Genomic DNA, 285,719 nt, shown 5'->3' on the forward strand with positions numbered 1-285,719 from the left:
TGCCTCCTGAGAAACCTGTATGCAGGTCAGGAAGCAACAGCTAGAACTGGACATGGAACAACAGACTGGTTCCAAATTGGGAAAGGAGTACGTCAAGGCTGTATATTGTCAACATACTTATTTAACTTATATGCAGAGTACATCGTGAGAAATGCTGGGCTGGATGAAACACAAGCTGGAATCAAGATTGCTGGGAGAAATATCAATAACCTCAGATATGCAGATGACACCACCCTTAGGGCAGAAAGTGAAGAGGAACTAAAGAGCCTCTTGATGAAAATAAAAGAGGAGAGTGAAAGTGTTGGCTTAAAACTCAACATTCAAAAAAACTAAGATCATGGCATCCGGTCCCATCACTTCATAACAAATAGATGGGGAAACAATGGAAACAGTGAGAGACTTTATTTTGGGGGACTCAAAAATCACTGCAGATGGTGACTGCAAGCTTGAAATTAAAAGACGTTTGCTCCTTGGAAGAAAAGTTATGACCAACCTAAGCAGCATATTAAAAAGCTGAGACACTACTTTGCCAACAAAGGTCTGTCTAGTCAAAGTTATAGTTTTTCCAGTAGTCATGTATGGATGTGAGAGTTGGACTATAAAGTAAGCTGAGCACTGAAGAATTGATGCTTTTGAACTGTGGTGTTGGAGAAGTCTCTTGAGAGTCCCTTGGACTGCAAGGAGATCCAACCATTCCATCCTAAAGGAAATCAGTCCTGAATATTCATTGGAAGGACTGATGTTGAAGCTGAAATTCCAATACTTTGGCCACCTAATGCGAGGAACTGACTCATTGGAAAAGACCCTGATGCTGGGAAAGATTGAAGACGGGAGGAGAAGGGGATGACAGAGGATGAGATGGTTGGGTGGCATCACCGACTTGATGGTCATGAGTTTGAGTAAACCCTGATGGGAGCTGATGATGGACAGCGAGGCCTGGTGTGCTGCAGTCCATGGGGTCGCAAAGAGTTGGCCACAACTGAGCAACTGAACTGAACTGAAATGTAATTTACATACCACAAGATTCACCCATCCATAGGGAGTAATTCAATGTAATTCAATATTTTACAGAGTCAGGCCACCATCAACACAATCTCAAGTGAGAATGTTGTCCATTTACAGTCACTCTCCATTTCCCTACAGCCAGCACCCCCACCAACCCCAGGCATTCTTGAGACTATTTTATGTCTGCGTAGATTTGTCTATTCTGGACATTTCATGTAAATGGAATCATACAACATGCAGTTGTTTGAGGCTGGCTTCTTTCATTTAGCATGTTTTTGAGTTCATTCATTTTGTAGAGGTTTCACTATTTCAATCTTTTTTGTATTCTATGGAATGGAAATATCAGGTTTTGTTTCTCCATCCACCAGATGATGGACATTTGAATTGTTTCCGTTTGGGACCATTATGAATAACACTGCTATGAACATTTACGTGTGAGTTTTGGGTGGATACAGGTTTTCATTTTTCTGAAGTGGATAACTAAGGGTGGAATCACTAGGTCATATGCTAACTCTATGTTTACCATTTTGAGAAACTGCTTTTCCAAAGTAACTGCACCAGCCGTGCAGGCAGATTCCATCTCTGCACACCCTTGTTGACACTTGTTATTGTCTAGTGGGTATAAGTCGTGTCTCACTGGGTTGTGACCTGCATTTCCCTAACGACTAAGGATGTAGAGCAGCTTTTCGTTTGCTTATTGGCCATTTGCCTATCTTCTTTGGACATATATCTATTTGAATTCCTTTGCCCACTTTTTAATTGGGTTATGTGTCTTCTTCATCATTCCCCTTTTACAGATTAAAGGAGGGAGGCTCAAAGAGGCAGAGCAGCTAGCCCGTAGCTCCACAGCTTGTGGGGGGGACTGGGAGCCTGACCCCTAAGTGCTGCCCTTGGAACCACTGCGGGCCACCTGCAGATCCCCATTTGACCTTATTCCCTGGGGCATGTTTGGAGCTTGTGAGGAGTTGAATGGCTCTTTGGAACCGGGGGACTATGGGGGACGGGGGGATATCTCTCTACCTTTAGAAGTCTGTGATGCCCAGAAAGAAAAGTGCTTGGCCCCTCCCCAGCAGCCTGCGCTCCTCCCCAGCAGCCTGCGCCCCTCCGCAGCACCAGGAGCGGGTACCAGCAGCGTCACTCCTGCAGACCCTCAGCATTAGAGGACGCATGTCCCGGGCCACGCGGCTGCACCCCGCCCTCTCCCCCCGGCTCCCACAGGCTCTCCATCTGCCTCCCTCTCCGCCCTGCGCTTGGGAGCCTGGCCTGCTTTCTCCTGACCTCAGGCCTTGGCTCAGCCTCCTGGCTCCTGATCTGGTTTTTTCTCCACGGTCCAGTGACCCCACTGATGGCGCGCTGGGTCCCAGCCCCACTGGCCTGACCCAGCTCTCCTCCAGAGGCCCCCTCAGTCAGTCCTCTCAGTAGACAGCGTCTGGGCCCCTGCTCAGAGCAGGCCACCAGGGGCCCAGAAAAGACAGGGTATGGTCTGTGCCCTTGATAGGGTGGATGAGGCAGAATCATAATGATTGAGAGCCAGTGAAGGTCTTTTTTATTTATTTCTGGCTGCGCTGGGTCTGCATTGCTGCCTGAGGGCTCCCGTCTAGCTGGGTTGAGCAGGGGCTGCTACTCTCCAGTCGCAGCGCTCAAGTTCCTCATCACGGCGGCTTCTCTTGCTGTGGGCAGAGGCTCTATGGCACACGGGCTTAGCTGCCCACAGCATGTAGCATCTTCCCAGAGCAGGGACTGAACCCAGGTCCTCTGCATCAGCGGGCAGATTCTTAACCCCTGGACCACCAGGCAAGTGCCGCCAGTGACGTTTTATAGGAGCCGTAACAGATGAGAAAAGTCTGCATGAGGAATTGCGGGGTGAGGGGCGGGAGGCAGAGGGAAACAGACAGACAGACTCCCCTCCGGAGGGCAGAGGCAGGAAGGGCGTTCAGGGCAGCAGGAACAGTAAGAGCCATGATAGAGAGGCGCGAAATCTGCGGAAATGCAGGCAGCTCAGGTTGTTGGTGTGAAGTTCGTAACCGGGATCTGGTAAAGCTGGGGTCATGGAGGACCTTGCCATACAGAGGAATTTAGAGCAGTGGGAGTGAATAAGGGTTTTAAGGTGGGGATGGCCTTGGTCAAATCTGTGCTTTAGGAAAATACCAGCTGGTGATCGGTGTCATCAAGTTCAGCCCATGACTCTCCACGGGGCATTCTGTGGCTGCCGGCCCATCCCATCCCACTTCCCAGCCCTTTCACTGTCCTGCTCTCCTAGAAGAGCATTTCACACCTCCTCTCTCTCAAAGCTCAGGCACCTCTTCCCCATCCTCCTCCTCAGCTAATGGCCTTCCTTCCGATACGCTAAGGAAGCAGAAGCAACCAGAAGAGATGGCTCACATCCGTCCATCACTTCATTCCAGTCTAGGTGACGCTGCTCCACACTCCCACTGTGGTGTTAACTGAACTCTCCAGTCTGCACCTGAGTCCCTCTCCTCCATCCGTGCAAGGGACCTGTCTGTTCTCCCCCGTATAAGGACATCGCCCCGTCAGCTGGCCCCTGTCTGCTGGGTCATTCTCATCACCATACGAATCTCTATCTCACCGTACAGTAATTTCTCAACAGTTTTCTTTTTTTTTTTCTTTAACCTGCATCCCCTCCAGCAATGGGCCCATTTCTCTGATCATTTTCATGGTACAATTTCTCAAAAGAGTTTTGGATGTTTCTCTAGCCACATTCAGTTTAAAGAACTGAAGCAATCCAAAGAAGAATCAAACTGAACATGGAGCGGGAGATTATAAAAATGACCATGGACATTTGAAAAAGAACCAAAAATAGCTTCTAGGAATGAAAAATATATCAAGTGAAATTTAAAAATCAATGGCTGGATGAAATAGAAGATCATATAGAACTGAACAGATAATTGGGACAACTAAAGATATATTTGAAGAAATTTATCTAGAATGTGGAACAGAGAGATAAAATTATAAACTACAGAAAAAAAAAAAAAAAAACTAAAGACATGGAGGACAAAATGAGAGGGTGTAACACTCATCTCTTTGGAGTTCAATGAAGAAGGCTGAAAAACAGTCCTGCAAAAGATACCCATGTCCTAATGCCTGGAACTTGTAAACGTTACCATATATGAAAAGGTGGGGGGGTGGGGAGGGCGGGTCTTTGCAGATGTGATAAAGAGTCAGAGGACGGGGGGATTAGCATACATTATCCTGAGTCCCTAAATGCAGTCACTTGTATTCTTGTGAAAGGGAGGCAGAGGGAGATTTGACAACACACAGAGAAGTCTACAGGAAGACAAAACAGAGAGAGATTTGAGGACACCGCCCTTGAAGACTGGAGTGATGCTGCTACAAGCCAAGAGGGCTGGCAGCCACCAGAACCTGTAAGAGGCAAGGAAGGTGCCCCTCCCCACAGCCTCCAGAGAAAGCAAGGCCCCACCGACACCTTGGATTCAGCCCCATCACATTGCTTAGGACTTCTGGTCTCCAGAACTGTGAAAGAATAAATGCCTGTTGTTTTAAGTCACCAAGTTTGCCGTCATCTGTTAACAGCAGCCAGAGAGCACTCATACAAGGGGAGAGAAGCTTAGCTGAAAAGATAACAGCTATGAAGTTTTTACAATTGATGAAATACATGAATCATATGTATTGTAATATATGAAACACAGTAAACTTAAAGAAAGATCAAAGTTTAAATCCACATGTACGTATAATATAATGCACCTGCAGAATAACATGGTCAAAGAGAAAATACAGTCAGAGGGGGAAACAACAGATGATAAACCAAGAAACATGGATGCTTGGACAGCTAACTTTTCAGTATTAACAACTATAGCCAGAAGACAGTGGAATAAAGTTTTCAAAGCGTCAAATAATTGTCCTATAGTGAAAATAATTGTCCCTAAGATTGTATACCCAGCAAAACTATCTTTCAAGAACAAAGACAAAATCTTCAAACAAATAAATTGGGTGTCTTGACCACCAATCAACTTTCATCAAGAGTAAGTCAGACAGAGAAAGACAAATATCATAAGATATCACTGGTGGAATCTAATAAAAAATGATACAAATGAACTTATTTACAAAACAGAAATAGACTCAGAGATCTCAAAATCAAATTTATGGTTACCAAAAGGGAAAAGTCGGGGGACGTGATAAATTAGAAGACTGAGATTAACATACACAATGAGCTGTCCTGGGCTGTGCCGTGCGAAGTCATTTCAGTCACGGCCGGCTCTGCAGCCCCCTGGACTGTAGCCTGCCAGGCTCCTCTGTTCACGGGATCCTCCAGGCAGGCATACCGGGGTAGGCTGTGGTATCCTACGTCCAGGAAGGATACGCAGGGGTCAAACCTGCATCTCCTGAATTGGCAGGCAGGTTCTTCACCACTAGCGCTACCTGGGAAGCCCCACCACATATGCTACTATATATAAAATAAATAACTAATATGGACGTACTGTATAGCACAGGGAATTCTACTCAATACTCTGCAATAATTTATATGGGAAAAGAATCTGAAAAGAATGAAAAAATATATACATATAACTGATTCACTTTTCTGTATATCTGAAACTAACACAACATAGTAAATCAACTATACACCAATTAAAAATTTTAAAGCAACTTTCACCGAGGGAACTTTAAAAAATGTAAAGCAGGTTGAAGGAAAATGATCCCAGATGTAAGGTTGGAAACGTAAAATAGAACAATGGAAAAAAGGACAACCATGCAGGGAAATATAAACCAATGTTAATTAAATAAAATATAACACCTGCACAAATTAATTTATCATTCAATGCAGTTTCAAATAAACTCCCAACCAGGTGCTCATGACATAAGACAATCTGTTTCTATAATTTATAAAGAAGGACAAAGGGCCAAAAGGCGCTGAGACATTCCTGAAGAATTACAAGGACTGGGCGTGGCCTCCCAGGCATCAGTGCCCACAGTTTAGGGTGATCTTTAAGACTCGTTTTAAAGCCCTAGTCACTGGAGTAGTATGGCTTTGGCTCAGAGAGACACATAGGCCATGGGATCAGATTAGCAAGTCCAGAAACAGACTCAAGCATAATAGAAATGTGATCTAGAGAAGACGTGGTTTTCAAAAATGATGCAGAAGATGAACTGTTCAATATATAGAGCTAGAACAGTTGCTTATCCAAAAGGAAAAAACTGAAATTAGATCCCTATTTATATAAAATCAATTCCTTTGGCTAAAGACCTAAACATGCAACGCAAAATTTTAGAAGAAAGTAGAGGAAACTGTGTTCTCAGGGGAGGAAAGGACTTCTTTCAAAGCGCACAAAAAGCACAGACCACATCAATAAGTTCTACTACGTCAAGAACAAGAATTTCTGTTCACCAAGACACACCATTTAGAAAGCGAAAAGGTAAGCCACAGATTGGGAAATGACTAGTTGAAATGCATATACTTTACAAAAGATCATGATCAGAATATATGAAAAGCTCCTAAAGAATCAATAAGAAAAAGATGACACAGCAGAAAAAGACTAGAAATGTAACCTAGCATCACACAGACAAGGAGACAAGTGTTGCCGATTCAATCTCATTATGAATCAGGGAAATGCAAATCTAAAACCTCCATAATACGCCGATTTACACCCACCAGCTTGGCACCTACATCAAAGTCTGACACCACCAAGTGTTGTCAGGGTTGGGGTTGTGGAACAATGCAAGCTCTGTACATTGCTTTGGGAGTGTTAATTCATGCAACCACTTTATAGAGAAACTTGGCATTGTCTGGTCAAGTTCAGATGTGCGTATCTTCCAACCCAGCATTTCTATTCCGTGAGCCTCACCTAGAAACTCTTACACATGTGCATCAGGGGGAGCAATAAATATTAATGGCAGCAGCCCTATGTCCATCGAAAGAAGAATGGAGACATGACCTGTGGTTTATTTCTACAGTAGAACGCATTACGGGAGTGAAAATGCATGCACGACAGCTCTACTCAACCGTACGAATGAGTTTCATAAACAAAATGTAGATCAAAAACATGCGTGCTGTAGGAAAATTCAGACAGTCCAATTCTATTTCTCCAAAGTTCAAAGGCATGCAGAACTAGACAATATGTCTCTTAGGACTGCAACCATCTGTGAGAAAACTATAAAGAAAGGGGCAAAGAAATGATAAATCCAAAACTCAGGGTAGTTATTGCCTCCGGATGAGAGGAAGAGGCAGAGAGAGAGACATGGGGAGAGGCAAGGAGAGACATGGGGAAGCTTCAGGTGTTAATAATGTCAGCTCTCCTAAGTTGGATGGTGGGTATATGCATTTATTATTTTTATTTAATTTATATGTGTTACATGGCTCAGTTCAGTTCAGTTGCTCAGTCACGTCCGACTCTTTGCAACACCATGGACTGCAGCACGCCAGGCCTCCCTGTCCAGCACCACCTCCCAAACTCATGTCCATTGAGTCGGTGATGCCACCCAACCATCTCATGCTCTGTTGTCCCCTTCTCCTCCTGCCCCCAATCCCTCCCAGCATCAGGGTCTTTTCCAATGAGTCAGTTCTTCGCATGAGGTAGCCAAAGTATTGGAGTTTCAGCTTCAGCATCAGTCCTTCCAATGAATATTCAGGACTGATCTCCTTTAGGATGGACTGCTTGGATCTCCTTGCAGCCCAAGGGGCTCTCAAGAGTCTTCTCCAACACCACAGTTCAAAAGAATTAATTCTTCGGTGCTCAGCTTTCTTTATGGTCCAACTCTCACATCCATACATGACCACTGGAAAAGCCATAACTTTGACTAGACAGACCTTTGTTGGCAAAGTAATGTCTCTGCTTTTTAATATGCTGTCTAGATTGGTCATAACTTCTCTTCCAAGAAGCAAACGTTTTTTAATTTCAAGCCTGCAGTCACCATCTGCAATGATTTTTGAGCCCCCAAAAACAAAGTCTCTCACTGTTTCCATTGTTTCCCTATCTATTTGCCATGAAGTGGTGGGACCAGATGCCATGATCTTAGTTTTCTGAATGTTGAGCTTTAAGCCAACTTTTTCACTCTTTTCTTTCACTTTCATCAACAGGCTCTTTAGTCCCTCTTCACTTTCTGCCCTAAGGGTGGTGTCATCTGTGTATCTGAGGTTATTGATATTTCTCCCAGCAATCTTGATTCCAGCTTGTGCTTCCTCCAGCCCAGCATTTCGCATTATGTTCTCTGCATATAAGTTAAATAAGTAGGGTGACAATATACAGCCTTGACATATTCCTTTCCTAATTTGGAACTAGGCTGTTGTTCCATGTCTGGTTCTAACCGTTGCTTCTTGACCTGCATACAGATTTCTCAGGAGGCAGGTAAGGTGGCCTGGTATTCCCATCTCTTTCAGAATTTTCCACAGTTTGTTGTGATCCACACAGACAAAGGCTTTGGCATAGTCAATAAAGCAGAAATAGATGTTTTTCTGGAACTCTCTTGCTTTTCGATGATCTAGTGGATGTTGGCAATTTGATCTCTGGTTCCTCTGCCTTTTCTAAAACCAGCTTGAACATCTAGAAGTTCACGGTTCACATATTGCTGAAGCCTGACTTGGAGAATTTTGAGCATTACTTTACTAGCGTGTGAGATGAGTGCAATTGTGCGGTAGTTTGAACATTCTTTGGCATTGCCTTTCTTAGGGATTGGAATGAAAACTGACCTTTTCCAGTCCCGTGTCCTCTGCTGAGTTTTCCAATTTGCTGGCATATTGAGTGCAGCACTTTCACAGCATCATCTTTCAGGATTTGAAATAGCTCAACTGGAATTCCATCACATCCACTAGCTTTGTTCGTAGTGATGCTTCCTAAGGCCCACTTGACTTCACATTCCAGGATGTCTGGCTCTAGGTGAGTGATCACACCATCGTGGTTATCTGGGTCATGAAGATCTTTTTGTACAGTGCTTCTGTGTATTCTTGCCACCTCTTCTTAGTATCTTCTGCTTCTCTTAGGTCCATAATGTTTCTGTCCTTTATTGTGCCCATCTTTGGATGAAATGTTCCCTTGGTATCTCTAATTTTCTTGAAGAGATCTCTAGTCTTTCCCATTCTATTGTGTTCCTCTATTTCTTTGCATTGATCACTGAGGAAGGCTTTCTTATCTCTCCTTGCTATTCTTTGGAACTCTGCATTCCAATGGGTTTATTTTTCCTTTTCTCCTTTGCCTTTAGCTTCTCTTCTTTTCTCAGCTATTTATGAGGTCTCCTCAGACAACCATTTTGCCTTTTTACATTTCTTTTTCTTGGGGATGGTCTTGATCACAGCCTCATGTACAATGTCACAAACTTCCGTCCACAGTTCTTTAAGCACTCTGTCTATCAGATCTAATCCCTTGAATCTATTTGTCACTTCCACTGTATAAACGTAAGGGATTCGATTTACATGGCTGAATGTCCTTAATTTAAAAAAGGGCATTCCCTGGAAGTCCATTGGTCAGGGCTCCTCGCTTCTACTGCAGGGGACATGGGTTTGATCCCTGGTCACGCAACTGAGATGCTGCACGCCAAACAACACAGGCAAGACAAACAAACAAAAATGTAAAAAAATAAAACAGGAAATGCAACTACCGCACACAGGCACCCATAATCTCTGGTAACCATGAGGATGGGGTGGAATCCAGAGAGAGAGACTGGAGAGGGGAGCCTGGCCATGAGGCTTCGCCTCTCTGGGGGCTTGAGAGTATCAAACAAAATCACGAGTGTTAAAATGCTGAAGAACGATGCCTAGCCCGTGGTAATAAGGTCTATATAAGTGTTCACTCTTATTGCAGTGATGAGGGTTTGGTGGGGGACGATGGTCATGGGAACAGGAGGAAAGGAATGTATTTGAGAGATCTGTGCGGCTCAGGGTGATAGAATCGGGGGAGGGGGTGAGAGAGTCAGTAATGACACTATCATTTCATTGTGTGTATTTTATGGCAGTGAAAGCTCTGAGTCCTAACCACTGGACTGCCAGGGAATTCCCTTGCTGTATTTCTTAACACACTTAGTGTTTGCAGAAAACCAAGCAGGGACCAATAGAGGAGAAGCAGTAGGGGCTTGCAGACCTGGTGGTTGCTGCTCACGCCATGACTGGGCCACGTGGGTGATTCCTCCTTTCTTTTTTGGCTGCACTGGGCCTTCATTGCTGTGTGAGGACATCTCTCGTTACGTTGAACCAGGGCTGCTCTCTGCTGCCAAGCGTGGACTCTGGGGTGTGCGTGTACCAGTAGTTGTGGTACTCAGGTCAGTTGATCCACAACATGTGAAATCTTCCCGATCCAGTGATTGAACCAGCATCCCCTGCATCGGCAGGCAGATTCTCAACCACTGGACCACCAGGGAAGTCCGATGGTTATTTCTATACTGTGTATGCGCACCGCCCTTAGAAAGGTAGATTGGAAAGGTCGTATAAAGGACGGAAAATCAAGGATTTGCTGAGGCGCCTTCCCCAAGCCTGTCCTTGGAGCCAAGGGCAGACGCCATAGCTCATGCATGGTCAAGGCTGCACCAGCCCTCAGGAAAACTTAGAGTCTAACTGGTCCTCTTTGGGGCTCACTGCAGAGCCCTTCCTCCTTGCCCCTTCAAAATGCCAAGCATGTTATTTGGGGAGGTATACACATCTTCTGGGGCTTCCCAGGTCACTCAGTGGTAAAGAATCCACCTGCCAATGCAGGAGATGAGGGTTCAATCCCTGGTCTGGGAAGAGCCCCTGGAGAAGGAAATGACAACCCAGTCCAGCATGCTTGCCTGGAGAATTTCACGGACAGAGGAGCCTGGCGGGCATAGTCCATGTGGCTGCAGAGTCGGACACAACTTAGCGACTAAACGACAACATACCTTTAGAGGGGGCTACTCTTGGAAGTAAAGCACATTCGTGCCGGAAGCCTGTCTCTGTGGGCCTCGGGGGAACCTGACTCCTGAACGGGGCTCTCCGAGGGCAGGGTCTTTGAAGATGCTCCCAGGGGCCTGGGCCCTCCCAGCCACACGTCAAAGCTAACCTTGACGCAGGCTGCATGGTCTGTCCCTCCCCCCGCCCACCCCCGCTCAGACAGCATTCCCTCCCTCTTACTCTCCCAAAGGAAGAGAAGAACGATCATCAAAGGCCAGTGGCCACTGTAGAGACAACACCAAGAGCCGCTCCACGCTCGGGAGAGAACGCTGCATCTCCTCCTCATGGCTTCGGGTGGTCTACATGTTCAGAGAAACTTCTCCAGTAACCAACTATAGACGCGATGCCTGAAAGCCTAGTCTTATACTTTGTCTTCTTGTTACTGGAGCCGCAGATCAGTTCCAGAAGGGACTTCAAAAGGTCATCTGGGCAGCTCTGCCTCCGAAGACCAACCTGGATCAGACACATCTCCTCTGTCCCTGAAGGTTCCTATGAGGGAAACGCCGCTGATGCTCTCTGGATAAGAAGCTGCTCTTGAAAAGCCTTGAGGCAAAGGGGACCTGTCGGGAACACCCTGCCGTGGGCAGCCTGCAGTGGGTTCCCATTTATGGAAGGCGACTGGGCACTGTGAATCAAAGGCTTTAAAATAGCTTCATCCCACATAGTTTCCGAATAAAATGATCCTAAATAAACAACTGGACAGCTGAATTAAGATGCACTTACAAGGTTGTAGATAACAAAGAAAATATAAATGAGCTATGTGGGGATTTAAATGCATGGCAGTAAATGCAAACAGCACAGACCATTAAATACACCCATTAAAAAAAAACTTGGTTTGACAGAGAAAGACGAATATCATATGATATTATTTACATATAGAATCTAAAAAAAGCGATACAAATAAATTTTTATACGAAACAGAAACAGACCCACAGACATTTAAAAGCAACTCATGGGGGAAAAGCAACTCACAAGGGAAAAGTGGGGGAGGGATAAATCAGGAGTTTGAGGTTCACATATACACACCACTGCACATAAAATAGATAACCAGCAAGGACCTACTGTAGAGAACAGGAAATGATCATCAACGTTTTGTAATAACCTATAAGGGAAAAGAATCTAAAAAAATATGTATATATGTATGTATACTAAATCACTTAATACCTGAAACTAACACAATATTGTAAATCAGCTATGCTTTGGTATTAATTAGTGAAAATAAAAATATGTAAAAAGTAAAAAAAGAAATTTGGCTTGAGAGAATATTTAATGACATGGAGAGACACTCAAAATATAGTATTAAAAATATATATATAGTATTAAAAAACAGGTCATAAAATAGTCTGTTTAATAGTTAATATTTTTATTTTTGAAGCATAGGAAAATATAGAAAAGATGAGAAGCATGTGTAGTAAGATCTTAATAACGGCTATCTTTGGGAGGTAATATAGGTATTTTACCCTTCATTTGCATAGCTGTACTTTCAGAGACTTTGCAATGAATATAGATTAGTTTTAACCTTTTAATTATACTAGTAATGCTCAAATATGGAATTCAGGGTGACATCTTCAAACGAAACATGTAAGGTCAGCAGATCTCTAACCACCACCTGCCCCAGGGACCACCCTCTTCCATCAGGGACCACGTGAGGAGTTTAGTATCCTTCCTTTGAATCCTTTTCCTATGCATTTTGCACAGGTGTACATGTATTCAACACATTTAGAAATAGGCAGCATTATTTCAGGTTTTTGCTTTCACATATTTGATGTTATAATGTATGTACTGTACTGATATGTAACTTGTTTTGTTTTTTCACTTACTCACAGACCTAGGAGATTTTTTCACTTTGATATAAGGAGATCTATCTCAGTTATTTTAACTGCTGCATAGTATCTCCGTGGGTGGATCACAGTTTGTCTACCTATCCATAACTGAGGGGTACAGTCTCTGATATACAAACTCTGGTGCCTTGAAAATCCTCATCCAAGCTGACACATGTGCAGGTACATACTCATTTCTCTAGAGGAGATTTCTAAGGAACCAAAGCTATAGTCACGCAAATTTTAAATTTAAATAGGTAACCCTAAAGTACACTCCAAAAAATAAGATTTGCCTGTGGATTTTCCCACTAGAGGTATTTAAGATACCTGCTCCTTGCCAATACATGACCTCATCATCAATCTTTTTAATTTTTTGTGTCTTCTTTCAATAATAAGGAAGAAAATAGGATTATCAAAGGTCATCCTGTTTAACCTCCACCATCTGATACTTGACTGGATCTTTACTGTCCTCCAAAGGGTCCAGCAGCCCTTTTCCCTCACCTCAAATACCCAGGAACAGAGCTCTGCACTCAGTGCCCTGAGTGGCTGGGGTCACATGTCTGAAGGCTGGGCAAGGAGTGCGAGTGGGCTGTAGATGAGAGGGGAGGTCCCAGAAATGCAGGAATCATTTCCCATCAGCAAGCACCACACATGGACTATTGGTTTACCTCCAAAATAAATGTCAGCTCCGTCTGCCTCTTCTGACTTTGTCACAACCATTCGAGACCCAGGCATCCTCATCCTTCACATAAACCCTGAAGCTGTCTGCCGTTGTCCCCCCTTCCACTCTTGTCCTTTCAATCCTGTTCATTTTCCACCCAACAGCCAGATGAAGCTTTCCTGAAATTTAACCCAGATCCCATCACTCTCAGGCTCAAAGGCTTCCGATCAATTCCTGATGAACTGGGAATTACATCCCAGGCCTTTTCCAGGGCTGCAGAACCCTGTACCCTCTGCCCTCCCCCTGCCGACTCCTTCTCTGCTCTCCCCCTTGCTCACTACCGATCAGACTCCCGGGGTGCCCTTCTTCTCCACAAAACCCCCAACTTCCCCCAGGGACTCCAGGGTCCCTGTCCACCTTGCTCCCTCTATCAGGGACACGCTTCCCATGCTGACCCCCCATTCACCTTACAGATCTCAGCTGAAATGCCATGTGGTCTAAAATGGGTCTTCCCCATCTTGTTCTCATTTTCCACCTTTTGCTTTCATGGGACCCATCCCCACCAGAATGCAGAAGCTCATCCGTGTCCTTGTTTCTGATATTTCAGGTCCGTCTTCCCACCAGACTGGGAGTCCGTGGGGGCAGAGTCTTGTCCACCGTTTCTTTCCTGAATCTCAGCACCAAACACGGTGCCTGGCACATACTATTCATAGACGGCTTGATGAGGATTGAATGCATGGATGGATGGACACACAAGAAAGGGGGAGGGGAGGCATCCTAGGAGCTGGGGAGGAAACGGGAGAAGCCAGGAGGTGCTCAAGGGAAACCTTGATCAGGAAGGAGCCCTGGGAGGTGAAGGGGGCCTGGAGATGGCTAAGAGAATGAGCATCTGATGATGAGTACCTTCTGGCTGTCCGCTCTTCTGTGACCCCTAATCTCAGTAAAAGCCTGTGCTGCTCGGATGAGTGGCACCTTGGGAAGAAGTTAAAGGAAGATGAGTTGCTTCTGAGTCCAGGTGGGGCTGGAGAGACAAAGACAGCTGCAGGAGGCGAATCAGAGACACACACCCCTGGGAATCCTTAGCGATTCAGTCCAGGTGGGGACACCATGGGTCCCCATGGTGGGGACTCAGTGAAGGGAAGAGTGACCCCCCACACACAGCTAGAGGAATTTGGTGATTTCATTATTCTACCAGGTTCCCCATTTCCTTCGGAGGAAAAGAATATTAAGGAAAAAACCAGGAAGGACACCATGAATGAGGTGGCTTATTCCTCTCAGAGGTGGGTGTTCAGGGGAAGTGAGCCCAAGCCTTGGGCTCAGCTGAGTTCTGGGTTCCAGTGCCAGACCCTCCTCTGCGTCTATAAGGCAGACAGGACAGTCACTGTCTTCATCCAGGTGTCGACAGATGACACGAGATAACAGACCTCAAATCTTGGCTCTGATTGATGCACTTTTGATTTCATTCACAGCAGGTGAGGGGAAGGGAAGGCACAAGCTCAATGCCAAGAGCAGGGACCCTGTGAGTGTGAAGCCCCAGGTGACTGCACAGGTCACAAGGCCCAGCAGCCAACCCTCCCCCTGTGGAAACACACTTCTGGGTTAATGCTCTGCTTTAATCTCGACAGCTTGAAATTCATCATTTTTGAACAAGGGACCCTGCACTTTCATTGTGCACTGGGCTCTGCAAATTAAATTATGTAGCATGTGTGTGTGTGTGAGAGAGAGGAAGAGAGAGAGACAGAGAGAGAAGGATGCTGCTGTGAGTGATCAGCAGAGAGATGAAGTGATGTTCTCATCAATGAAGCGATGCTAATTGACGGTAACACCCACCCTATGGGACCGAGCCAATACCATACACCAGCAAGCTGAGACACCACCTAACAATAGCCCCTCTCAGTTCTAATCGTTAACAACCAAAACAACCCCTCCTAGACTTTGGGCTGGTACCCAAACACCCCCACACCCGCAGGCTGATGCCCAACACACAGCAGTGCCAGGTGTGGTCTCCCCACGAATTTTCCCGCGGACTCAACCAGTGCCGGAGGCTGTTTGCTGGAGTTTCTGTACAAGAGGCAGGCAATGTGCTTGATCCCACAAGTGCTGCCTGAACTACCCTGTGGGCAGCCAAAATGATGAGCTTACCACTCTGTCCTCCCAGGACGAGATGGTGAGCTCCCTGAGGGCAGGAGCTGAGCCAGCATCATCTCGGTGTTCCTGAGGCTGGTTGCTGCGCTTGGAACACAGTGGGTGCTCAGTAAACGCATGCTAACATCATGTATGGCATTCCACAGACACTTAGCATTTGATAGTGGTGGTGGCCACAGACAAGGTGAACATAAGCTAAAGGAATACTTAGAAGTTTGCAGTCTGAGGACATCCCTGGTGGTCCAGAGGCTGAGACTCCTCACTCCCAATGCAGGGGGCTTGGGGTGATCCCTGGTCAGGGAACTAGATCCCACATGCCACAGTGAAGAGGTCACCCGCCACAGCTAAAGATCCTGTGTGTCGCAACTAAGACCTGGCACGGCCTAAATAAATAAATAATTTTTTTTTAATTAGAAGAAAAAGTTACAGTCTGAGCAAGTATTTGAACTCTTACTAGCAGAGGCTGTGCCTTCTGCAGTCTGGGACTCTCACTGCTGAGAAGTGGGAACAAGGAAGGGCTTCTCTTTCTAAACCCACTTCTAAGTTGTTGCTTCAGTGTTCAAGGCCTGCTCCAAACAGGGCATTTGGTGAAGAGGAGTGAGACGCCCCTGACAGCGTCAGCAGACCAGGGCCCTGATCCCACTCAGCTCAGTGCCCTTGGCCAAGCTACTCCCTCCCTGGACCTCACGCCCCACTCCGTCAGGCGAGCTTATCGGATTAGGGTGCGCTGGCTGTCCAACATGGCAGCTGATCGCTTGAAATGTGGCTAGTGAGACCGAGACACCGAATTTAAGATTTTATTTGTTTTTAATCAACATGAATTTTAAAACTGATACACAATCAGTCATTGGAGAATTAGAACCATTTGGACCAAAAGAATTTCAGGTTTTGTTTCTCACATACAGTTTTTAGAATTTTTGTTTACCCGAAAAATAAAACTTTTAAAAAAATGCATCAGGCTTTTTGAGTACAGATGTTATCTTAAGTGGACGAATTATAAATAATGTCTCTGGTCAGGTTCACATCTAGAGTTGAAGCTAAAATCCCACCTTCATTGTAAGTTCGATAAAAATCTAAACACAGGTGAAATGTTTCTGAAGAAATTTTAGCATTCGAAGAGGTGTTATAAGTGTAAAATACAGATTTTGAAGACTTAGTATGAAGAAATAATGCGAAGTATCTCATTAACACTTTTTGCATTGATAATATAACAGGATGAGCTAATGACTTAAGTAAAAGACATGATTGAAGTTAATTTCACCTGTTCCTCGGTTCCATTTTTAATGTGGGCACTAGAAAACTTTAAAGTTATATCTGCGGCTCAGAGCCTCCTTTCACTGGACAACACTGGATTAGGCAACCTCTAGAACTACTTCCTTTTTAAAAATATTGTGACATTCGACAACGCAACACACTTCCGTGCTGGGTAATTACTGAATTTTAGGTTTGCTTCTTCAGCATCATAGTCCTTATCGCGTTCTTGGGTTGGTATCTCGACTTTCCAAAAGAAAACTGCCTCCTCCAGACTCATCTCCATCCTCAGCTTATAGGGATGGGTATATGACCAGGCCTGGCCAATCAGAAAAGAGCACCCTCCCTTTGACTACAGTGATTGGCTCAGATATGACACATGACCACAGGCAGCACCAATGAGACGCCTGTTTGATTGCAAGACTGACAGCAAGTCTGGCATCCTCCCTGGGATTGCAGAGGGCGGAAGATGGAAGCCTGGGCCTGAAGGCAGTCCTCCTGTCCCTCGAGAGAGACCAGCCTGCCTGACAAGGAAGCCTGCACAAAGAAAGGAGGACCGGAGGGAGGCCAAGTCTTATATCGCAAGTCAGGATCTATTCCTGGGAAAAAACATTTTTGCTTAAAGCATTTTGAATCATAATTCTGACCCTGGAATCATGAATACCACCTAGACAATTGATGATTCCCCTTAACTCAGGCTCAAGTGACTGTCTTCTAAAACCGCTGGGCTAGGGACTCCCCTGGTGGTCCCCTGGTTGGGCGTCTGCCTACCAGAGAAGGGTACATGGGTTCAGTCGGGGAAGATTCCACTTACTGTGGGTCTCCTGAACCCTTGCACTGCATCTACTGAACCCAAGCTCTAGAGCTGCCAGCCCCGACTACTGAGACCCAGCCTCTCAGAGCCAGTGCTCCAGGACAAGAGACCCCACCGCAATGAGAAGCCCACACACCACAGCTAGAGTAGCCCATGAATAAGGAAGACCCTATGCAGCCCAAAATGAAATGAAATAAAATAAGTAGATAATAAAGTTTAAAAAATAAAATAAAACCACAGGATGCTATCCTCAGTTCAGTTCAGTTCAGTCACTCAGTCGTGTCCAACTCTTTGTGACCCCTTGGACTGCAGCATGCCAGGCCTCCCTGTCCATCACCAACTCCCGGAGCTTACTCAAACTCTTGTCCATTGAGTCAGTGATGCCATCCAACCATCTCATCCTCTGTCCTCCCGGTCTCATCCTGCCCTCAATTCTTTCCCAGCATCAGAGTCTTTTCCAATGAGTTAACTCTTCACATCAGGTGGCCAAAGAATTGGAATTTCAGCTTCAACATCAGTCCTTCCAATGAACACCCAGGACTGATCTCCTTTAGGATGGACTGGTTGGATCTCCTTGGAGTCCAAGGGACTCTCAAGAGTCTTCTCGAACACCATAGTTCAAAAGGATCAACCCTTTGGTGCTCAGCTTTCTTTATAGTCCAACTCTCCATCCATACATGACTACTGGAAAAACCATAGCTTTGATTAGATGGACATTTGTTGGTAAAGTAATGTCTCTGCTTTTTAATATGCTCTAGGTTGGTCATAACTTTCCTGCCAAGGAATAAGTGTCTTTTAATTTCATGGCTGCAGTCACTATCTGCAGTGATTTTGGAGCCCAAGAAAATAAAGTCAGTGACTGTTTCCACTATTTCCCCATCTATTTGCCGTGAAGTGATGGGACTGGATGACAAGATCTTAGTTTTCTGAATGTCGAGCTTTAAGCCAGCTTTTTCACTCTCCTCTTTCACTTTCATCAGGAGGCTCTCTAGTTGAGTCTGTCCTCAACCTTTTCCCAAACCCTGCCTTCTCATACTTGCAGCCTCTTCTCTGCTGGCCACTCTCTCACCCTTTCGTCAGCTGGAATAACTTGTAGTGACATGAACCAGTCCCACTTGTCTTCCTGCATTTTCACATCCCTGCATTTCCCACTGCTTGGGAGATCTCCTCTCTCTGTCTCCACCCCCACTCTACCCCCTACCTCCTAGGCTCTGGCAAACTCCTCATCTTTCAAGTCTCAGCTACTCTTATCAAGGTCCCTGATGACCTCTGTGTTGCCAAACCCAATGGTCACTTCTCTGTCTACCTCTTTTGCAACTTTGACCACATTCCACACAGCTGACTGTTCCCATCTTCTTGAAACTTTTCTCTTGGCTTCTGTGATATCTTATTCTCCTCCTCCACTTATGTCGCTGACCACTCCTTCTCAATCTCTTCATTCGTTCCTTTATTTTTTCATGGGCTCCTTCAACAAATATTTACTCAGAACCTACTACTTGCTAAGCCCTATGCTAGGTACTAGGCAGTCAACAGAACAAAGCCCTGCCCCACGGAGTTTATATTCTGGGCAACTCTCCTTTATTGATTCTCCACTTCTGCTCAACCTCCAAATGTTGGCCATGTGTGTGCGTATTAATTGGTCAGTCATGTCTGATTCTTTGTGACCCTTAGACTATAGCCTGCCACCAGGCTCCTCTGTCCATGGGATTTCCCAGGCAAGAGTACTGGAGTAGGTTGCCATTGCCTTCTTCAGGGGATCTTCCCGACCCAGGGATCTAACCCCTGTCTCCTGCATTGTAGGCAGATTCTTTACGATCTGAGCCACCGGGGATCTCTTGTCATTTCCATCTTGTCCAGTCTTGTGGCTTTAAATTCCATCAATGTGTTGCTGACTCCAAAATATTTATCCCTAGCCCTGGCTATTTGCCCTGAACTCCAGACTAATAAATCCAACTACCTACCTGATTTACACTTAGATATCTACAGATTGCCTCAAGATTAATGTGTTGAAAACAGAAACGTTTATTCCCCAGCTCTCAGCCTAAACCTGTTTCTCCACCTGCCATTCTCCACCACAGTCAATGGCACCATCACCTACCCAGTTGCTAAAAAAACCTAAGAATCATTCTGATTCCTATCTTTTCTTCTCACCCTGCACCCCATCTAGCACCAAGTCCTATCAGCTCTACCCCCAAAATATACTCTGGAACTGCCCACTTTTCTGCATTTCCTCTCCTACCACCCTCATCCAGGTCACCTTCCTCCGTCCCTGGACCAGTATTGTGATGACCTCTTCACCGGTTTTCCTGTATCCACTCATACCCATCACCCTCATTTCCCCTTCTTCACCCCTTAGCCGGAGCAATCTTTTAAAAATGTAAATCAGATCACATCAAAACTCCTCTTCTTAAAACCCTCCATCAAGCAACATGGGAAAAGACATTTGCAACATATATGAAAGACAATGGATTAGTAACTCGAATATATAAACAAAGAAATTTTAACAAGAGAGCCTTGTCCAAAAAAAAATGGACAAGGGATATGAATAGACATTTCACAAGAAACTCCAAGAGCTAATAAATACAAAATTACATGTTTAACCTCACTAGTAATCCTGGAAACACAAATTAAAGTGAGTTACCATTTTACACCCAAAACACTGTCAAAATTTTAAAAGGCTGACAATATCAACAGTTGGCAAGGATATAAAGAAGTGGGAACTTTCAGATGCTGTTTATGGGAATATAAATTAGGATTCCAACTCTAAAGAGCCATCTGGCAACTTCTTATAATGTTGGAAATGCACAAACCATTAATTCCCCCATTTCAGAATCAGTTGAAATAGTAAAAAAACAGGATGAAAACTAAATGTCTATCAATATGAGAATGAATAAATAAAATATGATATTCATGTGCCCAAATAATTCTATATAGCACTGAAAACAAATTAGCTAAGTTCATTCAACATCTCTCAAGCATTGTTGGATGAAAAAAGGCAGCCATAAAACGACTTTGTGTGTTTCCATTTGCTCAGCTGCTCAGTTGTATCCAACTCTTTGTGACCCCGTGGACTGTAACCCGCCAGACTCCTCCATCCATGGGATTCTCCAGGCAAGAATACTGGAGTGGGTTGCCATTTCCTCAGCCAGGGGATCTTCCCCAACCCGGGGACTGAACCCGCATCTCCTGCATTGGCAGGTGGATTCTTTACCACTGAGCCATCGGGGACGGCATAAAAAGACTGCCTGCTTCCATTTACAAAGATTTAAAATTTTAAACTTCAAGAGAAAAATGGTTTCCCGTTCCCCTCACAGTAAAATTCTAATTCCTACCCAGGACCACAAGGCCTGTGTCATCTGTCTCTTGTCCTTCTCTCTAATTCTATCTCATCCCACTTGCTTAGTTCCAGCATGGACAAGGGATATGTCCAAAAAGAATACTTTTTTCAAGCATTCTTCAAGCACTGCATTTTCGTGCCCACCTTAGAGCCCTTCCATAAACTGTTCCTTCTCGCGGGCACTCGCCCTAAAGCAGGCTCCCCATCACCTCCAGACATTGTGTTTACCTATTTGTTTATATCTTTGTCTGTCCCCACTAGACCGGGATCTCCGAAAGAGTAAGAATCTTGCTTCTGTTGTTCATTGGTATATCATGAATGGATGGCATTTTGTAGGTGTTCAATAAATGCTTGTTGAATGAGTCATTGTGAATTCCTTCAGGAAGTCTTTCCTGCATTCCTAGACCAAGAAACATTCCTTCGCTTTGCCCTTCAACAGCTTCCTGCTTGGTCCGCTCAGCTCTTTCCCATTATGACTCAGCATCTCTTGATTTAGGTTCTAGATTGGGTGTCAGGGGAACCTGTGAACATCCTAAACTCTAGATCAAATTTCATATGCGTGTGCTTATTACATCTTCTGGGAGAAGGTTCTTTGCATCAGATTCTTTAAAGGGTCTATGCCACAAACACACAGAAAAGTTTTCACAACACTGGTGTTTCACTTGCATTGTCATTTGACCAGGTCCTCCAGATTGTTGGCTGCTTGAGGGCATGTCAACCACTGTTTTCCCAAATGCCAGAGTAGGGCCTGATGTGTAATAGATGAATTTCAATGAAACCTTGAGTGAATGAATAAAGGGATAAATGCATGTTTTCAGAGTCTAGGTGGTGGTTGTTCAGTTGCTAAGTCGTGTCCTAGTCTTCACATCCCCACGGACTGCAGCAGCCAAACTCCTCTGTCCTCCACCATCTCCCAGAGTTCGCTCAAATTCATGTTCATTAAGTCGGTGATGTTATCTAACCATCTCATCCTCTGACACTCCCTTCTTCTTTTGCCTTCAATCTTTCCCAGCATCAGGGTCTTTTCCAGTGAGTCAGTTCTTTGCATCAGGTGGCCAAAGTATTGGAGTTTCAGCTTCAGCATCAGTCCTTCCAATAAATATTCAGGGTTGATTTTCTTTAGGATGGACTGGTTAGATCTCCTTGCAGTCCAAGGGACTCTCAAGAGCCTTCTCCAGCATCACAATTTGAAAGCATCAGTTCTTCAGTGCTCAGCCTTCTTTACAGTCCAACTCTCACATTTATACATGACTACTGGGAAAACGTTAGCTTTGACTATACGGATCTCTGCCTTCAAAAGGATGTCTCTGCTTTTTAATATGCTGTCTAGGTTTGTCACAGCTTTCCTTCTAAGGAGCAAGTCTCTTTTAAATTTTATGACTGTAGTTACTATCCACAGTGATTTTGGAGTCCAAGAAAAGAAAATCTCTCAGTGCTTCCACATTTTCTGCTTCTATTTGCCATGAAGTGATGGGACTGGGTGCCAGGATCTTGGTTTTTTTAATATTGAGTTTTAACCCAACTTTTTCACTCTTCTCTTTCACCCTCATCAAGAGGCTCTTTAGTTCCTGCCATTACAGTGGTATCCTCTGCAAATCTGAGGTTGTTGATTGGTACTGGGTCCGTATTCCCTCCCAGTCCCTTTGGGAAGCTGGACCTTGGTTCTAGGACAGAGAAGAAGCAGAAAGCTGGCCTCAGAGCCAGGCAGGTGAGGCTCTCAGGACAGTATCCTGGCCTGGCCTCTCCTCTTGCTCACCTGGGCCCAGCCACGCTGATCCGTTACAGGTTTTTCCATCCTTGACCCAGAGCTGGCTGCACCCTCCTTCTCTCTCCTCCTCACCCCGCAAGATGAACCAGCTTTGGTACCAGGGGTGTTGCAGCCAAGACCAAGGCAATCGCCAAGCTCAGACAGCCCCATGGAAACCCCACAACAAGGCACCAAAACAGAGACCAAACCCGTCCCAGAAAACTCCAGGGGCGAGGAGGGGTGCCTCTCCACCAATGACTTAGGAATCCAGACATTCCGGTGGGGCCAACTGGGCAAGGGGTGCGGGATGCTCGCCTCCTTCCATGTAAAGAAAGCCCAAGCTCCACCAAACGTGCTGTCTGCTCTGTGGCCAGGGTCTTTCCCCAAGGCCATCTTGCACGCGCCCCAGGTACACGTGTTTCCCTGAGACATTCATGAATGAAGTCCAGGCAGGCTGGGTCCTCAGGTTATTAGGAGCAATATTTAATAATGCTGTTGGCTCCATTGACTGAGGCCAACCGTGTGCGAGGCCTTGCGCGATGTGACCTATGTTTTGAAAAATTTAATCCTCACTATGTCCGTGTCAGCCCCATTTGACAGAAGAGGAAACTGAGGCAGAAAAGGCCAAGTGGTTGGCCCAAGGCCTCTTGGCCAACAAGTGGCTAAGGCAAGATTCAAACAGGTCATGTGAAGCCCGTGACCTTCAGCTAAACCCTAGAGCTGCCGTCTATAAAGCTGGTCACTTGGGGCTACACCTGATTACACTCAGGCCTCCCAGCAACCCTGGCCAGGGGAATCACCATCACTTCCCTTATTTTATTCTATTTTAAAAATTAATTTTTATTTTGTTTTGGAGTATTATTGATTTTGGCTTCCCTGGTGGCTCAGTGGTAGAGAATCTGCCTGCAATGTAGGAGACACAGGTTCAATCCCTGGGTCAGGAAGATCCTCTGGAGGAGGAAATGGCAACCCCCTCCAGTATCCTTGCCTGGGAAATCCTATGGACAGAGGAGCCTGTGTGCCTGGGGTCTCAGAAGAGCTGGACACGACTGAATGTTCAAACAACAGCAATGGCCGGTTTATAACGTGTTGGTTTAAGGTGTACAGCTGTGATTCGGTCTTACATATACACACATCCATTCTTTTCAGATTCTGCCCGTGTTGGTGGTTACAGAGGGCTGAGTACAGTAAGTCCGTGTTGATGGCGGATTTTATATGCAGAAGTGTATCTGTTAATGCCAAACTCCTAACTTATCCCTTCCCCCAACATTTCCCTTTTGGTAACCGTATGTCTGGCTTCAAACTCTGTGAGTCGGTTTCTGTTTTGTAAATAAGTTCATTCCTATCATTTTCTTTAGATTCCACGTATATAAGTGACATCATATGTATGATATTTGTCTTGGTCTGACTCGCTTCACTTAATACGATAATCTCTAGGTCCATTCATGTTGCTGCAAATGGCGTTATTATTTCATTTTTGCACTCTAATCCTAGGTTTATTCAACACAGTCCTTTCACTCTCCACAACAGAGTACAAACACATTATCTAAAATGCCACAAAGTTACAAAACTCTAAAACAGAAAATTTGTAGTCCTGACTGTATGATAAAAGTCAAAAAAGCAATGTACATGTTGTCAAGGGAACCAGCAAGACCGCCATGAGCATCAGCGAAACAGGGGGTTCTGGGAGGCCCCTGCAGAGCTGGCCTTCACCCTGCTCATCAATTTCAGGGAGAGGGAGACACGGGGTGTGTGTGTGTGTGTGTGTGTGTATGTGTGTGTGTGTGTGTGTGTGTGTGTAACCCCACATAATGACATGTAAAAAGAGAACCATTTTAGCAACTAACAGTGAGTATTTGACCCTAGAGGTCAAACAAGGAGTCAAGCCAGAATGGCGGCTGCACAGAAGCCCAGCCTTTCATGCCGGACCCTGCGGGCCAGCAAGCGAGGGCGTGAGCAGGCCCCAGGTCATCAGTGGAATGGAAGACATGCTCTCAGGCTCATCCCCGCTGGCTTTGCCACTGACTGGCCTCTCAGGAAAGGGAAACATGCGAGCTTTCTAGCCAGAAAATTTAAGAGCACCTTTGTAAGTAAATCCCGCAGCGGCAGTCACCTCCCGGGCCTCGGTCTGTCCTGCCTCCATCCACGTGTGTGCGTCTGTGCTCCCTCCGGGAGCGGCAGGCCAGCAGGACGTTCCCCCAGAGGCTGGAGAACTAACCCTGCTGTCTGCAAGCAATGCGCTTAGTCACTCAGTCGTGTCTGACTCTTTGCGACCCCGTGGACGATAGCCCGCCAGGCTCCTCTGTCCATGGGATTCTCCAGACAAGAACACTGGAGTGGGTAGCCATGCCCTCCTCCAGGGGATCTTCCCAACCTAGGGATTGAACCCGGGTCTCCTGCATTTGAGGGTGGATTCTTTACCAACTAAGCCACCAGGGAAGCACAACAATAACCAAGACTTGGTCCCCAGACCACGTGGCCCGCGCATGCCCATGGCTTTCTCTCCACAGCCACTGTGGGGGCGGCATCACACTCCCGTTTTACAGGTTCAAGAGCTCGAAGCCCAGAGACGGCATGTGAGGCCTCACCCGGGAACAAGGAACAGAGCGGGGGTCACGTCAGACCCCTTGGCCCTTCTCCAGCCTGTCCCCCTGTGTCAGGATCTGACCTTAGAGCAGCCACGGGTCAGGGATGAGATGAAGGGTTATCGAGGGTGTGTCCCCCATCCACAGGCCGATGGTCAGGGAGCAGCATGTGGACCCTCATTTAGAGGGAAGTGAAACGGAAACAGACATTCCACCAGATGTGCTCAGAGGTCTCGGTCAGATAACTAGGCCGGAGAGGACTTCTGAGAGCTGCACGGCGGCCCCAGATGGGCTCAGACAGGAAATAGGGCAGAAAAACAGGGGCCCCGCCCAGGGACGGCCAGACAGACTCAGGCCCAGGCTCAAGTGCCCCCAGGAGCCAGCAGTGGGCCCCCGCCTGCCCTCCTGCTCACCGCTTCTGCTGGGACACAGGCGCACCAGCAGGGAAGCCGGATGCCAGGCGATGGGCTGGGAGGGCAGACCTCTCTCTGGTCTGGGCACGGTGCGGGGGTGCCCAGCCCGGCCCTGCCAGGCCCTCACCAGACAGACAAGCACAAGGCCCCTCTCAGGCGGGCAGACAATCAGCCCTTTCAGTCCCAGGGCAGCCGGGCGGCATTCCCTGCACCTCTGTTTCTCCCTAGCTCCTGTGAGTGAATCACTAGGAGTTAGTTAGTGACTCTGGGAACAATGAGCGAGGAGCAGGTTTGAGTTCTCAAGCAGACAGAAAGCTGGGTCCTAGCGCACCAGGGCCGCGTCTGCCGATGAAGATCCATGCTGTGGAGGCCCCAGGGTCACAGAGCCACAAAAGAGAGAGTCACAGAATCGACACCATGGAAGGGTAGGGCTGGAGCATCACAGATTATTCGAGAGCTACAAGTTGTTCTGATCACAGAACCACCAAAAGCCAATGTTCCAGAGCCATCGATTATTGGAAGCCCAGAATCACCACCTTGGGGAACCAGAGACTTCCAGGACCTCAACCCATCAGTTGCCAGAACCCAGCTCTTTAAAAAAGAAAACATTTTTTTTAATTTATTTACTTAGGGCTGTGCTGGGTCTTCATGGTTGCACGGGCTTTTTGTCTAGTTGTGGCAAGCGGTGGGGTTGGGGGAGAGGGCTCCTCTCCAGCTGCAGTGCAGGGCTTCCCGGTTGCTGGGGCTTCTCTTACTGCGGAGTGCGCACTCTGGGCACTAGGGCCGCAGCGGCTGTGGGAGGCGGGCTCGGTAGTTGCAGCCCCTGTGCTCTCGAGCGCAGGCTCAGTAATCGTGGCACATGAGCTGAGTTGATCCATGGCTTATGAGATCTTCCCAGCCCAAGGATCGAACCCGTGTCTCCTGCATTGTCCAGCGGACTCTACCACTGAGGCACCAGGGAAGACCCAGAATCCACCCTTCAGAGTAGGAAAAGGCCGTGCGCTCTGAGGCTTCATTTTGCAGATGCAGAAACTGGGTTCACTGATCACGATCACAGATCTAGGGCTGGGACCCAGACCTCGCCACTTCCCATCCCAGCTCCTTGCCCAGGGAAGGTGGGCGAGGGCAGCCGCAGCCTGAGCTCCTGGACACTCAGCCTGGACTTGCCTCCCTGGGAATTGGTCTGGCCTCATTCTGGGGGATCATCCGACGCTGTCAGGGCGCCTATGGTCAAGCCCTTCTGTTGTGTCAAGATCTGAGGCTTTGTGAGCTCCAAGGTCAGGATGATGTGTTTGGCAAGTCTGGGCAGGCTTGGACTCTCTTAACCAATCTCTCAGTCCCCTGCCTAATAAGGGAGAATTGTGCACCCTCATGATTTTACCTGGGAGGTTGCCTAGTGGTGATCACGCAGGGGAGAGAGCCGGTCCTCCTAGGTTTTCAGACTGGGGTGCCCATTGCCTCATCAGAGTCACTTCAGTTCATTGTCAAGCCACACAAGGTAATCCTGTCTCACTTCCCCATCACATGCTAGACTCAGAGAAGTTGCTAAGATAATAAAGACCCTGTGCCCACCTTTGAGGCCCTCATAGTCCACTGAGACAGTCACATGTATTTTTGGTTATAAGTCAAGGCAGAATGTGATAGCAATAAACACAGAAGAGGCAGAAACCTAGGAAGGCTTTGTGAGAGAGGGGTACCATCTAATAGGGGCCTTTTAGAGAGCTTTTCCTTATGTCAGTTCCTGACTTCTGCATCTGACTATGATACACAACAAATATTATGCTTGCCTTGCCACCCTAAATGGCTAGAGAACCAATCAAAATGTATGAAACAATTGTTTTCAAGCAATGGAAAGCAAGTGTGGCAGAATGTGATCCATAAGATCAGAGAGATAACTATAATGGGGGTGGGGGGAGAGGGCTGATTGCCTTGGTTTTCTGCCTGGAGTCATACTCCAGACCATGGTCCAAGGAGAGGGATCCCAAGAAGAACATGCTAATCTTGCTGAACTGAGCATTTGGGGGTTGGTGTCCAGGGACACAGCTAGAAGTTGTATGGCAAAGTTCCAGAAAGGAGGAAGCTGTGCAGAAGATGAGCTCCAGAAATCTGCATGGGACCTTCTAGAGTTGTTGCTGAGTACTAGAGTAAAATTCTCTGAGACAGAGCAAAGACAAACTGAAATTTGCAAGTGGAAAAATTCCCAGAGCTCACACAGGTCAGAAAACATTTGAGTTGCAACCAGCCAGAGTGGTAAAAACTCAGTAAAAACTTCAAACATTCAGTGGAAACTTTGCAGAAGTCACGTGTTAGCCATGGGCTAAGCCATCCCTAGAGTGAAGCTAGTCCAGACCAGCCATAGCAAAGTTTGAAAACAGGCTTCAAAGGGATAAAGATAGTGCGCAAGTAACCTAGCTGCATGTTACGACAAAGCCCAACATTATTTAAAAGAAGACAACAAAATTGAGAGACTCAGCTATGTAACAGCCATAATGTCCAGCATCCAGTCAGAAACTGCTGGATATGCCCCAAAGTAGGAAACTGTGACCCATAAATAGAAGAAAAATCAATCAATAAAAATGGGCACAGAAATGATGGAGATGATGGAACTAGATACAAAGATGTTAAAGAGTTATTATAATTACAAATATTTAAAGAAAAATATAATCATAATGAGTAAAGGAATGGAAGATACAAAAAAGAATCAAGTAGAACTTCTAAAATGAAAAATAGGCTATGTAAAATGAGAATTTTATCAAATGAGATCACCATTGCAGAAGAAAAGATAATTGACCCAAATGTTCAATACAGCAATATAATCTACCTAAACTGAAGCCCAGGGAGAAAAATAGATGGGAAAAAAATTAACAGAGCTTAGTGATCTGTGATATGACAGCAAATGGTCTAACATAAGTGTAATTGAAGTCCAAGAAGGAAAGGAGAGGAGAGAGAAAGACAGAGAAAGAGAGAAAAAAACAGACAGAAAGAATACATTTGAAGAAATGATGGCTGGAAATTTTATAAATTTGAGAAAAATTATAAACCCAGAGATTCAAGAATATCAACAAACTCCAGTCAGGATTAACATAAAAACCCCACACCAAGATACATCATAGTCAAATTGATGAAAACAAGTGATAACAAGACAATTTTAAAAGTAAACAAAGAAAAAAGGACAGGTCAGATACAGAAAAACAATGATGAGAATTTAAAGAATTCTCATCAGAAACTATGTAAGCAGGAGACAATGGAAACTCTCCAAAGCACTGAAAGAAAAAGAAAAAAACCTGTCAACCTAAAATTTTATGGCCAGCAACAATACCCTTTAAACAATGAAAGGGAAATAACTTCTTCACAAAAGAAAAACAAAAGCGGAGAGAATGTGTCACCAGCAGACCTGCCCTACAAGAAATAGTAAAGGAAGCCCTTCCAGTGGCAGGCAGTTATTCTGGATGGAGACCTGAACTAGACTAAGGGGTAAGGACCAGAGAGACGATCCACATGTGACTTCTCATCTGCTGACTTCTTTGAAGGGTAGACAAAATAATAACAGTGTACAGTGGGGTTTGCAATATGTAAAAGCGAAATGTGTGGCAACAGTAGCACCCAAGGGACAGAACGGGAATGGAAATGTACTGTTAAAGGCAACTTCTTGCTCTCTCCTCTTTAGTGGATTTGCATTGTGTCAACTCAGCTAAGCTGGAACTGTATTCCCAGAGTTTCTTTCCCTGTAGTTCCAAGTCAGCATGGGTCACTAGAGACATTTTATACAACATCTGGTAGGTACAGTGAAGCAGTAACCACTCGCTTTTTTTTTCCCCTCTAAACATTGGTGCAGAGACACCAGGTGCAGATCGCACACACTGTATCTTAACTGCTGGGTCACCTCGTCATCACGAGACAGCAGCTGAGCCCACAGCCCCTCCAGCTCCTGGGGGATCATCCTGCAGTTTCTCCGACCCCTGGCCCAGATGTGCTGCAGCTTCAAGATGAGAAGCCCGTTTCTCCTCTAGGTCATACACATCATGGAAGATGGCCTGTTGGAAACAGTGAGAGAGGACGTGTGGGTGTTGCTTCGTGCCTGCTCTCCCTCCCCTTCCCCCACTTCAAGTCCGTCTCCCGCTCCCAATTTCTTTCCCTTCACGGCCAGTTATATGCCAGCACCAGACACAAAGAAACCAGCCTTTTAGAAACTGTTTAGCCAGCTCCCTATCATTGCATAAGATCAAATTTCTACAATAAATCCCTTGCTATGTATCACTCCCAGTGGTTTTGTTTCTCTGTTTGAACGCTGACTAATAAATATGCAAAGTACTCAAGTGTTATGTGATTAGTTAAAGATGCATATAATTAACCCCAAAGCAGCCACTGAAAAAGAAAATAGGGATTTCCCTGGTGGCCTAGTGCTTAGGATTCCAGGCTTTCACTGCCATGGCCCTGGTTCTCTCCCTGGCCGGGGAGCTGAGATCCATAAGCTGTGCAGTGAAACCAAAAAAAGGAAAAGAAAGAATGAAAATAAAATGGATTATAAAAGATACATAAGCCAAAGAAACCAGGCAAGGGGAAGGAAATTAAGGGACAAAAAAGAGATGGGAAAAATAGGAAGCACACAGCAGAAGGGTAGATTTAAACTCAGTTATACTGACACTCACATTAGACGCAAGTCAGCTGAACTCAGACAGAGATGCCTTCAGAACAGGAGCTTTACCAGAGATAATGAATGAGAAGCAGGTCAACTAATCAAGAGAATGTATTACTCCTAAATATACACGTGCCTCATAACAGAGCTTCAAAAATACATGAAACGAAAACCAGAAGGAGAGACAGACAAACCCACAGTGAGAGCTGGGACTCTCAACGCTCTTATATGGACAGAACAAGTAGACGGAAAGTCAGCAAGGCTACAGGAGACCTGAGCGGCACTGTCAAACGACGTGACCTAATTTACATTTGTGCAACACTCCACCCGACAGTGGAATACACATTGGTTTCAAGAGCAAATCCAAGATACACCGAATACCAGGCCCTACGGTAAATATCGATACATTTAAGAGATGAAATCACTACACTGAGGCTGGTGGGGGAATAAAGATAAAGGGATGCACAAGGTTTTTCTTGGTTTTGCTCTTTTACTAAAAGAGAAGAGAAACTTTCCATATAATGCAAATGAGTCACCTTTGGCTGCTTACAAGTGATAGCAGGGGATTACTGCAGTGGATTTTAAAACTTAACTCCTTTCAAGTCAGGCCATGTGTCGGAAGGGACTTCCAGGCCAGTAGAGCATGTCGCTGAAGGTCTGGACAACTTTTCAAAGGGAGGTTGCTGGTGATAATGACTTGAGTCAAGAAACAGGCCTGTAAATAGCTAGTGCCCTGAGCTCCTGTGATAAACCCCATCCTACACTTCCTCTTGGGTGTCCATAGCTTATCAGTATGTCCATAAGCAAGCCAACAGAGCAACACTGGCCGCCTAGAGCTCCTATCTTCACCCCTCCTTCTATTTCTCTTGAATTACCCATCTTACTCAATGGCACCACTCAGAAATCTGCGGGTAGTCGAAACTCCTGCCTTTTTTTCAGTCCCCACAGTTAATTAATCAGAGTCCTCCTGAGTCTTTTTCTCGCGTTAATCACTTGAACTGTATTTTCTCTCCCCCCTCATCACCAATGCCAAGTCCAAGCCATCTCACTTCTCACCTTACTCTCTCACTACCTCTAACTCATCCCAGGCCTTCTGCCTTATTCTGCTCTGCCCTGCTTGCCAATGGAATCTTAACTTTCGTGTACTTCAAGTTTTAAAAGTCACACAAGAGGGGACTTCCCTGGTGATCCAGTGGTTGAGAATTCATCCTCCAACGCAGGGAATGTGGGTTGGATCGTGGTCAGAGAACTAAGATCCCACACGCTGTGGGTCAACTCAACCTGAGGACCATAAAAAAGACCCAGTGCAGCCAATTTCTTTCTTTAAGTCACATAATAATGCATATTTCTCAACAGAAAATATCTAATACAGGTAAGCAAAACCCAAAACACATCACTTAATAAAAAGAAGTAAAGGCAAATTGTAATTTCCCAGCACTACCACTCAGTACTAACCATTGCAAATATTTTGGATGAGCTACCTTCCAACTCTTTTCTAAACATTCGTTTATATTCCTTACACAATAGGATTGTACTAGATGTGCTATTAGGGTAACCCGGTTTGCTCAGGACAGTCTCCCTTTTAGCACTGAAGATCCTGTACCCAGGGAAAGCACTCAGTCCTGGGCAAAGTGCAATTGCAACTCTGCAATATATTATTTTAGGACTTCCCTGGTGGCTCAGACTGTAAAGAGTCTGCCTGCAGTGCAAGACACCTGGGTTTGATCCCTGGGTTGGGAAAATCCCCTGGAGAAGGAAATGGCTACCCACTCCAGTATCCTTGCCTGGAAAATCCCATGGACGGAGGAACCTGGCAGGCTACAGTCCATGGGGCCCCAAAGAGTTGGACACAACTGAGCGACTTCACGTTCTTTTCTTTAATAAATTATTTTAATATAGTAACAGCTTGCAATGTTAGTAATATACAACTTTATCTTCATTTTAATGACTGCAAGGATTCCAGTATGTGTCAATGTCAAAAGGACCTCTTAAAGGTAAAAATCCACATCTCTTCCGTGTACCAGCTTCTGATGCACCCCACAGTATAGAGTGCTGCTGCTGCTGCTAAGTCACTCAGTCGTGTCCGACTCTTCGCGACCCCATGGACTGCAGCCCACCGCTCCTCCGTCCACGGGATTCTCCAGGCGAGAGGACTGGAGTGGGGTGCCATTGCCTTCTCGGACAGTATAGAGTAGTGAGCTTGAAAGTGGGAGAAGGGAGATGCGTTTCAGGAGAGACACAAGAAGAGCCATGGGGTACAAAGGAGAGAGAGTACCAGGATTTCTGTTTCTATGTATTAATTTTATTTCTGTTGGGGAAACTGAATAACCACATACAAACAAATGGAACAGGACCACTGTCTTACACAAAAATTAACTCAAAGTGGATTATAGATTCCAACACAGAATGAATGGTTTCAAGTTCGGGTTTTCATTTCTTGTGTTTTACTACATGGTCCTCATGTTGCTTTAGATTTTTTTTAAGTCAGCTACCTTAAAAAGTGAACTTTGGACTTCCTAGGTGGTCCAGTGGTTAAGAGTCCACCTGCCAATGCAGGAGACATGGGTTCGATCCCCGGTCTGGGAAGATCGCACGTGCTATAGGGCAACTGAGCCCGTGAGCCACAGGTACCGAGTCCACACGCTGGAGGCCGCGCTCCCAACAGGAGGGGCCCATGCAGCACGAGGAGCAGCCCCCGTGAACCACGAGCAGAGGAAGCTCGCACGCAGCGACAGGGCCCCAGCACAGCCAAAGATAAAATAAATAAAGTTTTTAAAATGATCTTTGCTGGCAATTCTTCTCAAAATATCATGATCAATTAAACTGTATTAAATTCACAAGGGGAAAAAAAGACTTGAATGTAAGACCTAAAGCCATAAAACTCCTAGAAGAACATATCGGGGGTAAGCTTCTTGGCATCCGTCTTGGTGATGATTTGGCCCTGAAAGCAAAGGCCACAAAAGCAAAAATAAACATGTCAGGGCTACTTCAAACTAACAAGCTTCTGCTTAGCAAATGAAATCATCCACAAAATGAGAAGGCAACCTACCAAACGCGAGAAAATTTTTGCAAATCATATACCTGATAAGAGGCTGATATCCAAAATGTATGAAGGATTCACACAATTCAGTAACAAAAAAAAAAAAAATTAAATGCTTGTATTTTTGTGTCTTATAATATACATGATACATTTGTGTGTATATGTATATGATTTATTCATAAATAAATCTCCATATAATGGACCTTTTGTGTGTGTGTATTTTAGAGCATGATCTTAAAAGTTGGGGACACTGGCCTAGCTGATAAAATATTAACTTTTTAGCAGTTCTGGAATATCCAGTGTAGTCAAAGCTTTATTGTTCCTCTGGCTTCATAGACCACCTACCCACACCCCAGCAAGTCACAGCAAACCACGTCTGTTCCCTAAATATCCATATTCTCCCCTTCAAGCCTTTGCACAAGCTGTTTCTTCTGCCAGAATTTCCCACCACCCCACCCTCTTCACTTCCTGGCTAACATGTACCTGTATCTCAAGACTCAGATCAAGTGACTTCTCTGCCAGGAAGCCTTCCTGGGTACACACCCCCTCGCGAGCCCGACCCACCCAGACGGGCTGCCCCTCCCCTTTGTTCCTATAGCAGCCTGGGCTTGCCCGCACAACACTGCAACACCCGCCGTGTGACTTTGCAACTGTCCGTTTATCCCTTTATGACTTTCTCGAGGTAGGCGACTGCCCTCCAGATCTGAATCCCAAGTGGCTGCCCAGCCCAGCGCCTGCCACGGAGTCCTCTCCTGGTGAACGGCGACGGAACAGTGAGAGCACACATGTACGCTGCACTTTGTCAGTGCCAGGCACTGATTTAAGACTTTTCACATGAAATCCACCCACAAGAGCCAGGTACTTCTCTTGTGTCCATTTTACAGATGAGGAAACAGAGGCACAGAAAAGTTAAATAACTTGCTGAGTTTACATAACAATTGGCAGAGCTTGAATTTGAATCCAGGTAGATCGGTTTCAGAATCCACGCTATCAATCACTGCGTGAATCACTCAGTGAAAGAATGAATGAACAAAGGGAGGAATGAAGGAAGAAATGAATGAACGGTTAAATACAGGAGGGAGTAAATGAATGTCCAGTGACCTGGCATCATGAGACCATGTCCAGCCTGCTGTGCAGACATCAATCAACTGCTCTATCAATAAGATGCCTTAGTCATGTTCCACTTTGCACTATTTTCAAAATTTTAGTCAGTGCTTAAGAAGGAACCGAAAGAAAAGGACAGTGTAGGATAATTAAACAGATCATTTAGGAGTCCCACTACGGGATCAAAGACAGAGGGGGAATCTTAAGGGAGTTTGGGAGGCTGTTGTAGGCCAATGACTACCCAGGAAAAGAATCCAGTAACCTAGCAACAGTTTACACTGCTTTGAAGGAAGACCAGGTGCATCTAAGCGCCGGGCACACTCAAGCCACAAGCCCTGATAGTTAAAGCACAAGACAGTAGATACAGGGTCTGAATCTTGCTACGTGAAGTCAGGGAGTTAATGGTCCTAGAAAAGTAGTATTTCTGCATATAGTTTATACCGGAACATAGGTGAAAGGTGAAAAAACTAGGGGAAAGGGGAAACTGCACTGAAACCCGAGATGAATTACCATATTTTATTATATGTTACCGCCCTTTTGCTAATATACATATGATTTCAATCACGCCATGACAGTCCTGCTTAGACCATATAGGGTCAAAGGAGATCAAATGATGAAAGCCTTGGTGTCTGCCCAAGACGGGGGAAGGGGGTGGTCTTCTCCCCTCCCCACTTTTTCTTTGATTATAAAAGTGTAGCCCTCCTTGTTCTCGGGACTGCACTCCCTTGCCTGCCCACTTGAATCTCTCGCAAGCATCCTATGCCCATAAACTCACTCTTCACCTCTTTGCCTCACACTGAACTCTGTCTGTGATGAGAGGAAAGAACCTGAGGTTCAGTAAGTCCTGGCACCCGGTGAGGGGTTCTCATTAAAAGACAGTGGTTTCGAATCCCCCCCTCCAAGTCAGGGACTGTGGGGTCAAGTCCCACCCTGAGGTGCATCTGGGTTCAGGTCCCACCGAGGAAGGAGGGCAGTTTCAGTTCCTCCTCAGCCTCTCACGGACTCCAACCAAGCCGTCCCACCCCAGCACCTCCTCCCTCACAGCGTGTGGGGCTGCAGAGTCTTAGAGCTGGAGGCCACGCGGAGAGCCCTCTGTTTTGTAGATGGGGAACGGAACCAGAGTGGTAAAGCCACTTGTGAGAGGTCACACAGCAACTTAATCGCAGAGTCCAGGCGGACCCGGCCCCGTGGTTTCCAGTCTGTCTCCACTAAACCGCCTCTGCTCATCTGCTTTCGGCTTGTCAGTCGACAGGCGTCTTGAGCAAAAGCATTGCAGACAGGTTTAACGATTTCTTGAGTGCAGACACAACCCCAGAGCTGCGTCTGTGTCCATTCGGAAAGGCCATGGGAATAAGGGAGGTGAGAAATTCAGGGTGGAAGTCCTGCGATTTCCTCCAGGCAGAGGAGTAACTGACACCATCACTGACAACTCACGCGATGCGCTTCCTCACGTTATCCCACTTAATCCCCCCAACAGAGATAATCACCCCCATTTTACAAGCAAATTGAGGCTCAGGGAGGTAGAGTGACCGACTCCAATTTTCCTGGAACTGTCCCTCTTTTTATAACTAAAATCCCACGTCACAGGAACCCCTCTGTTCAGGCAAGCTAGAACGTTTGGTCACCTGCGGGGTAAGTAGCCCACCCAAAGAACTGCATCCCAGAGATTCCAGCCCAGACCTGACACCAGGTCTCAGGCTATCACGCTGTGCTGCACCTGTGGGTAAATAGATAAACCCAAGAGGGAGAAATAAGTACATAGACAAGCAAGTCAGGATGGAGTGGAAGTGGGCTGGAGGTGGGCAGCTGTGAAGGCAGCTGAGTTAAGCCGTCTGGGAGGTCGGAGGTTGCTGCCTGACATGCCAGGCGAGAACAAACGGAGGCTGTTCTATTCCTCCCTCTGTATCCCAGGAGGACTCTGTTGACCATGATAACAGCCCTGTTATCTCGGCCAGGTCTCTGCGTTCTTGCCAGACAGTGACGAGGGGGTTAAGATCTGAGGCTCTGACAAAACCCACCTCCCTGGCACCCTTGCACACTCCCCATCCTCGCCTGAGAGCCTGCTTGTTGGGGCGGGGGGGCGCAAGTAGAGCACCGTAGGGCAGGGGCTCCCCACCCAAGGGGGCCCCCGGGAGACCAGGACCTCTCTGCTCAGACACTGGATCTCTGTGTCACCAGGAAAAGGGCGTCACGGTTGCGGACCAGCGGCTGGAAGTCAGACATGCCGGGTGCTGCCTCTTGTTACCCTCGGTCCGCATGACCTCCACCCACAGAAGAGGATGCTGAGGCTCAGAAGCTGTGACATTCCGTCACACAGCTCGGCAGTGATGCCGTGTGTCAGCAAACCCCAGCTCTCCCTGCCTCCCAACCTTGGTGCTACACAGGCTGTAAAATGATGACGCGAAGATGGACTATGTCCGGGGCGGTCTGTGTGATCCTGTCCCCACACCACACCTCCTCCGCCCCCTCCTCCACCTGGCTGACTCCTCGCCGTCCCTGGACACCCAGCTTGAGGGCCCTCACCTGCAGGCAGTCTGCCTGATCTCTAGCCTGTTTCAGAACCCCCGGGGGCCTGTGCTTGGGCAACCAGGGTTCTTACACTTTAGATTGTAGCAGGTCCTTGTCAGTCTCCTCCTGCACTAGGGTGCCCAGGGGCCAAGAACTGATGGCCCACCACCCCAGAAAAAATAAACATATTTAACAAATTGCAAGATCATCTTTAGCTGCTCCTGAAACAGTGGCATCCTGCAGGCAAGGGCCCACTAAAAAGTCTTCTAGCAGGGGCCTCTGCTTCCCCCACTTCCCCCAACCCCACAACCCCTTGACCTTCATCTGTCACCTCACGACTCAAAGTGTGGTCCCTGGATCAGCAGCATCAGTACTACCAAGGGCTTGCTGGAAATGCAGAACCTCAGACAACCCAGACCCGTGGCACTTAGCAGAGCGTCATTAACATTAGCTCTTGTTATAGGATCAGAACCTTGCTCCAAACCCTACTATGTAGCACCCATCGTCCCCATTCCTAGTTGGGGAGCTTGGCTTCAGGGAGGGGAAATTACCTTCTCCGGGTTCAACAGCCAGGAAATGATAGATGTGTGTTTCAAACCTAGGGTTCTGTCGCTCTCCCGAGCTGGTGGAAGTTAGTACTGATATTCCACGTGGTGGAAAGAGATGAGAAATCTACATCTATCAAGCCTGCACTCCATACAAAGCCCTTCACCTGGCTCATCTCTTGTCATCTTCCCGACCCCTTTGTGAAGTAGGCAGGTAGACAGTCTCATTTTACAGACGAGAATACAAGACTCATGTGGGCAGGGGGGAGCTTGCCCGAGGGCCACAGTCAGGAAATGGCAGTCACGGGGTGGAACTCAGTTCTTTTTACCTGAAGCCAGCACGATGCCTGTTCTTGACCCAGAGGAGCGGAGCCGTGAACACGGGCTGCAGGGGGGTGGCTGGTTCACTGCTCCAGCTCCCTCCCGTCCCGTCTTCCACCTTGGAGAGCCTGTGTCCTTGGGTCAAAATTCACACTTTCTTGCCCTCTCTAACCCTCTGCCTTCAGCTTAATCATTAACCACTTCCGACACATCACAAACACCTGCCTATCATGGCGATCAATCAGCCGCCAGTGTGTGATGTCACCCCCCAACTATCTCCACCAGCTGCCGGCAGGTGCCAGGGGTTCCTGGAATCGCCCTCGTGCGTGCCTAGGGCTCACCTCACATGTCCTTCTGTGCGTGCTCCTGGATGTGCGTCTCCGCGGCAGACAGCCCAGAGGGTGAGGAACACAGGGCCGCGACCTGAGAGGCACGTTCCTGCGGCAGCCCCGTCTCTCTCGCTGCTGAGATTTGGGCAGATGTCTCAGCTTCAGCTTCTCCATCACTAAAACAAGTAGGTGACCTCCCAAATATACAAACAGCTCATGCAGCTCAATATCAAACAAACAGCCCAATCAAAAAAATGGACCCAAGACCTAAATAGACATTTTCCCAAAGAAGACAGACAGATGCCCAAGAGGCACATGAAAAGATGTTCAATATCACTAGCTGTTAGAGGAATGCAAACCAAAACTACAATGAGGTGTCACCTCACAAGGTCAGAAAGGCCATCACCAAAAAACTCTACAAACAATAAGTGCTGGAAAGGGTGCGAGAAAAAGGAAACTAACCCCCTTGCTCTGTTGGTGGGAATGTAAATTGATTCAGCCACTGTGGAGAAGTATGGAGGTTCCTTAAAAAGCTAAAAGTAGAACTGCCATACAACCCAGCAATCCCTGGGCACATACCCTGAGAAAACCATAATTCAAAAAGACACATGGAGCCCAGTGTTCATTGCAGCACTGTTTACAATAGGTAGCCAGGACATGGAAGCAACCGAAATGTCCACAGACAGATGAATGGATAAAGAAGATGTGGTGTGTGTGTATATAACAATGAAGTGTTACTTAACCATAAAAAGGAACAGAATTTTGATCATTTGTAGAGACGTGGATGGATCTAGAGTCCATCATACAGAGTGAAGCAAGTCAGAAAAAGAAAAACAAATATCACATATTAACACCTCTAGTAGCTCAGTTGGTAAAGAATCCAACTGCAATGCAGGAGACCCGATGGAGAAGGGATAGGCTACCCACTCCAGTATTCTTGGGCTCCCCTTGTGGCTCAGCTGCTAAAGAATCTGCCCGCAATGCGGGAGACCTGGGTTCGATCCCTGGGTTGGGAAAATCCCCTGGAGAACGGAAAGGCTACCCACTCCAGTATTCTGGCCTGGAGAATTCCATAGTCCATGGAGTCGCAGAGAGTCGGACACAACTGAGTGAGTTTCACTTTCACTTTTCACTTTCAACATATATATGTTGAATCTAGAAAAACGGTACAGATGAACCTATTTGCAAAGCAGACGTAGAGACACAGACACAGGAAACAAAATAGACGGACACCAAATGGGAAGGGGGTGAGATGAGTTGAGAGACTGGGGTTGACAGATACACACTACTGTGCATGAAATGGGTAACTAATGAGAAGCTGCTGAATGGCACAGGGAACCCTTTGTAAAATAAAATCGGTTGGTGACAGCTTCCGAGTGATCGTGAGAAGTGTTCGGAGTGTGTGGATGCGGCTGGAGGGTCGCAGTCCTCACTGACTGTGCTCAGTCGTGTCCAATTCCTTGTGACCCCATGGACTGTAGCCCGCTAAGTGCCTCTGTCCATGGGACTTCTCAGGCAAGAATGCCAGAGGAGGCAGCCATTCCCTTCTCCAGGGGATCTTTCCGGCCCAGGGATCAAACCTGTATCTTCTGTGACTCCGGCACTGAAAGTGGATTCTTTTTTATATTTATTCACTTATTTGGCTGCGTCAGGTCTTATTTACATCCTGTGGGATCTTTCATTGTGGCTCCAGAACTCGCCAGTTGCATGGGCTTAGTTGCAAGTGGACTCTTCACCTCTGAGCCCTCAGGGAACCCCCACACACACACACACCCCAAGAATCAAAACACCAGTGACAGTATCAGGGCAGGGTCTGGAGCTGCAAAGATGGCTCGAGGGCAGAGTGTCGTTTAGAAGAGGAGGCGGAATGTGGGCTGCCGCAGTGGCACTGTGTGTGGGCCCTGTGGAGGGGTGCCCGGGGGATGCCCGGGCGGGGGGCAGGCAGCGCTGGCCGCAGGCACCAAGGTGTGAGCAGAGTGCTAAGTGTAGCCTTTCCTCACCTTCTGCAGAAACAGGACCTGTGGACCCAGCGGACCACGCGTGCGCCGGGAGCCTTGGAAAACAGCTTTTGGTGTGACTCTCCCCGTTCCTTCCGATGGCCCTGGTGACTTCTAGAACAAGAAACACGGGCTGCTGATTAATGTAACCAGGATTTGTGAGCCCTGGGGGCCCAGGAGGCGCCCTCGGATTCCCAGACCCAACTAGGTAAACTCTGGCGAGGGCCAGATGTCTGAGGAGCAGTGGGCAGCCGGACCCACCGAAACCTGGGTGGGTGCTATTAACACAAGCCTGTTCACCCATGAGGTTGGAGAGACAGGTTCCAGATAAAGAAGGATTCCTACTCAAGCAGGGGAGGGAAGGGCCCCTCTGGCAGAGCCGGGGCTTCATTTCGAGAGCCCTGCCAGCTGCCCACTCCCAGACCTGGACTCAGGGTGAAAGTCACACCCAGGGGGCGCCCCCAAGAAGCCCTTATAAAGTGAAACCTTCTCCGTGAGTCAGCCAGGGCCTGGCCGGCCCAGCGCGTTCACTGGAAAGGTATTCTCTTTTCAGCTCTTTTCTGCCCTTTCACTGCTGGGGAGGTGAGGTCATCGCTAGTAAACACTCTGCTTTGCGGTGAACTTCCTCTGAACGCTCTGCTTCTGTTTAACACGCCAAACCTCGAGGGAGGCTGGCAGCTCAGAGTCCGACAAAGGGCTCTTGGCTGAGTCAGAGGCCTGGCTTCGAGTCCCAGCTCGGCCCCTTTCTAGTTGCGAGCATTTGGCCGATGCAAGCCCCGTCTCTGGGCCTCCGTCCCTCTGTTGATAAAATGAAGTCACTGCTCCTGGAAGGAGTCTAAAGAAGCACTCAGCACCACACGCTCATCCAGTCGACACTATCTGTTGAGTACTTACGTGTCCAAACTCTACGGTGAGGACCGTGGGAACCACGGGAAGTAACACACACTTGGGGCTTCCCTGGCGGCTCCGTGGCGAAAAGCCCGCCTGCCGAGGCAGGAGAAGGGGGTTCAGCCCCGGGGTCGGGAAGATCCCCTGGAGGAGGAAACGGCAACCCACTGCAGTGTTCTTGCCTGGGAAACCCTATGGACGGGGAGCCTGGCGGGCTACAATCCACAGGGTCGTGAAAGAGTTGGACACGGCTTAGCAACACACATGTGAGCACACGCACACGCACATGTATTCTGTGTGATACACACACACGGTCCCCACTGTCTGCCCTTGGGAGATTCACATCTGGTGAAGACAGATAGGAGTCACACAATCCTACAAATGCATGTTACCCTGCGGCCGTGATGTGAGCTGAGCTCTGCGGTGGCCCCGTCTGGGGTGTGCAGGGCAGGACAGGGGGCCCCTGAAGGAGCGATGATGGAGTGGGAAATACGACCTGGCATCCCCCAGCTGGAGAGAAGGTGGGAGCAGAGCCCGCAGAGAGACCAAGAAGCGGGGGTCGTCCCCAGCAACGGAGAAAGCCAGCAGGCCTGGAGTACGGGTGGGGATCTTACAGGACTGCAGATGCAGGAAGGGGTGGGAGCCAGCGCCGAGCAGGCAGCTTCCGGCTTGAAGGTTCCAGGCCAGCTCCTCCCCCAAAGGGTTCCACTGGCTTTGCAGAGATGTTCCGGAATATCAATGGGTGAGATTTAACTTGGGGCAAAATCAGACACCATCACCTATTTGATGATAATATGGACCAAAGGCAACAGGTATGGAAGACCTTACAACTGAAAACATTCTCTCCGCCTCCTTTCATTTTTCTGTGATTCGAAAAAGCACTGCCACGGTTTGACTTTAGAGATAGCCTGTGTCAGCCCAGGGGACAGGAGAGCAGTTTTCTGTAGGAGGCCCGTGTGAGCCCAGCTAACGTCGGTCCTGAGTCACAGGACACAGTGCGCCTGGGGCACCCGGGACGACCCCTGGGTGCTGCCAAAGAGTAAATCACACTGGCCGTGGCTCCTGTCCTTCCATTCTGAGAGCAGAAGGAGATTCAGGTCCCCGGTCTCAGCAGCTTCTGTCCTACAAAGTATACGCTGTCTACAAGGAAACACGGTGCGTAAGCGCCTTGATGTCGATCGTGGGAATGATGTTTTTGGATATGACGCCAAAAACAAAGGCCACAAAACCAAAAATAAACAAGCGGCTCTACAGCAAAATAAAAGGCTTCTGCACGGCAAAGGAAACCACCCACAAGATGAAAAGACAGCCTATGGAACAGAGGGAAATATTTGCAAATCATGTATCTGTTAAGAGATCAACATGTAAAATATGTTAAGAATTCATGCAACTCAATAGCAAAAAAACAAGTAAGCCAAAAAAAAAACCAATCTGATTAAGAAATGAGCAGAATTTGCAGCAATATGGATGGACCTAGAGATTATCATATTAAATGAAATAAGTCAGACAGAGAAAGACAAATAGTGTGAAATAAGACAAATAGTGTGAACTTATTCAGTTCAGTTCAGTCGCTCAGTCGTGTCCGACTGTTTGCAACTCCATGCAGCACACCAGGCTTCCCTGTTCATCACCAGCTCCCAGAGCTTGCTCAAACTCATGTTCGTCATGTAGGTGATGCCAACCACCATCTCATCCTCTGTCGTCCCCTTCTCCTCCTGCCCTCAATCTTTCCCAGCATCAGGGTCTTTCCCAATGAGTCAGTTCTTTGCATCAGGTGGCCAAAGTATTACAACGTCAGCTTCAATATCAGGCCTTCCAGTGAATATTTAGGGTTGATTTCCTTTAGGATTCACTGGTTGGATCTTCTTGCAGTCCAAGGGACTCTCAAAAGTCTTCTCCAACACCATAGTTCAAAAGCATCAACTCTTGGGCGCTCAGCTTTCTTTATGGTCCAACTCTCACATCCATACATGACTACTGGAAAAACCATAGCTTTGACTAGAAGGACCTTTGTTCACAAAGTGATGTCTCTGCTTTTTAATATGCTGTCTAGGTTGGTCATAGCTTTTCTTCTAAGGAGCAAGCGTCTTTTAGTTTCATGTCTGCAGTCACCATCTGCAGTGATTTGGGAGCCTAAGAAAAGAAAGTCTGTCACTGTTTCCATTGTTTCGCCATCTATTTGCCATGAAGTGATATCACTTATAAGTGGAATCTAAAATATGACACAAATGAGCTTATCTATGAAACAGAAACAGACCCACAGACGCAGAAACCAGATGTGGTTGCCAAGGCAGAGGAGGCGGGATGGGGAGGGAAGGGCTGGGAGCTGGGGTTAGCAGATGGAAATTATTATATAGAGAGTGGGTAAACAACGAAGTCCCGCTGTATAGAACAGGGAACCATATTCAATAACCTGTGATAAACCATAATAGAAAAGAATATGAAAAAGAATATATGCGTGTGTGTGTGTGTGTAATGGAATCACTTTGCTGTACAACAGAAATGAACACAACATTGTAAATCAACTATACTTTAGTAATTTTTCTAAATGGGCAGAAGACCTGAATGGACATTTTTCCAAAGAAGCATGTAAATGGCCAAACTGTACACCAAAATGTGCTCAGCATGACTTCACCAGGGAAATGTAAGTTAAACCCATAATGAGGTATATTTCATACCTGTCAGAATGGCTATTATCAAAAGATAAGAAATAACAAGTATCAGCCAGGATATGGAGGAAAGGGAACCCTCTCGCACTGTTGGTGGGAATGTAAACAGGTGCAGCCACTATGGAGAACAGTATGGAGGTTTCTCAAAATATTAAAAATAGAACTACCATAGGATCTAGCAATTCCAGTTCTGGGTATAAATTCACAAGAAAGGCAAATAGTATTTCAAAGTGATATTTGTATTTCCTTATTTATTGCAGCATCATTCATAACACCCAAGTGTCCATCGTCAGATAAATGGATAAAGCAGTGGTACATTTATTACCGTGGAATATTACTCAGCTATGAGAAAGTGAAGAAGAACTAAAAAGCCTCTTGATGAAAGTGAAAGAGGAGAGTGAAAAAGTTGGCTTAAAACTCAACATTCAGAAAACTAAGGTCATGGCATCCAGTCCCATCACTTCATGGCAAATAGATGGGGAAACAATGACAGTGTTTATTGTTAAAGTCTGTCATAAACAGTGACAGACTTTATTTGAGGTGGGGGGCCTCCAAAATCACTGCAGATGGTTACTGCAGACTTGAAATTAAAAGATGCTTGCTCCTTGGAAGAAAAGTTATGACCAACCTAGACAGCATATTAAAAACCAGAGACATTACTTTGCCAACAAAGATCCGTCTAGTCAAAACTATGGCTTTTTCAGTAGTCATGTATGGATGTGAAAGTTGGACTATAAAGAAAGCTGAGCGTCGAAGAATTGATGCTTTTGAACTGTGCTGTTGGAGAAGACTCTTGAGAGTCCCTCGGGCAGCTAGGAGATCCAACCAGTCCATCCTAAAGGAAATCAGTCCTGAATATTCATTGGAAGGACTGATGCTGAAGCTGAAACTCCAATACTTTGGCCACCTGATGCAAAGAACTGACTCATTGGAAAAGACCCTGATGCTGGGAAAGATTGAAGGCAGAGGAGAAGGGGACGACAGAGGATGAGATGGTTGGATGGCATCACTGATTCGATGGACATGAGTTTGAGTAAACTCCAGGAGTTGGTGATGGACAGGGAGGCCTGTCGTGCTGCGATTCATGGGGCTGCAAAGAGTCGGACACAACTGAGGAACTGAGCTGACATGAACTGATGAGAAAGAAGGAAATCCTGCCACTTGTGACAATGTGGGTGGACTCTGAGGGCTTTAAGTGAAAGTGAAATTCCACACAGTCCATGGATTTCTCCAGGCCAGAATACTGGAGTGGGTAACCTTTCCCTTCTCCAGAGGACCTTCCCAACCCAGGGATCAAACCCAGGTCTCCCGCATTTCAGGTGGATTCTTTACCAGCTGAGCCACAAGAGAAGCCCAAGAATACTGCAGTGGGTAACCTATCCCTTCTCCATCGGATTTTGCTGACCCAGGAATCAAGCCAGGGTGTCCTGCACTGCAGGCGGATTCTCTACCAACTGAGCTACCAGGGAAGCCCTGAGGTCATTACACTGAGTGAAATAAGCTAGAAAGAGAAAGATAGATACTGCATGGTATCACTTATATGTGGAATCTTTAAAAAAAAAGAGAGAGAGAGAGAGAAAACAAAACTCTAAGTCACAGAAACAGAGACTAGAAAAGTGGCTGCCAGGGGCTGGAAGGTGAAGGAGATAGAGAAAGTTTGCTAAAAGGATACAGACTTTCAGCTTTAAGATGAATAAGGTCTGCATATCCAAAGTGTGGTAGCTCAGCTGGTAAAGAATCTGCGTGCAATGCAGGAGACCCAAGTTCAATTCCTGGGTCGGGAAGATCCCCTGAAGGGATAGGCTACCCACTCCAGTATTCTTGGGCTTCCCTGGTGGCTGTGTGGTAAAGAATCCACCTGCTGATGTAGGAGACATGGGTGCAATTCCTGGGAGAGGAAGATCCTCTGGAGAAGGAAATGGCAACCCACTCCAGTATTCTTGCCTGAGAAATCCCGTGGGCAGAGCAGCCTCGTGGGCTACAGTTCATGCGTCGCAAGAGTCTGACATGACTTTGCAACTAAACAACAGCAACAACTAATTTAAAAGAGAATTAAATAAAAGGGAAATGATGCAATAAATACACATATTTGAATGGTGATGGATGTGTTATTTAAGTAGTTTGAGGGAGTCTTTCACAACGAATATGCACATTAAATCATCATGATATACACTTCAATTATCTCACAATTCTACTTGCCAAGCGTCACCATATAAAGCTGGGAAAGGAGAAAATGCTGTGAGCATCTGACTGTGAGTACCTGCACCCTGGCCCACCGGGATGGCCAAGAAAGCCAAGGCCGTCCGCTTCAGCGCTGTGTCCGCAGCCGGCATTCAGCAGCGGGAGACCAGCCGGTACATGTCTCAGTTAGAACAAAGGAAGGGCAGGGAGGGACTGGCGCTTGTTACCTGGCTCTCCTGGGGTCTCCTGTCGGAGCTGAAATGGCTCAGGTGTCGTTTGTGATATTGGACGTTGAACTGCTTAGAACTGGTTTTGTTGGCTGAGCTGGATCTCTGTGGCCGTGCTCAGGCTTTCTCTGGCGGCGGGGCAGAAGGGGGGCACTCTCGTTGCGGTGGCTTCTCTCTGCAGAGCCCCGGCTCTAACACGCAGCTTCAGGAGCTGAAGTCCCCGGGCCGTGGCAGGCTCAGTGACTGTGGCCCTCTGGCTCTGGAATGCAGGCTGAGTGCTTGAGGTGCATGGGCTCAGCTGCTCCGCGGCGTGTACAATCTTCCCAGACCAGGGGTGGAACCTGGTCCCCGCATGGGCAGGCGGACTCCTGTCCACTGTATCACCAGGGAAGTCCTGCCTAGAATTCGCATTGTTTTAAGATCATAGTAGGTTTAGGGGAAGGATGATTTAGATAACCTAAAAAAGTGTTGAAAGACCTATGTTTAATATTTTATAATAACCTCTAAGGGAAGAGACTCTGAAAAAGAATATATGTATCTGCATATATATATATATGTATATGTGCATTATTTTTCAAGAACACATGTATCTCTGTCCATGTGCTGCACTGTGCTTAGTCGCTCAGTCATGTCCGACTCTTTGCGACCCCGTGGACTGTAGCCCGCCAGGCTCCTCTGTCCATGGGATTCTCCAGGCAAGAACACTGCAGTGGGTGGCCATGCCCTCCTCCAGGGGATCTTCCCAAAACAGGAATCGAACCCAGGTCTCCCCAAGTACAGGCGGATTCTTTACCATCTGGGCCACCATGGAAGCCCAAGAATACTGGAGTGGGTAGCCTATCCTTTCTTCTGGGGATCTTCCCGACCCAGGAATTGAACTTGGGTCTCCTGCTTTGCAGGCAGATTCTTTACCAGCTGAACTACCAGGGAAGCCCTATCTATATCCATAGCTATATATATATATACCTATATCCATATCCATATATATATCTATTATCAGTGGGTTTCCGTGGGGGCTCAGATGGTAAAGAATCTGCCTGCAAGGCAGGAGACCCGGTTTGATCCCTGGGTTGGGAAAATCTCCTGGAGAAGGGAATGGCAACCCACTGCAGTATTCTTACCTGGAGAATTTCATGGACAGAGGAGCCTGGCAGGGTACGGTCCATAGGGTTGCAAAGAGTCGGACATGACTGAGTGGCTAACACTTCCATTTTCATATATAAACAGAACTGAATCACTCTGCTGTATACCTGAATCTAACACAACCTCATAAATCAACTTTCAATTAATTAAACAAAACAAAAAATTGAACTACAAAAATGGAAATGAAGACATTTCCCCCTCCTTGGTTTATTTTCTTGACCAAAATCGTTCCTTCTGGAAACAGAGGTTGGAGGACAGAAGGAACAGGAAGGCCATCCCCACACATCTCTGGGCAGCCAGGCTGGGGCTGCCCTGAGCTGAGGCGGGTCACCCAGAGAACAGCCAGTCAGGCATCCGGGTTAGGAGATGACAACAAATAGCCGGGACAGACGCACAGACACGAGCTCCACATGTGATGTAAGCAAGCGGTGGCGGGGAAAGGCTGGGCGCAGCAGTGGTCCGCAGACACCCCCGGCACTGACCTGTAGCCGCCCGTCGAGCCTCTGGACACAGGCCACCTTCCAGCTCCAGCTCACCTGCTTTCTCCCTTGGGCAAGTTCCCATGCTGAGCCTCAGTTTTCTCAGCTGTGAAATGGGCCACTGATACTTGTGAGTATTGAGTGAGACATGTATGCAAAGAACTCACCTCCCCCTGCAGCTTTCAGGGGTGGAGAGAACAAATGTGGCCGCAGGGAGCGGGTTCTAGAGGTTTCTCCTGTGGGGTTGGCGTGAGTCCTTAGCAGCAAGGGCAGGACTGAAAAGGTGGCACTGTATACCCACGGGGATGCTCTAGTCACAGGAAAGGCTGGTTTGTCCCTGGAGATGGTGGTGGAGACGCTGTTCCCTTTGAAGAGCAATTTCTGTTAAATGAGGGCTGACCATACACTTAGCCATTCCAAGCTCTGTTATCACTTGCCTCAGTTTATTCAGATTTCAGCCAAGTCTTGGGTTAAGTAAAATTCACCAGGAAATAGTCTCTCTCCTCTCCTTTCACACTTCATTGAAAACCCACAAAACTATTCATGCACCGTCAGGGACAGGGCAAGGAAAGCGGATCGTGGCATCCGGTCCATCACTTCATGGCAAATAGATGGGAAAACAGTGGAAACAGTGACAGACTTCATGTTCTTGGGCTCCAAAATCACTGCAGATGGTGACTGCAGCCATGAAATTAAAAGACACTTGCTCCTTAGAAGGAAAGCTATGACCAAACTAGACAGCATATTAAAAAGCAGAGATACTACTTTGCCAACAAAGGTCCATCTGGTCAAAGTTATGGTTTTTCCAGTAGTCATGTATGGATGTGAAAGTTGGACTATAAAGAAAGCTGAAAGTCAAAGAATTGATGCTTGTGAACTGTGGTGTTGAAGAAGGCTCTTGAGAGTCCCTTGGACTGCAAGAAGATCCAACCAGTCCATCCTAAAGGAAATCAGTCCTGAATATTAATTGGAAAGACTGATTCTGAAGCTGAAACTCCAATACTTTGACCACCTGATTCGAAGAACTGACTCATTGGAAAATACCCTGATGCTGGGAAAGATTGAAGGCAGGATGAGAAGGGAAGGACAGAGGATGAGATGGTTAGATGGCATCACTGACTCGATGGACATGAATTTGAGCAAGCTCCAGGAGTTGGTGATGGACAGGGAGGCCTGGCGTGCTGCAGTCCATGAGGTTGCAGAGTCGGACATGACTGAGCAACTGGACACAACTGAAGGAAAGCTGAAATAAAGCGCTCACATCACTGCAAACACCGGCCCAAGACTGCCCTCTAACCCAAGAAGAAAGGGGTAGAAGATGCTGGGGGAATCTGGGCCAACACGTTCATTTAGTCTCAGCAAGAAGCAGCGAAAGGCTGGGCTTCCCTGATGTTCCAGTGGTGAAGAATTAACTTTGCAGTGCCGGGGACACGCGTTTGATTCCTGGTCCGGGAAGATCCCACATGACACGGAGCAGCTAAGCCCGGGCGCCACAGCTACTGAGCCTGTGCTCTAGAGCCAGAAGCCACAGCTATTTAAGTCTGCCTGCCCGCTCTGCGACCAGAGGAGCCACTGCAATGAGAAGCCCGCACACCGCAACTGTAGAGTACCCCCTGCTCGCTGCAACCAGAGAAAGCCCGCACGCAGCGACAAAGACTCAGGGCAGCCAAAAACCAACAAAGAAATACATAGTTGTTTTTTTTTTTAAGAAGCAGTGAAAGGCAAAGGTTGACGGTGAACACACACTGTTGGGACCCCGTAATCTTTGCCTGGTGCTTAGAATCGTGGAAATCTTACAAAAGGTGCACAGGTGTGCCATTTGGAAGCGTTAATCTGCAACTTTTTGTTTCAGGATGGAAAGAAATTTGGCAATAGCTAGTGGGAGATTTTTCAAAGTCCATGCCGTTTGCCCCAGTCATTTCCTCATTTGAGGCCTCTTTCTGAAAGTCACCTATGAGTCTGACAAATAGCTTAGCTACAAAGACCTTCACAGGACAGTTGGTTATATTAGGGACACTTAGAAGAAATTAAATCTCCAACAATAGAATGGTTAAGCAGAAATTCAGCATAGGCGTAAGCCATTATTTCTGGTTTGGAAGGTTTTCTGATGAAAAGGTGAAATGTTCACGATAAAAATACTCAATGGGGGAAATATACAAAAATGACATATTTATGACAGGACTCTGAATTCATGTTTTCGACATCTACACAAGGAGCTTGTTTCGTTTTGCCCAGCTCTGTAATGAATCGGTCAGTCTAGCCACCCCTGGGCTGTGAGCTCTCAGGGGTAGAACGGATGGGTGAGTGGATTATTTGAGACTCTGAGTAGTTCACTTTAAAATAGTAGTAATAGAGACTTCCCGGGTGGTGCAGTGGTTAAGACATCACCTTCCCATGCAGGGGGTGCGGGTTGGATCCCTGGGCAGGGAGCTGATCCCACATGCCTGTATAGTAGGCTCTAGGTTTGTCCATCTCACTAGAACTGACTCGAATTCATTCTTTTTTATGGCTGAGTAATATTCTATTGTATATATGTACCACCTCTCACACAACACAGGGAGCCCAGCCTGGTGGTCTGTGATGACCAAGAGAGGTGGGATGGGAGGAGGGGAGGAAGACCCAAGAAGGAGGGGATGTACATATAACTATGGCTGACTCACCTTGTTGTATGGCAGAAACCAATGCAACGTTGTAAAACAATTTTCCTATGGTTAAAAAATAAATTTAAAATAAAGTTACCACAAGCCTCACAGCCAAAAAAACCAAAACATAAAACAGAAGCAATATTGTAATAAATTCAACACAGACTTCAAAGATGATGTGCATCAAAAAAATCTTTTAAAAAATAGTAGTGTTCAGTTCAGTTCAGTTGCTCAGTCATGTCCAACTGTTTTTGACCTCATGGACTGCAGCACCCCAGGCCTCCCTGTCCATCACCAACTCCCAGAATTTACTCAAACTCATGTCCATCGAGTCGGTGATGCCATCCAACCATCTCATCCTCTGTCATCCCCTTCTCCTCCCACCTTCAATCTCTCCCAGCATCAGGGTCTTTTCAAATGATTCAGTTCTTTGCATCAGGTGGCCAAAGCATTTGGAGTTTCAGCTTCAGAATCAGTTCTTCCAATGAATATTCAGAACTGGTTTCCTTTAGGATAGAATGGTTGGATCCTAGTGCTAGCTTACATTTATGCCAAATCTTGAATCGAGTTCTTCATACACTTCATCACTTGATCCTCGTAATGCTATTTTTTTTCCCTCGTAACGCTATTATGTAAAGTTTATCGAGTTAATTAGGGCAGCGTTTCCAAAGTGTGGCCCCTTGGAATGAGCAGCATCAGCATCATCTGGAAATTTGCTAGAAATGCAGCTTCTAGGGGTCCCACCAGGACGTTTCAAATCAGAGACCCTGGGAGGTCAGCACCCCCGTGGGGGCCAGCAGTCCGTGCTTTACCAAGTTCTGTGGGTGATTCTGATACCCAAGCCCTGAACTGAGGTGACACGCAGCCCCGGTTTCTCAAGGGCATCCTCGGAGTTGAGGCTTAGAAGTTAGGTGCCAAGTCGCTGAGTCACACAGGGAGCTCAGTCGGCACTCTGACAGCCTCGAGATGGGATGGGGGGAGGGTGGCGGGGGAGGCTTAAGAGGAGGGGATACATGCACAGCTGTGGGTGATTGACATTCTTGTGTGGAATAAGCCAGCACAACATTGTAAAACAATTATCCTCCAAATAAAAATAAAGTTTTAGAAAAATTATGCCCCAAACCAATCAAGCTAAGGCCTGATCCATAACAGGTCTATAATGTGACAAAGGCAGGCTTTTTAACCCACTGCAGCGATGGAGAAGACACAGCAAAGAAACCAAACAGGAAAAGATAAGGTTACCTGAGAACTTTGGGGAAGGGCGGCGTTCAGGTGGAATTGAAATGAAATGTTTTGATAGCATCACAACAAAGCAGGGCTATGTTTAAAGGGACTGACATCAGGTCCAGGTGGCAACATTGACTCAGAGTCCTGTTTCCATGGAAACTACAAAATGTGATAAGATGTGGAGTGCTGTGGCCCTGCACTCGGTCTGGAGATCGGGACTGCTTCTCTGTCACCCGACTTCACCCTCGGGGCAAGAACGAGGTGTTTGCCTCAAACATTCCAACCTTCTCCAAAATTCCTACTGATAACATCTAAAGCAGCAAAGGGTGTGTGGCAGTCACTGGCTTTTAGAGAGCTGTATCTCAGCAGGAAAAAAGTAAGTTATGACGTCTTCCAACCACAGTGTCTCTGGCTGCAGGAGAATGGCCTCCTGGTTCCCTCGCAGCTGGCCTTGTGCATGTCCGTCATTCCAGACTGACAGCGGCCGGCCAGATCTGCGCCTTCTCAGTCTACTCTGGTTTCCACTTTCCCTGCTGGAAAGTGTTAAACAAATTATCACGCATAAAGTGCTTAGAACACTGCCTGGCAAATAATGAATATAAACTCTACTTTTATTATAAACTAATGTAAATACATATAACATATAAAAGATTATATAATTAATATAAATATGACTTAGTTAATTAAAGGATTAGTAAAGGATTGTGGTTAGATAGAAGGAGGAGAAAGGGTGTCTTTTCCTTTCTTTCCAAAGAGACTTTGGAATGAAAAAGTATCTCAGGGGACTTCCCTGGTGGTCCAGTGGTTAAGACTCCACGCTTTCACTCCAAGGGGTTCAGGTGAGACTCCTGGTGAGGGAAAACTAAGATTCCGTAAGCCACTCGGCCAGAAAATGTTAAAAAGTATCTCCAGTCTCTGCTGTAGTAATAGAAAGACTAGATTAAGAAAGATCCTGAGTTCTAATTTCAGGCATCCCGGGGATAACGAGTGGGAGAAGTGTTTATCGAATGTGTAATTTATACTGGGCTCTGAGCTAATTCATTTGCCCTAAAAGCTGAGTGTTGTTTCTCTCTCTCTCTCTCTCTCTTTTTTTTTTTTTGTTTTGTTACTCCCATTTTATCCATGAAGGAAGATTAAGGGAGTTACCTAAACTCATCTAAGGGTTTCCCTGGAGGCTCAGATGGTAAAGAATCTGCCTACAATTCAGGAGACTAGGGTTCGATCCCTGGGTTGGGAACATTCCCTGGAGAAGGGAATGGCTACCCACTACAGTATTCTTACCTGGAGAACCCCGTGGACAGAAGAGCCTGGCAGGCTAACACTTTCAAACTCATCTAGCTTGTTAGTGATGGAGTCAGGGTTCAAGCCCAGTCATAGCTAAGTGTCTGAGCATTCACAAACCACTGATGCTTTGGGAACCTTTCATTCTCATTTGTAAAATGGAGGGGTCCTGGGACTTCCCTCATGGTCCGGTTGTTATGGCTTCGCTTCCCAAGGCAGGGGCTGCAGGTTCAACCCCTGGTTGGGAAGATCCCACACGCCTCATGGCCAAAAAACCAAAACGCAAAACAGAAGCAACATTTGACAAAATCAAGAAAGACTTCTAAAAAATGGAGAGGTTCCAAGAAAATAGTTTTTAAGGTTCTTTCCCAGGTCAATGTTCTCTCTATAGTTAAAACTCTCCAAAGAAGACATACAGATGGCTAACAAACACATGAAAAGATGCTCAACATCACTCATTATCAGAGAAATGCAAATCAAAACCACAATGAGGTACCATTACACGCCAGTCAGAATGGCTGCTATCCAAAAGTCTACAAGCAATAAATGGTGGAGAGGGTGTGGAGAAAAGGGAACCCTCTTACACTGTTGGTGGGAATGCAAACTAGTACAGCCGCTATGGAGGACAGTGTAGAGATTGCTTAAAAAACTGGAAATAGAACTGCCATATGACCCAGCAATACCACTTCTGGGCATACACACTGAGGAAACCAGATCTGAAAGAGACACGTGTACCCCAATGTTCATCGCAGCACTGTTTATAATAGCCAGGACATGGAAGCAACCTAGATGCCCATCAGCAGACGAATGGATAAGGAAGCTGTGGCACATATACACCATGGAATATTACTCAGCTGTTAAAAAGAATTCATTTGAACCAGTTCTAATGAGATGGATGAAACTGGAGTCCATTATACAGAGTGAAGTAAGCCAGAAAGATAAAGAACATTACAGCATACTAACACATATATATTGAATTTAGAAAGATGATAATGATAACCCTATACAGAAAAAGAGACACAGATGTACAGAACAGACTTTTGGACTCTGTGGGAGAAGGCGAGGGTGGGATGTTTTGAGAGAACAGCATCAAAACATGTATATTATCTATAGTGAAACAGATCACCAGCCCAGGTTGGATGCATGAGACAAGTGCTCGGGCCTGGTGCACTGGGAAGACCCAGAGGAATCGGGTGGAGAGGGAGGTGGGAGGGGGGATCGGGATGGGGAATACATGTAAATCCATGGCTGATTCATGTCAATGTATGACAAAACCCACTTCAAAATTGTAAAGTAATTAGCCTCCAACTAATAAAAATAAATGAAAAAAAAAAAAACCTCAGTGATGACCACCCTCTCCAGAAAAAGTCCATAGTTGAAAAGATAATGGTACATTATCATGCATTCTTTAGAAAATAAAAAATGGGAAATAGCCTAAATACCAAACAATAGACTGTGACTGGGGCTTCCCTGGTGGCTCAGATGGTAAAAAATCCTCCTGCAATGCGGGAGACCTGGGTTCGATCCCTGGGTTGGGAAGATCCCCTGGAGGAGGGCATGAAAACCCATTCCAGTATTCTTGCCTGGAGAATCCCCGCGGACAGAGGGTTACAGTCTGTGGGGTCGCAAAGAGCTGGACACAGCTGAGCGACCAAGAAAGCACCGCACAGAGAGTAACTCAGCAGATTCGAATGTATCCATGCATAGAATACTATGCGGCCCTTCAAATGATGTTGTCGAAGTAAGTTATGAACATAAAGATGTTCCTGGTGTACTGTCCATATACTCAAAACATTTCATTGAAAAAAGATAGTTTAAAAACAGTGCATATCATCTACAGGTTCAACACAATTCCTATCAAAATCCAAACAACAATTTTTTGCAGAAACAGAAAAATCTATCCTGAAGTTCACATGAACTCTTGAGATCCATAGTAGCCAAAACAGTCTTGAAAAAGAAGTACAAAGTTGTAGGTCTCACGCTCCCTGGTTTCAAAGCTACAGTAATCAATAGTATGATGCTGGCATAAAGGCAAACATACAGACCAACGGAAAGATTAGAGAGCCCTCAAATAAATCCTTGCATATATGGGTAAATAGTTTTGAACAAAAGTGTCAGAACCATCCGAAAAGAAAAGTATGATCTTTTCAGCAAATGGTATTGGGAAAACTGGATATCCACGTGCAAAATAATTGATTGATTATGTTGGATCCTTACCTTACCCTGTACACTATATACACTAAAATTAACTGAAAATGGATCAAAGCTCTAAATGTCAGAGCTCAAACTGCTAGAGTCTTACAAGAAAATCAGGGGGAACCTTCACGGCGTGGGATTCGGCGATGATTGCTTGGATATGACACCAAAAGCACAGGCAACAAAAGAGAAAAATGGAGAAGTTGAACTTAATCAAAATTAAAAACTTCCCCGCATCAACGAACACTATTATCAGAGTAGAAAGACAATACAAAGAATGGAAGAAAATGTCTCCAAATTATATATTTAATAAGGGATTAATATCCAGAATATACAAAGAGCTCCTCAGGAAGCTCCTTGACATAGGTCTGGGTGATGATTTTTTTAAAAACTGACTCCAAAAGCAACAGAAGCCAAAAATAAAAGCCTCTCAGAGGAAATCATCAGGATTTCCCTGGCGGTCTAGTGGTTAAGAATCCACCTGCCAATGCAGGGGACATGGGTTCGAGCACTGCTCTGGGAAGATTCCGCGTGCCAAGAGGCAACCACGCCTGTGAACCACAAGTACGGAGCCCTGAGCCCAGCGCCCGTGCTCCGCAACGAGCAGCCCTCGACCGCGACTAGAGAAGCCCCCCCTGGCCGCGACCACGGAAAGTCTGTGCCCAGCAGGGAAAACCCAGCGCAGCGGGTAAATTTAAAACTTCTTAAACTTTTTTTTAAAAAAAGGAAATCATCAACAAATGAAAAAGTAACCTACTGCATGGGAGAAAATATTTGTAAGTCATATATCTGATAAGAAGTTAATATCTAAAATATATAAAGAACTCATGCAACTCAATAGCAAAAAAGCAAACAATCCAATTTAAAAATGGGAAGAGGAACCGAATAGATATTTTTCCAAAGAAGACATACAGACAATCAATAGGTACATGAAAAGATGCTCAACATCAATAATCATCAGGGAAATGCAAATCAAAATCACAATGAGATATCACCTCACACCTGTTAGAATGGTCATAAACAAAAAGGCAAGAAATAGCAAGTGTCTGCGAGGATGTGGAGCAAAGGGAAACTTCATGTACTGCTGCTGGGAATGTAAATTGGTGCAGCCATTACAGAAAATGTTATGAAGTTTTCTCATAAAATTAAAAATAGAACTACCATATGATCCAGCAATCTCACTTCTGGGTATTTATCTGGAGAAAATTAAAACACTAACTTGAAAAGATAAATGCACCTCCACGTTCACGGTAGCATTATTCACAGTAGTCAAGAAATGGAAACAACTTAAGTGTCCATCAGTGGATGAATAAAGAAAATGTGGTATGGGGGTGGAATATCATACAGCCCTGAAAAAGAATGAAATCTTGCCATTTGCAACATGAATGGACCTTGAGGGCATTATGCTAAGCAAAATAAGTCAGAGAAAGAAATGCCATATGATATCATGTATATGTGAAATCTAAAACAGAAACAAAAAAAGAAACTCATAGATTGAACAGACTGGTGGTTGCCAGAGGTGGGGGTAGAAGATGGGATAAATGAGTGAGATGGGTTAAAAAGCACAAATTTCCAGGTTATAAAGTGGAAAAGTCATGGGGGTGTTATGTACAGCATGATGACTATTATTAATAGCACTGCATTGCAGATTCGAAAATTGCTAAGAGAGTAAAAAGCTCTCATCACACGAAAAATATCTGTTACCATATAAGGTGACAGGTGTTAACTAGACTTACTGTGGTGATCGTCACAATGTATAAAAATATCAAATCATTATATTGCACAGCTAAACTCATTAATGTTGTATATCAGTGATACCTCTATTTAAAAAATGAATAAATAACCCCTACATATCAACAGCAACAACGGCAAAGAGTCAGCCCGGTTTTTCAATGGACAAGGAACTTAAATAGCCATGTCTCCAGAGAAGACATACAAGAGGTCAGTAAGCACGTGGAGAGTGCTCAACGTCACTCGTTATTGGGGAAATTCCCGTCAAAACTGAAAGGAGATACCACTGCACACTCATTCGGATATTACGAAAAACTAAAGATAACAAGTGTTGGCGAGGATGCAGAGAAATTGGAACCCTTGTACGTTGCTGGTACAGCTGCTGTGCAAAACATTACAGCAATTCTTCAAAAAGTCAACCAGACGATCATGTGATCCAGCAATTCCTCTTTGGGTATATATCCAAAAGAAATGGAACATATATATGCATACCCGTATTCACAGCAGCATTATTCACAACAGCCAGAAGTAGAAACAACGCCAATGTGAAACAATCCAGGACGAAGGGATGAGCAAATGCTGTCACACACACAGCGGAGATGGTGGGACGGCGTCACCGACTCAGCGGACGTGAGTCTGAGCACGCTCCGGGAGGCCGAGAAGGACAGGAAGCCCGGCGCGCTGCAGTCCGTGGGGTCGCAAAGAGCCGGACACGACTCAGCCACTGAACAACAACGAACAACAGAACAGTGGAACATTATCACTCAGCCTAAACAGGGTGGGAATTCCAACACATCTACAGTGTGAATGAACCTCGAGGACATCATGCTAAGTGAAATGAGCTGGTGACAAAGGACGAATGCTGCAGGATCCCACTTAGATAGCTGGAGTGGTAAAATTCAGTCAGAAAGTAGGATGGCATCTAAACGAGGGAGGAAGAGATGGAGAGCTCTTGTTGAGTGGGTACACAGTTGCTTTTTTTTCGTGTGGGGTTTTCTGGCTGAGTCGGTGGTGTGTGAGATCTTAGTTCCCCAACAAGGGGTTGAACCCAGGACTCGGCAGGGAAGATGCTAACCCCTGGACTGCCAGAGGGTTCCCTGTATACGCGGTTACAGTTGGGGAAGATGACAAATTTCTAGAGGTAGGTTATGGTGATGGTTGCACAAAAATGTGAATGCACTTAATGCCGCAGAACTGTATGCTTAAAAATGGTTAAAATGGAAAGCTTTGTGTTATGTGCATCTTACCATAATTAAAGTATATATCAAATTATTCCATTTTAAAATGTATGCCACTGAAAAGATATAAAAGGATATATCTATAATGTTACCAATAACTATCTCTGGCAATAGATTATGAGTGATTTGAGAAAGTTATCTTATTTTCTAAATGTTTAAACTTGGCGAGCTGTATAATAAAATGCAGTCCTGCAAAATTACAGAGGGCAAGATTTCTTTTTTTTTTTTTTTTTAATTAGTTGGAGGAGGGCAAGATTTCTAATGATGTCTTCATGAGAAGATAGAGGAATTTTTCTTCACAGAAAACAAGTATAAAACTAGACAAAATCATTCTTCTATCAGAGTACTGGAAAATGACCAGAGGCGGGTAACAACTTGGAAAATCATTATTCAGGAAAGACTGCTTACAGAGGCCAGGAACTGAATTTTTGGCCTTTACACCTGCGGAGGCCAGATCTCTCCAAGCAAGGGCAACAAAAACCCACAGCTTCACTGGGCAAAGATGGTGGGCAAGGTTCAAGGGTGGCCTATTTTACAGGGGGATCTGAAAATGAGACAGTCATGTGTGATGATTACTTTATTTCAACTTGACTGGGCTGAGGGATACCCAGATAGCTTGTCGCTGTTCAGCTGCTAAGCCGTGTCCGACTCTTTGCAACCTCATGGACTGTAGCACACAGGTTCCCCTGTCCTTCACTGTCTCCCGGAGTTTGCACAGATTCATGTCCATCGAGTCAGTGACACCATCCAACCATCTCATCCTCTGCCACCCGTCCTCCTTGTGTCTTCAATCCTTCCCAGTGTCAGGGCCTTTCCCAGCGAGTCGGCTCTTCACATCAGGTGGCCACAGTATTGGAGCTTCCGCTTCAGTATCAGTAATTAAATTTCACTCATTCTGATCCATTTTAGCTCACTGATTCCTAAGATGTTGATATCCACTCTTGCCATCTCCTGCTTGGTCACATCCAATTTACCTTGATTCGTGGCTCTAACATTCCAGGCTCCTATGCAACGTTGTTCTTTATGGCGTCGGACTTTACTTTCACCACCAGACACGCACACAGCTGAGTGTGGTTTCCGCTGCGACCCAGCTGCTTGGGCCCCTCTGCTTCATTCCTTCTGGAGCTGTTAGTAAGTGCTCTATGCTCTTCCCCCAGCAGCATCCTGGACTCCTTTCAACCTGGGGGGCTATTCTTCTGGTGTCATATCTTTTTGCCTTTTCACACTGGATAGCTAGTAAACCATTATTTCTGAATGTGTCTGTGTGAGTGTTTCCAGAAGAGAGTCGGTAGACTAAGTAAAGAAGATAACCCCTGCCAATGCAGGTGGGCGCCATCCGGTCCTTTGGGGGTCTGAATGGAACAAAAAGGCAGAGGAAGAGGGAGCTCGCTCTCTGAGCTTGAGCTGGGATGTCCATCTTTGGGCCTCAGACATCAGCATCCCTTGTTCTTAGGCCTTTGGACTTAGACCAGGACTTCAACCATTCGCCCCTGATTCTCAGGCCTTCAGACTTGGGCTGAATCACACTGGCTTTCCTGGTTCTCCAGGTTGCAGATGACAGACTGTGGGACTTCTCAGCCGCTGTTCTGGGGTGAGCCAACTCCTAGATTAAATCTTCTCTTTATCTATATTTATATCTGTATATCCCACTTTTCTGTTTCTCTGGTGAACCCTAATACACCACAGAGGGCACAAATTCTTCACACATCTTCAGCTGAATACTCAGCTAAGCATAAACGTGGGATAACCCAGAGAAAATGGAAACCCAAGGACACTTCAAAACTTCCTCCCTCTTCTTCTTAGCATGCCTGAAACTGGAATCTTTGAATGAGCTCCTCAACCTATCCAGAGCTCAGGTTGCAAAAGATTAAACCCTTACTGGCTCGAGGCGTCTGAGCATAACCTATGCCCCCTCACTGGCTGACCTTGAACTACTCAGACATAGGGAAGGGCCCTAGGGAGCCAAGCTAAAATAGAAAAAAAAAAAATGAAAATGAAAAAAAGATTAGCAGGTTCATACTGTGGGAGAGACAGAGGTTACAGCTTGGGTCCAGGCAAGTTAATTGCCTACGAAAACAGAAAAACCAACAACTTCAGAAAAACAAAAATATCCAGAGTTGCCACAGTGTATTATCTACAACATCAGGTTTTCAACCAAAAATTACCATAAATACAGGCAAAGAAACAGGAAAGGTGACCCATATCAGGGGCGGGCGGGGAGGGGCCGGGGCAGGGAAGCAGTCACTAGAAACTGATTCAAAGTGGACCTGGATGTTGAGTATATTAACAGATTTTCAAAAGCTAAAAAATAATATAAATATGTTCAAAGAATTGCAAGAATATGTATTCAAAAAAGTAAAGAAAAATATACTGAGAGTGAACAAATAGAAACTGAACATAGAACTAAAAAGAAGTTTAAAATCAAATAGAAATTCTAGAGCTAAAAAGTACAGTAACTGGAGAAAAATGTTTAAATTCACCAGATGGGCTCCATATGAAATGTGAGATAATGGAAGAAAGAAGCAATGAACTTGGAAGATAAATTAGTAGAAATTCTCCAAACTGAAAAACACAGCTTGTGGGGAAAGACTGAGGAAACATCAACAGAGTCTCAGAAATCTTCAGAACAATATCAAGCACTACAACAAATGTTTCACTAGAGCCCCAGGAGAGAAAACAGATACGAGGAGAGAAAAATATTCAAAGTGTAATGGCCCAAATCTTCATAAGTTTGGTGAAATACATTGGCCAAAAGATCCACGAATATCAACAAGAAGGATAAACTTATAGAGAATCACATACATCATAGTCAAACTGCTCAGAGACAAAGATTAAACCTTGAAAGTAGCAAGAGATTCCACATATGTGTGTTAGTATACTGTATTGGTGCTTATCTTTCTGGCTTACTTCACTCTATATAATGGGCTCCAGTTTCATCCATCTCATTAGAACTGATTCAAATGAATTCTTTTTAATGGCTGAGTAATATTCCATTGTGTATATGTACCATAGCTTCTTTATCCATTCATCTGCTGATGGTGAAACAGATCACCAGTCCAGGTTGGATGCATGAGACAAGTGCTCAGGGCTGGTGCACTGGGATGACCCAGAGGGATGGGGTGGGGAGGGAGGTGGGAGGGAGGTTCAGGATGGGCAACACATGTAAATCCATGGCTGATTCATGTCAGTGTATGGCAAAAACCACCACAATATTGTAAAGTAATTAGCCTCCAACTAATAAAAATAAATGGAAAAAAAAAAGAAAGTAGCAAGAGAAAAAAGACACACCACATATTGAGAAACAATGATATGACAGGCAGCTGAGTTCTCACCAGAAATAATGGAGGCCAGAAAACATCGGAATGACATAGTCACAGTGCTGAAAGGGAAATCTTATCAACAAAGAATTCTCTATACATAAACTATCCTTCAAATTAGGGCGAAATAAAGACATTTACAGATAAATACTGAACAAATTTGTTCCTAGAAGATCTGCATTGTATTAAAAACTAAAGGAAAGCAATAAAAACATCTAACTAAAGGGAAATGATACGTGAAATAATCCAAATACACACGTTGGAATTAAGAGCACTGAAGCTGGTAACGGTGTGATGCATTCTTTCTTTTGCCTCACTAATTTCTTTCAAAGATATACAACTGTTTAAGGTAAAAATTATTACACTGTGTAGCTAGGTTTATAACACATATAGATGTGTGTGTGTGAGTGCACACATGTGCACACACACACGGGCTTGGTTGTGTCCAACTCTTTGCAACCCCACAGACTGTAGCCCACCAGGCTCCTCTGTCCATGGGATTTCCCAGGCAAGAATACTGGACTGGGTTGCCATTTCCTCCTCCAGGGGATCTTCCTGACCCAGGGATCGAACCTGCATCTCCTGCATTAGCAGGCAGATTCTTTACCACTGAGCCACCTGGGAAACCCATATAGATATAATATCTACGATAACAATAGCACAGAGAAAGGTTGTTGAACTACAGTGCTACAAATTTGGTGAAAGTTAGCCATTATTAATTTGAATTAGATTGTGATAAGGCAAAATACGCATATTGCAATGCCTAGAGAAATCATTAAAAACCTACAAAAATATATCTAAAAGACAGTTAAAATCATGCATTTAAAAAGATTTGTTGGTGGGTACAGAGGAAATTTTAGAGGGAGCATATCTCAACATAGTAAAAGCTATTTATGACAAACCTACAACCAATTTAGTACTGGACAGTGAAAAGCTAAAAGCCTTCCTGCTAAAATCTGGAACAAGACGTGGATACCCACTCTCACTGCGTCTATTCAACACAGCATCGGAAGTCTGTGCACGCGTGCATGTGTGCATATGTGCTCAGCTGTGTCCAGCTCTTTGTGACCCCATGGACTACAGCCTGCCAGGTTCCCCTGTCCATGGAATTTTCCAGGCAAGAATACTGGAGTGGGTTGCCACTTCTTGCTCCAGGGGGTCTTCCCAGCCCAGGGATGGAACCTGCATCTCCTTCATTGGCAGGCAGACTCTTTACCACTGAGCCGCCTGGGAAGCCCACTGGAAATCCTAGCCACAGCAATTAGACAGAAGATGAAATAAAAGGTATGCAAATTGGAAGGGAAGAGGTAAAATCATCGTTGTATGTAGACGGCATGAAACTGTATTGAGAAAACCCTAAGGACTCCACACAAAAATCACTAGAACCAATAAATAAATTCAGCAAGGCAGTAGGATATAAGATTCACATACAGAAATCGGTTGCACTTCTTTACACTAACAATGAAATACCAGAAAGGGGATGTAAAAAAAATACCTTTTCAAATTGCACAAAAAATACTTAGAATAAACCTTGCCAAGGAGATGGAAGACTGAGAACTATAAAATATTAATAAAGGAAATTGAAAGTGATTCAAAGAGATGAAATGGCAGCCCAAGCTCTTGGATTGGGATAATTAATAATGTTAAAATGGCCATACTACATTTAACATGATACTGATCAAATTACTTCATGATCCATCACTTCATGGCAAATAGATGGGGAAACAATGGAAACAGTGACAGACTTTCTTTTCTTGGGCTCCAAAATCACTGCAGATGGTGACTGCAGCCATGAAATTAAAAGACGCTTGCTCTTTGGAAGAAAAGTTATGACCAACCTAGACAGCATATTAAAAAGCAGAGACATCACTTTGTTGACAAAGGTCTGTCTAGTCAAAGCTATGGTTTTTCCAGTGGTCATGTATGGATGTGAGAGTTGGACTATAAAGAAAGCTGAGCGCCAAAGAATTGATGCTTTTGAACTATGGTGTTGGAGAAGACTCTTGAGAGTCCCTTGGAGTGCAAGGAGATCCAACCAGTCCATCCTAAAAGAAATCAGTCCTGAATATTCATTGGAAGGACTGATGCTGAAGCTGAAACTCCAATTCTTTGGTCACCTGATGTGAAGAACTGATTCATTGGAAAAGACCCTGATGCTGGGAAAGATTGAAGGCAGAGGAGAAGGGGACGACAGAGGATGAGATGGTTGGATGGCATCACCGACTCAGTGGACATGAATTTGAGCAAGCTCCAGGAGTTGGTAATGGACAGAGAGGCCTGGTGTGCTGCAGTCAATGGGGTTGCAAAGAGTCGGACACGACTGAGCGACTGAACTGAACTGAACTGATCCAATTACCCTTAGTGTTTTTCACACAACTAGAACAAATTATCCTAAAATTTATATAGCATCATAAAAGATCCAGAATTGCCAAAGCAATCCTGAGGAGAAAAAACAAAGCAAGAGGCATAAACCTCCTAGACTTCAGAAAATGCTACAAAACCGCAGTAATCAAAACAGCGTGGTATTGGCACAAAAACAGAGATATGAATAAATGGAACAGAACAAAGAATCCAAAAACAAACCCACACACCTATGGACAATTAATCTTTGACAAAGGAGTCAAGGGTACACAATGGGAAAAAAACAGTCTCTTCAACAAATGGTGTTGGGAAAGTTGGACAACCGCATGTAAATCAACAAGGTTAGAACACACCCTCATATCATACATAAAAACAAGCTCAAATGGCTTAAAGACTTAAACACGTGACATGACACCATGAAACTCCTACAGGAGCTCAGATGCAAAACAGTCCATGACATAAATTGTGCCAGTGTTTCCTTAGGTCAGTCTCCCAGGAAGTAGAAATAAAAATAAACAAATGGGACTTAATCAAGCATACAAGCTTTTGCTCAGCAAAGGAAACCATAAACAAAACAAACAGAAAACCCACAGCATGGGAGAAAACATTTGCCAATGATGGGCCTGACATGGGTGTAATTTCCAAAATATACAAACAGCACATGCAACTCAATAACAGAAAAACAAACAGCCCAAACAAAAAATGGGAAGAAGACCTAAACAGACATTTCTCCACAGAAGACATACAGATAGCCAACGGGCACATGAAAACATGCTCCACATTGCTAATTATTAGAAAAATGCAGATCAAAACTAGAATGGGGTACTACCTGACATGGTCAGAATGGCCATAATTTAAAAGTCTGTAAACAAGTGCTGGAGAGGGTGTGGGGAACAGGGAGCCCTCCTCACTGCTGGTGGGGATGTAAGTTGGTGGAGCTGCTATGGAAAACAGTATGAAGGCTCCTCAAAACACAAAAAATAGAACTACCATGTGACCCATAAGTCCTACTCCTGGGCACACAACCAGACAAAACTGGAATTCAGAAAGATACACGCATCCCTGTGTTCATAGCAGCACTATTCACAACAACCAAGACACAAAAACAACCTAAATATCCATCAACAGGATGGATAAACAAGATGCGGCACATGTATACAATGGAATACTATTCAGCCATAAAAGAGTGAAATAAGGCCATTTGCAGCAAGGTGAATGGACCTAGAGATTATCATCCTAAGTGAAGTAAGCTAGAGAAAGACAAATATCGTATGATATCACTTACAATTTTTTGCAGAACCGAAAAATTATAAAAATGAAACTTATTAACAAAACAGAAACAGACGCATAGACTTAGAGAATGAATTTATGGTTGGGGAAGTAAGAATAGACTGGGAGTTTGGGATTGACATGTGCATACTGCTACATTTAAAAATAGATAACCAACAAGGATCTACTGCCTGTCATAAGTAATTTGGCTCAATACTCTGTAATAACCTAAACGGGAAAAGAATCTGAAAAATAGATACAGGTATACGTATAATGGAATCACTTTTCAGTATACCTGAAACTAACACAACCTTGTCAATCAACTGTACTTCAGTCAGTTCAGTCGCTCAGCCGTGTCCGACTCTTTGCGACCCCATGGACTGCAGCACGTCAGGCTTCCCTGTCCATCACCAACTCCCGGAGCTTGCTCATGTCCACTGAGTTGGTGATGCCATCCAACCATCCAACCATCTCATCCTCTGTCGTACTTCAATATAAAATAAAATTCTTTTAAAAAGGGGGAAAAAAAATCTCTGAACCTCAAAAATGTTATAGTCAGCAAAGAAAGCCAGACAACAAAGACCACACACTGTCTGATTTCACTGATACGAATTGCTATGAAAGGGGCTTCTCAGGTAAAGTGTCTGACCTGGAGAAGGAAATGGCAGCTCACTCCAGGACTGTGGCCTGGAAAATTCCATGGATGGAGGAACTTGGTAGGCTACAGTCCATGGGATCGCAAAGAAAAGCAAAACTACAGGGACAGAAATCACATCAGTGGTGTCCTGGGGCTGGAGATACCCCACAAAGAGGTACAAGGGGATTCGGGCAGTGCCGGAAGTGTGCTAACCCTCGGCTGTGGGTGTGGATGCGTACACGGACCGAAATTCATTGCACTGTGTGCGCAAAGTGGGTGAGATGTATGGAATGCAAATTATAACCTCAGTAAGCTTGTGAGAAAACAGAAGACAAGAAATTTGTGATGGAATGAAGAACTGTGGGAACCAGCAGCAATGCTCTGACCCATCGTCACGTCTGGGTTGACATTCGTGTGCTACAAATCGCCAGCTTCCTGGACAAGGTTGGCTGAGAAAATGAGCTGCCATGGAGACAGTGCCCGTTCAGTGGGGCAGAAAGGCATGTGACTCCGTCATTTCAAAGCAATGTGGCGAGGCTTCGCCGGAGCTCCAAGATCCGCAGACGCGCGGGGCAGAGAAGCATCAGCCTTTCCGGGAAAGGGGAGCCCTCCAGGGGAGCACGGGGCATCCTCAGAGCTGGGACAGCGGGGACGTCAGGCTGGCATTCTCCCTCCTCTTCCTGCTCACCCAAGTGCCAGCGGCTCTCATTTCTCTTTTTCTTAAAGTATTAAAATGTAACCTTGCCTAGAGAGTTCCCTGATACCTCTCAGAATCATTAGTCTCTGCAGGGTGTTGCAAAAACTGAGTTGGGGACTTCCCTGGCAGTCCAGTGGTTGAGAATCCACCTGCCAATGCAGGGGACATGGGTTTGATCCCTGGCCCGGGAAGATTCCACGTATCAGGGGGTTGGGGGGGCAACTAAGCCCATGTGCCACAACCAGAGAGCAGCCCACACGCTGCAGCTAAAGAAGGCTGCGTGCAGCAACGGGAACACACAGAGCGGCCAGTAAAGAAGTAAGAAAAACGGAGCATTGCTCCTCTTAATAATAATCAAAAAAAAAAAAAACAGGTTGGGGCATCTCTATTCTAAATTCTGAGGGCAGCTGTGGTGACCACCCTCCCAGACACTGATCAGTCTCGGTGGGGTCGGGGAGGGGGACCACCTGTGCAAAGGCCCTGCGGCAGGACCTGGCGTGTGCGGGGAGCTGGGCGGAGCCTGTGTGAGCGATGCCAGAAAGGAAGCACAGGGGCCTGGGGTACGGGCTGCTGTGTCCTAGGGCAGGGCAAAGTCTTGGGGAGTCATTCGGCTCCTTTACCGCATCTAATTGTCTCAGAGTCGCTTCCTCCGGCTGCAGGAGTAACCCCCCGAGGGCAGAGCCTGTGCTTCACACAGTTGCCTTATAAGCCTACAAAGGAAGGGAGGAATGTTTACCGCAAGCCTCCTCTGTCATCTGTGGGCATCGTATGGTAAGTGATTGCATCACCCCCGTTTAAGGATAAGGCCATTAAGGCCCAGAGAGGGCGAGTGACTTACTCAAAGGCACACAGCACGCGAGCCCCGCACCACATCTAGTCCGGTACCAAGAGCCAAGAGCTGTTCAGATGTCCCCGTGCAGTGAGGCTGGGCCTGGCCGGCTTGTTGGGCTTATCCCCTAAACCTCGGAACCCGGACGGGGGCAGCAGGTGGAAAGCTGGCTCACTGCCTCAGTTCCCCTGGCAGCAAGGACAGACAGGATCGTCTCAGGGGTGACTAAGGCTACAAAGATGTGCTGAAAGTTAGATGAGTGACTAAGAGGAAGGAAGGGGTGTCCCCGCGCCGTCCCACCCCTGCCCCACACAGTCGTTTCCCAATCCCTCTACTGGTTTGACCGAGCTGATGGGAGAGAGGGCGGAGGGGGGTGTGGGCCCCCAGGAGCGGAGGCAGGAAGCAGGCTGGGCCGGGAGCCGGGCGTGACTGAGACAGCCTCCGGCCCTGCCCCACGCCCCCCAGCCCACGTGGGGCTGCCCGCATCTGGCCTCGCTCCTCAGCCCCTTGGGGGCTCCCCCAACTCCACGACGAACCCCAGCTTCTCGCCTGGCATCTGCAGGCGGCTCCCCAGGTTCATCCTCCACCCTTCTGCTCCTCCAAACTGCCTTTCCAGGCCCCATCTCATCTGCCCTTTGGCCGAGCATGTCTCCTGCCTCCTCAAGATTCTACTTCTGTTGTCCAAGGATGTTGACCTTTGACTCTTGAAATCCCCAAACCAGCTTTTTCTTCGTCCCCAAGCCACCCGTGGTCACCTCAATCCAGGGGACTCTGGCCAAGGCAGCCTGGTGTTTTGAATCACCCTTCTGGGGGCCTGTCCTGGCTCCTAGGTGATCTTAGGAGACCCCCAGCTAAGTTCTCCTCGAAGCACCCTTCACCCTTCTTGGCAAAGCCAGTGCCCCCAGCCCCGGGAGGCCCACAGCTGCACTGTGGCTCAGGCCAGCGGGTCGTGGCGACTTGACCCCCAGGCCTGTCTCCCCACTGGGAGCCTCTGGCACATAGAAGGTGCTCAGGAAAAGTTGGGAGATGGAAGAGAGGGAGCAGAGAAAGAAGAAGAAGAAAGGGAAGGAGGGAGGGGGTGCTTCCCTGGTGGCTGAGTGGTAAAGAATCTATCTTCCGATGCAGGAGACACAGGTTCCCTCCCTGGTCCGGGGAGACCCCACGTGCTGTGGAGCAGCTAAGCCCGCGACCCCCAGCTACTGAGCCCGTGCTCTAGAGCCCAGGAGCCGTAACTCCTGAAGCCTGCCCGCCTAGAGCCTGTGCCGCCCAGAGAAGCCACGCAGGAGAAGCCTGCGGTCTGCAGCAAGAGAAGCCCGCTCACCCCAACTAGAGAAAGGCCTGTGCCGCGGTGAAGACCCAACGCAGCCAAAAGTAAGAAATAAATAAGAAAGGGAAGGACGAGCCCAGCCTGGTGCCTGCTCCTCAGATGTGTTGTTGAACAGAAAGAAATGAGTTGAGATGTATCTGCTTGCTAAAGGGGAAATTTGCTACCTTCCGAAAAGGAAAACCTCTGCTGCTTTTCTTAAGATAGAGGTAATAACATGCGCGTGTTAATTTTTTTTTTTTTCCCTAGACCAGAAGCTGGTGAACTTTTCCCGTAAAGGGCCCTAAATAATTTAGGTGTGGCAGCCCACCTATGCTCTCCACAGCATAGTCTTCTGATTTGGTTTGCTTTTAATTCTCTCTAAAGAGTCATTCTCAGCTCACGGGCTGTACAAAAACGCTGATTCTAGATAAGCCACAAAGTTACAGAGGAGAAGCTGGAAATCACCTTAAACCCCCATCTGGAAGCAACCACGGCCAGCATTCTGGTGTGTTTCTCGCTAGGCTCCTTTTGGGCGTGTGTATCGTGCGTGTGCGTTAGTCGCTCAGGCGTGTACGACTCCCTGCAACCCCATGGATTACAGCCCACCAGGCTCCTCTGTCCACGGGATTCTCCAGGTAAGAATGCTGGAGCGGGTTGCCATGCCTTTCTCCATGCATATTGTGCATATTTTGCCAAAATAGGACTGCGTTCTGCATACTCTTTAGTAACTGGCATTTTCATTTGACAAAATAATGTGGGTCTAAGTCCATGCTGCTGAACGCGGGTGGCGGACATCACGATTGTGGCCATGTCACACTGCTCACTGTGAGCCTGACAAGCTCTTTGGGATATCTATTGAGGGCAGATGGGTTACAGCCTCCAAATCCTTGCTTGCTTTATTAAGAGATGAAAAAGGCTATAAGGGGAAGGCTCTCGGTGCCCTGGGTCCAAAGCACCGCGCCTACAGCAGACACAGAGAACCATTTCTTGCTGATGATTTTATCACGTATTTGTCCCGCTTCTTTGCAGCGAGGGCTGGTGGAGCAGAGAAAGGGAAGCACAGGCAGGTGCCTGCTCTGACCCCAGGGCTGATCTCACAGCAGACGCAGTTGCGGGGAGCAGGGAGCCCGCGCTGGGGGCAGAAGGCAGGCGATACAGCAGCCCTCAGTGGGGCATCCGGACGATCTTCAGGCAGGAGACGCTGGCTCGGCCTGTCACCAGCCATCTGCCCCGCAGGAGAACCTCCTGCAGACGCAGCTCCTCACTCTCCAGGTGGGCGCTGGATGCCCAGCAGACTTGGCGGTCCTGGAGGGCAGGAGAAGGGGGTCCTCCATGCAACCTAAGATGCTCCAATAACTGTAGTCTGGAAAAGGGGTCCAGGGGGCTTCCCTGGTGACTAAGATGGTAAAGAGTCTGCCTGCAATGCAGGAGACCTGGGTTTGATCCCTGGGTCAGGGAGATCCCCCGGAGGAGGGCCTGGCAACCCACTCTAATATTCTGGCCTGGAGAGTCCCATGGACAGAGGAGCCTGGCATGCTGCAGTCCACGGGGTCACAGAGTCAGGCACGTCTGAGCAACTGAACAGCCACCATACTGGTTCAGAGCCCTCTGCCTCCCCTGGACTATCGCGCCAGCTGCCAACCGTCTGCATGCTCTGTCCATCCCTGCCATCCTGCAGGGTCACACCACTCCCTGGCTTCTGACCCTTCCGTGGACCCCAGTGTCCTGGGTTGAGCTCGTTGGTGTGACAAAGAGCGCCCCACCGCCCCGGTTGCGCCCCTCCCCCGTCGTCCCTTCCATCACACAAACTGCTCTTGGTCCCGCAAACGTGCCTCTGAGCCTCCACACACGCTGCTCCCTCTGAGTGATGCTGTTCCCTCTGATCGTGTGCCCCCCCTCTTTTCTGGCGGCTTCTAACACAGCCTCCCAGACTCGTTTCCAGCATCACCGTCCCTGACCGCCAGGTCAGTCGGGGGCTGCCCCCTCAGCGTACCCACAGAGTCGGGCACAAACAGTCCAGGGAGTGGGAATCCGTGTGCACCTTTCTCCCAGCCCTGCAGGCACGGGGGCTGCCCATCTTCAGACCCCGCTGCCCACGCCGCGCCCGGCCCAGGCAGCCAGGTTAGAGGCAAATGAAAGCGGACGGGGGCGGGGGCGGGCAGACAGACCCGGGCCGGCTCCGATCACTGACCACCGGCCCGGGGGCCCGGCCCCCGGCCCACGCGCCAGCCAGGGTGCAGCCCGCGTGCCAGTGTAGAGCAGCCCAGGCAAGAAGGCGCTTGTCTGAGAACCGAGCCAAGGGGTGACTTCACTGCTGACTCAGCCCCGCAAACACAAAGGTGGGGGCCGCCCTTCTCGGGAGGGGCGGTGCCCAGGATGGTTTTAACAGGCAAGGTGCAGGCTTGGGGGCCAGAAAGCGGGGCGGGTGAGTCAGCCAAGGGGAGCCGCCTTGCCCTAAAAAGGGAACAGCTTTCCTCTCGCAGGTCTCTGCTGATCCCATCACACTCATTAAGAGAAAGAAAAGAAATAGGAGGGGGAAAGGCTCAAACCCCAGAGCTGGCACTTCTTCTCAGCTGTAATTAATGATCATTCGGAAAGAATGGATGACGCCATCCCTGGTTTGCGCCAAAAACAAGAGCCCCAGGTGTGTGCTGCTGACGGGCCCTGAACCCAGCCCTCCTCCCGCGCCCGCAACACCAGCTCCCCTTCGGGTTATCCTCTCGCCACCCCCCAACCCGTCATCACACTCCACAGGCGTCAGCCCCTTCCAGAGGCGGAGGGCGTTTGCAAGCCCTCTGGTCCTCCAAGGCAGACATCCGCTTTCCCACCAAGGCATTATACCCAAGACCAGGGCTCCAAGCTGCTGCCTCTCGAGTTCCACGGCATTCCAGGCTCTGCTGGGGGCCTGAGATGCAGGGTCGCCAAAGATCCCAGCAGAGCCCCAGGGCAGGTCCTGGAGGCCCAACTTGGGGAAGAGGGGGGACCTGACGCTGGTGAGTGACCGTGCCGGGCCCAGTCCTGCACGGACAGGTCAGTGGTCCCTTCCCAGAGCCCCCTCACAGGATGGGAAGGGGGTACATCACGGCAGGCAGGGACCTGGTGGCCGTCAAGTGACGACTGGGCCCCCACAGGCAGAGCTGGGGGACAGACAGGGTCTCTGTCCCCCAAGGGGGATCCCCCAGCCCCCCTAAGGCTAAGCAGAGACCACCAGCCGCCAGGACCTGAGGGCCACGCTGTCTCCCACAAGGAGGTTCCGTGGGGACAGGGAGTTCACCCCAGGGCCCCTTCACCCACCTGGGGGAAGCCAGGTACAGACCAGTCAGTTAACCCCGCCAGCTGAGCCGGACCAGAGGCAGCCTTCCGGCCGGGCCAGGATCATCGGCAGAATTCATCGGCGGAATTGCACCTTCCCCCGAAACATTTGAAGTCCTAACCCTTGGTATCTCAGAACGTGACCGTCTTTGAAAGCAGGGTGTTGACAGAGGTAATGAAGTTAGAATGGGGTGGTTAGGGTGGGCCCTAACCCAACACGACCGGGGGTCCTCTCAAGAGGGGATGCCAACACAGAAACCAGCCCACTCAGAGAAAGACGGCCCAGAGACCCTCAGGGAGAGGACAGCGTGCAAAGGCAGAGACCAGGGTGCTGCCACGCCAAGCCCGGGGGAGCCCCGGACCTCAGGAGCTGGGAGCAAGGCCTGGGGCAGACACTCCCCTGGAGCCCTGGAAGGAACCGACCCTCGGCACATTCAGCCTCCAGACGGGGAGACGACACGGGTCTGCTACTGAGAGCCACCTGGCTTGCGGGACTTTGCTCCAGCAGCCCCGAGAAAGGAAGACAGTGGGTTTGGGGGCGTGGGAAGTGTGCACAGGGCCCGTGCCTGGAACCATGGTCTGCACCTGTCGTTCTGACCTTCTTAGTACCTTCGGGAGAGGGGCCCACGTTCTCACTTTGCACTGGGCCCTGATCATAGCACAGGCCTTCCTGTTTTCAGACCTCTCTGGCGAGACCCCACCGCAAGCCCAGACACCTTCCAGGCAGCCAGGGCCCACTCAGTCCAAGGCCAAGCACTTGGTAGACCCAAGGCCTGGCCTCATGGGGGTCCCAGGGCAGCGGGCGTGGCTTCCCACCACCTCGTTTCCCTAAAGACCTGCTCAGGGTGGGACACCCCCAGTATAGCCTGGGCCATGACTCTCCTGGGGGTCCCACGCGGGGGGTGCGGGCTGATTCCTGGTCGAAGCACTAAGATCTCACATGCCATGCGCGCGTGCGTGAGTGCAAGCTCAGTCGCTCAGTCGTGTCCGACTCCTTGCAACCCCATGGACTGCAGCCCACCAGGCTCCTCTGTCCATGGGATTCTCCAGGTGAGAGTACTGGAGTGGGTTGCCATGCCCTCCTCCGGGGTATCTTCCTGACCCAGGGATGGAGCCTGTGTCTTCTGCACGGGCAGGCGGATTCTTTACCACTGAGCCACCAGGGAAGCCCCTCATGAGGTGAGGCCCAGAAGTTAAAAAAACAAAAAGAAGAAAGGAGAACTTGGATCAGGACTCCTGGGTTCTCTTGCCAACCCCACGTCCTTCCAACTGTGAGCCAAAATCCGGCTAAATGTTAGGCTCTGCCAACAGGTAGCTGCCAGGAGCCGAGAGGCTTGGCCACCATCACAGGCCCCTCCCTGCTGCGCTGTGACCATGTCTGACTTTGTCCCGACTCAGGTCACATCAACCAGGGTTTCCAGACCCCTCCCCAGAGCGCAAGACCACCATTGAGCACAGACTGCTCAGGCAGTGCCTTCTGGGAGCTGGAGCCCGCCGTCGGGTATAAGAGTCAGTTTCTATTTATTTCTACTCTGAAGGACAAACAGATCCTCCTGGGAAGCAGGTCATTTCACGGTGAAGGATCTCTCAGCCACTTCTGCAGAGAGCTAATGCGTTTCATCTCTCAGCGGGTCCTGGACCCACTCCCTTAGCCTGGGGGCAGCAGAAGAGGGGTTGGAGAAGGACAAGGGACCCGTTCCACTGGGATGCTGAGGTCCTGCCCGCAGCGTCATCGTGGACAATCACATCGACCGCCGGCGACGCAGCCGGGATGAGACCGAGACGACAATGCCGCCGGGGTCACTGCGGCTCCCCGGCGAGCCCCCACATCTGACTTCAGCTCCAAGTTTCAGGACACAGCGGGCCTTCACCCATGCAGCCAGCTGAGAATCCCCCTTCTTGCTTTGCCCACACCTGATGACCTGGGACAGTGGGCCTGGGAGAAGGCGAGGGGTGGGAGGAGGGGGGAAGACGGGAGAACGGCCCAGTGGCGGGGCCCTGAGAACAGCCCACCAGCACTGAGGCCCCCGGTCCAGACTGTCCTGGCCCCTCCCTCCCCAGGCTGGTTCTCCTGAGCACCCAGCAGACGCTGGCAGGCTCGGCCCCCGCTCTCCTATTCCAACCCTTTACTGAACACGTTTCACCTGGATTACCCGTCTGCCCATCTCGCTTCCTGACCCATATAATGCATTCCTTCAAGCCGGAGGTTTTTGATCTAATATTTGGCCTTGAATGGGACCTGGCACAGAGGCGGAGGTATATGCCAAATCCTTCTGGGAGAGAACAGTCCAAGGAGGTAAGACCAGAAAACCAGTGTGGAAGGCCAGGCAAGAACTGGCTGTGGTTACACTGGGTCATCACTGCAGATCTGATGAGCATGGTCAGACCCTGAACACATGGGAAAATGAAAGAATGAATGGGCTCCTCCCCGGTGGTCCAGTGGTTAAGAATCCGCCTGCCAATGCGGGGCCGTGGACTCGATCCCTGGTTGGGAGAGTAAGATCCCACACACCCTGGGGCAGCTAAGCCCGCGCCGCAACCTCTGAGCCTGTGCGCTCTGGAGCCCTCGCAGGGCATCAGAGGAGCCCAGGTGCTACAACGAAAGATCCTGAAAGAGCCTGCATGCCACAGCAAGACCTGATGCAGCCACACACACACGCACGCGCGCGCATGACGAATGAATCGATGAAGTAGAGACAGATCCTGGGGCCCAGTGGAGACACAAGCCCAAACCCACTTTGCTGGTGAGAAGATCTGCAAGATGAGAATGGGCGGGAGGCTTTTGCCCTCTTTTCCTTTCACCAGGATCTCAGCGGACTGGAATCGCTGTAGCCCTCCTTGGGAGGAGCAATCAGATAGAGACATTTATTAGGTAACCCCTGAGGCTCTCTTGGGCCGATTCCCGGCCTGGACCCTGTGCCAGCAAACAGGGAAAGGCATGGACTCCCCACCCCCACCCCGGAAAAGCTCATGCCAACCAGGCAGCCATGGGCAGCTCGCTGGCAGCGGCTGGAATAAGTTCCCGTGAATCTCAAGAAATTAAGCCCGAGGGGACAGGAAGGGCCACGGAAGGACAACCAGGGAAAGTCTGCAGTTTTCATTTCATTATCAAGACCAGGCCTAGGAATCTCGGAAACTGCAGAGAACAGTCATGGAACCCCCACGCCCATGCCTTCCCAGGACAACTGCTGCTCTATTTGGATGCCTTTCCTTCCAGCTCTTCCTAGGTGTGGTTTTCTGCACAGAGAGGAGAGGACAGGCATGCCCCCTCCCGCCATGAGAGGAGGGGTGATGCCCCCGACACCCCTCCCATTCTTGGGTTCTGCACGAGTCCCCAAAAAGTGCCTGGCACCCCTGTTCTCAGGCCTCCCCGTGGGCCCCAGGCCCCTCCTGGTCTCGGGCATGTTTTTACAAGGCTGCTGGGACAACTTGCAGCTGCACAGGGTGCGTGCAATCCTCTTCAGAAACTCCGGGGCTCTCAGGATGGGGCGGGAGGGCTTCAAGGCCGTCCAAAGGAGCGGGGGCATTGCCACCATGAGGGTCTGAATGCAACACCCCCGGCAGACCGGTTCACTCATTCATTTACTGAGTTGGTCCGTCAGTCAGTCAGCAAACCTTCTGGGGATCCAGAGAAAGGGAACACAGAGTCCCTGCCCATTAGGAACGCATGTTCCAGGGAAGGAGACAAACAACCAAGGAGATGATTACAGCTGGGTGTGCGAAAGGACCGTGGAGCTGCTGACTCCCACAGTAGCCCCAGGGGTTCCCAGGGAACAGGGACTAGGCCTCCCTGTCCCCCGCTCAGACAGCAGAGGGTGGGGACTGTGGGAGGCATCAACTCCCTAAGGACACTCTGGAATCACGTCTTCCATCAGCCTGGGAATCCTGGAGGGAATTCTACAGCGAGTTCCCCAAGAGTGGAAGGGCTCCCACCTCATTAGACCAATCACTTGCTGAGGATGAGAAAAGCATGCTGTAAGCTGGAAAACACTGGGGGAAGCTGGAACTAGCGATGGCTCTCTCTAGACTAGGATCCTCCTGGGAGCACCGGCTGTGCCTCCCACATCAGACTGGAAATCCCTGAGTCGGGGGCTAGGCCTCTCCCCGCGAACTGGAGGTTCCTGTTTTAATTCTGAAGTCCCAGAAGTTTCTGCATCCAGGGTGGGCTTAGTGAACCCACTTGCCCCACTTATGTGGATGCCGCTGGACCATCCGCCCTCAGCAGTAAGGCTTCACTGACTCGTCTGAACACTGCTTCTTATAAAGAAAATGCGGCTGTACTCTGAGATCACATTTTTAAAACTGCTTATTAAGCCACAAATCATATATATCACATAGTGCACGAAATACCTTTGACTGAAATTTATACTAGAGTGTAAACGACCTTATAACACGTACTTATCATCTTGGACTTAGAAGGAAACTTGGTGTTCCTGTTCTCAAATGTGGCGCTGCGCATGGAATCGCCTGGAAAACCTTTAAAAATACTCATGCCCATACTGCATTTCAGGACAGTTAAGTCAGAATCCATGGTGCTGAGGTCCAGGCAGCCATGTGTTTGAAATTCCCCAGGGATTCTACTGTGGAGCCAAGTTTCAGCAGAGTTCTAGAAAAACCTCCTTCCCAATACAGGAATCACGACTGTTTATTCCACAGACACGTGTAAAGCCCCAAATCGGAACTGTCCCAGTCTCTTCTACCATGGCTGTTAGCTCTCCAGCCTTTTGGGGGGAGATTCCTCCAGCGATGGGGAGCTCACGCCTCGCAAGGCAGATCTGTTCCCACGAGCTGGTTTTGAGGGAGTACGTCGGGAGGGAAGATGAGTTGGAAAGAGGAAACTAAGACGCATTGGGTCCTGCTGTGTGCCAGCAGTGATGTGAGATACCTTACAGGCAGCGTTTCACTGAAATCTCATTAGTGAAGTCGGGAGTTCAGCCACAGCACCGCAGAGGGGAAACTGGGGCTCCGGGAAGCGAAGGGACTGATCCCACAACTCAGCTTGTGGGCGGGGAGGCCAGACCCACGCCTGTTTGAGGGAAACGGGGGCTGGTGGGCAGGGTAGGGTGGGGCGGGGCGGGGTGGGGTGGGCACAGGCTAGGGGTTATGTCCAGCTGTCCGGAACGACCTTCCAGGTCTCCCATCAACTTCTTCTTCTTTTAAAATGTTTGTTTATTTGGCCGTGTCGGGTCTTAGTTGCAGCCCGTGGGATCTTACTTCCCCTTCCAGGAACTGAACCTCCATCCCCTGCATTGGAAGGCAGACTCTTAACCACTGGACCACTAGGGAAGTCCCTCCCACCAACTTCGTAAGGCCCACATTTCAGACACATTCTTGCCCTCTCCCCCCGTTTTCTATCCCTCTTATCCCTCAGGGCTGGGAGAGTCAGACAAACTCATTTGTCCAAAGTATTGGGGACCCAAGTCACAACCTGCACCAGGGTAATTTACACAGAGGAGGAACCAAGCTGGGCAGGGCAATGCTCAGTCTAAAGGAATGACTATCTAACGCAAGACAGTGAGATCCTACTGGGTGGAGAAACACAGCCATAGATGGCACCCCCAAATCACAGGCCAGAGGTGATGGCCCACTTTCCCTAACCCCATAATGGGCACATCCGTGCAGCAAGAACAACAGGGCCCCGTTCCTTGCGCCCTCACTGAACCCCAGGCGCCTTCCCGCTTTATTCCTAGCCCTCACAGCAGCCCTGCGAGTTCAGGATCTTTGTGTTTGCTTTCCAAATAGCAACCAGGCACAGACGAATCTGTCCCCAGAGCCTGCGTTCCTGTTCACCTAAATCCACGTTGCTCAGCCTGCAGGTTGTTACCCACTCATGGGGTGTGAAATCAGTGTGGGGGACCCTGAGCACAACTGTTTAATAGAATAAAGTGGAGAGAGAGTTTTTAAAAAGAAAAAAAAAAAAACGGAAAGCGGTTCACACAGTCATGGAAGGCTGCTTTCATGAAGCTTGGGTTTCAGGTGTGTATGTGTGTGCGTTGTTGGAAAATGGCGATGAAAACGCATTTCTTGCAGTGAGTTGAAATCAAAATGTTCAAAAGCCAATGCCCCCACGCTGCTGTCTCCTGGAAGCTGCTCGACAGAGGCTTCCTTTCTTCCTGGGAGGACTTAGCACCTAGGGTACTTACTCCTTCAGGACTCACAGAGCAAGAGAGGGGGCAAGACGCCACCGTCACCCTCCACCAAGAGCTCGTCCCGTCCAGAGGTTCCAGGCGGTTTTCCAGAACCTCCACCCCCAGCCGATCCTTGGGGAAACCATTGGAGGCCAGCCCCGGGGGGAAGGAGGCTACACGGCAGCTTGAGGGATGTGGGTTAGACACCAGGAAGGCTTCCACTAGAGAGTGCTGGAGTCCACAGAGAGGAAAGTGAGAGGCAAGGTGATACAGCCTCCATCCCAGGAAGTCGTTTTTAAAATTTTTTTCCATTTTTTTTCACCCTCCCTGGAAGGTGAAAATCACAAATGAAGCCGTAAAAGGAAAGCTGATGTGTCTGTGGCTCCTTTTTCAACGGCACATGGACAGAGAACGCAAACAGGCCACGTGATCCAATGAAACAAACCCGATGTCGCTCTGCACGCTTACTGGTACTTTGCTGCTGCTGATCGTTAATTACCGTCAGGTAACACTTCGGGAGATTAATGGACCTCTCTCAGCCGAAACAATAAAGGCTATTAAACTAACCTGGCAGAAAGCTGAGAGCAAGTTTTGTTGGGCTGCTCTTTCTGTCGCTGGGTGATCCTACATCTCAGCCCTCTGTCTCCTCATTCCTACTCACGACTATTGGAGAGAGAATTCTATAAGTACGTATGAGGTCATTTTTTAAAATTAATTTATGTATTTTGGGGTTCTGCTGGGGTCTTGGCTGCATGGTCTTTCCTCTAGTTGCAGGGAGCAGGGCTTCTCATTGCAACAGCGTCTCTTGCTGGGGAACGCAGGCCCCAGGGCTCTCAGGCTGCGGGTTATGGGCTCAGCAGTTACAGTTCCCGGGCTCTAGAGCACAGGCTCAATAGTTGTGGCTCAAGGGCTTGGCTGATCCACGGCCTGCGGGATGCTCCCGGACCATGGACCGAACCAGTGTCTCCTGCACTGGCAGGCGGATTCCTTGCCACTGAGCCACCAAGGAAGCCCCCTGGTGGGCTGGCAGAGCAGGGGGGTTTTCCATCTAGAACAGATCGGCCGCTGTTTTCTGCAGGCAGTCGAGGTGAATGATGGGGTCTTGGAAATCCCTGGGTTGGGTGATTCTTCAGTCTTGTGGTTTGGGCAGAGGGCTGTAGCAGGCTGTGAGTGTGTGGGAGGAGGTGCGGGTGGGCAGGAAAGGGTGCCGATGGTGGGGGATGGAGCAGAGCCACGGTGGCAAGAAGAGCCTCCTCGTGCAGCCCAGCTCACACCTTACCTCCTGAAGCGACAGGCGCTCCCGGGAAGAGCCCTGGAGTGGGACTTAGGAGGCCCAGCTCAGCCAACAAAAACCCGAAAGCAAATCACACCCCTGAGCCTCGTCTTCCTCATCTGTAAAATGGAATAATGGCCTGGATCAACAGAGTCCAATAGAAATACAATGGGAGTCATAAGTGTTCTAGCAGCCACATAAAAAAGTAAAAATGAACAAGTGAAATTAGTTTCAGTAATGTTATTTAACCGAACATACTCAAAACATCTTCAACGTGTGGTCAATATAAAAAAGTGTTAACTAGGGAATTCGCTGGTGGTTCAGTGATTAGGACTCTGAGCTTCTATCACAGGGGCCTTGGGTTCCATGCCTGGTCGGGAACTAAGAACCAACATGCTGCAAGGTGAGGCCAGAAAAAGTCATCAAGGAGATTTTACATTCTTTGGGCTAAGCCTTTGGAAGCTAAGTCTTTGTGTATTTTACACTCAGAGCACATCTCCATTTAGATCAACTACGTCCAGGGCTCAGCAGCCCCATGGTTAGTGGCTACCATGTTGGACAGCTTAGATATAGATAACCTCTAGGGTCTCCTCTAAACCTATGTGGCTGTAGTAAAGACCTGGATAGATCCCTTATACATTTGCCCGCTGTCGAGCCCCAGGGCCCTGGCTGGTCCCAATTGCAGAAAACCATTCAAGTTACACATTTATGGGGCTACTTCAAGGGGCAATAAAATGGGTCATTGTTTCTCGAATGACACAGGCCTGGCTTACTCAGCTGTGTGCTCTGAGGCTCCTCTTTGAGCCTCAGTTTTGCCATCTGTAAAACAGGAATAATAACAATAGCTCACATTATATAGCACCTACCATGGGCCAGGCATTGTTGTTCTAAGACCATTATGTGTATTAACTTCTCATTCAAGAGTCTAGCATGCAGCATCCCCATTTTATAGGAGAAGAGCTGGGGTAAAGAGAGGCTAAGTAACTTATCCAAGGTCACACAGCCAGTGTGTGGAACTGCTAGGATCCAAACCTGAACCACCTGGCCCCAGCATTCCTATGCTGAATCCCACGTCCACACTCCTGGTCTCCCCAGGAAGTGGTGAAGATTAAGCAAAAGACTGCCCTGAAAGAGACGGGCACGGCACCAGGAACACAGTAAGTGTGCACCGAGCTGCTGCCGCTGCCCTCACCTGGAGAAGAGCTCCTGGCTGACCTCCAGACACCTGGGACACAGCTGGGCCACGACCAGCTAGGAGGCAGCCCGGTCTAAGCGTTCCTTGTGCCGCTCCCAGCCAGAGGTTGAAAGGGGAATTCAGCTGGGAAGGCTTCTTCCTGATAGCTCAGGTGCGGAGGCCTCTGAAGGTGGATGATTCAGGGTCGGAAGTGCCTGGGGCTTGTGGATGGTGGGTGGGCTGTGGCGGGGTGGCCCCAGTGAGAAAGGCAGCCCCGCCGTTTCAAGGGACGAGCTAGGAGCCCCTGGGTGCCTGTCTGGGTTCCACGGCCAGCTTCAGAGGGTGGGGGGTGAAAGCAACCTGGAGAAGGGGCGCAGAGGTCAAAGGGCCGTGACCTCACAAGTGCCCAGTTGGCCATGGCAGTCTCCCAGGCCTGGGAACAAGAGACAGCTGCACAGGAAGATGCTTTCAGTTAGAGCGTAGTGTAGCTGAACTTGAGGATCTGATTTAAACTTCAGTTCAGTTCATTTCAGTTCAGTCGCTCAGTCGTGTCTGACTCTTTGCGACCCCATAGACTGCAGCACTCCAAGCTTCCCTGTCCATCACCAACTCCTGGAGTCTACCCCAATTCATGTCCATTGAGTTGGTGATGCCATCCAACCATCTCATCCTTTGTCGTCCCCTTCTCCTCCTGCCCTCAATCTCTCCCAGCATCAGAGTCTTCTCAAATGACTCAGCTCTTCGCATCAGGTGGCCAAAGTATTGGAGTTCCAGCTTCAGCATCAGTCCTTCCAATGAATATTCAGGACTGATTTCCTTTAGGATGGACTGGTTGGATCTCCTTGCAGTCCAAGGGACTCTGAAGAGTCTTCTCCAACACCACAGTTCAAAAGCATCACATCAATGAAGAGGTCAAAATCTCTGGCAGCAGGTGAGGCTGGACACAAGCGCTCTAAAAACCACCCAGGGCCCACCTTCCCTGCACCTCCTCTCAACCTGTTGCAGGGCTGGTCCCTCTCACCAGCTTGCCCAGCACTGGCCCAAGAGGGCCCTCCATCACTTGGAGGAGGAAGGAGAAAGCCTGTCACTCCCAGCATTCCCAGCTCCAAGTCCTGGGATTCACTCTGATTGGTCCTGCTTTGGTCACGTGTTCACCTCTGAGCCAATCCCTGTGGCCAGAGAAACGGAACACACTGATTGGCTTAGTTTGAATCACAGGCTCCAGTCTTCGGTCCCTGCTCCAGAAGAGAAATGGGAAAGGGGAGATGGATGCTCCGGGAAGCAGAGAGCCAGTCTCTACTCCATCAGGCTCTGGTTCCGTTTCTGCCGCTGCCTGGTCATGTGACCTGGGCCATCCATTCCCCTTTCTAGGCTCAGTGGACTGGAGTAAATGTTTTAAAATCTTGACTTGGTTTTTTAACTTTTTTTCAAAATCTTACATGGAAGTGCACTGTGTGGATCAGGTCCAACCGGACATTCTGTCCTGGGAGTGGAGGAAGGGCGAGGGTCCTCGGCCTCCAGGCCCCCTTCCTTGCCCCATGGGGGCCCAAAGAGCCCCCCTGTCCTCGCCATCCCTGGCAACCCACGGCCACCTGAGTCAACACGAGCCCTGCACCTCTCCCGCACACCATCCAGGTTGGTTGAACAGTCAGTCACAGGTCACATCCAGGGAACCCTGGACACGGTGAGGTGGCAGGGTGTTGGTGTACAAAGGCGAGGCTAGGGATCTGTGAACCCCACTCCCACCAAGGCCCAGCCCCTCAGCACCCTCAGCCCTTTCAGAAAGTCCCTGCCCCTGACCATGACCTCACCCTGACAAGGAAATGGTGGGCGTGGGGACGGCACTGGCAGAGACTTTATCTCCGTGGGCGGCTGGGCCAGGAGCCAGGCTGGGGGAGAGAGGGCGACAGCCGTGAACAGAGCCACTTTGACTCCGGAGGACAATGCCCTCCCAGTGTCCCCATAACCCTGCCTGGTCCCCAGAGCAGGTTAGGTCAATACTGAGTTGTTTCAAGATAATCATGGGGAGGGACAGCCGTGCCCTTCTCCTACCTGGCAACGTGCAGCGTGCAAAAGTCTCTCCTGCTCGTTGGCTCGGTTGTTTTGGGGGCTGCACCACGCCTTGAAGCACGTGGGATCTTTGATCTTCGTTGCAGCCTGAGGGATCTGTAGCTGCAGCATGTGGGATCTAGTTCCCCAGCAAGGGATCGAGCCCGGGCTCCTGCACCGGGAACATGGAGTCTTAGCCACTGGACCACCAGGAAGTCCCAACCCAATTGTTTTTGACAACAGCCACAAGAGGCAGCAAGACAAGGGTTAGGTCCCATTGTGTGAGCTGACATTGACTGAGCCCCTGTTAAAACGTTAGTCACTCAGCCCTGTCCAACCCTTTGTGACCCCGTGGACTATAGCCCGCTGGGCTCCTCTGTCCATGGGATTCTCCAGGCAAGAATACTGGAGTGGGTATCCATTCCCTTCTCCAGGGGATCTTCCCGACCCAGGGATCAAACCCAGGTCTTCCGCATTGGCAAGCGGGTTCTTTACCAGCTGAGCCAGCAGGGAGCTCTGCACTAAACGCCTCATCCACTCATGTCACCCTCAGTGGTGACAGGAGGCAGGCTCTGTTGTTATCACCGTCTCCGAAGACAACTCTGCTGAGACTTGGGTAGGTGAGCCCAAGCCACTCAGCTGGACATGGCGAAGCCTCCACTTGAACCCGTGTCTGCAACTCAAACCATAGGAGGAGCAGTTGACACAACCACAGCTGCTGTTTCTGTGGAAGAATAGACTGCCGCCATCGCCAAGTCCTCAGAGGACAGGATAGGAGAGGACTGCATGGGAATTCTGAGGACAGAGCGATGTCAACACCGGGATGCTGCAGGGACACAGAGTCGATTCCACCTGAGAACGCGGAGGCACGCAGAGCGGAGGGGCCGAGGGGAGGGCAGCCTGGCGAGGCCTGCGTGCGGGCGGAGGGTTCCCCCACTGCTGGGGACCGGGCAGTGCTGGAGTTAGACGTCTCCAGCCTCAGCCCTCCCCACCCACTCTCCAGAGAACATCCCTCCACCATCGTCACCAGACTGCCCGAAACTTAGCCGCATAAAACCACCACTTTATTACGCTCAGAGTCTTGTAGGTCAAGAGCGAGAGCCCATCGGGGATGCCTTGAGTCTGCTCTGTGATGTTTGGGGCCTCAGCTGGGAAAACTCAATGCTGGGTGCCTCTGTGGGTGGGGCTGGAATCATCTGGAGAGGTCTTCGCTGACATGGCTGGCTGCTGATGCAGGCCGTCAGCAGGACCTCAGCAGGGCTGTTGGCTGGACCACTTACCCACGGTCTCTCCAAGCAGACGAGTTTGGGCTTCCTCCCAGCATGCTAGCCAGGTTCAAAGAGCAAATATCATGAGAGAGCAAGATGGCAAAGCATTTTTATGAACTGACTTTGGAGATCACAGAGTGTCATCCACAAGCTCCATCGTGTACCTAGGAAGCCCCACCTGGGGCCCAAGGAAGCAGACGCAGACCCCAGCTTTGGAGGGGAGAAATGTCAAGTCACACTGGAAGAAGAGCAAGCAAGATGGGAGAGCATGCTACAGCCGTCTTTGGAAAAAAGAAGAAAATCTGCCTCACAGGCCCCTTCGGATAGGGTCCCAGCCCTCAGCCTGGATGATAGGGTCCCACTTACGCCTCATTGGTCTCTGTACACGCGCTTCCTTTGGACTAGAAAACTCATCCACCCAGCCCACCCCACCCGCTTCGCCTGGCCCGCCCCTACTCACCCTCCACAGCTCAGCGGGGACATCCCCTCCTCCCAGGAAGCCTGCTTGGAGCCCTGCCCCCTCCGCAGCTGGGACGGGGCCCCCTTTCAACCACAACCACATGTGACCTTCTGGGTGCAGCGGCTTCTCTACTTTTTGGCCTCTAATAGAATACGAACCCCACGAGGGCATGAATGGTGTTCACCCATGTGTCCACCACTATATCCCCAGCACTGGGCCAAACTCCAGCCCCTTTCTGGGCCCTGCCGATGGACAGCCTGCAGCCCCTTCCCCCAGGAAGCCTTCCCGGGTTGTCCAAGACCTGTGAGGCATCCCTCCTGCTCTCCCGCAGGCCCCTGTGCAGGTGTCTGGGAAGGCTAGGATGGAAGCCCGGCGCTCCGCCCCGCTGTTCCCAAGCCAACGCTTGTTATTGCAGTAAAAGAGGCAGCAAATTACCAGTCGGGCTGGGAGCTGTAATGATTAAAACAGGGTATTGTTCTCGGGGCTGCTAATTGCATACCTGGGAGATGAGGCCCGCTCAGCCGTGGTGCCAGGCCCAGCCTGGCAGGGAGCCAGACACAGGGAGGCGACAGGCAGGAGGGTGCGTCCCAGGAGCAGCGTGTCCCCAGACGGAGTGGCTGCACCAGCCTCACCGGGGAGCCCACTGAAAATTCAGATTTCCGGGCCCTGCCTCAGACTCACTAACGCTGTTCTGGGGGGAGCTGCAGGCCCAGGACCATGGGTTCTTGACAAGCTCCCAAGGTGATTCTGAAGGTCCAAGCCTGAATTTCTGACTGCCCCACCCCGGAGCCAGACGGAGACCCGCCTCACTGGCCCAGTTCACCAGGAGAATGAGGCAAGACCAAGAGAGAGGCTGGAGGGGAGGATGTGGAGAGGGCACTTTCCTCGGGAACTCAGGTCCTGTCTCTTCCGCGTGAGCCGGGGGACCTGGGGAGAGTCACCTCGCACCTCTGAGCACAGGCTGATTTTCCCGGAAGCTAAGGGAGTGTAGCCTCGCAGAGCCCCCCAAGACGCCGAGAGGGCCCCCAGAGCGGGTTCACAGGGGGGTCTACCCAGCTGGTGTGTGTTGGGCCATTTACAAAAGTAAGATGCTTTGGTCTTCTCAGAGTCTCTCCAAATTGGGTAGGCTTCGGGTTCCCTTAGAATTGCAAGAGCCGTCACAGGGTGCTGCTGGGATGGAAGGGGCAGATGTAGGTCAGGATGCAGCCCAGAGCCCGGCCACCAACCACTCAGCGAGAGAGCGCCTCTGCGTCCTCACCCGTGAGAGGGACGTGGGGTGCAGCTCCCTCGGGACGCTGTGCAAGTGTCCGACGGGTGGATACGGACGAAGCGCCCAGCTCAGCCCCCGGTGCAGGGCAAACGCTCCGCACGCCCGGCCAGGGGTGAGAGGCAGGGGGACGGACTCAGTGACCCAGATTTTCTGTAGGTCTGGGACAGGAGCGACAGAACAGCCTGGACCTTGGGCCAGTGGTTACTGGGAAGACACCCGGATCAGCGGAGGCTGGAAGGCTAGAACAGGAGGGCTGGGGGACGGAGTTTCATCCAGGGCAACCCCCCCTCCCGTACTCCCGGTTCTACAAGCAATTATGAATGACATTTTCATGGAGGACTTCCTGGAGGAGGCAACTTTTGAGGGAGGGAAGTGACAGGGAAGGGCAGGAAGAAAAGCCAAGGCCAGGAGACGCAGGACGCTCGCGTGTCATCAGCGTCATTATGACATTAGGTGAGCGCACGCTGTGTCAGGCATTGCCCAAGTACTGCATTCAGATGCTCTCACGTTGGGAGCTCTTCTCTTGGTTTTGTTTATTGTATTTATTTGCTTTTATACTAATAGTTTTAAGCTTTGAAACAATTTCAAACTTGCAGAAGATTTGCCTGTGTAATAGTGAGACCTTGTTTTCTGGCTCCTTTGGAAAGTAAGCTGCTGACCTGATGCCGCATCACCCAAGCTCTTCGGTGTCTACTTTCTTTTTTTTTCGGTGTCTACCTTCTAAAGGACATCTCCCTACACAGCCACAGCAAAACCGTCGGGTCAGGAAGTTAGCTTTCAAAACGCTGTTGTCTTCCGCTCACCAGGCCCCTGCTGGGTTGTCAACGGTCCTGGCGATGCCCTTTGTAGCCAAAGCACGTAGTTTACAGCCCCGAGTGGTCAGGTCTCTCATTCTGGACGAGTTGCTCACCCTCCCTTTCACAGCCCTGACATCGTTCAAGATTTCAGGCCAGCTGGTTTGTAGAATTGGGGTTTGGCTGGTGTTTCCTCATGGCCGGGCTCATCTGTGCCAGGACTCTCCCAGGACTTGGTTTTGACTTTGTTCCATCATGACCCAGCCCCATGTCAGCCGGGGCCCCTTGACGGGGGTGGTGTCTGCCCGGTTTCTCCACCGTCGAGCGACCCCTCCCTACTTTGTGATTAAGGACTATTTTGTGAGGAGACACTGTGAGACTGGGTCCCTATCCCATTCCTCACCAAACTGTCCATTTATTCACTTAGTTATAGCAGGCTGGATTCATGTTTCCTACTGCATTCAGCTGTTGAACATAATCCATGCTTAAGCCAAGGCTCAAATTGCCCCAGAATCGGCCAGCGGTTTCCCCTCGAGTGGTTCCCGGGGCGTTTTGGCACATGGCCACCATTGTTTGAGAGGTTCCTTCACTTCCAGCACCACAAGCTGTTCCAGCTTCATCTTGTACTTTCCCCACCTGGAATCAGCCACATCACTGAGGAATCCCGGTTCCTCCAGTGGAGAGTGGCTCACGGACGCCAGCTTGTGGGTCTAACGTGCTCATTGTGTTGGGCGGCTGCTCCGGCCAGGCCCTCTGCAGACAGGGCGGGGGGCAGGGGCAGGGAATACCTCTACTTACACGCACGTACGCGGTAGGCAGGTCCATAACGCACATTTCTACATCTGTAGTTCTCTCTCTCTCTCATACTGGAAGCTATGAGTACACACCGATACCTGTTTCCAACTCAGTGCCCCAGGATTCATTTTCACATTCTCCCTTTTCACGTCTATAACCCTCTTCTCGGATGTGACCGTCTGGGCTTCCTTGATCTTGCATATATTTGCCAGGTTGCTGAATGCCCTCGTTTGTAAACGGTTTCCCGCTCCCACCCCCGCACACGGGGATACGCTCCTCAGACCCTCACCCACCCGGCTCCAACACCCCTTGCCCCGGCCACCTTCCACATGCTGCAGGCTCTGACACCCCGTGGCCCACTCCCCCAACGCGGATGGGCCTCTCAGCCTTTGGGGCTCTGGTACCCACGCTAGGCCACCCTTCCACGGCGTGGCCTTATGCTCTTGCCTGGTTCTGACTGTCCTCCGGGCCACTGCTGCCCCGTGGACACTCACCTTACCCGAGGAAGCGGCCAAGCCCAGGTTCAAAGCCGGGTCTGTGTGACACAGACTCTCCTCTCCTCATCACGGTTCTCTAAACAGTCCCAGGAGGGACACACTTTGTCTCCCGCCTGAATTTGCCCAACTCAAGGGAACTGAGGAAGCCTCAGGCAGGACTGGTTCTGCTGGGGGGCAGTGCAGGGACCCCACCTGTCGGCCCCCCACCCCGCGGGGGCTGTCCATCAGCCTCTCTGCTCCGGAAGCCCCGGGAGCTCAGGTCTGCCCAGGGGGGCAGTCAGGAATTGGGAGTGACCTGCCTGCCGGCGGCAGGTACGAACCACAGTGCACCCTTCCTTCAGCACTTGACCGTTTACAAAAGGCCTTGACAGTCTGCTGAGTCTTCACCACGGCCCTGCGAGGTAAAGATCCTTAAACCCATCCTACAGTAAGTGAAACTGAGGCTCAGGCTGGGGACGAGATTCGACTGAAGCCCGCATCAGACAGCCGGGGGCGTCAGAATCAGAGCTGCACTCAGGCCTGATCCTCTGCCCCCGCCCGGCCCCACCCCGCCCCGGCCCCCACCCCTGGCTGCTCCTGAGGACCCCCTAGGAGCCTGGCTCGGGTCACAGGTGGCAGGGCCGGGCACTCCCACATCTGCCTCTTGGAGCCACAGTCCGGGGCAGACGCTATGGGCAGCTGCGGGGCCAACGACGATGGGGCAGGCTGTGCCCACACCCTCCCTTCCTGCGAGCCCGGCCACCCACTCCCTTTCATGGGCACCAGCACGCTCGGGGTGGTCTGCGTTGTGCATGGTTAGCACTCATCTGCCACGTTGTCCCCCGTGAATCCCACGGGCACCCCGGATAGCCAGTCCTGCTTGACGTGCAGGCCCAGCCTGGTCGGGGGACAAAACACGGTCAGCATGCCCTGGGCCCCCACCCCCGCCGTGAGGGCGGCTCCCCAGGTGCTCGGGCCGTGCTCAGCTCTGTTGCAGGCGGGCCGGCCGGGCAGGCGGGCGGCGCACTCATTAGCGGGCACGTGTCTGGGGCCGGAGCCGCCCGGCCGCCGCGTGGGAGCCCCGGGGAGGCTGGGCCACGCCTCCAGCACCCGGGAGGGGCACCCGTGTGTGACTCAGCCCCAAGCTGAGCTCAGCACGGAGCCGCTTCCCCAGCCCGCCAGGGTGCCACTCCCCACGGTGGGAACAGTCTCTGCTCCCCAGATTCCCCAGAAGGGGACCTGAGTCCCCGCATGGCCGTGGCCCCAGCCCCGTGACACCTGCTGGGGTGAGCGGGCGAATGCCTGGCCAATGGGCCTCCACCCACCCCAGTGAAGGAGCCCCCTTACCCTCTCCTATGCGTTCCAGGGGCCACCCTCTCCCCCAGGATCAAAGAGAAAGTCATGACCGAAGAGGGGCCATCAGAGGCCGGACCTTGACCCTGCAAGCCTTCCGTGGCCCTGGGAAAGGCTGGGCCAGGCACAGATGCCCGCTGCCGTGGGCAGAGGGTGCACGTCACCCAGGCTTGGTGAGCCCACCGCAAGTGGGAGGGTTGCTGGGGGGCACTGGCCGGCCAGCCCCCAGCTCACAACGCTGCCTCAGCTCTCCTGTCTGTAAAATGGGGCCACTGTGTCTTTTTTTTCCAAATGTAATGGTAGTTTCGTCTTTCCAACTTTAACTGAATTTCTGCTTGGCTTTTCACTGGGCTTTTGCCCTTTTTTTTGCGGGGAGGGGGCGCTGGGCTGCAGGGCATGTGAGGTCTTGGTCTCCCAACCAGGAATCAAACTCCAGTCCCCTGCACTGGAGGTGTGGCGTCTCAGCCACTGGACGGCCAGGGGAGCCCCGAGACCATTGATTCTGATGGTCTCTGCTCTGTTCTCTGAGGAGCTGCGGCCCGTTGGCACAGGGCTGGACACACCAACCAGGTGGGACCTTGGCTTCCACTGGGACCATGTCCCCAGACCTGGGGAGGATGGTTGGGGGCAGGGGCCGGCCTTTAGGGTCTGGGTGGAAAACAATCAGGTGTGACCACGGCTGACCCGGGGAGCCTGGGAGCCCTCCGCACGGCCGTGTCCTGGTCTCCTTCCCTCGCCCTCGTGTCCAGCTCATGCAGCACCCGGACGGCGTAGCCCTGCCAAGCACAGGGCACTGGGCATCCGCAAGCACAATGAACCCCTGGTTCCTGCAACCTGTGAGCAGGCAGGGGCAAATCCGGGCCCAGCAGATGGGGCTGGGGGCAGAATCGTCCCAGTTTCCCTCAGGTGTCCGTCCTTGAAAGGGCAAGGCTGCCGGTGGCAAAGTCCTCCAGGTTGCCGAGCGCAGCGCCAGGGGTACAGGCAGAACAGGATTGTCCCCCTGCCCCTGGGGTCTCAGGGAGCCGGGGAGCTGGCGCTTACAGAAGCGATGCCCGGCAGACCGGCGCCAGCTGTGACCCAGAGAGGAGCGGTCAGGGGACCGGCTGTGAACACACCATCCGGTGGATGAATCCTGCGACTTCAGAGCATCACAGGTACTGCGAGGACAATGAAATGGGCAAGAGGATAGACAGCAATGCGGACGGTGTCGGACAGATCCCGGGAAAGGCCCCTTGGGGGAGGTGGCACGGGATCCTAGGAGAATCCGAGGGAAGAGTGTTCTCCCCGAGCCAAGGCCCTGGGGCTGGAAAGGGCTCAGCTTGTCAGGGGAGCCCAAGTCGGTGTGGGATCAGCTGTTCCCTCCCAGGCCACGCGGCCCCATGGCCTCTTAGGGGCACCTGCCCCAGCCCCACCCTGGCCCCTAGGAACCTGCACACGGCGAATTCTCTGCTTCCTCCATCTCCTGAAACCCAGCCGTCCTTACCTCTGCGTTGAATGCAGTCACAGACGAGAATTTCTGCCTTGGGGAGACCAGACCCCAGGCTATCAGACAAGGACCAGTGGCTGCCCCCGGGGCAGGCTGGGAAAATCCCAAGAGACAGGGACCTGAGGGTCCCAGCCACCAGTCTGCCTGGGCTCAGGTGCCCAGACACGTGCCAGCCTCCAGCTCGTGGGGCCCCACCCTGGCGGACGGAGCTTGCCCAACAAGAGATGAGGTCACTGCCTTCTGGCCGGGGGGCTGGCTCTGGTGGGAGTGAGGGGGCAGCGGTCCTGGGGGCGGGACGGGTCTCCCCGACTCCCACTCAAGGCAGGGTGGGGGTGTCAGCTCCCAGCCCTGCCCGCCCTCCCCGCGCCAGTCTATGACCCTGCGAGGCCACTTCTGGGCCATGTGCCTTTTGCCAAGACCCCGGGAGCCTGGAAAGACTCAGGTTTTGCCAGTAGGGCTTTCCTGAAGAGGCAGCGGAGAGGGGCTGAGCTGGAAGGACAGGGGAAGGGGGAGGAGGAGGGCCGTTTTGAGCAGGTTTTATGCCAGCTGGGTTGGCAGGCGTGCCAGACAGAGATGTCAGGGGAGACAGGACGAGGCGGGGGGTGCAGGGGGCAGCTGAGCCGTGGCCCCCGCAAGGAGGCCGCACGCCCGCCTCGGGAAGGGCTGGGGGCGCGTTTGCAGGCACCCAGGTCTTGGGGTGTCTGGGCTTCGGGCAGCACTTCCCTCCCGAGGGGCAAGCCTGAGGCTCCCTCTCACCTGGATTCCCCACCAAGGACTCCTCCCGCCCTGGCCTCAGCCTCTTCTCTGCTCTCCTGCCTCAACCCTTCTTCCCCCGCTGCCCCTGGCGTGCACCCCCGCCCCCCAATGGACTCAGCCCAGGTGTCTCCTCCCATTGCCCGGTGGTCCAGCCTCCTCTTCCCACCAGCCCGTGTCCCCCCATCACGGAGTCCACCTTCCGGTCCACTCCTGGGCTCGGGGCTGACCGTGCTCCTTCGGGGCAGACGCCGGGAGGGACGTGACCCATGACGGTCCCCATCCGGCAGGCCTAGCACAGAGGAGGTGGCTCAGAGGCCAAGAAGGGAACGGAGGCTGTAAGTGGCCGGCGGTCAGACAAACAGCATCAGGGCTGGCACGGTCCCAGGCTCAGCCGCGCGTGCTGGGAAGTTATCATGAGGCTCTTGGCTTGTCTGTAGACCTGACTCCTGGTTACAGGGCGGGAGCAGGTAGCAAAACCAGTTCAATGACTTCAGTGCAACAGACGAATCCTGCTGAGGAACATTCTAGAAGACCACTGACCTGGGCCATTGCTGTGGGGAAAAGACTAGGGGTGGAGACCTTCTAGAATAATACAAAGACGCAAAGAAAAAGGCAGCCGTCAGCCTCTGGAAGCCACTCACCGAGGCCTGCCCCGCAAGGTCCTCGCATCACCGCAACCCAGGCCTCCGTGCTCCCATCTGTGGAATGGGGCGTGAGCGGCTGAGTAGGTGGAGGCGTGAAAGGCTGGGGGAGTGCGGGGCGGGAGGGCTTGTGGGGGAGTGTGGGGGTGAGCACGCCTGAGCTGGGCGGGGAGAGGGGGCCGAGTGAGGCCCGCTGCGGGGAGCGGGCTGCCTGCCACTCCGGGACCGGACCGTTCTCACACCCACCCCTGTCTTGCGGGGGGCTGGCCCGGGGATCTGCTTCATCGCCCAGCTCCCGGGTGGTCCTTGGGGAAGGAGGATTAAGGCCCGCCTGGGGGCTTCCAGGAGCACCAAGGGAAGGCCTGGTCTCGTCCAATCCCCCCAAACGAGAGCGAGCCCAGCAGGGCCTGGGGCGTGCCCGGTCCCGCAGAGGTCCTGTCCGCCGCGGCCACGCCCCCCACCTTCCGGCACCCCAGTGCGCCCCGCCCCTGCGGCGCCTCCCAGGTCCCACCGCCCCCACTTCCAGCACCAGGCCCGCCTGGCCCCGGGCAGTGCCTCTGCTGGCTGTGAGAACGCCCGGGCCCTCAGGGGCTGGCCTCCCCTCCCCGCAGCCGCCCCACCCCCTGGAGATCCTGCTCCGTCCACTCAGGAACCTGTCTCAAAGGCCACCTCCTCCAAGAAGCCCTCCCCCGACGCCGGCACACCACCCCTAACCAGAGGGGGCTTCTCCCTCCCTCAGGGCCCCAGCGGGGACTCAGGCCCGGCTCGGACACACAGGACGCCGGGTGGGTGTGTCTGCTGACCCTGCCCGTGCCGTGGGCTTAGTGGTCATAGTCGTTTAATTCTGCTCTTGGGATGAGCGGCACCTTCTTATGGCTGGGGAGGCCGAGGCCCAGGGCCGGGACGCCACCCACCCCCAGGGGTGTTGAGTGGCGGGGCTGGGACAAGACCTCAGGTGGCAGAGGCCAAACTTCCCCATGGTTCCCGCCCCCAGCTCCCAAGCCGGACAGAGCAGGGAGCCAGGGGTCCTGGTTTGCGGCCTCGGATCCTCACCTGTCAGTCGTGTGGGCCTTGCCTCCCTCCCCATGAAGGCTGCCAAGGCCCTTGCTTCCCCAGCCTCCCTGCCCGGTTGCCCAGACCCTGAAAGCAGAGCCGGGAATGCAAAGAAGCAGGATGAGTGCGGGATGGATTTGTGGGTCGGCAGGGGTGGCCCCGGCCGCAGGGCACAGGCAGGCCCGTGTCTGGAGTGACCGGATGCCGTGAGCCGGGGCTGGGACCCCGGCGTGACTGCTCTATCGCCTCCCCACGTGCCACTTGGACCCCGAGGAGCCTGAGACCCCTTTGTCTTCAGCCCTGCCCCACTCGAGGGCGGACAGCCAGTCACAGCCAGGAGGGCCCCGAGAAACGCTCCTCAGAAGCCTCGGGGAGACACTTCTTAGAACTCACAGTTCTCTGGCACCTACGCTGAACTGGGCACTTTACAATCATTGTCACGCTTGACCTGTGAGGGCCCTGCTCACGGCCCGTAAAGGGGCCTGACGACCGTGGGGCGAAGCTGCCTGCCAGGGAGACAGGCTGCTGTTCGCTCGCTCAGCTGTGTCTGACTCTCTGCAACCCCACGGACTGCAGCACGCCAGGCCTCCCTGTCCTTCACCATCTCCCAGAGCTTACTCAAACTCATGTCCATTGAGTCGGTGATGCCACCCAACCATCTCATCCTCTGTTGTCCCCTTCTCCTCCTGCCCTCAATCTTTCCCAGCATCAGGGTCTTTTCAAATGAGTCAGCTCCTTGAATCAGGTGGTCAAAGTATTGGAGCTTCGGCTTAAGCATCCGTCCTTCCAATGAATATTCAGAGTGGATTTCCTTTAGGATGGACTGGTTGGATCTCCTTGCAGTCCAGGGCACTCCCAAGAGTCTTCTCCAACACCACAGCTCAAAAGCATCAGTTCTTCGGCGCTCAGCTTTCTTTCTAGTCCAACTCTCACATCCATACATGACTACTGGAAAAACCATAGCTTGAGTAGATAGACCTTTGTCAGCAAATAGATGTCTCTGCTTTTTTATACACTGTTTAGGTTGGTCTTAACTTCCCTTCCAAGGAGCAAGCGTCCTTGAATTTCATGGCTGCAGTCACCATCTGCAGTGATTTTGGAGACTGAGTAAATAAAATCTGTCACTGATGTCACTTTTCCCCGTCCTATTTACCATGAAGTGATGGGACCAGATGCCATGATCTTAGTTTTTTTAATATTGAGTTTTAAGAGGCGGTCAGACCCAGGACGGGTCTGACTCCGGAGCCGAAACGACCTTTGGCATCCTCACGCCCCACTCCCCTCCTCCACGTAGCACACCCGACCCCTTCCTGGGTGCCTCCCGTGACGGGAGGCTCACTGCCTCCCAACAGCTCTTGTCATTGTAGGAGCCCTGCTGTGAAGGGAACCCACCCAGGTCTGTGAAAGCCTGTCGGGGATGACTCCAACAACTCACCCTTCCAGAGCCTCCCAAGCCCGGGGCTGCATAAGCACTCTTGTGGTTAACCCAAAGAGGCATGTTCACCTCACATGTGGAGAAACTGAGGCCCAGAGAGGTAAAGGGCTTGGACTGAGGTTGCACAGCCAGCTCTGAACCCAAGACTGACCCCAAGCCCTTTCCCCCCAACCCCGCCCCCAGGCCCGCCCCCCACCGCCATGCTGAGGAGCTTGGGGAGGGCTCTGGGCCAGCCCACAGGGTCTCCGCACCCTCCTGTGATGGGGAAGCCACTGCAGACGCCCAGGGCTGAGGCTGCCGGAGCCCGCCTCACCTGCACACCACCCCGCAGGCCCCCACGGCCCCCAGGAGAAGCCTCTGCGCCTGCCCCCGGGTCCTGCCCTCTACACTCCAGGCCTGTGGGCCCCGGAGTCCCCCAGACATGCCAGGCTCTTCCCAGCTTTCAGCCTGATCCCTTGAAGCCCCTGCCACGGGTCAGGTCTCTTCCAGGGAAGTGGAGGGGGCTTCCTTGTGGTCAGGGCCTGAGTTTGCTTAAACTGTGTGTTCAACGACCACATGAGCTAGGGTTGTCAGACACAACAAAGAAAAATGCAGGCAGTGCAGTAAAATTTGAATTTCAGATAAATGATTAGCAATCTCTGTTTTTTAGTATAAGTATATCCCAAATACGGCATGTGCTATACGCATATTAAAAAAAAAAAAAAAAAAAAACCTGTTCTGTGTAGTCACCGGTGGGGGGGCTATTTATAAAAAAAAAATTATTTGTGGTTTATCTGAAATTGAAATTTGGCTCAGCACCCAGAATTTCATTCGGCAACCCTAATCGGAGCACCTGCCTTGGGTGAGGACGCCCATCGTTGGGCCCGAATGTCCTTTTTGTAGCAGAACTAACAACGCCCACCTCCTCAAGTCAGGAGAAGGGCAGTGACGGTCAGGTGTGGGCAGAGGCCTGCGGACAGCAGGGCTGAGAGCAGAGGGAGGGAAAGGTGAAGGTAGAGGGGCCACTACCTGCGGGCGGGGATCCCCCCGAGTCCACACCTGAGGCAGCGGGGCTCTTTCAGCTGCGGGAGCCGGAGGGGAGACAGGACCGGCGTCCTGCCTGGGGTGAAGGGCCAGCCACTTCCGGAGCCAGCAGAGGCACGGGTGGTGCCGTCGGGCTGCATGCAGTCACCCTGGCTCCACGGCTGGGGCCCCGGCCCCTGAACGAGCGGGCGGCTGCCCCCGGGGTCACGGGGCAAGGGCCGGGGCCCCAGCCGCTCACAGCCCGGAGCCCAGCACTCAGGCCCCGGCAAACGGAAGCCACCTCCCACCCGCCCGGTTCACCGGGCGTCAGACCATCAGGGCCCGGCCACCTGCCCCATCACCAAGCCCCAAATCACTGTCCAGGACCTTGCGTCTCGTCAGTCCCACCCCCGTGCATGGTTCCCGCGAGCGGATGGAGGGCCCCTGGCTGTGGCCGCCCTGCCCATTTGTGGAGCACCCGGCTGGCGCCCTCCCAGAGCTGTGTCCTCCAGCTGGGAGCTGGGCCCACCCAATCAAACCCGTGCCCAGACCGGATGGGGAACGGGACCAGGTGATGGAGCAGGGCTCAGGCCGGCTTCCCGGCAGAGGATCCCACTTACAGGCCATGTGGCCTTGGGCAGGCGAGTTTGCCTCTCTGAGCCTCAGGTGCCTCATCTGGGAAGCAGGAAGTACATCGGAGCCCAGGAATCACGCCCGGCACGGTGCTGGGCCCGGGCGGGGACTCAGTAAACAAGAGTGTTGTTCAGTCGCTCAGCCGTGTCCGACTCTGAGACCCCATGGGCTGCAGCAGGTCAGGCCTCCCTGTCCATCACCAACTCCTGGAGTTCACCCAAACCCATGTCCATTGAGTTGGTGATGCCATCCAACCGTCTCATCCTCTGTCGTCCCCTTCTCCTCCTGCATCAGGGTCTTTTCAAATGAGTCAGTTCTTCGCATCAGGTGGCCAAAGTACCAGAGTTCCAGCTTCAGCATCAGTCCCTCCAATGAGATTCAGGACTGATCTCCTTTAGGATGGACTGGTTGGATCTCCTTGCAGTCCAGGGGACTCTCAAGAGCCTTCTCCAGTCCCCAGTTATCTAAACCTATTAACAGCTTGACAGTGGGCAGGAAGCCCCCCTTGGAGGCTGAGGCAGGCGAGCGGATAGCTGGAGCTGGATTAACAAGGTCACGGGGCAGAGATGGTGGAGGGACCTGAGAGAGACTCTCAAGAGCAGCTGCTGGAGGACTTCCCTCGTGGTCCAGTCGTTAAGACTCTGCGCTTCCAATGCAGGGGGTGTGGGTTCGATCCCTGGTTGGGGGACTGAGATCCCTGGCACCATGCAGGGTGGCCAAAAAACAAAGAAAAACAAAGAGAGATCCATCTCCTCCAACCCTGCCAGTGCTCAGGGTTCCCACGCCAGGGACGGCACTTCCCCTGGGCCCCTCACTGACACCCCCGCAAACCCCGGGATGGACTCTAGCCCTGTCCAGCGGCCCCACTCAGCCCCACCTCAGGATCGGGGACTGTAGCCCTCCCGCCCAGGGCACCCCAGCCACCACCCGCTCCCCCGAGGGGCCTTGGCGGAAGCGCGGGGCCTGCTCCGGACGCGGAGGCTCGTGGGCACATGTGGGCAGTGCCCAGCAGGCACCACACTCCACCCGCCACCTTCTCTCCCTGGACAGCTGCCCTCCTCCGGGGCCACCTCTGCCCCCTTTTTCCTCTCTCCAGGGTCAGCCAGGCCGTGGAAAGCCTTCCCCACACACCCGGGTGACCGCCTCAGTGCCGACTCTGTCAGCCCAGGAGACGGGAGAGAACAAGGGCTGAGGCTGTGGCCTCGGGCAGGCCTCCATCCTGCGTACCCCACTGTCCCCGGCCCAGAGGGGCCAGAGGGCACCTTCCCAGCTCTAAAGCCGGCGGAGGGCTCCGGCCTGGCCCACACCACCGGACACAGCCCAGAGCTCTGGAGGGCGGGGGGGCGCCCACATGCTGAGCCCCGGGGGAAGAGCCCTGCCCGACACATTCCTCGGCCAGAGGCTCCAGGCTCAGCCGGGAGCAAAGGGGGCCAGCTGGCGGCACACAAGCCTGCGCCAGGCTCCGAGACTGAGATCGGGTGGCAGACGAGGACAGACGGGAAAGGCAGCAGCCCCGGGCAAAGACCGCAGAGCTGCAGAGACACAAGGAACCCGGAGCAAACGGCGACCAATGAAGCGCGGGGCCTGCTCTGGACGCGGAGGCTCGTGGGCTGGCGTGAGCGCAGGCGGCGCGTGCGTAGCCACGTGCGTGCTGCTGAGCACCTGTCCTGGCGGCCAGGACGGCAGAGGGCTGGGTGGAGGGGCGGCAGGAGCAGGCGACGTGGGGTCAGGGAGGAGGCAGGCCGAGGGCTGTGGGCACAGAGACAGCAGCACCAGAGCCAGGCTACAACTCGAAGGCAGAGGGAGTCTCCCTTCCGGGCTGGTCCCTGGCCCCCGGGGCCCACCAGGCCAAAGCAGCAGGACGCACCCGGGGCCAGGCTCCACCAGCATTCGCCGCGGGACCAGCAGGGCACGCGTGACAACTCGGCAGGTCAGCGGTGGAGCTGCACTGGCCGTGGCCCCGTGTCCGATGCCCCGTCGCCACCCCTGCGCTCGCGAGGGTCTCAGCTGCACAGCTCGGACGGTTGGCGCGCCCCTGGGCCCTCGGCATCCTGCATGCCGCCCCGTGCCAAGGGGACAGTCCAGACCGGAGGGCACACAGGCAAGCGGGGCGGACGTGACCTTGGTGTCCCACCCCCGCCCGCCCTGACTCCGGCAGGCAGACCGCTTCCTGTGGGGCCGTCTCCTCACCTGGGAGCGGGGAGAGGCGGAATGCCTGCCCCCACACGTGGGGCTGACGCGGGAACGCTGATGAGAAGAGTCCCAACGTCTCGGCCAATAAAACCGAGGGTGGGGGTGGACAGAGGGGCCTCGTGGGGGGCGGGGGACACTTGACCCCCGTGTGGTCCCCTCACAGAGCAGAGCACTGAACTCGGAAGGCCGGGGGCCAGGGAAGATGCAACCCGCTGGAAGAGCCCCGAGGCCTTAGCCGTTCGCTCTAGAAGAAGGGGCTGAAACCCCGTCTCAGGCTTTATTGCTGAAGGTGGACTCCAAGGTCTTAAACCCTACAGCCATCATCAGGCCGGGCCAGCCTGGCGTCCTCTGAACCCCCCACTGGGGTCGCCTGTTGAGAAAGGTAAGGACCCATGAAGCAGTCAGCCCAGAAAACGGCTCGGGACGGGAGGGGACCAGCTCCTCCGGTACCTCATGTCCTTTGCTGCCCTCGGGAGACGCGGGCTGGTGGAGCGAGGTCTCACCCTTGGCCAGTCTCCACCCCAGCCCAAGCTCCGCCGGGAGCCCCACCTGGGACCCATCACAGACCAGGACGGCCTCCGTGCCAGCCAGCCATCCGTGACTGAGGCGGCCCCTGGAAAGCACCCCAGGAAGAAACCAGGAAGAGCTGTGACTGTGAAACAAGGGGCTTGATGCCAACTGATGGCCTGGGCCAAGGTTCTGAGGCTTTTGCAAGAAATCAAAAAACAAAGGGCAGAGAAAAAGTGAACACCTCATCATGAGCTTTGGGGACCCCAGCCCTGCCAGCCCAAGGAACCAAGCCGTGGCTGAGCTCCTGAAGGTGCTCGGTCAGCCTGTGGCCCCAAGGCGTGAGCACACGCGCGTTCAGCCTCTGATGGCGCTCGGCGGGCAAGTCCAGTCCTGCCTGCTCACCCACACCCTCCCCCACGCTCCCCGCGGGCATGCTGGCCCAGATGCGGCTGCTCCAGCTCACTCCCGGCTGGGAGGTTATGTAAGAGCAGCTCCACACAGCAGCGTGGACCCGGGAGGTCCTCGGGACACAGCAGGGAGCAGGAGACGATGGACCCGCCAGAGGGAATGAAATCGCTGTGCTCGGGTGAGAAGCATGTTCCCGACAAGGCCCGTCATCCACCTTCAAAGCCGGACATATCTGGACCCCACCTGAGACGCAGAGTCAGTTAAAGCCAAGATTCCACAGACTGCAAATGAGTTCATCAGTGATAAGGACAGTCACTTCCTTACCACAGGGCAGCAAGTAAACTCGTGTAAACCAAGCAACCACCCCACCCCGCAGAGACCGACAGTGCGTTTCACCGGGGTGGGGGGAGTGTGGCGCCATCAGGGGGGCGGAGCTGAGATGTGAACGAAGGGGTGGGTGCCCTCCCCTGAGCCCGGCGGCCCCTCAGGAAGCCCAGCCGCCCACTCACACCCCCAGGCCCCGCGCACTCGCACACACTGTGCTCGCCTGCCAGGGCCTCCAGCCCGGCTCTCGCGACAAACCGCCTCCGTCTCCCGGGTGACTGCCTGCGGTGCCTGGCCGGGGGCTTGGGCAGGGCCCCAGGTCCTGGCTCGGGGAGTCCTCTGACGACGCCTGGTGTGCCTCCTGTCCCAAACGGTCTGGCCTGAGCAGGGAGCCACACAAACTGGACATCGAAACCGGGGAGGCAGAGGCAGAGTGGCGCACGGGGAGCTGAAGGAGGCGGCCACTGCAAGCTCTCCCTCCCCGCGAGCCCTTGGTCGCGTCAGCCTTGCCCTGCGATCTGGGGAGCTCATGGGGGCCCTGCTGCCTCGAGGAGACGGCTGCTGCCCACCGACGTGGGGAAGCACGGCTCCCGGCCCCCGGAGGCAACTGCCGCAGCGTTTCAGGACACGGCCTCAGGGGCACAGACCTCCGCTCCAGCGGCCACCAGCTGGGGGGCCTTGAGCAAGCGATGCAGGTTCACAGTGCCCTCCGGCAGGGCTGTTAAAAAGACTAGAAATCACACACACGGGCCTGGCAGAGAAGGCGCTCATAAGGGGCAGCTCCTCGTCATTCTAAGTCTGCCCCCGGCCTCTCCCAACGTGGCAACCCTGCAGAGACGTCGCCGAAGGATTGCCAATTCGAATGCCAAACACCCTCTGCTACAGAAAGACCAGCGCCCAACTGTGCTGAGCCCACCTTTGGCCAGGGACTAGAAAATCACGTGTCTTTGGGCTCCAGCTCTTCAGGCCCAAACAATGAAGAGAGAAGCCAAGGCATTTATTTCAAGGAAGATCACAGCCGTCATACGCGGTGCCCCAACTTGCTGGCTGAGAACAGACAGGCTCCATTCGGCGCCAAGAGACCGCGAACATGATACATGCGGAGCTCCCTGCCGACGCCGGCAAGAGCCGTGCAGGCAAGGAGACGTACTTGGCCAGTGTCACCGAGGAGGGGCTTGAGCGCAGGCAACACCTTCCTTTCCAGCGGGGATGAAGTCACTCGTTTATTTCTCAACATGTGCACACGCAGGGACTCAGTGGGCCAGGACAACTCACGGCTCCCAGGTATGTGCAAGTCCTTCAACAGCTTGGGTTACAGACAACTTCAGAGCTAGCGCACCACACACACGAGATACAACAGGAAGCCTAAGATCCCAAGCCACTCCAGGAGGAGTGAGGGGAAGGGGAGCAGTGACGTGGCGCCCCAGGGGATCGCGTGGGAGGAGGGACACCAAGGGCGCAGGCAGGCAGCTTCCGTCTCTGTCCATCGGCCTCTGCGTGGGGCTCAGGGCACTGAGTTCAGCAGGTCCTTCAGGAAGCTCTCTGCATCCGTGACTTCTGACAAGAGACCTGGAAAACAGGCGGGGGCTGCTTAGCCGCGGCATGCACGGCCCAGCCCGAGTCACGGCGGCCGCGTCCTTGTGGAGAACACAGGGTCCCCCAACAAGCTCCAACCAGCTGCTCACGGGAGCCCAGAGACGGCCGGGAGACGGTCACCGAGCAAACACTCGCTTGCCGGTCAGGGGTGCCGCGCTCAGGATCTCCCAAGAGTGGAGATGCTAAACCTGGGTTCCGGGACCCTGCAGGGAGCCTGCAAGTCCACAGTGGCGCAGCGCACGAAGGAGGGGTCTCTGGAAAGCATCTCTGCGGCCTTCAGCATATTTCAGAGGGACTGGAGGCCAAGAAAGGCCGACCCCACCACCCTCGGGGGCTGGGACCCAACCCTTGGTCCGGGGCCTGGTGCCAGCGGCCAGTGCTCAGGAGCTGTCCCCTCCACCGCCAGATGGGGGCCAGGGGTCAGACGAGGCCAGTCTTGGCAAAGTGCCGCGGGCACAGCATCGGGCCCCCTGCAGCCCTGCCCCTCCCTCACAAACAGGGTTCACATCTGACCACCGTGGGGCCGTCAGCCCGCAGGCCTGGCCAACACTCAGACAGAGGTGTCTCCCGGCAGCTCCGCTAACGGAGGGAGAGTGACTCCCATAGGTTCTTGCTGGTTTTGGAAGGTGTTTCTGTCCTTGCATTTGAAGAGGGTGTGTCTGATGTTCTGAAATTTTCTACCAGTTTGAACAAAGCAATAAAGCCAGGCTGTGAACGCCTGCGCTCGGAGTGCAAGGGGCAGAGGCTCCTACCCCACTTGACAGGGCCTTGCTCTCCCTGCCCGGGGCTGACGCGAAGCCCCTCCTGCCCGTGCCCACCCCCTCCTCCTCTGGCCCAGGCTCTGCCATTCTCTGGAGATGCTCCGCAGACCCCTGGGTGACAGGCATGGCGCTGGGCCCTGAGGACACAGACACAGGATTACCTGCTCTCACTCAGGACTGCCTTCCAATGAAAAGCTACGAGTGCAGCCAAAGTGAAGTGTCCAGGCCGAAAAGACTCTCCTGAGAGCACCAAGTGAAGTGAACAAAGAGATGCGGGTGGGCAGTGCCAAGCCCTGATGCCCAGGCGACGCAGGGGGCAGCAGGCCCACAAAGGCAAAAAGGGCCCCCAGCCCACAGGAGCGGGGCAGGCGCGGCCCCGCACTCTGGCTCTGGGAGCCCCGCAAAGGCAAAACGGGCCCCCAGCCCACAGGAGCGGGGCAGGCGCGGCCCCGCACTCTGGCTCTGGGAGCCCCGCAAAGGCAAAACGGGCCCCCAGCCCACAGGAGCGGGGCAGGCGCGGCCCCGCACTCTGGCTCTGGGAGCCCCGCAAAGGCAAAACGGGCCCCCAGCCCACAGGAGCGGGGCAGGCGCGGCCCCGCACTCTGGCTCTGGGAGCCCCGCAAAGGCAAAACGGGCCCCCAGCCCACAGGAGCGGGGCAGGCGCGGCCCCGCGCTCTGGCTCTGGCCGGGGGCGAGGCTGCGGCCTCAGGGGGTGTGGGGCCTTCGTCCCGGGTGGGTTTTCTCAGCGCTGGCCCAAGGCCCCTCCCCTTGCTGCCACCTGCTGTGTCATGAAATCAAACAAAGTGGGATGTTTGCAGTTGGTACGACAGGCTCGCTGCCTACAGACTGGACACTGGAAGACAACAGTGGCCTTCAGCTCCCCGGCGGGGTGAGGGCCTGTCTGAGGACATCGCGGGGACGGCAGGTCAAGGTGCTGCACTGTACCCACCAGCAGAGCCGTTCTCTGCTCTCCCTCGATACTGTTTCTCTCAGGACTCAGAGCTGGTATCACCCACACCTCCCCAGGGGGCAGCTGTGACATATGATGTCTGGATCCCCAAGAGGCAGGAGAAAGACAGGCAAGCTTCATGTTAATTCTGTGAACTGTTGTAAGCAGTCAGGAAGCCAAAGGCACTCTAGTGCTTTTTCCAGGCACTCCCACTGGGAACCTGCTCAGCCATCAAAGCCTCGGTCATCCCACCTGTAAAACGTGCACAGACACAGCTCCACCTCACGCTGGGATGCCCTGCGTCCTGGGGAAGCGCGTGCGCTGCACACAGCGCCTGGGCCGAAGTGAGCCCCATGTCGCAGCTGCACCTCCTTAACCAGCGACCTGGCAGGTACACACCTCTCCCGGGCCTCGTGGGGGTCGCCCACAGGCTGGCTCTCGCCTGTTTTTCCCTGCGTATGAAGATGAAAGCAACGGCCAGCCCCCCCACGGTCTGTGAAAGATGAAAACCCTTGACACTGACCGGCGGCGTCGAAGAACTCTGAGAAGGTCTCCACCGGCATGAACTCTTCCTGGAAGGCCTTCAGGGCCTTGTCGGCGGCCTCGTGGATGGGCATGTCGTTGTGGCGGATGTACTCGGCGAGGGAGCAGGACCAGCCTCCCTCCGTGTTGCTGGTCGGCACCTTCTACAAGAAGCAGCAGGAGACGGGCGGGCGGTCACCGGGCCCCAGGCAGGGAGCACACGCGCCCTCCCGTCACACCCACGTTTTCCCTGGAGGACGCATTCTGCTTCCAGGAGCAACACCGCTTCCGACCAGTCCTCTCACAGCCCCTCTCAGGCACGAGTCCTGGGAACCCACAAGCCTCGACAGGCGACACGCCCTCCCCTCCCCACACCTCCCACACCTGCACCTCCCCAGGAAGAGGGGCTCGTCAACACGGCTTAATTGAGCTGTTTCACCCAGATGATGGAAGGAGCCAGCTGTAAACCCTCTGAGTCTCTCAAGGCAGAGAGGAGGGACCCTATTATGAAGGTGACCAAAAAGTTCATTCGGGTTTTTCCACACTATCTCATGGAACAAACTTTTTGGCCAAGCTAACATAAGCTGGGCTGGAATAAGTTACAGTCACACAAGGCAACGGACTTGACCCGAGAAAGGGACAAGGGCAACCAGCACGAAAGGGTGACTTTGGCGGTGGGGGGGCGGGGGGCACCCGCCTGAAGGACAGGGTTTGCAACAGCAGGAGACGGGGCCCAGGAACGGAATGGCCGTGGGTACAAATGCAGTCACGGACAGGGGTCCAAGCCACTGGAAACCCTCCCCACGGTGGGTGGGCGCCGCTTGTTTCTCAGGGGAGCTGGTGGAGCCGGAGGCCAAGGCAGGGCCAGAGCCCCCACACAGACGTCCACATGCCTGCCAAGCCCAGCCACGCTCCCAGGGGCCGCCTTACCTTAAACATGTTGTAAATGAGATCGACAAGGGCCCAAAAGAGAAGGGAAGAGCGATACGCTGAGTAGTCCTTCAACGCCTTGTCTGTCAGCCTGGAAAAGTGTCAAATCTCAGGTCTGAGGCCCAGGGAGAGACTCACGAGGAGAGAGCCCAGCGCTCTGGGAGCAGGGAAGGACCCTGGGAGTCATGCCCCCCTCGATCCAGCCCCCTCAGCCATCTTCTCAGAGGGAAGCAACTGGGGCCAGAGCTGCTGAGGCGCTGGGGCCTGGGGCTCATTCACCACACGACAAGATGTCCTGTGCAAGGCACCTCAGCCGTGACCCTGCCGAGTCAGGGGAGATGGGGCAGAGGGGGAGAGAAGCCGCAGGCGTGGCGGCCAACAGGCTACTGCCCCCAAGAGACGAGGCGGAGCCCGCGCTCCCCTGGGTTCAGCCCCACACATGCTCTCAAACTTGACGGGATCTAATAAGTGAGGGAGGAAACAAAGGCTCTGCTTCAGTCCCTACGTTCCCACCAGCAGAATTTTTACCTAAACCAGCCACACACAGGAACTTATCAACCACGTGCCGTGTTGAAAAACAGAAGCTGGTGGAAAGCTGGTCTTGAGCAACAGTGACAACTGGGACAGGAGCTGCAAACACCCCGACACGTCCCAAATCCCGGCGTAATCCCAGAGCTGCTCACCACGCCCCTGGGTTCCTGAGCTGCATCACTGTCACCCAATCCGGTGATGCAGCTCAGGCTCAGAGAGCAGCCAGGAGTACCGGGGTGCAGCAGCGTCCGCCGCCTACTCAGCGGCGGCTCTGGTCCCAGGAACGATTACAGAAGACAGAGCCGCTGAGAAATCCAGGGAGGCCAGTCCTCTCGGCACGGGTGAGGTGCCAGTGCCCGGATGCAGTGTCTACAACCCAAGATCTAGGACAGGTGTTGTCTCTAAGGGCTAGAGAAACGCGTCATGGAGATTCTACCCCTGAAACTGAGTCTGCAACCAAAAGGATCAGACTTAGGACTGAAATGTGCACGCACGCACATGTGTTTATAAACGCTAGACTCATGAGACGAGCACAGACGTTATTCGTTTAGAGGCTAAAACCACACTGTGCGTGTGGGCCTGAGTGACGGGACTAACCAGCACAGCACAGGCTGCCTCGGTCAACGTCGGGGCTGGTGACGAGACGGGCGGAGGAGACGGCTCTGCTTGCCGAAGCGCCGCCTGTGCCCCCCGGCCCCAGCCCCTCCAGGGCGCCCGCCTCCGCCCCTCCCACCTGCCCTCAGTAAACGTCTGGGCTGGTAACCAGAGAAGGGGCGGAGGAGACGGCTCTGCTTGGCGAAGCACTGCCTGCACCCCCCAACCCCAGCCTCTCCAGGGCGCCCGCCTCTGCCCCTCCCACACACCCAGCCTAAAGGGAGCCTGCTGCGGGGTGGGCCTGGAGGCAGGACGAGAGCTCTCTCCCAGCAGGTCTGCGTGCTGGCAGACGGCAACAGGAGAGGCTCTGACGGACACCTAGGAGAGTCCCAGGCTTAAACGCTTGCAAGTTCCTTGCAGACTTTTTCCTGAATGTGAAACCCACAGGAGAAAGCAACTTTGTGCAGATCCCCAGATTCTGTGTATCTGCCGCCCCCCCCACAATGGACTCAGGAGGAAGCCACTGGGCAGCACTGCCCCGCCTCCAGAGGCCCCTCGCACACCCTCCTCGGGGAGGCCTGCTGCTCTGCCGCCCGGCTCACACCCCCACGCCCGCCTGCGCTGCTCCTTCTCGGAGCTCTTTTGCCTTGGTGGCAGGAACCCGGGGTGGCCCTGCCCGACTTAATTATTTAAGGCTCATTAGTGAAGGTGACTAAACTGCTACACAGAAAATGGCAACTCATGAGCCAGCTCACGCTGGATTTCCCAATTAAGCGGTGACCAAATCGGCTTTTCCTTAACTGCCTGGGACACTAATGAATGCCAGTCTCCTAGGTGAAAGCCGCACAGCTCCCGTGGGCTCGGGTTTCACACCTGTCACCGAGGGCCTGTGCCCAGCGGACAGCCACTCTGCCGTGGACGCGGGCCAGCCTGCTCACCCACAACTCAGCACCGCCCACATCCAACTTTCTGATTCCTAGGAGCGAGCTAAGGGCTAGGATTCCTCAGCGATTCTTAAACAACAACAAAGCGAGCTAAATATTAATGCTTCGGGCTCTTGGGAAACCCTGGGAAGTGCTTGGTCTGGAATGGGGATGGGGGATGGGCAGGACTCTAACAGAGTCCGGGGCAGGCTGGATCCACCAGCGGAGCTCCAATCTGCTCTCTGGGCCATGAGGTGCCCACAAACAGCAACGGGATAAATCGGAGCAGACGGAGGTGGAGACACCAGGTGCGCAAACTCAGGCCCACGGCTGTTTCCACTTGGTTTGTCACTACTGGGGCCCAAAAGCTCCTCCTCTGTGCCCTTGTTGGAAATGTCCCCTTGAATCCTAAATACACGAGGACAGACCTCCCCAAAGCGAAGCAGGTTTCCCTCAAGGGGCAGAAGCAAGCCACCAACCCACACCCTACTCTGCAGCCTGGGCACGTGGACTGCGGGGGCCACCCCGGGCTGAGAGCCGCGTCACGGGGCCCCCGAGGCGTGCGGAAATCCACGCGGTCCTTACAGAGGGCTTCTCGCTGTTGTCATCTGCAGTTGTTTCCCTCAGGACACCTCCCTGATGACCCAAATCACAGCACAGGGTCATGAAAACGAAGACCACTTCTTTCCTAAAACGTCCTCCTTCTTCAGGAGGTATCCAGTAGCAGAGACAGAGGAAAGGCTCGCAGAACACGGGGCAGAGGGGAGAGGAATGTGACCAAGGAGAGAGATGACGCATTTTCAATGTCAGAAAAGCAGCTCCCCGAGCACGGCCCTGAGGCTTTGCTAGTTTAAGCCAGGCCTAGCAAGATTTGGAAAACCGGGCTACCTGTCCCAGCCGCCTGCTGGCCCAAACTCTTCTCCTGAGAGGCTGCAGGTGGTGCCTGGCTGACTTCCTCCCTGAGGAATTTCACAGAGGTGAGCCCAGCTCACTCCTAGAGGCTGAACACCTGCCCGCCATCAGACCGATACTCTTGGTGAGACAGTCTGAGCGGGGTCAGGGTCAACCAAAGGCTAATGAGCTGCCTCCTCTCAGCACCTGACATTCAGCCAGCTTCTCCAGAGTGGCTTTCAGAGCCCAGGCAACAACCGCCTGAGCAGAGGCTTCCCGAAGCGAGCACTGACCTGGTGGCTCCCCCTGGAGATACTGCCCGGGCCTGAGAGGTCACCAGCAGCCTCCGCAGGATTTCCACGCGGACAGCTCGCCACTTCTCCGGGGGCAGGACGTGCAGGGCCAGGACCGTGAAGTAGTGGGGCCCATCCACTTCGAAGGCACTCTCCACCCACTTCTCCCTGGGCTGCTCCAGAAAGCCCTGGAGATTCTTCTCCTCTCGGGATGTTGCTCGGGTTCTGGAAGAAAGGGGACACTGAGAACTGGGCAGACACAGGTCCGAGCAGCAGGAGGGGCGAGGGTGTGCCCGGCTTCCCACTGGGAAGCCTCCTGAACCGCCCCTCATGTCCCTCTCCAAGGGGAGCAGCCGCCCCCCAAGTCCTCCTCGGTGGCATCCTCCTCACCCCCCACCCCCAGTCCAGCCCCACACAACTCCAACGTGCACGTGACCAGCACTTCCACAAACACTCCACCGTCTCACTGTCCTGATGACCCTGGAAGCTGACAGCCAGCACCTCTTTACCAGGGTACGTGATGGCCTGGGGGGTGAGGTGACGTGACTCAAGTCTCTGACTGGGCCCACGGCCCACAGGCCCCGACTTCGTGAGTCTCAGTACAGCTAACTGTTCACACGGCATTGGCCCCGGGGTCCCTTCCAGGCTACTCAGGTTTGCTCTCTTACGGCTCTTGGGCCCTGTCTCCTTCCTCAGACCAGAGTCTTCCCGGCGCGGCCTGCTCCCCGTTCCCGCACCCTTGCACGGCAGTAACAGCGGCGATCGTCCACTTCCCTGCCAGGTGCGTGCTAAGCTCATCTCGTTCGATCCTCACGAGAACCCAGGGAGACAGCTACCCCCTCAGTGTTAAAGGAGGGACTGGGGTCTGAGCAGGCCGTCTGGCTCCGCCTCCCCCGCGTGGATCCCCACTCTCTGCCAGGAAGCTTTCGCCAGCCGCTGGATGGGCCCTGGAGGCCACTGTGCCCTCATGACCCGGATGGCGCTCTCAGACCCAGAGGGCCTGCTGCCCTTTATGACCTCGTGGAGGGAAATAAAAACACACGGGGGGCACGGACGCAAGGTCACGCGGCCTGCGGATGGCGCTGCCGGAACTGGACGGGGTGGGTGGGGGCAGTGCAGGGTCAGCACGCCCTCTCCCGCTCCACGGACAGAACGTGCTGGGACGGGAACACGGGACTCAGAATCAGGAACCAGAAGCTTCGTGCCATCGTACGACCCGCTCAGCTCTGCTGGCTCGTGGTGCGCGTGACACCCTCACCTTCATATACAAAGGCGGGAACCCTGCTCAACCAGCCCCCGTGACCAAGCTCACACGCCGCGAGCCGGTGAAGGAGGGAAGCGGCGCCTCTCCGTGTGGCTGCCGGCTCAGCCCTCACTGACCGGAACGCTGGACACAGGCCCCCCCGGCCCCCACTGAGGGGCCGGAGCCTGAGTCACGCGCGTCTGCACTGGGAGACGCAGACACGCCTGAGGCCGCGGGCTCTGCTCCGCCAGGCAAAGCACGCGGCCTCTCCAGGTCCGCTGCGCTCCCCGGGGCACGGGGCAGCCCCTGCCACCTCACGGCTGCCAAGAAGAGACAAGGGCCCCTCAGAGGCCCACGGCCGGGCGGGGAGCGCTGCTCGGGCCTGAGGCACCGCCAGGGTGGTGGGAACGCCCTGGCTGTCAACAAGGCAGGCTGCCTCCTCGGTCTAAACAGCTGAGCGGGTGAGGTCATGATGGGTGGAGACCCGCCAGCGCCTCTCTAACAATGAAGACTGCCGTCTCCAGAGCAGCCTTCTACTTCACGGGGAAATGGAAGGGAAGGAGAACATCACTCTGCTGAAGACCAGGAAGGGTAAGAGAACGATCGCTCTGTTGCTAAACTGAGTGCAGCTGCCTCGGGTGGACTGTGCTCGGCCTCTCCACCTGTCAGCACCGGCCCCAGGGGCGGGAGACTCTCACCAGAACGGGGCCCAAGGCATGACACCATTTCAGTCAAATCGAGGAGCTAAGCACGTTCCATCTCTCAGTTGGCTTTTTAAAGCAGGGCAGACCACTGACTACTCTCTGCCGTCTCAGGGCCCCCGACCGCTCCCAGCGTACACCCCGGTGAAGACACCTGGGTTTTCTCCTGGGCTACCTTAAACAAGCCCTCTCCCCTCACAGTCGCCAGAGCCTCACTCACTGGAGAGGAAACAGGGACAGCAAGTCCAGTCTCCACTTATGGATACCCGGCCTGTGGTCCTGCAGCCTGTGGTCCTCCAGCCGTGACACCTCACCGGAAACAGCCTGTCCGCTCTGGCCCAGGGCCCCCCACCCAAGGGAACAGTCTCACAAGCTGGGGCTACGCTGAAGCAGAAGCTTCGATGGTCTGGCCTCTCCACTCCCTGCTCCCACTCTGGCCAAAGGCCAGTCCTAGGACGCAGCCCTCGGAGGGAGCCGAGACCTCTGTGGAGAAGGAAGCGCCTACCGCTTCGTCCTGAGTGACTCCACAAAGACCAACGTTCCCGCCGCAGTACACGCCACCCGGGGATACGCACGTGTTCAGCACGTAGAGCACCGTGTGCACGATGTAGGGAATCAGGTGGATGTTGCTCTCGCGGCCGCCCCCGCCCGTGTCCGCGCTGAAGGACTGCTCCATGGCGAAGCGCAGGAACAGCAGCTTGATGTCGTGGATGTTGAGCTGGTAGGTGGGCTCCCGCTGGCCCGTGCACTCCTGGAGGTAAGTGTTGTGCCTGGGGGAAGGGGACAGACGGCGAGGTGGGAGCCAGCTCCACAGCGAGGACCGCTGGCGAGGCAGCCGGCCTTGCTGCCCACGCCGGCCGGGTGGGGGCAAAGGTCACACCGACGAAAGGGAGAGGAGAGGACGGGCAGGGCTGGGGGGCGAGCACGGCGCCCTTTCATTTCTGCTGTGACTGAACGTGAAGTTCTCCAAGCTCTGAGGGGAACGCACTGGTCTGGGGAGCCATTCCTTGAGGGACTAATGTCATAGAACGTATTGTGACCACAACTGGAAGTACATTTTGGAAGAAGAAATGTAGGACTTCTCAACTCTGCCAAGGTGATCTATCCATAAGCATCATCTACTCAACCTCCAAAAAAAAGGTTTTTCCATGGTGAACATACGTCAACATCTACCTGGGCTCTGCTCAATTAACTCTGGGCCTCAGTTTCTTCCCCTGTAGAACGTGTGTAACAATGACATACAGTGAGCAGTTCACCGCGGCCCGTCTGCCAAGTACCTGATCCCTGAGCTCAACAATAGGACTCAGGACGCGCACTGCTGTCCTAGACATCCATGGGAGACGAGGGCCTCAAAGAGGGTTCTGCAGGTCCACTCTGAATTCTAGGACAGGGGCAGCTTTGAAAGGAGCCCGATATTCCCCAAGCTGTTAAATTATTTTCATTATTTAAAACTCAGAGGAATGGGAAGTCAACTCTGGGAAATTCTGGCCTCGAGGATCAAGTCAGGGGTCCCGTGTCCTGAGTCCTGAGATCAGCAAAGACGGGCAGGCAGCAGAAAGCCAGAGACTCCTCCCGGGGCCCAAGGAGCTGAGGGTGCAGGGTCCTCCCAGCAGAGTCACTCCTGCTCCAGGCAGCTCCCGTGAGCAAGCGAGCATGGACGTGGATCTCCAATGACGGGGCTGAGCCGATGGCTGATCTTCCTCCACTTCCTGGGAATCCCCCTCCACCTTTCTTTGGCCACACCACGCACCCCAACCAGGGCGTGAACCCGTGCCCCTGGCAGTGAAAGCACAGAGCCTAGCCACTGGACCACCAGGGAAGCCCAACCCCCGCTTCTCCATTGCGCCACCTGCTCCACACGCACCTCGCCAGGCAGGTGGCAAACGCCGACTCGGGGACGTGGGGCCCCCAGACCGGAAGGAGCCCGTTGCACTTCGTGTTGGCGTTCTGCAGGGCGGCACTTTCCCACTCCTCCCGGCCTCGAGCCAGCCTGGATTGGGAGGAGAGCAGGGACCAGTGAGTGACTACTGACTCTACAGAGGGGCAGCCGCTTGTAGCCACGAGATGGTAAACACCAGACCCACAGCCTCCATTGGGCAAGACTGCTCTCACCAGCCCTGGGCCAAAAGCCAAGGGCATTTTCCCAGGAATGGGTCTTGGGCCTATATGGTGAAGGCAGGACACCTTACTGCCCAACGCGTAAGGGACAGAATGAAATCTTCAGGGCAGGCAGCCCCACCCCTCCCAGGCTAGGGCCCCCAGCAAGCTGCCTGCCCCCGGCAGCCCCCGGCCTGGGAGCCGCCCCGCGGGAAGCAGGCGCACCTGACGGCCGCCAGGTGGCAGTCGTAGTGCACGATGTTGAAGTGGGACACGGTGCTGTAGCCCTGCTGCTTCCGCGGCTTGTTTTCCATCTCCTCCAGGGCCACCCGCTTGGTGAAGGTGTAAATGCCCAGGACCTTAGTGGGCTGCGAAGACAAGCAGAGAGGAGGAGAGGTGAGGAGCTCCAGGGCAGGCTTTGGGAGGAGGGGAAGCAGAGCAGAGCAGAGGGAACCCTGGGGGCTATATTCCCACGAAGGGCTGTGTTCGTGAGCACGGGACGGTGAGCCCTGCAGCCCCTCGGCTCAGCACTTGCCGGGGCACAGCCCCGGTGAAACGAGCATGGTGGGGAGCAACCAGAGCAAGGCGGATGCTGGGCAGACGGGCAGAAACACAAGGCTGAACCGTCCTTTTCTTTCTGCAGCCTTCATCTGAAAATGAAGAAAAAAGCGCCTTCCTGGTCAGTCGCTTGTTTTTCAAAACTGATCAGAAAGCCCCAAGGAACCTGTCACCTCGGGACTTACAGGCCTGGAGCCCCGCAGCCTGCCAGTCAGCAGGCCGGGGAGCGAGGCAGTCAGCTCGTGCTGGAGAGGAAGAGAGCGCCCCCGAGGCCTCGGGGCAGCACACTGTCGCCTGCTGCGCTGCTCCCAGGCAGTAAAGTGAGTCTGGGGGCGCCGAGAACGCTGAGGTCCTGACCTTCTCGCCAGCTTACCTGCACGGGGGCAGCACGGTGTCTTTTAACAGCCCCGGTTCTGAACTGGCCTAGAATTCTGCTTTTGCTACGGGTACTGTTTCCTCATCCACAGATGAGAGCTTTTCATTACACATTTGAAGATAAAATGACCCAGCTGACATAATGGCTCTGAACACAAGGCCTGGCACAGGGCAGGACTCAGTGAGCGGCAGCTGCTGCTGAGGACTGTCCAGATCAGCCTGCCTCCCGCCTCTGAAGAGGATGGCTGGTCCTTGGCCGTGAGCCCCCAGTGGGCCTGGCAGCGCACCTGGAACTTGTAGCCCTCCCTGCATATGCAGCACGTGAGGCCCGGCTCCTCGATCAGCTCCTCCATCTGCTTCAGCAGCGCAGTCTTCGTCACCACCTGGCCCTTCTCGTTGGTCTGCAAGGGGAGCCCAGGGGCGGGTCAGATGGGGGGACACGCGGGCACACGCTGACCCTCCGCATGTGGGAAGGATGGCTGCGCTGACAGGAAACCCCTTTAGCTGGCCTCTAACGAGGGTACAGACCCAGATTCCCCCACTCTTCTCTCCCTGCAGGAACCACTGAAGCAGAGGAAACCATCTGGCTGGAACCCTGGCCAGTGGCCGCCTGCCACCAGAAAGGCCCCTCTCTTTGTGCCAGCAAGACCAGGCCTGGACTGCAGCATATGATTCATTTACTGTTCCCATGAGAGTTTTAAATCTGCTAACAGTTTGCCGGCTGGAGACGGTCTCACAGGACTGCGGCCTCCTCCAAGGTGGGGCAGTGAGGACAGCCTGGGGCCCCTGTGTCACACAGACCGAGGTTCAAACGCCTGCCAGCCGCGTATCAGCTATGCGCTCTGGCCTGCTTACTGCACCTCTCAGCCCCAATCAGTTCCTCTGAAAAATGGGTGTAATACCAACCTCACACACCCACATGAGGGGCTTAAATAAAACCTTAACAACGGTTATCACCGTTTCTAAGGTTTCTGTAAATCTGAGCCGTTTAGCCTCAGAGTCTTCTCTGCAGAGCAGAACAATGAGAGTCACATCTCTAAGGCAAAGTGTCGGGCAGGGTGCCTCACACCCCACCTCCCAGCCTGCATCTTCACCATGCCCGACCCCAGCTCCTAAATCTCTTAGCACGCACAACTGTGCCATGGCCACACCCTTGTCAACAGGGCAGGGACCCGGGGAGGCTGTACCGTCATGCCCAGCGTGCCCAGCGCCTTCTGCCGCATGGCCATGGCCATGCGCTTCTTCTCGGCCCGGGTCTCCCTGCGGGCCGCATCAATCTTCTTGTTCACGTCGGGGTGCTCCCGCAGTGCCTCCAGCAGGTTCTCAGCCAGGGTCCCAATGCCCTCGTCGCTCGACACCTGCTCCAGCTTATGCAGGTTGGTGATGGAGTCGGTTCCAATCAGAACCTGCCAAAAATGGACCAGGGAGCTGAAGGCCAAGTACACAGGCAAGGGTTCTTCTCAGGAGCTTCAAGGTTGGGAAAAATAAACAGGATGTGCACAATCTCACATCATCTGCTTGGTTTCGATCGAATCCTTTGATTTTACACTTCGAGGTCTGGACAAATGGAGGAGGTTAGGCTCTGCCACCGACCTGAGCAGTCACCAGGCTCTGCAGCCTCAACACCCGTCTGTAAAGTGGAGGCAGGCCAGGGTCGCTTGATGATTAAATCAGGTAATATACGTAAAGCGCCCGGCACAGTGAAAGTGAGCAGGGGCTCAGGTCAGACACTCCAGAGAATGAGGCCTCCGTGGTGAACTCAGTACCCACACCAAGCGGGGCCGGCCCCCCACCCTGACGGGGGCTGGGCTGCGTGCTGCATCCGGGGCCCCCAGGGCCCACCAAACCCAGACACACAGGCGTTTTCTCCACCTAAGTATCCAGACATACAAGTACACCTGGGAGTAGGAGAAAGAAACAAAGGTAAACCAAAAAACCCTGTGCTTAAAAGCGCCAGCAGGGGCTACAGGACAGCGGCCCGCTGCCCACAGGGCTGTGAGTGCATCCCCCACTGAGGGCAGGGGGGTCTGCCCGCTGTGAGGCCTTGCCACTCCCCAGGTCACCAATCACTACAGAGCCAACCATGAACGGAAATCAAGGTCAGCCTGTGACGTGAAAGTTCAGCAACCAACTCAAGTCACTAGCTCATCAGTCCAGCCTCACAGCAGGTGCGTACGTGTCCACTTTGTCCTTCAGCACGATGACAGGTCAGCTCACATCTCAACAACTCTGAGCGCTGAACCCGTAGTTGCACTGCCCACTGAATGGCACACGCGGGCTGTCTACTGTGCGAGCGAGTGTGCACACCCATGCACGTGACGCCCGGCACGCCTGAAGCTTACACTCTGCTCAGGAGGACAGACCACACACTAATGATCGAGTATCACGGCCCTGCCTCCCTTCACTCACCTTCAAACCCCCGAGTTCTCATCTCTTTCGATGGCACCACCACCCTGTCGCTTAGTCCAGACACCGAGCAGAGTTCCTGATTCACCCAGCGTCTTCACTGCCCACGTGCAGTCAACCTCCAAACCCCGTTTACTCCGCCCCCCAGGTCTCTGTGGAATCCACTCACTGCCTCACTAACTGGAGTTCAGCCACCAGGGGCTCTCACCCCGACTCTGACAAACTCTCCTTCCCGCCTCCCATATCACCGCCCCGCAACTCATGCTCCAGGGAACAGCCAGGGGCAGCACCCCTGGGAGACACCACACACTGCTCTCCCTGGGGAATCTGATACGCACCCGCGCTGATGTCTCCGGCGCCAAGTCTTGCCAGGCCGCCCCCCATGCAACGGCTCTCACTTCCTAGAATGCTCAAGCTCTCTCACCTCTGAGCCTTTGCAGGCCCCATGTTCTCCTCTTAGAAATCCCCTTTCCTTTGACCCCTTCCACCCTGCACTGACCCTGTGCTCTGTTATCCCTACATCCTGGGCTCTATCTTCCACCAGACAGCAAGCTCTGGAAGACTCACACAGGGACTGTTTCATTCACCAATGTTGCTTCAGCCTAGCACAGCTCAGGTACATGACAGGCATGACACACACTCGTGGGGAAAGAAAAGTGAGTGGTCAGGAGTGTGAATGCCAAATCTACCCAGATGAAGCCTTATTTTAAAAAAAGAATCCAATTAGCAACTAAGAATAAGCCTGGAACCCACTGACCAGAGTTCTCAAGTCAATGTCTTGCCACTGGTCAAATTACAATTCTGTCCCTTGATTTATCCACATTCAAAATAATGATGTTACAAAGATGGGGGAAAAATAGTGAAAATGATTATGCAGGAAGAATTATCCATAAAGATGCACTTATTATGATGATTACTACTGAACTGAAGAAAAGTTGAAAACAATAGCTATTTGAGTGAGACATATGGACGATCTTTATTGTGGCCAATTAACCACATATTTGGAATGAGCTTTCAGAAAACATCACTAAATGAGAATGTGGAACTCAAGACAGACCACCCAAAACAATGACAACAGAAAAGGCAGCCCTGAGAACTCTCAAAACTCAACATCAAGAAACAAACATGACGACTAGAAATGGGGCAAAAAATGCGGAAATACTTGTCACTGAAGACAGACAGAAGACATGAAAAGATGTGCAGTGAGTGTCATTCGCCACCAGAGAAACGCAGATTAAACGGCAAGACATCACCTTACATCTATCGGCGTGACTGAAACAAAAAAAAAAACAGCGACACCCCCAAATGCTGGCAAGGATGCAATAAAGCAGGACTGCTCAGACTCTGCCGAGGGGAGAGGAGAGCACTGCAGCCCCTCGAGAAAACGGTCTGGCAGTTTCCTGTAAAACAAAATAATGCAACCACTACACAAGCCAATCTAACTGCAGTCTTGGGCACTTAACCCAGAGAGATGAAAAACTTAGACAAAAACCTGCACATGAAATTAGTCCACTTTATTCACAATAGCCTCAAAATCGCAACGACCCAGATGCCTTTGAGTTGGTGACAGTCAAACAGGCCACAGGGCATGCCCACCGGGGACTACTCAGGAACGAGAAGGAACAAACTACCGACACACACGACAGTCAGGATGAACGCCAAACAATTATGCTGAGTGAAAAAAGCCTATCCCCAAAAGTTACTGGTGTTTGATTCCATTTTGTACACGGCATCCTCAACAGGACAAAAGCAGGAGATGGAGGCCAGGCCAGCGGCTGCCCGGAGAGGCAGATGCGGCTGGGAAGGACCACAGGAGAGCGCCCTGTGGTGAGGAGTGGTCCTGAACTTGACGGCGTCGACGCCCACACCCTGGCTGTGATGATTTACTACAGCTTTGCAAGACGTAGTATTTCGAGAGACTAAGTCAAGGCGACACATGATGTCTCTGTAATACTTCTTAGCAACTGCATCTGAAGCTAGTTATCTCAAAATAAAAAGTCTAATTAAAAAACTAGTCCCGACCGGCCTCCTGTCTGGGTCAGTTATTATCTGTGAGGGTAACAGATGTCTCGACCCAGTGAACACCAGAAATGAGCAGCACAGCGCACAGGGTGGCCCTCCCTGAGAACCGAGTTTTCGGCTGCCAGCACAGAGCAGAAGACGGCAGTGATGGTGTTACAAACGTCCTGGGGACTGTGGCCAGAAGCCGGCTTTTACCCCCTGGCCAGCCACACCCTCACAAATGCTGCTCAGCTGAGCCATGAGACCATGAAGCCCCACGTTAAGAATGAGCTGAATGAGGGAAACACAGATGTAACTTAATCCTCTCTGCACACAGAGAGATGAACCAGGTGACTTCTGAGAGTCCGTCCACCCTGGGACTCTTACACATTGGGGCAGTTCTCAGCTCTGCTAATCGAGGCGGTTACCTTGACTCAAGTCATGGGAGGTGAGCCGAGAGGGTGTGGTTCCCTCACACAACATGTCCGCTCCAGAATAAGGCCCCGTGCATGCTGGTTACTCACCTGGGTGGCAGGGTGCTGGATGGCCAGCCCCCGAAGAAGCCTCAAGATGAACGGCAGGGCCGGGCGAGACAAAAACCTTTTCCAGACGTCAGCGTCCAGACTGCAAAGCGAAGAGAGGCTTATGAGCAGACCCAGAAGGCAAAGGTCACCTAGAACCGGCCGTGATTCTGGCTTGTTCAGACGTGGCCACACCTTCAAGCGTACCGTAAGGAATCCCAGAGGACCACCCAGCTCAGCTGAGAAACCAGGGAGAAGTAAGTACCTGAGGGACTTCCCTGATGGTCCAGTGGCTAAGACTCTGAGCTCCCCAAGCAGGGGGCCCAGGTTCGACCCCTGGTCAGGGAACTAGATCCCACAGGCAGCAACTGAAAGCCTCGCATGCTGCAGCTAATCTCAGCACAGCCAAGTAAATAAGTCCTTAAAAAAGAGGGGAGCACCTGAAATAGAAGCCAACAAACTGCCATCCTTTCCCACAGCCCCAAGGGCTGCATGGTCACTGTGACAGTTTCCAGAAGGGGAGGGTGACCCCAAGGAAGGCTGAGGGATGGCAAGACAATGAAGGAGAGAAAGAACCAGGAAGAGCGGAAGGAGTGTGGAGCTGCTTACTTCTTGGCACTGGGAATGTGCTTCTTCATGTAGTCCAGGGCACTCTGGGTGATTCCCTTCTGCAGAATCAGATCCTTCAGCTGATGCCCATTGCTGTTGTTCTTGATGCCAGCTGCAATTTTACAGAAGCAGTCCAGGAAGACTTTATCATCGCCAGTGTGATCTTCATCATACCTGGAGGAAAGAGCAAAGACCCTGAGAGTGTGAAAGGAGCAATAAAAGCTGACCATGTCATCCTCCTGGCTCACAATCCTCCAAGTCCTATAGTACCAACTCCTGAGCACAACAGAAGACCCTTCCCACCTGCCTCCTGCCATGCTCCCCCTTCTCTGCCACGTTCCCCAAATTCCCAACTTTCTCTCCCATTTTCATGCTTTTGCACACCTGAGTCCCTCCATCTTGTCCTATCCCCTTCCTGTGTCACCAACAAGCTCGCCTTCTCCGCCTCACCGATTGTGGCTTTAACATATTTTTACTTTTTGCCTCCCCAGTTAGACCAGTCCCCTTAAAGGCCAGACTGGTACCCAAAAATCTAACAGAAACTCAGGTGATTCTTCCTTGGTCTCACAGAACTAGTTCAGGGCTTTCACAGCGACTCTCAGTCAGCTGTCTGAATCTAAGCCACATACTTATCAAAGCTGCAGTAGGGTTTGAACCGCTCCACCAAGATCTGCATTTTCTCCACCTCCCCGAAGGACAGGTATGGGATGATGCGAAGCAGGCCCTGGAGCACACTAGGGTTGGAGCGGACAAAGGTGCTGTTGATCTGGTCCAAGAGCATCACCAGCTGATCTTTGTCACCCGTCAGGAGGAGGTTGCCCTACAAGGAGAGAGGATGCAAGGCCTGTTAATATGGCCGGGACTTTGGCTGCAGCCAACAGCTGGTCCTGAAAGGTTATCCACTTCCATCAGAGCCACCAGAAGTAGCCCCAGGGAGAAGAACCACGTCTCTGCACTTCCTGGGGAATAATCAACAGTGTGAGCTCCACCTCAAAAATTAGTTTCTAAGTTTCTGCACTGGTTCTATTATTAGTGGTCAAATATACCCACACAGGCGGTCAAAATACAACACAGGCTTTCCCTTCCCCAAAACAACGCAGGCTCCCTGGTATTCATTTGGTCGTATCTCTAGCCAAAACATCAGCACCGACAAGAACACAGGCATACACAGGTCGTCAAGTGGAGAGAAACGGAACTGGGAGCTGCAGACCTGAGCTCCAGGTGTCTAACTACACAGTAACCAACTATATGCTACTAAACGGCTCGCTTCATTTCTCTAGGCTTGGAGGATCCTCAACTGTGAATTGAGGGGCTGCACTAAGGCCCCCGTCTATCAGCTGGACCAGCCGCTTTGTTTCCTCTGAATCCACAGATTTCAGGCTTTGATGCAACGATGTCACCATCAGTTGCCATTCCTACAAGCTGAGAAGGTTCGATCATTCCCGGATGACACTGCTAGACCCAAGTAAGCCAGTGGCTGGCGACGAGACAGTGCCTGTGGATGGACCGAGCGGCCCCACCCACCTTGTCCTCACTCAGGGGCTCAGCGTTGGACTCGTCCAGGATGATCTCCATGATGCTCAGCACCTGTTCGGCCACGGCGGCACCACCGCTGTCCTTGCTCTCCTGCTCAGCCACCAGCGCCTGCGGGAGCAGGGGGCCAGTCACACGGAGGAGACGGCCACGACCACGCCCTGCTCACGCGGTCTCCTCCTCTGGGGTGCTCCTCACGACCTCATGTTCCTCCCAATCTGTGCACACACAGCGTGTGTGTGTGTGCATGCTTGTATATCTGTGTCTGTGTCTGTGTGTGTACACACAGCGTGTGTGTGCATGTGTGTGCCTGTGTGTGCGTGTGTATCTGTGTCTGTGTACACACAGCGTGTGTGTGTGTGCGTGCATGTGTGCGTATCTGTGTCTGTGTGTGTACACACAGCGTGTGTGTGCATGTGTGTGTGTGTGCGTGTGTGTCTGTGTGTGTACACACAGCATGTGTGTGCATGTGTGTCTGTGTGTGTGCGTGTGTATCTGTGTCTGTGTACACACAGCGTGTGTGTCTGTGTGTGTGTACACACAGCGTGTGTGTGTCTGTGTGTGTGTGCATGTGTGTGTCTGTGTGTGTGTATGCATGGGCATGTGTGGAGAGAGAGAGAGAGAGATAGTGTGTGGGCTTTTGAGGACAGTGAAAACAACACTTTGGTTTCTTTCTGGTTGCCCCGAGGTGAGTGGCACCAATTTCTCACTGGAGTGCAGTCAGGACTGCTGCAGGGACTAACTTCCTCCTGCTTCTGAGCTCAGGAAAGAAGCAAGCAAGCTCCCGTGTTGTGGCAGCAGCAGGGGTGAGCCAGCAGGGGGATAAGGGGCAGCTTGAATAATTCGAGCCTCTGTGCCCATTAGTCAGACAGAGGAGAGGTTTGCAAAGGTCGCAAACCCATTTCATCTGAGGGCAGAGGTGAGATGTCTTCCCCCAGCCCTGCTCATTCCTCAGCTTTTGCAGCCCACACTCTTTACCAGGTTGAGAGTCCCCAGCATGACGTTCAAAGTGTTCATCTCCAGCTTGACCAGCTGTTGCCGGTTGACTTTCACCTTCACGCAGTAACTGAACAATTTCAGGAGCACCTGACAAGAAAAGCCAGTCAAAACCCATGAGACAGCTGACAGTGAGGGGTGGGGACAAGCAGGAGAGAAATATCCTGAGGGGGTGGAGGGGTCGTGCTCCCATCAGCAGACACTCCTCCTGAAATACACAGGAAGGTGAAGGTGCTTTAGGGAGATGGCATAAGGTGGTTGGGGTCTGGCATTTAAACGGCAGACTTCTCCAGCAGTAGCTCCCGTGGGCTAAGTCTGTCTCTGCCACCAAGTCCTAGTGGACTAGGTGACGCTCTGCTGCCTTGGGGGAAACTCCAGTACTAACTCAGACTCTGAACTAACAGTAAACAAAAAGATCCCAAAGCTCATGGCCCACGGGAGCTCAGAACCATGCCTGTCATTTAAAGCGTGGGTATAATAATCAATATATGTTCTTATGTCCCCTGGAGGTGGAAAATAATAGTGCAATATGCATGGGGCCTTTACAGTCATCTACTTCTCAGTTAGGAGATAGCTGGATGAATGACCAAAGTCCTACCAAAAAATTAGTTACTTACAAAATCCACTTGAGTAATAATAACAATAACAACAACTGACACAAGTGCAATTCTGGGTGGACAGACAATTAGACACTGGTTTCCACAGGTGACTAAAGAAAGAGCAGAAGGCTTGCTATCACACTGGTTTTTGTGAGGAGTGGGTCAGAAGAAAGCACTGGGGGAAGGAACCTAAAGTGATGAGGGTCATGGCAACAGCCAGGTCGGCCCTGGCGGGCAGCGGTCCATGGCACCACGCTGCCCCCCAGGTTACATGGCAGTGGCCAGCCCATCCACAGGGGCCCCTCCAGAAGAAGAGGGCTGGTCCCACCTTGCTGCCTCCAACTCACTGTTAGAAGATGGCGTCCCTGCTTGAAATCTTTGATCCCTGCCAGTCTGTTAAGCATGCACTCCAGGCCCCCACACTGGGCCATCACACCAGCCATCTTGTACACTTCTTCTTCATCCTCTTCTTCATCTGAGAGAGAAGGGAAGCCCGGAATAAAGCACAGCCCTCTTCTAGGCTGATAGCTCTTCTCTCTTCCATGTCTCTCATAAAGATCACAGTCAAAGAAGCGGGTCAGTACTGGATATTAAACCACACTGTCTTGCTCCTGATAGCTCTTTTTAAAAGTTTCTAGTTAATTAAAATTGCTTACTCAAATATGTGAAAATATAAGCACTACAATCACTTAAAAAAAAAAGCCCTAAATAAATAAACCTGAGCTTGTTTGGTGCTAATTTCATTTCCTCCCTAAGTTCCCACCCACCCTCAATACCAGAGGTACCCGAACGAGGCTGTAAATGACTGTATTTTTCCTCAGAGAACTCCTAGAGTATCTGTCCCAAACGCCCCTGAAGCCTCGGAGCATGGACTGCCACTGGCCCCAGGCTCGGGCCCGACGCGCCGCGGCGTCCGTGGAAGGCTGTACCTGCGGCGGAGTCCAGGGACTCGATGAACTCCTCGGTGGCGTCCCCCAGCAGCCCCCGCATCCGGTAAACAATCCTCATGGGCTCTCCCTGGGCGGGGGGTGGAGACAGACGGGAACGGGCTCAGAAAACGCAAGGGCCCCACACCTGGTCTGCTGAACTTAACGAACACTTCAGCAGTGTAGACAACTCCTATTCTTCGCGGGGTCTTAACCACAGAATCTAGAATCCAAACGCCCTACAACTCACTTAGGGGAAAGGAAGCTCATTTTATGTAGGGCCTACCACAGGCCCGGAATTGTGTGAAGCATTTTTAGTTTCATTAAATATATGTAACAGCCGTAACAGCTGTGACTTACTGTTTTACTCTGTGCTGAGCCCTATGCCAGGGCTTCCCAGGTGGCGCTGGTGGTAAAGAACCTGCCTGCCAAAGCAGGAGACGTAAGAGACAGGGTTCAATCCCTGGGTCAGGAAGATCCCCTGGAGGAGGGCATGGCAACCCACTCCAGTATTCTTGCCTGGAGAATCCCATGGAGAAGGGAGCCTGGCGGGCTACAGTCCGTAGGTTCACAAAGAGTTGGACATGACTGAAGCGACTTAAGCAGCAGACGCCCATGAAGCCCTACACTAATTAGGCGCTTCATACTATCCTTTTACACACGGTCACACAGCTTGTTCAAACTTACTCAGCCTGGTACTATAAGCCTGTGCCTCCTTCAAATTATAAAATCTCTCTAATCAATATGGACCACTACTCAAAGAATCAGGTCAAGGGAAGTCAATAAGATCAAAAGGCTTTGACTCAAATCTCAGGAATCAAAACAAAAAACAGAATACATCCATCTTTGCCCGTGGAGATCCTGAGAGCTCCATATAACCACACAGCAAGGACTGGATTCATCCAAATCTCAAGCTAAAAACTACAACTTGATAGACTGGAAATAAGTCGTGAATTACGAGATTACAGCAACCTTCCTCAACTGAGGGATCGTGAAACTTCACTATCCACCAGGTACTGACTAGGCACTCCAGTCTATACACTCTGAGGAATTACACTTATTTTGGAGGTGAGAAGCGGGGGATTGAAGTCACAGTGCAGGAAATTAAGGGCGAGCGGGTACCACACTAATCCACGCTGCCTGCTCCTAAGCCATGCTCAGCTTCAGGAGAGAAAATCTTGGAGGGAGAGAACTTGTCAGGCCACGTCTCAGAGCATTTCTAGCTGTGGAAGCCCAATGAAACTAAGAGAGGAGACAGCCACAGACCACGGACAGAAAGAGAGAAACATGTGAGACAGACCCTGGTCAGCAGCTGAAGAGGTGGGCTATTTATCAGGGAAATAAAGGATAAAGTAAGCAGAGAAACTGATGAAAGCCAGGATAAAAAGCTGCTCCCAACTCCGGACTTCGCCACAAGAAACCCTTGGTGGATTAAGCATTAATATGAGAAACAAATGATCCCCAACGTCTTGCCTCCAGGTTCAAAATGGGAGGCTGCCCATGTGTATTCTTTGGGTCCTATACCACCATTTACGAGGGTGCCCGTAGAAGCTTGGTCTTAATTTTTAGGTGCATCAGGGATTAAACCTGTACTATTCTGTTTTGAGGCCGAAATGTCAGTGACAAGATGCAGTGGATGGAGAAGGCTTCTGTGTATTTATCTGTGCTGTATCTACCCAACGGGCAGTAGACCAACAATACACAATGACCAGGATTCCCAGCACAGCGGGAGAACAGAAAAGACAAAAGCAAAAGTATGTAACAAACGGAAGGCTAAAATGTCCTGTTAGTACACTACCAATTTAGCTTCTTAGACTCTACAGAAATATTTGGGAGTAAAGACAGTAACGTTCACTCTGCTTCACTAGTACACTAGTTTGCTGTAGTTCAATTAGATGATTCATTTATTAAAAATCCCCCTAACAGAAGAAAAGGGAAGAAAGGAGAGGAGAGAAATAGGAAAGAACAGAGATGAGACTAAGAAAAGAGGCGGGAGGGGGAAGAGGACCATCTGACTGTTACGATCAGACAAACAGGACTGAGGGGCCGAAAGGGCCAGAGCGCTGTGCCCCCTTCATTTCCCATCTTTGCAGCCTCAATTCCCCAGCTGGTAAAACAGAAACTACGCTCCTCAACACCACACTGAAACACATTCTGAAAGGTGAGCAAGTCCATTAGAAGCTGAGAATCAACCTCGGTGCCCACACGAAAAGAGAACACGACAGCAGGCGCCCCCACCACAGGGCTCCCTCACAGTCCCCCGGCCCGGCTGCTAAGCCAGGAGCTGCTCGCCCCTTCCTGCAGCTCGCCTCCCTCCCCAGTCAGCCGCCCCACAAGGAGGACAAGGCGATGACTCTTCTGCACACTAACACGACCAGGAAGTACGGACCCTTCAGCGCTGCTACGAGCTGTGCCGGTGATCGTTAACAAGCCTGGGAGCCAACCCACAACTCAAACACATACCTCATTTGTGGTACACCAGACCTTCTTGTAAACCTCAGCCACAGGGAGGTCCAAACTAATGATTTTATTGTTCACTAGAAGCTGAACAGAAAAGAAGATGAGGCTGTTATTCCAAATAATCGTCATGCAAGCACATTTTAAGATCAAAGGGTGCTTTACCACATATTGTCTATGCATCAGGGACCTACTGACTCTCCCTCTCTAAAAAATGCACGTGTGTGAACATCACACAGAATTTTGTGCACAATTTCAGGGGTTCCAAATAGCCTTAACCCAAACCATGGACCCCAGGTTTAAAAGCCTTGCTGAGCACCTTCTATCCCAAGTCTATTTCCGCTCAGCACCAAAAAGGACAGTTTTCTTTCACCCGACACGTTTTTCACCATGTATATGGTAACAGCAGATCCTAGCACTGTCTGCCAGGAGGTACCAGGTGCAGGGCCGGAAGCCTGCGCCGAGGCTGATCTGCCAGCGTCTAGGGAGCCTGATTCACCTGGCATCACTGGCGGCCTCTGCCACAGCACCAAGAACAACAAACCCTGTGCCCTGACAAGCTGCAGCCACCTGCTTACTACCACATCCAGGCAGGGGGCAGAGCCCTTTACAGGCGAGGCAGGCAGGTGGGAATCATGGAGCTGCATTTAAAGACGCCCAGGGTTGATCAGCCCCTGAGGGAAAGGAAGCCTAACCACGACAGGGGTGAGCTGTGCTCATTACCTCCATCCCACTGTCATCTTCCAGCAGAGCCACCAAGTCACAGTCCTGGCAGATCTTGTTCTTTATGTCCCGCATGAGGGGCCCGATGCCTGGCTCGTTGCTGCTATACGGGTTCCCAGGCATCCTGCCCTGTAAGAAGTCTTCCTGCTGGGGATCCTTCTCCAGGGTCACAAAGAACTCAGTGACTTCATTCTCTTCCTGAAGGACAGAGAAAAGGAAGCAGAAGGGATGGCATGAGTACATGTGCATAGACCGCTGACATTCAGACCACACTGCTTTGTTCATGGACACTCCGGGAGACACACCAGACTCATCCAGCCCCTTATACAGTTAAAGATTAAAGGACAGGAAGCTCAGAGGTGATTCAAAAACCCAAATATAGTTCAAATAGCATTAAAGAGCAAGCATCTTCTCTGAAACTCAAGGGTGGGTTAGGAGAGAAAAAGCCTAACCAAGTAACACATGAGGAGTGCCCCATGAAAGCCGGATCACTGACACGAGGGGGGACGGGCTTCCCTCCAGCTCGTCACGCCTGACGCTAACCAGTACGGGGCCAGATGACTCTGTCACTGGTGGCCCTCTCTGGTCAAGAAAATGGTCTTCTCTGTATTACATGATACTCAGGGGTCTCTCATCATTAACTGATGAGACTGATGCTCTCCACCCTTCCTCAGTAACAGAAAGGGATCTATGCAGTTCAGGCTACAGATACACCTTCATGCGTGCACATAACACGGGCAGGGAAAAAAGGAAGAGAGTGAAAATGTCCATCTGCCCGCTCCGGGCTGCATCTTTCACGGGATCGTGGACTGACAAACACTGGGATCTGGGCAACAGGAGATCAGACCTGGCTCAAAAGAAAAAGACTGCTTCTGACTTTGAATCTAGGAAATGGGACAAGGAAGGTCTTTAGGTTTCTTCCCATCATTAGGAATGGGAAAATCATGAGGTTGCTTCTGCTTTATGTGTGGAGCTTCCCGAAACATCGACTGAACGGGCCACCACTGGGACGATTACCCACAACTATGATGAATCGCCAGGAAGCTCTGGAGAAATGGCTTCTGCTGACACCCCGAGAGCCAAGGGAGGCACTACGGCTTATGCTTACGGGATAGATGATGCTGCAGAGCCTCTCGAAAATGAAGACAGGAGTCCGGTAGTCATCCAGATTGTAGCGCTTGGCTGTCTCAATGCACACGGCCATGAAGGCCTTGGTTTCCGATTCTGTACCTGCCAGAAATCAATGTGGCCAAGTCAGTTAGGAAAGAGCTTCACACACAGAAGCTAAGATGAGACTTTAAATAAAGTTCCATCACTGACAGATCTTCTCTGCCTGGTGAGTCTATAATATCCAATGTGGCAACATCAATATTTCAATTGGAAACTTGAAGCTGATGGATTCTTATACTGAAACCACATTCCATTTGAAAGCTTTCATACCCAAGTCAACACAGAGCATCATACTTAGTTGTGCACATGTCTCCCTCCCTCTGGGAATTATAATCTTGCATCCTCTTGCCCAAAATAGGTACTCAAGAACGTGAAATAACAATCCTAACTGCACTCCTGTCAAAGCAAAAGGAAGCTATAGTTTTCAGTTTCATTCTAAAAGATTAGGGAGACAGCCCTCCAGAAGCCAAACAGATAACTTCAAGCCATACATTCTTGAAAAGGGTCCAGCTGACAAGGTCACAAACCAGCTCAGCAGGGCAGCTAAAAATGGTACCAGAAGGACTTCCATGTCTGGCAATAAAGCAGACTGTGTCCCCTGACCTACTTTTCACTCCTCCGCTTAAAAACAATTTAAAATGGTGGGGGAAGAAAGGTATCAGTGGACTGCTACGCTAGCAAAGAAAGCCATAGCTCCAAAATTAGGAAAAATCAGGAACCCAGGGAGGTCAGCAAAGCACTCAGGCTCTTTTTTGCCATGAGCTTTGGTTTCCAAAACCTGCCAGGATTTGAGAGCTGGCTACAAAGTCCCAAATCTCCCAAGAGTGAGAATCTGGCAGGAACCACCGCCTACACACACGCACAAATCTGGTACCCCCAAAGAGCTACATCCTTGGTGTTCAGTCGCATCTGACTCTCTGTGACCCCACGGACTATAGCCCCACCAGGCTCCTCTGTCCATGGGATTTTCCAGGCAAGAACACCCCAATGCAGGGGATCTTTCTGACCCAAGGATGGAACCCACATCTCCTGCAATGGCAGGCAGATTCTTTACCACTATGCCACCTGGGAAGCCCTGTTTGGTATAAGCATCAATTAAAAGTAACTATTCCTTTCCCCGAAGCAAATCAATGGAAGCACACAGTCTTTCCTTAAAATGCGGCACTGAACAAAGGAGAAGAAAACTCTCCTCTGAGCAGTCGTAACAAGCTGTCCCTCACAGGGGTCTGTGGCTCAAACTACCTAGGAGATCTGAAAACTCTTAAGTTTCAGAACTTTGTTCAAGGTGGCCCTGGGATGGCCATGCCCCAAGCTGCTTCAGAGAAGCAGCTACAAATCATCTCTGGAAAAACCCGTCTTTGACTCAGGTCCCGAAGAATTTCCACAGAAAAACCCCCCAAAACACAAGCACACAGTACCAAAAAAAAAAAAAAAACACCATAAAATGCAAGATTTAAAGCAAAGCACCATAGGCAAGAGCCAGAATAACAACAGAATCAGATTAATAAATATTTCAAGTTCTAAAATTACCAGATACAGAAATAAGTTTGTTATGCTGAAAGACTATAAAAGAGACAGAAAATGTCTGCAAAAGACTACAGACTATAAAATCTACATAAAATTGCAAGAATTTGATGGGTAGATTAAACAGATAACACAGAGTAAAGAAAAAATAAACTAAACGATATGATATAGGATGGAAGAAATTATCCAAAATCCACATAAAGATACAATGAGAAGGACACTATCAAAGAGGGAGGGAGAGACACAGCTGACAGTGAGGGTGGAGATCCACCAGGACAAGGAAAGAGGACAGAGAAGAGGCAACTGAGCCACAATGTCTGAGAACCTTCTAGAACCAATGGAAGACCCCCGTCTGAGAACTCCTGACCTCTTCCTGCCCTGTGAGCTCCATATGGAAAGGCCAGGGCCTTCCTGGTAGGCCAGTGGTTAGGAATCTGACTCAGAGGGCGGGGGTCATGGGTTCAATCCCTGGTCTGGAAGGCTCCACACGCCACAGGGCTTAGCCCGCGCGCCCCAACTACTGAAGCCTGTGTGCATAACGAAGAACCAGCACCGCCAAAAATAAATAAATAAATAATTTTTTTTAAAAGAGTCCAAATTCACTGAGGCCAGATCTGGAATTTTACAACTCCAAGCACCAACAGTCTCGAGAGAAATGTCCTCTCCTTCTTTACTCAAACGTGAGGAGACGTTTGCTGCCCGTGACCTGGGTCTAGGGAAGCCGGGGAACTCAGACCGTGCACCTGAGTGGAGCCAGAAGGGACACAGGCCTGTGGGCTGCGGGCCGCTGGCCAGGTCTACCTGTGGTCATGTCCTCCAGCATCTCCAGCAGCATGTCCTGCGTCTCGTCGATCAGCTTGGTCCTCTGCACCACCAGCTTCCGCAAGCACAGGTACCCATTCAGCACAGTGCCCACCAAGCGGCTTTTGAAGTGCCTTTTGATGGATTCCACCTCCACAAAGGAGGAAAGTAGGCCTGTGGGGACAGGAAAAAGCTGCTACATGAGTTCAGAATGAGAATTATGCAAAGAAGGTCCATGTTTTCAAAAGATGACGAGCAACTCAAAAGCAGGGAAACGCCATCTTTGTGCCTGACATGGAGCTCGTGCTCAATGACATGAACTGGTCAGCAGACAATAGGTGCTCAAAGATGTAAACCCTTCCACAAGGGAAAATCACAGAGCTTAAAGAGCACAGTGCGGTCAACACGAGAGAGGTCAACCTCAGCACCCGAGGAATGAAAGGTCAGTCCCCAGACTAGCCGCAGGGTGTCCGAAGGGAAAGGCCAGGAGGCTCCCTCTACCTGTGAGGCTCTTGAGGGCATAGCCCTGCTGCAGATCGGTGCTCAGGGTGGCCTCCTCCAGGGCCAGCAAGCGGGCTATTTCCTAAAGAGGAAGACGAGCACGGTTAGCGAGAGGGCACGGCCAGCGACACCGGCCAGCTGCCCCACGGCCCAGGAACGCTCTCATCCCGCACCTGTGCAGAGCTCCTTTCTAAGAAGCCATGGAGAGCTACAAAGACGTTAAGGGACTGCTTAGACATGGAGGACAGTTTAAATGTCCCCAACAGACTGCTATATCCTCATGAGGAACACAATGAAGTCACAAAAGTACCCCAGGCAGACTTCAGAAATATTGCAGGTTCAGTTTCAGACCACTGTAATAAAGTGATTATCGCAATAAAGCAAGTCACACGAATCCATTTTTTCCCATGAATATAAAACTTACTTCTACACTCTATTTTAATCCAGTAAGTGTGCGGTAGCATTAAGTCTAGAAAACGTATATATACTTTAATTAAAAAATAATGCTGTTGAAAAAATGGCTTACTTGACACAGGGTTGCCACAACCTTTTTTTTTTTTTTTAAAAAGCACAATAAAGCAAGGTATGTCTGCATTTTTAACAAATATTTCTTCCTGGCATAAAAGACCACCACAAAGTTTACACAGAGAAAGAGAACAAGGAGAGCGGGGCTCGGGGAAGGGGCTCCCCCGGCGGGGCCGGGACGACATACCTTGGTGATGAGGTTGCCCACGTAGGGCAGGACTCCTCGGGCTGCCAGGTAGACTTTCCAGTGAGCTGAGGTGATGAGCTTCTGGTAGAGAGCCAGGTACTCGGCCGCACACTCGCCAGCAATGCTCAGCTCATCCAGGTAGCTGCCGCGGAGCCGGGCGCTGAGAGTGAGCCCACACCGCCCCACAGCCCCCCGCCTCTGCCCCTGCAGTCCTCCTCTCCCGCTGCCTCGCTGGGGAGGACGGGGGTTGAGGACACCCCAGAACCCCGACTCGGGAACTCCTCAGACCTGGGGAAAGCTGAAGAGCACACAGCAGGGAATGCAGCGCAAACACTGCGCACACGTGGAATGGCGCGCCAATACACACACGAGTGGCGGTCCCTGGGCAGCTGCAGAGTGTGCAGTGACTGAGCCGCTCACAAGGCGGGTTTACCACCGAGTCTAGTGGCCGGTAAGGTGGGAATTAGACTGCCTGGACTGAAATCTTGCCCTCCTGGGGACAAGGTAACTAAGCAATCAAAGCCCAGGTGAGCACTAAATGACATAATGCATGCCGAGCTTTTGTAAGCTCATAAGACCTCAAAATACACTAGCTGCTGACTCTATTACCACCAGCACCACTGCTATTAAAACCACTGCGCGCGGCAGCTCAGTGCGTCTTGGTTTCCGTGGGCTTCCACAAGGAGCGAGGCGGCTACTGCACAGGCGTGCCTCCCGCCGCCCTGGTCTACTGACTCCCCCGGGAGGGCGGGAGGGCTCCCTGGATGAAGTCCGCCACCCTGCCCATCCCACTCTCAGATGGTACCTGGTGAGGAGGTCAAGGACCTGCTGCTTGCGGCTGGGGATGGTGGCCAGCGCCTCCACGATGGTGCAGGCCGCCTGCCGGGCAGCCTGTGTCGCCGGAGTAAAGAGCACCTGAGGGGGCGGGGAGAAGTGCCTGGCTCAGCGGACAGCCTCTCATCTGGCCCCGCCAGGAACAGTCAACTGCCATGCATGCAGGGGAAATCCTCTGAGCACCTCACGAGCAAAAGGGTAAAGGAAAAATCACCAGCTAACTCAAGATCCGGCTGCTGCAGATGGGCAAAAAGGCTGTCTAAGAATCACGTCTCCATGGCGCTTCTCTCCAACAAGTGCTTTGGAGAACATACTCAGATGACAGAACCAGGAAAAAAGACAGGCAGGTATTCTCCTTAGCAAAAACATCTATGATTCTATTTTGGAGACAGCCATCTTGGACAGCAAGGAGATCAAACCAGTCAATCCTAAAGGAAACTAATCCTGAATATCTATTGGAAGGACTGAAACTCCAATACCTTGTCCACCTGATATGAAGAACTGACCCACTGGAAAAGACCCTGATGCTGGGAAAGACTGAGAGCAGGAGGAGAAGGGGGCGACAGAGGATGAGATGGTTGGTTGACATCACCAATTCAATGGACATGAGTTTGAGTAAACTCTGGGAGATAGGGAAGGACAGGGAAGCCTGGCGTGCTGCAGCCCAGGGGGTCACAAAGAGCCGGACATGACTTAGCAACTGAACAATAACAACATGCTGAACACTTATGTTAAATTTAAACCAAGTGTTCACATTATATACTGATGGACAAATGAGTTCTCTAAAATATTGTTACTTTAACCTTTTAAAACCGTTAGCTGCAAAGAGGAAAAGGACAGAAAACATGAAAGGTGGAAGGTTAAAGCAGTGCAGGCGCTGAGGCTTCGCTCTGCTCGGTGGTCAGGGAGGAGAGCAGAGAGCAGGAGCTTGATGAGAAGGGCAGAAAGAGTTCTGATGTGGCCCATCCACCACGCGGGCGGCTGCAACCAAGGGCCTCTACCTATCAGAAAGGAAGCAAGACTAACAAAGGGAAAGAAGAGAAAGCAGAGGAGACATGCGGTGAGGAGCAGAAATGCCCTGCCTGGGACCTGGGGCCAGCGCAGCAGTGAGAAGCCCAGGAGACCGGTCACTCACTTGCCGCAGCCAGTTGTTGTGGCCTAGCTTGAGGTCCAGCGGGGAGGTTCGCTTCCCCCGCCGACTCAGGAACTGCTTCCACCGCCACACGTACTTCTCGGTCAAGTAGAGGTGGCGGAGCTCTGACTTGCTGGGAGACTTCCCATTGCCATCGATCCCTGGCAGGCAAAGGGATGCAGGGAGAGGTAAGGAAGAGAAAGGGACAGACGGGGAGATGCTGGGCCGTCAGCCAGGGGCAGGAAGGGCCCACTGCTCAAGTCCCGAAAGGCAGACACACCTCTGATGGGAAGACACTTCTTCCAGGCTTCATAGGATGCCTTGGGGTCCCTCTTGAGCCAGAGCTGGGCCTGGGCGTGGATCTCATTGCAGTACGGCTTCACAGTGGTGAGGGCTTCGACAGGGACGTCCTGCAGGAGGGAGGCGGACGGGTGAGCGGGCCGGGGGCGCGCCTGAGCCGCGGCGGCCGCACAGTGGGACTGCCCCGGGGACAGGCACAGAGGCGATATCAGAAGGGCAGCGTTTACGTCTTCTCCGCCCCATCTGTGCTCCTTCACAGCATGTTGACTCAGTTTCGCAGGAGCATCCCATGCTGAGCTCAGGGTCACTGGTTTCGCCCGCGCAGGATTAAGGTGCGACTGGCTTCACACAGAGGCTCTTACAGCCACACACACTAAGTCCTATGCCAAGGCTCATCTGTAGTTTCCCCAAACACAAATCTTCACGGGGTCACTGAGCAGCCTCTAGAACTTAAAGAGCCATTACTAATCCCAAGTGGCCTGCACAGGGGAGCCCCCAATAGGATTCTAAGCCAGCAATTCTCAAATTTTTCGGCCACAGGACCCCATCACGCTCTTGAAAATTACTGACTCCGAAGAGTTCTTGTGTGTGTAGCTCTATCTGTCAATATGGATCTATTAAAAATTAAAGTTCAGCAGTTTTTAAAATATTTATGAACTCATTTACAAATAAAAATAAATGCCTTACCTGTTAACCTAAACATTTTTTATTATTTCCCAAAACAAAAACAACATAGCGACCAGGAGCCACGCCACTGCATGTTGTGAAGCTGTCTACTGGCCACCCTAGTGAGACAGCCAGGCTCTCACACTGCTTTTAAGTTCAAACTGCTGTGATAGGTTGTTTTGCTGAAGCACTCAGATGTACAGTTGGAAAGAAAAGTAATCTAATAGTTTTTTAAATTAATTGTGGACTTTTAATACTAAACCAAAATTCAACAAATTATAGGTTCTTAAAGATTGGTTGCAGTGTGGAATCTAAAACCAATCAAAAAACATTTCCTATCCCATTCCACTAAAATTCATCTTTTACTCACACATGAACATGCGTTGGTCATTTGGAAAATACTGGTTGACAGAGTTACACCAATTCCTCTTTAAGTGACAGGCTCATTTTATTCACTTTCCAAGAAAATTGTCTGCTAAATACCCGATTCTGAAGAACCACAATTGGCTCTTGAGCCCTCCTTCCAAGCACAAACGAGGCTCCATGAAAACAGCAGCCAGTGCAGGTGCAGCCCGCATCCCGGTCACACCAACGCTTCTCTCCAGGACGACCTCCGCCCTGCTGTGTGCCTCCCGCACTGTCTCACTGAACACCGGAACGACTGCTATTCAAGGGTTGGGATTTACTAAACTCGTCTGCAGTGCTTCACAGGGACGCTCCTGGGTGAGGCTGCGGGCACGTGAAGAGCACGCCTCGTGGTGTTGAGGCTCGGTCAGGCTCACCACCACTGACTCTGCACCATCTGCACAAGTGCCACCAAAGAGGAAAAGGGCAAATCATGCCTCGGGATAATTACGAAAATGATGCTGACCTCGCAGATGTCCTGGTTGTCTCGGGCACACCCAGATCTATGAGCCAAACTCTGAGAACCACTGCTCTCTCTAGGCTAAAACTAGGCAAACTGTGAGGCTTCTGCGCTCTGCGGAAAAGAGCCCTCTTGGGTGGAAATCTGTGCCCTCACACTGTGAGAAAACTGACAGTTATGTGGGGATGAGGTTCCTCTTTTCAATCAAGAGCCAGTTTTCACTTGCTGAGAATGAGCTCTGAGGGGAAGAAAGTCTTCACCAAAGTGAAGGAAGGGGGGTCTTTTCTGCGGACTGTTGGGGTAACCAAGAAAGGGAAGCAGAGTAAACTGTCCCCTGTCCAGCTTCCCCCATAGCGCCTGCCACTCAGCGTCCTGCAACGAAGACTCCATGTCCCAGCAAGGGGCTCCACAAGGATGGAGCAGGAATCAGAAGGGCTCCAGGACTACAAAGACAGATACGAGGCCTCCCGCAAGCTCTCACACCAATATGAGTAAGTCCATCTGCAGCTAGGCCACCTTCAGAACTAAAAACTCAGCTTTACTCACGCATTTAACAACGACTTACTGAGTGACTGTTATAAAGTGAGATACCATGCTATGCACTGGACCAAAAAAACATCTTAGTAAAACAGTCCCTGGATTGGAGGAGTGCATGGCCAGCCTGGCAGAGAACTGGATCACTAAAGCAGCATCTGACAAAGGGGAGACGGGCAGGCCAGGCAGAGGAGACACCGCACTGCCACACACAACATTCACAAGGACAGTGAAGGCCAGGGGCCTCCCAGGGGCTCAGTGGTGAAAACTCACCTGCCCACACAAGAGCCAGGGGTTGATCCCTGCCCAAGTCACAGCGCAAGGGAAGGGAAGGGCTTCCAGCACTGGGCAAAGGCAGAGGGGTTACAGAGGAATGCCACACCCCCCGGGAGCTGCGAGCCGTCGGAGGGGACTGGAGGAAGGGGCAGTCCTTCACGGCGAACCACTGTCCCAGGCCTTTTCCTGCTTGGTTACTCTTGAGCTCCCTCTGAGAAACTTCCCCTCTCAGAAACCCCAATCCATCTCCGCTGAACTGCCTCCAAGGAAGCACTGGTGCTCCAGGGAAGGCGAGTTTGGGTGAGCAAAGGCCTTCAGAGCAGGGTGTGCTGGCTGGAGCCCACCCCCCGCCACCCTCACAGCCCCGTAACCTTGTTCTTCTTGCTGGTGGGAGCAGGTGGCTTAATCAGCTTCTGCAAGATCCGCAGGCACATGAGGGTGATGTTCTCAACCACCACGGGGGTCTTGATGTTCACGGCCATGAGGAAAAGGCTGAGTGCTGGGCAAGGAAGGCAGGGCAGAGACACAGTCACAGACGTGCCTCGCCAGCCGCCGTGCGGACACCTGAGGGCAGCTCCCCTGGCCTCACGTGCCCCGCGGCGAGCTGCGCTCCTCTCGCCAGCCAGCTGCCAACCAGACATCCCCCAAACTCACCACAGCGCAAGCGGAGCTCCCAGCAGCTGTCCTCCTTGGAGATGGAGTCTGTCAACAACAGCATTTCGTACTGAAGGCTACTTGCCTGAGGGCCAAGAGGAAGAGACATGAGCAGAAGGGGGTCTGCAGGGTCAGTCCAGGACAAGGGCTCACGTCCACACTCTGACCCAGAGACTCAGAACTAACCCGTGCAGTCAGGCGGACCGTCAGAGAGACAGAAGGAGACGGAGACCCTCAGCATGGCCCGCTGCCTGTTTCTGCTCTCTGAGCCTGACGCTGACTCAGAAAAGTCTTCCTGAGATGTGAGCCCTGCCGATGTGCCCCCTCCACCCACCTCGCCTGCCCTGGTCATCACAACGAGGCGCCGTTGGGGGGAAGCCACAGGAACGAAGGAGAAGGGTGAGGGGGGCAGTCAGGGGGACGGCGGCCTGCTCACCAGATCAGGGTTGGCCCAGTGGCCCTTCAGAGCTGTGGAGACTTTGCCAATAATCAGATCATTCATTTGCTGGGTGGCCTCTGGATTGTCTCTAGGGAGGCAGAGAAGAGAGTTCTGTTACTCCACTGGGTGCGTCCCCCTCCCCACATGACAGAGTCCAGGTAAAAGAAATCAACGTCTAGGGCTACCGGCCTTCCTGGGGGCAAGACAACTCAAGAGTCCCACAAAACCCTGCTGTGAAGGATTCTTTAATACCTGCAAATCAATCAGTGTAATACACCACATTAACAAATTCAAAGATAAAAACCATATGATTATCTCAATAGATGCAGAAAAAGCCTTTGACAAAATTCAACATCCATTTATGATTAAAACTCTCCAGAAAGCAGGAATAGAAGGAACATACCTCAACATAATAAAAGCTATATATGACAAACCCACAGCAAGCATTACCCTCAATGGTGAAAAATTGAAAGCATTTCCCCTGAAATCAGGAACAAGACAAGGGTGCCCACTCTCACCACTACTATTCAACATAGTTTTGGAAGTTTTGGCCACAGCAATCAGAGCAGAAAAAGAAGTAAAAGGAATCCAGACAGGAAAAGAAGAAGTGAAACTCTGTTTGCAGATGACATGATTCTCTACATAGAAAACCCTAAAGACTCTACCAGAAAATTACTAGAGCTAATCAATGAATACAGTAATGTTGCAGGATATAAAATTAACACACAGAAATCCCTTGCATTCCTATATACTAACAATGAAAAAACAGAAAGAGAAATTAGGGAAACAATACCATTCACCATTGCAACAAAAAGAATAAAATACTTAAGAGTATATCTACCTAAAGAAACAAAAGACCTATACATAGAAAACTGTAAAACACTGGTGAAAGAAATCAAAGAGGACACAAATAGATGGAGAAATTTACCGTGTTCATGGATTGGAAGAATCAATATTGTCAAAATGGCTATACTACCCAAAGCAATCTATAGATTCAACGCAATCCCTATCAAGCTACCAACGGTATTGTTCACAGAACTAGAACAAATAATTTCACAGTTTGTATGGAAATACAAAAAACCTCGAAGAGCCAAAGTAATCTTGAGAAAGAAGAATGGAACTGGAGGAATCAACCTGCCTGACTTCAGACTATACTACAGAGCCACAGTCATCAAGACAGTATGGTACTGGCACAAAGACAGAAATATAGATCAATGGAACAGAATAAAGCCCAGAGATAAATCCACGAACCTATGGACACCTTATCTTCGACAAAGGAGGCAAGAATATACAATGGAAAAAAGACAACCTCTTTAATAAGTGGTGCTGGGAAAACTGGTCAACCACTTGTAAAAGAATGAAACTACAACACTTTCTAACACCATATACAAAAATAAACTCAAAATGGATTAAAGATCTAAATGTAAGACCAGAAACTATAAAACTCCTAGAGGAGAACATAGGCAAAACACTCTCCGACATAAATCACAGAAGGATCCTTTTTGACCCACCTCCCAGAATACTGGAAATAAAAGCAAAAAATAAACAAACGGAACTTAATGAAACTTAAAAGCTTTTGCACAACAAAGGAAACTATAAGCAAGGTGAAAAGACAGCCCTCAGATTGGGAGAAAATAATAGCAAACGAAGCAACAGACAAAGGATTAATCTCAAAAATATACAAGCAACTCCTGCAGCTCAATTCCAGAAAAATAAATGACCCAATCAAAAAATGGGCCAAAGAACTAAACAGACATTTCTCCAAAGAAGACATACAGATGGCTAACAAACACATGAAAAGATGCTCAACATCACTCTTTATCAGAGAACCACAAATCAAAACCACAATGAGGTACCATTACACACCAGTCAGGATGGCTGCTATCCAAAAGTCTACAAGCAATAAATGCTGGAGAGGGTGTGGAGAAAAGGGAACCCTCTTACACTGTTGGTGGGAATGCAAACTAGTACAGCCGCTATGGAGAACAGTGTGGAGAATCCTTAAAAAACTGCAAATAGAACTGCCATATGACCCAGCAATACCACTTCTGGGCATACACACCGAGGAAACCAGATCTGAAAGACACACGTGCACCCCAATGTTCATCGCAGCACTGTTTATAATAGTCAGGACATGGAAGCAACCTAGATGCCCATCAGCAGACGAATGGATAAGGAAGCTGTGGTACATATACACCATGGAATATTACTCAGCTGTTAAAAAGAATTCATTTGAATCAGTTCTAATGAGATGGATGAAACTGGAGCCCATTATACAGAGTGAAGTAAGCCAGAAAGATAAAGACCAATACAGTATACTAACGCATATATATGGAATTTAGAAAGATGGTAATGATAACCCTATATGCAAAACAGAAAAAGAGACACAGATGTACAGACACAGATGTACAGACTTTTGGACTCTGCGGGAGAAGGCAAGGGTGGGATGTATTTAGAGAGAACAGCGTTGAAACATGTATATTATCAAGGGCGAAACAGATCACCAGCCCAGGTTGGATGCAAGAGACAAGTGCTCGGGCCTGGTGCACTGGGAAGACCCAGAGGGATCGGGTGGAGAGGGAGGTGGGGGGCGGGGGATCGGGATGGGGAACACATGTAAATCCAAGGCTGATTCATGTCAGTGTATGGCAAAAACCACTACAATATTGTAAAGTAATTAGCCTCCAACTAATAAAAATAAATGGAAAAAAAAAAAAAAACTGCTGCTGTGTGACGAGGGTCCAGCCGCCTTCCTGGGGAGGCGAGGCTGACGGAGGAAAGACCGCATGCGGGGTTTCTCCATGCCCAGGCTGCCCGGCGCCCAGATCCCACCTGGTATGTCAGTCTGCAGAACCCAGGTGTCCACTCTCGGTCTCCTTCCTCAGCTTCTCCAACCGCCCCCACTTCATTTCCCACAAGGCATCCACATTTCCCATGTACGTCCCTTTGTAATAATGCACACACTGGTAACTTAAAAACCATGAATTGTGTCAAATCACACTCAGGCTTCCCAACACGTCCTGAATGAAATTCAAGTCCTCACAGTGTCCTACAAGACCCTGCGGGACCTGGCCCTGGTCTCACTAAACCCTCTGCTTTGTTCCCCACGGCGTCCGTCACTCCACCCTCACAGGCTTCCTCGTGGCCCCGGCTTCACACGCCTGGCACACCCTACCTCTCACCCCACCACTTGCTATTAACATCGGTGGGCAGGCCATGCCTTCCATACATGCACGCCTCACTCCCTGACCACCTCAGCGGTCGCCCCTGCCCACCCTGCCCTCTGCAGCGACCCTGCCTGCAATCAAATCTGCCATCCCAGCTGCATTGCTCTTCACGTCTGACCTCCTGACACTGCATTGGGCCCTCATCCGTTCACTGCCCTTCTCCCCGCTAGAGCGGAGGCCACATTCATCCGTTCACTGCCCTTCTCCCCTCTAGAGCGGAGGTCACATGAGGGCAGGGATGCCGCTTCATCTCCCACTGCATCCTCAGAGTCCAGGACAAAGCCTAGCATTTAGCCAATGCTCAGTCAGTACTTGTTAAATGAGTGAATACATGATAGAGCAAGTCACATTTAGCAACCCGCTCACATGTTCTGGAACCTACGGCCCACACTCGGTACAGAACGCAAAACCCAGCTGTGGGCACTGTATCAGCGTGGACTAAGGACCCCACAAGTACGAGCTGCTACTCATGTGGATTATGTCATTCCATCCTCACAAGCCGTTACAGCACTAGCTACTACCATTATTTCTCAGATGAGGAAACTTATGCTCAGAGAACATTAAGAAATGTGTCCACGGCACGTGGTCAGGATCAGATACCGTGTCCTTCTGAGCCAGATCTAAGCTCCGAAGCCCTAGGCCCCACTGCTCCAGCTGTCTTCTGGGTGAGTCCTGAGTCCAAGTGCCCGGTTGCTCCCTTCTCCCAACACTGGAACTCAAAAACCGCTTCCTCAGGAAACCCCACTGGAACCAACCAAGAACAAGCCAAACACACTGCCTATCGATACGCGGGAACCTGGGCTTCACGAGCTCCTCCGTCCGTTCAGCTGCACCCTGGGCAGTCCCCTGCACCCTCCAGCGCTCCCAGGACCGCCGCCACCCCCCGCCCTGGCGCAGGCTCTGACCGAGTCAGGAGGCACATGAGCTGGCGGACTTCCTCCCGCATGGCTGCGGAGCCGCGGCGGAGGTTGTAGTCAAAGAGCTCCCGGATGAGGCCCTGGGAGACGAGGATGTGGCGCAGGGCGGGGTTGGTGGCCAGCGCCCGGAGCAGCGTGATGCAGTGCTCCGTGACGGCAGAGGCGCAGCCGTAGCACTTGGTGGAGGACGTGTGGCCGCAGCCCAGCACGGACAAGGCGCGGTACTGGCTGGCCGTGAAGGTGGGCTGCACCGCAGTCCGGGAGGACTTGGTGGCCGCTTCCCTCTGCTGCAGGTCGTATTCCAACAACTCTTTTCGGGAAGCGAAAACTTTCTGAGGGAAAAAAAAAAGACAAAGGAGAAAAAAAATATCGGCAATTAAAATAAAGAGGAAGAAAAAGGAAGCTAATTGGAAATCAGCTTTGGTTTGAAAAACGCTACCGGTATTATCTAATTTAACCCTCTCAATGACCTTAGCCTAGTAGCTCAGTTGGTAAAGAATGTGCCTGCAATGCAGGAGACCTGAGTTTGATCGCTGGGTTGGGAAGACCCCTGGAGAAGGCAACGGCAACCCACTCCATTACTCTTGCCTGGAGAATTCCATGGACAGAGGAGCCTGGCAGGCTACAGTCTTATGGGATCACAAAGTGTTGGACACAACTTACAACTAACTTTTTTTTAATGACCTTAGCAGTTAAGATACTTTATCCCCATTTTACAGAGGAGGAAACAGCTTAGAGAGGCTGGCTTGACCAAGGTAAGGGGCAGTTAGAACTCAGCCTCTGATCACAGGCATATGTCCTTAAAACCCACATAACACTATCTTTAAAGAATAAAGTTAGGGAAATAGGCACATGGAGTGAAGATGGCCTACCAGCCACTCTGGGGACAAGGACCCTGGTTGCTCTTGTCTGCAGCCAGTCTTCCGCCCCATGGAGATGAGGTCTGTAATACACCACCCACCAATGTGACCGATCAAGAAAAACAGATCTGTAACAATCTCCATGACTCTCGGTGTGCTGGTATGAACTCAGCTTTCTACCGAGCACCCGAAACTGCGCTAGGTGAGCAGCTGTGTGGCTGGCACTTAACCGCGGCGGGAGAGCAAAGAACTGCTTTGAAAACAATGTTGATAACGCACAACAAAACGCACTCAGCAGCCGCTCCCGCCTCTACCTGGATGATTTTGGAGAGTTCATCAAAAGAGCTCTTGCAGTCTCCACAGTACTCCTGCGCCAGCTGCAGGATGTACCGGTTCACGCTGGCCGAAGTGGAGCTGATACCCCCAGAGGTTCCCGAGTCGTCCTGCAACCCAGAGGGACGCAGTCAGCCTTCCACCGGGAGATGGCCTCACCCGGGGCCAGTCTCTGCTTCTGACCCAGAACCCTCATCCAACGCCCCAGTCACCCGGATTACCTGCGGCTTCTCAGGAGCTGCCTCGTTCACTTTGCAGAGCAGGTTCTCCAGCTGTGGCCGATGTCCCATCAGCTGGTGATACACTCGGTCGGCTTTGTCTAGAAGCGTGTTGATGTTGGACACCGCCTAGACAGGAAGAGATGGGGAGTGCACGAAGACTTGTCAACACTGAAGATTTCCCCTCAGTGATCCGGTCAAGTACTATGTTTCATGTGGTATTTCTACTCATCGCAATAATCCTGTAAAGTGGGTATGCAATGTATACGATATACATACAAATAAACAATGCTGAGGGCAGTGACTTACGCCAGGCCACAGTGTTAGAAGCACAGGGGGAACTGGAACGTCCATCCTGCTGACTCTGAAGCTAGACATCACTCTGCTCTGCCAGGCTGCTGCTGCTGCTGCTGCTGCTGACTATTCTGACAGTCCCCCCTCTGCCCTGTCCTTCCATCTCCAGTCCCACCACGTCACTTGCCCCTGAGATACTCGACTTCCATTACCAACCCATCTCCAAAATTCTACCCAAAACACATGTTCCAATCCATCTTATTTGTTGCCACTCAAAAGCTGAGACCTGAAAACACGCTGAGCCGAGAAGACTTGGGCGAGAAGGAAAAGCATGCTGCCCACACCAGCTGGGCCCCAAGCTCCAATCAGAGCCCGGCCTGGGCCTGGCATGGGCGCGGCCTCACCTTCTTACGGTCTTCCTCGTTCTCAATGGGGTCCACTGCGCAGCAGGGCTTGGCGTAGAGCATGAAGTCGAAGCGAGCGTATTTACAGAAGCCACAGGCATTGCACAGGAAGGGGTCCTTTTCGTCATAGTTGATGGATCTGAAACACCAGAGCATGGGTCAGGGGGCAGCAGAGGGGAGAGGGGAGAGGGGTCAGGGGGCAGCAGAGGGCGGAGGGGAGAGGGAACGCATGCGCCACATCTGCAGACGCTGGGAACCCCGCAGGGCTCTCGGAGGGGCAGCAGCAAACGGGCAAGGACGACTCAGACAACCAGGCAACCACAGAAGGGACCCGGAACTAAGCTCAGGAACCCCACCCCATCCACCTCCCCACAACTCTCCCCCGCCCTCTCCTGTATCTGTGAACCCCACGCTCTCGACGGCCATAATCCTCCACTGTGAGGGCCCCACACGGCAGAACTGCCCACGCCGACGCTCTTCCTGGGAAACACAAGGCATGCAGCTGACCTGCGAGACACCGCTCGCGCACCTGCACTTGTGACACTGGTAGACGTTCTCCCCACAGTTGCCGCAGACCCCGGGGTTGGCGGGGACCGAAGCACTGCAGCGCGGGCACTGCAGCGTCTCCGTGGAGGCCTGGTAGTTCTCGTAGAAGTCCGCGAACTCGATCATCAGGTTGGAGGCCACGATGGGCAGGGGCAGGTCGACCTTCACCTCCGTCTGCCCAGGGGTCAGCTGAACCTTCTTGGCCTTGTGCCAGCGCGCCGGCCTAGGAGAAATGGCATCGGACAGATGAGTAGAGGGCCTGAGAGCCTCTCACAAGACCCGCAGCAACGACAGTCTGATGAGACGGACAGGAGACCGTCCTGATGTGTTCTCCCAAGACAGTGAGATGGTTATTGTAATGAAAGGGACTCTGACAAATAAAAGCAACTTAATTTCAGAGATACATTTCCACTATTCTTTCTCTCTTGAAAAAAAGGGTAGAACATACAGGCGCTTTAAAACATCACATATGATAATTTCTGAGATTCCAGAAAAACAAGGGAATGTACATCAAAGGAAGACGTTACTCTGAAAGCATGCCACACTGGAGCCTGGACTCCCAAGAGGCTCCATGATGATGACTGCCGTGAGTCCCTCTCATGGCGACTACCTTGGAAGGATAAAGCTCAGGTTGCTTCAGAGAGGCAGAGGGATACACCAGGATCCAGACCAAGTGCCAAGAAGAGTCAGAAAGAGTAAAGGCATGTGATAATTTAGAGGTAATTATATAATTAGAGTTACTGTTTACTGAAATTTTACTGTGTCAGGCTCTGTTCTCAGCATTTCACATATGCTAACACATTTAATCCTTAAAAGAACACCCTGAAAGTAGTACAGATAAGGAAAGTGAGTCTACATAAATTCTCCGAGGGATGTAAACCACAGTCTCATCCCAGAGTGTGAGGGCTTTACCAGCAGCTGAGCTAACTCTGCAAAACAGAAACCAAATTTCCCTCCTCCAGAGGGGCTGGGTCACCCCAGTAAGCAGCTTCTACCTGCAGGTCACCAGTGTTGACCCTGCTTCTCAAAGGACAAAACCTGCTCTAAGAGCAGAGCCCCTGGTGGCCCTCTGGTCATGCGGACACGGTAGCTGTTCTCTGCCTTTGGAGTAACACTGATGCTTCCATCCTGAGCACCGAGCAGCCCTCACTGCAAGTCCTGGCATCCCAGTAGCCTCTACCCACATTCTCTGCCCAAGAGCAACGCCTGAGTCTTCAACAAGTGGTCTGTCTCAGTAAAAGTCGACACCGACCCATGCTAGTGTGTTCTTTGGCCCATACACACCAGGCCTCATTTCAGACGTCAGGACAGATAAGCTAGAAAGATCCAGCATCAGCATGTGTAGACAAAAGGCACCACGTAGAAATGGAAGGACTTTACATACTAGAGAAGCTCCTTGAGAACTGCTGCCTGCTCCGTGAACAAGAGAAGAGTGTCTCAATCTAACAAACAACTACTTCCCGTACAGAAGCATCTGTATGAAAACAGAACTGCTCTGTTAGCATGGGTATCAGAAGCCTGGAGGCCCCATCACTCAAGTGCCCTTCAGGCTGCTGAAGAAGAGCTTAGACTTCGAGGGCTCCACGAGACACAATTTCAAAATAACCTTCGTCAGCACCCTTAAGAACTGGCACTGCACTTGTGTCCCCCAGCCACGACCAGAGCCGCAAGAGGACATGCCAGGCCTCCAGGAATGTGCCGCCTGGCCTGACCCCGGCCATCACAGCAAGCACCCGGCGCTGAGCCTGGCAGGCCCGCTGCCCCCTCCAGGACTGAGACGCCCGTACTTGTTTTTCAGCTCCACGATGGCCTGCACGGTCCGGTTGTTGTAGTAGAGGTTGATAGTGCGCACCATCTTGGTCCGTTTCAGGTCCCCGATTTTCACGGTCACTTTGCTGATGGTGTGGCTGCCAATGAGCTTCACAACCTGCTGGGTGGTGGTGTACCGCGTGTCCACTTTAATGGAAGACAGCTTGATGTACTAAATATGAAGGCACACAGAACACTGTGTTAGTGCAAGGTTAACAGCTCATCCGGTCCTCTTCACAACTCTTCGGTGTAACCCGCTCTTTGTCCATGGATGAAATTTTGATTTAAGGTAGGTGGTCAGGTAAGAATTCACACCACTCTGACCCACCATTGGGAGAGGGACACCCAAGCAGTAACATCAATCTCTAGAAGCCAGGACTACCCACGCGAGAGCTGTCACTTACACAGAACGGCACTTCTGGGTTATTGCACACCAGGCAGGGATCGCTCTCCAGGTAACAGCCATCGAACTCCACCAGGCCAGACAAGGTGCTACGGGGGAAAGCAGCCTCAGCATTAAAGGTTCATCTTAGAAAGCATGGAGCTTCACAAAGAGGTCAGAAGAAAATCACAGCTCACTATTCCCCAAGGCAAGCCCCACCCCAGTGAGAACAGAAGGAAATGTGGACATCCCTATTTCTGATTTGTTCTGAGGTCAGGGGAACCCTAAATGTTACATTAAAATCTGACTCAAGAGTCACAACTAAATTTACTAAAAGTCATTAAATTGTACACTTGAAAAGGGTACATATTAAAAATAAAAAAAGAAAAGAAAAGGGTACATATTGTTGTGTGTAAATCATGCCTCAATAAAGTCTGGAGGGGGGAAAAAAAGAAGAGTAGCTAACAAACCAGGGAAATAATAAAAGATTTTCATCAACACTGTCTTCCAAAGTTTTTTTTTTTTTCTTTTAAATGCAGATATTTCCTGTAAACTTGTCTTATGTGATTCAGACTTAGACCATTGAAACCACAGACCTTCTTAACAAGCCAATCAGCGTGGAAACAGCAACTGCCCTGTTGACTGAGCCTCAAATAGAAAGAAAGCAGAACAGAACTCACTTATAAATGTTGGAGTTGGGATGGTTGGTAAGAATATGGTTTTGAGTTCGAAGAATCTCCACAGCCTTCTGTGAATATTCTTTCAACTGAAAACAGAAGTCAATAGAGGACCAGAGTTAAAGCCCAAGGGAAAGTCTCACTAGAAAAGACTTTTCTCCTCTGCTTTCCAGCTGCTACGCTACTGCCCTCGAAGTACCAGCCCTTGTTCAGAATCATGCAAAGCTGAGCCTAATTCCTAATCGTTTAAAGGATTCCATCTTCTTTAGAAGTTTCCACAGTTTTAGTAGCAGCCATATTTTTTCAGCTTGTGGAGGAAGAGAAATGTTATTATTATGGAGAAGCTATGAAATGAGTATCTCCTTGCAGAAATACTTTTGGATGTGTGACCAGGACAGCCAGGAAAACCAGAGGACCACACTTCTCTCCCCAAGCAACTTCACTGAGATGCCTTTTCTTCCTCACTTTACCTATGTCTACTGGCTAAGCCAAATTCAGATTGTGGTTTTTTGCTAGTGTGTACCATCTAGGTGACATCTAGTGTGACATCTAGGTGACTCCCACACCATATTGGGAGTGCTCAATATACATTTAAGAGATTTCATCCAAATACCCCCTTGTAGGTTAGTCCTAATGTTCTTAATTCAAGAGAAAAAAAAGTTACATGTGCCAAGTTAGCCCTTTAGACTCATCTATTACCTTCTTCTCTGTCTGTGGGGTTTTCAAGGAGAAATATCCCAGTAGGTCCACAAACTGGGCAGCCTTACGACCATAAGCTGGGAGTTCTGGCCAGATGGACCACATCAGGTCTAGCAGCAGCTCCTGTTGAGATTTGCTAGAGTTTCTGGAGATAAATGACAGTTCATCTTATCAGTAGCAAAAAACCCTAGGGGCTCCTTTATTTTAATCAATAAGGCCCAAGTACTGTTTTGGCGATCTACCTCTTTCCCCACAACTATGGGTTAAGTCTGAATGGCGCTATTGCTCTTTAGAGAATCAACCCTAACAGATTCAGCACAATCCTTTCCTGTCTTCAGAAGGTGGTTTATTCCCATCTTCCAACATTACTCAAGGGCAGAAACTGGGTTTTGTTAGCCTAGAGAGTCAAGTTTGGTCATTTAACAGACTTCTAAACATAGTCTTCTTGGTGGAAAACAGATCACCTCTTGTTTCTGACATCAGTTTAATAGCTAAGAAGCAGACAACTCAATGAAGAAACCTGCAATAGTCAAGAGGATTCAGACTGGTGTGAATACTGATACTGCACCCTTGGGTATGTACCGTAAAGACATGACAGAATTTTGCCACCCACTCTGGTCCCAGCCCCACACAGCCTGCTAAAGCCAAGCCCCAGGCCCTACCTATAGATGTGCAGTGTCAGGCAGTGGGCCTGCCAGCGCACCGAGGAAGAGTTGGACTCCAAGAGGAAGCAACGCAGAAACTGGACCAAGGTCTCCTTGTCCGCAAATTTGTTCAGCTGGTTCACCAAAGCTGTGCACAGCTGGTCCTCTTGACTGCCTGAGCTCTCACCTGCAAGATGAGAGCAGGATTGAGGGCTGAAGACAGGAAGAAGTGGTCTAGGGCCCTCAAGTGGAGTGAGAGGAGATGCTGTCAGTGTCTTAAAGTTTTCACCAAAATGGTTATAATTTGAAAACAACTTCGGATCTGCTGGAGAAGGGACAGGCTCCCCACTCCAGCGTTCTTGGGCTTCCCTGGCGGCTCAGCTGGTTAAGAATCCCCCTGCAATGCGGGAGACCCGAGTTTGATCTCTGGGTTGGGAAGATCCCCTGGAGAAGGGAAAGGCGACTCACTCCAGTATCCTGGCTGGAGAATTCCATGGACTATACAGTCCATGGGGTTGCAAAGAGTTGGACATGACTGAGTGACTTTCACTTTTCAGTTGTTTACTGGGTCAGGAAGATCCCCTGGAGAAGGGAATGGCAACCCACTCCAGTATTCTTGCCTGGAAAATCCCACGGACAGAGGAGCCTGGCGGGCTACAGTCCATGGGGTCGCAAGAGTCAGACATGGCTTAGCGACTAAACCACCACCACCAGGGGACAAACAGCCCCAAATAAAATAATGCAACCAATAAAAGCAGAGGATAAAGTGCCTATACAAGCCTGGCACTGAACAAAGACAGTCACACTGGAGGAGGTCTGCTACCTAATACAGTCAACATTACTACAGACCTGCACAGAGGTATCTGAATAATTCACAGGGGAAGGTGAACCATCTCCACACCTGTCTCAGGCCTCCAAGGATCATGAAAAGCAGGGACACAGCAAAGCTCTCACCTTTCTGATGGCAAGGAGTCAGCTAAAAGTGACTACAGCATCCATCTATAAAGCACCTAGCAGCTCACAAGGCACGTTTCTTAACTCACATCGCTTCATTTAATGCTAACAGTCTCTCCACCCCGGGCTAGTAAAAACATTCGGTGCACCTCTGGCTTTCCCCATTACAGACACTTGGTATGGGAAGTCACACTCTTTACGGTGTCACCTTGAACATAATTGAAAACGAGACCAAGAGCAGGCCCTGGGGGGCACTTGGGTTTTAGGTCTCTACAAACGAGGGTGAAAACTCTTTCAGAGGAAGGGAACCAATGGTGTGCTCCCAGAGAGATGAGAACACATCACCCTCATCACCAAGGAGGTGGTCCTTACCCTCTTTCTCCTTCTCCTTCTCCTCCTTCTTGCTCTTCTTCGTGGACGACTTGGGCTGTGCCGTGGCCTGTCCAGAGCTGGCGGCCGCAGGGGCAGAGGCCGAGGAGGCGCTGGAGGAGCCGGCCGAGGCCGCCAGCGCAGCGAGCACCTTGCTGCCGCACAGGGCGCAGGACAGCAGCTGCAGCAGCACGGGGGCCACGCCCTCGTCCACCAGGAAGCTGACTTGCAGGAGGAAGTACAGGACGGCTGCAGGCGGAGGAGACGGGGGCTCAGCTCCGTGCGACTCGCGGGCACGGGGGCGGCTGCTCCCGACGCCAGGCTGCCCCCCTCCTCCCAGCTTCCTGCCCAAGGGCTGCAGTGGGGGTCACCCAGAAGGGTTCACCACTGTGGACACCCCTGGGGGGGTCCCGCAGCAACGATACGGAGTCTGGTTCCCAGCCCCCACCTCTCTGACAGCGGCGATGCGCCTCATCAGCGGACCACCACAGGTACCTCCAGCAGACACTGCTGACCTTCCAGCAGACACCTACCCTGTGCCCCCACAGCACCCCACATTCTCTCTACGGACCCTTCTCAGTCTTGGAAGCCTTGTCTTCTCTGCTGGGCAGAGTGCTGTCTGTCCAGCTTGCTCATGACTCTATTTCTAACGCCCAGTTTAACGCTTGGCCTACAGGGGGCCTCGATGAATACTTCTTGAAGGAATGAATGCAATGAAGAGCAACCAAATGGAGAGGCATTGCTTACAGTCATCCTTGATGCAGAACTTCTGCCAGTTGATGGTGCGCTGGGCAGCAATCTCGGCACAGGCCTTCAGGTGCTCCATCTGCAACAGAAACCACGTAGAAGCAATGACCCACACCTGCGGCCTTCAGGGTCCTCTCCCCGGCTTTGGGTTACAGACCCCCGTCCTCTGGGCACGGCTGACGAGCACCCTAGTAAACCTGGCACCGGGGCCCACACACTCCGGCCCTCACTAAGCCTCCTTCGTTCAATGCCCCCACACAAAGGCCCTTCATTTTCAGGGGTCCTTCAACCCCTGAAATAATGCAGCAGTAAAGGTAGGCTAGGACCAGAGACACTACAATCCAGTTTATTTTTTTCTTACTAAGAGCACTATAGCAAGAGCACTGAACTAGGAGTCTTTAACGCTGAAGATGCTCTTTCTAGATTTTCCTATACCATCATTCAATTTATACCCCAAAGTCAAACAACTGATTTTAGGTGGTAATGCATCATTTCTGAAGTATTCTGGGACAAAAAGGAGAGATGCACAAACCACGGGTTGATCCTGCCCACAATGTGAGCAAACGACACAGGTAAGAAGCCCACGTCAACCCTCCTCGTGACAGAGGAACCACCGCCCAGTGACGGCGGGGGAGTGCAGAGCCTGAGGCCAGCTACGTGTCAGTCGGGGTGGGAAGCCCTGTGTGCACGGCTCTGTCCTATGGCCACCTGGCTAAGACTCATCACACGCCCCCTCCCTACCCCCCACCCCCGGCACGGTGTGGCCGTACCAGGCTGATGAGCGTGTCATACTGCAGGGCGGAGCCGGAGCTGGCCGTGACCACGCTTGCCCGGAGGAAGATGCCCTGCTCCTCCAGCAGCTTCTTGATCCCTCGCACGTGGGAGTCCAGCGTGTGCAGATCACGCAGCTGGCGGTACTTCTCCTTCGACCCGCAGATGAAGAGCAGAAGTTTGCGGACTTGCCGGCGCACAAACGGAGTCTGCTGGATCATCAGGTACTTGAGGGGAGAAACGACAAGAGTCAGGGACTCGGGGGCTGTATCCATACTGGCCACAGCACCCTGGACTCCAAAAAAAAAAACCACAAACCAAGCTACTTCCTCACAGTTGAGCTAGCTTCTATATTCCTTACAAGGACCAGGAGAAAGAAAAACATTAAAAAGGGAAAAATAGCAATATTCCTGCTATTCCTTGTGGGAGTACTGAGGAATCTACAAGGAAGCTGGTCTCCACTCCAGTCCGCCCAGAGTGAAACTGTAAGGAAAAAACATTCAGAATCTCTCTTTCAGGTAAAACAGGTGGGGAAGAAGTTGGGTGGTTGTACCTCTACAATTTGAACTGGTCATTTGGGGTTTGCTAACACTCTTCTCCTTGAGTTAAGCCCAGTCACGCTCTGTGGGCTGTGCAGCCGTGCTCTCCAGGCCCCAAGCCCAGCCTGCTCTGCGGTGTCCCGCCCAGAGCCAGGCTGACTGTGCGGCTTCTCTGCAGCGGCTCCCTCTGGGGCCCTGCCGGCGGGAGCACTGGACCAGGACACCAGAAGGCAGGAGGAGAGAAGGCACTTGCACCTTCCCGTCTACCCGCTGTCCCAGCAGCAGCCCTGCAGCCCCCAGCATCTCAGCAGTCAAGGACAAACCAAGCCCAGGGGGTCCTGTTGCTTGGCTTCTTTCAGAACTTCCAGAATTAGCCACCTCACATCCCTTCAGAGCTCCTGGGGTCCCACAGCAGCCTCCCGTCAGATCCACCGGGCTGTCCTCTTCACCGGCAGGGCTGCCAGCAGCTGCTTCTCACAGTTACTGCCGCTGTGTTACCCCAGTGTTCCCTTGTTATCTTCTTGGCTCTTCAATGGCTGTTTAACCAACTCTCTACATTTAAAACCTCTCAGTTCACTTAACTAGTATACTTTCTGTTTTCCAGACAGAGTCCAAGCTATTAAACACAGACACCGTCACCATGTGTGGGGGACATTAGAGAAACGGAATCAGACGCTAAAGAGGACAGCCCGCTCTGACACACAGCTTCCACGGTGTCACCATACGGTATACTCGGGAGGAGCAAGACCTAAGTGGTGGGAGGGGCTCTGCTGGGGTGCAAGGGGGCCACAGCGGCAGTCACGGTCCATGTCCTCTCCTCGACTGGGACCCTCGCTTACCTCTGAGAGAAAGTAAAACCATGAATGATCAAAGACAGGCGGTGGGATTCGCGAGTTGGTGTCGGCGATCTTTTTGATTTGGTACGGCAGTCTCAGCACCATCTCCGTCAGAAGCTGAGTATAGGCCTCAAACACATCAGCAGCATGGCCCTGGAGAAGAACACGCGTGAAAGAGCCGTGACTGAGAATTCTCCGTGACCACGGCTAGGAACAAGGCTGGTCTCCTGCTCAGCAGGAACACGTTATGTTGGAGATGGTAAACGGCATCCTCCAAAGCTGCAGCGGACACTGACTGACCGTTTAGTTCACAAACCCAGGAAGACCCTAGGCTCTGGGGGTAATTTCATCACATACAGAACATATGGTAGCGATAGATCTCACCACTCTCAAAAGTTCTAGCATTTCACTCTGGTTTCTGACACTGGATTGATTTTACTCTGCTTACACAAAAATTAGAGCTAGAACAGGAAACAAACTGAAGAAAGCATAAGGGAAAAGGACGTCTGACGTTCTATGGGAGATGTACTCCGTTCCCGAGAACCAAAGCTCCCCCTGACGACAGAAGCGTTTCTCTAAGAGGCAGTGTGTCAAGGGTCACTGAGAGACTCTGGACGGGGGGAAGCAGCTGCCCTACCCACTGTGCTCCCCAAGGGGCTGCCAGAGTCAGTGCGCCGTGCAGGCAACCCTCAGCTATTATCAGGTCTTGATCAAGCACTGCCAGTGTGAGGAGGAACAGAATAGGGTCATGATGTGAGCCTGGAGGGGAAGACCCCACATGTGTGGTCAGGGTGCTCTGGGACCCAGGGAAAGGCTCAGCCTGGAGAGAGGCCAAGTGTGTGCTGTGGAATGACCCAGTGTGTGAGCTGCGTCTTAAAAAGTGAAAAGTAAATGTCGCTCAGTCATGTCCGACTCTTTGCGACCCCATGGACCATACAGTCCATGGCATTCTCCAGGCCAGAATACTGGAGTGGGTAGCCCTTCCCTTCTCCAGGGGATCATCCCAATCCGGGGATCAAACCCAGCTCTCCCACATTGCAGGCAGTTTCTTTACCAGCTGAGCCACCAGGGAAGCCCAAGAATACTGGAGTGGGTGGCCTGTCCCTTGTCCAGCGGGTCTTCCTGACTCAGGAATTGAACCAAGGTCTCCTGCATGGCAGGCAGATTCCTTACCATCTGAGCCACCAGGGAATCCCTTGGCATTGATGGGGGACATAAGGGACGCAGAAGGAGAGGAAAGAACTTCAGAAGGGATGGCTCAGACCCTGGGGGAGGCGCAGACATCAGCGGCGCTGCGTGCAGGATTGTTGTAAAGGATAAAGAGTTAAGCAGATAGCTGGATCCACCAAGAACTTTCTGGCCAAAGAGCTATGGAAAACCACCAAAGGGCCATACAAAACGAGAAGGACACGCTCTGTCCTGTTTCACTTCCACACTCTGTAAAGCAGTGCTAAGCATGCAGTGAGCAGCACACCCAGCCCAGGCCATCCTGCTCTGCTACGTGGATTTAAATGGGACAGAAATGGGGATGATGATTAACATCTACTGAGCACTGGGATGAGCTGGGCGCTGTGCTTTCCGAACGTCCGAGGCTCCCAACAGCTCTATGAAGCAGATGCTCTGTGTGTGCTCATCCTCCAGATGTACAAACTGAGGCTTACTACAAGTTAGACAGGCCTTCTCCAAGCTTCACAGCGGTTAAGTGGGAACGCCTACTCCCAGGGATATGTCCCCCAGATTCATCCGACCAGAAAAAGCCCATTTTCTAAACCAGAGTGCTGAAGGGCCCCTGGTGATAGCAGAGGTAGTAAGGGACATCCGTGGCTCCTTTGGCGCTGTTCCAGGGGAGTGAGGACCCGGAGCCCGGGGGCGGGAAAGGAGAGGCTCACTGCCTGGGGAAGGCCCTCACCTTCACGTACTGGCGGAGGAAGAACGGGCTCATGTCAGGCGGGGACGACGTGGTATGTGGTTTCAGCAACTGGCTGGTGGCCACGGGCTCCTCGTCGCTCTGCTGGCCCTTCCAGTGCTCCAGCAGGGACTTGAGCACGTGTAGGCAGTAGTCCACAGCCCCGGAGCTCAGCAGGGCGGCGGCCGTGGCGCTCGAGATGAGGGAAGACGACTGCGGAAAAGGGGGGAGAAGCTAAGAATGGCTGGCAGACCAGAGTGCAGTCCAGCTGAGCCTGAGAGCAGGAAACGCGCTCACGATAGTCCGAGAACTAGCTGTCATGAAAGTGAGTCCATCTCTTAATTTGAAAGTTTCCCAACGAGCTCAAACGTTTCCCCAAGTCTTCTGCACAGCAGCATGGTGAGAGAAAATAAAGACACACCAGTTCCCAAATCTAATCTCCCAACACATATGTGCCAGAGGCCAAGGAGGCAAGAATTAGATAACCCTTCCACCTGGAAGGGAGAGGTTTTCTCTTTCTCCTTGGGCATCTAGAAAAGAAGCCTATTTAAGAAAGAAAACTTTTCACTAAAGGCATTTCTCTGCAACCCCACCCTCCCAGTAGGGGCTCTTCCACAGAACCACCTTCCAAAGGAGATGGGGTGAGTGATCACACAAATAAAAAGGCAGGGGAAAAGCTACTGTAAATAAAACCATTAGGAGAGCCTTGCAAATCCCAGCAGCCCCCACAGCTCATAAGCTCATTAAGATTGGATGCAGTTCAGCCTCCATTTCTACCTTCTCTGCTTTGTGTTAATCTCCTTTCCAGTACGCACGCACTGCTTTCTCTCTGCTTTATTACCATACCTTATAGCAACATACAGCAGGGGAATCCTCTTAGCCACTCTGCGGCTTGCAGAACAGTCTCCTGCTTTTCAATAATGGAACTTCCAAACCCTTTAACCCCCTCCATTGGAGGGATTGTTGGAAAAGATCAGAGCTTGGAAGGGATTCTGAAAAAGGTGGAAGCTTTGCTTGAAGAGGTGACAGCTTAGACTCTTACTCCTCCCGAGCGCCAACGGCCTTACGCGGTGAGAGAGGTCTGTGGCCTCTGCCCGCCGCCCTGGCACCAAGCACAATCCTCTTCCCCGCCCCCCCGCAGCCACACACCTCGCAGACGGAAGACTTGGACCCCGACTTGGTCCTGGACATGAAGACGCTCAGGAGCCGCATCAGCACCAGGTGCACCTCGTTCAGGGCGCTGCGCTCACTCTTCCTGGAGACATCCTACAAGCGGGGCCGGGGGACGCGGGCCTTAACCTGGAGGCAGCCTCTCACCGAGACTGCTCCTCCTATCAACGCTAAGTGGTTCTCACACGGAATCACAGGCCAAACAGGCTCCACTGCACCTGTGGCCCACATCTGGACACCCGAGAGCCTGACACACCTAGGAGCTGCTGCTGCTGCTAAGTCGCGTCCGACTCTGTGCGACCCCATAGACGGCAGCCCCCCAGGCTCCCCGTCCCTGGGATTCTCCAGGCAGGAACACTGGAGTGGGCTGCCATTTCCTTCTCCAATGCATGAAAGTGAAGTGTGAAAGTGAAGTCGCTCAGTCGTGTCCGACTCTTAGCGACCCCATGGACGGCAGCCTACCAGGCTCCTCCGTCCATGGGATTTTCCAGGCAAGAGTGCTGGAGTGGGGTGCCACTGCCTGAGGCCAAGATACAAACAACCCATTTATCATTTTCACCTCATGGAGCTACAAAAGGACCACAAGGGCAGTGACCTGGTCTTGCTCCTCATTTACAGCCAGACCCACACAAGCATGCCTGGGCCAAAGCACACACAGAAAACATTTCTAATGGATCTGCAGAGCTGGGGGCCTCAGGGGAGAGTCACCCCCTGCAACTTGGTGAAGTTTCTCTATGCGAGGGAGGAAAAAAACTGATCTTAATGCCTGCTTCTCACACAATGACTCAAATGTCACCTTCTTGTCCATGCCCAGTTCGGCAATCAGCTGGGAGAGCAGGTTGTCCAGGGCCCCCTTGTCTTTCTCATCCTCCCCATCCAGATCTGTAGTGAGCATCAGAATGACCTGCAAGTCAACAGAGAGGCAAAACGTGAAAGCCAGTTCCCTGAAGAACAGCAGCTCTAAACACCAAGTGTCTCACACGAAACCCCGATCCTCCTGCCTGCCCTGTCAACTGGAACTACAGCCCATGGAAAGATTCGAAAACCTAAGGTAACCGAAGGTGAAGGGTCCAGAGTTAGAGCAATCAAATTACAGTATACGCTACCCTTGGCAATGCAGAAAACGTTCTGCAAGAAGTCTGCACAACTAACTGACTGACCGACATTATATCCAGTCCAAGTGGCTTAAGATGCAGCACTGTGCTGTACTAAAGAACGATTCTGCCTAAGAGGAAGGCAGCTAGCAGACCTCACTCTATTACTAACATGATAAAGATGTTAGAGATACTAGATAGATACTAAAAGAGTCTCTAGAGCAGACTTTTGTTATTGGCTCTGTCAGTAACTAGCTGGATGGCTGTAGACCTTTTTTTAAATTCTCTGATCCTTGGTCTTCTCATTTATAAAATGAAGGGCTGTAACCTGCAATTCAAAATTATATTACATTATTCTACGACCTAATACCAAACAAAGTCTCACACAGGCTCGGCGGGAGAAGTGTGAGCATGCTTAAGGATGTCCACCTATGATTTGACAGACCCAGGTGAACTGCGGGATACCTGCATGTATGGGATGGCCCGGACACCTCCAACACTTCGTAACTGGGGCAGAGTCTGCAGTAGTCTCTCCAACAGCATCAGACGGACCATGTGCAGCCTAAAAGACCAGGGAGGATAACAAAACATGAGCTAATACACAAACACCAGCCAGCTGAATATAGTTCTTTCTTCCTGCCAGCAAGGTAAACAAGGAACCTACTTCTTAGGAACAATCCTAGCATTTAAGAGATGCCCTTGGAACACTGTTAATAGCAACTCAGAAGGAAAATCTCACTTTGCTACGGTGAAGCCAAAGTGTTTCAAGATGTAACTGATGGTACTGAAAACGTACTTACAGGAAAGCTAAAGAATGCTGCTCAAGAATCAGGTCCTGTTGCTCTCACTACTCCAACCTGCAACAGCAGGCTTTATGGCTTTTTTCAATGCACTGCCCTACTCTGCCTCCAGGCATTATTTTCTGGGATCTTCCCATCTACACATTTCATGTCATTCATCTGCATAGCGACCCAGCCCTTTCCTCTTGCTTCCCAAGTCATTAGCAAGGCTAGTCACTGCTCTGCCTTCTCACAGCGTAGCCATCCTTTTCCCCAGTGTAAAATTCAATCTCAACATCAATACAAGAACCGTGAGCCCTTCCACACTCACAGCTGGCCACTACCCCGCCTTCTTCATCTGCCGATACACACCTCGGCTTCTGCAGTAAATGTGTGCGTCTGCCTCTCCAGTGAATATGCCAACTCCAGAGGACCAATACGGGGCTTCCCTGGTGGTCCAGTTGCTAAGAACTCACCTTGTAATGCGGGCCACAGCAGCGTGGTCCCTGGTCTGGGAAGACCCCATATGCTGTGTGACAACTAAGCCCGAGTGCTCGAACCACTGAGCCCACGGGCCCTAGGGCCCACGCTCGGCAACAAGAGAAGCCACCTCACAGTGAGAGGCCAGCACGCCACAACCGGAGCGCAGCCCTACTGGCCACAACTAGAGAGGGTTCACGCACAGCAACGAAGACCCAGCAGAGCCGAAAACAGAGAGATTCTTAACAAGGAATGCTACCCTTTAAAAAGAAGAGGACCACTGTGAAAATTAATTAGGGTGTTGTGAACAAACTGCGTGGCAGTCTCACCTAACACAATCTTACACAGATCAACAGTGCATTTGCTGAATCAATTAATGGATTTACTCTCATAATTAATAAGCCATTTTGCTTCATTTTACTTTATAGACTATGTATAAGAAGCCACATGCCTACATTTTTTTTAAAAGTGTGATTATCATGTATTACATATCCTAACAGGTATCTGAATATTTTCCAAATAATAAAAACCTGTATAAAAATAGAGTCTTGAATAATAAATGGCAATCATCCTAAAAAGAACTTGAAAGAATGAGCTAAACGACCGTCAGAATACAGTAATACACAAAAGGTCTTCAAATAATTAGACCAGCCCTGTGGGGACTACAAATGAATAAAAACTGCTGAGGAACCAATGATGTACCAGTGACAAAAGATGAGATGACAGCAACAGCTCAATATTTCTAGGATAAAACATACAAGTTTTGAAACAGGTTAAAATCCTCATGTTTGGAAAACATGCACGTAAATATTCACACACCTGAAAAAGTCAACATAATGAGCAGAGTCTTGACCTGGACCAAGATCATGTCAGACTACTGACTTTTCAAACTCTTAAGATAGAGTTTCTTCAAGAAAAAAAATTACACACTGTACCAAAAATGACAATTTCCTCCTTGTAACTTAAAGTAAAAGCAATTATTTTTAAAAGTCATTTAACAATTCTTTAATTAACTTATTTCTGAAAAATAAAGTTAACTTAAGACAACTTTAGCAAATTCCATTAGCAATATGGGGAGGTTACCTAAACTGACCTGCTAGCTAGAAATAACTGAAAACAGTAAGAATGCATAACATCATTTTAGAAGTGATGAGTCTCAAGAAATTTCAAATGATCACAATTACACAGTATATTCCCCAGACACAGTAAATTAAACTATACATCAATAACAAAAAAATAATTAGAAAATCCTCAAAAGTTTGGAAATTCAGCAAAATATTTCTAAATACCCCATGGATCAAAACTTTAATCAAATCAAAACTTTAAATTTAGAGACCATTTTGAACTGAATAGCAATGAAAATACAACATATCAAAATATGTGGGCTCCTGTCAAAATAATATTTAAAGGGAATTTTAGAAAAATATATAACTTCAAATAAATATTGAAAAAGAAAGGTTTAAAATGGATGATTTAACCTTCCATCTTAAAAAGCTTTAAAAAAAAAAATGGAAAATTAACCCACCAACCAAAAAAAGATAATAAAACAAAAAAGCTAGTAAGAGAAAAAGGAAACAATAAAGAGTAGAAATGAAACAGAAAGCAGGTGCACAACAGAGAACAACCTAAGCCAAAAACCGGTGCTTTGTGAAGTTGAAAAACTGGTTCTTTATAAAGTTGGTAATTTCTAGCAAGACTGACTTTTGGGGGAAAAAAATTTGTTACCAATGCTAGAAATGAAAAAAAGGGGTATCATCACAATTCCTAAAGACATTAAAAGGATGATAAGATATATTACGAACAACGTCATGACAATAAAATGAACAAATTTCTTGAAATGCACAACATACAAAAATCGACACATGAAGGAACAAAAATAATTCTGTATCATTTAAAGAGTGAATCTATAGTTAAGTATTCTCTTAAAGGAAGTCTAGATCCAGATGACTCCACAGATAAATTTTTCTAAGAATTTATAGAGGAAATAAAACCTATCTTATACAACCTTTTGTAGAGAACAGAGAAGGGGAAACACATCCTCACTTACTTTACGAGGCCAGAATAATATGAATATCGATACCTGACAAAAATGTTTCAAAGAAGAAAAACTACAGGCCTATATAAAATATTAGCAAATAAAATCCAGTGATACAAAGGATAAGATATCATGATTAGGTGTCCCCAGAAGGTTGGCTTAATAGTGGAAAATATCAATTACTGTAATTTACAACCTTAAAAAGAATAAAGGAGAAAAGACATATAATCAACCAAGTGCAACAAAGGCAACTGGAAAGCTTCAAAAACCAATTCGAGATAAAACTGTTGTTCAGTCGACTAAACTGTATCTGACTCTCTGTGACCCCAAGTACTGCAACACGCCAGGCTTCAGTCCTTCACTATCTCCAAGGTAAAATATCTCCCACAAACTAGGAACAAAATTTGATAGAGAATATCCTGGAAAACCCTCCAGTTAACATCATACTTAACGGCAAAATAGTAAACCTTTTCTCCAGTGTCTGGGAAAGAGATAAGGTTTTCCACATCACCACTTCTGTCCGACCCAAAACAATAAAGCAAGAAAAGGCAATTAAAAGGTATAAAGATTGGAGGGAAAAAAGTTAAATGCCATTATTTACAGAAGACAGGATTATTCATGCAGAATTTATGATAAGAATTAATCTACTAACCAAACTCATAATTAGGATTAGTCTAATTACCAAAATCTATAATTAGAATTTAAGTGAATTTAGAAAGATCACTGAATACAAAATTAAAATAAAAGCAATAAAGACCTCACCAGCAATGAAGAAATTATTAGGTCAGGGGATGAGTGAAGACAAAAATCCAGAAGGGTAAGCAGAGCCCTGACACTGATTTTAGGACATCTGAAAAGTTGAGGCCATGATGCTCTGAAAGCATTTGGGCACCAGGTTGCTAGGACCTTACAAGGCATCTGGAATAGGGAAAGGACACCCAGAGTCTGCCCCAAGTAAGGAGGGCCTTCTATGAGAACCTCAGGAAAAATCCACAGAAGAAAAAACCTGAGTCTAAAAGTAACAGAAATATACCACTTCTCTCAGGAGCCTGTGAGAAAAATTAGCTCTCTCAAATCTTGACACTGAGAGAAAAGTAGGAAAAAAAAAAAAAAAGCATTAGCTGCTGAAATATAGTCCCATTTATATATTTTTTCCTTTTAGTTAATACTTTTTGTGTCCTATTTAAGAAATCTTTGCCAACCCTAAGTTATGAAGATGTTTTGTCTGCTAAAACTAGTAAGTTTTCTGTGGTTACCTAGATGGATGAAATTTGGGGAAAGGGTTCAAGAGGGAGGAGACACACGCGTGTAACTGACTCATTTCATTGCACAGCAGAAACCAACAGAACATTGTAAAGCAACTATAACACAATAAAAATAAAAATAAATGAAAAATAAAACCAGTGGAGCATTATCTTGTGCAGTTAAATCCATAGTGCAACGGATTTTTATTTATGATCAGATCATAAAACGAAAAAAAGACTCAATTTATTACAGATTAATTTCCAACCAACCCACTGCCACTGGCTGAAAAAGAGCATCCTTTCCCCCCACTGGGCAGAAGTCACCTGTGTTATAAACCAGGTGCCCGGGTACGTGCGAATCTGTTTCTGAACTCTAGTCTGTTGCACTCATCTATTTTGTCTATCCTTGAACCAAAATCCCACTGTCTTACTGAACACAGCTTTATAATAGGCTACGGCTATGCAGTCCTCATAATTCTGGGGGTTTTCTTCGGTACTGTCTTGGCTGACCTTAGTCTTTTACTCTTCCAAATGAATTTTAGTACCAGCTTGTCGATTCTTACACCATACAATAAAGCCAGCTGAGATTTTTTACTGGGATTATACTGAACCTGTATCAATTTAGAGACAACTGTTATCTTTAAACAATGAATCAAATCTTTCAATCCATAAATATAGTATATCCGCTCATTTATTTTCTCTCAACTAGTTTTCACAGTCTTCAATGAAAGTCTTATATATTTTCTACAAGAAGATACAGCTCTTGTTAACTTTAGTTTCGGGTTAAGTATGCATATTGAAATGATTAGTACAACTATTACAAGATTGGAAACTGAGTGAACAACTTCCAAACTTGCAAAGGTGGTGGGGCTGGAGAGCAAATTAACCCAAAGGGGCTACAAAGAAGACAAAAAGAAACTCAGAAACAAGCATAACAAGGAAGAAGCACAAAATAAACGCAAATAGATCAGTAATTAACATTAGTTAGAAGTGAACCTAACTGTTCAAAAGTTAAGCAACCATAAAAAGCAACGATAGAGTAGATTTAAAATATTTCAAAGAAATAAACTTCAAAGAACCAAAAATCACAAAGATTACATTACCTGAACACACGTAGTTAACCTAGAAATCACATTAAGAGGAAAACAAAAGATTAAGTAGAAAATGCCTTTTAGGTGAAGCAGTTAAAGAACAAATCCCAGAAAGACAAACAATCCAGTCAAAAAGTCGGCAAAGGACCTACAGACACGTCTCCAAAGAAGAACACAGATGCTAATAGACACATGAAAAGATGCTCAACATCACTCATCAATAGAGAAATGCAATCAAAACTACAATGAGATATCACCTCACACCAGTCAGAATGGCCATCACCAAAAAAAATCTACAAACAATGAATATTGGAGAGGATGTGGAGAAAAGGGAATGCTTCTGCACTGCTGGTGGGAATGTAAATTGATACAGCCACCGTGGAAGACAGTACGGAGACTCCTCAAAAAAGCAGGACTACTACCACCATACAACATGGCAATCCCACCACGAGGCACATACGCTGAGCAAACCGTAATGAAAAGGACACGTGTGTGCCAATGTTCACTGCAGCACCATCTGCAACAGTCAGGACACGGAAGCAACCTAGAGGTCCCCCGGCAGATGAACGGATGAAGAAGCTGCGGTACATATACACAATGGAGTATTACTGAGCCATGAAAATGAACGCAGTTGAGTCAGCTTTACAGAAGTGGATGAACCTAGAGCGTCTTATACAGAGTGAAGTCAGTCAGAAAAAGAAAAACAAATATCATATATTAACACACAAATATGGAATCTAGACAGACAGTACTGATGAACCCATGTGCGGGGCAGCAGTGGAGACGCAGACAGACAGAGCAGATGTGTGGACGCAGTGGGGTGGGCGTGGGAGGGCGTGGGGGACGGGTGGACAGTAACACGGACGCACACACACTGCCGCGTGTGCAACAGCCAGCCAGCGGGGACTCACACCGGGGCTCCCCAACAACCTCGAGGCTGGGACGGGGGTTAGCCTCAGGTAACCGCCAGAGGGCACCGTCCCCAAAGGGGTGCTGCAGGAGCAAGGTGGGAGTGCAGGATACAGGGAGGAGAGGAGACACTCGCTGACGCCCTCTCAAAACGCCTCCAACACCTGAGCGCTTCAGTTACCTCTTTTCCCGAAAGAAACCATTCAGTTCAAAATACTGATTCCTGCACTAATGTGGTAACCGTGGGCCACAACAAAATTTAACAAACATTAGATCACAAGTGTGTGTGTGCTCAGCTGTATCCAACTCTTTGCAAATCCATGGACTGTAGCCAGCCAGGCTCCCCGTCCATGCAGTTTTCGAGACAAGAACACTGGAGCAGGTTGCCATTTCTACTCCAGGAGATCTTCCTCACCCAGAGATCAAATCACGTCTCCTGCGTCTCTTGCACTGGCAGGCAGATTCTTTATCACTAGTGCCACCTGGGTACATTCTTGGGGCTTTTTTCTTCCTTCTCTTCTATTTCTCTAATCTCCTCTTGGTTAAGGATACACTCACTCCACCAATGCAGTACCAAATACCACCAAAAAAAAAAATTTTTTTTTCCACCAAAATTTTTAAAGGGGCTGGATTAGGAATTTTATGGATTACTTTCAAATTGCCAAATGCCTCACCAGGGGTATTTCTGGATGTAAACTGACATTAGCTGTCTTAATTCTCTATTACCTAACACACTGAACAAGGAGTTACTGCTAGCAGTACTAAACACCTGTTGCCCTTGAGCCTCGAACAGTGCCATTTATAAGGAAAGCGCTACAAAATGAGTCTACGGTATGGTTAATAAGGAAAGATTTGAGTAAGGAGGACACATGGTTTTATGACAATCACTGTAAGGGATACAGACAGGCCTTATGAGAAAAACCACTTTGTATTTTCTCTGCAACTGACTTGATACAATTGCAGTTAGGACCAGGAGACAGACCTACAACTTTCTTACCATTTTCAAACTGCTTCTGAGTCTACAATCTTCACATTTCAAAAGAAATACACTACTGTCACCTCTCCACCTCCGGCAACTGACCCACCATCCTAACCCTCAAACATGAGCCCCCAGGAAAGTTCGTGTGTGCCGGCGGCCTGGCCCTGACCTGTTGCTAGCGTGGACGTCTGCTTCCCCTTCCCCGTCCCCTTCTCCCTCGGAGCCGTCTCCTTCCTGGTGACCGGTGGCGGTGCTGATGGCGCCAGTGCTTGAACTGACGCTTCCTGGTCCAGCCGGATGCCCCTCTGCCGTGGCATCACCATAAGCACTGCTCCGGCCAGACACTAGAGGAAGATGGTTTAAAAAGTGCAAATCAACTTGCAGAGCCTGGTGAAACCCAATGCATTCCAAAGTAATCTGACTGGTAGCTTTAGAAAAATTTTTCCTTTCGTGTGAAGCTCAGTGAGGACTGAGTTCACGATTTCGGCCCCATGGCACACGATGACTAAATTGACTTTCTGGGTACCCAAAGAACGTAAGCCCATCTGCAAGACTAATCTTAATCTCAGCTGCTGATATATTTCCACATCATATTTCAGAGGAAGCGAAAACTGATTTGGGACTCCAGAAAATTATCAGCTACTCTGTATCTCTTTCACAAAAAAATGTTCATAGCCAGTTTTCAAACAAAGACTGATTTTTTAAGATCAAGCCAAAATGGCTCTGTCATGCTTCCTCATTTTAGAGCCCCGCCCCCACCAGCTAGCACGGATGGCCTGCTCTATTAATACACCAGGCTGTGAACAGCAGGACTGCCCCCAATCTCTTCCCCCAACGAGAGAAGCAAAGACCAAAGCATGACTGATTTCAAAGTCAAACCATAGTTGTCTTAAATGAATCATGATTTGGAATCATGTACATCATTTCTTTCTTCCACTAACAGGTTATTAAACTCCCCTCTGCTGAACTCAACCTCAGGACCCACGCAGGCATTCCTACTTTGTCCCCACCCTCCCTTCCCAAGGAGCTCGGGGCCCCCAGTCACATCACCACTGTGCTCGCCAGCCACCGAGTCCACGGCACTGCCCCCGCTCTCCGAGCCCACACTGCCCCCGTGGTCGGCAGGGGAGGTCCGCAGGGTGGAGCCATCCGTCGCGGCCGTGCTGCCCTCGTCGTCCGAGGCTGGAGCTGAGAGAGCAACGAGAGCTGTTACAGGGAAAAACCCCTTCTCGGGGCGAAGGCAGCAAACCACACAGCGTGGCGGACACAATATGGTTTAGACATCCTGTCGTCCAAGGAGAAAGGGAAAGATCTGCTTTGCGGGTTAATCACTAGCAGGAACAGACACTCCACGTGGCGCGCCGCACACAGTACTGAGAAAGAAGTGAAAACCCAGCTCACTGGGCATTTCCTTCGCTGTTCCGTCCCAGTGCAGGGATTCAAGAATCTGTGACATGGACAGTTTTCTACCTAAAATACTTCCTGGTCCCCATAGTCTAGGTGTTACTGACACCTGCTGAGATCAGAAACTAGCCAGTACCATTCAAAAGCATAGATTCTGAATTTTCAGATTTGTTTTGTAATTAATTTACACTAATGCTAGGAAATCACTTATCATGAGCTCTTGAATCAACCCTGTTTGTTTGTTTTTTTAATCAGATGGTCCAGAGGGGAGTTCACTGGGAAATTTCAAACTTCCTCATCAGGTGCTAATAATGAAGCAAGGAAATTCCCCAGAGACAGCCACAGCATCCAGGATCAGGGCGGAGCTGAGACAGGAGGAAAATGCTGGATGAGATACACAGGGGAGGAAAGCCAAGACGGCCACGGAGCACGGCGGACACGACCGGCACCGCACGGCAGCGAGCAAGCCTGACGCGACAGCGACTCAGGGGCCCGAGGGAAGCAGCAAGCCACGGCAGCGGGGAGAGGGGACAGCCAGTCTCTCCCTTTCTCAACTACACAGGGTGAGACACCAACACAGGAAAGAGAGGAAAACACACACACACAGGCACACATCAGTCTGAAGACTCTCAGTCAACCCTCAGATTACTCAGGGGTTGACTTTCCAGGAGACTGTCCAGATGCTCCAACCGCCTCTATTCCAGTCCAACTCTCCGCTCAGGATGTTGGTTTTTTAAAAATCAAATTAGGAAAGAGATTCAAAGTAAACACAAAATGAAGTCTGAAGATTTCCTATACATTTGAATTGTCTGTAAAAACCCTACCCCCCCGCCAAGCTCAGATCCTTGGTGGTGACCCACGCTGACCTGAAGCGTTCACTCTGCTTCTTGCAACAGATGAAGAGAAAGAAATTAAAAGGTATGCGCTCTGTTTCCTGTCTCCCTTTTGATCTTGTCTAAGATGTTAGATGTTAGAACTCTGGTGAAGAAGCCTGAAAGCAGTGATTTCAGCCCTAAAGCTGGTCAACCTGCAGGCTGCTCTCCTGGCCTTTGTGGGGGAATCAGCTGAAGCCAGGCAGCATGCAGAGTGGAGGGAAGCGGAGCCATAGCGTCTCTGCCGAGCTGCAGCGCTGGGCCTTCCGCGCCCGCGTTTCTAAAGCCAAGGCAGAAGCAGGAAGTCCAGAATGGCCTGTCAAAGCAGCTGCCCGTGACACTCTCACAGCACTGGAGCGAGGCCCAAGGCTCCTGGGGCCCTGGGCCGCGCTCCTCGCTGTGGACAGTTACCTGATGCTGTGGTGTCAGAGAGGGTTCCTGCGTCCAGAGAGGAAGAGCTGGGTGCTTGGCCGGACAGCCCCAGGCTCTGCAGGCCCAGGGCACTGCTGCTGCTGCCTGGGGGACAAGTGGGGAGTGAGCACGGCCTCCCCGCCAGGCCCCGCCCACGGCGCCGCCCCGCCGCCTGCCGCCCTCAGAGCCGAAACTCGCCAGCGTGTGGCCCACTCTGGCCTAGAGAAAGCTACTCAACAGCCACCAAGTCCGGTCACAGAGATGGTGGAAGGCTCCCTTCAGCTCAGGCAGGACACAGGCTGGAGGCCTCTACCCACCCCGGGAGGAGACAAGCCAAAAGACCAAACCGCCGGCACCATGAGAGCGGCCCCCACATGGAGAAGCCGGCTCAGCCCCTCTCACTCTCCACCTGCGTCTCTGCACAGCTCTCACCCAGATCGCCCTCTCCCCAGGTCTGGGGATAAGCTAAGCCAGCTGGTTATCAGTAACTGCCAAACCCTCTTTCCTGTGCAAGGCCAAGGGGCCGCTGTGTTCCTGGCACTGCCTTCTACCTTGCTGGTCCTGCTGCAGGCTCAGGGCAATGGCTAGTTCAACCATGGTCTCGTCATCTGCGTCAGGCGGGATGTCCAGCATGGGGGGGAAGCCCTCTGCGCCTGCCAGCAGGGCCTCCAGGGGAGAGGGGTTGCCATTGTTGACATTTTCCGCTGTCTCCAGGACCATCGACTCAGACTGCAGAGAGAGAGCTCTGTCAGTGTCCTGTGGTCACGGGAGCTTGTGGAAGCCCCCGAACGAGAGCTGGAGGAGTATGCCGAGGCTCCTCCTCCTCGCCTGCTGCCAGACTCACCACCATCTCAAAATCTCCGTGGTCCACCTCACTCTGCTCCTGGCTTTCCTGACGGATGTGACCACCATTCGGGATCCCCGATGACTGCATTTTCTCATCCGCGTCATCATCGTCATCATCATCCTTGTCTCCTGAGTCAGAGAAACCTCTGTCACCTGAAGGCGCTTGCTGGTCCCTCCCACAGTGCATGGGAAGACAAGCTACAGAGCAAACAAAAGCCAAGACAAGCTGCCAGCCAGCACCCTGTGCCTCAAGGGTAAATCCCAGGGGCCATGTCTGGCCTTGCTCTCTTGCTTTTGGACCCGGCAGGATCTGGGAAGCGGGGGCAGGCAGTGACAGCTGGCCCCACTTAAGGTAAGTCTTTTCTGGCCGATGAAGGAAAGCAACATCAAAAAACCTTGGATTCCATAAAGCAGAAAAATCTAAGACCAGCAGACCTCAAGAGCTCCCATCAACCCTCAAGAGACCAAATACTACAATTGAGATTGCTTATCTGCTACCAGTCATGATAGCTTGGAGTGTTATTTTCCTTTTTTTCTCCCCAGAAACAACTGGGTCTGTGAGATTTTCACACTACACAATTATTATGAGAAGAGCCAACTGAAATGTGAAACCACTGGATGAAACTGAGGACAGTACTACCCCAACCAGCTTCGGTGTGAAGGGGAAAGGTCTTCTGAAAGCGGAGAAGCCTAGGTTAGACCCATAATCAGAAGAAGAGGATGGAGACCACGCCTTCTGCCTGACGGGGTGAAAACACATGTGGATGTGGCCTTAACTGGAAACAAACTATTTACCGAGTGGAGGGTCTCCTCAGAGAAAAGATGCACAAATCGCTGACTGACTAATCGAAGACTTAGACAAGGTGAATGACATTCAAGGAAGGTTATCTGAAGGTCGTGAAGCTGCACGAGTGCATCCAGACCTGCACTGGGCCACAAGCAGCCGCAGCCACTAGCTACAAAGTGGCGGGTCCACAAGGAAAGGGCGTGTTGATGTACACGGCACACGCCAGATGTTTAAAGCTCTTCCAAAAAGTTGTTTTAGGAATGGAAAATATTTTACTACTATTATTAATTTTTTAGATTAACTACATGTTAAAATAATACTTTTTATATACTGGGTTATATTAGTAAATTCATGTCACACATTTCTTTTTACTCTTTATCAAGTGGCTAATAGAAAACCTTAAACTACCTATGTGACTTTCACTGGAGTTTTTACTACTGAGCCAAACCAAGTAACCAGAGTTACACAAGATACTAAGGCTACGATTCAGACAATTTTTAGAACTGCTTTTACTAAAATGATAAATGTTATGTCCTTAACTTGTATCCAAGTGTATCAAGAGGGAAATTTCTTATGAAATTTACCTTCAATCTCACTGGAGGTAAAACCATTGCTCATACTACCCATTAGGCAACAAAATGGACCCTTAATGCAAGAGCATTCAGGCCAGGAAATTTTTCAGTTCCTGAAAAATGGAGGGCTTTTTGAGTCACTATGATTTTTGAACTGTTCTCATTTCATTTTCACTATGGCTTTTTAGAAGCTTTCAGCCAAATACAAGCGCTTCACTTAACTACCATACAGGACTCTGTGATGTAGATTTTATGTCCTTGGCTTGATTTTACTATTGTACCTTTATGTTTCCTTGGCTTCAGCTTTCCTTATTTCCTTCTCCTTATTCTATTTGCTATAAGCTTTTTTTTTTTTTTTTTTAATTTTTTTATTAGTTGGAGGCTAATTACTTCACAACATTTCAGTGGGTTTTGTCATACGTTGATATGAATCAGCCATAGATTTACACGTATTCCCCATCCCAATCCCCCCTCCCACCTCCCTCTCCACCCGATTCCTCTGGGTTTTCCCAGTGCACCAGGCCCGAGCACTTGTCTCATGCATCCCACCTGGGCTGGTGATCTGTTTCACCATAGATAGTATACATGCTGTTCTTTCGAAACATCCCACCCTCACCTTCTCCCACAGAGTTCAAAAGTCTGTTCTGTACTTCTGTGTCTCTTTTTCTGTTTTGCATATAGGGTTATCGTTACCATCTTTCTAAATTCCATATATATGTGTTAGTATGCTTGCTATAAGCTTTTTATACACCATCTTAAATTCTTTATGGAGTAAGGCAGAGTGTACCAATGGACACATAAACAGAAGTCTCCAGGACCTCGGTCAGCGTGAGCAGCATATCCTAACGCTTCGTTTCCCTTCTCCCGCACCCACCACACTCACACGCGCCTAAGCGCAGACCTCACATTACCCATTGGAGTGTTGCTTCGAGGGGAGGAGGGCAAAGTCACATGTCTCCGTCTGTTCCTTGGCCTGAGGACTCGAATTAGAGCTTGTTTACAAGAGAAGCTCACAGCAGGATCCTGAGATTGAAAAAAAAACCATCATTCTTAGGTTTTAACGTTATTTATGACACTGTCTATAAAACACTTTGCTTTCTTTGACCATCGCTTACACGCATGTGGAAAATCTGCCTGCTCTCGCCTGCAACCTGCTGCATCAGGTCAGCAGCCAAGTCCACTCCCCGACCTGGCATAGAGAAGACCTATACACTGCATCCTGTATCTTAGTTCCTGGTAATAGACTGGCAGGTCACTTGTCCCTGAAGTCCCTTCAGCTCTCTACACAGGGGTTTTGCCTTTTCATCAGAGGATCAGGCTCATCTTAACTCTGTGCTAAAATCAGTCCTTTCAACACTAGCTTCTGTGCTAGAGTCACTGAAAGCAGACCCTGATGGTATTCATCCAGGTACTCATTTAGTTAATACTTACATAGCACTAACTGTGAAACAACCACCAGCATATTCCTCAGCAACTGGACAAGAAAGACCAAGTCCACTCCCTTTTCCAACCTTTCTTTCCATGGAATGAGTAAGATGTTACAGGTTTTACTGATCTTCAAAATTCTTAATTCCCATTGCCTTCCCTTAAGTCTATTTTATTTCATTAGCTAGCAAACTTGTAAAAACATTTTGTCCAGACGTTAGGATGGTAGGGATTATCGGGGTGGTGAGGAAACGTACGGGACACAAGAGCATCTGCATGTAGATCCTGGACGCTGTGTTAATGCAGTCCAGCTCACAGGTACAGTAGCCGTGGATGATGTCCACCAGAGCGTTGACGGTAGCTTCAATGTGAGTGAGGCCTAAAGGAGAGCACATACAGAGAGAAACAAACAAAAACCACAAACACAGAATATAGGCCACCAGTATTATTTATGATTTGCTCCATTAATAGTCTCCTAAATCTCTCCAATTGCCCCAAAAGCTTTTCCAGATACCCTGCATCACAGAAATAAATAGGTCTAACTCTCTATAGATATCAAAATACAGAGCAGACAAGTGTGAAGAGCTGAGTGGAGTCCAAATGTTCCCAATGATCCCCAGAACTCAGGTGATAAAGACGTCCTGAACATGCGTTTGGGGTTTACTGCCCAAGCAAACACGAGTGAGCAGCAGAGGTCCTTCTATTTTCCAGATTGCTGTTCAGAGCTTACCCTTCCACCTAACCCTCGGATAGTGTGGAAAGTTAGACACTCGAGGCAGCAATAGCTTAGAAACTAAATAATTCTCTAGGATGATGTTTAACTTTTACCTTTTTAACTGGCTTTTAATCAAGCTTTCCAAGATTTTTTTTAAACAATCATAAACACCACTAAGAAGGCACATGCGCGCGCACACACACACACAGACACACATGTCTTTATGTGACGTATGCAACCCGACATGGAGAGATCAAGAAAGGCCCATCCCTCTGCTACACCGTAAATTCCTCCATCAGGAACACTGATCTCACAGACTTGTATTTCCTAAATATTCACTCTGGAAGAGATGGATGAGGAAGGCTCAAGGTGAAGAGTTCAATCTGTTCAAAGAAAGAACTTACATCAGGTTTCACTAGCAAATGTCCCTTTTAACATGATACCTGGCAGGCAGGCAGGCGCCAAGAAGGCATTCTTGGGTTTGGAGGCGTGCAGTTTCCAGAAGTGGTTCACCAGCTGCGTGATGAAACTACAGGAGTCTCCCTCCAACTGCTTCTGAGGTTCTCGCCCCTCATCTGCTCCTTCTAAGCAGGAGAAAAAAAAAATGATTAACGACGGTAAATTGAAGATGGAATTTAATTTGTTTTAAGGTTAACTCAGGTCAAGGAAGCTTGCCTGGGGAGGGAGTTTCAAGTGGGGCCCCAATCAATATGCCAACTATCCCTAGATTCCAGCAGGCACATCTAGGAAAAAAACAGTCTGGGAAAGGAATATCACAGAAAACAGTGTATGTTAGAATTAAGTAGAAGGGGGAGCATTCAGGATCTTACAGCAGAGTCAGAGATCTCAGGTCCAACTGTTCAACTTCTAAACTAGGGAAACATCTAAGATTTTCTAAAAAGATTCCTGGATTACAGTATTAGGGGAAGAACAGGATGACGACAACCTATGGGAGCATGTACATAACAGAACCGTAAAGGCATCGATAAGCTCTATTTGATGAAAGCCAAGCAGGTGCGGTACCCAGCCAGCATGAGGAGAGGAGGAAACGGCATCAAGCGCTGAGAGAGAGGCTGCTACTCATGTAAACAGACACTAGCGAGAGAGCAGCAAGACAGCAAGAGCTATGACTGATGCTGTCACTTTAAAGCCGCAGGGCACGAGCTGAGCTTTCCCCTGAAGACTTTAAAGAGGCAGTGGTTCCAGAGACCGATTACATCTGGTGTCCAGAACACTAAGTAAACTCAAGAGTAATCCAAGGGGTAAGCACTGGAAAGAGTATCTAATTATTAAAACGGTACAACTCTAATGTCAGAAGCCCTACAAGGTATAAAGACGAGAGTGAGATCCCTGTCTCAGAGCACCAAGTCCATCAGAGGCCAGAGAGAACTACGAGAAGATGGGAGAGTAGAGAAGATGAGCAGGCAGATTTGGGACCGCGGCCAGGCAGGCCAAGTTCACCTGCTTCCGTCTGGGGCAGCTTCGACTCCGTGAAGTGCACGAGGTTGTTAGGACGCATGACGGCGATGGAGCGTGCCGTGACCACCAGCCTCTGGAAGACCTCGGGGTCCAGATCCTTGCCTTCTCTGCTTGATGTGTTCAGACACTGCACAGCTTTGCTCAGCAAGGCCTGATCCTACAAGAAAAGAATCACAGAGGGTGAGCCAAAGACAAAGAAGGCCTGGGTACTAAAGCCCAGAGGAAAGGGGAGCTGGCAGATTGTCAGGCTGGCGACTTCCTCTCAACAGAACAGGTTAATCACCACCGACTACCTGAAACAAACCTTCAAGGCAGCCCAACACAGTTCTACTTCTTAAATACATAAAATGTTAAAGCCACTTAAAAATATTCACAAGCCATGAAATCAGTATTAAAGTCTGATTGGAAAACCAGAACCAGCCGATTCTCCAGAATAGCAACATCCCAGATCTCTTTCCTACAAAGTCATTTCTCTGCAGGGTCATACCAAAGCTATGTTTCCAAAACTGTCTTTCCTTGAGAGGTTCAGCAAGTTAAACTCACATTTCTCAATTCTCTGCATTGGAGGCAGAAAAGCTAACCAAGGCATTTGGGTTGGTGGCCTCCTCCTCATGGATCTGAAATGCTGACACTCTTTTCTATTTACGAAACTGGCCAAACTTACTGCCTTTCGTTGCTACTTACTTTAATAGGTGAGACTCCCTCTCCCCAGACCTCCCCCGAGTCTCTTTCACCCACTCACCAAATTCTTCACAAGCAAGTAAGTGCACCTCTCTGAGGCCTGTGCGGGCCTGGAGGAGTGAAGACACCAGCAGTCCTGACCTCCTGAGTGCCGTCCCTCTCCCGTCCTCCAGCGAGAAGCCCCCCAACTCAAATGGCCTTCCCCTCCCTTCCTTAAACCTTGTCAATTCTATTAAAGTAACAGGGGAAAAAAAAGAACGCAAACCAGGGGCCTGTTAGAGGCTTGTCCTCATTCTGAGTGACCCTTATTTCTCAGGAAAAACATGAGGCTATGTGGGTCTAACCTCAACGCTCTCCTCTCCCCACCTGACTCCGTGACACCCTTGCTTGAGGTCCAAGAGGCCAACTTACTTGCTCTCCTGTCAGTCCCACCATGTCCACTTTGACGGAAGACGCCCCCGATTACCTTGTGGCTGTGGTAGGCTGAGCGGCTGGTGTGCAGGCTGGCCAGCAGGCTCTTGGACTGCTGCTGGACGCTGGCGGGGGCTGGCAGGGACAGCAGCAGTGTGGCCAGCTCCTGAGCTGCGGTCTTGTTTCTCTCCTGATGCAGAAGACAGCAGGGTTGCCACGAAACCACACAAGCCATGCAGGATGAGCTGCCCACACCCTGCCCTCCCCCTCCCCCTCTTCTAGCCTAACAGGACTAGGTTGGGCTCCACGGACCACAAGGAACAAGACAAAGAACTGCAGAAATCACAGCCCTCCCACACATAGGTACAGACATCGAGACCAAGATCAGGACTCCTGCCACAGTGCTCTTTAACCAGCACGCACCCTGTGTTACACACACTCTCACCATGGGTCCCCTGAAGTAGGACATAAAGCCTTAAGCAGAAGACTCCTCTGGATCACCTTTGCAAATCAAGATCATGCTATAAATGTACTTGAGCTGCAAGGCTTTGGGGCCTCTGACCACTCCACTGACCTCCTGCCTCTTCAGAAAGCTCCCATGTGCTTTAAAAAAGTAACTTGCCTTCTCGATGATTGGGCCAACAGCAAAGCAGCTTTCCAGGGCTTCTAAAGAACTCACAACCAGCCTGGGGAGACAGAAAAGCTGGCTTGAGTACAAAAGCCCCCCTTCTCTCCGCCTGGTGCTTTAGCCTGCGCAGACTACAGTCCCGAGGCCCTTAGGGACAGGAGTGAACGCCAAACACGAAATCAAAGCTCGGTAAGACCTGCCACAGGCACCACGTGGGTCGTTCCCTGTGTCACAGGCCGGAAGGAACCTGGCTCCTGCTTGCAGATCAACCTGAGGCCACGTTCATAATCCGAGACTCAAAGACACGGCTTTTCTTCCTCAAAGAGGATAAGGGCACTTCCTTCTGCTGCCTGTGGCAGGGATCACGGAGACAGGCTTAACAGTCTTGATGCGATGGGACCCGAAGCTCCGGTGCCCCAAGATCAGTAGGCAAAGGGTATACACAAAGGGAAAGGTTCAAGCCATCTTCTTACACTGGGAGAGCTATGGTTACACTTGACTTACAACTCCAAGAAAATGCACAAAAGCACTTCCTAGGAGTCGCCAAGTATGGGGAAGAGAACCAACCAGATTTTTAGGTTCACGCCAATTACCAACATTCAAAGGGTAGGATGAAGCCCCTTTAGAAAACTGGGCAATGTTCTCTCAGGGAAGGATAAGAAGCCCAACCATCAAAGGGTACAGACGGCCACACTCCCCAGGGATCCCTCATGTGCGTTGAAGGCAGCACAGTAAAAAGACCAACGGCCTGAGGGCTGAAACTCTGGACAGACAGGGGAAAGTGTGGAGAAGGCAGCTGGTGAGAGAAAGGTCAAGGGGCAGAGGGCGGCAGTAGAGAGGGGCCTGGGGCATAAAACCTAGGGGGACAGAACAAGCTCCCTGGTGGCTGTTCCGACGACAGACCGTCTCCACTGACTCGGCGCCCCACCCCCCACCTCACCCCTGCAGAGCGGGGTGGGGGAAGGCAGGGGCGGCCGACACCAAGCGCGCATGTCCAACCCCCCGCATTCTCCACGGGGACACAGGACAGCTCTGCAGCCATGCAACGATGGGGACAGAAAGAAGCGGCAGGACTCGCCCACATAAGCGGAATCAACGCAAAGCCACGTCATCAGTTACACGGCTCTCTAACACACACTCGCTCGTGCAAAGAAATGAAAGAGGGCATACTAACCGGTCCAGCTTGGTTAGGGACTCAGTTTCAGAACTTGGGGGAGAAGCAAAAGGAAAAAAAAAAAAGGAAAAAAATGTGAAGCTCAGAGAAACCTGGAAACACATCCTAAGCAAACAATATAAGAACAGAGTGGGAAGGGCGTGGGGAGACAGAGAAAAGGAGGGGCGGGGAGGCTGCTGGTGGGCGGCAGTGGTTCCAAGCCGGGCTCCTCTCACGCCTTCAATGTAAGAACTGCACATCTTACATCCTGAGCTGCCGGCTCTACGGCGGCAAACCGCAGCGCCCCAGCACGAAGAAGCCAAGCGCAGTGCTTAAGAAGGCCGCTGGGGGGAGCCCCAGGGGGCTCTGAACTCTGCTACAAGAAGCCTGGGACAGCTTCTTGGCAGCAGTGTTATTACCACAGGAAGTAACTGCTGCAGAGAAAGATGAGAAGATGATGAAATTGGAACGAAAGGGAAGACTTTTCCCTATAATTTCAGCAAGACTGGATCCTAATCTCTAATTCTGGCTCAAGCGTCTTCTGGTCAGCAGCCTCTGACTGCTCCCAAGGGCATCTGAGCAGTAAGAGAAGGGAAGGGACAGCAGCCCCGGGGCAGAGCCCTGGGAGTCAGCTGGCTCTGAGCACGCCGCCAAGCCCTGTCTGCTCATCAGGAGACCCTGCGTGCGGGGGGGCGGTGTGAAATCTTGAAAATCACAGGCCAGACCTGGGACACTTATGAGGGGCTCGGTCTCTCAAGATTCAGGCTCTGCTGGAAGAGTGGACGGGTGAGAACAAAGGGCTACCCGCCGGCGCCGGTACCTCTCCAGGACAGGCCCGCTCGTGGTGGCAGGGGCCGCCGAGTCACTGTCTCCAGTGCCGTTGCTCTGGGTCAGGTTTGAAGGACAGATGTTGCTGACGGAGGCAGAAGGGAATTCTTCCGGGGGCTCATCGGGCCAGCCAAACTGCTCCTTAGTCTTGCCATAAATTTTCACAGCATCGATCATGGTGACGCCTGCTGGATCCACCGAGGCCCCAACTATGATAAGCAAGAGAAGCCATTGGGAAGCACACTCTCTAAGGTGCTCTAAAGAGCATCCCCTACAAAGCAAAGCCCAGACTGGTGTGGACAAAGTGGTGAGCCGCAACCATTTCAGTCACAGGGGAACTTCATCTCCTGAGACTTCAGCAGCACTTTCACCTGGTACAGATGCTGAACACATCCAGACACAGTTCCATGAACCAAAAGTCCATGAAGTCTCCTACTCAGACGAAGAGACCCCAAATAGCAGTGCAGGGGTCCTCCGGAGCTATCAGAATACCATGTCTCCCAATTCCACCCCCAGGGATCTCTAAACACTCCTTTTGTTCAAAGCACAGATCATCCTCATTCGTACTAACAGCAACTGTTTCTGGAAGAAAGAGTATCAGACAGGTGGCCAGTAAATGGTAGGGAAAGTTGTCAACCTTATGGAAGGCCCAGGGATGTCTACTCTGATGTTTTAAGGGCATTGCTAAACATTTCTCAGTGACATGTGCCCTGAGGCCCTCAACTGCACCTTCAGACAGCTTTGTGATGTCAGGTGTTAATCTCACCACCTCTCTGCCTAGACAGGAAGGCAGCCCCATCGGTAAGGTCACCCAAGCCTACAGAAGGGAGCCCTGAAGCAGCTGCCAGGCCTCTACCCCTCCCATTCTCAAGTATATCCCTTTCCTGTCACGTTGCCTCCTTTATATCCCCAATGAAGCTCAATATTTCCTGATGGCAGAGACCACAGAGCTATCAGGAGAGCAGAGGGACCCCAGAATCCTGGAGAGCCACAGAGAAGTGGCCCTGCAGTCAGAATTAATCATGAGATGGATACAATCTGTGCCAGGAGCCGGGGACTCACTGAAGAGGTTCAGCTTCTTATCAGCCTGCAGGGCTTCTTCTCTGGTGAACGGGAAGTCGAACCAGCGTGAGCGACTCAGGTTAAGCTGCATAGTTCTGCCGAAGATCTCAATGTACGATGGGGCCCGTTCAATTGCCTGGGTCCCAATCTGGATGCGCATGCCTGTCATCACCATGGTGCTGTTGTTGTTACTGATCTCAATGGTGAAGCCACCGGGCTGGAGGGGGGAGAGGTGCACGTCGTCAAATGAACACAAGCTCTTAGGGCCGACTTCCAGTCCTCCCTGAGACGTGACACACGCACAATCCTACACAAGGCCTCTATCCTTCCGTTCCTCGGCAGTGACTTGCTTCCCAGGACGGGAAGCACAGGCGGGGAGCAGACCCTCCCATCCCAGGCCCCTTCTCTCCCCGGCATTAACCACCCCCTGCCGCCCTGTGCACGGTAACCCTGCTGCCAACACAGGAGCAGGGGCCCTCCTGCGTGGGGCTGAGGGTATCTGTTCACTCTGGGGGCCATGAGACCACAGTCAAGGGCTAGTGACCGTGAGCCCTGCATCCCGACAGGGGGTGTGTCCTCACACCACACGTTCGCGAGCCCTGCTGCCCAGGGACTGAAGCCGGGGCCCTGCAGCCGGGCCTCACCTTGGTGTTGGCCACATACATGCCCGTGGAGTTCAGCCGGTGCTTTATCTGCTGTGCGTTGTAGACCTGCAGGAGGTCGTTCCCACCAAACTCCACGTCGGTCAGCTGCTGGTTGTGCTCAAAGAAGTCAATGGGGAAGGTCACCTGGCTGGAGGTGCGGGTCGCTGTGGAGGGCAGCCCCGGGGGCCAGAGAGCACCGTCATTAGCGCAGCCCCATCCTCTGCACCCGAGCTCACACGCGCGCCCCAGCCTTAGGCCAACTTGGGAGGACACGGTTGGCATCACTGTGACGCCTACATGCGGTCAGCTGCCCAAGAGTCACCACCCCAAACCACAACACGACCCTGCAGGGCACAGAGGTCTGGTGTCAGGATCTGGAGCACTCACTCACAACAGGCTCTCTCAGAGCTGGCTTAACTAAGATAAACAACAGGAACTATTTCTTTATAGAGGATGAGCTGCACAATTTTCTCAAATACAGGCTCTAGAACAGACTCCAGGGAGTGGGAAGAACGCTGTAATGATCTTTTTTGCTCAGACCAAGTCACTCACTGCTAAATGCAAGCTTTCACTCCTGAAGGAGTCCTGCTTTACCACTCAGGCGCAGGACTCCCAGCTCAGCACCCAGGACGGCTTCCCCAAGGCACGCATGCACGCTCAGTGTCTTCAGCCGTGCCTGAATCTTCGAGACCCCATGGACTCTGGCCTGCCAGGCTCTGTCCATGGGGCTTTTCTGGCAAGAATACTGGAGTGGGTTGCCATGCCCTCCCCTCCACGGGATCTTCTCAATACAGGGATTGAACTCATGTCTCCTGCATTGCAGGTGGATTCTTAAGCTGAGCCACTAGGGAAGGCCTGGCTTCTACACTACTTGGTGAGAATAAACCAACTGAAGGATCTACTCCTCCGCCAGTTCCATCCTGCCCGCCCCATCAGGCAAGCCACTTTCCCTAAACGGAGAGAAACTATCTCAAACCAGATCCAAGAGAGCACTCTTTCCTGGGCACCTAGGAACTACTGTCTGCAGAGAGCCAGCAGATGTTTGCCGTGCTCAGAAAGGGGGTGGCTGCAGGAGCCTTGTCTCTGCTTCTGGGGGGCTAGCTAGCACAGCCTCCACCTTATAAGCCACACAGGCAAGACGGTCCCCATTTCTTTCTTTTGTCGTGCCACAAGGCATTTGAGGTCTTAGTTAGCTGATCAGACACTGAACTCACACCCCCTGCACTGGAACTGCAGAATCTTAACCACTGAAGAGGGCCCAGTCCCCGTTTTTCACGGGTATCCATGGCCGTCTACTCCGAGCCCTCTCCCCGGGCAGGCCTCGGGGGCGGGACTTACTGATGGTGGCCGCCTTGCGCTTGCGGACGGGCTTCATAATGCTGATGACGCTGCTGGGCTGCAGGGAGGGCTGCAGCCAGTAGGAGGTGTTCTCCACACTGGCCATGTAGATGCGCAGGCTGCCGTCCTCACACAGCAGGATCATCGTCGTCCGCTGCTGCTCGTTGCAGGCCGTGTGCCTGATGGCCACCATGTCCTGGATCTAGGAGGAGGGGACGGGCCATGTTAGTTCCCACGTCTACGGAGCGGGGCCTACACAAAGAGGCAGAGGAGCCACTGGTCTCACGGTCAACGGGGCGGGGTGTGCAAAAGGCCGGCAAAGAAAAGACATCTAGGAGAAGATTCTTCTATAGACTTTTGACAGAAGAGCTGGGAAAGCGACAGGATGTACAAAAATAGGGCAGGGTCACGGTCTACTCAAGCGATGGGGGAATGTGGCACTCACCTTTGCTTTGGCAGGAAGAGTCTTGATCTCCTGGATGAGAAAAGTGTCCGGCTTCACCATCACCACCAGGGGCACACCTGTAGTCTGCTGGACACAACACAGCAGGCCAGGGTGGTTCATCACCTCAGACCACTGACAAAGGGCAGGAGACGCCTTACTGCCGCCGTTGGAACTGCAGACGACAAAGGTGGCCAGTCAGGGTGTCACTCACCATCTACCAGCTCTCTCGTGGACCTGAAGGACACCCTCACTACCTACTGAGTCTCAGAGAAATACACTCACCCGAGGACTCAAATTACCCATCACTCAGTTTTCCTCTGAGCCACACGCACAGTCTCATACAACGCGCGCCCAGTGGGAGCCCTGTTTCAGGCTTTCCCCGTCTGAGGGATCGGGGTCCCTACGTGCCTAAGGCTATCAACTGCACAGGCCCAGGGAGGAGTCAAAGGCTAACAACCTGTTCTCCTTTTAAGAATTTCCAAGTACGTCAAGCTCTGTATGAATGGTAACCATTTTATTTCACCCCAAACCAGCTGATTCACAGAGGGCAGAGAGAAAGTGTTGTAATGGCTTTTCAGTGGCAGAAAAAGAAGAGGGAAAGAAACCTTAAACCTTTTCTGCCTCCTCCTTAAATAAAACACCCCCTACCTCACATACCCCTATCTTCTGGAAGCCTGATGGCAGCCCCCGCCTCCCCAAACTCCCACCATGCCCCATATGTTGACATCATGTTCTATTTACTGATCAACAGCCCCCACCCCACCCCACCCCCAACCAGGAGGGAAACTTCAAGGGCATCTTAGCAGCAGGAATGTCTAGGAGAAAGAAACTGACATTCCCTTCTGAAAACTCTCATTAAATTAACATCACATTTGCTACCTTGACTATAGCTTTTCCTTCTGAGTGACAGTGGCCCCCCCCAAACCACCTCTAACAGCCTGGGGGGACAAACCATGCAGACTGGCCAACCTACCAACACCGGATGCTGCCTAGTTTAGAGATACCAGGCAGGGAAGGGAGAGTCCCCAGGAGGGGAGGGGGCGGAACTCCCCTGTTGAACACGAGGTGCTGTGGAAGTTCAAGGTTAAGTGCCCAGCCCCACCTTTTGATGTTGATGGAGAAGAGCTGCAACACCTCCAGAGTCGTCCTGCTGACGGTGGCTGCAAACGACCTGCCTTGACAGTAGCTGAAGAAGAGCATCTGCAACACGTGCGAGTAATAGACAGACACACCGCCACCTGCCACCTGGCTGTTACTGTCCTGTCGCAACAGAGACAACACCACATTAAGTTCTCAGGCCGCCTGGGGCACCGGCTGCCACTCTGGCTGGTCACTCATTTTATGTATTCATTTTTTAATGTACGCGGGTGCTTTTATTTCTGGCTGCGCTGGGTCCTCGATGATGCACCAGGCTTTCTCTAACTCGGCGCAGGCGGGCTGCTCTCTGGCTACAGTGCGAGGACCTCACTGCAGGGTCTTCTGTCACCGCAGGGCACAGGCTCGAGACGCTCGGGCTTCCGTGGTGGCAGCAGCAGGCTCAGTACTGCAGCTTGTGGGCGTGGCTGCCCCATGGCATGTGGACTCTTTCCAGACAGGGATCAAACCCATGTCCCCCTGCAGGTGGATTCTCAACTACTGGACACCAGGGAAGTCTCTGCTCATTCATTTTACACCATGATTAGGGGCTCTCATTCTCTAAGCATCAGATCTCGGTGGTAAATCTTAAAAATACCATGAGAATAAAAGAACTTCAAGTTTAATCCTTTAGAACTAGAGCTTTGCTGTCATGTAAAAAGTTAAAAGAAAAGAGAAACAATGCAACAGCCACTGGGCTGATGAACCCCGGCCCAGAAGGAAGCAGCACCGTGCGCTCTAACCTTCAGGTCCTCGTGGTTGACTTCCAGTACGTTGGTGACGTAGAAGGGTCCTTGCTGGGCACTGCTGGCCTCCTCCATGAGCTGTGTATAGATGTACCCCGCCGAGGACATTATAACAATGATGTTCTTCCCCTCCTCGTTGAAGAGGAAGGTAACATCTCTTATCTTTGAGCTGGGCAGGAGAAAGTAGAAGGTTGGACTCAAGGCATCAACCGATAGGTCATAAATCTGCAGAAGAGAAGGAAGAAAGATCAAATAAGGGAGGTCTAGCTCAGGCCCCCCCAGGCCCAAACTCTCCCGGTGCATCCAGGGAGCGGCAGTGGTGAGGAAGGGCACTCTTCCACTCAGCACACACCAGTCAGGGCTGGGCGCTGAGCGCACAAAGATAAACAAGGCCTCTTCCCCCTCTCTCGTAAGGAATGGCAGAGGAGAGGCCCAGCAGCTAAGTCCACGCCAAGAATAGCGACTGAGAGCGACGCAGTGGCACAGGGGGCCGCACCGGAGTCGGTTATCTGTTACCTGTGCGTGGACGGCCCCTGCTCAGCAACAGGGCAAAAGGTAGCAAGATGTGAGGACTTTTTATTTTTAACTTCTTAAAGAAGTTAGCAGACGTAATGGAGACCAGGCATTCTGAATTTAAAAGCAAAACCACTGTAGGGCCAGACCATCAGAGAGCTGTACCTATACCTTGACAAAGTCTGCGGTGACGATCGCTAGCTCAGTCTGTGAGCCGGGTAACCACACGGCTTTGATGATGAAGTTCCCCGTGGCCAACTGGGGGTGCAAAACCAAGTGGTCCGAGACGGAGCCTGAGCTGCTGAAGGTGAGCACGTGGCAGTCCTGGACACGGGCGAAGGGACAGGCGGTTAAGGGGGTCTGGGGATTAAGGGGGCCCACTCACTTCAGAGGTCAACGCTGCCTGTTCCTCCCCGGCATTCGCCGCCTCCAGACAGTACTCAGACTGTCGAGTGACACGGTCAGGAGTCAAGAACACACAGAGCTTATTTCCAATACAAGAGAAATCTGGAAGACGCGGAAGAAATTCAAAGACTTCTTTCGTCTTCCCAATGGCTTTTAAGTTCCAATCTCAACAATGAGTAAGAGAAGGTGGAGCTAAGAACAGGAGAGAAGGTCACAGTGACCTATAGCTCAAGAGAACCAAACTGGCTCAGGATTACCTTAAGCCCACAAACGGCCAGGTAGTCCTCCTTGCAAGGATTCCCCGTGAGGCTCAGCACAGTGAAGGGTACCGGGGCAGAAGCCAGGCGGGTCAGAGTCAGCTTCCTTTTGCTGGAATCTGCTTGCTTCAGGAGAGCTGAGAGCTGGAGGACAGTGATCTGCCAGGGAATAATTAACAATTTATTCTCAACCCTCTTCCTCTCAGAGAACAGCAGCAATAACAAAAGCTCCTTCACTGATCTTCACTCCAGATCAGAGCTACTGATCTGGAGGCTGTTTTTGTGAGCAAGTCTCTTCAAAAACCCAAGACCAGTACCAGTGTCTATATTCTCTGGCTTAAAGAATGGAATGTCTTTCATTTCTTCTTTCTAGAGGTGACAAAAGAAACCAACTTCATATAATCTGTTCATAAAATATTGAACAATTCCCGTATACTACTGTCCCTTCTCATTTTTCTATGAAAATGTTTCTGAAAATATGTTAGAGCTACTTTTATCTCTAGTTTCTTTTTCACTTAATGTAAAGAGGAGACAAATGAAGAAGCCAGAAAACAGAAAGGCTTGAGTTAAAACACTCTCCTCAAAAAATAAAAATAAAAAATAAAAATAAAAAAAAAATACTCTCCTCTAACTCCTCCTGTTCTATAAAATTCCATAAACTTCCCTGGGTCTTCAAGAGGGCTGGGAGGGCAGGGAAGAACTAAATAAGGACCACTGAGCCCTCCTAGGAAGACTCTCCTCTCTCCACTGAGTCTTCCAGAGGGGCTAACCTGAGAAAGACTGCAAGCCACACTGTCCTCGGGAGCCTCCAGTGGTTACCTTCACCTGGGGTTTGCATCACAGAGTGGGAAGTGACTAGTTAGCCTCTGTCCCAGGCATCCTGGTTCTAAGTGTAGTAAAGTAACTCAGGGTTCCAGCAGAAGAGCTTGCTGAGCTCTGTCCCTGAAGCTTTGCTAGAATTCAGAAAAACAGACGTTTTCCTAGTGGGCCAATCTGGGTGTTGTCCCCTATGTGTTCTGCTCTGCACCTAAGACAAACATGACCTCAAATGAGAGGGAGGCGATTGGAGGACCCACCTTGCCTTTCTCGTGGCTGACAGCCAAATGCTGGCGGCGCCCGTGAGGGGAGGAGAGCACACACATAGCCACCCTCCTGAGCACGTGGGCACTAATCAGCTGTCGAATGGTCTGACCCTGGTCTCCGCTGTAATTCATCCGAACATTCTCAAAGGCACCTTCCTGGGAGCCTAACGTGGGAACCTGGCAAAGACGGACGCAGAGAGAGTAGGCAGTAATAAGGCAAAATAGATCAAGTGGATTCATACATACACTATTCGTGTGACTGAAATACTGTACAATTTAGTTACTCAAGAGCAAAGGTTTCCAATCTCTAATCCATGGACAGTCAATTCATCAAAATTACTGTCAATCCAATAAGAACAATGCGGTAAATGCTGCATACAACTAAATTAACATAAGTAGTGATTTTTTTTAAGTGTTAAAAAACACCCCCGTCTTTCTTTTTAGGCCACACCACACAGCTTGTGGGATCTTGGTTCCCCAACCAGGGATCGAACCCAGGCCCTCAGCAGTGAAAGCACTAAATCCTAACCACTGGACCACCGCAGGATTCCCAAAATGCCCTTTTAAAAAATAAAATGATAACGATGCTAGTGTTTTTTCACTGATTTACCTGAAATTACAGTCAGCAACCTTATGGGTCACCAACACCATCCCAATATTTTCCTAGCTTCATCGTTAACATCTCCAAGTCTAAAACCACTGATCTAAAACTGTGACTGGTTTTTAGGGGAGGGAGGTTGGCCATTGCAGAATCTTAGTTCCCTGACCAGGGATTAAACGAAGGCCCCCTGCAGTGGAAGCACAGAGTCCGAATGACTGGAGCCCTAGGGAATTCCCAACAGTGACTTATTTTCAATAAAATGTCAGAATACCTGTGTCTGTCTCTGTGTGCACTACCACATGATCATGCTTCCCTCAGAAGCAGGCACCCTGTGCGATCTATTCGTGTGCCTCACTCATTTTTATGCTACCCTTCCACAAGTGCCAGGAGTTTCCTTTCTCCTTTTCTTTAACTCTGGCTGCTCTGGATCTTCTCTGCCGCGTACAGGCTTTCTCCAGTTGTGGTGAACAGGGGCTACTTCTCGTTGCAGTGCTCGGGTTTCTCACTGCAGTGGCTTCTCCTGCTTTGGACCATGGACTCTGGCTTGCAGGCTTCGGTAATCATAGCACACGGGCTTAGCTGCTCCCACATGGGGAATCTCAGTTCCTGGACTAGGGATCAAAGCCATGTTCCCTGCCTTGGCAGGCAGGTTCTTAACCTCTGGCCCACCAAAGAAGTCCTACTATTTTATTTTACACAGCTGCTCAAGAAGCCAAGCAGACCACTCCAGGAGTCCTACAGTCAGTGCTGGGCAGCAGGGGTACAGTGGACAACTTAGAACTTAGCAGCCACATCACAGCAAGAACTAAAGGAAGACTACCTAAAAGGCTCTAAGCCAAAGAGGACAGCATTACTTCTGCATGCAATGTGAACCCTGGGGGAGAAGATACAATAAGGTGGTCTTCTATTTTACATACAGAAGACATTCCTAGCTATTAAAATCGCCCCCAAATGTCACTCCTCACAGACAGGGGTTCACATATTTACGTGAACTGAAAAGGAGACTTACTCGCTGTTGGTCCATGTGCCCTCCGATCCCCTCTGTTAGAAGACACACCTCACATGATGATTTTCACACTGGGTGTCACAGGTTCTTACAGTCTAGGTTCTGAACGCCCATGGGTGACTTTCTAAGGATGCATCTCAGAGAATTAAGAGCCCTCTGGCTTCCCAGTGGATGTGCTGGCTCCCACGTGCCCCTTGCCCCCTGACCCTGACAACTCACCATCAGCTGGTCTGTCATCTCGACCGTCTTGTCCACTGTGTGCAGCTCCCGGAGGGCCTGCTGGGCCCGGCTGCTACTCCCCACCGCGGACGCCTGCTGGAAGTTGGTCTGAATGGCATCCATGAGGAAATTGAGCATGTCTAACACGAGAGGAGCGAAGGAGAAATTGGCCTGAGAAAAATCCAAATACACAAGTGAAAAAAAAAAAGAAAAAAAACAGATCACACTCATCATCATCATCTTGCCAATAATGACCTACAGAACCCAGGACCCAGCTTCCTCACTTCAAGTAGGTGTTTCAGCCCTCACTTCACTCTGTCCGAGCACTGGATTTGATTCCAGTCAGCATGCGACTGGGTCCCTAAGCCAGGGGCCCCATGCTGATACCTACTGCTCCCACACACCCACCGCGCACAGTGAGGCACCTAGAGCACGTCCAGTCATGCGCCACTTGGGAGACCGAGATGACGACCACCCAACCACCACCCACCGCTTTCTGTGTTCTGTGCTGCAGATGAGGGGACCGCATCAAGAAAGGGTGCCCCGGAGCATCACACAACTAAAATCCCCCTTCACACAAACCGCCCAAACACTCCTCAGTCACAGACTCCCTACGAAGCAGTGATCGACGACACACACGACTCCTACTCCCATGATGGAAATAAGTAACCTTGGAGGACAAAATAACCACTGGTGGAGTGGGAAGGACAGCCGTGTACCAGGCTCTGCACTCTGCCCTCCTGTGCTGTGGGCAGCCAGAGCCCATCGGCTCTGCAGCTACCCCCGCCCCCCTATCCCCACCAAAGCCCACCCCGTTCTACAGCTCCCCCCACCAGGGCCTGCCCCGTTCCGCAGCTCCCCCCACCAGGGCCCACCCCGTTCCGAAGCTCCTCCCACCAGGGCCCGCCCCATTCTGCAGCTCCTCCCACCAGGGCCCGCCCTGTTCCGCAGCTCCCCCCACCAGGGCCCACCCCGTTCCGAAGCTCCTCCCACCAGGGCCCGCCCCATTCTGCAGCTCCTCCCACCAGGGCCCACCCCATTCTGCAGCTCCCCCCACCAGGGCCCACCCCGTTCCGCAGCTCCTCCCACCAGGGCCCGCCCCATTCCGAAGCTCCTCCCACCAGGGCCCGCCCGCTTCCGCAGCTCCCCCCACCAGGGCCCACCCCGTTCCGAAGCTCCTCCCACCAGGGCCCAACCCATTCTGCAGCTCCCCCCACCAGGGCCCACCCCGTTCCGAAGCTCCTCCCACCAGGGCCCACCTGGTTCTGCAGCTCCTCCCGGCAGCCCTCCACAGTGCGGCACAGGCTGCTCTTCTTGGGCTTCTCTTCGTCAGCAACCTTTCCATCGCTGATGGTGACCTTGGCCTTGTCCGCCGGGGAGGTGCTGGTGTGGCGCACGAGACTCTCTGAAACCCTAGGTTCACTCTGAAACGCTGACTCCTTCATGGTGGAGCTGATGCCACTGCTGGGAGTTCGCTTCACCAAAGCCTAGGGACAGGAAATGTCAGAGGCTCCCAGTGTCCTGCTACAAGCACATATGAAATACTGCCTAAGATCTCAGAGAAAAAATCTGACTCAGAGGGGAGACTGGCTAACCATTTAAAGAATATCCAAAAGACCGAGTTCTAATCTTCGCGGTATTCACCTAACAGCTAACACGTTACCCACTCATAACAACAGAGCTTAAATTGGGGTGGGGGTAGGGTCTTTCAGAAAACTGCAAGACCTCTGAGGACACTGCGCGTTCCGCTTCTACGCGAAGCACTGAGGCCATGACTGAACAACTGGTCACTGACAGAGTCGGAACCCAGACCCAGGGCACCATGCAGGTGACGCGGCGAGTTCCCAGTCTGGCTTGCACATCTGTATCACTAACAAGTCACCCTCTAGAGCCAAGAGAAGGTTCTGGTCTCTCACCAAACAGCTGCCATCTTCCTTGGCCCCACAGTCGCAGAAGAAGGACCCGTATTTGGCGTAGGAGATCTCATGGTCCTTGTGGCAGACCTTGGCACACACCGTGCACACGCCCACCCCGTCGACCATCTTGCAGGTGTGGCAGTGGTACCTGCAGTGTGAGAAGCAGCGATGAGGCCACAGGCCCCGAAGCCCAGCCTGGGAGCCCCGCCCGGAAGGAAACAGCGCTCACCAATGCTGGTTCATGAACTCTTTCTGAGTGATGGTGAAAGTGCAGAGCTTATTGCAAAGGGAATCTTCATCCTTCAAAGAGAACAAGTCTTTTAAATCAGAAATACATCCTTCCACACAGGCACCCACAAAAACACACTCTATAGAAAATAAACCACTGACTTCATAAATGACTGGCAGAAACCTATTCCAGTTGGAGAGAGCTCGCAGGCTATAAATGTGATGTAATTTCAGATGAGACATTAAGGTTTAGTGACTAAGAAAAAAAATAAACCTTATGCTTTCTCTACAATGCAGCTCACACCATCTCCCTGAAAAACTCATCTCTGAAACTCCATTTTGGATGCAAAAAACCAGTTGAAACTGCAGGACAAGTGCCTCTAGATTGAAGAAGGCCCAGGCTTATTTAGGGGTCCTTCCTCTAGGAGATTAGAGTCCTACAACTTGTTCTGCAGGCCCAGAAAATCAGCCTGGCATTTGTCATGAAAGCTATGAATAAGCAACAAGGACTGGGAAGTCCTGAAGCTCACAGGGGCCAAAAAAGAAGGTCAAAGGCTTGTTAACGTGAGCTCTCCAAGTGCCGGTCAGCTGTGACCGTGGTGGTCACTTCACTTACTGAATCCTCGGCCTGGGAGTCTTCCTCCTCCACTGCCAGCTCCTCCACCCAGTCAGAGTCCACCTCGATCGCCCGCTCTTCCCCGTCCACGGAGAGGTGACTCGGGCCCTGACCGTTACTCTGGCTCAGGGCGTTGGTGACGTCAGCCAAGTAAGACATGACGTGGCAGGTGCACTCTAGGACTGTCACATGCTGTAAAAGAAGACCACCACACCTTTTCTCATACTTTTCCAATAAAGCTCAAGATCAAAGCAACAGCACAAAATGCAAAGAAGAAAAATAGCACGTTTTAATTCTCTATTTCCTTAGCTCTCTGCACTACAACAGCAAGTAGCTGGTCAATAAACTGCACTGGGACTTCCCTGGGGGGCCAGTGGTTAGGATCCAGCACTTTCAAGACAAGGGATGCAGGTGTGACCTCTGGTCAGGGAACGAAGAGCCCATATGGTGCATGGCGTGACCAAAAAACTTAAAAACTTTAAAAATTAAAGAAACTGCACTGAATCAGTACGATTCATCCCTTCTTAAGCACAAAGACCACTCTTTAAAAATCATAAAATAGGGCTTCCCTGGTGGCTCAGTGGTAAAGAATCCACCTGCCAATGCAGCAGACATGGGTTTGATCCCTGATCCTGGAAGATCCCACATGCTATGGAGCAGTTAAGCCTGTGGGCCACAACTACTGAGCCTGTGCTCTAGAGCCGGGGAGCTGCAGTTCCTGAAGCCCTCGCGCCCTGGAGCACAGGTTCCACAACAAGAGAGGCCACCAGTACTAGAGAGCAGTCCCTGCTTGCTTTAACTCGAGAAAGCCCAGGCAGCAACAAGGGCCCACCACAGTATATATTTTATTTATATTTTATACATATATAAAAATCTCATAAAATGAAGCACAACGTAAACCAGGAAAACAAAGCTGAAACAGACACAAAAGTCACTCCAGAGAAAACCAGCCTGGTACAGAGAACAGTGAGGTGGCGCAGAGGCGGGGGAAGGAGGCTGGTTCAGTGAAGTGGCTGATGTGCCTCAAAAGACACAACCTTCCATCAGTAAAATAAGGAAGTCATGGAGATGAAATGTCAAGCACGGTGACTAGAGTTAATGCTAATGTATGCCCATCTGAAAGTTGCCAAGAGAGTAGGTCTTAAAAGTCCTCATTACAAGAAAAAAAACTTAACTATGTATGGTGATGGATGTTAATTAGACTTACTGTGACCATTTTGCCATATATACAAATATCAAATCACTATGTTGTAAGCCTGAAACTAATATTCTATGTCAACTACACCTCAAGAAAAAAATAAAAAGATTATATTAAAGTGTGAGTAAGCTCTCACTGGCTTTTTTCTGTCATAATACTTTTTTTTTTAACCATTAGTGAAAAATATTTAAATCAGCCACAATGACAGGCTGACAGGTTGGGTGGAGGGAGAAAATGCTTGAATGCAACATTTCTGCCAGTTGCCACCCTTTCTCTTGGCACAGTGGCCTGAACCTTCAGATAATGTAAATAATTCTAGCATCTGGACGGAGCTGAGGAGGTAAACTGTAACCCGTGTTTAACACTCAGAGCACACAGTTCCAATGCAGGAGCAGTGGACAATTTTCCAGAGAACACCACTATCTAAAAAAAGCAGGAACTCACTGTTTTAAGAAGGATTCTGCTGTATGTTTGTTTAGCAGAACACTTCCTTCGGATCACTGTTTACCCCCGAGAAGAGGCCTAAAGGCAAGCACTTGGCGATGACACCGAGGTTCCAGGCCTCCGCTGTGCAGGGGAGCCAGGGCCGAAACCCTGGGCAGCGGCGCCCACCCCACGGCCACAGGCAGGACCCACAGCCCGGCAGCCCGCACGCCTCAAGCGCCCTACCTTCCCGTGCATCACGCTGGCGTTCATTTTCTCAACCACGTTCTTCTGTGACAGGTACTTCTTGCTGCCAAACAAAAAAGGGGGTGGGGGACACAAAATCACCCACGGAACCAAAGAAAGGAAGCTTTTCCGTGTATCCTGCATCGATTTGTAGACAATGTGAACTAAAGGCATTCTTTGGAAATTATGTGGGTCATCAGTGACTGGGGGTTCTGTTCCTATCAGGGATAGTTGGTACACCTTCCCAAGACTTCTCCTAGGAATAATGAACAAGAAACCCTACTAATAAAAGAGTAGAGATTAAGTGAACAGATTAAATCTACAGCGAATAATCCCCAATAAAAAGACAGAGCTTCCTTCAAGTTTCTTTTATACTCACTCTGAGCTATAAAAAAATGGCCTGCAATTAATTGTCCCCCTTAAGAGCAATGGTGTAACGTACAGATGCGATCCTCCACTTCATCCCCTTACCATCTACTCAGCCAGTCCACAGCAGCATTATGAAGCTGAAGATGGCCAGCACCTTGACCTGCGCCGGCCAGGGTAGCCATGACAACCATGAGTTCAGGGAAACCGGTCCCATCACCGTTGGCCAGCATCTCTGTTGCCATGGGGATCAAGGTGCCCAAAAGCACAGCACACACACCTTCCCCAACTTGACTGGTAGAGAAGAAACATCACACTGGTAAGTATTCAGTAGGAATCAGAAGTATTAAATTTTTAAGAATTTAGAACTTCTAAGAGGTGTTTAAAATTAAACATTAAATGCATGATCATACACACTAAGCCAAGTTGTGCACTTGGGCTACGAGACCATAAAACATTCACATGAGTTACTACTGACAGGCGAAGCCACTGCAAAAGTTCTTCCAGGAGAAAAATCAAGGATATATGCTAGATTGCTTGAGTCTATTGAGAGGGAGCTGTGGGATCACTGAAAATGCTTCAGGACTGAGGCTGAAGGAAACACAGCTGCAAACGCTCTCACCCTGTTGCCGGGGCTGTCAGAACACGTGATACAAACACAGGCGCGCTACCTGTTTTCCCGAACAATGTAGGTGGTCAGCAACTGCAGCAGCTGCCTGTTCTCCTGGATCACATCCAGCTGATCGGAATCTTTGGGGGGCGATGCAGTCATGCGGGTGAGCCAGGCCTGGAGACGCGCAGGCTCCACGCAAGCCAGCTGGGCCAGGGAGCCGCAGAGGTGCAGGAGGCTAGGGTTAGGGCTCTTCTCAGCTGGGGACAGACCGAGAGGCGACGGTCAGTGAAGGAGGGCAGGGGGAGGGAAGAGGCCCAGACCGCGAGCCAGGGAAAGGGGAAAGGCTCCACTTCCTTCCAAACTTTCTCTGAGGAATTCTCTCCACTTGTTAGCATTTTCCTGCTGTAGTTACACTCGGGGAGAAGATAGGCACAGCCATTAGCTGGACATCAAAGTTCCCCTAAGAAGATTATTAAAAGCTGTCACTCACTCAGCTGGAAGAGTTTGGTGAAGAATTTCAAAACTCGGTTACAGAATTTAGCAGAAAGGTTCTCATTGGCGGTTGCCATCATGATCTGCACGAGTTCTCCACTGAAAGGCAGGAGAGGAAAAAAATGGAAGAATCATGTTAAGCTGTCAAACAAACAGCATCCTTTCCTATTTCTTCACAGTCTCATCCCCTCTAGGAGAACTGGTCACCTGTGAGTCAACAATACTGGTGAGTCAAAAACAACCCCCTTCACCAACAACCTCAAGGCGCCAGCAGTTAACCAGTCCTCCAGGAAGTACAAACATCTAAGCAGGCTTTTGTATTTCCTGAGAGAACAGCCAGGTCAACACAGTCCTTGCTTCTGGAAGGCATTCGAAACCCTCACTGAGGAGAACACAACATAGCTCACCTGTCAGAGAAAAATTCCTCCATAGCTTTACGAGCCTGGCTGCTTTCCAGTTGCTTTTCCAAATACTGGAGACATTCTTCTAAGATGGATTCATCAAGTCCACTGAAAATCCGAAAGAAAAATTATAGAAACAAGGGCTGTTTCGATGTTCTAATACTCACCTTTAAAAACTCAGAAGTCTATGGCTTTCCCTGGTGGCTCAGCGATAAAGAACCCACCTGCCGACGCAGGGGACATGGGTTCAATCCCTGGTCCGGGAAGACCCCACACACCATGGGACAAGCCCACGCGTCACAACCACTGAGTTCGTGCTCTGGAGCCGGGAGGGCGACTCCTCAGCCCGCAAGCCACAAGCACCGAAGCTGGAGGGCCCTGGATCCTGTGCCGCGACAGGAGAAGCCACCACAAGGAGAAGCCCACGCACCACAAGCAGACAGCAGCCCCCACTCCCTGCAGCCAGAAAGTCCACGCAGCAATGAAGACCCAGACAGCCGAAAATGAAGTTTTTAAATATATTTTTAAAAACCCAATTATAAACTATTAAAAAAAAATCCTAAGTCTACTTATGGCTACACCCTGAGGGCAATATTTAGTTTTGTTTTGTCAAAGCTTGGCATAAACCCTGGCATAGAGCGGGTGCTAAATAAATGAGGAATTAAAACTATAATAAAAGAAAAAATCCCTAAAATCTGAGATAAGTAATGCAGTCAGTAGCTAAGAGTTCAAAGAATCAGAGCTGTTACCTCAAACTATTAGAAAGAGGAGGGAAGGGAGTGAAGGACTGGATGGGTAGAGAGGACATAAAGGAAGTGGGGCACACAGGCATGCTATGTCACTTTTCTTTGCGACCCCATGGACTGCAGCCCACCAGGCTCCTCTGTCCGCAGGATTCTCCAGGCAAGAATACTGGAGTGGCTTGCCATGCCCTCCTCCAAGGGATCTTCCCAACCCAGGGACTGAACCTACGTCTCCTGCATTGACAGGCGGAGAGGGGTAGGGGTGACAAAAGAGAAGTGGAGAGAGAGAAAAAAAAAAGGCAGCCCCTTATGAAAACCTGGACTGCTTGACAAGAAGAAGGCAGGAAATCCCAACACCTGGAACCCTTTATCTGTGTAGTTCTCAGTGGGATAAAACTGTAACTTACTCAACTGCTCTTTTAAGACTCGCCTACATCAGTATGGCCTACACCATCATGGTCAAACAATGCAATGAGATCACCTTCATGCCACAGAACATCTATCTCAGAAGCATAGTCACAAAAACGTTAGAAACTGTATCAAGCTCCTTTGCACACCTTACCACATCTAGGACAGCATGCTCATTCCTAAGAATGAATCACAAAAGACGATTCCAAGTAAGTTTTCGTATGTGTCCTCAAGAATGCAAAATGCACGCAAATACAAAACTTTCTGTTAAAAAGCACAACCAGGGACTTCCCTGGTGGCCCAGGGATTAAGGATGCACCTGCCAATGCAGGGGACACGGGTTCAATCCCTGGTCTGGGAACTAAGATCCCACATCCCTTGGGTCAACTAAGCCTGACAGACGCAACTACTGACATCCGCACGCCCTAGAGCCTGTGCTCCACGAGAAGTCACTGCAGCAGGAAGTCCTCGCACCGCAGCGGAAGAGGAGCCGCCTCCCAGCTCCCCAGCAACTAGAGAAAGCCCATGCGCAGCAGCCAAGACACAGTATAACCAGCATAACCAAAATTAAATTTTTTAAAAAGGCACAATCATAAGCTGTTAACGAATGACAGAGAGAAGCAAGTGCTGGTATATTTCACTGAGGGTAGCAGGAGGTCACAGGAACCGGATGCTTCTCCCTAGTCAGGCTCACCTATTGGGATCTGCGTGGTTGGCCAGAATGTTGTAACAGCCAGTGATGAGCTTCTCATACACACGAGCCAAGAACTCATCTGACTCTGCGGGGCCCAGGACTCGCTCCAGGGAGTTGCTACTGATCTCAGCCACACTCTCAGTGCTCGACTCCAGAAGAAGGGGGAGCAGCGTCCGGATTACCTGCGGCGGGTTCATCTCATCGGACCAACTTCAACAAAGAAAACAGAATCAAATCAGTGAATATACGCCTCTGAACAGCTGCAAGGGGAGGAGAGGGCAATCCAGTCATTTACTGAGAAGGGCTTTTTTCCTTGGACAGTTGTTTTTTACACGGGCACAGTCATGCAACTCCACGGTCTCCTTTCTCATCACTGTATCAGAAGTTAGAATCATTTCCATTTGAAAATTCTGTTCATTAAAATGTTAAATTAATAACATAAGATGTATTCTGTAATATTCAGAAAAGAAAATTAACTGCAACCTAAGCTAGTAACCCTCCCAGACAATCTTTCTAGAAGAACTAGCAGGAATCTGGATCACTTTTAAGGTGATGAGATAAAGGAATTTACTCGTGACCTATGTACCGGAAGCCTGCCCTAGTCCCCACGCCAGCAGTATCAAAGCTCCACAATGAACTTGGAGAAGCATGACTTCAAACACATCATCGTCACCTTGAAACTTAAACCCAGAGCACCTCCAAGTCATGGTATGATTTAAAGCCAGCATGCTTTTTCTGAAACATACTACACATAAAGAGAGGGAGGTATTCTGGTGCCCTTCACATCTAAGTTCAAAATCCTTCTAGGGAGACGCTCACACTCTTGAGGCAAGAGGCTCTGTCTGCCACAGAGGCAGGCAAACAAGCACTACGCGCAGCCAGCAGAACCCTGCCCTCCTGCAGCCGTGGCGGAGCACAGGCGTGGAGGGCGCTCGGGGCTGCGCTGCCGGTACTCACACGATGAGGTCCCCGGTCAGCCTGACCAGGGAGAGGAGGGCGTGCTTCAGGGACGCGGCCAGGGGCAGGCTCTGGCCACAGAGCGTCCCCAGGTGGGCAGCCTGCACAGCGCTGATGTAGCTCTCGGAGGGGACAGTGTCATTGGCGAAGGCGTTGCGCTGAAAGGAGGCGAAGCAGACATCAATGGAGAGACCATCCATCTCCAGATGCTTACACGCGCAAAAAGAAAATCGAAGACCCCACTGGGGTTCACACGCAAGGACTCTATTCAGTATACACTCTTAGCCATCTGGGAAGGAAAGTGGAGTGGAGTGAAGGAAGCACTTAACAAATTTCAGTTAGTATGAGTTGAGTTAAAATTTTTAAAGGGCGACCCTGGTGGCTAGCGGTTTAGTATCCACCTCGCAGTGGAGCGTACACTGGTTCCACCCCGAGTCCAGAAAAGACCCCACACGCCCCAGAGCAACTCAGCCCGTGTGCCACAGCTACTGAGCCCCAGTTACTGACGCCCGTGTGCCCGAGAGCCCGAGCTCCGTAAGAGAAGACGCGCTCCATAACAAAGGGCCGTCCCCACTCGCTGCAGCTAGAAAAGCCCACACAGCAAGGAAGAGCCGGCACGGCCACAAGTAAATAAGGTCTTTTAAACAGAAAAGTTAAAGCTGAGCTAAAATTTAGTTACTAAAAAGTTAAGACACCCAAACCACTTTTCAAATAATTAGAATATATTAAATATTAAAACTATGCTTGTTTGCCTCTAATAACTGGGAAAGATCAGGATTTTACAATGCATCTGGGTCCCCATTACAAATATCTTAATTATCCTTGCACTACAGCTCTGGGTGATGTAAACAGAGGTCACGATTACAAAGCAAGGATAATAAGATTATAACACTTGACTTTTCCAAAGAACTGTAATAACACAATAATCTGTTAACAGAGGTTAATCTGAGGACAGCACACAGGAAGATCAAGGGAACTGACAGAAGATGCAACAGTCTTCTGAAAGCCTAGAGAATAAATGCTACCCCATAAAATTATGACAGAAGGAGCATGTTCTTGACATATAACCTAGAAGGGAAAGGAAACAGTTAACACTTACTGACAATTCATGTGCCAGAAACTGTGCTAGGCACTTTACATTTAATATCCTTGATCTTCACCTCCTAGTATTTAACAGATAAAGAACCTTAGGGTCCTAGCAGTTGACCCTCGAATACCACAGGGGTTGGGGTGCTAACCATCCGTGCAGTCGAAAATCCACGTATAACATTACAGTCAGCCCTCCATACATGCAGTTCCACATCTGTGGATTCAACCAACCACAGATCATTTAGTACTGCAGCCCAGACTTAGTGAAAACAACAGTGTATAAATGGACGTACACCGTTTACAACCCTGTATTGCTCAAGAGTCCACTGTATATAACACAGTAACATACTTCTTATTCTTAGCAAAATGATCATGAGCACCATTTGGGCGATTCAAGGACTTGACTACAGGTCCAGCCACAGCAAATACTACTGCAGCGTGTTAAGATCTCTTTGGAGCCAGCTTAAGCCTGAAGAGTAAGACCAGAACACGGAAACCAAATACCGCGGACAGACGGACGCTCACCCAGGACCCGATGTTGGGGAACTCGTTGGTGCTGATGTTGTTCCAGGACTCACACACAGTCTGAACCGATGACGGCAGACTCTGCACCAGCGCCGGACCTGGAGGCAACAGAAAGGACGAGGAATCATCACAAGAAAGAGAGAGAGAGGACGACACACAGCATTTTAAAAGCCAACCCCAAATGCAGAGAGACACACCAGAGCCCAGGCTGTCAAAATAATTACTAAGGTAGCTTAGAAGCATATTTAAATAGCAGCACTCTGTCCAAGAAATTGCTAACTGCTTAACAACTAACAATCTCAATTATAAGATTTTCACTCCCCATCATATTCACTTTCTAACCTTGTGAGTAAAGAAGACAACTGAATACAAGATGCAAAGTGATAGCAAGTCACTACAAGTCACTATTCAAGGTCTAGGCCCTCTACGAACAGGTAGCATTTCGATCTCTTCTCCTTAACACGGATCTTGAGGGCAGGGAACATTAATGCACATTAAGAACAATAGTCAATAAAGTAATGAAATTAAATTTCTAAAAGTGAAACTATCTGAACATCAAAAGGGTACTTAAACCTTGAAATGCAGGAATATACCAATACCTGTACACTTTAAAGGGTAGCTATTGCACTTAACTCCAATCCTGCTCAAGTCCTTCTGATTTCCCATCCCAAATTTCTACCAGACCATTCCTAACACAAGGAAGAAGTTTTCCCACGTACGAAGCAGTAGCTCGATAGTCTTCCTAACCTCTATAAATGGAAAGGAGAACAAAGATCTTTGCCAACAGCCAAAGAGCTTAACGCCTTGGAACCAACTGATCTTAGCTTGGATTCCAGCTCTGCCACTTGCAGAATGTAGGACATGGGGAAATAACCTAAGTCTCAGTTTCCTAATGAGTAATGGGGGATGATAATAAAACTTACCTCAGAGGATTATTGCAAAGATCAAAACAGATAAACCTATGTCAATGCCTGACACACAGGAAGGTCCCAGTAAATGGTAAATGTGTCAACAGGTAGAGAAGGAGAGAAACGGTGCTACCAGTCATACCAGTGTTAGCAGTCTTATTCAAAAGCACACTCACTTACCCAGAGTGTTCGCCTTGCACCTACTGGAGCCAATGGCCAACACGGCAGCAAAGCCGTGCAATTTCTCCTGGGAAGGCTTCTCAGCGGATCCCTCCTCATTAAAGTTCTGTAGCAAATAGGCTCTGGAGGAAAAAAGAGGGAGCTATGTCAAAGCTGAAGGAACCTAGTGACATTCTGGTCAGGAAAAAAAAAAAACCCTAGACAAATGGAAAAACCTGTAGCTCAGTTTCCTAAGCCTGTAAATGTGGCTGAAAGTGCCTGCCCCTTTGGGTCTCCTAAGAATGCCAATGGGTAATTATTTCCCAAAGAACATGCCATCCTTGGAAATGCTCACAAAACTCAATTCCAGGACATTATCTACCCTACTTGTCCTGGCCTTAGAAGACTGGCATTGTATGTATCACAGGCTCTGAGAAGTATTATTTTTTCTTTAAAAAAAAAAAAAAAAAAAAACACTTCCCAAACTTATCTGCCCAGGAACGTGCATTATCAGCGATGGGCCAGATTAGAACCTAGACACTCTCAAAGGGCAGTGACTCATCAGCTTTGCTAACTGCTGTACCCCCAGCACCTAAAAAAGTAAGTAGCACATAGCAAGCATTCATCGTTGTTACTCAAGTCTATTGCTCATATCCATCCAAAAATTTTGCCTCAAGCAACAGTCCTCTGTCTACTGCAAGGCATTCACACTAAAAGACATGCTAAGTTTTACAATGATCCAAGTCCCTTTCAGCAACAACGTCCCATAAAATAGGAAGTGAAGAGTGAAATGCTACAGGGACTGGAAAAAGTAAGTGAGCGTAAAGGGGCCATGTGAGAACGGCCAAGGAGAAGCAGCCAGTCCTTAGCAGCGATTTGCTGTCGCACGGGAAGACAGGCGCAGTTTTGCCAGTTCTTCCGATGGAAGAAAAGCCAGACATCTTGTGAATGGTGAATAAACTCCCACTTTTTATACACTGAAAATGAATTCTAAAATATTTTAACACTATGCAAAATAAAGGAAGTCTACAGGGTGTGCAATTTGCAATGTTTATTATAAAAAGGACTGGGTTTCAAAATACTAACTCATTAAAAAAAGGTTTTTCTCAGGATTTCAAAGTCCCTGGTGGTCTAGTGGTTAAGAATCTGCCCTGCAACGCAAGAGAGGAGGGTTTGCTTCCCAGTCGGGGAACTGAGACCCCACGTGGCAAAGGGCAACTAAGCTCCGTACCACAACCAGAGAGCCCGCACGCTGCCAGTAACGAGCCCGTGGGCTCCGGAGCCCGCATGGTGCAAGAGAAGACCCCCGTGACACAAGGATGACCCCAAGGGCTGCAATAAGACCCGACCCAGCCAAACAGATGAGCAAGTAAGAAAATGTCTTCTCTACCTATGTACCGTGAAGTTTAAACAGCTTCACCTCAGTGAATAAGAGAAAAGATAGTGTCTGGAAAATCTGCATTACCTCTCTTTGCACCCTACAAGAAAAACGCTAGAAAATATTTAAACAGGAAAGTAAACCACCCAAGCATTTACAGTCCCCATCTCCAACGTCTCTGGGCAGGCGGCCCGCCCCACCTGGTGAAGGAGGCGTAGGTGTCAATGAGCTGCAGCGTGGCGGGGAGCAGGTTCTTGGTGACCTCAGCGGACTTCTGCGGGTCGGTCTCAGCGGCCATCTTGGAGAAGTGCTCGTCCAGGGAGACCTGGACCTTGGAGACAGCAGCGTCCAGGGTGTAGATGGACTGCAGGCTGGGAATTTCATGCAGCTGCAAGATGGTGGTACAGTCGATGCTACAGAAGGACGAGATCTTTAAAAGATACCCAAGATCTTAGTTAGTTGTGGCAAAAAAACCCTGCAGCATAAGCCAAGTTCTGTCACTGTGGACCCCAAACTCACATACCTGTCGGGCAAAGTACTCCTCTACAATGTCAACGTCATATTTCACAGAGCTGCACTTGCTGGATGCCAGTTCTAGGAGAGAACCAGCATGTTCAGCCTTCATTCCCTGTTTGATAAGGTGGTCCTATTTACAGCAAGAGAAAAGTGTTCAGGAGAGCAAAATAGGCAGGGTCTAAGGCTTCCCTCAGCCTTAAATTTAAAGTTCCCCGCATTGGAGCCCGCAGGCTGACGACCCCACCGCAGCAGGCTCAGCAGTACCTTTATCCAGTTGACATAGGAGCTGATCCGGAGGCGGGATGACCATCTCAGAGTGTGTAGGATGTCACACTCACTCATCTCTGGCGAGTTCATGGCCAACTGGTTCATGTAAGTTTTCGATGGTGGCAAAATGCCCAGGATCCTCCACAGTATCAAGAAGTAATACTGAAGGGCACAGGCTTCCTACAAGAAGCAAAAACAGCAGTCTCAGAGGTAGGAGCTTTTGGTACTGCCTCAAAATCTCCCATGGAGATCCCATGGACGGAGGAGCCTGGTAGGCTACAGTCCATGGGGTTGCAAAGATGTGGACACGATAAACAACTTTACTTTCTTTCACTTTCAAGATCTTCCTAACAATAAAAACTGATCCAAATATCAATACAATTTTTAAAGCAGAACAGGGTGCAGTCCCAATTTTCAACTGAGATTTGGCTCTTAAAGTCAGCTCACTGGGTCTTCCCAGAGAATACACACCCAAAGCAGAAAATGGTAAGAACACACCTTTTATATACATATAAAATCTGTCCCACATTCTGTACATTTCACAGGCCAAGAAAGCAATTCTGAGTCCCTGGCTCCCCAGTAATTTACCAAGTGACTGAAAGAGAGCAAGACACTGCCTTCAGCAGGCCTGCAATCAGCAGGCCCTTTCTGTGGCCTTAACTGCTGTTACGAATTCTACAGGTACGAGACACATTCACGGGGCCACAGAAACAGCTCAAGTGTGTGGCTTCCAGTATCATACATCAACCAGCACTCAGGAGATAAGAACTGAGGTGACCCTTCCTCTCAAAGTCACATTCCTCTCAATGTTAACCAAAAGGAAAAGTCAAAAAAGCTGACTAGATCCCAGAAGGAAATTCCCGGTAGACTGCTCCCCAATAACCAGACACATGCCCAACTCTTCATAATTAGCCCAGGTTGCCGGGGTCGTACCAGGGCTGTTACATCCTTGTTCTCCTTCCTCCTGACTGTGTCGAGCTGGGACCCAGCTGCCAGCAGGGACGTCAGTGCAGCGTACAACTCATCATACTTGACGAGCTTGGAGAAGAGGACATCGCAGGCCTAACAGCAAGAAAAACAGACAATCGTTTTCTCTTATTTTGTGAAATATTTTCTCCTACTACCCATATACTACCACTTAACCTCAGGATTGACAAAACAGCTCATTCCAAATAGTTACTAATGTCTCATTGCAGCAAGATCCCCCTCACAGACCAACTCAGCTTATGGATTATATTCTGAGCACACAAGTGCAGGCATTAGAGTGAAACAACTATTTTGTACATTAAACTAGCCGCCTGTGAAAACACTAACACAGACAGTTTTTAGAAAGAATCTGTCAGAGGTGTCAATTGCTGGGAAGGACATCCCCTACCAGCAAATTGCAGCCCAGAAAATAAATCTCAAAATAACATTTTCCTCTTAGAATAAACTCAAATCCCAACACAGACTAAATTCACTCCTTAGAAAGTTACATCATTCCTTTTCCTCTTGATAGCCTGATTTTGGTGGAGACCACCTAACCCACATGCAAAATGGGATTTTTAAATTCCAGGTACCACAGAATCAAGTCGGTTCAAATCATCCTCTGAGGCTTCTGGGGACAGGACACAGTAGAATCTGGGTTGCGGGACGGCATCTGAAAAGCAATGTGCTTACTGAAAGAACGGGTCCACTCTCAAGTCGAACAAGTGTGAAACGTAAGAAGACACTTTGGACCACGGTTTCCCAAGCTCGGCACGACCCACTGACACTCTGGGCCAGGTGACTCTCTGCTGAGGGAACTGCCCTCTGCACGACACAATGCTGAGCACCATCCCGGCTCCCGTCCCCCGATGGCCAGCAGCGGCCTCCCAGCTGTGACAACCACATATGTCTCCGGACACAGCCCCGGGGTCCCTGTCGGGGTGCGGAGCACAATCACCCCCAGTTGACAACTTCTGTTCCAGGAGTTAACTTCTATTCTATGATCATCACGTGAATCAACAAAACTGTATCACGATTCTGGCAGTCTTAAATGCTGTCTCCCCCACATCAAAGGGACCAACTACTAAGAGATGCCAATGATAATAAACTCACATGAGGGCTTGATGAACATGTCCACCAAATACACTTTATATTAAACAATCCTCAGATGAAAGCAAATACACGCAATGCACACAGGAGGAGGCACCTTATCAAGAGTATGGACCACTGCCATATGAGAAACACTGGGGAGAATACCACTGCTCCCACTGTCTGAAGACCATGACCCAAGAAATCAGCCCCTCGGTGAGAACCACGTCCCTAAGAGAAATTTAAATTCAATCACCGAGTGGTAAGATTGTATATACTGCACCCTAGGGCCAGAGGATTCCAACTCCGCACATTTCAGATTTTTTTCCTTTTAAATAAACATGGGATATGTGAGGGTCTGTTTCCGCCAAGAGTTTTGAATCCATAGGTATCTGAGACTACACCAATGATCGAAGGTTCTCAAGGATGCCCCAAGCTCCAAATTCCGCCCCTCCCGTGAGAATGAGGAAGTTTCTTATCGACAGTCTTCTTTCTGACCTGATGAAAAATGCTTAGACCAGTTTTCTTCTACTTCTTTGAACCCATGATAGAGAGGGGTGGTCGTCCGGCGGCTGCTGCTGTCCTGGGATCCACTTGCCCACCCAAAAGGAGGACTAAGCAGGTTATGCTGCACCTTTTAAAACACAAAGATTCAAATTAAGAAAGAGACACAGTCAACATTCTGCTTCTCACTCCAGGCATGATATCAGATTGATACAGCAAAGTCTGGGAAACTTAACCAAAATAAAATTTTAGACTTTTCTGTGACTTCTTTTAGGAAGTGTCTTTTTGCCCGAGTATAGAGGGAACAGCATGTAATAAAGCACCATCAGAAACTCTGACTGCAACAATCCTTAAACGGCCCTCCCATTCTCATTCTGGTTCCCTGGGACAGAGCAATTTACCAATCCATAAAACGCACTGCTCAACCGTCGTTCAACTGCTAGTAAACTAACTGAGGCCTGACACTCACAGCACTGCGCGCAACACTCGTTAAGCAGGGCAGTTCAAAGGACACCTGTGAACAGAACCTATGATCCGATTTCAGCAAACACATCGAATGAAGTAAATTCAAACTGATTGCTTCTGGCTAAACATAAAGTGTGGGCACACAGACAAAGTCCCGGGGTCTTCCTAAGGGCACTTAAACACACAACGGACACCTAAAACCTCAAGTGAACAGGTCACTTTGGTTTGGGACATGGTAATTTGAGAATAACAATGTTCTCAGGAATAGCTGTAAAGTAAAAAAAGAACGTGTTCCTCTGTACCTGCTCAAACAGATACACGGGGGCTTTGGAGTACTGATGAAGCAGATAATCAAAGATCAAAAGCAGGCGAGCCAGGATGAGAGGCACAGAGCGCATCTGGGCATCCATGCTGGCACTCAGCTCCTGGATGATCTGCACAAACAGCGTCAGGATGTCCCGCCGGCCTTTCTCAGAGAAGTTGTGGAAGATGAGGAGCAGCAGCTGCAAGTGTTCCACGTTCAAATCTTCCGTCTCAGCAGGCACCACCCCTTGCAGGGCATTCTGCTTCATGGTCGACAAAAACCTACCACAGAGGAGAGGAGAGCATGTCTGGAGGGGAAAGTCAGAGCTTCCCCCAAGAGTTAACAGTGTGCAGTGCCAGAAAAGGCAGATTTCTTAAACCCAGGCATGAAGAGAACACATTAAGGAAGACAAGAAGCTATATGTAATGAGAAGATAAAAATTAAATCTTGGCTACAAAAAAAGCTAGATTTGGCCACAAAAGCATTTTCAACAGCCCTTCAGCAACATTAACTGTGGCCATACCGGTGTTAACTCCCACGCTGCCATTTCTGACAATGAAAAAGAACTACAAGTTCTCTAAAAGGTGGTTTTTTTTCTTTAATTAATAAATCTGCGTAGATAGAAACAATTCAACTACTTTTTCTCTATAATCTGACTCTACAGTTTCTCATTTTGAGAATTCATACTACAGGTTAAAAATCACAACATGGTAATAGTTGAAAATAACTCAATGCACTAAAAAGCAATACAAAATTTACACTATTTAGAGAACTTGTGAGAAAACCTTTCATGCAAAAAAGGAATGAATGTAGCCAACTATTTCCATGGCCTTTGGCTATCAGGGAAGAGATTTTGTGTTTTAATTAATAAGGGTTTCCCTCACCACCACCCCCATCCTCCACCTTCCGGCCTTTTCGCAAGATTCCACCAGGAAAAATACAGTGCACGTCTGGCATTCAAGGGGGTTTATAATTTCTCAAATCCAGCAGCAGAGCTATTTGATCATGGAATGGCAAAGAGGAAAACAAAGCCTTTTAGGAAAACTAACTGCTTTGAAGACTCCCAACCATGTAAACAAAAATGGCAAATATAGGTCCATCTAAAGAGGATTTAGATGATTAATCTGAGCTTCCCCCAAGTAAAAATATTCTTTAAAAGTTGTCCAAAAAAGACTGCAAGTCACTCTAAGTGGTTTTGTGTCGAAAGACAGAGTTGGCTTCCCTGTTCCCTCTCTTTCAATAAAACCAGGTCAGGATAAAATTGGTTATGTTCCGGATTCAGGTTCCCTCTGATATTTGCAATCAAATCCTCCATGTGCTAAAGGAAGATTCTGTTTCCAGACCCTAGTTTATGTACATCTGTTTTTTAAACAGCCCCCCAGCTCCTCCCAAATCCCCCCATCAGAGACACACTCCTCCCCCCTTGCCGCTTTAGGCCTATCATCAGACTACCATCTCAGGGCCACAGAGGAACTACAAACCAGTCAAACAAGTTTTAAAAGGCAGCCTTCTCCTCGGGGCTTCTGTGGGAGTTACCTTACCTGTCCCAGACTTTGAGGCACTCAGGGACGTCAGGGCCACCCTGGGCGCTGGCTCTATGTTGCCAGATGAGCAGGAGACGCGCGAGCAGAGAGAGGCTTTGAGGGTGAACATACAAGGGCCACGGGCCCTCAGAGCCCGGGGCGACTCCCAGCTGCTGCAGCAGTGCGCTCTAGCATGGAAGACACAAGAGGCCGTCAGGGAGGGCAGGGCAGGGGGCTACTCCTGCGCGCTGTGGCAACGGCAGTTAACGAGTGTCAGAAATCAGGTCCCCAAAGAGGACGTGTGCCTGGAGACGGCAGAATCGGGGTCAGTTTCAACGGACACTGTGTCTTTGAAAGAAAACTTCAACTGTAATAGCTAAGTTTTTCCTTCAAGTCTGTTATGGACCACAAATAACACTCCAAAGGGGGAGCTGCCACAACTGAGAAGGCCAACAACTTGTATTAACAGCATTAGCAGAGAAATCTTGCCTCCGAGATGTCACGGCATCTAGAATTGATCAGGGCCGTTGTCTCTGCCTCCAGTTGCAGCACATCTTTTAAACGAGCTTTACTTTCAGCTCAGTCATCTAAGCTGCTATTTATCTCCTCAAACACACACACAAGCTGAGCAGGATGCCAACGGAAAAACCAGACAAAACCCTGCTTTCTCATTTGGCTTTAGAAAACACAAATCATGGTTACCTCAGGACACAGGATAAATTCTGAAGTCTGCCAAACTAAATTATACTCTTGTAAAAAACATCCGAGAGGACCCTATTCCTCGAAAATGTTCAAAAAGTCATGGATGTCGAGCGCAGCGCTGATGTATTTGGGGGCTGCTCGGGGTAAGAGCTGTAGGGAGACCGTGACACTCGACGCTGAGCTGTAACGTCAGGCGGGGTGTGCTCCGCTGCACCGATGAGGGGCAGAGCTCAGGCTGGCTCAGGAGCATGACCAGGGCCACAAGATCACCAAGGGACAAGCCAAGTGTCTCTCTAAAACCCACATTCTTAATCATTACACTCAGCAAAGGCATGATGACTAACTTCTCCATTCCTGACTCAAGAAAACAAATCAAAAAATAAGCAAACATGTCTGATCTATTGCAAAAGTCTTAACTGGAGCACTACTGGTAATAAAAAATCAAATCAAATCAAGGCACATGCAGTCGTCATGGTGGCAACCACAAAGACCAAGTAAACATAAAGACACTATACGTTACGTCACCACAGACATAAAACCATGAAGTCTGAAAAGGCAGAAGCCGAGGGACACATCGATGCTGATAACAACTGTACAGTCATGCCCCTATGTGGACTGCAACAAAAGGAAGCAGGAATTCGGCGAGAGGATCACAGCTGCCGTCTGTTCTCTGCTGTTTACCACCTCTAAGTGAGCTTGTCTGTCAGATGGCTTAGGCCTCAGAGCTGTAACAAACGAGCCAACACTCCTCAGCAACCGGCTCTCCTCACCCCTCGCACTCTGACTTCCTAAGGAGCAAGTCTGAGTCACAACAGAGCGAAGCCCAGCCCAGCGCACCCCTGGACGCCCCCCGAGCAGCATTCCTCGCTGCCCCTCTGTGCCAGCAGTCCTGAGGCTAGCCTCAGCCTTCATTGCTCCTGCTGTCCTCGACCCATCTCCGTGAATCTCATCACTGCAACAGCGGCCTCTCAGTGGGCAATTCCCAAAACTGTAGTGTCAGTCTTAATGTTTTAACTCCTAAATTTCAGACTCACATTTCCAACTATTTTCCAAGACATCTTCATCCCTCTGGCACCTCAAAATTTCACTATTTAAAGAGGTGTGTTTGGGAGGGGGGATAGGGATGCGGAATACGTGTAACTCTATGGCTGATTCATATCAATGTATGACAAAACCCACTGAAATGTTGTGAAATAATTAGCCTCCAACTAATAAAAAAAATAAAAAATAAATCCCCCCCCCAAAATAATAATAATAATAAAGAGGTGTGTGTTTTTTTTTTTTCTCAAAAGCAGTAATGGTGACTATTTTATTCAAATTTAAAACACTGATAATACAGTTTTTCTCATTTGATTGAAAGGGCTACAGAATTTAATATACTGATAAAGGAAAAAATACAATCACATAGACAATGCCTCTGCTAGCTGTCTCCAGCTTACTCCTTTGGTAAAGGAGAGCTTCACCTTCACCTATTCAATTTCCTTGACCGCAAACAACTCCAAGGCTGGCCTACTGCAAGGACCTAAAAGTCATACTGGAGACCTGACATTGACTCATTTTTAAAAACAGAAAATGGCAAACCGTGCCTCCTGTACCCAAAGAGCCCAAAGGATCATCCTGAGTAACTTACGTGACCCATGAGCATGTAAGACGGTGCAGTCACTGTGGGAAACAGGACGGAGATTGCCCAAGAAACTAAAAGTAGAATTATGATCCAGCAAATCCCACTCCTGGACATATACCCAGACAAAATATAATTCAAAAAGATATATGCACCCCTAGGTTCACAGCAGCACTACTCACAACAGCAAGACATGGAAACAAGCTAAACGCCCACCAACAGACAGCTAAAAGAGGAACAGTGCGCATACACAGTGGAGCGCGGCTCAGCCCTAAGGAAGGACGGAAGAATGCCATCTGCAGCAACATGGACGCAACTAGAGATGATCATACTAAGTGAGACACGTCAGAAAGAGGAACCAATACCCTAGATACCACTTTCATGTAGAATCCAAAATATGACAAAAAAGAACCTGTCTACGGAGCAGAAACAGAATCATGGACACAGAAGACAGGCTGGTGGCTGCCAAGGCAGAGAGGGCTAGAGGAGGGGTGGAGTGAGAGGCTGGGGTTAGCAGATTTAAGCTTTAATACACAGGATGGACAGACAAGGTCCTACTGTATAGAACAGGAAACTACACTCAATATCCTATGACAAACTATAATGGAAAAGAATATACTAAAAATGAATGTATATGAAGAACTGAATCACTTTGCTATACAGCAGTAATTAACACAACACTGTAAATCAACTACACTTCAATAAAAAAATGTTTAATAGAAATCTGAAAAAACAAGTGACGCATGAGTAAATACAATCTGAGTCGACGTAAACCCAGAAGAACGAGCCACTGAGTCCTCAATATCATTGCTTTTACCCCCAAACCAACTCTTTTTCCTGATTTCCCTATTTCTATTAAGACAAGAGCATCCTGCTGGTCTCATTTGGGTTTTAAATTTGGGCAGTACCTTAGATTCCCAAACTTTCCTTGTCTTTCACCTCATTCAAATAATTTCCCATGATCTCTAAACTAGGTCCTTTATCCACCCTATCTCCCCTTTCTCATGAAGCCACACTAACTCAAGTTATCTTTATCTCTTCAGTTCCTGTAACAGTACCTGAAACATAGATAACTTTCAGTGAATACTTATAAATGAACCTAGATCACCATAGTAACAGCATTATTCAGTTATGGTAATTTTACGTGCAATATTAAATATAGTATTAAACAATAACAGTAACAATACCTTTTATTAACATCCCTTACAAGACACTGTGTATCTGGCAACTTAAATCAGGCATCTTGCGTAAGACAACTTTGCACATTACTCCAAAGAAATAATATCCAAGGTAGGGGGACTCAACAGCAGACAGATTACAATGACTACCCTTCAAAGCAGTGAAATATGGGGAAACAGTTTACAGTTCCATACCTGGAGATGGAATGAAAAACAGAGATCTGAGGGCTTCCGCTGCAGTGTCAGCAGCTATGGGAAGCTATGGGCAGCCCAGCTGTACATCCACACAAGGTCTGTAATTATTTTTAAAATGCTAAGAGAGCAATATCATCACAGGAGTCTTAAGAATCCCTATTCTCTAAAGAAAAATATTTCTTCCCCATTATTTAGACAAGTTTAGCCAAGAAAAGTGCAAATCTTTGACCTTTGAAACCTCTCTTGATAAACTCAGATCTGGGCAAGGAGCTGATAATTTTGGCAGGAAACCCTGACCCTTCACTCTTGAGAAGTTATTGCAGGCAATATCATAAGTGAAGCATTTTCTGCTTTTCACCTTATACAGGTCAATAGCTTTTCTACTCTATTTCTTCATATAGTCTCTTTCCTGCTAAAAAAAAAAAAATTTTCCCATGTACCAGCAGGTAAGCATAAATAGCTTTTATAATTACCTTTTTAAACAACAAAAAAAAAGAAATGCTTCAGGATTTCTCAAATAGCTTGGGATTGTGAGAATTTTTTTTTTTTTTTTTTTTTTTTTTGCTACACCATGCGGCATCTTAGTTCTCCGACCAGGGAACCCATGCCCCCTGCAGGGCAAGCTTGGAGTCCTAACCACCGGACCACCGGGGAATTCCCTGTGAGAATCAATTTTTTAACTTCATGAAATAGGTTCCTGGATTTTGCCCCTTTGGGGGCAAGTACAAGTCCTTGAATTGTGTTTTGATTCTGAGAAACCACTGAAATAATCTTAAAAGTAATAAAAATATTTTCATTAACAATCTTAGAGCTAATTATTGGAGATCTACCAAATTAAATTCTACTGGGGTTGGTTGGGGAGGGTTGGGGGTAAATATTGGGGGGGGGTCACATTAACTAAGAATCTGAATTTTTAGCAGATTCCCCAGGAATCCTTCTGCACACTGAAGACTGAGAAACACTAACTTTAACTATGTTAATAAAATTATTATCAGGATCTGACATTGCCAAATCTTGGGAGAGAATGTGAATCCCCGTATCTCTGGCACACTGCTATGAGAGCAAACCTTGGTGCCACAACAGAGAGCACTTCGGCGTCATCTGCTCAAGGTCAGGGACGCTATAACCTGCCAATCCTACATCAACTTCTATTCCCAGGAGACTCAATTGCGACAGGGGACAGACACATGGGGACATGCACGAGAGCACAGCAGGACACCCGGCGGCCCAGTGGTTAGGGATGCTCCTGCCAATGCAGGGGGCGTGGCTTCAACCCCTGGCCCAGGAAGATCCCACGCGCTGCAGAGCAACCAAGCCCAGGCACGGACAGCCCTTGCTCCACAACCGGAGACTCGATGGCAACGAGCAGCCCCACTCGGCAAGTCAGTGCAGCCAAAATCAATCAACCTTTTTAAAGAGAGAGATCATCCAACACCTGGAATCACAATGACATCTGACTGACACAACCCAAATGTTCATCAGCTGGAGGAGCAGGGACGCGAATAAACTGGTACAGTCACAGACACAGTGAAATACATACAGCAGTCAAAACAAAAACTACAGAAATGTGCAGCAGGAGAGATGAATTCTGATAATAAAGTACCAAATAATGTTAAGTGAAAAATGCCTACAAAATTGAACAGAACATGATGTCATTGCTAAAAGCAATCAAATAATTTTAAATTTTAAAATATTCCTTGAATACAAAAGCACATACATAGGTGAAACTAATGAAATGAGGAATTTAAGATTCAGGATTCCAGGTATCAGCTACTTCAGTGAGTCAAGAAAGCTATAAGGTTTAGAAGTCCACAATCAAGATCCTAGACTTCATTTCAGTGGTGGGTTGTCTATGGGAGCACATTATGGACCCTTGAGTCCATCCTTGTTCACCTCCTTGATGATACTGGCCAATATGGCCATACAGTGCTCTGAAAGGGATACACTTAGATAGTTTCAGACAAAGCTGTGCCGACAGTTCAGCATGGAAGGGGTGATAAAGTTCAAAATGTTGGAAGCCAGGCCTAAGAACTAAAAGAACATCCACCTCCTATAATTTAACTGATTCTTTTAAGACAAGCATTTTAATTTATATTTCTCAGATTACTAATGACGCTTAACATTTCCTACATTTCTTGGCCATTTATTATTTTTTAATAAAATATCTTCTTGTCTATTTACTTTTATACTAGGATAGTTATCAGGAGTGGGTTTTGTAGCTTTTCCTTTTCTTTACACTTACTGAGTTGGGGATAAAAGACACATTTTCTTGAAATGATGTTAATTAAGGCAGAGGGACATCCTAGCATAGTCTCTCAACACTCTTTCCAGGGATGGGATCCCAGGACAAACTGCTCCTTAGCCACAGAAATACTGACAGGAGACGCAGAGGGCCCCTGGCCCGAGCGGGGCCGTGCACACACACCTGCAGGTTAGGTGACTGGAGGTCCGAGGTTACCAGGCAGTGGTTGAAGTGATAGAGGGCGGCCGCAAACTCTTCATCTGATGCACCTTGAACACACACGGGGAAACCAATTACCCAAGCACCTACTTGATGCAGGGCACCACCCTGCCAGCAGCCAACTGCTGCTAGAAAAATATCCGACAGGCACATATCCTGTCTACTGACCCTTGAGTCCATCCTTGTCCACCTCCTTAATGATGCTGGCCAATGTGGCCATATGGTGCTCTGAAAGAGATACACTCAGATAGTTTCGGATAAAATTGTTCCGGGAGTTCAGCATGGAAGAGGTGATGAAGTTCAAAATGTTGGAAGCCAGGCCTAAGAACTAAAAAGAACACATAAAGGTCATACCAGGTTTGTGAGCCCAGACCTCCTACAAACCCTAAATACAAATACAAAGTAAACTATGTCCATAGATCTCATGTAATACACAGAATGACTCAAAGACTCAGATTTTAAATCACTGACAATATGACTAAGTTTAATCATGACAGCCTTTCCCATGTGATTGAACCAATTTTAAAAAATGGCGTACAAACTTAACACAACAGACCTCACGGAGTGCTGCTGTCCGAAGACGGGGGATTAACAAACAGACTGACTCGATCGCTTTCACTCCGCTAAGGTCCTACATTTGTCCAGCTCTAAGGTACTACTGACATATTCAATCCTGAAGCCTGTATTATCACTATACACTTGGGAATGCCCGGCTCTTCACTTCTCTATTAAAATTAAGTTGGGGAATTCGCTGATGGTCCAGTGGTGAGGACTACACACTTTTGCTGCCGAGGGCCAGGGCTCCACCCCTGCTCGGGGAGCTGAGACACCATAAGCTGCAGAGCAGTGACCAAAAGAACAGTAAGAATCTAACCAGAGCGAACTGAACCAACTGCTTTAGATCCACTTCCCTGACTACACTAAGCTATAAAAGCCAAGACTGTATCTGACCTGCTTACTGGTAAAGCTCTGGGAGAGGGACTGATACCCAGTGTGGCACCCACGAACACTGGCTGAACAGACAGTCAGCAATCAGTTATGACACGCCGGACGTAGGGGCCGGGCCCACTAACTCCTCACAGCATTCTCAGAGGGGGCACAGTCACTCCCACACTACAGGAGACAAAACAGGCTAGGAGAAATTCAGATTCTTGCCTGAAGTCATAGAGTCAGGAAGTGCAGTAGGAGCAGGATTCAATTCACTTCTATCTAATTCTAAACGCTGTTACTGACCCTCAATCAGAGAAACACCATCAAGAGTACAAGAGTTATTTAATGAAATATAATCAATATACTTAAACCCTAAGTAAAAACGTCTTTAAACATTAACGATTCATGCCGATGAATGGCAAAAACCATCACAATATTGTAAAGCAATTATCCTGCAATTAAAATAAATTAATTTTAGAAAATTAACGATTCAACATACAAAATGGTTTTATTCCAATGATCTGCTTTTCACACGCCTTCTCCCCATTTCTCCTTCCCCACTCAGAAATCCACTCTTACCAACTCAGGATCTTTCCGACTGGCCAAAATGTTGCCCTTCTCGCCAGGAGCCTGCTTACTGGGGCTCTTGACTCGAGGGGAGCTTTCCAGGGGAGGGGACGGGGGAGGAGGCGGAGGAGCCACCTTCTCTTTACTGGGGGAGATGGTCTCTTCAAACCACTGCCCCAAGATAGGTTCACTGTCATCATCTAACAGGAAACAGAAAAGTTAACAAAAGTTAACAAAAGTTACACACTTTTTAAATTGTTTCAGTACACCTGCCATGTAAAAGTGCCTGAGTCAAAAAGAATACAAGGTATCTAAATTATGGTGGAGGATACATAGTGGCATAAACTTGTCAAAACTCATACAAACGTATATACGGCATGTATATGAAGTGCTTTATTGTGCATAAATTATACCTCAACAAGACCAATATTTTATTTAAAAGAAACCCAGGAAGGAAATCACTTCACTTTATTTTACTGGCAACAAGCCAAATGTTTTCAAGTGCAAACTTTTACTTGCCTATCAATTCTAAGCCTCCAGATAAGAATCTCACTTTTTGCAATACTATATACATTGTTCCCATAAACCTGAATAGAAAGAATCTGACATGCTTATTTTATTTACTCTCTCTCCAAACCAAGGCAGGAGGGAATGTTACTAGTAACCTGGTCTAATTATTAGTTACTAATAACCTGCTACTAGGAACTAGTAAGCAGGAGGGAGTTTACCACATGAGCTGGTGGAGAAAGAAACAAAAACAAGTGAGAAGTATCCTGATTGTGGAAGAAAAGAAAGGAAAGCAATCTGAGCTTTGCTGATGGTGGCGTCAATCACTCAGTCCAACCGCTCCAGTTACTCTTGAGTACCAGGGCACCTTTAAGGGCACATGCGGTCAAGACCCAAGCCGGGCAGGTGAAAGCAGACGGTGAGCAGGAAGTTCCTGGGACGCGTCCTGCTGCGCTCTGGAGTTTACCCCCGGGAGACAGCAGGGTGTCTACCTTGGCTGCTATCCTCCTCCGTGCTGCTGAAATCGTCCTCGTAGTAGGTGTTTGAGTCAGTAGAGGCACTGGCATCGCTGCTCATGGAGCCCTTCCTCTGACGCTGCAGGACACATGCCTGGGAAAACAGCGAGGCTTCTGCAATCAGCGACCCCGAAAATGACGCCATCCCACTTCGGCCCTTTCACCACATCAACAGTCTTCTCTGTGTCTCTTTTTTCTAAATCCAAGAAGCAGTTCTCCTAATAGCTCCCTTTAGAACTCTCATAGCTTTATCCTATAAAACAGGCATCCCCAGCCTCCAGGATCTAAACCCTGATGATCTGAGATGGAGGTGACGTAATTAGAAATAAAATGCACAATAAGTGTAAAGCGCTTGAATCATCCCCAAACTACCACCCCACCCCACCCTCAATACCATCCCTGATCTGTGGAAAAACTGTCTTCCACAAAACTGGACCCTGGTGACAAAAAGTCTGGGGACCACCGCTATAAAAGCACTCCAAAACCAGAACCCTGGGCAAGAACTGAAAAGGCAATGTTTCCAGTGTCCTCTACGTTTTGCTTCATATGCCAACTGTCACAAACTGCCAACTGCCCACCTGTATCACAATGCTGATAATCAATAACTAATTCAAATGTCTGGAATCAGTAAGAGCTTTTCTCATCTTCAAAACCATTACCACAAACGAGTTTATAAAGATTAAGGCATACACTCTGTCTCATTTGTTTTAAGAAGGATATATAAGAAGACCTTACAGATTATCAGTGGCATGACCCCACCCACCTTTCTGTAGGAAGTTGAGAGTAGTGTCAACAGCAGGTTCGTCAGTGGGACAGAGTCAATCAGCCGCTGAATCCTCTGTATGGAGGTACTCTGGGCCATGATGCTCAGGACTGCAGGGGGACCATCTGCTTCCCAACCCTGAAGGTAAAAAGAGAGTTAAAGTTAGGTCTCAACAGGAAATAAGCACCTGATCTGATGGCTCGAGAGAACTTAAGACGGAAGAGGAGCCAGCAGCCACTGTGCTGATTCTGAGGACAAGCCCTCACCTTGTGCAGAGCCTCCACTTGCAAGTCTTGAAAGAGAGACGTCAACAGCTTGACGGCATGGTTTGCCAGTATTACCGAGAGTACCCCAAAGCCCTGATGCCTACACAAAGCAAAAGGGAAACACAAACTTTAAGATAACTCACAACAAATTACAATCATGGATTGTGCCATTCTGAGGCCCTTTAGGAATCTACTGACCTTTCCCCAGGGGGTGAAAAAATTGCAAAAACATAGAATTTGCATATAATTTCAGAAGTTCACACTCCCTGAAGCCTACCTACAGACTACCTAGGGATCCTCAGGCTTCAGGCTAAGAACTCCTGGACTAGAAGAAACTCTTCCAAATCCATAAAACACTGCAATTTAAACTGTCAATTCAAAGCTACTGGGTCATGTGAAAACCGACATTTAAAAGTCATTCTTTTGGGGACGGCTCCGGTGGTACAGTGGATAATAATCCACCAGCGAATGCAGGGGACACGGGTTAGACCCCTGGTCCAGGAAGATCCCATATGCTGAGGGGCAACTGAGCCTGTGCCCCACAACTAGTGGGCCTGTGCCCGAGAGCCCGTGCTCTGCAACAAGGGACGCCGCCCAATGAGGAGCCCCTGGCTTCCACAGCCGGAGGAAGTCCACGCAGCCAAGCCACGAAGATCCAGCACAGCCAAAAATAAACACATAAGTAAGTATTTTTAAAAAAGTCATTCTTTTGAGAAGGAAAGGCTAAAAAGTAGCAACTTTTACAAAATATCTGGACAGGAAGAGAATAAAAACAAAGGTTTACGTTAAATCTGAGTAGAACTTTCTCTTTCTGTCCAAATGACCACATGACACGGAGTCAGTATACCTAATATACAAAGAGCTCCCATACATCAGTGAGTAGAAAGGACAAACACCAAGGAAGGCTGGAGCAAATGATACAGGCAGTGTGAAAATGGCCACAATCACACCAGCACTCAACGCGAGACACGTGAGAGCACTGCAGGAACACCGCCCTCCTCTGAGGTCGGCACACAGGGAGACTAAAGACACACCACTGCCAGGGAGGGCCGGCAAGGGGCGGCTCCACCATGCGGACAGCCAGGAGCGCACGGGAGAGAGCCTGGGAAACGTTTCTCACTATTAAATACGTGTCCTCTTTGTCCCAACAATTATACTTCTGGAGACTGACCCCAAGGGGATAACTAAACAAGTTCACAGAGATTTGTTTTAGAAGGATTATCAAAGTACACTTTATCAAAACAAGAAATTTGGAACAACCTAAGTAAGTGTTCAAAAAGTTAATCGGTTAACTACGGTACATTGATATAGTGGAATACCATCTGTCATTAAAAACACAGAATCTACAATTGTGTCACTGAAAATGTCTACAATATGTAGTAACAGTGATCCTGTTTTCTTAAATGTACCTGTTTAACATATGTACACAGAAAAATGTCTGGAAGAATGTTTGCCAATTTGGGTGGCAGAATTTTTGATGATTTTTTTGCTTCCTTGTGACTTGCTACCTACACAATGTATACACATTCCTTTTAAATCTCAAGAAACTACAACCACCTTTTAAATGTTTCTTCAACTTCAAAGGATACACCTATTGGCATTCTACTCCCTTTAAGATGCCAAGTGTAACAACAGACACTCAAAAATCACAAACCGTTGTTCTCTCTGGAACATGCTTACCTCCCTACTTCGCCTGGTGTCTACTGCCTACTATCTCAATGCCTATTTCAGGTTTCAGCTCAGTACACTTCCTCGGGAAAGCCTGCCTTGATTTCTCTAGCCAGGTCAAATGCCCTTATTATAATACTCTCTAGACACAATCTGACATATATTTGCATGAATATCAACTTCTTCTCTCTTCAGAACGTCTATTTTGTTTGTCCACTGCAGCATTCCAGAACTCATACAGAGCCTGGGACAGACAAGGGAGTGACTGATTTGCTAAGGTCCAGAATTCGACTTCCTCCTTGAACTCAAGACTCACATACTAAGTGCCTACTCAGCATCTCACAGACAGCCTACCGGTCCTCTCAAAAAGCAGCATGGCCCAGATGAAATTCTTCATTTCTTCCCCTTCCTCTCACTCAATCTATTCCTAAACTGGTGTGCCCTCTCTCAGTAAATTACACAATTCCAGATACTCATGCCAGAAACTTCTGACATATTTTTCACACTCAACATTCAAGCCACCAGCAAATCCTATCATTTCCCAACATGACTCATTCTCCCCGCCTTTCCCAGCACCACCAGACTCCAAACCCCCCGCCCCAGCTCACTTGCTCAGAGGAAGGTGTGAGCCTCCCACCTGTTCTCGCTCCCTCTTACCTTACAAACCCACATACAGTCTACTCCCCGCAGGGCAGCTGGGTTCTCAGTCACTAACAATTCAGATCTTATCACTCCGCTCTTGCAAACCCTCTGATACCTACAGCTTACACCTGGCCCAAGGTGATCTGGCCCTGGCTACCTCTCTGACTGGATTTTCTACCACTCTCCTCCTCAATTTCTCTGCTCTAGACACACTGACCTTGCTGATCCTTAAAAATGCCAATCATACTTCCACCTGGAGACCTGAACAATTCTACCTGAAATATTTTCGAGGACCATCTGTCACTTCACCCTACATCTTGTTTTTAGAGCCCTTTCCCGAATATGCTAACTAAAATAACAGGCCCTGCCAGTCCCTAACTCCTTGTTCTGGCTTATTTTTCTTCACACCACTCATACATGATAATTATAAATCTACTGTTTGTTATAAAACGACTATTTGTTCACTGTTGTCCCAGTTAAAACATAAACTCTAGGGCTTCCCTGGTGGCTCAGTGGTAAAGAATCTGCCTGCCAGTACAGGAGACACGGGTTTGACCCCTGATTCAGGAAGATCCCACATGCCGGAGGGCAACTAAGCCCATTCACCACAACTCCTGAGCCTGTGCTTGGCAACAAGAGAAGCCACGGCAGCAAGAAGCCTGCACACCAGAGCGGCGGAGACCCAGACAGCCTCAGATAAACAATGTTATTTAAAAAAAAAAACAAAAAAACAGACTCTATAAAGTCAAGGAGATTGTTTTGATCAGTGTCTCAATGCCTGGATAGAGCTTAGCGGTACCTGGAAAGGACTGAAAAAAATAAATGAAATCCAGAAATAAGCCGGGGCTTCAAAAATAAAACCTCAACAACACAGGAATCATATCTCTAACTCATTCCTGGCAAGCAAAGGTTTCGGTCCAGACTTCATCAAAACAGCAGCAAATGTTTCAGGAAGTAATAAGCCATGAGGCCAGACAGAATCCTCATGTTACAGGTTCAACGTGCAAGTGCGTAACCAATTCAAGTCAAACGAGCCCATTTTACAAAATAGAAGCACCTTTCTTCCCTAATTTGAACCTCGCAGAAGTCCAAAAATGTGTATTACACAGGTATTTTCTCCCTCTTACAGAGAAGGAAACAAGATTGGAGAGAATGAGCGATTTACCCAAAATCACACAGCTATGATATAGAGACAGTGAACTACAATCATCATCTTCATTGTTCAAATCAACTGGATGGAGACAAACTTTCCTATTGCTATGGAGATGAAAGGAGTTACACCAGCTCCCCATCAATAGAAAATGGCAGGAAAACGCAACAGGAGTGGCATCAAATGGACACATACCCTTTTCCAGGGCCCAGCTTCGGAGAGCCCACTCCCTCTTTGGTACGAGAAAGGATGTCTCTGACTCGGAGAGCAGCCAGTGGATCTTTCTCTTTCCCCTTATCAGCCAAGGCAGTAGGACTGAGGTTCAGTATGAGGAAAAGGCTGTTTAACAAACACCAGGCACCCAGCAATTGGAAGTTCTGGTAGTGCTGTTGAAAAAGGCACGAAATATAAATATACAGACAGAGATTCTACAGGCTACACATCTTAGAGACTACAGGTAAAACAGGAGGCAGAGACGTCTTACCTCACCACCAGCCCGGCGGGAACTGCTGATTGCTTGTCCAATCATGTCATAGATTTCAAGCTGTCCAAAAGTAAACATACGCAAAAATCTGAGCAAGGTACATAGTTCATTATAAATGCCAAATCCTACCCAAAACAATTTAGCTTGAAGACTTCAATATCCTCAAGTCACTTCCAATGGCGGCTTATCATCATACTTTCCTTGATCCTCACGTGACGCTGACTCTGTCTTTTCATTCAGCTCTCAACACCTTCTCAAAAGCGTCCCCTCCACCCCATCTAAAGCAAAATACGCAGGATCACGTCAGATCACTTTCTATCACACTTGTTCATCCAGTCCACTTACCACTTCAGAAACCCTCGTCCCTAACGTCTGCCTCCACTGCAAGCACACTGACACAGTACAGCGAGCCCTTCTACACACTTGCTGATTGCACGACTGTCTCCCACAAGGCCCACCGCCACCACAGAGCGCAGTGTCCCCTGCAAGCTACCCAAACTGCCAGGTAAGCAAGCAAGAGGCCGACGTGTCAGGCCGACCACCCGAGGCGGAGGGGTATGGAGAGCACTCCCCGCCCTTCCCTCTAATGAGGAGCACAGCGGAAGCCGCCACACTCCCTCAACTGAACACTCAGGGCTCCCCGCCCCCAGAGGCAGAGCTTACACACTTCTGGACGATTGTGGCAGCGTCACTCTCGTAGTCTTCCTCTTTGGAGCTTGTGGAGCCTGTCCGCACTTGCTGGGCACTACCCACATGAAGGATGGCCATGCAAGTTGCCACACTCACACCTGAGAAAGAAGAGAGACACACACTCCAAGAAGCTGAAACACAGAAACATAGCCCACCCACAGCAATTCCAGGATCTGATACTGAGACCCCATCAGGGATTGGCTCAACAGAGAGGAGACTGAGCAAATCCGGGAGACAGTGAAGGAAAGGGAAGCCTGGCGTGCCGCAGTCCACGGGGCTGCAGAGTCGGACACGTCTGAGACTGAACAACAGCAAAATGTGTTACCATGTGACTCAACAAGCACATGCCAAGATATATTTACCCGAATGAGCTGAAATCTTCCATCCACACAAACACCTGTACACAAATATTCATGGTACCTTTAGTCACAACTGTCAACAAATGGAAACAATCAAGATGTCCTCTAATAATCAATAATCAATCAATCAATAAACAAACTGTGGTGTATCCATACAAGGAATGGCATCACTGACTCAATGGACAAGAGTTTGAGCAAACTCCAAGAGACAGTAAAGGACAGGAAAGCCTGGCGTGCTGCAGTCCATGCGGTCGCAAAGAGTCGGACACAACTTAGCGAGTGAACAACAGTACAAACAACAGCTACCAAGGCACAGAAAGACAGAGAGGAAGCTTAACTGCACACAGCAAGCCCTCCACATCTGCAGGTCCTGCATCTGGAGATGTAGCTGGTGGAATCCGTGGATGGGCCATCTGCAGATGCTACGGCCAACTGTACTACACCATTTCACACAAGGGACTTGAGCATTCATGGATTTTGGTACCAACAGGAGGGTCCTGAAACCCCCTGCCCCACCCGCAAGCAAAAGAAGCCAGTCTGAAAAGGCGATGATTCTAACAATAGGACTTTCTGGAAAAGGGAACTATGGAGAGAGTAAAAGATCAGCAGTTTCTAGGGGATGGGGTTAGGGGAGAGACTACCAAGTGGAACATCGGGGATCTGGAGGGCAGTGAAAAGATTCTGTATCAACGTCAAAAACCACAGAACTATATGTGAAAAAGGAACCCTAATGCAGTGAATCACAGATTTCGATTAATTATGTATCAGTAATGGTTCATCAATTACAACAAATGCAACCTATTAATGCAATATGTTAACAAGAAAAACTGTACACGGGGTGAGACAGTGTATGGGAACAGAACTCTGTACTGTTCCAAATGCAGAGTTTGGGAACGCTGCATTTTTCTGCAAACCTAAAGCTGCTGTAAAAATGAAATCTAGGACATCCCTGGTAGCTCAGGTAGCTCAGTGGTTAAGAATCCACCTTCCAATGCTGGAGACCTGGGTTCAATCCCTGGCCCAGAAGATCCCACATGCTGCAGAGCAACTAAGCCTGCGCACCACGGTTACCGAGCCTGCTCTCTAAGAGCCCGGGAGCTGCAACGACTGAGCCCATGAGCCGCAACTACTGAAGCCGTGCTCCACGAGAGATGCCAGGGGAAGCATACTCACAACAACCAGAGAAAACGCCTGCACAGCCACAGAGACCCAACAGTCAAAAGTAAATAAATAAGTTTTTAAAAAATGAAATCTATTACTTTAAAAATATTTTTTAAAAATTTTACAATGATTAAAAAAATAATCTCACACTATTTCTCAAAAACATCTAGGCCAAATCCCTTTTTTTACTTCAAATCCCAAGTGATCAAATTTCAGTAACAAACCAAATCTGGGGGCTCTTTAAAACAATGAAGAACTTTTTTTTGGCCACGCCCAACAAGGCCTGTGGGAATCTTAGTTCCCTAACCAGGGACTGAACCAGCGCCTGGGCAGTGAAAGCACGGAGTCTTAACCACTAGACCACCACGGAGTTCCCTTAACAACTAAGAATTTTTAAGGACTCTTAATTCTTATCAACGAAGCACAATGAGATGCACAGGATATTCAAGAAACTCCCTGAAAATTGAACTTCAGGAATCCCAAACTTAAAAATGCAAAAATCAAAGCCCGAGAACTGCGTGTGAACACTGGGAATGGGCTTGGAGAACGCGCCTGCTCCAGGCAGCCAGTGCTCTCCCCCACAGCTCTGCTCTCGCTCAGGCCCTGCGTGTGTCTTCCCCGAACGACCGAAAATCCCTCCCAGCAGATCTTCCAGCCTCCCAGCTTTCCCCGCTGCAAACATCCTGTGGACTACTGCTCCAGTGTGCTTGCTGGAGTGCAGCTCAGATCATACCACTCTTCAAAATTTGCAGTGGCCTCTACTGTCTACAGGACGTGGTCCAAATGACTGAGACTGCATTCTGAAGCCCTCTTTGAGGAGGCCGTTCTGGATGTAGAACACCCACTAGTCACACACACACTCTCTCAAAATGCTTCCCCAAATGCCAGGATACTTTTGGTCCTGCTTTTGCCTCTGGCTGAGGGACAGCCGAGCTGAAATCCTACCTGTCCTACAAGATACATCGACAGAACAACTTTGTGACTATGGCCTTCCCCAGTGAAAGTGCCGTTATCTTTACATGCCTATATACACAGAGGTGTTTATAATAAAGCCATTCAAAGAATGCAGGGAGATAATTAACCTCAGCAATTTCTTCATGCTCCCAAGGTCAGGTTTCTAAGACTGTTCAAACCCTCACTCACAGAACCCAGTAAACATCGGAAATTGTGAGGCCTCCCAAGACATACCAGGACTATGGTATTTAAAACCAAGGATCAGTGATTTGGGTTAAAAAGTCACCGTAACAATAACTTAAAAAAGCATAAACACCAGCTGTCAGGCCCCACTTCCAAGGCAGCATAATCAACAGGAAGGGAGGGGATTTTGTGGGAGCATGGAGAAAAACAGTCATTGTATTTATCAATATAAACAGATACCACCTGTTCCAGAAGGCTTCCTCAAATCTGCTCCCACAGCAGGGCGCCATGGCTCCCTTCTCTGTATGCCCGTAACATCCTATGATCTCTACTGCCTTTAGCGTCTCCTGTTTTATATCACAGTCTGTGGCCCGATCTGTCCTCCACTGCTCAGGTATAGGCTCCTTGAGAGCAAGGATCACAGGTTGCTCATCGCAACGTCCCCAAAGCACAAGGATCACAGGCCGCTCATCGCAACGTCCCCAAAGCACAAGGATCACAGGCCGCTCATCGCAACGTCCCCAAAGCACAAGGATCACAGGTTGCTCATCGCAACGTCCCCAAAGCACAAGGATCACAGGTTGCTCATCGCAACGTCCCCAAAGCACTTAGCATGGTCTTCTGACGCGGCAGACACTTCCATGTGCACACACTATGAAATCAAACATCCACGTAACACAACAGCAGCGGCTGAGCAATAAGGTAATTTACAAAACTCCTACTGAGACCTCATTCCATCTAGATGAGATGCTAGATGATCCTTGGGGGCAGAGACCAAATAAGGGGGAGAGAGTACGCAGAAGGATCTCATGGTTTCCAGAAAGTCTGTGCTTGGCTGAGGAGATGATCAGACATAACTGCTCACCTGCATACAAACAACTCAGGCTGAGGACTGTCACATCCTGCAGACGAGAAGGATTGAGAGGTTCCAGCACAGGTAGAGAAAGGGTGTCCAACGCCATGGTTACGTCAATCACCAGAGAATGAAAACTGGAACATAACAGAAGATTAACAAAAGTGTCTCTGACTCACTTGCTTCTACACTCTGTTAAGGAAAGCGGGCATGCCATAAAAACTAAACAGTTTTTCTCTTTTGCAGAACAGTTTTAAAATGTAAAGCATATGCACCCTGGAGCACCTTACCCATTACGAACAGCGGTGGCATCTGCTACTGTCGCAGGCATGATAAAGAAGGAATTGGCCAACACCGCATCTTGAAACCGGTTGATGTAGCGCAGGAAATAGGGCAGGTTCAAACACACACGCAGGAGCTTCTCTGAGCCGCCTGAATTAATGAAAAGGCTCAACCTTACAAACAGGCTTCTCCTGCTTAATTCTTTTCCACTTAAAGAAATTTTGAAAGCAGAGAAACCAGCTTTTTGACAACAGAGCCTTACCAAGTTCCTGAAGACTAGCCACATTCTGAGCTATGAACACATTCTTGGTTTTGATAGCAGAAGCCTGGTCTGTGGATGACTGCTCATCACTTTCTCCTTCCGCCTGAAGAGAAACAAAGGATGTGAAAGGCCTGTGAAGACACTAGCACCTTGGAACTTACCTGGTGGTCCAGTGGTTAAGATTCCATGTTCCCAAGGCAAGGGCCCCAAGTTCAATCCCTATTCAGGGAACTAAGATCCAACATGCCATGGGGAATGTGACCAAAAAATAAATTAAAAAACAAAAAGATACTGTCACCTGTTGATGGTCGTCCTCAAGGTCAGAACAGAACCAACTGTACAAACTACAGCTGCTCCGAGGATACTTGTCAGACTCCCCAGTTAATGAGGGGGAAATCCTCTCTAACATAAGGAAAAATACAAGCTATTTTTCTGGGGGAGGCAGGGTGGTGGTGGAGTACATAGCTTTAAATACATTCTGTGACTAGCACAGAGTGATGCCTTTCAGAGTAGGAGTACGGGTTCTTTGTCTACTTGCACTGAGAAATTGTCAGAAGAATGGTCATCAAAATAGTAATCACTAGAGACTTCCGTGGTGGTCCAGTGATTAAGATTCCATGCTTCCAATGCAAGGGGCATGGGTTCGATCCCTGGTCAGGGAACTAAGACTCTACATGCCATTTGGCATGGTCAAAGATATAAATAATTGTATTGTTAAAAAAAACAGTAATAACTGTTGACAGAAGGAATCAGGGTGAATGCTACTTATTTTCAGTTAGTATTCTTCAACTTTCTTTCTACCCTTGGCAGGTACATCATTTTATATCACAAATATAAAATGCATGCGTTAGCTGTTTTTTCTAGTATTATCATCTTAACAAATCCCACAGGATGAGGTCATTTGACTGAAGTAACTCACCTGAGTCTGTGGACCTACAGGTGATGATGCTACAGTTCTAGGGTTGAAAACTGACGTTAGCTGGTTCAAAAAATTCATCTGGACCTCCTTCTGCTTCAGCTCTGGGCTTACTGGTGAGGCCAGTTCTTTCTGATCTTCCACTATAAAATATGAAACAGGAGAGCGATGAGGAGTGTCACTAGCAGACCAAAGAGGAACAGCTGGCAAGGGGAGTGGCCAAGAAACCAAGTCTGGTGGAAGCGCTCACCATCTGAGAGTGTCTTCACTGTCTGGGGCAGCTTGGCCGACTTCATCATCGCTGTAAATGTGATGATTTCAGTTCTGTCTAGTCGGCTACAGCCAGTGCACAGGCCCTTGATGAGGAGAATCAAGTGTTTCTGAAAAGAAAACAAATTCAGATATGCCTTTTAGAGAGGCCTCCTCTGGATTATATCAAATATGCCTTTCATAGGTTCTATTCTTTAGGGACTTCTAGCTGGCACAAAACCAAATTTAGGTTCAAACCAAGAACTGCAAACTCGGGAAGCAGAGATCACAAGCTGATGATCCTCAGACCACATTTCCTTGCAGGTCTCTTACTGGTCTCACAGTGATGTCGTTGTTCTTTAATTTGAAGTTATGGCTACCTTTTTAAAACAGGGAAGGTTTAACATACAAATCCAGGTTTCCTACCTCTTTCAATAATTCACAAGATCAGCTGCAGCCAAACAGTGATTGATCCCTTTATAGCTGGGTCACACACCCTTCTCAGCCAGCATACTTGACTCATTTTATGTTACTTGCCTGGCCCCCATGGTCATGTATCTTTGTAATCTAGAAAAGACCTCTGCAGCTCTCTATACCAGAGGCTGCTAAACCACAGCCCCAATTTGCCCGCTATTTTTGTAAATAAATTTGACTGGACCACAGCTGTGTGCATCCATTTACATACTGTCTGTGGCTGCCTTCACACTGCAAAGTCAGAGTTTAATAGAGACTGGATGGTCAGCAAATTTTCTCCTGTGTAGCCTGTTACAGAAAAAGTCACCAATCCCTGCTCTATGCCATCCCTTCTCCAGCATTCCATGGGTTAGTCACAAGCCTACCTCAAAATACGGGCCAGGAGCAGGCCCAGCACTCTCACCTGGGACACGGCACATGCCTCATCTGGATTCTCCAAACGCAGGAGAGAGAACTCAATCAGGACTTTACAGGCTGCCGCCACAGACTGCAGCTGATTCCGGGGAACTGAGAAAGGAATAAGCTTTACTTAACCTCAGCCTTAACTTCAGCCTCACAGTCAATGAACCAAATAAGTTTTGAGCTCCATATGTCCAACATTCCCAGTATCATTCTATCAGAATCAACAATCCATCAGGCAAACAAAGGCATCTTGGCACTGATAATCATCAATTGCTTCTAGATCAATTTATCCTATATTTACTAGAAATTAAGATAAGTATAATAGGAAATACATCACAGGAAGTAACAAGCACTTCAGATACATTAATCCATTTAATCCTCAAACCGATGCTATGAGATAGATATTGTTAACCTCTTCTCTTTTTTTAAAAACATAGATAAGGAAAGTAAACCATAGAGAGGTTAAATGATTTGCCCAAGTCACGCAGCTAGACTCAAATCCAGGTGTCTGGCTCTAAAGTTCATGCTGTTACCCACTAGAATATACCACCTCTCTTTCCTGTCTCTGCAGTGGGCTTCCCACTCAAAGTTTCTCCAAGCTAAAAGTGACTCTTACGCTGGTAGCCAATGCCCAGAATAAACAGCACTGGACACCAAAAGACTACTCAGCAACCCTCTAACTTCCTTTCATTTTGCTGGCTTAGCAAATTATTTAAGTAAACAAATAATTCAAATTCTTCAGAACTACATGAATCAGGCTTGGGGGGAAAAATGAAAATGCCAAGTATCAAAAATAGTGGAAAGTAAGGGACTGGTTACTTTAGGAGGAGAAAAGCTTAAAAGATGGGGAACTGAAGTTAAAATCCTTCATATACCAGAGAACACAAAAGGAGAATTTAATTTCTCACCAAAACCAAATAAGGAAGAGAGTCTTGGTTAGTGGCTGCTAACCACAGCTCAGTATCCCCACCTAACCCTCCAATCCCAGCCATCCCCCCAAAATTAGCACATTAGTAATTACATATGTAAAACCTATAAGAAAGCAAGGAAAGTTAATGGTTATGAAACAGATGTCCAAACCAAGCAGTTTTTCAATCCCTCTGGCTGGCCTCGGTCAAGAAGCTTCCGAAGCCTCACCACACGGACAGCCGTCTCCACTCTCGGGTGGACAGGTGAGAACTAACACACAGGCATCACTAACAGCGTGTTCAGACAGGACGACACGCAGCCCCCGCTCACGAGCCCTTAACGGGGAGGACGAGGGGGAGCACTCACTGAGGCCGCAGACTGTCGTGACGTAGTGTGTGGCAAGTGCGACAAAGGAGGAATAGAACGGCTCGAACTGCTTCTCGTGGTGCAGGATTTCGGATTCACTGCAAAAAACCAACATCTACTTAGTGCTTACTATAGGCCACATACTCCAGCCCTCTACAGGCATTCCCTGACTTCATCTTCGTAGCAATGCTACTTGGTAGGCCCTGTTACCACCCCTATATTCAAACTGAGAAAGTGGAGCTTAGAGGTACCAGGCTTAGTAAGTGGCAAAGGCTAACAGGAAACACTTCAAAACTCACTTAGAATTAAAGAAACACAAGTAAAAATCCAACAGGATACGACTGTGTCCTGTAGTGATAATTAGCAAAGACCAAAAGCTAATAATGCCACAAGCTGGTCAAAAGAGGGTAGAGCAGGACACTCAAAACACTGTTAGTGGGAATACGGACTACGGGAACGCATTTTGAAGACCAAACAAGGCCAGTCCGTAACACAGCAACTTAAAAAAAATAAACATTTCAAGGGAAGAAATCATCTGATGGGTGCTAAAATCCAAAATTCTTCAGGTACCAGAGTCCTCCACCCCACTCCCCACATTCACAGGATATATAGCTAGATCACAACAAAGTGATTTTTAACCACATCCCTTATCTTTACCAGAAGAAATGGCCTCTTCAGTGAAAATCTGGAGCCCAGCTACGTCTAAAAGCTGGATACATTAATGTCATTCTCTTTACAGCATTAGATGCTAATCACAAACCATGAAACAAGAAGGCAAAGAAAAACACTAAAATGTATGTTCTTAAATGGAAAAAAGAGCAATGTGCTTAAAAAGTTTCCACAGTAAGTTAATTCTCCAACAAGAACTATCAGCCTAGGAAGGGAAACATAAACAGAGTCTAGACTCAGTTCACTTGCCAAATCAACATGGGAGCCAAAAAGCAAGTTCCACGTCTGGAAGGTGCTAACGTGAGTGATGAATCACCTCAAACAGCACTTAAGAGTCTGACACTTCCCTCTTTGGGAATTCATCAAGGATAAACAGGTATTATCAAAGACCGGTTCCTTATCTTAGAATAACTCCTTTACTAAAAAAAATATTTATGGAACACCTATGCTGTGCAAGAATCTCCCTGCCCACCAAGGATCATTTCTTTCCAGCTGTGGGATGGACAAAAGAAAGGAAACAAAATCCCTAAAATATCAAGCAACACTCAAAGTTCACAGGGCCATCACACTGCAGGGGGGAAGCGGCGGGGGGCGGGGGGGGGGGGGGGGGAAGCGGCATCCCACCACACCCAGAAGAGAGCTCCCCACCCCTGCTTCTACCTCTTGGGAGGAGCTGCTCCTTCACTCCCATCCTGACACCCCACATTCATAGTTCTAAGGTTCCCCCACCCTGTAGTTTGATGGATTTTATGAAGCATTTCCCTTCTCTGCTTTATTTCAGAGCTGCTTACTGCCACGCCCCACCCCCCATGTTTTTCAACCGGACAGGTTTACCACAACCAAGAGAATCACTGCCCATCCGAAGAAGGAACTCACTGCTGTTTCCTTCTCATCCTGGTAATAAAATATGTCCGAAACACAGGCGTAAACACAGCAACTTCGTGGTTCAAAGTTGCCACATTATGATTAAACAAACCCTTCCTCCTGCCCTAGACATACACAACTGCCTTATTCCGATCAAGAAACAATACCCTCTAGGGAAAGACGGACATGGATAACAGGAAAAAAAAGAGCAGAGCAGTCCTGAGCTCCACTCACAATGTGCTTAGGGCAAGGAAGGATAAACCTGGGAAAACCCATTTTTAAAAGACTAAAAGGGGACAGCAGGCAGGTAGACACGTGGCTCAAAGGACAGTGTCTCAAAGGACAATGTCGTATCTTGTGATTCTAAAGAAACGTGTGTGAGGAACCTAGTAAAGAAGTGTCGCCTCCCTTTTTTGACCGCACCCTCGTTCCCTGAGAATCTGACAGACACCAAGTCACCAGAGGAGGCAAAGAAATGTAAAAATGGAACAAAGAGCAAGATATTAAGTAGAAACGCGAAGAACACAGAAATTGAAGGCAAGTAGACACAGAAGAAAAACAAGGAGACATAAAGGTGAAAATATTTCTCCTCCAGGCAGTCAAGCTACTTTCCTTAAACATGTGCTTCGCCTAACAAACTTTGCAACAAAGTACCACAGAGCCTAAAAACTGCTGAAAGGACAAAGAATCTGAAGCAATTATATTCCATTTTAAAATAAAATTACATACCAATTAAAAATAAATGCAATGCAGAGTACAAAGGAAAACAGCAGTTAAGCAGCCAGGTCAGAAAAACCCAGTTTGACTTGTAAGTGAAAAAGAACTAGCCAAGGTCTGGAAACCTGGGTGTCCCAGGAAGAGTGAAAAATGTAATGGGCAAAATAAAAGACTTCGGATTCACTGCTGCTTCTCCTTCTTGTTGTTTCGTCACTAAGCTGTGTCTGATTCTCTGACCCCATGGACTGTAGCCTGTCAGGCTCCTCTGTCCATGGGATTTTCCCAGGCAAGAATATTAGAATGGGCTGCCATTTCCTTCCCAGGGGATCTTCCCCACCCAGGGATCAATCCCATGTCTCCAGCATTGGCAGGGGGATTCTTTACCACTGAACTTATAACTATATAACTAGTTATGTAACTACTAGTTATATCTTTGCCGTCAACTGGGGAAACTCAAAGCCCTTTCCCCTCACCAGAATCACCAGCTCCCAAGTATAGAATCCACTGAGTTTGTTTCAAGATACGCTTATAAACAATCACAACAAATAAATTAATGAGATACAGAAAACATTTTAAAAATATATGTTTAACAAACATCCACTGTGTGTCACAGAGTACTTAATACATGTTAATAAACAAGTGAAAATTTTCACATACGTCTCTCACACTCTCAACAAACCTGTAGGGAACGTGATATTGAGACACAGAAACATTACCTAATCTCACAACTAACTATAGGCTTCTCACTCTGGAGCTGGCTTTTCTTTTGAAGGTCAATCACAAACTCAACTGATGATGGCACCAATGTACCCCTTTCTCCCGCTTTAAGATTTTTAGAAAATGACTGTGCATTATCTAATGGGATGTTACTAACAGCTTCTGCCTTCCCAAGTAGGTCTCCTTGGTCTAAGTTTCATCAAATAGCTGGGAGGCAGAGACTCGAGGAGGCTTATCATTAAGAAAGGCAGGACAAAAAAAAAAAAAGGACAGGACAGCCTAGGAAGGACTGGCTCAGGAGAGTGAGTCAAAGTCGCTAATTCACGTCCAACTCTTTGCGTCCCCATGGACTATACCATCCATGGAATTCTCCAGGCCAGAATACCGGAGTGGGTAGCCTTTCCCTTCTCCAGGGGATTGCCCAACTCTGGGATCAAACCCAGGTCTCCCGCATTGCAGGCAGATTCTTTACCAGCTGAGCCACAAGGGAAGCCCAACGGAAAGGGACTTTTTTTTTAATCTACAAAGACTCATAGAATTATTCAATGACAACCATGCTCACCAGCATATCCTGCACAGAGTTAAGAACAGAATTCTGTATTTGATAGTACATACAGTTACATTCAACAATTACACTAATCAAGCCCACATACAGCATGTGCTCCATTAAGCTAGTTTTAGCTTCATTTCTGGTCTAGAAAAGTAAAGGTATTTGAAAGATTTTTAATCTTTACTACTAAGGGAGGCCTGGCGTGCTGCGCTTCATGGGGTCGCAAAGACTTGGACACAACTGAGCGACTGAACTGAACTGAACTGAACTAAAAGACATACTATCAACAAGCGGCAGAAATGAAGTCCGCTTCAAGTAAACTCAAATTATCTTTTTCTTTTAAAAAAATCACTTTTCAGAGTTGTTGTTCAGTTACTCAAGTCATGTCCGACTCTTTGTGACCCCATGGAATGCAGCACGCCAGGCTTCCCTGTCCATCACCATCTCCCAGAGTTTGCTCAAACCCATTTCCAGTGAGTTGGTGATGCCATCCAACCATCTCATCCTCTGTTGTCCCCTTCTCCTCCTGCCTTCAGTCTTTCCCAGCATCGGGGTCTTTTCTAATGAGTCAGCTCTTTGCATCAGGTGGGCAAAGTATCAGAGCTTCAGCTTCAGCATCAGACCTTCCAATGAATATTCAGGATTGATTTCCTTTTGGATTGACTGGTTTGATCTCCTTGCAGTCCAAGGGACTCTCGGAAGAGTCTTCTCCAACACACAGTTCAAAAGAATCAGTTCTTTGGTGCTCGGTTTTCTTTATGGTCCAACTCTCACATCCATACATGACTACTGAAAAAACCATAGCCTTGACTAGATGGACCTTTGTTGGCAAAGTAATGTCTCACTTTTTTAATACACTATCTAGGTTTGTCATAGCTTTTCTTCCAAGGAGCAAGCTTGTTGAATTTCATGGCCGCAGTCACCACCTGCAGTAACTTTGGAGCCCAGAAAAATAAAGTCAGTCACTGTTTCCACTGTTTCCCCATCTGTCTGCCATGAAGTGATGCCTCCTAGTTTATCCATACTAATACCTCCTTTGTTTCAGTTTGGTCACAAAGTCAAACTAAACAAACAGGGTTCAGAGAAACCCCTGGAGGTTCAGTGGTTAGGACAGGGGATCTCACCGCCAAGGACCCAGGTTCACTGTTGTGGTGCAGCAGAAAAAACAAAAACGAAATTACAGGATCTGGACCTCAGAATTATTTCATCTACCTTCTCTTCAAACCAAAGATCAATTCCAATTATAAAGGTATGAAAAGATAGAGACAGAAAGTAGAATGGCAGAGTACTGAGGAATCTCAGAGCATGTGTCATCGTCCCCAAAAGTCAAAAAAGGGAGGAATTCAGGGAATGAGCAACCAACCACCAGACAGGAAGTAAGAGCTGACATGATGGAGCTAGGACATCAAAAGAGGGTGGGGGTGGGGGCGTGTGGAGGGAGAAGCAAAGAGTAGTAGGCTGTAACAAAAAATAGAAGGTCCCTGGAGGTAAAGAAGAAAAACATGGGAGGCAGAACAATAGAAAGAAACACAGGACTGTAGGGGAGCAGTAATCACAGATGCAGAAATAAAGCAGCAGCCAGGCATCAAGACCTCCAATCAGCCACAGAGAAGGGACTCACAGCGTCTGTACAGGGCTGGCTTTGACCCAGTCCTACACTCAATAGCCACACCTTGACATTCAAGAAATAATTCCACAATTATGACTTTTTTTTTTTTTTTGGAAAGGCAAATAAAACCTTTGAGAAACAGAATATTAATAGCAGGTTATTAATTTTTATGCTCTAAGCCAGGGGTTGGCGAACTATGACCTGACGGTCAAATCCGGCCAGTCTTCCCGCTCTGTACAGGCCATATTTAAGAATAGTTTTTACCTGTGTCTTTATGGCTGGAAAAAAAAAAAATCAAAAGAATATTTTGTGACATGTAAATATCACATGAAATTCACATGGGTGCCCATAAACAAGACTTTGGACACAGCCACGCCCATTTATTTACATAATGCATATGGCCGCTTTCACCACACAATGGCTGAGTGGACTAGTGCATACATCCCTGTTATGGCCCACAAATTAAATTTACTCTGGCCCTTTACAGAAAAAGTGTGCTGATCTCTGCTCTACACCAACCTGAACACTTGATACGTTTAGGTTGTTTTTAACCGTAAAGAACTTGTAAGCCAGATATTTCTTCTGGAAATTACAGAACCATGTGACAGCAAACCAATAAACACTCCCATGTGCAAGAGTCTGAAAAGATCTTATTGAGAGAGGGAGGGAAAGAGAGAGAGAGAATAACTGCTTTCTGTGGAAAAATGATCTCTCAGACAATAAGTGCAACCTTAAGATCATATTGCTCTCAGAGAGCCTGAAGAGGACACACTGCTCTGTTCCAAAGTTGACTGAGCCACAAAAAACAGCATAGAGACTTCAAAGATCTCGCCTTCCAATAAAAAAGATGTGCTACTCAACAGCAATCAGTTTGGACTTCTCTTCTAAACCATGAAAAGAGGTCTCACTAGCATCTACAAACACAGGCAACTCTTGATTATCTTAGCTATACAGAGTGCAAGAGGGGCCCCTATCACTTATTTGGCAAAATTCAAACATACCTTGATGTATTTTGTTTCGGCTTCTTCTACAGGTGGAAAGGAGCTGCTTAACTATTACAGTTTAAAAGACACAGGCCTCAATAATGGATGTATGGGAGTGTGTCAACAAATGACTGTACTACTTACAGCTTATGTCCATAAAAACATAAAAGTAAATGCTCTAAAAAGAGTGGAACACTGTCCATTCTAAGTAACATGACAAGTATAATTTGTGAAAATAGCACTAATCCAAATGTTGAAAACAGTTATATAAAGAGGCTACATAATTTGAGAGCAGTATCTTTGATATCTATTTACATCATCTGAACCTTCTTGGCTTAATAATTAGACAGGAAAATCCATCTGAAAGGTAACTGTGAAGTTACTAAACCAAACCATTATTTTAATCTAATTTATTTTTTAAACCGCATCCAAAGTAGCACAAAGCTAACAATAAACACTGCAATAGACCATCTGTCAAATCATGGGCCTCCCTTGAGAAATAAATAGCAATTTCTAACCTTCTGGATAACATGTAGGTAATACTCTTGTTGGCAGGAAGTTAAAATGAGCCAGGAAGCAACTGCGGAAAGTTGCTGAAGTCACATTTGGCTAGAAAAATGAAAGTGAGACTGGCTTTAAAGGCAGGTCTACCATTAAACTAACGAGAGACCGCTCTGAGCAAGGTTAAAAAAGGAAAAGCCAGGCACTCTGGTGATCCCTGGCCTTGTATGACACAACTCGCATAATCTAAGAATCTCAAAAGGGCAAAACCATGTTAACAGCAAACCAATAAACAGTCCTGATGGTAAGAGCCTGAACATTCTCTGGTTGCGAGACAGTGAGAGTGTGCGGTGTCAGGGAGGAAATGACCTCTGAGAATAACACTAACATAGTTTTAATCAAAGAGCATTACAGTAGTAACATACCATAAATGCAACCTGGAAAAAAAAAAAAGAGTCATCAATACCTTGAGCAGACACAGCACGTGCCCCGAGTGATTACTGCAGAACGGAGACCGTTATTAAATTGTGTGGTAGGCCCCCGATTTAAACCCCGCGGGTCCGCTCCAGCCCAGGCCAGGGGGATGAGCGCGGACGAGAAATGCAAACTCATCGGAGCTTTGACCTTAGCAGAGCGGGCAGCCCCGAAGGCAGACCCCTCACAGGGCGACGCGTCCCGCAAAATTCCTCCCGGCCCGGCCGGCCGCGCCCTGCCGAGAAGTCGTCCTCAGAAGTTTTGCCCGGGGGGGGAAACTGAGGCACGGGGTGCTCGCACGGGCTGGCGGAAGGAATGCCAGACACGCCTTCGAGTCGCGGGGCCGCGGGGCCCCGGAGCCGCGGGCGGAAGTCGGGGAGCTGGGGGCCCGCACCCTCCGGCACGGCCTCCCATCCCCCTCCCGGCACCCGCCCCGCCCCGCCGCCGCCCGGTACCTCTCGATGACTGAGGCCACCAGCTGCGGCAGCTCCTTCATCTCGAAGGCGGAATAGGACGCGGACAGCAGGGGCCGCACCGCCACCTCCCAGCCCGCGGTCGCGTCTCCCGCCGGGGCCACGGCCGCCGCCTCCGCGCCGCCGCTCGTCGCCATCTTCCGTCGCACTCCTGCGGCTCCCTCCGGGGGCTTGCCACCGGCCCAGCGCCGCCTCCCGGGAGGGGGCGGAAGTGACGCGACCGGCGAGTCGGAAGCCGCGACGCGGTCGCCGGCCGAAATGCGCAACGCGGGAGGCTGGCTTCCCTGCGCTCTCGCACGGGAAGCGTGGCGCCGCAGGGAGGCCGCGGGGCGGGGCAGGGGGCAGGGGGCAGGGGGCAGGGGGCAGGGGGCAGGGGGCGGGGGGCAGGGGGCGGGGGGCGGGGGGCGGGGGGCAGGGGGCGGGGGGCAGGGGGCGGGGGGCGGGGTCGAGGGGCTGCGCACAGGCCGGACGCAGCACCCCGGAAGGCGGAGGCGGTGTTAGGCTCTGGGCCTAAGCGCTGGTAGTCCTGCCTGAAGCTGGGGACTGCGTGGTTTCGGTGGGCACCCCGGGGAGGTGAGTTCGGAGCATGGTTATCAGTTGGCTAGACCGAGGCCTCGAAGTAGACCTGCATTCGGCGACTATCATGGCCCCGGCTCTAGACAGCCAAGAAGAAGAGGAGGTCGTAGCCTGATCACCTCCCCGGCCTCACCTCCCGGATGGCCCCCAGGAGTTGCAGCACAGCGCCGCACGGCTCGCCTAGCTCTTTCTCCTCTCACCGTCTCCAGCTATCGTTGCAGTCACCAGGCCTAACCGCTTTTCGCGCGGAAGCCTCTTCTATGTTTCGATTACCCTCATTAGTAAGATAACCAGCTCGCCTTTGCATCACTGTGATTTGCCGTGCAAGGCCCCATTCCCCACCTTTTCTACCAGCAAAGCAAGAGGATAAACTTTTCCCTCTCGTTATTTTCTTGTTTCTAGTTGTGACCTTTTCTTCTCCACCTAGACAAGTTCCTTTAGCTCTTGTGGTAAAGCTGGTTTAGAATCTCTCTCTCAGTCGTGTCCAACTCTTTGCGACCCCATGGACTGCAGCCCAGTAGGTTCCTCCGTGGGATTTTCCAGGCAAGCGTACCGGAGTGGGTTGCCTTTTCCTTCTCCAGGGGAATCTTCCCCACCCACGGATCGAACCCGGGTCTCTCGCATTGCAGGCGGACGCTTTACCATCTGAGCCACCAAGGAAGCCCTATGATAACCTACTGCCTTCCACTATATAGGATATCGTGTATGCATCACCAAACCAAAACATTTTCCTTTTAAACCTTCAGATAGCTGTGATGAAAAATAAAAATTTTTGTTACTCAAAATTTCTCTGTAAAACAGGATATATCTTATACGAATCTGTGTCTTATAGAACAGTAATGATGTTGGATATATTTCCTTGTATTGCAGTTTCCTTATTTGCCCAGTGGAGATGATGCAGGTCCCTACCACGTTCACTAGGCTGTTGCCAACATCAAGGAGATAATTTATGCACGTTTTTAGAGATAAATAAACCATTATGCAAAATACCCTTATGCTAATAGCAGCACTACAGAGTACCCTAGATCCCTTTGGGTAAAGAATACAGAACTTCCTCTACTGTAGCTGGTTTGGTGGTGCTGAATTCTTTTTGCTTATCTGTAAGGTTTTTTTATTTCTCTATCAAATCTGAATAAGAGTCTTCTGGATAGAGTATGCTTTGCTGTAGGTTTTTCTCCTTTAAGTATTGTGCCACTCTTTTCCTGGCCTGCAGAGTTTCTGCTGTAAAATCAGCTGATAGCCTTACGGGAGTTCCTTTGTACATTATTTGTTGCTTTTAATATTCTCAATCTTCAATTTTTGTCGTTTTGGTTACATTGTATCTTGGTGTGTATCTCTGTGGGTTAATCTCCTGGACATCACTTCTGGACTTCTGTGACTGTTTCCTTTCCCAGGTTAGGGAACTTTTCAGCTATTACCTCTTCAAATATTTTTCTCGGGTCCTTTCTCTTCTTCTGGGACTTCTATAATGCGAATATTTTTGCAACAACATGGATGGACCAAGAGATGATCATACTATGTGAAGTAAGACAGAAAGAAAAAGCCAAATACCATATGATATCACTTACATGGGGAATCTAAAATGTGACATAGGGGCTTCCTTGGCAGTCCAGTGGTTAAGACTGCGCTCCCACTGCAAGGGGGTGGGAGCCTTGATCCTTGGTTGGAAAATTAAGATCCCACATACCACTCAGCACAGCCAAAAATAAATAATCAATTCAGTCGCTCAGTTATGTCCGACTCTTTGCCACCCCATGGACTGCACCACGCCAGGCCTCCCCGTCCATCACCAACTCCCAGAGCTTGCTCAAACTCATGTCCATGGAGTAGATGAAGTCATCCAAACATCTCATCCTGTCATCCCCTTCTCCTCCTGCCTTCAATCTTGCCCAGCATCAGGATCTTTTCCAGTGAGTCACTTCTTCACATCAGGTGGCCAAAGTATTGGAGTTTCAACTTCAGCATCAGTACTTGCAATGAATATTCAGGACTGCTTTCCTTTAGAATGAACTGGTTGGATCTCCTTGCAGTCCAGGAGACTCTAAAGAGTCTTCAACACAGTGTTCAAAAATATCAATTCTTCAGCGCTCAGCTTTCTTTATGGTCCAACTCTCATATCCATACATGACTACTGGAAAGACCATAGCTTTGAGTAGACAGACCTTTGTTGGCAAAGTAATGTCTCAGCTTTTTATTTATTTATTTATATGTCTCAGCTTTTTAATATGCTGTCTAGGTAGGTCATAGCTTTTCTTCCAAGGAGCAAGCATCTTTTAATTTCATGCAGTCACCATCTGCAGTGATTTTGGAGCCCCCAAAAATAAAGTCTCTGTTTCTGTTGTTACTCCATCTATTTGCCATGAAGTGATGGGACCAGATGTCATGATCTTAGTTTTTTGAATGTTGAGTTTTAAGCCAACTTTTTCACTCTCCTCTTTCTCTTTCATCAAGAGGCTCTTTAGTTCTTCACTTTCTGCCATCAGGGTAGTGTCATCTGCATATCTGAGGTTATTGATATTTCTCCCAGCAATCTTGATTCCAGCTTGTGCTTCATCCAGCCTGGCATTTTGCATGATGTAGTCTGCATTTAAATTAAATAAGCAGGGTGACAATATACAGCCTTGACATAACTCCTTTCCCAGTTTGGAACCGGTCTGTTGTTCCACGTCCAGTTCTAACTGTTGCTCCTTGATCTACATACAGATTTATCAGGAGGCAGGTAAGATGGTCTGGTATTCCCATCTCTTGAAGAATTTTCCACAGTTTGTTGTGATCCACACAGTCAAAGGTTTTGGCATAGTCAATAAAGCAGAAGAGGATGTTTTTCTGGAACTCTCTTGCTTTTTCTATGATCCAATGGATGTTGGCAATTTGATCTCTGGTTCCTCTACCTTTTCTAAATGCAGCTTGAACATCTGGAAGTTCACAGTTCATGTACTGTTGAAGCCTGGCTTGGAGAATTTTGAGCATTACTTTGCTGGCATGTGAGATGAGTGCAATTGTGTGATACTTTGAACATTCTTTGGCATTGCCTTTCTTTGGGATTAGAATGAAAACTGACCTTTTCCAGTCCTGTGGCCGCTGCTGACTTTTCCAAATTTGCTGACATATTGAGTGCAGCACTTTCACAGCATCATCTTTCAGGATTTGAAATAGCTCAACTGGAATTCCATCACCTCCACTATCCTAGTGTATAGTGATGCTTCATAAGGCCCACTTAATAAAGAAATAATAATTTTAAAATGACATAAATGAATGTATCCATAAAACAGACGCACAGACACAGAGAACAGACTTGTGGTTGCAGGGGCAGGGCAGTATGGGAGAAGGATGGATTGGGAGTTGGGAATTAGTAGATGTTAGATGCAAACTATTACATATAGAATGGATAAACAAGGTCCTGCTGTATAACATAAGGAACTGTATTCAATATCCTGTAATAAAACATAATGGAAAAGTTTAAAAAAAAAGACATAATTTCTTGCTCTGTGTATCCATTCTCCTCCCAAGTTCTTTCATCATCTTTACCATCATTGCTCTGAACTGAAAAGAATGCACATTTATCGACAGGGGATACTGTATATATTTTTGCTGATAAAAAGTGATCTGGGTTCCAGATCTAAGAGGAAAAAGCAGTTTGACTTAAGGAAAGGTAGGCAGACCTTGCTGGCCCTCTTGTATGTGCATTCTTGGCAGACAACGTCAAGCCCCAGGCCCACAGTCCACCAAAATAAAAAAATCTTCACAAGACCTGTTGACCCCATTTGAAAATCCTGAAAGCCCTGAGTTTCTCCCCCAAGGTTTGGAAGAACACCTTCTGTGCTTCTTCCATGTACACATGTGTGTAGTCGTGTCCACCTCTTTGCTACCCCAGGGACTGTCGCCCACCAGGCTCCTCTGGCCATGGGGTTCTCCAGGCCAGGATACTGGAGTGGGCTGCTATGCCCTCCTCCAGGTATCCTCCAACCCAAGGACTGAACCCAGGTCTCCCACACTGCAGGCAGATTCTTTACCATCTGAGCCACCAGGGAAGCCTCTTATTCCTGGTGTAATACTGATTAAGTTGGTCCCAGTCATCAATCTAGGCTTTTTGTAAGGAAAGACCTATTTTACTTTAGAAATAAAATTCAGTCAAGACAAGGCCAGTCTTGGAGGAAAACCTGGCTTCAGAGTTAACAGTAGGGACTTTCCTTCAGTGTCTTACTTATATTAGTGTCTTACTTAATTTAACAGCAGATTTTATAAATATAAAAAATACAAAAAATGAAAGATGGTAAAAGAAACCTTTCTGTAACACAAGAAACACTGCCCTATCACAAGATGCAGAATCACAGCCCTAAAGAGAAGGCTAGAGACCAGCATTTTTTAGTGGCTTTTGGGACCCTAATTTTATTTTACACAAAGGACAAAGTTAATCTGCAAAGGTTATCTTGGAGAGGTTTCAGGAAATAATAAAAAAAATCAAATGAGCCTGCTTGCCTCCATCCCCTTCATCTGCTGCAGCTGGAAGAGAGTAAAAAGGCAAACAGACTATCACAGGGAGATTTGCACCTATACGTAAACATATTTTAAAAAATTTTTTTAATATCTTGGGCTTACAGATTTGAAGAATGCATTCTAAGGTAATGACCTTTCATTATAAATACCACATTAATTTCAGTATCGGAGGTTTGTTCTTGTGTTCATAACAAAGATTTGGAATGGCATCCACATGCTAAATTTACATAACAAAAGAAACAGGGTAGGGACTTCACTGGAGATTCCAGTGGTTAAGACTCCACCCTTCCACTGCAGGGGGCACAGGTTCAATACCTGGTCAGGGAACTAAGATTCCACATGCCTCACAGCACAGCCAAAAAACTAAATCAGAAGGGTTTCTGATTTGTAAAATGGTTTTATATTCCTCAGATCTGCTCTTGCCATTTTTGAGGATTTACATTCAGCAAAGTTTTGGACCATTGCCTTGAGAGACTGGAGGGAAGATAAAACAAATGGGGGGAAGATATCAACATTTGGGGAATCCTTAGTACTCTTATAATCTTTCTGTAAGTCTGAAATTGTATCAAAATAAGAATTTTTAAAAAACACATTTGGAAACATTTTTCTTTCTAATTAGGAAAACACGGTTATCATTTGTTGTTCAGTTGCTCAGTTGTGTCCAACTCTTTGCAACCCCATGAACTGCAGGCTTCCCTGTCCTTTATCTCCTGGAACTTGCTCAGATTCATGTCCATTGAGTTGGTGAGCATGAGTATAATGACGTGGCCGGCACTTAACAGAAGTGTACATGAAGTCTGGGAAGTGTGGAGTCAAACGGCTATACATTTGCACTGCTAGGATGTGGGGAGGGGCCGCCTTGGCCTGCAGAAGTGAGTGATCTAGTCTTTCGGGCACATATGTGTCCCTGACAAAAGTCATGGATGCGACATCACACCTCCTAGTCTAAGTCCGTAATGACCAAGCCAACTTAAAATAGCATTTCAAAGTTTCCAGGCTTTTTCACAGGAGAGAATATATATTCCAACTCGCAGACATGAGTAGTCTATTTCTATTTGCAATTTGTCTTCATGGTCATCAATAAACTGGCATTCTGGTTATCAGTCTTCTAGCCTAGGTTATCTCATCACAGTACATGGGATGTATAATATCACCAAAAGTACGATGGAGCTTATATGAATAGGTGTGCCTTTGAAGTGTATTTTTGCTTTCTTAACTTTCTTTCAGATTGCATATTAGGCAGCAGTACTCAAGAGTGTGCTTCAGGGAATTCTTTGGTGGTCCAGGGGTCAGAACTGCACACCTCCATTCCAGGGGCCACGGGTTCAATCCCTGGCTGTGACTAACATCCCACAAACTGCACAGCTCAGCCAAGCAGAAGCTTAAAAAGTGGTGTGCTTCACTATACGTCTGTAGCTAGGGCCTCCTGCAGTGCAGGTGGCACGTGAGCCACCAGGAAAGCCCAGTTATAAAGATACCTTTCTAAATGGGCTCGGTCTCTAGTGGAATAGGCATGGTCCCGGCATCAGCAATCAGAGATTTAGATAAGCCCTAGGACTTTAAGGAAAATGGCTTCTTGGTTAGAGATCAGTCTCAACTGACATCACACCAAGCTCCTTAAAAAATGAGGAGGTGGGTGTATACATTCTTTATTATAAAAGATGGAAAATGCAAAAGAGACTTACCTGAAAGAGTACTCAGTTGATCTCATAAAAATCCTCAATGGAGTAACACCTAAGTATTTCAGAGAACAGTCTGTTCAATAAGTGGTGCTGGGAAAACTAGACAGCTACATATAAAAGAATAAAAGTAGAACACTCCTAACACCATACACAAAAATAAACTCAAGATGGATTAAAGACCTGAATGTAAGGCTGGATACTATAAAACTCTTAGGAGGAAAATGAGCAGAACACTCTCTGATGCAGACCACAGCGAGACCGTTTGTGATCCACCTCCTGCACTTGCTCTTGTTCCGTCGCCCAGTCGTGTCCGACTCTTTGTGACCCCATGGACTGCAGCACGCCAGGCCTCCCTGTCCTTCACCATCTCCCTACATTACCCCCTACAGTAATGAAAATTAAACCAAAAATAAACAAATGAAACCTAAGTAAAAACTTTCACACAGCAAAGGGAACCATAAACAAAATGAAAAGACAACCCTCAGTATGGGAGAAAATATTTGCAAATGAAGCAAATGACAAGGGATCAGTCTCCTAAATACATAAATATCTCATGCAGCTCAAAATCCGAAAAAAAGAAAAACAATTTAAAAAAAATGGGTAGAAGGGAATTCCAGTGGTTAGAGGCATCCACACTTTCACTCCCAAGGGCGTGGGTCCAGTCCCTGGCTGAGGAACTAATATCCCACAAGCTGCAGGGAAGGGTCAAAAAGAAAAAGATGGAAACTCTAAACAGACATTTCTCCAAAGAAAACATACATATGGCTATAAAGCACAAGAAAAGATACTCAACATCATTAATTATTAGAGAAATGTAAATCAAAACTACAATGAGCTATCACCTCACACCGGTCAGAATGGCCATCAGCGCCATCTGCAGCAACGTGGATGGACCTAGACATTGTCATACTGAGTGAAGAGAGTCAGACAAGAGGAGAAATGCTGCATGACATCACTTATATTAGTATGTGGGATCTAAAAAGAAATGATACAAATGAACTTACTAACAAAACAGAAAGAGACTCACAGAGAACAAATTTACACTGCCGGGGGGTAGGATGGGAGGAAGGGATAGGTAGGGAGTTGGGATGGATGTGTGCACACATGATATTTAAAATGGATCACCAACAAGGACCTACTGTGTAGCACAGGGAACCCTGGTCTCTGTTATGTGGCAGCCTGGATGCCAGGGGCACTTGGGGGAGAATGGATACATGTGTGGCTGAGTCCCTTCCCTGTCCACCTGAGACGATCACAACACTGTGAATCAGCTAGACCCCGATACAAAATAAAAACAACAAGAATGGCCATCCTCAAAAAATCTACAGACAATCAACACTGGAGAAGGTGAAAGTCGCTCAGTCCTGTCTGACCCTTTGCGACCCCATGGGCTGGAGGGAGTAGAGAAAAGGGAAGCCTCCTACATTGCTGGCTGGAATGTAAACTGCTACAGCCGTTATGGAAGACAGTATGGAGGTTCCTTCAAAAACTCAAAACAGAGCTGCCATGGGATCCAGCAATTCCACTCCTGGGCATATCTGGAGAAAACTGTGACTCAAAAAGGTACATGAACCCCAGTGTTCACTACAGCACTGTTCACAATAGCCAAGAAATGGAAGCAACTTGAATGTCCAAGAACAGAGGGCTGGCTAGAGAAGACATGGTACATACATACAGGGGAACAGCCCTCAGCCAGAAGAAGACAAAACACTGCCATCTGCAGTGACGCAGATGGACCTAGACACTGTCATGCTGCCTGAAGAAAGAGAAAGACATTTATGGTATCACTTATATGTGGGACCTAAAACAAAGGGCACAAATGAACCTACCTATAAAACAGAAACGGAGTTACAGATGTAGGGAACAAACTCACGGTTATCAGGGGAAAGGGAGGGAGGGATGACTTGGGAGCCCGGGATTGACAAAGGCCACTGCTGTGTATAAAATATAATAAATAACTGAGAACCTGCACACAGCACAGGGAACTTAGCCAGTGCTCTGCAATGGCCTCTACAGGGAAAGAATCCAGAAGAGTGGATACACGTGTAACTGATTCATTCTGCTCTACACCTGAAACTGACATAGCACTGTGAATCAACAACACTCCAATAAAAAAAAAAAAATAAGAGAGAATTTCAACCCTGTGACCACTAAACACAGAGTGGGAGAGGTGTGTGTGGCTAATAAGGAAAGCACACCATGATCTATCACATAATAAAATCAAGTTGCAGAATATCATGTGGTCTGAAGAGATGCATACCAAACCGTTGGAGAAGGTAATGGCAACCCACTCCAGTATCCTTGCCTAGTGAATCCTGTGGACGGAGGAGCCCAGTGGGCAGCTGTCTATGGGGTCGCAGAGTCGGACACGACTGAAGCGACTCAGCAGGAGCAGCAGCAGGCCAAACTGTTCACTAGGTCAGGTCAGTCGAGTCTGACTCTGCAACCCCATGAACCGCAGCGCGCCAGGCCTCCCTGTCCATCACCGACTCCCACAGTTTACCCAAACTCATGTCCATTGAGTCATGATGCCATCCAACCATCTCATCCTCTGACATCCCCTTCTCCTCCTGCCCTCAATCTTTCCCAGCATCAGGGTCTTTTCAAATGAAGTCAGCTTTTCGCATCAGGTGGCCTAAGTGTTGGAGTTTCAGCTTCAGCATCAGTCCTTCCAAAGAACACCCAGGACTGATCTCCTTTAAGATGGACTGATTGGATCTCCTTGCAGTCCAAGGGACTCTCAAGAGTCTTCTCCCACACCACAGTTCAAAAGCATCAATTCTTCGGTGCTCAGCTTTCTTTACAGTCCAACTCTCACATCCATACTTGACTACTGGAAAAACCATAGCCTTGAACTATGTTGGTAAAGTAATGTCTCTGCTTTATAATCTGCTGTCTAGGTTGGTCATAACTTTCCTTCCGAGGAGCAAGCATCTTTTAATTTCATGGCTGCAGCCACCATGTGCAGTGATTTGGAGCCCAAAAAAATAAAGTCAGTCACCGTTTCCATTGTTTCCCCATCTATTTGTCATGAAATGATGGGACTGGATGCCAAGATCTTAAGTTTGCTGAATGTTGAGCTTTAAGCCAACTTTTTCACTCTCCTCTTTCTCTTTCATCAAGAGGCTCTTTAGTTTTTCTTCACTTTCTGCCATAAAGGTGGTATCATCTGCATATCTGAGGTTACTGATATTTCTCCCAGCAATCTTGATTCCAGCTTGTGAGTCTTTCAACCCAGCATTTCTCATGATGTACTCTGCATATAAGTTAAATAAGCAGGGTGACAATATACAGCCTTGATGTACTCCTTTTCCTATTGGGAACCAGTCTGTTGTTCCATGTCCAGTTCTAACTGTTGCTTCCTGGCCTGCATACAGATTTCTCAAGAGGCAGGTCAGGTGGTCTGGTATTCCCATCTCTTGAAGAATCTTCCAGTTTATTGTGATCCACACAGTCAAAGGCTTTCGCATAGTCAGTAAAGCAGAAATAGATGTTTTTCTGGACTCTTGCTTCTTCGATGATCCAGTGGATGTTGGCAATTTGATTTCTGGTTTCTCTGCCTTTTCTAAAACCAGCTTGAACATCTGGAACTTCACGGTTCACGTATTGCTGAAGACTGGCTTGGAGAATTTTGAGCATTACTTTACTAGCATGTGAGATGAGTGCAATTGTGTGATACTTTGAACATTCTTTGGCATTGCCTTTCTTTGGGATTAGAATGAAAACTGACCTTTTCCAGTCCTGTGGCCGCTGCTGACTTTTCCAAATTTGCTGGCATATTGAGTGCAGCACTTTCACAGCATCATCTTTTAGGATTTGAAATAGCTCAACTGGAATTCCATCACCTCCACTATCTTTGTTCGTAGTGATGCTTCCTAAGGCCCACTTGACTTTGCATTCCAGGAGGTCTGGCTCTAGGTGAGTGATCATACCATCATGATTATCTGGGTCATGAAGATCTTTTTTGTACAGTTCTTCTGTGTATTCTTGCCACCTCTTCTTAATATCTTCAGTTTCTGTTAAGTTCACACCATTTCTGTCCTTTATTGAGCCCATCTTTGCATGAAATGTTCCCTTGGTATCTCTGATTTTTTGAAGAGATCTCTAGTCTTTCCCATTCTGTTGTTTTCCTCTATTTCTTTGCATTGATTGCTGAGGAAGGCTTTCTTATCTCTCCTTGCTATTCTTTGGAACTCTGCATTCAAATGGGTGTATCTTTCCTTTTCTTCTTTGCTTTTTGATTCTCTTCTTTTCACAGCTATTTGTAAGGCCTCCTAAGACAGCCATTTTGCTTTTTTGCATTTCTTTTTCTTACCTCTGGGAAATAGAGGGTTGGGAAAAGTGTTGAAGGGGAAACTTGCTTTAATACTCTTTGGGCATTGCTTCAATTTTTTTTAACTTCTATAGTCTTTTAAAATAAAAAACTTAGCAGCAAAAATTGAAGCAGTTCACATCTTTTTTTTTTTTACTTTTTGGCCACATGGAGTGGCATATGAGATTTTAGTTCCCCAAGCAGGGATTGAACCCACACTCTGCAGTGGTAGCTTAGAATCTTAACTGCTGGACCACCAGGGAATCCTCAGTGTATATATTACAAAAAATAAAAGTGCACAGAATGCCATCTACCTTATTTTGATTATTGTCAAATAATGATTGACAAGAATGATAATTGTCAATATTTGAATATTTGGACTTTGAGTCCAAGTAATCAAAGTTCTTTTATTTTATCTAAGAACATATAACATCAAAATGATACCTTTCCTTTTTTTTCTTTTGGCCATGCCCCATGGCACACAGGATCATAGTTCCCTGACCAGGGATCAAACCTACATCCCCTGCCATGGAAGTGCAGCGTCTTCACCACTGGGCCATCAGGGAAATCCCCTCACTTCCTATATTGACTTTATGAGCATTTTTTTAAGTGGTAAAGTAGGCTTATCAGAGCTCCAGGCACAACAGCAAAGGGTGGGTTAGGACTATCTCTTGGCATTTCAATCAATATAAGGATTCCATAATACAGGGAGCTCAGCCCGGTGCCTTGTGATGACCCAGAGGGTGGAGGTACAGTGGGGTAAGTACACATACAGCTGATCCACGCTGTTGTACGGCACAAACCCACACAGCACTGAAAGCAATCATCCTCCAGTTTAAAGTAAATTTAAATATACATATGAGAATTCCGTGCCAGGTCACCAAAGGCGCTGTAGAAACTTAAGAAACTGGGACGAATGTCCTAAGGCTTCTATGAAGAAGATACAACCATTTGGGGAACTGTTTAGTCAAGTGGCAGCTTCATGCTTAGGACCATGAGGAATTCAGAAAACAGTCTGACGATCCCTGGGAGGCAAAGAATAACTGAAATAATAAAATATGAGGATACATCATTCAGGAAATTGTGTGTCTCATAGCCAGGAATCTTGGAGGTCCTGGGTAGCCAAAGTCAACAGGGAAGGCTCTATGGAGTTTAGATTTCAGACAAACCAGATTCTGAGAGGGGAAGAAAGCATTCCAGATAAAAAATAGATTCATGACTTTAAAACAAAATTTTAAATGAACAGAAAGCTATAAGTAATTTTTGGGACAATCCTGATAATTGTAGCTTATGCAATAGTGCTTAGTCATTCAGAGAGTCATCTGACTCTCTGCAACCCCATGGACGGTAACCCTCCAGGCTCCTTTGTCCACAGGGATTCTCCAGACAAGAACACTGGAGTGGGTGGCCATGCCCTCCCCCAGCAGACCTTCCCAACCCAGGGATCAAGCCCAGGTTTCCCACCCTGCAGGTGGATTCCTCACCGCCTGAGCCACCAGGGAAGCCCAAGAATACTGGTGTGGGTAGCCTATCCCTTCTCCAGGGGATCTTCCCAACTCAGGAATTGAACCAGGGTCTCCTGCATTACAGGTGGATTCTTTACCAGCTGAGCTACCAGGGAAGCCTGATAACTGTAGCTTATGTAATAAAGTGAAGTGAAGTGAAGTCGCTCAGTCGTGTCCGACTCTTTGCGACCCCATGGACTGTAGCCCCCCAGACTCCTCGGCCCATGGGATTTTCCAGGTATGAATACTGGAGTGGGTTGCCATTTCCTTCTCCAGGGGATCTTCCCGACCCAGGAATCAAACCCAGGTCTCCCGTATTGTAGGCAGACGCTTTACCGTCTGAGCTACCAGGTAAGCCCTATGTAATAAGCTCCTATCAAAAAAAAAGGCAAGTTATAAGGGACTTCCCTGGTGATCCAATGGCTAAGACTCTGTGCTCCCAATGCAAGGGGCCTGGTGTTTGATTCCTGGTCAGGGAACTAGATCCCACACACTGCAACTAAGAGAAAGGCAAAATGTCTGGCGACTTAAAGTTGTAGACTGTAGGCAAAATAAATATTGGAAAAAGGCTAGCAAAAATTATTTGGGTTGCAGAAACGTTTAACTCTATAAATTGTTTTAGAGAACCACCCCTAATCACAACTTAGCAACTGAACAACATCTCCTTATTTATGACAATCAAACTGTATTAACTGTACATTAGCCTACTCACCAAATTTCTTTGCTACAGATGGGAGAAGGGGGGCAGCTATCACCACTCTTAAAGTGCTATTAAATTAAAAGGCTATATAATTTTAAGAGGGTAAGTGGGGCATAATACATGATTTTTTAAACCCTTCTGCCAAAGAAAACTACCGAAATTTTAAAAAACTCTTACTGATCCTGAATGTTCTAACTGCAGTTCATGTTTCCCAATCACTGACTCCTGACCAGAGTCAAAGATGAAGGAGAAGTTAGAGCAAAAGCCACAGACCATTCTACACGATTCCCAACAGAGACTGAGGATCACTGAATGCTACTCAATGGCAAAACTTTACACCAAAAGATCATGTATGTTGACCACACTAATAAACACAATGAGGAACTTACTTCCTTAACTCAAACATTGCAAGTACCTCTCTCCCGACAGGGCTCTCTGTATATTTCATTCTTCACAGTAGAGAAAAACTCCATCAGTCCCCAAATCCACCGACGGAAAATGCTTAGGCCGTCTTCAGTTTGCAGCAGAGACGACAGCCCAGCCAGTCAACAAGGCTACATCCACAAGACGCCCATGTCCCACCCCTACCCTTTCCTCCCCTCATTTAGAGACAAGATTTAACCTCCAGGAGATGGTGAAGGGCAGGGAAGCCGGGTATGCTGCAGTCCATGGGATCCCACAGAGTCGGACACAACTGAGCGACTGAACACAATGAAGGTGGGGGGAAACAGATGGCTCTCAGGATACACACAGAAAAAGAGGAAGACAAGAAAACAGGTCAGGCAGGAATTCCCCAGCAGTCCAACGTTAGGACTTGCACTTCCACTGCCGGCAGCACGGAAGAAAGAGAGGAACGAAGAAGGAGAGGAAGGGAGAAAGAAGGAAGGAAACACCAGAGAATTCAGAGGAAGCAGTTTCCAAAAGCCACAGGCAGAGGCTCAGTGTAGCTGGTCGGAAGCAAGTGCTGCCCGAAGGTTAAGAAAGGTTGTGATCTAAGGAAACTGAGATTTGTTCGTGCCATTAGCATCAGCTATTTTAAATGCTTTTCAGTATCTTTCAGTAAAATAGTTATGATTAAAGCCAAAATATAAGGAATTTTATGGAAAAGCAGATAATTCCCCTCTCATCAGCTGCTTCTTTCAGATTCTGGCACACACGTGAAACTAGAATCTAGCAGACTGGCTGCTAGACTGACTGCTATGTAAGCGGAGCAGGCGTCAGGGCAGCAATGAAGGATGCAGCGTGTACACATTTATACAGGCAGGCAAAATCCCAGCCAGGCTTCCTCAAAACTAGGGCAGATTTTTTTTTTTTTAATTTGTACTCATCCCCATCTCCCAGGTCACTTTAAACAAAACACACCTTGAGTCAGGATGCACAGATGCCTGTTTTTTTCTGAAGATACTCAGATGTTCATTCATTCATTAAAATCACATTTCACAGGACTTCCCCAGTGATCCAGTGGTTAAGATTTCAGTTTGCAATGCAGGGGACACGGGTTCAATCCCTAGTTAGGAAACTAAGATCCCATATCCCGAGGAGCAACGAAGCCTGCGAGCTGCAACTACTGAGGCCCCAGGCCACAACTAGAGAATCCGTGAGCCGCAAGGAAAGACCCCCCCATAACCTAACAAGCATCCTGTGTGTTGTAACCAAGACCCAAGGCAGCCAGGTAAATAAATGCTAAATAATAATAAAGTAAAATTATTTTCCTTTCTCTTCCTTCTCTACCACCAGCATGTGACCACAGAAAGAAAAAACCTTGTTTTTTATATAACACAACTCTTACAGGATCAAACTGGCATTGTTTCCCAATTAAAACATGGCACCCGCTCCATCCCAGCACAGCGCTCTGTCCCCTCCGAGGGAGCAGTGGCCTCAATGTGATGTTCCAAAGCCACAAAGAAGGACCTGAACAGTGGCATTCGTCACTTACTTTATTCGGACACTTAAACATACCTCTCTCCCGACAGGGCTCTCTGTACATTTCATTCTTCACAGTAGAGAAAAACTCCATTAGTCCCCAAACCCACCAACAGGGGAAATTTTTAGGCCGTCTTCAATTTGCAGCAGAGACAACAGTGCAGCCAGGCAACAAGGCCACATCCCCAAGACGCCTGGGTCCCACCCCTACCCTTTCTGCCCCTTGTTTAGAGACAAGATTTAAAAGCTGCTGATTTTAAAAGAAGTATAGTAACCCACACATTAACGCATACCCAAACACAAATAATGAGGTTTCTTAAACAAGGACAACTTTTTCCAACTGGGTTATAAGATGATCAGGTCAGCCTGAGGGTGAAATGAGAGGTTGAAAGAGACTGTAAAATGGGCAGATTTGCCTTCCTCCCTTAAAATCCCCTCAAGGTGAAGACACTTCAGTAGTTCTGAAAAGGCCTCAGCTCTGACACATTTTAGAAGAGCTTTGACAACAACCAACAAAGAAAGATACTACTATGCACGTGGTTTTCGATAAACTGAATCTAAGGCCGGCTGGCCCATTCATGAATGGGAGCATGAAATGAGAGGCTTAGTTAAGAGAAATTTTGACACAAATATAGATTCCTTGACCCACAGTTACTTTGGAAAGAAGCCATGAGAGGCTGGATCGGTTCTCAAACCTCAGCTAAGTGTGGCTCTTCTTTCTTCCCAGTGTAAAACAGCAAACACACCTATAAGGTAGAGTTATCGATAAGAGTTCCTTCTGACTTTGGAAGCAAGGAGAAGGCTTTCCAGATACACCTGGGAGACAGAAGGCAAACCGACATCAATTTAAGCAGGCCTCACGAAAGAGGTCTGCTGGAGGTCTTATCAAACAGTGACATCTGTGGACAGGCACAGAAGGGAATGACGACAGCCTTGGGACTCCAGGGGAAAGCCCGTCAGGATGCTCTGCGGTCTCGGCTGACAGAGTCCAGCCTCTGTCCGCCCCCGAAGACTCCTCAGCAGACGCATCCCCAGAGCAGTCTCCACGGGAGTCCGTCTTCCTCCCACAGCGCTTCGCTGAGATGAGCGCCTCACGCACATCCCCCCCAACCCGGTACTGCCGCTGGAGCTTGGCGCCCGACCCTCGCTCCCCTCGGCCCTCTGCTCTCTGGCAGGGGGGTCTCAGGCCTTTATCGCCAGGCGCGGTTCAGGAGTTTGACCTGAGCCAGCCTCTTCGTGATCATGGTGGCGAAGACCAGGCCAAAGAGGACGCTGCTGATGAGCACGTAGTCATAGTCATCCTTCAGGACGTCGAATTGTTTGGACGGGTAGACACGAGTCTGGTAGATGTCCAAACCGTACGCCACGACCTGGAGGGCAGAGGGAGCGAGAGACCCGTGAGAAAGGCGCTGGGGGCCCGCCAGGGCCGCAGACTCCGGTCGGAAAGGAGACAGGCTCCTCCGTCATTTTCCCAAGAGGGGAGCACACAGCAGGTGTCACGCAGGGCGGCTGTGGACGGACGAGGGGGCACAGGCTGGGCCGGGGGCTCTACTCACCAGACAAGTGGACTCCAGGCCCGAGGGAGCTGTGTAGATACCTCGCATTCGAGAAACTGTCTGGTTATAGTTGATGAACCGCTCTGCGTGGATCTGCACGTCTGGAGAATACGGGATCAGGTTCTCCTCTCTGCAAAAACATCAGCCAGGATCGCGTTCAAAGCTGCCATAAGGGGATCCCCTGGCTGCCCTGAGCCCTGGGCGGTTTCCAGGCCACGGATCAGCCTCAGCTCTTCCTCTGAGGCCTCCATGCGCCAGGGGGCTAAACTGTGAGCAGCTGAGTGTTAGGAAGGACTGCAAGGAAGGAAGCTGTGTGGAGAGTAAGACCTGGAGTCCTGCCTGGTTCTGAACATAGAAAAACACAGGCAACCGGTATTTCAGGAAGCAAGGGCCATCTTAAAACCAAAACACTGAGCCAGGAGGCCGATCCCGGCTCTTCACTCCAGACTGGCTCAGTCCACAGCCGCCGCCTCCCTCCCTCCGAACCATCCTCCTCCCTCCCCTACACGCGAGGACATACCTACTGCCTCCTCACCCCGCCCAGTTCCTCACAGCCCTGGGGAAGGAAACTCGGGACAGAGGCCCGAAAACACACAGAGATGACGGCTAGAAATTTAAAAATGGGTACTCTCAGTAACGAGCTACCGTCCTCCCCACGTGACCTGGACCTGGTCACCTCCCTCCGCTCATTTCCCAGTGTGCCCACCGCTGGCTGCTCCAGCCGCAGTGGCCTCCAACCCTCCCTATAACTCGTCAAACATGACCTCAGGGCATCTGCGATGGCGGTTTCCTCCGCCTGGAAGGTTCTCCCTCAGACACCCACAAGGCCAGCTTCTCGCCTCCTTCAAGTCCTTCCTCGAATGTCGCCTTTTCAGGGGCATTCCCAGGCCACCCTCTCAAATCCTACCCCGTGTACCACCCCTCCTAGCCCCCGCCCCTTTTATAAGAGTTTTTTCTCCTTAACATTTACAAGCATCTAACATAGCATTATTTCACTTGTTTATCTTATTTATTGTCCATCTCGCCTCCCTGACTAGAACGCAAGCTCCATGAGGGCAGAGTTGTTCACGGCCATGTCCGCAGCACAGCAGACAGAAGACCAAACATCATCAACAGGCAGAGTTCCTTAACGTCACAGCCTTCAGCGCGTCCCACAAGAGCCTACCTGCTTTGTTCTGTTGGGATCTCAGGGCGGCGAGGATCCAGCAAGGCCTTAGGGAGGGAAAAGATCGCTCCAGAAGGCAGCCCAACTGCACAGAGACAAGTCAACAGAAGTGAGTGTTCACGCGGACCCGATCCTAGATTAGGGCTACTTACAAAAAATGTCCTTATCGCAGAAACCAAAATACAGTTTAAAACCAAAAATACAGGTCAATGAGTTGCCCTTCAATGGTCAAAGACAATAATCTTAATACACATGGGTCTGTAGGAGGGTTCTCCCTTTTGAAGACACTAGTTGCTTCACATATCATCCTGAGACATCAGAAAATAAAGTTCTAGAATCAAGAACTAGGGAATGATGAAAGAGAAAGGAGAGGAAGGCACCTGGACCCCTGCACCCGACCCTGTCGTGCAGCGGCGCCCAGCTCAGCAGCGCTCCGCGCTGTTGCCAAAAGCGAGCATGTGCGCTGGGGCAGCAGGGAGGCTGGTGCAGGGTCGGGGCGGGAGGGCGGGGTGGGGGGAGAGGGGGGCATGGGGGAAGGGATGGGGGAGGAGATGGGAAGGGCCTGGCGACATGAGGTCCCACAGGATTGCCTGTTTCAGGAACAGTGGGAATTAAACGGGGGAACCGCTAAGAGGGTGATCTTCCTCGCTTCTGAGGGTAAAACAGTGGTGCAGTGTGTCTGTCAAAGCTCAGAGCCCCAAATGTCTTTGGTAGAAACAACTGGATGGAGCAGCCTGTTCTGCAGGCACTGAGTCCTGAATCTGAACTACACAAAGGTGAGACCCTACACCTTGCCAGTCTCTGCAGCGCATCTGCACAGGCCACCTGTGAGGGCCGCCGTCAGGGCACAACGTTCTGGGCAAGGGGCAAACAGCAGAGGCGCCGTGAAAACGGTCCATCAGAACCAAGGGTGAGGGGGGGCATGTCCGCTCTGTCACGGACCGCAAGCCCCACTGGGGATCGTTTTCTGCTGAAACAAAGCCCTCCTCTCGGATCCCAGCTCCGCCCCCAGCAAGGCTGCCGAGGGCGCAGCTCACTCACCGAGCAGGTGGCGGCTGGTGATGCCCCGCTCCGTGATGGTGGCCTCCATGGCGCTGATGGCGGACGGGAAGATGTAGGCCTGCTGCAGGACCTGGGGCAGCTGCGGGCGGTCCAGGGAGCTGAAGGCCGTGGCGTTGTACTGCTCCGTGCCCTCGTACAGCTCCAGCGCCGTGAGCTCGTTGCGCCGGGCCTTGGTGTTCCAGTACTGGTACTGCGGAGAGAGGAGGGGGCGCTGCTCAGGGCCCGGCTGCGGGCTGGGCTGGAAGGGGAACTGACATGCAGAGGCACGTCCGTGGAGGAAAAAGCCACCAGCACGCAGCTTTCCTCCTGCTGCTGAGCTGGGCTTCCCTGGCGGCTCAGCTGGTGAAGAATCTGCCTACAAGGCAGAAGAACCGGGTTCAATCCTGAGGTTGGGACGATCCCCTAGAGAAGCAAAAGGCTACCCACTCCAGTATTCTGGCCTGGAGAATTCCATCGACTGTAGTCTATGGGGTTGGAAAGAGTTGGACACGACTGAGTGACCATCACTTTCACTGAATTCACTAACCTTCAGGGTAGCTGCATCTGGACTATCCAGGTGCACTCCAAGAAAAAATGAATTCGCAAGTGTCGGACAAGTCAGAAGACTAACAGCTAACATCCGAGTGCTTTCTACACGCCAGGCACTCTTCTAAACTCGACTAGAGGAGGTGACTGCCGTTACCCCTCTGAAACAACACAGGCAGCTTAAGTAACTAGTTCGAGGTTATACAGTCAGAAAATGGAAGAACGCAATCAAATCTAGGCGTCCCAGCCACCTACCCAGCACCCTCTGCTGCCAGCCAGGGGCTCTGAATTCTATGAAAACACCAAGCAGCGACTGGTTTCCCGAACAAGACGTCAGGAGAGGACATAGCTGCAGGAGGCCGGCCGAGTCCCCTGAGGCTGCGTCAGGCCCAGGTCACCCGCCCGCCTTACCACCACCCAGTTCTCCGAGTGCACGATGTGGACAGGGCCCTTGGCCTTCCTCTGCACGGAGGCGTGGATGATGCGCCCCGTGACACCGTCCACGAGGAAGATGCCGATGAAGGTGCGCTCGTGGTGAACATCCGTGCTCTCCGTCACCACGGCCAGCAGGTTGGGGTTCAGGCTCTGGGAAGATGGAGAGAAAAACTCCTTCAGAACCACAGTGGCACTCCGTGAGTGGCACCCCACTGTGAGCCCGGGGCAGGGAGGTGGGCACAGAGCCCTCCGGCTGGCAGAGGAAGCAGCTTTTCTGGGTGGAAGAACTTCCTATTCAGGGGTCATCATCACTGCGCTTGTTCAGTGTCCACTGGGGGCTGGAAGCCATGCCAGGGGCTGGGCCACCATCATTTCATTGACTCTCATAAACATCCTTGCAAACAGAAGTTACCATCTACACTTCATAGATGAAACGACTTAAAGTAGTTAAGCAACTCACTCAAGTCACAAACAAACAGTCACTCAAGACACAACCCAAGCTGGCCCACTTCCTGATGGAAGGACACCGGTCCAGCAACTTGACGTCTCTCCACGGGGCCCTGCAGCTACCACAGCAACCGAGAGGTCTCAGCTCTCTTCTAACTTGACCGACTGGACCGGGCAGCATGGGTGATCACTCCCGTCCTAAGACACCTTCGCCCCCTGGCGTCCGGGACGCCCAGGCCCCATCTGTCCTCTGCCTCAGTGGCCGCTCCTTCCCAGCCCCTTTGCAGGTCTGTCCTCCACACTCCCCAGTATCCAGATGTTTCCATCTGCCCACGCTCTCCTGGTGATCTCAGCCAGTCTGACGGTTTCCGGACTGCAGGGGCTGGCAGCGCCCACGTTTACACGTCCAAGCCAGGCCTCCCCCTGAACTCCAGACCCAACTAATGGACCGCTGTGTCAGAATCACTTCTCAGACGTCTCCAGGCAAACTCGACACGCCCCAAGCCAAGCCCCTGGTCTACGCCTGCCAAAACCTGCTCCCCTCTAGGCCTCACCTCCTCCTCCAACTCCGTCTCTGCTCTGCCAGAGGCTGTAACTCATGCTCATCACTGTAAGGATTACGTTCCCTCACAGGATGGTTCTGCAGCTGACGAGTCACCTCTCCATCTCCCACTCAGGAGGATGTTGGATCACAGATGAAGTTTCTGATGGATCGACTAAGGCTTATGCCCAGAAAGGTCTACCAGCACGACCACTAGTCCTAACAGATGACAGCTGCTGGGCAGTGGCCACGTGCCTGGCACTGGGTGGTATCCCGTGTGATCATCACCACAACCCCGGGGGAGGGCATATATCAGGCCCATCTCATAGGCAGAAAGTTAAGGCTCAAAGGGATTAAGAAACCCGCAGAAAGCGCCCCCTCCTACGACCGCAGAGCCGGAGCCCCAGCCCGGCCCCTCCGCGTACCTTGTAGAGCACGCTGCGGTCCCCCATCACGCGGCCCTGCGAGTGCACGTGCTCACTGCTGCGCTTGCCCTTCACCTGGACGATGCGCTGCACCTCTGGGGGGATGGTCAGCTCCCAGCTCAGCTCAGTGGTGAGGTCCTGGGGTGGGGCCAAAGAGAAGGAACCGGCAGTGATCATCAGGAAGGTACCCTGTAGTTCAGCGGGCGCCTCTGTGCAGGAGCGGACAGGGATCAGAGGTCCTAGAGAAGCAGCAATAAGGATCTAGTCTGGGAAGAGGTTTTGGAACTCCTCGTTCAAGTAAGAAAACCAGTGAAGCCTGGCGTGCAATGGCTGCGAACAGCAGCCTCCTGGGCAGTTGGAGGCACCTGTTGCTTGTCTGGGCTGCCCAAGGGGACCTGGGAGACAGTCCTCTCCAGGGGACATGTGTCTGACCCCATGCTGTCCCCAGTCCAAGGTTCCAAACAGCACAGCGCGGTGCCTTTGGAGAGCCCCAGGGCGCAGCAGTCAGCCAAGCCATGGAGTCCATCTGCACCAGCTGCAGAACAAGGGGCATGTGGCTGAGACCCAATGCAGAGCCAAGTTCAAGTTCCCTGGCTGCCAGCAGATCCACATCTCCAAGAAGTACAGCTTTACTAAGTGTGATGCAGTGAACCTGAAGGCCTGGCGGCTGCAAAGCAACTCCTCCAGCATGGCTATGGGGTCAAACGCAACCCTGACCTGTGGCCCTCTGGACACGGGGCGGGCCCTGCACCCATGGGGACCTCAGAACCACCCCTCCTCACTCACGTCCACCAATAAAGCCTACTTTCTGTCAAACAAACAAACAAAAAAAGAAATACTAGAGCCAGTGTGAAAGAAGCGGAACAGTCAGTAGTATCCCACTGTTTATCTGAGTAAGACTAACTCAAAGAAAACTTACCACTTATTACTAACATCTAAGGTCCCTACACGGAGCCGGCAGAGAACCACTAAGCTGGCAGGGACCTCAGAATGTGACAAGAAATGCTCTTTATTGTCATGAGAAACCAACAAACCTGCATGGTCAAATGCGTTATTACACCTCCACACATGGAACTGCATGGAGCCCTAAGTGATGGGGGGCGGGCAGTGACTAGAGGGGCTTCCCTATCTGACTGCTGTGTGCACAGCCGCGGTCCTCCTGTGAGGGGCCCCTGAGCAGTAACCGCAGGGTTCTGCACTCTTCTCAGGGCTGTTTTAATCAGATGTGGGTTTAACAAAAGGAGGCGGTAGAAACACATCAAGTGAACAAAGCAGATTTCCTACTGATTGAATGTGGCTCAATTCCAGCTCAGGTAAGACGTACACACGCCGCGCCTACCCACGTGGACTGCACGGTCGTCTCCCCAGCAGTGGGCACGGAGGCGGGATGCGGAAGGCGTGCGGGCCACTGACGCACCTTCCAGCCAGGGAAGTCGCTGGCGACGGGGCCGAAAGGGCCCTTCACGGTTTGCTCACGCGACTCTGTACCAATGCAATCTCTCACTGTGAGAGTGTATTCACATGTTACTTCTTTTTAAAATTCTTTTTAATGATAATAATCTTTATTAAAAAAAAATAAGACTCCAATGAAAACACTTCACAGACTCCTATGAAAACATCAGAGTTCACTAAAACCCTCCCGGAGAGCAAGGTCACCAGGGAGCCCCGGGGGCCAGAGCCTGGAAGCCCACCCCCGCTGACTCCCTCTGGAGCTCTGCCTCCTTTGTCTCCCCTTGACTGTCTTTAGGATGACACCTCAGGGCTCCACTGGTCCATGACACCCACACCCTGGGTCACACCCCCTACCCACGAAGAACTCTCTTTCAAGGTCCCTTTTGCATCAACTTAGAAGAACAGTGTTTCTTCACCCACCGGGCACGCTTTCTGGACAGACCATCACTATGCTGTTTATGCTGAAGGTTAGCTGTTACAAAACGCTGGGAAAGGGCACTGTGTTTTTTAAACAACAGCAGGTGAAACCTATGTGGCATGTACTGTGTGCCAGGCACTTCTTCATGTGACTTACACATATTAACTCTCCAGTGCATCACAAAAACTCTCTGACATGGTATTATTACCATTTTGTCTTACAGACAAGGAAAGAGAAGACCAGACGGAAGTCATCTGCCCGAGGACGCAAAGTGAACAAGTGATACAGCCAAGCTTCCTGCATGGGCAGCCAGGTCCAAGGTCTGAGCCTCTCCAAAAGGCTTACAGACAGGATGGCAGGACCCGCTGGAGAGGACACATCTCAGATCAGCCCTCGACATGGCCCTGCTCTCGGGGCCAAGGCCAGCCCTTGTGAAGCTCAGAGCAGGACTTCAGAGCCAGCGTGAATCAGCATTTGCAAGAGCTGGACTCACGTATGTCAGGACAGGAGCAAATTGATCCCAATTCTAGAAGTAAAATTCAAAACTCACATTCGATTAAGAGTGGATCAATAACACCACCTTCGTACAGAAAACGCTATTGTTCACTCACCATTCCCACCTCCCACCCTAAGGATGGCGAAAACACTCCTCCTGCTGCAGGAGAGACACGTGGAGTGAAAGCTCCACAGGGACCGAGACCTCGTCTGTCGTGCCCGGCTCCTTCCGCGGCAGCAGCGACCAGGCCTGCTCCACAAACACGAGAATGATGGCCTTGGACAGCACGATGATGCTCATCTATGCTTACAACACCACGGCCAGCATAATTCACTCCTGTTACCTACACCCCTCCCACCACGGGTCCTAGCAGGACGCCACTGCCCACCTTCCGGAGCCGATATCCGCACAGCCGCCCCTGATCCGCGTCCACCAAGTAGAAGAAGATGGAAGGGGCAAGCTCGTGGAGCTGCCGCAAGACATTCCGAGTGGCTGGGAAGGCTGTGACCTGGAAAACCCCAGAGAAAAGTTACAGGGGGACTTGGTGGTCCAGTGGCCAAGACTCCAGGTTCCCAGTGCAGGGGGCCCTGGACTGATCCCTGGTCAAGGAACTAAATCCCACAACTGAAGATCCTGCGTGCTGAAACCAAGATCGAAAATCCTGCAAGCCGCAACTAAGGTTCAGCCAAATAAATCAAACAAATGTTTGGCTTTAAAAAAAAAGAAAAGTTAAAGGAAAAGAAACCCCTAAGCATGGATTCTCCAGACTTTCACTGTTTCCCATCAAAAAGGGCCTTAAGAATAAAACAAATCTTAAAGGAATTAAAGTCTGCTGAATTCAATCAGGGCTTAAACTGAGTTCTCTTAAGAGACCCAGTTTTCACAAACGCAGAAAGAGCCATCGCGCTGCTTAGAGAAGCCCTTCAAGCCTCAACGCGTGCTGACTGCAGACAGCGCCCACCTGGGGCCCACGAGCTGCGGTGTGAGCGCCCTGCCCGCTGCCCCCCCACCACCACCGACGAGGGGTCCTGCAGCCTCTGCAGACGCATACCTTGTACTCGTCGTCTATCAGCAACAGCACCTTGGCGTAGTCCTGATCCATGATGGGCAGCAGCAGAGACTGCAAGACGGGGCGCTTCAGCATGGGGGGGGCCACCTGGCTCCACTTCCCAAAAATGGGGTTGAAGACATAGAGCGAGCTCATTCCCGTCTCCTGAAATGGGCACGCAACGGTCAGCTTCCAACAGGAAGAGACTGCAAGTCCTAAGGAATTGGGGACCTGGCTCAGCCACAGAGGATCCTTCGTCTTTCCCCGCCTTGTGGAAAACAAAGCTTTGGCTGAAGGTGAACGTGTCTGAAAGCCGATGTGTCGAAAGGGTAAAAGTGTAACTGCCTCTAGCCCAGAGCCAAGAATGGGTCACATTAAGGAACAGATGAAATGTCTACCTGGCCCCCTTTCCAATGACGGCAGAATGTATGTGCAAAAAGCCATCTGCTCCCTGGGAGACAGAGGCATGCTGGTGTCCTGCCCTCCACCACCAGAAGAGCAAGCTGCCCTCTAGGTACCGACAGCCTCCTGTGTCTGGAAGAAACAGGGCTGGCTTACTAGGGACCTGGTGAAATCACACCTATGCTATAGTCACTTCTTCATCAGCCATCCCCACCCCCGGGGGGGAGGGGGCTCCATTCAGGCAAAAAACTGGAAGAAAACATAGCTCTAAGCCCTGACTCTCTGCCTGTACTCTCAGAGAATCCCAAAGGCCCAACTGAAGTTACGAAACACAAAACTGCACCCACCGGGCTCAGAGGCGCGACGGAGGCTCACCTTGTCCTTCAGCAGGAGGGTGCACTGGGGCGGGTGGGGGAAGTGGGCAGTCGTCCTCTGGACCATCAGCTTAAAGGAGGAGTCTGGCTTGACGTTCGGGAGATACTGTTTCCACAGGATAGTGCCAGAGCTGCTCTCGATGCCAAAAAGCTGCAAGATAAACACCGGGCTCACTACCAGAAAGGCTGACCCAGAACTATGTCTGTCCTTGAAAACCAGAATTGGCTCCAGCTCCCGTCCCGGGCTTCCTGTCCCGCTCCCGGGGCCTCTGAAGGGCTCACCTTGCCCGAGGCCGTCACCATCACCATCATCTTCTGGAGGTTGAATTCATCCCTGGCCAAAGTGTCAATGTTGATCTCATTCTTGATCTGGCTCCGGGGCTTCCGAGCATCGTAAAACACTTTCCAGAGGTGGGAGGTCCAGGCCTGCAGCAGGATGAGCTGGGAGGACAGGCGCTTCAGGAACATGCCCAGCAGGCCGTCTGGTGTCAAGGAAAAGGGACCACAGCTGAGGCTCTCTCCTCGGCGGACTGGGGCTTTCCAGCGAGGGGGCACCTGCTCCCCCTAAGGAGGGCTCTCTCCCTCTCCTCCAGAGCACTCGAGTCATCCACACCCCAGGCCACGAGCCCAAGGAGCAGTCCTATGTCCGATGCCAACAGTCTCACACCCAGGCACAGCCGTGCGGGAACTTCTAAGACCTACTCACGGGGCTCTCAGCACGCCGCCCGCCTGCAATCTCCGGACAGGAGACTAGGAGGGCAGGGGGCAGCCATGCAGGGTGCAGCTGTGCCACAAGCGTCTCCACCACAAGCCCGCATCCACAACGGCCTCCGGGCGCCGTGCAGAGCCGGACGAGGGCAGGGCGCGGGGGCGCCGGGGTGCACGTGTGTGCGTCATCAACAGGCACTTCCGCTTCTCGCGGCGTCAGGCCTACGTTGTCAGTTGCTCAACCTGCTCCCAACAGACCTCCCTGCAGCCCGCTCCCAGGGCTCCCTTTCACTCCGCCCCTTCCTCCGTCTAGGAGACTACCACCCTCAGATCTCCTCTGGACACGAGACCGGTCACCGCGGCAAGGCAGCACGGTAAGAAGCAAGGCCTCTGAGTCTGCAGGTCAGGATTCACATCCCAGGTGCACTGCTTACAGGCCAGGTGGCCTTGGAGAAGGAAACAACAACCCTCTCCAGTACTCGTGCCTGGGAAATCCCACAGACAGAGGAGACTGGCGGGCTACAGTCCATGGGGTCACAGAGAGTCGGACACGACTTGAAAAACGTCCTTCACCCTGCAGCCTCCAGCTCCCCGTCTGTAAAAGGGCAGAGCACCCGCTGGGCTGCTGCCAAAACCAGACCTCGTGAGGGACACGCGGGACCTCCCGGGGCAGGTGCAGAGCGCTCACGGGAAAAGGGCCGGGCCTTTCCTCGGCCAATGTCCGTCAACCCCGGCTCGAGGGAGAGAAGCAGCAAGCACACGGGGCGAGTCACAGGCAGGCAGTCCGCGCACGCGGCACACACCGCACCGAGCAAGCCCAGGTCAACAAACGACGGCCTGGAAGCCAGCCGTGTGAGCAGGCAGCGAGCAACAAGGCAGCGGAGGCGGGCTTTACCTTGGATGGCTGGATCCCGGCAGCAGAAGTAAACAGTAAAGGCACATTAGTCCTCGGCTTGAGAACACCCGCGGTGCCTAGCAGGGTGGCTGGCCCCGAGCTGGCTCCTAGCAAACACCAGCTGGCTGGCCGGGCGGACGGACACGCGGGCAGGGGGCAGGACGGACCCAAGGGAGAGTGAAGCAAGTTCTCTGGGTGCTGGGACCACGGCCGGGTTCGGAGGGCACGGGCTTATTCCCGCAGAACCTGGCCAACCCAGCCAGTCTCTCTGGAAAGGTGGGACTCCTGCCTTGGGGACAACAGGTGTATAGGGCCTGACACGGTGCTTGGCAGATTTCAGGTCCTCAAACAAGCAGCTATGACGATGCTACATTAAGACTTTTTTTTCACTGGGATCTCTCCCTAGAAAGAGTCACAAGTCACTCCTTTCGGAGAGGAGTGGTTCCATAAGCCACCAGGGCACAAACGCACTGGCAATGGGGCAGAGAGCTGGTTCAGAACAGACCGGCAAAGCAGCCGCTCCCAGAAGCCAGGGGTGCGGGCCACAGGATTGCCGGCAGTCCCAGAGCCCCCCACCAGCAGCTCTGCTTCCCGGCCCCCCCGTTCCTACCTGCCTTCTTGCCAAACTCCCCTTCTAGCTCCGCCTGCGCCCCAGTCAGCGGCAGGTCCACCATCTCCAGGCACACCACCTCGGCCAGGGACTCCTCGCGGCTCCACAGCACCACCCTCCCTGCTGCAGAAGCCAAGGTCACCCGAGTCAGCCCGCCTCCGCCGTCCCCTGAACGGGCCCTTCTCGGAGGCTCTCGGGCCAAAAAGAGACATGGCGGGGCAGGGGGCTGGGGTCAGGAGGTGAAGTGAGGAGCGTTCTGTCTCCCGCCCACGAGTGCTAAGGAATTATTCAAAGACAGGTCCTTAGGTAGCGCTCTGGGAAAATAGGCAGGATACACTGCACTTGAATCCTTCCTGGAAGTCTGGCCACAGGCCCAGATGAAGGTCTGAATGCAACTCACGGGCAGGCCCACAGACAGGGGCTGAATGGGGCCCACTCACCCAGCTGCTGCAGGAAAAGCAGCAAGTGATCCTGTGTCTGCACCAAGGCCCGGTAGCCCACAGAGTCGTCCTTCTTCAAGAAGACCTGGATGTACAGCTGTGAACCAAACAGTCAAGAGCCCTGCAGTCGGCGGGAATCCAGACGCCTCTCAGAGCCCAGACCCCGAGATTCAAAGCACGAGGAGAGGTCAGAGGCCAGGTCACGGCATCCCTGCGTGTCCAAACCACACAGCGTTTCCTGGACTCTGCTTACAGACACCGCGCATCCTAAGGAGCTGACAGCAACAGTGCAGGCAGCCAGCCCGGGTCCTCTCTACGGAGGAGCCTGAGACCGTCTCGGCCACCCGAGCATTCACTGTGCACCGATCACACCCCACAAAGTCAGCAGGAGGCCCGGAGTGGAGTTTCCATTTTGGAGACTAAGCAGCAACCGCCCAGGGAGGCTGAGGCACACCACTGAACGTGCAGAGAGGCAAGGCTGGGCAGCCGTAGCGTCTTCAGTCTCACCAGGCACGGCCTCCTCGTTTATGAGGCTAGGGCAGTGGTAATCAGAAGACTACCAGGAGGATTTCTTTTTAATATTTATTTGCCTGCACCCCATCTTAGCTTTGGGACTTGGGACCTTTGTTGCCACACGTGACATCTTTAGTTGTGGCATGTGGGATCTAGTTCCCTGAGCAGGGATCGAACCCAAGCCCCCTGCATTGGGAGTGCAGAGACTTAACTGCTGGACCATCAGGGAAGTCCCTCATCAGGAGGATTGAACCCATCAGTGAGTAAGTGAAAAGCTTAGCATGGAGCCCGGCACACTGACAGCTTGGCTTAAATGGCACTTCTTTTACTGGTATTTACAGGCGTTTCTGGCAAGCTAGTGGCTCAGGCAGAACTACAGTCCACATCTGGGACCTGTGGCACGGAGCTGAGCCCGAGGAAAGAAAGCCCCAGGCTGAGAAGCCCCCAGGCCCCGACCTACCCGCTCCGGTCGAGTGCCGTTCTGTTCCAGGCTGAAGGTGATTGCGGTGTCAAGCAGCCGCCGGCCCGTCTCCACTAAGTAGAGGTTGATGGTGTAGGTCTGGTTGAAGCAAGCCAGCGAGTCCTAGGGCACAGACCACAAGGTTCAACTACAGGAGTCCCGCAAAGCAAAGTCCCCGAGAAGTCCAAGAACCTGGGTGGGGCTGGGGGGGCAGGCAACATCCTGGAGAAGGACCCGGGGCCAGAAAGCAAAGCTAAATCCTAAGGCAGAAATAAGGAGCATGAGTGAATAAGTAAAATTACAACCACCATACATACTCACTCCAGAAAAGCAAGGAGAGTGGAGAGAGACTTCTCGAAGTTATTGTTAAGACCGTAGGCAGGGAAAGCACACCCCGCCTTGGGAAAAGCCGAGGAGATGGAAGCCACAACAGAAACGCGTGCCTCCAGCCAGCGCCCCACACTCTGCTTCAGGGCAGCACTGACTAACCCTCAACTCCGCCAGCAGGGACCCCACAAGACATGAGGAGACGGAGGCCCAGAGGAGAACGCACTTAAGAAGAGATTCTAGGAATTCTACTTTCTAATCTCCCAATTGGAAAAGATCAAGAGAAGCACGGTTTAATTCACAAAACTTAGAAAACCCCATCTGAGGCTGGGGCCTCGAGGAGACCGGCTCCCAGCCTGGACCGATCCTCCAGCTTCACGGCCGGGAGGCCTGCCCCACCCATGGATAGGTCCAGCACTGCCCAAGACCACACCCTACCTGGGGACCAGACTTCTCCGAAAAGCTCCCAGGTGACCCATCTTCAGAAACGCTAGGCTTCTGCTATGGAAACGAGAAAGAGAAAATACAGCCAAAGGGTCACCTCCCAGCCACCAAAACGAAGCTTCCACCTCCAGGTCTTCTCAGCCCTTGGGAGAGGGCAAATCCCACCCACACACCCCACGCAATCCGGAACAGTCCCAGATGACTGTGAGGGCGTCCCACTCCTGGGCACAAAGGAGAACAGCCTCCTGCTCCCCCCACCCCTGCCCCGGTTCAAAGTGACCAGGTGAACATGCCCAGGCTTTTGGTTCTCAGGGCTTCCAGCAAAGATAAAGGAAAGAAAACCCTGGGACCTCCCTGGCATTCCAGCGGTTAAGATTCAGCGCTTCTGCAGCAAGGGGCATGAGTTCAACCCCTAGTCAGGAAACTAAGATCCCGCATGTGGCCAAGCGCTGTTATTTCCCAACACTCACCGCCTCATTCCGACAGGTCATGACTGCAGCCACTGTCTTCTCTCCGGTGGTGGCGAAGCTCACCAGGGCAGCCTGCAGGTAAAGTCAGGTGCCAGTCCCTAAACAGGGCCTGTCCTAGCCTGCAGTCTTAGGGTCGCCTCCACCAGAAGAACTCATGGCCTTGAGTTAAAAACGTTCCCAGGTTTGGAGCATGATGGCCAGAGCACTGAGGGCAGAGGAAGCCCCACTGCACCCACGGCTGAGCCAGGCCCTGCCGGACCTCCAGGACAGGCAAGCTCAGTGCGGCTCTCCGCATCTACAGGAAGTTCTAATTAACGTGCCCACTCTCCCGTGCATTCAGGAAGGTACCAGTTTTACTCCAAAAATCCTCTGTAACTCTCAAAAGAACAAAGTATTCCATTTCTACTCTAAGGCTAACCCCTCTCAAAACACTCATGGAAAGAGGCCTTCTGTCTTGAGTAAGTATCTCCAAATTCAAAGGCAGGGATTTCCAGCATCTAGGCCTCAGCTAGACCCGCCTGAATCCTAGGGCGCCATGCTGCCTGCGGTTACCTGCGGGAAGTTTTTGAGCAGACTCAGGACGCCGTGGTGGTAGTGCAGCAGCGCATAGTGGCTTGGGGACAACTGCAGGAAGAACTGCGCCCGAGACGGATCCACCGGGCTGGGCTGTGTGGGCAGGATCCGGGGTTGGAACCCACTTGCGAGTTCTAGGTCAAGAGACTGGGAGACGAGAAGGAAGAAGCTGAGGGCCCGGAGAGGGCGGGGGACGGACCGTCCCAGGCTGGCGGCCTCTGTCCCACTTTGCCAGTGAAAGTACCGAGGCTTCGGCACGGGGCTCCAGAAGCTCTCGTTCAGGCTCTCCAAGGGGCAGAGTGGCCCGTCTGCCCTCATTCCAGTTCCGCCAGAGGTCTGACCTCAAAGGGGCTGCCTGGGAGAAAGGCTTTTCCAAGCGGCCAAGGCAGCACCTCGGGCCGGGGAAGCGGCTCTAGCCTCTCACCTGCAGCGGGACCTGCCTCAGCTCCCACTCCGTCTCCAGGGCCAAGGTCTGCAGGGACCGTGAGCTCGGGTCAGGGCACACCAGGACAGCCGCGTCCACCACACCGCAGGCCCCGGTGAGACTCCGCAGCCAGGGGGTCGAGACCCTGACCTACACGGAAGACGAGAGGACAGCAGGCTCCTGGGGACGCTCACATTTCCCTCTTAGCTCACCAGCCCGTCACCACCAGATCCCAGGGGAGGGGCTCGGCTCAGAGGGTCTTCCTGGGGGGCTGTGAAGGAGTCCTTCCCGTCCCTCCCAGCCTCCGAGAGCTCCACAGCTGGAGAAGATCGGGATCTGCCTTCTGGTGGTTTGAAAACTAAACCAGGCCGCCCTTTTCAATACTGGACACTTTTCTCTCGTCCTGGTGAAGTCCGGCTGCAGTTCACTCTCAGCGCTCAGTTCTGAGCACTGAGCATAGAAATGGCCACTTCCTCCCTGCCCCAGTGTCTCAGGTGCAGCAGGGCAGCCGCGGCCACGGTGCCGGCAAGGCTGGGAGCTGCAGGCAGCGATACTTGACCCTTCCGATACGCATCTCTCTACTGTGTTTGTCACACGCGGTTTCACATTACCACCTTCAGAATCACCTTGTAAGACAATACAGGCAATGAACAGATCTATGCAGTTTTTTTTAGCCACCCCAAGAGAGCACCATGTGCAAATGTGTGGGCTCTAAATAAATGCCTGATGAGCAGAAGGCAGCCTTCAAGTGCCCAGCATCAGGGACCCTGAGTGGCTTTTGCATTCACCCGGCTTTTGCACTCCAGTGCGAAGGGCTGTACCTGCTCCCCTCCGCAATTCACGAGTCTCCTCCAGTCAGACTGTACCTGCTGAACGATCTCTCCATCTTCCACGTTAAACTTGACAATGTTCACATGGCTGAAGGGAACGACTCCAAGGGCCCACACGACCCCCGAGCCGTAGGAATACACCATCTGGTAGTGGATGCTGTCACTGAGAGAGGGAAGGAAGAGCAGGGAGCCATAGCTTTAACCACAGGACGGGACCACCCTCAGGGGTCCAACACCCGGCCGCCAGGGACTGGGCCAGCGGTCACAAACTAGCCATCTCAGATGGGTATTGTTTGGCTCAGTTTTTTTTTTTTAATTTGAATTTGTTGTCAACATTTAGAACTGAGATTCAGCATGTAACAATAAGATTTCTAGTTTTTCTTAAAAAAGTTAAGATGTGGTAATGCTAGGCCTGACTACACAGGGCACCGTCATCTGAGTCATGCTGCCCCCTTGAGGCGGGCCAGGCACACTGCGGCTCCCAACACTCCCCACCAGGCCTGCCCTGCGCAAGGAGGCTGCGCACTCGGCCCCTCCCTGACAAGGCGAGCTGAGTGCATGAGCCACTCCCCTCGCTTGACTGGCTCTCAGGCCCAGGTGGAGCGTCTTCCCCTCAGCAGAGGAGACTCCAAGGCAGCCATAGCCTTGGAGCTCAGGCCTAGCGGCCAGTGAGCCCCGGACCCTGCACAGGATTCAAACGCTTGACTCTAGAGGAGGAAGACGGGCTGGTACAGAGCAGGAAGAGGTGGCCACCACCTGGGGGAAGGCAACCTTACCTCTCCGGGAGGTGTTCCACCCACTTCAGGTGCCCACTGGAGAGGTGATGGAGGGCAAGCGTGGTCTTCTTCAGGACCGCAACGTACCTCACCGCCTCCTGCAGGCCGACCGGCCCGAGGGCCTGGAAACTGAGGACAGGCATGGGGTGAGCGGCGCCCGCACCTCGGGGCCTCGGGGCCTCGGGCTGGATGGGCCGGGGCATGACCGCCACAGCTCGGCAGCTAACGAAACAGGCTTTGGGGTCAAACGCGTCCGGACCCGAATCTTGGCTCTGACTTGAAAGACTGGACCTTCGGCCACTCGACTATGCTGTCTCCGTGGAACTCCCTGACCTCCTAAGGGCTGTTCCTTTCTCTCCCTGGGACTTCACAGTAACCAGGCCAACCCTCCACTATAGCAGCCATCAGACAGTTGTCATCAGCAGGCTGCATGCCTGCCTCACCCAAACGACAATGGAGTTAGTTGATGATGGAAACTGTTTCACATTCACAAGTGGGTTCCCACTGCCTGGGGGCTCCCCCAAGCCCTCACCTAATAAATTACTATCAGAAGACATATAACCTAATGCAAGCAACTCCATCATTTAAACAACTTTAGCAAGATGTAGCTGAAACAGTAGCTCAAATGGCTTTTAAACATAAAGTTAAAACACAGGAAGTTTTATACTCCATCCTCATACCTAGAATCTTTCCCTAGTAGCTCAGTTGGTAAAGAATCTGCCTGCAATGCAGGAGACCCAGGTTCAGTGGGTCAGGAAGATCCCCTGGAGAAGAAAATGGCAACCCATTCCAGTATTCTTGCCTGGAGAATTCCATGGACAGAGGAGCCTGGCGGGCTACAGTCCATGGGATTGCAAAGAGTAGGACACGACTGCGTGACTAAGCTCCACTTTCACTTTCTCATACCTAGAACACTGCAAAGCTCTCATGTCGTGGTAAGATTAGGAAAAGCAATTGATACCAGAAATGAACACTGCACCCAGCATGGAACTCTGCCTCTAACAGGTGCTCAATAAATGCTGAGTAAGCACGGGTCCCATAACCTCAAGACATCAAGAACGGAGAGCTGATGCTCTCTGGCTCTTTGGTGCTTTCTCCCCCTGGGAAAAAAAGTCAAAAGGCCCAGAATTGCTGTCCACATAGAATGTGTGTTCCAGCGAAGCCTTTAACCAAACCAGGATGAAATTCAGCTTCTTTCCCTCTACCTGCCACTGTCCAGGGTAACCTCCCAGTTCAGGCCCCCGATGTTCGTCTCCCAGGAGCGCATGATCCGGCCTCCGTTGGACACAGTGATTGCATCTGGAAGAGAATAGATTACGTGAGATCATCTCCCAAACTGCTGCGCTGTCTGGAGCCTCCCAGGGCCTGTGACCAGTGGCCTCACCTCCCATGTACAAGTGCAGATAGAAACTGCACCTGTCCTTTCCTGCTGGGAACACCTCTACTCCCTTCCCTCCCAGACCCTGAACAAAGGAAGGAACCAAGGAAAGAGGAGAGGGCGCTGACGCCGTCACAGGGACAAGGCCAGGCTCCACCTACCCTGCCCGCAGAGCAGCATGGCGTCCACCACCCCTTCTGCCGAGCCCTTGTCAACATGGCGCCACACTGGGAGGCAGGAGAACGAGACGTTACTGTGAGCCACGGCCAGGCCCCCAGGAAGCGCGCAGAAGAGAGCCCGGGGAGCCTCTGCTTGCACACAAGTGTTCAGGGAAGGATTACCCTGGGTGGGCAGTGACCCACCCCCACTCCCTGGGTAACCAGGGGAGCCACGCTATGCCGATCTGAGCTCACACTCTTCCCATCCCCACCCCACCCCACCCAATACAGAAACAGACAAAGACAAAATTCACAAAATCTCTACGACTCACAAGCAAAGCAGTGATTATAAACCACATTTCCATGATTTTAATGCCTAAAAACATCCACAAAGGCAATATAGATAATTGGAGGTGGGGGAGGGGGGAACATCCAAAGCTTTAGTGTAAAATCTTAATAGAAAAATGTGTTTTTTGCAGCAATATCTTACTTAGGAACAGTCAGGACGCGGGCTGAGGAAATAAACTCAAAGGCCAGTTATAGGAATATATTAAATACTCAAAGATGGCAAAACTGAAAAATAAATAAATGATCCGAATCCACTAAAAGACGCCTCTTTCAGCCATGTTGTCCCCAGGGGCGGGATATCAGGCAGGCAGGCGTCTCCAGCCACAGGACATCCTGGACTCACCACGGGCAGCCACGCCATCCCCCAGCTACCCGCCTACACAGTCCACTCACAGATCTCCCCAGTCCGAGAATTCAATGCTGCAATCACATTCTTCTCCGTGGCCACAACCAACTTCTTCGATCCAGGGGAAAATTCCAAGGAGGCAAATTTGAGCTTCCCAACATACTGCTGTCTCCTAAGGAAAGAGGCCAGGGAAATGGAAGGGGCCAATGCCATTGCTGCACAGGACACTTTGGAAAAAAGACAACTGCACAAATACAGGAAGTTATCACCATCACACCTGTTTTGGGATGCACGAGAAATGTTTGTTAATGAAGAGATCTGACCAAAAGCAAGATTTCCAGGCAATGTACTCAGGAACAAAGGGAAGAAGAAGAGAGAATACACCCTAATACCTAATGTAACACTCTTCCTTCTAAATGCAAGCACGTATTTACCTTACCCAAAAGGGCACCTGGCCTAAATCCCACTAGAACAAAATTACAGTCTTCTCTGGACTCATTAATAGTGGGACCAGGGACTTCCCTGGTGGTCAAGTGGGTAAGACACTGTGCTCCCAATGTAGGCGATCTAGGTTTGATCCCTGGGCGGGGAACTAGAACCCACATGCTGCAACTATTTTTTAATTTAAAAAAATTAAAAAAAAATAGTGGGACTAGACACTCATATTACACATGAGAGAAGAGACATGAACCCTGTTGTCAATGAGCACACAATTCAACTTTCCCTTTTATTTTCACTGACCTTTGGAGAAAAATTATACAAATATTCTAACAAAACTTGACAGATTTGAGTCAGGCCTTTGTTCTTTGCAGCCTGTTCTAACCCACACGGTGCTCAGGATGCATCTGACTCATTACTCATATTTTCCTTGGAATATATCCCATCACTTTCAACACTCTTATCTCTGCATAAAGGGAATGCAATGAGCTTCCCCGGCACACTACCAAGTACAAAAGAGGTGAGCTGCATATTGCTGTTTACGAATGCAGCTTCTAGCAAATTAAACACATAACATTTATACAGAATTTCCCTTGTTACACTGTCTGATCTAACTTTTTACAAAAGAAGAAACTATACTAGTATAGAGTGACAGGTTTATATGACATCTGAGAGTCTCCATCTGTATTTTAGCCTACTTTAATCTCACTGTAATCACTGAACACTTTATGAAGTACACAGGGCAAATACTATTACTCTCATTCTAGAGGTGAGAACACCAAAGTCCACTGACATCAACAAATTGCTGTTAGAACTAGGATGCAAAATTAAGTCTAAATCTAAATCTAATCTAATCTTCTAAGTCTAAATCCCATGCTCTCTTTTAAAATGCTGATATCTTTTATCTGGACTATGAAAGTAATGCCTGCTTATTGAAGAAAACACGAAAAATACACAAAGGTATAAAATAGAAAACAAAAATGCCTAAAATATCATCATCCATAAACTTTTTTTTCAGCGATAAACATTTAACATTTTGGTGTATTTCTGTTTACTTTTCAATTTATAAACTGCATATACCTAGGATTCTGCTAAATTGGATGACATGTTGTACATGTGTAACATATACAACACGGGTTTGAACTGAGCAGATCCACTTACGCGCTGGTTGTTTTCTTTTCTTTCTTTTCTTGGTGGCACCTTGAGGCTTGAGGGGTCTTAGCTTCTCAACTGGGGATCAAACCTGGGGCCCCCGCACTGTAAACATGGGGTCCAACAGGGAATTGCCTACGCTGGTTGTTTTCTACAGTCAATTCTGCAGCGCTACACAACCCATGGTTGGTTGACTCTGTGGGTGTGGAACTGTAGGCGCAGAGGGCTTACTATAGGTTACACTCGATTTTCGACTGCACAGAGGGTCTGCATCCCTAACCCCTGCATTGTCCAAGAGTCAACTGTATATATTATATTGTGAGCATCTGCCCACATCATTAAAAATGAGACTTATGGGAATTCTCCATAAGTTCAATGCTTAGGACTCCCATGCAGGGGGCATGAGTTTGAGCCCTGGTCAGGGAACTAAGATCCCAAAAGCCACAGCACTCCCCTCAACCCACCAAAAAAAAAAAAAACCACATGACTTATGCTGCATTTGTCACAATGCTTTATATCATGTACTTATATATCTGCCCCCTCACCAGCCAGAGTTCCTTTCCATCTCTGCATCCACACAACCTAGAACGACCATTGTGCCAACAAGAAGCACTCAACAAACATGGGAATACATTTGATAAGAAAAGACTTCACAGAGGAGCTAGGCTTTGAAAGTGTTCCCTGACTAGCAATAATTGGTAACATACTGATTGTACTCAATGAGCCAGTCACTGCGCTGAGTAATTTAAAAGAATTGCCTTATTCATTCTTGCAGCTACTGTGGGAGGTAATGGACTGTCAGTAAACTCAATTACAGATCAAGAAACCGAGGCACAGAGTGGGTTAAGTCATTTTCCTGAGATCCCACAATGCTTAAGTGGCAAACTGACATTTCAAGCAAAAGTAAGCCCATTCCCTGGCCTTATTAAGGATGGGGTGGGTGGCTGGCTGGCTGGGTGAGTGAGTGGGTGAGTGAATGAACAAAAGTGCTGAATGAGTGAACGAATGAAGAGTGAGTGAGCCAGTCAGTGAAGGAAAGAATGAATGAATGGCGCCTCCTGGCTGGTGTCTTGGGCGGCCCTGTTCTGAGCCCATGGCAGAGTTGGGCTGGAAGGGTGGGGAAAGAGGATCTTCGCTGAAGGGGGTCGACGTCGGACACCCAGCAAATCAAACAGCTGACAGCCACAGAAATGCGGCCGGGCGGGGAGGAGAAGCGTGACCTCTGACCAGAACCTCAAGCAAGCCCGGATGGCAGAGCCCGCTACTGGCTTGCGACCCGTACAGCCGCACCGGGACTGGCTCAGAAGAGCCCCCAATTCTCGCTTTAACGCTCTGCCGCGGCCACCTTAGAACTCTTTCGAAATTTCTGAACGAGGGGATCTCACATTTCATTTTGCCCTGGGCCCCGCAAGTTATGCAGCCGGCCCTGCTGCAAGGTAAAGCCCTCCTCCTTTCAAACAGAAGAACAGGTACTGGGACAATAGTTCCCGAACAGGAACCGTCCCTCGTCCCCCGCCCTGTACGCACCAATCAAACTTGCCCACTTGGTCTTCGTAGACCGCTGCCGCAGGGATAAGCAAGGCAGCCCAGAGCCACAGGCGGGAGGCCGCGGCCGCCACCATGATGGGAGCGCGGGCCCGCCCGCCCGCCGCCGGCCCGGCATGCACCGCGCCGCGAGCCTCGCCTCCGCGGAACCAGAGCGTTGCGCTCACAGGCGGGGTCCTCGGTGCGAAACCATAGAGTTGGGCCCGGCATGCACCGCACCGCGGGCCCCGCCTCCGCGGAACCATAGAGTTGCGCTCACAAGCGGGGTCCTCGGTGCGGAACCATAGAGTTGGGCCCAGAGGCGGGGTTCTCGGTGCGGCGCCCCAGACTCCGGCGTTCCCCGCCCGCGTGGGGAGTCTACCTGGAGACTCGGGGCAGAGGGCAGGCGGCGGCCGGACAGGGAGAACAGGGCCTCAGCGCGGGCTGGGTCAGGCACGCGCGAGGGCGCCTACCGAGGGCCTTCCCAGAGGCCCCCGCGCGCCGAGGGCCTGACCGGCCGCAGCGTCTTCCGCCCACGAGGCCGCGGCGAGATGCCCAAGTCCAAGCGCGACAAGAAAGGTGAGCCCAGAGGGCCCAGTGGGCCCCCGAGGGCCAGTTTGTGGGCCGGCTGTCAGCTGCGCTAGGGCTTCGGGGAGGACAGGGGAGGACGCTGGGACCTCTGCGAGGAGGGAGCGGGCTCACGGCGCGCTGGAATGGTTGGGCCCTTGAGGGTGGCGGAAGCCCCGGGGGAGGCTGGAGCCGCGTTGGCGAAGCGAAGAGGGCTTTGCCAGGCCTCCAGAGAGAGTTACCTAAGGCCGGCTGGCCGGGGAGCAGCCTCAGCGCCCCCAGGGTGCCGGCGATCTCGTCTTGCCCACCTCTCCGTCCTCAGCCCGTCTCTCTCTCTCTCTCTCGCTCTCCGCGCTCCCCGTTCCCTCACCTCCTTTCCTTCAGCCCGGGTTTATCCCCGAGTATGGTCGTTGTGTTCTCTAAGTTATTTCTGCCGGCAAGGTATCTCCTATCTTCGTATGGCTGAATCTTAGGTGGCAGTCCGTAGGACCCCTCCTAAGAGACTGTGACTGTTTCTACTTATGGTGCGTCTCTCTCATCCCGGCACATTCGCTCAATAAGTTAGAGACCTGGCAACTCTTTAGGTTTTGAAAGTTACTGCAGTTACAACATGGAAGGTCTAGAGCCCTCATAGAGCTTAACATTTTAGTTTTGGGAAGTGTGTCTTCCCAGGATACTAAAAGTTGAATCTATAAATTCAGATAGTGATGAGACTCATGTAGGAAAAAAGCAGTTGACGTTCCCTTGTGCAGTGTAGCTAGAGAAGGTCTGTTAAGATTGACAAATGAGCAGGAACTTGCAGAAAGGAAGAAGGCAACCCGAGGAGTTACCTGGAAGGGTGGTGGTCAAAGGAGAGGGAACACAAAGGGCAGAGGACCTGAAGTGGGAGCATGTTTAACTTTTGCCAGAGGCCAGAGTGGGCGGAAAGGAGAGAGAGAGAACCGAGCAGAGTGTGCGGAGCTTGAAAGAGTTTTGCACAGGATTGGTTTTCACACCCAGGTGAGGTGGGAGGAGAGAGCTTGAGCAGAGGAGTTATGGGGTTCCGCTTTACTTTTAAAAAGATCACTCTAGTTGCTTTGTTGAGAATGAACCGCGGAAGGCAGGGGCAGTGGCAAGGGTGGAAGCAGCCGGACCAGCAGTAATCCAAGAGAACGCCGTGCCGGCTTGGGCCACAGTTGTGGCGGTGGAAATGTTGGGAAGCGGGACAGCTGGATTTTGTTTGCCCTCCTGTACTGCACTCGGCCCTGCCTGCTGTGATTACCTTTCTGACATGTGCTTCCTGAAGAGGGACTTCTTATTCATCCATCCAGGTGGGATCCAGGGCTTTGCATTTGATGCTCTGTTAAGCGATTGTGGAATGATTGGATTCTGTGGCAGAATCCGTGGTCAAACCTGGCAAGTGCCAAACCCTTCTGGGTAAGGAGAAAACTGGGTCCCAGCTGTTGTTAGAGAAGAGATGTTTGTCCCTCCCCAAAGAGGCGCCGCTGCATGCACGGGTCCAAACTGTAAGACGTGGTGTAGCAGAGGAGAGGCCCCAGACTCATCCTTCCACAGCACAGAGAAGCCATAGATGGTCTCCACACACTGCAGCCCAGAGCAGGAAGGGACCAGCCCCAGTCTTAGGCTGGGTCTCTGGGGGCGCCCCGCCCCCCACTCCTCAGCAGGGAGTTAGCCCCAGAGGGGCTGTAGATAGCTGGTTTGTCTAGTAACAGGACAGATGTGGCAGGATCTTCAGCTCAGGAAAGCTGGAGAGGCACTCTGCAGACCTGGGGGTAGCCTTGCGAGCCAGAAGCAGCAGCCACAAAAGCCTTGCCAGCTTTCTCAGATCGGCTGCATCCGGCTGGTGCCGAGGGAGAGACGGGTCTCCGAGACGTTCAGGTTTCTCTCTCATCATCTCCCCTTTTTCTTCTCTGTGTTAGTCTCCCTAACCAAAACTGCCAAGAAGGGCTTGGAACTGAAACAGAACTTGATAGAAGAGGTAAGGGCTTGTTTTTTTGTTATTATTATATTTTCCCAGCCTTCGTATTTGGTTGTTTTTTTTGTTGTTGTTTTTTTGTTTTTTTTTATTATTATTTTTTTTTTTTTCCAGTGGGTTTTGTCATACATTGATATGAATCAGCCATGGATTTACATGTATTCCCAATCCCGATCCCCCCTCCCACCTCCCTCTCCACCCGATTCCTCTGGGTCCTCCCAGTGCACCAGGCCCGAGCACTTGACTCTTGCATCCCACCTGGGCTGGTGATCTGTTTCACCATAGATAGTATACATGCTGTTCTTTTGAAATATCCCACCCTCACATTCTCCCACAAAGTTCAAAAGTCTGTTCTGTATTTCTGTGTCTCTTTTTCTGTTTTGCATATAGGGTTATCGTTATCACCTTTCTAAATTCCATATATATGTGTTAGTATGCTGTAATGTTCTTTATCTTTCTGGTTTACTTCACTCTGTATAATGGGCTCCAGCTTCATCCATCTCATTAGGACTGGTTCAAATGAATTCTTTTTAACAGCTGAGTAATATTCCATGGTGTATATGTACCACAGCTTCCTTATCCATTCATCTGCTGATGGGCATCTAGGTTGTTTCCATGTCCTGGCTATTATAAACAGTGCTGCGATGAACATTGGGGTGCACGTGTCTCTTTCAGATCTGGTTTCCTCAGTGTGTATGCCCAGAAGTGGGATTGCTGGGTCATATGGCAGTTCTATTTCCAGTTTTTTAAGAAATCTCCACACTGTTTTCCATAGCGTCGTATTTGGTTTTAAAGGTGGGTGTGGGACTGTCTGTCAGGGACAGCTCTAAACATCCACGGCTGTCAGAGGCCTTGGAGCAGCCTCTTCCCCTCTGGGGCCAGAGTATTACTGCCTGACCCCTGCTGCCCCGGGACTCCAGAGCCCCATGAATTGTCCCATAGCTTCGGAAATGTGTGGACACGTACAAGTACCTCTTCATCTTCTCCGTGGCCAACATGAGGAACAGCAAGCTGAAGGACATCCGCAACGCCTGGAAGCACAGTCGGTGAGTGGGCAGTGGGAGGCGGGGCCAGGCTGCTCGAAAGTACAGGGGCAGCTGGTGACCTTGGGTACCTGGGTCACAAGTATCGCCTTAATGAGGGTAAAATGCCACCGTCCCCGACCCCTGATGAAGGATGCTCTTTAACTGTTTGGGCGGGGGGAGTTGTTTTGTTTTTTCGGTCAGGCTGCTTGGCTTGGTTGGAGATCGTAGTTTCCCAGCCAGGGATCAAACCCAGGCCCTCTGCAGTGGGAGCGCAGAGTCCTATCCATTGGGCCACCGGGGAAGTCCCTAACTGTTAAAGTCGGTGTTGCCCTGGGGGCGGAGGGACAGCAGTGATCCCTCCAGGAGAGGGGGCTCCCTGAACCCTGGGGTCTGGTCCCTTAAAGAACATCCAGCAGCTCTGGTTCAGACTGTCCAGCGGGCCTCTTCCTCAGACCCAGACGCACTCCCGCTGGGCTGAGACAAAATGTGTGCGGGTCAGGTCTGTGCGGGAAAGAACGCGAGGGCCCTGGGCTGCATGGAAAGCAGCCTCTGGCCACGCCTCCTCCTGGGCTGGAGCTCCGGCCCTGGGGCCTGGAGCTGGTTGGCACTTCGGTGACGGCGGGGCGCCTCCTTCACGGAGCCCTCTTTTTCTCTGTAGGATATTCTTTGGCAAAAACAAGGTGATGATGGTGGCGCTGGGTCGGAGCCCGTCTGACGAGTACAAAGACAACCTGCATCAGGTTGGCCCCCGCTCTCACTGACACACTCTCCAGCCACAGCCCAGGGCGGGCGTCAGGCTCAGCTCTCCTTTAGTCTCCAGACCCAGAGAGGAGCTCCGCCCCCTCACAGTACTCTCCAGGTGTTGCCAAATATTGGGGGGCAGGGGCGGCAGGGTCGTCCCCAGCTGAGAACCACTGCTCCCACGTGACGGACGCCACCCTCCTCTGGTTTTGCAGGTCAGCAAGAAGTTGAGGGGCGAAGTTGGTCTCCTTTTCACCAATCGCACTAAGGAGGAAGTGGACGAGTAAGTGCTCTGGAGGCGCGGTGGGAAGGAGAAGATGGGTGAGGTCTCCCGGGAAGGAGTAACCCAGGACTTGGTCCAGTGGAGGGTCCAAGGAAGACCTGGTTCCTGGAACCTTGTCACTGGGTCTCTATCCTGCCAGCTCAGAGCTCCGGGCTGAGCCGAGGAGGACAGGGAGGCCGGGCAAGGCCAGGCGGAGCCTGACCTCAGGTGGATGGGCGTTGTTCGTGGTTCAGTCGCTCAGTCGTGTCCGACTCCCTGGACTGCAGCACGCCAGACTTTGTCCATCACCAACTCCCGGAGTGTGTGCAAACTCATGTCCATCAAGTCGGTGATGCCATCCAACCGTCTCATCCTCTGTTGTCCCCTTCTCCTCCTGCTCTTAATCTTTCCCAGCATCAGGGTCTTTTCCAATGAGTCAGTTCTTCGCATCAGGTGGCCAAAGTATTGGAGTTTCAGCTTCAGCATCAGTCTTTACAAGGAATATTCAGGACAGATTTCCTTTAGGATTGACTGGTTTGATCTCTTTGCTGTTCAAGTGACTCTCAAGAGTCTTCTCCAGCACTACAATTTGAAAGCATCAGTTCTTCAGCGCTCAGCCTTCTTACCAGCTCTTGCATCCATACATGACTGTTTTCTTTTCCCTCAGGTGGTTCACAAAGTACACGGAAATGGACTATGCCCGAGCAGGAAACAAAGCCACTTTCACTGTGAACCTGGACCCGGGACCCCTGGAGCAGTTCCCCCACTCCATGGAGCCCCAGCTGAGGCAGCTGGGCCTGCCCACGGCCCTCAAGAAAGGTACAGGGGTGTCCCTGGAGGTGAGAGGTCACAGCTGAGGGCCGAGAGCACAGGTGTCCAAGCAGACAGCTCTCCCCACCCCAACCCCCACCTTTCCGGCAGAGAAGGTTATTTCTATCAACCTGTGTTTTGTTGTATGAAAAGGGGACCAAGAGTGCCCGCCTTGTAGTCGGGGTGAACGTGGACAGCGACTTACAGCTAGGATACAGCAGTTAAGGGATAAGGAAGGAGGAGTCGGTGCCCCCCCCACCCCCGCCATCAGAACCCCCCCCAGGCAGCTGGCCGCTCGCTGAGGAAGCCCAGCGCCTGTGCTGCTGGAGTCTTGGGCAGAGGGCCGCCCGATTCCTCCAGCGCTGCCCAGGCCTCCGTGCTGGGGTAACTGCTCGGAGTCCCTTCTCCGCAGGTGTGGTGACCCTGTTGTCCGACTATGAGGTGTGCAGAGAGGGCGACGTGCTGACCCCAGAGCAGGCCCGCGTCCTGGTGAGGTCCCCCCCACCCCCGGCCCCCAACCACCCACCCGGCGGCCGCAACGGGAGGGTCCACGGACGCCTCTGACCACACTCGCCCCTCCTGACCGTTGTTCCCTCTGTCCCTCGCAGAAGCTTTTCGGGTATGAGATGGCTGAATTCAAGGTGAGCGTCAAATACATGTGGGACGCGCAGTCTGGAAGGTTCCAGCAGATGGGAGATGACTTGCCAGAGAGCGCGCCCGAGTCAGAAGGAGAGTCAGAGGAGGACAACGACGACAGCTGAGGGGCCGGGGCCTCCGGGTCTCGCCAGGATGGACACGAGGCGCTGCCACCGCCCTCCCGGAGAGCGGCCGTGTGTCTGCTGTGGATGAACACGAGCGGCGGGGACAAGGACAGGCTGTGTTTCTATAAATAACGAGACTTTGTCATTCAGGCTGTCTTCTGCAAAAGGGACTTTTCTTGGGGAAAAAAGCTAAAGACGCTGTGGGGTTTGGGCTTTGGGTTGGACTCCCAGGAGTCTGTTCATTCACCTCAAGCCAGTTTCCAGGACTGGCTCCTGCATGGCCACGTGGCCGGGCGGTTCCGGGGGCCTGGGAGGACCTGCTTTCTCTCCGGCCTCAGCGGCCCTGGCTGGAAGCTGGATTTGCTGAGGGAACAGGCACCTTGCCCACCCGCTCCTACCCCAGCTGTGTTCTCTCTCCCCACCCCCCCTCCCACACCCGAGCCAGGAATCTTGGGGACAACCAGAAGACAGGAGGCTTGGCTAAGGCCAGAATAAAGCCACCGCTGAAACTGAGCAAGTGTGAGGGATGTCCCCCAGCAGTTTTATTCTTCTGGGCGGTGGGTTTTTGCCCAGATGGTTCTGTTTATACGTATTTAGTGAGGTGATTCTATACAAGAGGACGTCTACCTCAGGGTGTACGGCCCCCTGTTCTGCCGTGTGTAGAAGCGTGAGGGCCGCCTGCAGCCCTGCTGTTCAGAGGTCAGGCTGGGAGGCCCTCCTGCCGCCTCTGCCCTTCAAAGCCTGATCCCTACTCCTGCCCCTTCTCACCGAGCCTGTGGGGGCGGGAAACAGCCTGTGGCTGCAGAGGAGACGTTCACCGCGGGCCTGGGCTCCAGCCCGGCTGGTGCCCCTTGATCCAGACAATAAACACGCTGTGCAGTCCCGGCCTTTTCCTGTGGTGGAGGCTGCGGGGGTGTTCACAAGAACTGGGGAGACGGGACTGTGAGGGAAGAACCAGCCACGCAGAGCAGCCTAAGGTCAAAATCGACTGCGTGAGAGAAAGGAGGAGTGTGCCCTCTGCCACCCCAGACTAGGCATAGTGGAAGTAGTTGGGACAGTCGTGGGCGACCAGGCGCCAGGCCTGATCAAAGGCCCCACGACGGCCGGCAAGTTCTCTTCCAGCTGCTCCAGGCTGGATGTGCCCAGGATGACCGCATCCCTGCAGAGGCCCTGCAAGGGGAGACACCCAGATGTCACACACCCCCTCCCACCCCCACCCCTGCCAAGACCTGGGGTCCATTATCTGTGTGCCCAGTCACTTGGCCGTGTCTGACTCTGATCCCATGGACTGTAGCCCACCAGACTCCTCTGTCCATGGAATTTTTCAGGCAAAAATACCGGAGTGGGTTGCCATTTCCTCCAGGGTGTCTTTTCAACTCTGGGATTGAACCCGAGTGTCTTGCATTTTCTGCATTGGCAGGCAGATTCTTTACCACTGAGCTGCCAGGAAGCCCCCAATGTCCATACCCTGCATTATTCCAGACAGCTCCAAAGCTCTGCCTCCCTAGATTCACACAGGCAGGCCTGAGTTCAGAGCCTCTCCCCTCCTGCTCTGCAGCTGGGCAGGCCTGAGTTACTTACATGACCTCACTAAGCTTCAGCTTCCTTTGCAGGGTGATTGTGGGGATTAAAATTTTGTACTTTACTTCAGGTCTGGCACTTAGGGGCTCAAGAAAGAGGCACCGTTAGTATGTGATACCCATATTGGAGGAAGGTATTGGGAAAGTGGGATGGTGGGAATAGGACAGATTGCAGAGAGGGCAGCCAGAGACACAAAGGCTAATGGAGGAAAAAACGTGTCAATATCACACAGTTCCTCTATCTCAGTCGCTCAGTTATGTCTGACTTCAGGCAAGAATACTGGAGTGGGTTGCCATTTCCTTCTCCAGGGGATCTTCTCAACCCAGGGATTGAACCCGGGTCTCCCACATTACAGGCAGATTTTTTTGTTTGTTTGTTTATTTGGCTGTGCAGGCTCTTTGTTGAAGCATGTGGGACCTACTTCCCTGGCCAGGGATCAAACCCAAGCCCCCTGGCATTGAGAACAGGGAGTCAGCCACTGGCCCACCAGGGAAGGCCCCAGGCGGATTTTTTTTTATCATCGGAGCCACCATGCAGCAAAAATTTAAAAAACTAAAAATGAAATCCCTCCCTTCCACTTCCTCCCTCCTGCCCGGAGCTGGGAGTGGTGGTACACCCGGCAGAGGGCGACCGAGGTCATGCCCAGGGTTCTGGCAGCTATGCAGCCTGCAGGGCCTTCCCCACCAAGGCAACAGCCCGGAAGTGGCGCTCCTTCTAGTAGCTGGGCAGGTAGGGAGGGTGACCGGGGTCAGAAGCGGGGGTTTCCCGCAGGGCGTCAGTCTTCTCAAGTGGAGGCTTTACCTCCCTGAGCAGCAGAATGCATGTGGATTTCTGGGTCCCTCATCGTGGCAGTCCCTGCCCAGTGCTGGGGCCAGCAGGGATACAGTGGGCAAGAATCCTTGCATAGCACATGCTCCCAGATGCAAACAAGACAACCCCCAATGTCAGGACCACATCTTGGTGCCCCGGGTCACGGACAGGACAAGTCCTGGTTCCAGACCCAGCTCTGTCCTTGGGTCAGCCACCTGCCTTCAATTACCTGCTAAGTGAGAAGACAGCCTGAGCCAGCCCCACACGGTGAGTGCAAAGCATAAAGGAGGTAATGGACCTGCCATGCTTTCTCAACTAAACAGAGCAGAGAAGGTAAAAACCATCAGCCAAGATCCTGGGCCTCCCTGGGGCTTAGATGGTCAAGAATCCACCTGCAACGAGGGCGACCTGGGTTTGATTGCTGGGTTGGGAAGATCCCCTGCAGGAGGGCATGGCAGCCCACTCCAGTATTCTTGCCTGGAGAATCCCCATGGACAGAGGTGCCTGGCGGGCTGCAGTCCATGCGGTGCAAAAAGTTGGACACAACTGAGCGACTAAGCACCGCACAAGATCCTACAGGGGTGACTTTCCTGGAGGTACAGTGGGTAAAAATCTGCCACTGCAGGGGACACCGGTTCAAACCCTGGTTTGGGAAGATTCCACATGCCACAGGGCAGTTAAAGCCCATGAGCCTCAACTGTTGAGCCCTGGGGCCATGGCTCCTGAAGCCCGCGTGCCCTAGAGCCTGTGCTCCACGATGGGAGAAGCCACCACAATACGCCTGCTCACCACAATAAAGCGTAGCCCCGGCTCTCCACAACTAGAGAAAGCCCACACCCAGCAACAAAGACCCAAGACAGCCAAAATAAAAGTGAACAAATTATTTTTTACAAAAAATTTCCTCCAGGAGAGAGGCCCAGGCACTGGTGGTGTGACAAGCTTCTTGATACACTGCTTAAGGAAATGGTTTCTAAACCTGGTCAGACAGTCAGAAACCCTGGAGCGGGTGGGCGCCTGGATTAAGGTTTAAATCACATCACTGCACACACAGGCAGTTACAAATACGAGACACTGTGCTGCTTGAAAAGTTCTGGGACATTTCAACGAAATTAGCACTGAAGCTTTGGAGACAGCTTCTATAAATCTTGAAAGATGAGGAGCTTCCCAGCAGTCCACAGATAATGTCTAAATTGATACATTAAGGAATAGCAATAAAGTATATATGTCAGAGGTCTTAGAGTCAACGCCAGAGGGAGAGTAAGCTGAGTTTAAAAACATCACCTCTAAGGAATGTGACTTGGAAAGGGCTTGCTTTTAGCTGCGGGCATGTATTACATTGATAACTTTTTCAAACTTTAAAAAAATGAAAGGGAAAAAAAAAAAAAAAGGGAAAAGGGCTGGTCCTAACAGATGTTCAACTATAACTTTAGACATTGATGACAATTTTATTGCCAAGAATTTACAAAACTTAGACTCAGTTGCCCCAGGTGACAGGGCCAGCAGCAAGCTTCAGGATTCCCCAGTCCCAATGCAAGGTTTCTCCTGCCGCCGTGGGCAAGGGGGAGGCTCTTCGAAGGAGGAGACACACTCTTGCAGACCCAGCAGAAGGGCCAGAGCACCACACACTCCCAATCCAGGTCCCCAGTCACTCCCAGAGACACTGGGGAAACCTGACGGGTGCCAGTTGGGTTCTCAGTAAAGCTGAGCTTGAGGGGCCCAGGTCTGAGCAAAAGGGGAGGCTCTGGAACCCAAAAAAGCAGCCCCAGGGACTCCCCATTTTCAGACTATTGGGGACCCCCTCCCACCCCACCCGTCCTGACACTGTCCGCCCCCAGCTCACCGATTCCTGTAGACCTCTGCCCAGCTGTTCCCAAAGAAGCGGCCCTCGGGCTGTTTCCCGTCCTTGTCCTCATACTTGTACCTGCCGGTCAGCAGGCCTCCTGCGGGAAGGCTGCAGTCAGACCCCCAGCCACTGCCCCCAGAGGCCATCTGGACCGGAAGTGGGGGTGATAGCAGGGGAACCAGGAGGGATGGAGGTCCGGGCAAACCCCTCCCCTTCCCAGGTCTGGGGCCAGGCTTCTCCCGGGTCAGGAAGGGGCAGAAACGGGGTCGGGAAGGCCCTCCCGCCCAGGGAAGCCTGTGCCCGCAGCAGCCCCACAGCCCATACCAGCCAGAGGGTTGTAGGCGTAGAACCTCAGTCCAAAGCGCCGGAGGCAGGGCAGCAGCTCCGCCTCCACCTGCCGAGTGGTGGCGTTGTACATGCCCTGCAGGCAGAAGGGCCAGCTGAGCGGGGCCGGCCAGGGAGCCCAGCCTGCTCTCAAGTCTTTGGTCAAGACCCCCCAGGACTCCAGCATGGTTTCCAGCGTCACTACTTTGGACGGGAAATGGTGCTGGGCCCCAGGAAGGGACGGTGGCCTGGCTCTGCCATCCCACACACATCTGCAGGCACCAACCGCAGGCTGGAGCCTGAGCTCTCAAACACGTGGATCTGGTGAGGCCTCTGCTTCAAGAGATGTCAGAGTCGAGTTAGAGGATGTGCTCTGTGACCTTCATCACTTTATTTAACTTCTTCGAGCCCCACTCCAGTAATCATGTCTGGAAAATTCCTTGAACAGAGAAGCCTGGCAGGCTATAGTCCATGGGGTCACAAATAGTTGGACACAACCAAGTATGCATGCTCACACACACACACACACACACACACGGGTGCACACACAGACAGCCTCAGTCCGCTCAAGTGTAAATTGAGAACCACAATGGTACTATCTAGTTGGGAGTCTCAGAGGATTGATCAGAACTTTGACACACTTGGTCATGAAAGTCAAGGTGTTAGTGGCTCAGTCGTGTCCAGCTCTTCCTGACCCCACGGACTGTAGCCGACGGAACCCGGGTCTTTACCACTGAGCCATCTGCAAAGTGTTGGCGGGCTACTCATTTGGGATTTACCATTCCTCCATCACGGCCCCCACCCTTTCCTGATGTTAACTTCAGATCTGAGATTTAAGAACTTTGGCCCAGCTAGTTCCAGCCTGAAGGAGGGACGAGAAGGAAGAGTTGGAGAAGAAAAAGCAATTAGAAATAAGACCAAACTAAATGCCCAAGAGATGAATGCATAAAGAAGATGTGGTATACATATACAGTGCAACATTACTCAGCCATCAAAAAGAATGAAATAATGCTATTCACAGCAACACGATGGACCGATTTTCATACTAAATGAAGTAAGTCAGACAGAGAAAGACAAATATAGTGTGTGTGTGTGTTAGTTGCTCAGTCGTGTCTGACTCTGTGACCCCGTGGACTGCAGCCTGCCAGGCTCCTCTGTCCATGGGATTCTCCAGGCAAGAATGCTGGAGTGGGTTGCCATTTCCTTCTCCAGGGGATCTTCCTGACCCAGGGATTGAACCCAGGTCTCCTGCATTGCAGGCAGATGCTTTAACCTCTGAGCCACCAGGGAAACCAAAGGGGGAAGGGGGGCATAAATCAGGAGTTTGGGATTAACATATACACTAATATACATATATACACATATAAAACAGATAACCAACAAGCACCTACTGTATAGCATAGGGAACTATATTCAATATCTTGTAATAACCTATAATGCAAAATAATCTGAAATATGTAACAAAATCACTTTGGTTACACCTGAAACTAACACCACATTGTAAATCAACTATACTTCAAAAAATTAAAATTAAAAAAAACAATAAGACCAGAGTTGTCACGGCGAGGCATCCAAGTGGCCTAGAAAGAGTGCGGCTCTGAGACGCGTGCATGTTCTCGTCTTGTTCCAGATCGACCATGCCGTGACCCATTTCTCCCTGAGACACCCCAGAGTGAAAGATGGCACAGGGTGCCAATGACGATGCCACTATTAACAGTAACAGCTAATGTTGCCGAGCCCACACTGTGTGCCTGCCAGCACAGGCCACACGCACTGAGACGGCATCAGACTGATGGGGGTGTCCCCTGCCCTCACACACCAAACCTCCGCTTGGCCACAGCTGCCTGCTCCAACACCCTCAGCGCTGCTAAATCCCATTGCCTTTGCCCACTCACTGCCCACGCCCACAGCCGGGAATGCCCTTTCTCCTCTTACTCTGGGAAAACGGTCAGTTCAAGGTCTGATGTGCCCTTTTCTGAGCGTTCTTCTTTGGCTCGTCCCAAGAAGTGGTCCCGTTTCTGGGCTCCCCAGCTGTTTCTAGATGCTGAGCTCCCTGAGTGGGTGAGTGTCAGTTACCCTTCTGTGGCCTTAGACAGAGGCTGGCACAGAGCAGGCAGTTAGACAGGGTGCCTCCCCCACTTCCCCATCCCAGCTACTGCTGGTAGCTCCAGCGGCTCCCAGGCGCACCCACCCTGGTGAAGTGGGAGGCACCGCGGACTGAACCACGCGCCTGGGGCTCTGGGGAGGAGTCCAGGGCTCAGAGCAATGAGGAAGCCGGTCCCCGCTGGTTCCAAAGACCGATCTGCAATGGTACCAGGGAATGCCAGGGTGATAAGGGCATGACTCTGGCAGATAGGGACTGCACCAGGCACCTGCAGGGGTGGGGAAGAGGGCAGGGGCTGCCCAGCGCCAGATTCCGTTTTCAGCCCCCTGAGAGGGGCTAGCCAACTCGTTCCAGGCTAGGAAAGGGTTGCTGAGAGGAAGGAAAAGGAGAGGAAAAGGGTCAAGACAAAGTACTGTCCGGCTACATGGGCTAATGTGCAAGGGCGCTGGGAAGTGGGGGGTTCACAGAGCTGCGGGGTGGCCAGAGGAGCTGGCATCCCGGGAAGGGGACAAAGCTGTCGGTCCTGAGCTTTCATAAACTGAAAAACAGACTTACTATGTGTGTGCGTGCTCAGTCACTTGAGTCGTGTCCAACTCTTCTCGACCCTATGGACTGTAGCCCACCAGGTTCCTCTGTCCATGGGATTCTCCAGGCAAGAATGCTGGAGTGGGTTGCCATGCCCTCCTCCAGGGCATCTTCCCAACCCAGGGATCGAACTCACATCTCTTATATCTCCTAACATTGGCAGGCGGGTTCTTTACCACTGAGCCACCAGGGAAGCCAAGACTTACTATATGACTCAGCAAAAACTACACCCTGGTAATCTTGATGAACCTACCTACAAAAACCTTTGACCAATGTAGTTGACTAACATTAACTCCATTGATTGATTCACCAGTTTAAGGCCAACTCTATGCCTGAGTGAAATTCAATGTGTCATGATGTATTATTCTTGTTATATATCACTGCACTCAATGGGTCAAAGGTTTTTGAAGGTAGGTTCACGAAGACTAATAGGGTGTAGTTTTTGCTGAGTCACACAGTAAGTGTATTTTAACTTTATAAAAACTCAGCTTTTTAAAAAACATGAAAAAAGGTTAAAGATTATATTTATCTTTGTATTTGCCATTTCCAGCACTCTTCATTTTGTGTGTGCGTAAATCCAGCTTTTCTTCCATCTAAAGTATTTCTCCCAATATTTGCTATAGTGAAGAAGTGAAGTGAAGTGAAAGTTGCTCAGTTGTGTCTGACTTTTTGTGACTCCATAAATTATACAGTCCATGGGATTCTCCAGATCAGAATACTGGAGTTGGTAGCCTTTTCCTTCTCCAGGGGATCTTCCAACCCCAGGGATCAAACCCAGGTCTCCCACATTGCAGATGGATTCTTTACCAGCTGAGCCACAAGGGAAGCCCATAGTGAAAGCTGGCTACTATGAATTCTCCCTAACCTTTGTCTGAACAAAGTCTTTGCTTTCATTTTTGAAAGGTGTTTTCGTTTGAATTCTTTCAATACTTGAACGCTGGCTGGAGCCTTTGGCAAGTCCCAAGAAGAGAACCACAGAGCCAACCTCTGGGGCCTGCAAGATGGTGGGACAGCCCCAAGGCACCACCCCTGAGCCAAGACCACATTTTAGGATCTTCAGTTCAGTTCAGTTGCTCAGTCATGTCCAACTCTTTGCAACCTCGTGACTGCAGCACGCCAGGTCTCGCTGTCCATCACCAACTCCCGGAGCTTGCTCAAACTCATGTCCATTGAGTCCGTGATGCCATCCAACCATCTCACCTCTGTCACCTCGTCCCCTTCCCCTCCCACCCTCCATCTTTCCCAGCATCAGGGTCTTTTCCAGTGAGTCAGCTCTACGTATCAGGTGGGCAAAGTATTGCAGTTTCAGCTTCAGCATCAGTCCTTCCAATGAGTATTCAGGACTGATCTCCTTTAGGATGGACTGACTGGATCTCCTTACAGTCCAAGGGACTCTCAAGAGTCTTCTCCAACACCACAGTTCAAAAGCATCAATTCTTCGGCGCTCAGCTTTCTTTATAGTCCAACTCACATCCATACATGACTACTGGAAAAACCATAGCCTTGACTAGACCGACCTTTGTTGGCAAAGTAATGTCTCTGCTTTTTAACATGCTGTCTAGGTTGGTCATAGCTTTTCTTCCAAGGAGCAAGCGTCTTTTAATTTCAGGGCTGCAATCACCATCTGCAGTGATTTTGGAGCCCCCCAAAATAAAGTTTGTCACATTATTTAGGCTCTTCAACCGTTAGGAAAAGCCCCTGCCGAGGGGTCCTGGGTAAGGGGCACGTGTGGGGGCGGGGCCAACATGCTCACGTCGCC

At 50.0% G+C, this 285,719-nt stretch overlaps 4 protein-coding genes, 2 non-coding genes and 1 pseudogene across 13 annotated transcripts in view; 2 read left to right on the forward strand and 5 right to left on the reverse strand.

The window, feature by feature from the left end:
- Positions 1–11,023: 11,023 nt before the first annotated feature.
- On the reverse strand, positions 11,024–11,236 carry LOC133061059 (small nucleolar RNA U3). Its single transcript, XR_009693896.1, has one exon. It is a non-coding gene; the product is annotated as a small nucleolar RNA U3 (small nucleolar RNA).
- An 88,977-nt stretch (positions 11,237–100,213) lies between these two features.
- UBR4 (ubiquitin protein ligase E3 component n-recognin 4) lies at positions 100,214–232,369 on the reverse strand. Of its 2 annotated transcripts, none has more exons than XM_061148034.1 (106): positions 232,200–232,369; positions 224,661–224,758; positions 223,387–223,490; positions 222,511–222,640; positions 222,264–222,403; positions 221,345–221,447; positions 221,091–221,232; positions 220,813–220,937; positions 217,264–217,388; positions 216,601–216,660; positions 216,312–216,502; positions 212,657–212,756; positions 212,391–212,528; positions 211,604–211,721; positions 210,618–210,805; positions 209,277–209,436; positions 209,073–209,158; positions 202,970–203,139; positions 201,427–201,709; positions 200,654–200,789; positions 199,660–199,739; positions 199,034–199,162; positions 198,098–198,280; positions 197,841–197,963; positions 197,518–197,747; positions 195,961–196,082; positions 194,873–194,970; positions 193,259–193,416; positions 192,302–192,511; positions 190,463–190,564; positions 190,054–190,154; positions 189,622–189,820; positions 189,056–189,244; positions 188,585–188,648; positions 186,718–186,909; positions 186,103–186,173; positions 185,874–186,021; positions 185,217–185,444; positions 183,958–184,128; positions 182,126–182,308; positions 181,050–181,208; positions 180,559–180,711; positions 179,872–180,099; positions 179,097–179,194; positions 177,995–178,166; positions 177,550–177,751; positions 176,212–176,375; positions 175,568–175,784; positions 174,498–174,714; positions 172,519–172,582; positions 171,952–172,086; positions 170,787–170,961; positions 169,769–169,909; positions 168,868–168,989; positions 168,097–168,208; positions 165,825–165,955; positions 165,532–165,709; positions 164,981–165,085; positions 163,344–163,481; positions 162,463–162,637; positions 155,242–155,338; positions 154,479–154,586; positions 153,662–153,778; positions 152,516–152,725; positions 150,610–150,759; positions 149,231–149,458; positions 148,461–148,539; positions 147,717–147,962; positions 146,409–146,577; positions 145,747–145,891; positions 145,051–145,136; positions 144,393–144,480; positions 143,967–144,160; positions 142,163–142,402; positions 141,634–141,772; positions 140,939–141,064; positions 140,699–140,827; positions 139,513–139,856; positions 135,378–135,468; positions 134,942–135,026; positions 134,659–134,786; positions 131,927–132,056; positions 131,650–131,807; positions 130,486–130,595; positions 129,681–129,822; positions 128,969–129,050; positions 128,468–128,641; positions 126,081–126,202; positions 124,973–125,170; positions 124,256–124,336; positions 121,796–121,883; positions 121,214–121,341; positions 120,250–120,357; positions 119,263–119,382; positions 118,368–118,558; positions 117,739–117,912; positions 117,133–117,232; positions 113,389–113,607; positions 112,489–112,602; positions 111,494–111,636; positions 111,036–111,161; positions 109,747–109,941; positions 107,228–107,452; positions 103,996–104,086; positions 103,067–103,229; positions 100,214–100,806 (listed from the first exon to the last, which is right to left on the reverse strand). In XM_061148034.1, exons 1-106 carry the CDS (start codon positions 232,352–232,354, stop codon positions 100,742–100,744), a joined length of 15,465 nt encoding a protein of 5,154 aa, XP_061004017.1. In that variant the 5' UTR covers positions 232,355–232,369; the 3' UTR covers positions 100,214–100,741. The 2 variants fall into 2 exon arrangements, with proteins under 2 accessions (XP_061004017.1, XP_061004016.1); XM_061148033.1 differs by having other exon boundaries at positions 179,097–179,254.
- Positions 232,370–247,408: 15,039 nt separating this feature from the next.
- Positions 247,409–270,732, reverse strand: EMC1 (ER membrane protein complex subunit 1). Of its 5 annotated transcripts, none has more exons than XM_061148036.1 (23): positions 270,576–270,732; positions 267,506–267,630; positions 266,768–266,833; positions 266,434–266,527; positions 265,229–265,357; positions 264,489–264,615; positions 263,623–263,772; positions 263,178–263,345; positions 262,626–262,697; positions 262,150–262,209; positions 261,385–261,507; positions 260,412–260,508; positions 259,972–260,094; positions 258,041–258,240; positions 257,760–257,909; positions 256,986–257,147; positions 256,323–256,442; positions 253,569–253,706; positions 252,132–252,305; positions 251,175–251,385; positions 250,134–250,218; positions 248,969–249,098; positions 247,409–248,782 (listed from the first exon to the last, which is right to left on the reverse strand). In XM_061148036.1, the coding sequence occupies exons 1-23, from the start codon at positions 270,668–270,670 to the stop codon at positions 248,603–248,605; spliced, it is 2,979 nt and encodes a 992-aa protein (XP_061004019.1). In that variant the 5' UTR covers positions 270,671–270,732; the 3' UTR covers positions 247,409–248,602. The 5 variants fall into 5 exon arrangements, with proteins under 5 accessions (XP_061004019.1, XP_061004020.1, XP_061004018.1 ...); XM_061148037.1 differs by having other exon boundaries at positions 259,972–260,091; positions 262,150–262,212; XM_061148035.1 differs by having other exon boundaries at positions 262,150–262,212.
- LOC133061063 (small nucleolar RNA SNORA70) lies at positions 253,860–253,976 on the forward strand (annotated as a pseudogene).
- Positions 264,030–264,163, reverse strand: LOC133061076 (small nucleolar RNA SNORA43). The gene has a single exon (XR_009693909.1). It is a non-coding gene; the product is annotated as a small nucleolar RNA SNORA43 (small nucleolar RNA).
- Positions 270,733–270,841: 109 nt separating the features above from the next.
- Positions 270,842–277,226, forward strand: MRTO4 (MRT4 homolog, ribosome maturation factor). Its single transcript, XM_061148043.1, has 8 exons — positions 270,842–271,151; positions 273,059–273,117; positions 274,057–274,160; positions 274,798–274,879; positions 275,096–275,163; positions 275,810–275,961; positions 276,365–276,441; positions 276,561–277,226. Exons 1-8 carry the CDS (start codon positions 271,124–271,126, stop codon positions 276,711–276,713), a joined length of 723 nt encoding a protein of 240 aa, XP_061004026.1. The 5' UTR covers positions 270,842–271,123; the 3' UTR covers positions 276,714–277,226.
- Positions 277,227–277,644: 418 nt separating this feature from the next.
- The window catches only part of LOC133060549 (aflatoxin B1 aldehyde reductase member 2-like), a 9,131-nt gene continuing 1,056 nt past the window's right edge, over positions 277,645–285,719 (reverse strand). The window contains exons 2-4 of one of the 3 annotated variants that reach the window (XM_061148044.1): positions 281,272–281,368; positions 280,945–281,044; positions 277,645–277,883 (exon numbers count right to left, since the gene is read on the reverse strand). In XM_061148044.1, coding sequence (XP_061004027.1) covers positions 277,799–277,883; positions 280,945–281,044; positions 281,272–281,368 — 282 coding nt within the window. In that variant the 3' untranslated portion in view covers positions 277,645–277,798. Of the gene's footprint in view, positions 277,884–280,225; positions 280,290–280,734; positions 280,775–280,944; positions 281,045–281,271; positions 281,369–285,719 lie in introns of those variants that run through there. The other 2 variants (XM_061148045.1, XM_061148046.1) reach the window with 2 other exon arrangements.

This window comes from Dama dama, chromosome 8 (assembly GCF_033118175.1).
Source record: "Dama dama isolate Ldn47 chromosome 8, ASM3311817v1, whole genome shotgun sequence".
NCBI classification, from domain to species: Eukaryota; Metazoa; Chordata; class Mammalia; order Artiodactyla; family Cervidae; genus Dama; species Dama dama.

Excerpts from the sequence above, each read along its gene's own strand:
- EMC1 (XM_061148035.1), bottom strand. The coding sequence starts at position 270,670 with ATGGTGGCGGCCGCGGCCTCCCGCCTGTGGCTCTGGGCTGCCTTGCTT. Across the intron at positions 261,508-262,149 it reads CGGAGAAGTCTGGTCCCCAG|GACTCGCTGGCTTGCTTCAA; the intron begins GTAGGGTGTGGT and ends TCTGTGCCCTAG. Across the intron at positions 249,099-250,133 it reads ATCCCAACAGAACAAAGCAG|AGAGGAGAACCTGATCCCGT; the intron begins GTAGGCTCTTGT and ends ATGTTTTTGCAG.
- MRTO4 (XM_061148043.1), top strand. The coding sequence starts at position 271,124 with ATGCCCAAGTCCAAGCGCGACAAGAAAG. Across the intron at positions 274,161-274,797 it reads AACGCCTGGAAGCACAGTCG|GATATTCTTTGGCAAAAACA; the intron begins GTGAGTGGGCAG and ends TTTTCTCTGTAG. Across the intron at positions 275,962-276,364 it reads GCCCACGGCCCTCAAGAAAG|GTGTGGTGACCCTGTTGTCC; the intron begins GTACAGGGGTGT and ends CCTTCTCCGCAG.
- UBR4 (XM_061148033.1), bottom strand. The coding sequence starts at position 232,354 with ATGGCGACGAGCGGCGGCGCGGAGGCGGCGGCCGTGGCCCCGGCGGGA. Across the intron at positions 188,649-189,055 it reads GTGGACTGGCTGAGTAGATG|CAAGAAGTACCTGTCACAGA; the intron begins GTAAGGGGATGA and ends TTTGTTTGGCAG. Across the intron at positions 181,209-182,125 it reads TCAGCCACGAGAAAGGCAAG|ATCACTGTCCTCCAGCTCTC; the intron begins GTGGGTCCTCCA and ends ATTCCCTGGCAG.